The 288,358-nt window shown below is 38.8% G+C and overlaps 7 protein-coding genes and 2 long non-coding RNA genes across 16 annotated transcripts; 4 read left to right on the plus strand and 5 right to left on the minus strand.

Annotated features, from left to right (window-relative positions):
- Positions 1–35,067: 35,067 nt before the first annotated feature.
- efna3a (ephrin-A3a) lies at positions 35,068–128,806 on the minus strand. Its single transcript, XM_079590103.1, has 5 exons — positions 128,493–128,806; positions 46,678–46,979; positions 42,813–42,878; positions 40,773–40,844; positions 35,068–36,902 (listed from the first exon to the last, which is right to left on the minus strand). Exons 1-5 carry the CDS (start codon positions 128,600–128,602, stop codon positions 36,784–36,786), a joined length of 669 nt encoding a protein of 222 aa, XP_079446229.1. The 5' UTR covers positions 128,603–128,806; the 3' UTR covers positions 35,068–36,783.
- A 511-nt stretch (positions 128,807–129,317) lies between these two features.
- On the plus strand, positions 129,318–177,655 carry LOC306987234. The gene is made up of 6 exons (XR_013795116.1): positions 129,318–129,328; positions 172,632–172,885; positions 173,212–173,250; positions 174,032–174,141; positions 176,081–176,139; positions 177,170–177,655. It is a non-coding gene; the product is annotated as an uncharacterized lncRNA (long non-coding RNA).
- On the plus strand, positions 154,483–158,023 carry LOC306986716 (1-phosphatidylinositol phosphodiesterase). Its single transcript, XM_079590221.1, has 4 exons — positions 154,483–154,566; positions 155,221–155,308; positions 155,628–156,198; positions 157,566–158,023. The coding sequence occupies exons 2-4, from the start codon at positions 155,253–155,255 to the stop codon at positions 157,839–157,841; spliced, it is 903 nt and encodes a 300-aa protein (XP_079446347.1). The 5' UTR covers positions 154,483–154,566; positions 155,221–155,252; the 3' UTR covers positions 157,842–158,023.
- LOC306987235 lies at positions 168,113–181,387 on the minus strand. Its single transcript, XR_013795117.1, has 3 exons — positions 181,051–181,387; positions 180,854–180,899; positions 168,113–169,513 (listed from the first exon to the last, which is right to left on the minus strand). It is a non-coding gene; the product is annotated as an uncharacterized lncRNA (long non-coding RNA).
- LOC306987233 (E3 SUMO-protein ligase ZBED1-like) lies at positions 178,002–179,741 on the plus strand. Its single transcript, XM_079591336.1, has 3 exons — positions 178,002–178,844; positions 178,936–179,130; positions 179,243–179,741. The coding sequence occupies exons 1-3, from the start codon at positions 178,031–178,033 to the stop codon at positions 179,650–179,652; spliced, it is 1,419 nt and encodes a 472-aa protein (XP_079447462.1). The 5' UTR covers positions 178,002–178,030; the 3' UTR covers positions 179,653–179,741.
- A 19,829-nt stretch (positions 181,388–201,216) lies between the features above and the next one.
- LOC306987586 (uncharacterized protein) lies at positions 201,217–208,237 on the plus strand. 2 transcript variants are annotated; one of them, XR_013795200.1, is made up of 2 exons: positions 201,217–208,012; positions 208,137–208,237. XR_013795200.1 is itself a non-coding variant. In XM_079591978.1 (2 exons), the coding sequence occupies exon 2, from the start codon at positions 201,786–201,788 to the stop codon at positions 207,723–207,725; it is 5,940 nt and encodes a 1,979-aa protein (XP_079448104.1). In that variant the 5' UTR covers positions 201,217–201,427; positions 201,552–201,785; the 3' UTR covers positions 207,726–208,166. The 2 variants fall into 2 exon arrangements, 1 of the variants encoding a protein (XP_079448104.1); XM_079591978.1 differs by having other exon boundaries at positions 201,217–201,427; positions 201,552–208,166.
- Positions 208,238–242,968: 34,731 nt separating this feature from the next.
- On the minus strand, positions 242,969–249,787 carry LOC306987010 (uncharacterized protein). 4 transcript variants are annotated; one of them, XM_079590900.1, is made up of 9 exons: positions 249,673–249,787; positions 248,826–248,903; positions 245,924–246,128; positions 245,779–245,833; positions 245,537–245,655; positions 245,229–245,455; positions 243,911–244,070; positions 243,609–243,719; positions 242,969–243,448 (listed from the first exon to the last, which is right to left on the minus strand). In XM_079590900.1, the coding sequence occupies exons 2-9, from the start codon at positions 248,889–248,891 to the stop codon at positions 243,366–243,368; spliced, it is 1,026 nt and encodes a 341-aa protein (XP_079447026.1). In that variant the 5' UTR covers positions 248,892–248,903; positions 249,673–249,787; the 3' UTR covers positions 242,969–243,365. The 4 variants fall into 4 exon arrangements, with proteins under 4 accessions (XP_079447026.1, XP_079447025.1, XP_079447024.1 ...); XM_079590899.1 differs by lacking the exon at positions 248,826–248,903 and adding an exon at positions 246,493–248,170 and having other exon boundaries at positions 249,673–249,779; XM_079590898.1 differs by lacking the exon at positions 248,826–248,903 and adding an exon at positions 246,481–248,170 and having other exon boundaries at positions 249,673–249,751.
- A 2,420-nt stretch (positions 249,788–252,207) lies between these two features.
- LOC306987013 (uncharacterized protein) lies at positions 252,208–261,015 on the minus strand. 2 transcript variants are annotated; one of them, XM_079590907.1, is made up of 8 exons: positions 260,864–261,015; positions 256,854–257,062; positions 256,713–256,767; positions 256,500–256,612; positions 256,184–256,410; positions 255,692–255,851; positions 255,462–255,569; positions 252,208–254,759 (listed from the first exon to the last, which is right to left on the minus strand). In XM_079590907.1, exons 2-8 carry the CDS (start codon positions 257,053–257,055, stop codon positions 254,668–254,670), a joined length of 957 nt encoding a protein of 318 aa, XP_079447033.1. In that variant the 5' UTR covers positions 257,056–257,062; positions 260,864–261,015; the 3' UTR covers positions 252,208–254,667. The 2 variants fall into 2 exon arrangements, with proteins under 2 accessions (XP_079447033.1, XP_079447032.1); XM_079590906.1 differs by having other exon boundaries at positions 252,370–254,759; positions 256,854–257,058; positions 260,864–260,983.
- A 5,605-nt stretch (positions 261,016–266,620) lies between these two features.
- Positions 266,621–281,495, minus strand: LOC306987012 (nuclear GTPase SLIP-GC-like). 3 transcript variants are annotated; one of them, XM_079590904.1, is made up of 18 exons: positions 281,342–281,495; positions 279,213–279,245; positions 279,054–279,116; positions 277,420–277,730; positions 276,280–276,492; positions 275,117–275,311; positions 274,832–275,010; positions 274,647–274,686; positions 274,341–274,424; positions 269,922–270,015; positions 269,627–269,763; positions 269,364–269,537; positions 269,124–269,281; positions 268,109–268,232; positions 267,760–267,868; positions 267,259–267,389; positions 267,087–267,171; positions 266,761–266,945 (listed from the first exon to the last, which is right to left on the minus strand). In XM_079590904.1, exons 2-18 carry the CDS (start codon positions 279,223–279,225, stop codon positions 266,887–266,889), a joined length of 2,169 nt encoding a protein of 722 aa, XP_079447030.1. In that variant the 5' UTR covers positions 279,226–279,245; positions 281,342–281,495; the 3' UTR covers positions 266,761–266,886. The 3 variants fall into 3 exon arrangements, with proteins under 3 accessions (XP_079447031.1, XP_079447030.1, XP_079447029.1); XM_079590903.1 differs by having other exon boundaries at positions 267,259–267,392; XM_079590905.1 differs by lacking the exon at positions 267,087–267,171 and having other exon boundaries at positions 266,621–266,945; positions 267,259–267,392.
- Between the last annotated feature and the right edge of the window lie 6,863 nt (positions 281,496–288,358).

A 288,358-nucleotide genomic window follows, 5' to 3' on the forward strand; every position in this document is an offset into this window, starting at 1 on the left:
AACAACCTAGCAACCATTCAGAACAACCTAGCAACCACATAGCAAAGCCCTGGCAACCACAAAGTTTGGTTGTTAAAAACAAGCACTACCAATTTTCTTGTTCTTCTTAAAAATCTAGCTTTAAGATTATAATTCAAATATGATGGTGTGTTATCTGCCTTTCCTTCACTATCTGCTCATCAATTCATCATTTTTATAATAAATTCAAATAAGCAAATAAAAATGCCTTCTGCCTGCGCACATGCTTCTGGTTTAATGCTGTGCAGCAGTTTTTGTGTTTTTGGCAATGCTTTATATTAAATTATGGCTCAGCCAGGAGTTTTAACATGGTTTTAAAATTTGTGGCCATGCACAGACTAAAACTTTGTTCAAGTGTACACTCCAAAACACGTACACTGCTACACTCCAACACACACACACGCACGCACGCACGCTCGCACGCACGCACGCACGCACGCTCGCACACTCACACACACACGCACACGCACACGCACACGCACACGCACACACACACACACACACACACACACACACACACACACACACACACACACACACACACACACACACACACACACACTTGAGTTGAGCGAGCCATGGAGAGAATCAAGCTCAAGGGCCAAACCCAGAGGAAGTGGCAGAGCTAAACTCTGTGTATTCGACATCCATCCGTCGTGTCTCTCTTCAGGACGGAGTTGGCCTGCCAGTGCTCCCTGCACCACACAGAGACATGTTTGCTCTAGTGTCATGGTTACTGGCACAAATAAATAATCTGTATGCAGTGCAAGTGTCATCTGGTCGGATGAAGAGGTCGACATGGAGAGCGGTTACTCACTGGTGCCAAAATACTCATTAAAAATGTCCCACAATCAAAACTTTTTCTTTTGACTTTGGAAGGTTTTTGACTTCTCTTGGTCATCTCTGATGATAAAAAAAACAAACAAAAAAAACTCTAAATTAGAGAGTAACATAAATCTGGAAGTAAAATGACTAATTGCTAGAACATGATTATAAGGTAATAAGGCACGTTTCTCATGCATGAATATCATGTTGTGTCCTCTGCCTTGAGGGTATTTTTGATTAAATGTTGAGCACTACCAAACTGCTAAGGTCATGCCCTGTTCTCTGTGTCTAATCACAAAAGAGCCGCACACATACGATGAATAAAATGTAACTATGACAGGAAAAAGGTTTTACGCTAGAGCAATCAACTGAAACCCATTGGCAAATGTACCTCCAAATCTTAACAACAGATCTTGAACTGAATGGAGTTTACACTTTATTTTATATTTCATCAATAGAAAAGTAACTAGCTTATTTAAAATGGAAAGAAATGGCAGCATTGGAGAGTTTAAATGTTAAATTAGTTCACCGATCATTCACTGAGAGATTAAATTAAATCAGAGAGGTTTCTGGCCCTCCAATGACAGCTACACAACCACTACTTTGACGCTTCAAAATTTTCTTTAAAAAGTTTTATTCAAAAAGTTAATAAAGACATTATAAAACTAATCCATATGAATTGAGTGGAAAGTCTTACGGGTTTGGGACGACATGAGGGTGGAGTAAATACTTACAGAATTTTCCATTTTTGGAAAACTAACCCTTTAATGTGGTATATAATACATTTGAATGTTTAAACATTTGCTTAGCAATTAATCAGCATGGAGGTCATAATCCAAAACTCCCTGCACAGTCAAATTAAAAAGAGAGTTCACATTAATATGAATTAGACATTATGCTAATCATCACAATGCAAAGCTCCTTCAAGTGTCCAATCAAAACATTTATAGAAAATAATGTGCAAAAACAAGTCATCCAGATGCTGTCAAAATTATCACAATCACAATGACCCTGGAGTTGAAGTGTACTAATATGCAGAGCTTTGCCAGTCACAGGCAATTTATATACAGTATAGTACATATCGTTTAAAAAGTATTTTTACATTTTCTTTCTATTTTAATATATTTTTTCCCCTGCGATGTCAAAGCTGATTTTTTTAGCATCATTACTCCAGTCTTCAGTCACACGATCCTTCAGAAATCATTCTAATATGCTAATTTGCTAATATGCTAAAGTTGTGCCGCTTAATATTTTTGTGGAAACCGTGAGTTTTAAAAAAATTCTTTGTTGAACAGAGTTTAAAAAACAGCATTTATTTGAAATAGAAATCTTATTGCAAGATACCTTGACTAACTACTTTTATAAAATTTTATTTGACAGCATTATTATTCTGTAGCATACATACTGCACGTAGCGTGTTCACACATAAAAACACAGTGAGACGTGACACACTACAAGTCATTGAATGGTGCACTTGTTCAACAGAAACAAATTCTGTTTTGCATTCAGAGGTCACAGAGCAGGGGCTAAACATGCTAATTCCCTCATCTGGAAAACAGTGAATACTTCCCTGTAATTCAAAATGTATACACTAGTGTGCCATGAACATCATTTGGGATGCAAGTTCTATTTTGCTGTGTATTTACTTTCACTGGATATTTGGCTAAACTAGCAGTTAGCACATTGTGTGTGTGTGTGTGTGTGTGTGTGTGTGTGTGTGTGGGTGGGTGGGTGTGTTTGTGTGTGTGTGTGTGTGTCTTCATTTATAATGATGAACATTACTTTGTCAGACGAGGGCTCAGCGGTCACAGCGGAAGAGGTTTCGTAAGGTTGGCTGAAGTGTTCGCTTGGTGCTTTGGCTCTGAGTGAAAGCGGTGGGCGAGTCACATGGGTGGCCAAAGGACAAACAGCTGGAGAGAGAGACAAACACTGATAGAGAAAGAGAAATATGGATTTTTTTTTTTTTTTTTTTTTTTATTATTGACTACTTAGTATTCATTTTACATTCATTTATCCCATTCGGTTTATATTTTATATATTTAGCAGTCTCTCATCCTTTCTCTGTCTTTTTTTCTTCAGTGAATAGAGTCTCTATGAATGTAGCAGAATAATGGGGTCCAGTGTGAACAATACAGTCAAAAGCAGCTTCACCATCTTAGACCCAGAAACAGCACAAAAAGAACAAAACAAAAGCCTGCGGAGAACAGGCCTCACCGAGAGCCACTTCCTCTGCCCCCTTTCTCTTGTTTCAAATGTGTGTGTGTTTGAATCTGTGTTCCAGTGCAAGACTCTCCACTGCTATTATGTCCTTCCTTGAGGATTTTCAGATGTGACATTTATTCAGTTCCTCTGCACCATTGAAACTAAAAGTTTCTTTTGTTCGGAAACCTCTAGATTATTCCTGTTAATGCCGACTGTCATAAGTGTCTCATTGAAGAAACCCCAGAGGAAGATTCTATTGCTCTTTCATAGCTCAGGAGACTAGATGTAGTTCACAGTTGTGTCATTTAACCTTTATGTTTTGTTGATACCGACTTTACTGCATTTATGATAAACAATAATAATAGCAATTTCAAAATACCCATCTATCTATCTATCTATCTATCTATCTATCTATCTATCTATCTATCTATCTATCTATCTATCTATCTATCTATCTATCTATCTATCTATCTATCTATCTATCTATCTATCTATCTATCTATCTATCTATCTATCTATCTATCTATCTATCTATTTATTCCATCCATCCATCCATCCATCCATCCATCCATCCACCTTCTGAAATTTATGGAAGCTTGTTTCCGCCACAGAAAAAAATAAGGTAATTGCAACTTTATATCTCACAATTCTGACTTTATAACATGCAATTGCGACATTATATCACGCAATTCTGACTTTATATCTCACAATTCTGAGAAATAAAGTCAGAATTGCGAGATGAAAACTCGCAATTGTGAGATAAAAAAAGTCGCAATTATCTTTTAAAATGTTTTATTCATGTGGCGGAAACCATCTTCTAAAGATATTTATGCAAATTTCACCAAAAAAAAGATAATGAGACAATTGTTGTCAAAGAGTAGGCATATAAAGCTTTAAAATTTAAGAGGGTGATCAAATCATTTGATCTTTGAAGAATTCCACGAGTTGCTTTGCCCATATAATCTTTAAGCTAATAAGGCCTTAGGTCTAATAAGGTCAAGTTTCATGACCTTATTTCAGTGACTTTTTTGTTGTTGTCATTTTCACAAACCACGCATAACAAAACTTCACACGCACTACAAAATTTGACATGCTGCTGACATATTATTGTAGCAGAGTTTGTGCTGAATGTAATAAGACTTAAGCCATGAAAATGTCACAAGTAACAGAAATAAGCGCAAAAGTTAGAGCATGTCAGAACACCGCAGGACCCAGAAAACCCCTCAGACACCAGAGGGTTAAGCGTACTTGTCTCGCTGTCCGCAATGGAGGGGCTCAAGGAAGCAGCTTCAACTCCAGCTTAGATATACCCCCCAATGAGACTACTAATGCTTGGATGATGAGAATGGTAACAAGATGCTGGTGGAGTTGGGGAGGTGGAGGGACGCTAAAACAGCAGTTCATCGAAAGATTAGATGGGTTCACTCCTCCCAAAATTACGTTGTGACCTTCACTTAATGAGAATGATCTGAGTTCATATTGAAATCTCTGACTTGTGATTGCAGACTTGAGACTGAGCACTGTTTGAGACATTGTTGAGAGTCTGTATCTTTACTAAAAAACAAACATAATTTGAGACAGGGTTTATAAAAGCAAAAGTCTGTATTTGCTCTCTATTATATCCCATGCTGTCATAATATTAAAAATATTAATCTTTTTTGGGACAGATTGCTTATATTTGCATCTTTAAAGTGAAATTCTATTTCAAAAGACAAATGTTCACATTATTCAGATGTAAAAACACAGGAAATGCACTTGTGTTGTTATCATGCATCTATTGAACACTATTGCTTTCAAATACGAGCAACTGAGAACTGAGCTCCAAGCTTATGCTGGTATGAGACAGAGTAAAACATTTACAACTTCCCACAATGCCATGGTCAAATCTCAGTGTGCTAACATCCTCCTTCTGGGATGTTGAGAAACACCACTGTGTCCTTGACACAGATCTTAATCCCGCAGGGCTGGTTAAAAAAACCCAGACTGAATCTGTTGGTCCAACTCTGTATGTGTTCTTATCCTAAAAAAAGCAAGAACAAAAAAGCACTCAAGTGTTTGACAGATCATCAGCATTTACTAGACTCATTCCCAAAATGCAATTGCATCAGTGCAGCTTAATTGTGATTAAACTCAGTTACTATTTCCTGCATTTCCTGTTTCTCCCGAGACTTTAGAACACTCCAGAGAGAAGGATATAAACAATCAGCGTCAGATCCACCCTCGTAAAATCATTAATTCAAGTGCTAGGCTGGATGCTAATCCTCATCCAGTGTGGGTTAAACATCTGGTGTGATGAGCTAACGGCTAAATCTCCCTCCAGGGGGCCTTTGGACTTGAGAAAGGTTTCACTACCTCGAGTAAGTCCAGAAAAAAGGACCCAAATCTGAGGTAATTGTCTCGGTAGATCTTTTAAGATCAAGAAAATCCAGATGCTAACGGTGCTATAAAACATTTTAAGAGACATCAAGGAAAACAGAGCAGAATGCAACCTGTATCTTTCTGCCGTGAAGGTCACGCAGCTCAGTACCAATGCAGGATTTCTGGGATGGATCAACACACTTACACTAGCTCATTAGGTTTTGATCTGTCTCAGGAGTGAGATCAAACGCCTCAGATATTCTGCACATGACTCAAAGAGTGGGCAACATGCTAATGTGACGGCACATTTCATAATCCCTAGCAAAGAAATAGACCCCCAAGCAGTTTGTGTAAAAAAAATGGCTAACAAAGCACCTCAAAAGTAAAAGCAGGTTTTTTACCACTGCCAAAAGTCTGACTCACTCAAACAACCAAGAAATTCCTCTTTTGGCCTCAGCTTCTATTGTAATTTCTTATGTTTATAAAGATTTTTTGGCCTGCTATTCATTGGCCATACATGGGTGTTTCTTTAACTATTTCTTGCACTTTTAGGTCTCTTACTGTATGTTATTTTGTGATATGACTTGTTTTTTTAAATCATGCAATCTTCATTTATTTTTGCCACTTTTCCGATGCTTTCATATTAGTGCTGTCAAATCGGCTAATCGCGATTAATCACATCTAACATAAAAGTTTGTACATATATATTTGTGTGTATATGTATGTATACATATGTATATATACAGTATATACAATAAATTTGCAAAAGTATTGGGACACCCCTCTAAATCATTGAATTCAGGTGTTCCAATCACTTCTATATATGATGTTTTATTAACAAAGTTTGGGAGGAGCACGTTCAAATAATTGATCCAATTATCACATCATTCCAACCAGCTGTCAACAATCAGTAATCAACATTTCTATCCAATCAGCATGAGTGGAGACCTATATACATACTCATTTGACTCACCAATGTTTCTCGACAGTTTTTCAGCATCCCTCCACCACCCCGTCTCCTCACACTCGCCTGGTTACTTCCTAAACCAGCAATACGGGGGGAGTACTCTGGGTTCGGGCCAAATACCGAGCCCGGAGCCCTCTCCTCGGACAGCACGCCAAATATGCATACCATTTATTCTATCTAACTTATTTGTAAGTGTGAACTCGTGAACCACAGTTGTATAAAATCAAACACCTAGGCATGCAGCCGCTTCTACAAACATTTGTGAAAGAATGCGTCGCTCTCAGGAATTCCAGCGTGGTACCGTGATGGGTTGCCACCTGTGCAATAAGTCCATAGGTGAAATTTCCTCACTACTAAATATTCCACGGTCAACTGTTAGTGGGATTATAACAAAGTTAAAGCAATTGGGGACAACAGCATCTCAGCCATGAAGTGTTAGGCCACGTAAAACCACAGATCGGGGTCAGCGCATGCTGAGGCAAACAGAGCGCAGAAGTTGCCAACTTTCTCAGTCAATAGCTACAGACCTCCAAACTTCATGTGGGCTTCAGATTAGCTCAAGAATAGTGCGTAGAGAGCTTCATGGAATGGGTTTGCATGGCCGAGCAGCTGCAACCAAACCTTACATCTCCAAGTGCAATGCAAAGCGTGGGATGCAGTGTGTAAAGCAGCCGCCACTGGAGTCTAGAGCAGTGGAGACGTGTTCTCTGGAGTGACGAATCACGCTTCTCTGTCTGACAATCCGATGGACGAGTCTGAGTTTGGCGGTTTTCAGGAGAACGATATTTGCTCGACTGCATTGTGGCAAGTGTAAAGTTTGGTGGAGGGGGGATTATGGTGTGGGGTTGTTTTTCAGGGGTTGGGCTTGACCCCTTAGTTCCAGTGAAAGGAACTCTTAATGATTCAGCACACCAAGACATTTTGGACAATGTCATGCTCCCAACTTTGTGGGAACAGTTTGGGGATCCCCTTTCCTGTTCCATCATGACTGCGCACCAGTGCACAAAGCAAGGTCAATAAAGACATGGATGAGCGAGTTTGGTGTGGAGGAACTTGACCGGCCTGCACAAAGTCCTGACCTCAACCCGATGGAACACCTTTGGGATGAATTAGAGCGGAGACTGTTACTAGGGTTAGTCAGGACTTCTTGTCCAACATCAGTGCCTGACCTCACAAATGCGCTTCTAGAAGAATGGTCAAAAATTCCCATAAACACACTCCTAAACCTTGTGGAAAGCCTTCCCAGAAGAGTTGAAGCTGTTATAGCTGCAAATTCACATTAAACCCTACGGATTAAGAATGGGGTGTCATTAAAGTTCATGTGCATGTAAAAGCAGACGTCCCAAAACTTATAGTGCAATATAGTGTGCATATATACACACATATTATATATTCACAAACTTTCATGTTAGATGTGATTAATCACGATTAATCAGTTTGACGGGACAGCTTTATATAGATTTTATTGCTTTCACCCTTTTCCCAAAGTCAGACTTTTTAATTATAAAATATGACTTTTCAAAAAAAAAATGTATCTTTGCCAAGTTGCAATTTTGTGAAAGTTGAAATGATAAATTAATTCTGTCTATTTATCATGCATAAAATATAATTAGCCTATTAGAACAACAAAGGACTAACAATTTTATTAGTAAATGCCATTTTCAACACATATTGGATTAAACAATACATAATTTGAGATGTGGCAGAAATGAAAACATAAATGGGTTTCAGACAAATGCCAAAATCAACTATCATTAAGACATAAGAGTATAAAAGCATCTATTTCCATATATTCCATTTATAAAGTCCACAGAGTCATACATAATATCAAAACATCACTATAATTCTTCTTCAAATCTGCTTTTATAACATCATTGCTCTTTTTTATAATTTCATATATATTTTAGAGCACATTTATGCCACTGGGTCCTTGGAATTAATACTTTTTTCCCTTATCTGAATCTCAGTGCTAAGTGTTTCGTAATAGGTGAGCGTGTGTGGGTGTGCGCATGTGCGTCTGTGAAAATTTAAGGCAGCGTATTTTCTCACAATATGAGTGTTTCATAACCAGTGTGTATTATAGTGCTCCTCCGGTTGCTCATTACACTGTCGAACAGTGCCAGGGTTAATGATGTGAGGAAGGACAATCACTTATGGCAGAGAGAGCCAAACGAGGCCTGCTAATCGCACCGCTCCAAACTAATCTCCTGTTTTTAAAGCACTGTATTTCTATCCTTACAGACAGAACTTTTGGCATAAAAGGCAGGGAATGAGATTGCCAAAGAGCTGATGCCATTATCAGCAATCACCGCCTCAGGTAGACGAGGAAGGTGCGGTCCGGGTTTGAAAAACTCAAGTGATCACATTTTGTATTCAATTAGAGAGGCTAAATGGAGACATCTGTGGGCCTTTTCAAAATCTCCTGGTAATGACCCTGAATTTAAAGGATCAAATATACAAAAGAAAATGAGTAGCTAAGAATTTGTGTCTGGAGAGATTCTGTAAGGGTAAAGGTTTGGTTATGCGAACGGATGCTGAAATTCCACTCCTTATTTCTGATATCCATCCTTTTTGGGATATATATATATATATATATATAATTAGATACTTATATTCTGATTGATATTAGATACTTATATTCTGATTGACCACAAGTTGTGCTTGCTATGCCATATCTTTGGCACATAACTTCCCCCATGGTTTGCTGTGTAGATTCACAGCACAATAACAAAAGAAATAGTTGTGAACATAAGTTTGCAGTTTGACTCGAATGTGATGAAACACACACACAGCATGACCAGTCTGGAACAAATGACCCTTGTGAGTTATTCTTTTCATTGATTGTTCAAAATAGAAGCTATGAATTCACAGATCAACAGAGGATAGAAACCCAGAACACCAGCATAACAATGACCTAGAAAAAGTGTTATTATTGTAAACAAAAACAAAAAAACACTCTCTTTAATTGAAATAAAACTGAAAGAAAACACAATATAAATATTACACGAAAAAATAAATGATGTTTGAAATATTGCGTTGACAACTAACGGATATAAGTTGAAGCTGAAGTACTAAAATAACTGAAAATATATAAATATAAAACATGAATAAAAATGACATTCAATTAAAATATGTATGAAAAATTTAGAATATATAGGTTAAATATTTAAAATTAAAGTATTAATTTTGTTTAGCGTGTACATGTTTTTTTGACTAGCCATTGACTTGCATTATACGAATCACCAAGGACCACGGTTTCAGCTAAAAATCTTCTTTACTGTTCTACCGAAGAAAAAAAGTCACATCTCGGATGGCCTGAGGGCGAGTAAATTAACAATACATTTTAATTTTTAGGTGAACTCTCCCTTTAACTATTTTAAACAACATTTATTGCATTAAATTCATGACAAGACTTGTCTTCGTATATTTACTGTTTAGTGCATTCTGGAGTTGAAATGTTTCTTTGCCTGAGGCGGCGATGTTCTGCTTTACTGTGTGGTTAGATGTATAATCTGTAATTGTATGTGTACACTCAGCATGTGTAACAGTTCATTAGTGGAACTGTGCCCATAAAACATCTGTGCTAACAACACTCTTATGCACTTCCATGGGGACTTTTTTTCTGACCAAAATCAAGCAACCATAGAGTTTATTCACCTTAATTCTCCCCTCACTGCAGGAAGTGATGCTATTAACATGAGGACAATTATCGATTACTGTGTTTGAATGTCAAATTTCCTAACAGCCACTCAAACTAAAAACAATGCTAGTGTCCTCAGCCAACATTAGATTGACCACAGACTAGAGTCATCGATTGACTAAAACATATGGGAACAAAAAGACAACCATAAGAATATTTAAAAAGCCAGAGATGATCTTCTTTGGATAACATTAAATGTCCTCAATCTAATCCTTTACTCTGTTTATGCCATATACTGTATGTTCAGACCATGGCATCATGATAATCCATAGAAAAGCATTTTGTTACACAATGAAATGTACTAATATCCCTTTGGTCCCGATACCTCAAATGAACTTGGTTTGTGAACATGAATACTTTCAGTCCTTAAGATTTATTGGTTAATATTTCAAGTGATTATTTGCTATTTAAGAGACATTTTCAATATACTTACAACAAACACATTGTACAATGTGGTAAAGAGCAGTTTTTCCCATGATTTAACCCATAACATTACATTTTTGTTGGTGTAAATTAATGCATGTAGTTTGATTCAGCAATACAGTTTTTGACTGAAATAAAACTAGTTATTTTACTGTAGATGTTATCATTTTTGGGTAACCATGCAGTCAACCGTTTGAAGTATAGTTGAACTATCTAGTATCAGTGTTTGCCAGGAATTAAGAGTCTTGATCTTGTGTTCTTGGTACTTAGATCTTGAAGACCACATAAATGTGGCTTTGGTCTGGATCCGGGTCTTGGCTAATGGTTTTACACAAGACCGCAGTGTATTTCAGGCATTTTGGTGCAGTATCTCATCACAGGGAAAAGAGACATTTTAAATGTAACTGTCAAAACGATATCTGTATCATTGAAAATTAAGTTCCACAAAATAAGGCATAATTACTGTAGGTAAAATAATGTGTGCACAACACTGAGACAGAAATCACACTCTCTTGTTTAAATGTGAATAGATTTGCATGTTATTTAGATTATAGTTTTTACACAGAATACAATGTTAAGCAATGGCTGTCAAATTCAGTTGCAATTTTGCTTGGCTTATTAAAAGGCTCCTATTTATTGGTAAACGAAAACTACCATTGCACTGTCCTGTATTTCTTTTTTTCTTTTTTATTATTATATTTTCTACCTATAAGTTGTACGATTCACAAACTAATTTAAATATCTGTCATCTTTTGATATAAAAACATACAAGCCCTGATTAATACACATATTGTCTCTGATGAGGCAAGTAATAATTATATAAAATATAACATCTCAATTGAAATAAATGATTAAAGATAATTTTAGTAATGTAAATAAAGACTGCAGATTTGCGGTAACAGACAGCAATGTGGCTAAAGCACAGATTGGTTGAGACAAGGGATTTTAATCCAGACTAAAGATGATCACAATCACTGAACATAGCCAAAAGAACAAAAGCCTGACAGATCTGAACTGTAACAAAACACAAAGGTTGAACATCTTTATGAAGATCTGGCATGTAGTGTTGTCTGCGACATATGATGTAAATAAATGTAAATAAATACTTACACTACTTATATTTACACAGATGATACCAAAGCTCATTACACTTAACAAAAAACAAAACATATTTGTGAAATGTTGATACATGATCTGCACAGTATGTTTGCTTTTCAATCTGAATGGAATTTACGGCAGATCTTTTTCCACACTTTTGACGTAAAGTACTTTAATTTGACTTGCCCTGGAGGGGCTAATTTTACAAATCACTGACATTTTCCCTTTTTAAATTTTTTTTTTGACCTGTACTCTTAAAAACTAAGGTTCCAAAATAGGGCTTTTGTAGCGACGCCATAGAAAAACATTCCAGTGAACATTTCTTTCTTAGCTTGAAGAACTTATTTAATAATCTAAAGAACACTTTTCCATGAACCTTTTGTGGAATGGAAAGGTTAGATGTTACAGGTTCTTCATGAAACCATAGATGCCAATAATGAACCTTTATCTTTAAGAGTGTGCCATACACAGTCTGTTACATAAGCAGCTTTCACACAGGAAGAACGTTCGGTAACACTTTATTCTGATGGTCCCTTTTGAACATTCTGTTGATTATAATATATAATAAGTAACTTTGCAACTACATGTCATTAACTCTCATTAGAGTATTAGTAGACTCTCTGCCATCTTTATTGTGATGGTCCAACAGACATTGACCATAAGAAACTTTTAAAGTATGCCAACTTATTCTATCCCTAACCCTACCAATCTATTACTACTACTAACCCTCTAATGAGAGTTAGTAGACATGTAGGTGCAACATTACTTATAGTCAACAGAATGTGTTAAAGGGACCATCAAAATAAAGTGAACCCAAACTTTTTCATAGTTCCAATAATATTGGTGGAAGTATCCGCTTTTTGGCATGTTCGTAGGAACTGGGAAAGGAATTTAGTTCTTGGAACGCCTTTTGGGAGAACTAAATGATCTCCTACTTCAGAGAAGGGTGTAACCCAGCACGACGTAAGTGTTTCTTGATTGGCCGAATATATGAAAAAAAAAAACACTGGCTCACGGCATTAAAAAACAAAACATGGAACATGGGAAACAGTGATAGATTGACCGACGTCGAAGACCAGGGACTTCTCAACCTTTACGCTAAGGAGGAAATCCAACGTGACTTTTCAGCCATTTTGGCATTTTTTGATCTTCTCAGCCATTGGGCAACAACCACACGGCAAACACTAACACTTCTTATACCGTTTACTTTCTGTGTTTAACAGTTCTATCTAATAGCATATTAGATAGGACCATCAAGCATATCGTAAACGAATGAAGACGGAGAATGGGAGCACAGTGTGCAAAATAAAGTTTTGGCATGCAGGCAAAATAAAAGTCCCACAAAACAACCAAAAAAGCGGCAGGACGTCAGTTTCTTCTTACATCACTGCAGAGTTCCTACTGGTGGTGCGAATGCAACCAGGAAAATGGCCCTAGGGGAACATTGTTCTCAGGGGACAATTATTACAAGCAAAATCTTTACAATTATTTATGAATTAACAATAAAATAAACTGAAGAAACACCAGACAAATAGACGTAACTTCTTGTTAGAGATGTTTACATTATGAGAATATTAACTAACTCAATCAGTCCCAATCATTCCTCTTTAATAGTCCTGTACTGTACTTTTCCCTTTTTCTGTCTGTCATTCTGGATTATGTGTGAAATTATCCATTTGTCCTTAAAACCATTACCCTGATGAGGAATTCCACATCGGATTGTCTTTATTGACAGATGGAATGACCTTCATGTAGTGGCTTTCCTATATATTCCATATTCAATGGCTGTTTCATAGCCAAGGGCATATATAACTCTGCTTTCCATATTTGATGGCACTTATTATAATGTGCTTCAAAACCATTATGTGTCCTGCTGGGTTGATCCGTAAACGAGAGTTCATGGATTAATATGAGGCCTTTAGCGAATATTAAACCTTTACAATATGCATATTTCTAAAGTGGATTAGCTATGGTGAGATTATGACATAGTGCATGTTGTGAAGTTCATAACTGCTCTTCAGAGGGCAAATGAGTTGCTGTTAGTGGCCACAGTACAGTTCATATAAGGTCATATATGGTTTATCCCTATCTGACCTTTTACAATAATTTTTTCAAAATAATAATTATATTGACTTGTTTGTGAAACATTTAGCTCAACATTTATATCCTGACAGAATTATTTTTTATATCTGTGTTTTTAGACTAGTGTGACACATTGAGAACAACATTGTAGTTTTTGAGACTGCTCTGTGCAGACGCCAGTTTGTCTGTGTTAGCTTAGTCAATAATCCTGAAAGCTTTTTACCGATACATTTTTAGTATTCCTCCTGGCATAACCCCTAGATTACCCTTAAATTTGAATTGGATGTTCACCATATTATTGAGGATTTTACAGGTCACTCAAATCAACTCAGGGTCAGTTGAGTTCTTGTCCGGGGAAAGACAGGATTGGTGTTATGATAAGAAGAAAAAAGCCATTACACAAGATGTGCCATTTGAACAAGTTTGTTTAGTGTCAACGACAGATTGTTTTCATTTTTACACTTTAAACATGGTCCAAAATATCTGAGACCACTGAAAACCTGGAAATAAAAAAGTTTTATGGATAATAAATAAATAGTTATGCCTTGAAGATAAAATGAAGAATACTTGATTTTTGTGAAAAGTGTTATTATATACATGGTTTGAGTAGGGTCAACTAAAATTAAACAAATTAGTTCAATCAAATTAACTTTTATGAGTATTAAGAACTTTTTTCTTTTGAGTTCACAAAAATGACAAATTTTAAGTAATTGTTTAATTGTTTTGAGTGTTATGAATTTGTTTCTTTTAATTTTAAACTTAAAAGTACAATATGTAAGAATTTTTAATCAAAATTTTCCAAAAACCACTTGCACATTGTTATTTCTTTCAATTGTGTACTTACATTATCCTAAATGTTTCCAAGAATTAGTAAATTAAGGCGAGACACAGCAGGCAAAAACATCGTTTTTTTTCACTGGTCAATTTTGAGATTTTGGGCTATTTGTCTTCAATAACATGTCTTCTTTCAGACTTGTGGTGAAAAAAAGTCCAAAATACACATTTAGGTCTTTATTTCACTACACTTTGTCTATTTGCGTCTGTAGATTTCTCCGAAATTCAACAAAAGTTGGCGTTCTAAATCAACGCGCTGCTCCGCGATCTCTGTGTTCTTCCTTTAATCACGCACACGTCTGAAAAGCTCTCTCTCTTCTGTACAATGCTGTCGGATCCAAATATGGTCATTTCCTTTTAATCAGCAACCAATCGTGAAAGTAAAATGGGTATTTAACCCTAAAAGTGAAATCTCATTGGCTGATGTCAATTTCTGACAACGTGATTGGTTCAGATGCATCACGTGACGCGCTCTGACATTCAGATGTGTGTTTTTGACTGTTTTTCTGCTCAGTTAAAGGCCATAAATGCCGTGTTTATAAGTTTTGATGTGATTAAGGTGGTTTGTATTGTTGTTGCTAATTATTTGATAAGATATTGTGTCAGTAAATAGTTGTTTCTACTAAAAAAGTATGATTTTTTACATTACAAATCTTTAAATGCCTTTTTCTCAAAATGGGTTTTTTGTCATCCTCCAGTCGAAACATCTCAGCCTGTGAAGCACCGATGTACACCAAATTTTCCAGTTATACACTTAGCAGTATTCTGAAGATATTTTCAGAGGGATTTGTTAATAAATCATTCCTGGCCTGATTTATGGGACATTTTAATCCAAAAAATATGGCGAAAATCGATTTTTTAAGGCTATGGACAGTATATTTTGATTTCCTAGGTAATGAAAGCATATATTCTGAAATCCCTCTGAACATCTTTTTTCATCTTGTGTGTAAACAAAATGAAAAAAGAATTTTGCACCTGGCTTTATCATATGTCCAGATCTATCTACCGAAAATATATGCAAAAGTGTGCATATTTAATGAGATAATACCTAATTTGCATAATTAAACATACAAATTTCAAAAACTTGTAATACATTTTTTTTATGAACTTGTGTAAGTAATCAACTGAGGAAGTTTCATGGTGATATCTATTATTTAAAAATTTTACCCTATTCACCTGTAGTGTCTCGCCTTAAGAGAAATTCACAATTTTAAATAGTGTCACTTGTCGCCTGTCAATGACGTAATATCCGCGTTATCCCTGGTTTCCGCTAGTACTCCCAAAGTAACCATGGCGACAGATGTGGACAACTGCGTAAAGTTTAGCAGCACGCTGTTGTTGTTTCGTTCAAACATTAAGGATCACGGCAGGCAGACTTTGGGACAAAAGGAGAAATAAAACGAGGATCAATATCGGCGTGGCATTTTCGATATGCCGAGAGCTTCGCGGCAAAGTTCGACATGACAGAGACGAATGTTATGAGACAATGTTATATAGCTCCAGATGATGAAATGTTAGAATATGATCAGTATGTTATTCTAATGTTGATCTAGCTTACTACTAGTCTCATATAGCCATCAAACTAACACGTATAATAACATAACTTTCAACACACTCAAATGCAGTTTAGTGTGATAGTGTAACAATCAGGGCCGTAGCTAGAGGATCCGGGGCCCCCTGAAAAAATATTGATGTGGGCCCCCCACCACCCTCCACCAATATATTTTCTGCATGCATACTCATATATTGTTGGCGTACTGTACAATATGCATGGAGGCCCACATGTAACTAGGGTTTTCTTACAAAAAATAAGAAATGATTATATTGTTTGTGCATCAGGTATGTTTTCTGTTACGTGTGTTTTATTGTTCTACGTGATTAATTGCTTTTTGCATTGATTATGCTGTGGGTAACCGAGGGCAACTCTCAATAAGAGGCTGATTATATTGTTTGTGCATCAGGAAATAAAAGATCAGCGAAACTGCGAATGCTGTCCTGTTCTAAATACACAACGCAGACAACAGACCAGTTACACTTGGAAAATAACTCAAGAAAAAAGAATCTTGTTTTAACATTATTTATCTTACCCCATTGGCAGATTATTTTACATGTTTTAAGCAAAAACTCACTTAAATTTGATTTATTTCAACAGAAAACAAGACTTAATATTTGATTGCATTTCACTTATCTAGTAAATGCATCTTGATTTAAGAATTTTGAGATATTTGGACTGGAAACAAGACAAAAATACTGAGTAAGAAAGGCATTTTTTGCAGTTTGAGTATCTTAAAATTCTATAAAATTACAACTAATAAAAATTAACAAAAAGCTTGAGGTGGAGTGAAGTGAGGTGTAAAGTCATCAAAGGTTAGGCCTATAAATCAAAAAAATTTAAATAATAAGAAAACCAATTTTTAAAAAAGGAACGGTAAAATAATGTTTTTATGGGTTGTAACACAGTCTCATCTCAAAACGTCACATACTGACGTGGTTTGACCATACGGCAACCTACGACGAAAAGGGTAGGCTACCCCTATAACGTCAATATGAGACGGTTCAGGTTATGGTTAGGTTTAGGTATGGGTTAGGGTACCGTTAGGGGGGCGCTGCTGGTGCGCTTATGTCTCCGTCTCATATTGACGTTATGGGGTACCCTTTTCGTCGTATGTTGCCGTATGGTCAAACCACGTAAGTAACAGTCTTAAGAATGTAGTCAAAGTTTTAAAAAAGATTGATCTTATTATGTATTTTAATAGAGATAATATGGAACTGGTAAAATAATATTTAAATAAAGCTCATACATTTATTCATTCAAGTGCAGTTGTATTCGTGTTTCTTGATGTAATAAACACATCACCAGCCAGCAGGTCATATTATGCTTAATGCAATGCGTCGTGTCTCGTGTCAAGTTATTTACAATAGTGAAAAGGACAGGGATTTTAATCGCGTAATCATTCAGTCGGTTGTAGTGCCGCTCGCGCCCGTTAATGAAAAGTGAAAGAAGACGGTAGTTTTCTGATTCTCAGCGAAATAACAATACAATAGGCTACACTAACCTGCGTTAAAGAAGGTTTTAATTGACTGGGATCCAACAACTCTCCTGGCCTCCCTCTCCTTCTTTTCGTGGCGTTTCTGATAACCAGATTTGTATTTTCTTTTTCCCGACATTTTTCCAGTGAGTCAGTTCCACCAGATTAACGTCTTCAGGCAATGCCGCCTCAACTCTGATTGGTTCTCTTCACGAGCTGGGGCGGGGTATTTATTAATAACTAATAAATAGATCGGACTAAACCATTTTTAGGGAGGTAACAGAAGCAGCTATTTGGAAAAAATATTTAACCAAGTTGCATGTTTTTTTGTGGTTTTCATTTTAAATCTCAGGCATACAACTAATAAATATTATAATTTTCATGCAATAGTGTCCCTATAGTATAACTGCTGGATTTTGTGGGGCCCCCTGGGCAGCGGGGGCCCCTATAATTGTCACCACCTTTCACCCCACCAGCGACGGCCCTGGTAACAATAGACTAGTGAAACAGTGCAGCGTTACCTCACAAGTTTCATTCGTCTAATAAACTGACCTGTGTGAGTAATTCTGCACTTGCGGGTAGTTCGTTAGAATGAAATGTCCTCATTCCTCATTCTATCATTAGCAATCGCGCCCTGCTTTATACCACAGTCATGTTAAAAAACAAGAATGTTTTTCACTGATCCATAAACATGATTAGATCCATTAGCATGACAGAAAGTTCCATGATTCTGCTATCGTGTGTCATCAATCTACGCCTTTATTATTGTAAAAGTTTAACGACCCCTAGCGGCGAAAAAAATTACATATTGTAGCTTTACATTTTACTGGGCTGGAATTTCTACTGGGCTGGAATTTCTATTTCCCAGCATTCCTTGCAATGACACTCGAAAGGGAGAGTAAACGCTAAAATTAAGTGTTATGTAATGATTTTATGGATGATCGTGGCTCAAGATTAATGTTAAGTGGGAGATTTAGATACATTTTTCGCTATGCTAATTTAGAAGAGGTTCCGCTATGTGGTGTTTTTGGGGGATTTATCATCATGGTGACAGGTGGATCATGAGCTTAGTTTGAGAACAGATATAGCCTATGTTAAATATTTTCCATATAGCCATACTCTTTCAGCAATTGCTATGCTAAGCTAATGCTATCACAGCATTGTTACCAATTAGCAAGTTAGCAGTTAATGAATGCCAACTTATTTGGGTTTACAGTGATAAAAACAAAACAAAAATGACAAATGACATTTTGTCAAATTGTTTAAATGACAAAACTTACACATAATTACAATGTAGGCAAACACATACATAATTATTAGTTTTTTTAATTTATACTTATATATTGCAAATCAAATATAAAAAAAATATTTAATTTATATATGCATAATTATATAAACACATATAGCTAGCTACATTAAAAAGAGTTGAGATCTTTGTTCGTTTTTTTATTATTATTATAGCCAAACTACTGTTTCCTCATATACACCCTACATTGTTTGAAAACAAGTTATCAGTACACATGCTACTGTCACCTGTGACAACGCTAAACAAACATAAGCATGATGATTTGAATCATGTCAACCATAACGGCAGGTGAGCATAAAAGCAGAGCTAATGTTCCAGGAGGGAATCTTTATGTACTGCCACACAACCAGCACTGTCTACTCAAGCCCCGCACACCCAAACCCCTGAGCACCACATACCCCACACCTCAGCTTGCCCCACATGCGGGCAACACTATTTATTCCCCATATTCCCAATGGTGCTCAAGAAATGTCCCTCAGGACTAATTTCATCAGCAGATCTGTCTATACGTGGCTCACCACCATCAAAGGTTTATCTTCGTGCAGCACAAAGTCAACAGAAACAACTTCACACGCACGCACACACACGCAGTAACTGGTTTTGTTTGTCTCTTCAAAGTTACAGCCATTTCCCCTCCCTTCATTTGGAGCAGTAATGAGAGTGCTAAATCGGGATAAATCTGTTTGAGTTTCATCCACAGAATAGGCTGTGATGTTGTTGTCCAGTGCACACACGGCAGGGCGTCTCTCCGGGATGCAAAGTAATGACTGTCTTATTGCAATCAATTAAACCACTGCTTTACCTAAAAGCTCCAGGGGTGCCAGCTCGATTGTAGTTAGCTGGAAAATCTGCTGAACAACTGCAGCTCTCAAGGATAAGGATTACGCTGCCTGTGGCTCTTTGTGCGTGAGTGTGCTAAAATGAGTGTTGGGAAATAGCTAACCAAGGTTACTATCTTAAAGGGATAGTCCACCCAAAAATATAAATTCTGTTATCATTTACACCCCCCACCCCCCATGTCATTCCAAACTTGTGTGAGTTTATTTCTTGTGTTGAACGTAAAAGATTATATTTTAAAGAAAACTGGTAAGCAAATATTTTTGGTTCCCATTTACTGCCATTGTATTGTGACCTGAAACATTCTTCAAAAACTCTTTTGTGTTCCACAGAAGAAAGAAATGGATTTAGGTTTGGAACGACAAACTTTAACTTCATTCATCGGTATCATATGTACAGTTTAACAAAATGTCTGTAAAAAAAACAGTCTATTGTGAATAGCACTGCTCACAATGAAATAACTTTCATCTAAGCAGCTTTCTGTTGGTTAGTGTGGCAAATCCATGTGACCATCTTGAAAAATTGAAAAAATCTGCATGGGGAAATTTTTCGCCCTCACACATAATTCTAGATTTTATGGATTCCAGGATTTTTCCTGTGAATTATCGCCAAACAGCTTTGAATATGAATGCACTTTTACAGCTTAAAATAGTGCAGCTTTTCCAACAAGCATTTATTTATTTTTTGGAGTGACCTCATTTTTATTAGCTTATATTCTAATTATAGTTGAACTATACTTTTTTTTTAAGTAGCTCCCCAACATTGGTTAGCATGTGTGTTTAGAGAGCAAAATGTGGAAACAACATGTTTGAGGGGTATGTGTGTTTCCAGAGGCTTTTGCGTGTGTGTTTACTGGGGTGTGTTTGTGTGTTTATAGTGGTGTGTGTCAGCGCGTGGGTGTGGATCTTTTTTGTAAATTCAGCCCCAGCTGTTGAGCGCGGTACAGATGCGGAAACAGAAATAGAGGATTACGCCTAAATATAGGGTAAAAGACGGAGAGAGAGATGGAACACAGGGTGAAATCGAGAGGAAAGAAGGGATGACTAAAAAAGAACAAGACATTGAAGGATGGTAGCATTAGGAAAACCAAAGGGATGAAAAGGATTAGCAGCAAACGAGAGAAAGGGAGAAGACAGATTAGAAGACGTTTGAGGGATAAAGAATGAGGAAGAATGACAAGATGAAATGAGACAGAAAGGGTAAAAGGAATTCTTAAGCACTAAACAAACAAAATGGATATTAACAGTACTTAGAAGGACTGTCAGATTAAGAGAAAGATGACAAGCATTAAAAAAAGATCAAAGTTTGCAAGAGGCAGTGCAGTGCAAAAACGTCCATTTGATGGATTATTTTCTGTGGTTATGCAAGAGATGTTAGTCTACATTTTTTTTCCATGAAACAAAGCTTTTGCGAAGGCCAGATATAATGTTTTAGCATCTTATTCGTCACAAATATACTCTTTTTGTAGAGGAAATGGAGGCGTTTAGCGGACTGCTGGAGAGCTCCTCTCTAATTTCTAGCCAAATGAAAATGTATAGCGCAAAGACTATGGCCTCTATAATGAGCATAAAGCTTAGGAACCACTGCCTTTTTTTTTAAACATTTTGTTTACTTGTGTATTTTTAGCTTGGGGAAACCAAATCCAATTTAAAGCTTTTTAACACATGAGGCACTATTGCAAAAAGTTATTTTTTGTTGTACTTTTTCTGAAGAACATCTAAGTGCTGCCCAGTTGCCTCCACGATGTTAGTGTGTTGATATGAATAGTTTTTAGTGTGTTGCTTGCTATTTGATAGCGTTTTAAAAAGGTCCCTAGATATGTAAATCTATTAGGGCTATGCCGGTCACCTTGACAAGCATCGAATAACAATGGCAGTGGTACGCCAAAACACCTTTTTTTGTATGCGAATGCTGTTTTACGTGAATATTACGACACGAGTGAAGCACAAAGCTTTGTTTACTAAATAAATATTAGGTTAGCAATTAAATGTTACATCACAACCAAATGAGAGAGCCACATAAATTGAAGCCATTTGTCAGCTTTGTATTCTGTTTTGCAATCTGGTCACCTGACTTTCCACGAATCTAACAATCTTTCATATTTTCTCTTGTTTCTTTTCCCAAATCTTCCCTCATTTCTCATCCATTTTCGCAGAGGTTGGGGATTATAAACGTTTCTTCCTTTCGTTCACTTTTAATGACTATATTTGCATCCTTCACTGTGGTAAAGCAAAAACGCTGTAGTAAACACCTTGCACCTGCAGAAAGTCAAATCTGCTCTTCAGACCTTTTACAACAAGTGTCAGTTGCTTTGGAACATCGGGAGAAGACATGAAGATACGCTAACCGCGGTGGTAAAAAGCACTGCACACAAGCCCTAAAATCTATAGAGTCTTTTCCCCATTTTTATAGTCCATCAGCTGCAAATTGTGCAGAAAAGTAATACACCTCTACTCGGCAAGCCACGTGATTTGAGAAAGTTTATTACTTTGTTGTAGTTTTGAAAGAAAGGTAGACGTTTCCTGTCTGCTCTCTCTGCCTTTTTTCTTGCAGTAAATTTAGCTCAGTCTCTCATCATAAAAGATCATTTCTTTCGTTTCTCATGGTTGTCAGCCTGCTGGGCCATGCGATTCACAGAGGCCTGGCTGGGCCCCAAATTAGCGCTTGCTGAAAAACCCTTGAGGAACCAGGAGCTTCACGCTGCTCCCGCTCATGCACGCTGACACTTTCCCCACCTCCAGCCGTGCCGCTTTTCAAAAACAAAGACTCTAATTGCGGGATGTGTTTTAACCCGTCTGCGCGCCCAACCTCAAACTGGCCAGCAGCAATTTTGGACTTTGCGACTTGAATTGATGCAGTTTGCGGTGTGGCCAAGAAACTGAGAAGTAAATTAGTCGGAACCGAGCTAGTTCCGCCTCAGATAAAGTTTGGATCACCCTGTTTAGTTTATGAGGACGATATGTGCACTAACAGTCCAAGAAATAAATATACACACAACATCCAAAAAGTTTGGGACCACCAGAGAAAATGCGTCTTTGCAAAACCTGATGATCAAGTTCTCCAGCATGATTTGAGCCTGATCCAAAGAGCATTTCGGGCTTCAATGAAAGGAAAAACATTGTGCATCTATACAAAGTGCACAAAATAGTGTGGAGTTTTACACATTTATATTTTCACAAAAATGTCATGGCCCCCAGAATATTTTGTTAAATGAATATCTAAATATGCAGTATATTTCGAATTTGCTAAGTCCTCTAGAGGGGCATGGACCACAAATGTCCCCCCTTGGCACCGGGCCTTTTCTTCCCCTGTGTTTTGATCTGGAGATTGCGTAGTCTTTCAGAAGATGCATCATAGCGCCCCCTACTGTATAACAGTGAAAACATGGATTGATGGAAACATGGAAAATTCCGTTAATGGCAGGAAAGAGTTAAAAAGTTAAATATTAAGTGCACACACATTATTCCCCAGAGAAAGTTCCAAAGAAATTATGCTCAATGTTATCAGTCCTTTTAGACGTTGTCTTTATTATCCAACACCTTGTCTGACTGATCTTTCAACACAGGCCCAAACCTGCTGGCCTGAAATGATTCTTTGTGTGTGTGTGTGTGTGTGTTCATTTCAGTTTTAACTGCACTGTGACACTTTCATGATAAGCTTTTGTGTTCCCAACCTGCCAGTTGGCTGTGGTTTGGCATTTCTTTTCTTTTGTTAACTTACTTTATAAGAATTGCCAAGTAGTTCATCGTACTGAATGGGAGATATTTCACCTTCCACTATAGAAAACATCTTAATCCCTTTCTCAGTTTCACTCTGGTCACATAATCGTGACTGAAAGAAAGCTTCTCATGAGCCATCTGATATATGACAACACAACAAACAAAGAATAAGGTTCATCTTTGCTTAAAATATTCATGGATCTACATCTCTCACCTCTGAGCTGTGGAGGACGGTGAAACTGCAAATAGAGATGATAGGAACTGTTCGAGATATTCAATGTTCACAATTTGTTTTCAAACTAAACCTATTACATATTAAAAGGCATATTGCAAATGTTACTTACTAACCGACACATTTAAACAATACAGTGGGAGCAAAATATCTGAGACCAATAGCAAATGTTTCTATTTTGCATTTGTTTTATTTAGTACAATTTTTAATTATTTTAAAAATTAAAAACATAAAAATAAAAATATATTTAAATATGATCAGTTATTACACACACACACACACACACACACACACACACACGCACGCACGCACGCACACACACACACACACACACTATACTAATACTTTGCATAAAAAGTTGAATTAATATGCATTTCAGAATTTTTAGAAGTATATTAGTAGTTGTCCCACTTTTGCTTTAATGACAGCAGCACAGAAGCGGTTTCATTTTTTCAAAACCCCAAAACTTTTAATATTTTCAGGATTAAGTCAGATTTTGAATTGTCAATGTGATCTCAGACTTTTTGGATGTCACTATATCTGACAATACAAATGTCAATACAAGTGCTTACCAAGTACGAGAAATGTAATAACCAACTTACATACATGTAAAGGAGATTTTTGTGGTGGGTCATGCGGTCATCCGCTATCTACATCAAATAAATACATGGAAATGATATCACAAGCAACCGATGTGTACTCGGTGTGTACTCTTAAGCTTATTGCATAATACACATTGTTGATAAGCATTTGGACAGCGGTTTATATAACAGCCGCTGCCGTGGGCCTTTGAGTGGGAGACGGTGTATGATACAGCGCCCCCTGTAGGCAAACAACTAAACTGTAATTTAATCACTAAGCACACACAGTGAACACTGGGGCCTGGTTTCTAAAGACAGGGCTTAGATTAAGCCAGGATTAGGCCTTGCTTCTATTAGGACATTGAAGTAGCTTTTATGAAAACATTACTGGTGTGCATCTTGAGACAAAACAATGGCACTGAGATATTTTAAGATATGTCAGTGCAAGTTGCTTTCAGTTAAAATTTCAGTCTGGGACTAGCTTAACACGGCCTTAATACAAGGCGTCTGTGAAACCGGGGGTGGATGTGTTAAAGGATTACTGAAAAATGCCTAATTCTGCAATGTACCATCTCTGCCTCCCTCAATATTACATGTACAAAAACATTTACCTTTTTTTGTTCAATAGATTAGGCTATAGTACAGAAACTCTAACCTACGGAAAAGTTTCACGTCAGCTCTGCAAGCCAGAAACTTCAATATCCTGTGAGAAGAGTTTTTTTTTCCAATAAGATAAGCCTAATAAAGTATTCCACTGCATGAATTATTCCACAGGAGAATGTGGGTGGAATTTCATGACTGACTCTCTCAAAAGCAGCTTTAAATATCAGGGTTTGTGCCGTATAATACAGATCTATTCTACCACACACATACTGTAGCCTATCTGATGGGTTTATTTGGTAGATTTTCCATATTAAAAAAGTTTTACCCTTAAAGAATCCCAAAAATCCAGTCATATTAGTAGCCTTAGTAGGTTTTTATGTGGATCAGGGCTACTTGAGATCACATGATGAGCTAAATACTACTCTCTTTATCTCTTTAACATCCTTATTATTGAACACTTCCGCTCTAGGAATAAATTAATCATGAATGATTACAAGTGGACTTTTAATTACATTTTAACAACTAGCCAGACTACTGCATAATCAATTTCTGATCAGTTTGTCACTTAAATGACTGCTTATTAAATTTGAAAAAGTTCAACTAACATCAGACTTTGACAACCGATCTACACTATAATGCCGAACGTATTGGGACACCCCTCCAAATCATTGAATTCAGGTGTTCCAATCACTTCTATATCCAAGGTTGTATAAAATCAAATACCTAGGCATGCAGACGCTTCTACAAACATTTGTGAAAGAATGCGTCGCTCTCAGGAATTCCAGCGTGGTACCGTGATGGGTTGCCACCTGTGCAATAAGTCCATAGGTGAAATTTCCTCACTACTAAATATTCCACGGTCAACTGTTAGTGGGATTATAACAAAGTTAAAGCAATTAGGAACAACAGCCAACAAAGTCGGCAACTTTCTCAGTCAATAGCTACAGACCTCCAAACTTATGTGGGCTTCAGATTAGCTCAAGAACAGTGCGTAGAGAGGAAGGGAATGGGTTTGCATGGCCGAGCAGCTGCAACCAAGCAAGGTCAATAAAGACATGGATGAGCGAGTTTGGTGTGGAGGAACTTGACTGGCCTGCACAGAGTCCTGACCTCAACCCGATGGAACACCTTTGGGATGAATTAGAGCGGAGACTGTTAGTAGGGTTAGTCAGGACTTCTTGTCCAACATCAGTGCCTGACCTCACAAATGCATTCTAGAAGAATTGTCAAAAAATTCCCATAAACACACTCCTAAACCTTGTGGAAAGCCTTCCAAGAAGAGTTGAAGCTGTTATAGCTGCAAATTCACATTAAACCCTACGGATTAAGAATGGGATGTCATTAAAGTTCATGTGCATGTAAAAGCAGACGTCCCAAAACTTTTGGCAATATACTGTAGCGTATATCTCTTAAAGTTGGCATTATATGAAATTCACTCTAATTTAAACAGTCTTATTGTGAATAATTCATCCATGTCTGTTTAAAAAAAAAATACTAATAAAAAACCTCTGTTTAATCAAAATACTAGATCTCAATTTTTGGGTGATAATGACAGTCTCTAATTCAGTTTTATCGTGACAAACTCAGTGGTTCCCAACTTTTTTGGTCACGCCCCCCTTTAAAGTGATAGTTCACCCAAACATGAAAATTCTGTTATTATTTACTTTTTCTAAATCTGTATGAATTTCTTTCTTCTACTGAACACAAAAAAAGATATTTAGAAGAATATGGGCAACCAAACAGTTTATGGACCCCATTGACTTCCATAGTATGGGGACATTTTTTTTATGGAAGTCAATGGGGTCCATCAACTGCTTGATTCCCCGTATTCTTCAGATTGTCTTCTTATGTGTTCTTTCTTCAGCAGAAGAAAGACATTTATACAGGTTTGGAACAACTTGAAGGTGAGTAAATGATGACAGAATTAAAACATTTTTGGTGAACTATTCCTTTAAACCTTCAAAACTCGTATCATTTATACCACATTTCATACTGTATAGCCATAAAGCCATATCACCCAACCCTAACACTGGTCTACGTTAAAACATTAAAGCACTCAAAGAAATAACATGGCTTTCTGTAAAGTTGCTTTGAAACGATGTGTATTGTGAACAGTGCTACAAATAAATTTGACTTGACTTAGTTCCTTTCCTGATTTAGGGCCTGGCAGCTCATGAAGAGCACAATAATGATGCTTTGACTCAATTCACATTCTAATCCCCATCATAGACATTTTCTTTGAAAGCCAAAAACAGCTTACAAGATTCGTTCTACATAATTGTTTCAACTGAGGCTTATTCCGCAAATCGCCCATCACCACACTTCCAGTAAAAAAAAAAATGATACAAAAAACGGATTGTTTTTACAAGGAAACATCTGAGTGTAATTTGATGACCTGAATACATTTCTGTGAAGTTCTGAGGAAACAAGAGAGAGAGAGAATGAGAGTAACAGCAGGAGAATGATAAAAAAGATTTAGAGTTGATGAGAAAAAGAAGACAAACAGATCAGGATGCAACAGAGGGAGGGAAAGAGATAGAGAGATCTGGCAAGCTGTATCTGTGACGAGTCCAGACGGTGTAGTAGACAGGGGAATCACCCGACCACACACACACACACACACACACACACACACACACACACACACACACACACACACACACACACACACACACACACACACACACACACACACACACACACACACACACACACACACACACACACACACACATGGTTTATCTCTGCACTAATGATGCTGAAAATGTCGAATGAACTCAAAGTGACTGCTAAAAAAAATGTCCCACTTCCAATTTATGACTTCTTTCAATCAACCTAACAGTTCAGCAATTATATGAGACTCCTAAACTATCATTCAATAGCACATAAATGTACTTTTAGCATCACACACTTAAGTAAAGGTGCTTTTCTGCACTTTAAGTTCAGCAGCCATCTTCAAGAACCATATGTAACAATTTACAGAAAGGTAACATTAGTTATTACAACAGACATCATGAACTAACAATTAATTTTTTATAGCATTTAATAATTTATAAATATACTTCATTCATGTTTGTCCATTATACATGAACTAATGTTAACTAATAAATATGAAAAAATGCATTAGTATATTTATAAAATGAACAATACAAACACACACGCGCGCACACACACACACACACACACACACAAACACACACACACACACACACACACACACACACACACACACACACACACATGTTTGTGTGTATGAAATTAACAAAAATAAGAAACTATACCTTTAAATATATAAAAAATATTTATAACAACAAAATAAAAACTATACAAAATCACATTGATTTTAAGATATCTGACTGAATATGACTTTATCCCATATGATAAAGGATCACATATACTGTACTAGCCTGGACAAAAATAAGTGCCAAGCCAAAAATGGCAAAAGATTTAGTGGTCTTTTAATGATCTTAACCATTTTAATCACTGGTTAGGAAATAAGCAAGATTTGCACAAATACTGTAGATAAAGTAACTTAGCTCGGAATAAGTACCCCTTTGTTTTCTTTAAACGTTTAAGGCATGGTTGAACTTGCAGACAGCTTTTTACAGGAAGAAGAGTCAGTGTGGTTCCACTTAACATTGATGGCTTCAAACAGTTCATGAGTAGTGGAAAAATGTCTCCCAGTTAGTTTGAGTTTAATGTGAGACCAAATATTCACTATAGGGTTCATCAAATCTCTGACCAGGCCAAAACCTCAGCCTGTTTGGAGCTCAAGCCACTTAATGGTTGTCCTTGCAATTTGGGCAGGAGCATTGTCATGTTGAAAAATAACATCTGACCTTTCCTCTTTAGATAACAACCTTTCGATTGTGGGAAGCAAGCCGTTCTGCAATATTAACCTGTACTCCAAATTATTAAATGACTTTTCACAGTGAAGTACCTCACAGATACCACTAATAATCCACGGACACCTCTTCCTCCATGCTTCACTGTGGTAGAGATGCATTAATTATTATATTTCTCCACAGATTTTCGAGCCGCTCTCAAGCATCATGCAACTCATTGTGTTTTCAATTTCACAATTTGCAAAAAAACTTAATTCTGTCTTTGATGTTTTTCTGAGACAGCAATGGCTTTTCAAGCAGTGCATTTGCTTAAATTGTGCTAATTTTCTGAGAAATTATTTGTGGTTACAACAATTAAAGCTGAGTGTTAAGAAAATGTTGGGCTTGGTTCAATTTTATTTGCCCAGAAGTGTAGTTCTTGCTATTAAAAGTCCTGTCAAGTGTAAAATATAGGAAAAAAAACTCACCACCGATGTGATCCATATGACTCAAACACTATATTTACTATATAGCATGAGTTCTGAAGTTATACATTTGTATGAAGAATAAACTGAAAAGTCACTGACAATATTTCCCTTTGCTGAAATGTTACTGAAACTGTTCATTTAAGGATGACTTGATGATTTACAAGACTATCAAAACTTCTCCCAGACCACAATACCGTAACCCTAGAAGTGGTCCATATTGTGTTCCTCAAGTGGCGCTCTGAGGCATTGATCTGGGAGGAGTGTCATCTTTAAGCTTATAATGACAGGGGCAGGGAGGAGCGCAGGAGCACCTGATCCTGATCTGCTGTTCGGAGCCAAGTGTCAGCCAGAGGGAATTTAATACTGACACTCTCAGACGGAGTGATCTAGGGGAGACAGAATGGGGTTTATCTTCACCTCAGGAACATGCCAGCAGCTACATTCAAACAGATTTACACCTTACAGCTTTAATAAGTGATTTATAGTCTTACAGAAAACCACTTAAGAACAAATAGTCTTGGATTTTCAGAACACGTGTTCGGTTTAAATCCGTTCTTTAGGTTGTTTGATGAAGTCAAGTTCCACAGGACATCTTCATGAGTAGCCTAGTCATTTAGCATGCATTACGAACACTTGTATCACGTTCCCACTGTCAGTGCAAATAGTATTTGTGTATCCGATTGGAATCTGATGTAAAATGATTGACTGTTCACACTGTGCATCGCAACAGTTTTCTGGAATATCTGTGTTGTTTTCTATGGCAATGACATTGCGTTGGTAGGACTATGCAGCATAGAGGGGTTTGTAATGCTGTCTTAAGGCCCGTGCACACCGGGACGATTATCGCGTGCTTATCGCCGACGTTTAACGCCTTATGACTAAACAAAGGGCGCCAATGTGAGTATACACACCGACGTGCAAAAGTTAGATTGGCGCTTTTGTTCACGTGAAGTGGAGCTCCTGAAGCTGCTGCTCAAGCACAAAACGGTCTTGCCGAGCACACATTTATAGAAGACGACGAAGAAGAAGTAAGTAGACGAAGAAGAAGATGCAACGAGGCAAGATGAATGTAGAGCTGCTGGTCTCTTTGGTATCTGAACACAAAGAACTATACGACAAACGCCACAGCGACTACAGAAAGTGTGTGAATGGTTTTGGCAAGCACATAAATACTTGCTCTTCTTCTTCTGTGTGTCAAGTGTGTGTCAGAAGCGTAAAGTTGCGCAGCGCAACTTGTTTCGGCAATGATGTCAGACGTTTTTACATTTTACGTGCCGTGAGAAAGTGCCATATAGGCAGACAAGCAATGCAAAGTTAGATCAAAGCGGTCAGACGGATTTCCAGAAATTTTATTTTAAAAGGATTTCAAACCACGCATGAATGTTGCTTGAAACGGATTTGTATATGCCAATATGACAAGATTCAAATTGTATATGCGCAAAAATCTGATTTTAACTTACAGTCTGAACAAGACTATTGTTACAATGGTTAGCATAAGTAGCATTTAGCTTCGCATATAGATATTTCTGCCCAATACGGTGATCAGAAAGAGAATCCCCATCGGATCGCAAGAAAGTTATTTCAAACACTCGCTGGTGTCTAAAAAGTGAGTTTTGAGCAAAAAATTGTTTATAATGTCCTTAATGTTGAAGTTAGCTGGTAGCCTCATATACTAACATGGGAAATGAGTAGCGGTGTTGACTCCTGAATCAGGTAAACTCTACTTTTGTTCATGACCACTCCACAAGCCCCAGTTGGCCTGCTTTTGACCAAGGTATTCGATGGGCCAAAACCCCCTGGCTGTTCGCCCCGAGGAAGAACCGCACTAGCACGTTTGCTTTTGGCCTGACAGTGGAGACGCGGCTATTGTGTGGCTTTGTTGCCTGATCCTCAATGTCTGACTGAATGGTTAGCATAACTAGCATTATGGTTTTCTCTTAATCCACTACACAATAGTTCATTACCATTGTGGTACAATGTCATTAGCATTTAACATGAACTGACAAACAAAGCATAGCCAAAATCCATATGGGCAAAATCTGGCAGCCATCTTGGTGTAATTAGGGCTGCTGCTCCAAACTGGACATTATTCCAAGGTCTAAATGAACAACAGGATCCCTGTTAGGGGCCACTGGTAGTTACACCATCTGTCCGAGTGATACAGCCTGCACCAAGCGATACAATAGTGACACCGTGTCAGACATAATTAGTATTATTGTTGTTAATGGTACATGATAATTGGGAGTGGGAGCCCACAGATGAACCTGACACCCTCTGGTGGTGCACCACAGGCTAATGGACCTCTCTGTACCCGGGAAAGATGCCAGGCCAAAGACTGAGATCATCCGCTCATTCACGGACGCTGATTACACAACCAGACTTTTAGTTTCAGGAGGGAAGTTTTGAAGGGTACTGAAATGCATTATTGAAAGTTGATGGAAAACCAAACTGAGTCAACAAAATGAAAATTCTTTCAATATTGACTCACCATCATGTTGTTCCAAACCCATATGCTGTTATTTTCCCAGTAGAGAACAAACAATGGAAACTTAGTCGAATCTTGACAGTTCTTTTCCAATCACGTCGACCAAGTTCCATAAAATGGACTACAAATATGTGTGCCAACAAATTTGCCAAAGTGTGTTTGTTAGATGTGCATCTAATGGCAGCAATATTTGATTTGATGGCTACAGGCAGTTGTTTTCCATGGATGTTGACTACATTTTTATCTGTTCCGCACATATCATATGACTTTAGGAAACTTTGAATACATGGAATACTTATATAATGGTGCATTTTAGAGGTCAACACTTCCAAATCTTAATCACTTTCATTATATGAAAAAATCTGGCCAGGGTTTGCGGCAACAATTCATTTTGTGTTCCATAAAAGTCAGTAAATAATTTCACTATCCCTTTAAAACATTACATACTCTTTACAGAAGAACTGATGGATGGTGTAAAAGCTATATTGTATCAAGCTGATTAATCAGTAATTAGATTAAGATTGTATTATCTTCTATATTTTTATACTTCACTGTGCATTTTATTAAATTACATAAAAACAACCTATCTTTTCGTATAGTTTGAAATGTATATATTTCACAAATTTATATGTAAAGTGACAAATGTAATTTTAATTATTACATTGAGTGTGTGTATACTGTATATTTCATTCAATCAACAAAAAAACACACACAAAAAAACAAATTAATTTTAGAATCCTCAATTTTCTAGCTTTTTTGTTATCTTTGTCAAGCTTCAAAAAATACAAAAAAGTGTCCCTTAAGTCATGAGAACAGACTAACATACTTTAAGTGACTATCACTGAAGATCTTTCCCTCTGCAATTAATCCTTTATATTTTGACATTCTATTCTTATATCTCTATTTAATAGATGCCTGTTCTCTGTAAGAGAGAGTCCTCACAATGACAAGAGCTGGCCAGTGGTGAGCCGGCGTTCGGACGTAGAAGACACTTACAATGTGATCAGAGTAAGAGACTGACACGGACGAGAGGAAATTGTTGAAAAAAGTAGTTGTTTTTGGCTTTTACTTTTTCTTTACTACCTTTAAGGGGCTTGAAAGTTGCAATGACTTTGCTCCCTATGGCTGGTTACGAAAATCTCTCAGATTTCATCAAAAATATCTTCATTTGTGTTCTGAAGTTGAACGAATGTCTTAGGGGTTTGGAGCGACACGAGGGTGGGTAATTAACGACAGAAATGCCATTTTTGGGTGAACTAACTCTTTAATCTTGCTTACCCTTGAATCCCGAATGTCTTTATTATCTTCACTTGTACATGGAAGTGTCCTTGAAATTGAAAAACACTTAAGAGCAGAGACGGAGAAAAAAATGGAATAAAGAGAATGAAAGACAGACAGATGTGCACAAACATGTTTTGCTTCAAGGCATTTTCTCCTTAGATGGAAGGGACGAAACTGAGAAGAACAACTGCATATTCCCAGGACTGTCAGTGCAGGTGTTTTATGTTGTGTGTGTGTTCTCTAATGATGGGCACCTAGAAAGTTTTGATTTGTGTGTTGTAAGAGAAGAAGCGTTTGTAGGTGCAGGAGTTTCTGAGGCCGGATTCTCATCACTGCAGGAACCTTTTACCTGAGGAGACAGACGTGTGTTTGGTCTAGCCGAATGAGAATGAGTGTCTGGGATAAAATAACAGACAGGGACAAAGTGCAGAAGACAGATGGAGAGATGAAAAAAAGAGACAGATGTACCTTCAAGAAACAGACTCAGTTCTTAAGACTAAATTCTAATTAAAGTAAAAGCTTTTATAAGAAACAAGTTACATAATTGCCATTCTAATAATGGGTTACATTTTCTCTTTTATAAGAGCTTTTTAAACCCTGGAAATAAATATGCATGCAATAACTTGCAAAGGCAAAACAAATACATTGTCAAAATTGAGTTATGACTAAAATTGTTTCTTTTTATTGATTTGGTAATTTATGTGAAATCGTTAAAAATGCATTCAAAAAACGTCAGTCATTTTGATCTGTTCCAGTATTGGCGTAGTTAAGATGTGTTGCCTTTGCAAGAAAAAGACGATTGTATTGCATGTTCTAACAAGACAGTCAAATACTGTCAGTAAATATTTGGAAACGGCACACAGATTATGATATAATACAAAAGAATATAATATATATGCTGTATCTGTACGCTGTATCTGGCCTACAGTATCTGTCAAAAGTTTGAAAACATATTTGAAAAAAAATGTTTTTGAAAAAAGTATTTTTATGCAAACCAAGGCTGCATTTACTTAATCAAAAATACAGTAAAACAGTAATATTGAAATGATATTACAATTTGAAATAATTGTTTTTGCTGCTTAACATTTTTTGTGGAAAGAATACCATTCAAACACTTGTGGTAAGATATAGCCTACTTGAAAATCACTTGACAAAAACATTATTCATCAAGGATGCATTAACTTGATCAAAAGTGACAGTGAATACATTTATAATGTTACAAAATAACATTATACATAATATAAACCATACATTTATATAAAAAAAAATATAAAAAAATATTTTATAAAATAAAAAACCTTTAATAAATACAAATACCGGTAACAGCTGTTCTTTGAACTTTCTATTCATCAAAGAATCCTGAAAAAAAGATCACAATTTCCACAAAAAGTGTAAAGCAGCACAACCGTTTTAAAGATTGATAATAATAATAAGAAGAAATGTTACCTGAGGAGCAAATCTACATATTATAATAATTTCTGAAGGATCATGTGACTGAAGACTGGAGTAATGAAAATTCAGCTTTGCCATCACATAAATGAATTACATTTAAAAATATATTAAAATCGAAAATAATTATTTAATATTTCACAATATTACTGTTTTTACTGTATTTTTTTCAATTAAATAAATGCAGCATGTGAGCATAAGAGATTGTTTTCAAAAACATTTAAAAAATATATATATATTTCCAAACTTTTGTCAAGTATACTTGAGTGTAGAAAAAAAAAACTTGGTGTAGAAATAATTTTCACTCAAAAATTGCTTACAAATTTCACAATTCCAAAGAAATGGCAAGTAACACATTGAATGGAACGTGGCATTTTTAAGTACAAAGATTTTCTTGTAAAAACGTCATTAATCATTGTTTTATTTACAGTTTTTTACAGTATATAGTCCCAGTGTATTTCAGGCTTGTTTATAATTAAAAGTCCCGACATTATGCATTATGTTTTTTCCTTTTCTGTTATTATAGGTATTTAGGTTTCACAATCTGTATTAATCTCCATTTAATTCAATGTAAACTCTTATAGCTGCTGTCTGGGCTGTCCCGTACTTTTAGTATTCTAATAAATTAAATGATTTTGCTTGCAAATGTCTCCTTGCATCCCCTTTACACATTATTTGATACACTTCTATTGCACCGCAGACGATAAAAATAACAGCGAGAGTGTTAAAATAAGAATGTTTTATTAAGTTTCATTCTGGCAATTGTCATTCATGATTCGTTTACATGTTTGTAATCATTCTAAGGTAAACACGATTGGCACTGTTGTTGCCAACAATGATAAATGCTTTCGTTCTCACCCGTCTCATTCTCACCAGCCAAAACTCTCACACAAGCTTGAGTATTTAAAACCTACAAATGTGTATCTAAATGCATATGAAAATGCCAAAATGCGCACACTTTCACAACCCCCTGTAAAGTGCACACTCATAAGACACATACGCAGACACATTTACATAGACATTCACTCTTGACATTGTCTGCAGCGTTCTGAGGAATGATTTATTCCGTTACTGCACTGAAGCCACGCCCTCTCAAGAAGCCCCTCCCTAAATGCCCTCCCAGCCCCGCCCACCAATATAGACTACAACAATCTCACACTGTCCTATAATAATGACTCTCCTTATAAAGATAATGTACCTATTTCAATCGAGCGCGATGGATGAGATGCATTAGATATGTCTTTCTGTAACTAAGACTCAATTTGCTGGCACGTGAACAGAAATAAAGTCAATGAAACGAACATAAATAAACAAAATAATTTGGCATTAGCAAAGACGAGGAAGGATCCCTCAAGAAAGCAGACAAAACTCACAAAGTTCCCAAAAAAGGATCAAATGATCAATAAATAACTCAATAAATTAAGTAAATAAACTAACGTACTCAAAGAGCAGTTAAATATGTATCATACGGTAAAAACTAAATCTGCATCGCAATTCTTCGATATAAAACAGCGAATTGCAGTTTACGACTCGACCGCTCTTACAAAAATGGCCACTATGCTAATCAGTGGCACTGGCCAGTCCAGTGCCTTTCCGTGATGACACGCACATACTATAGGAAATAAACATTTATCTATCCATCTACCGTTAGTTCGGTCCATCTCGATTCTCTTTCCTTATGTGCGTTGCTGACGTCCAAACTATTCCGGTCACACAATGTACAAAAGTGATGGTCTCCTCCGACCGATCTCTGGTTTCCAAGTTCAGCAATGGAACTGGGAAACTAGAAGGAAAGCGTTCCCGTTACAGCTCACAGACAAGTCTCAGAAACAGTAGCCGTGCCTTTCTGTGATCGATTCATAAGCCTGACACCGGAACTTAGTGACGGGCAAATGAGTTTTATTGAACTACCAATGACTGACACATATTGCAGTCCGACAGGTATGGGTTGTGACAGAACGTTAAGACAGGATCAAAGGTCTCCAGCACTCCTCGAGTCTCTCAGCTAGAGATCCACTGACCACTATGACGCTTGTCATATCCATTTGAGCTCGTGTCAATCTTAAAATGTCCATCTCAAGATTTGCCCCAGTCTGGGTAGGTTCATTAGAGACGAGAACGGACGTAGCTGGAGGTAGAGAGACCTCACTGTCTAACCAGATTTGTTTTCCTCCGCGTGTACGTTTGAAGAGAGTGGACGTTCCATCGCAAAGGCAAATTCTGAAATTGATGCACGTCATTCCTTATTCCAAAATTGTGGAGACGAAGGCCACTATTTGGGTGCGGTAGGTCTACAATTAGCTCCAGTGTTTAGGGCTCGACTATTGGTTAATCTGTTCTGATTGGATAATCTCCCGCACAGGTTGAACGAAAGGCGAGCGCTCGGAGCTGCTGGCTCAGAAACGTCAGAGAGAGAGAGAGAGAGAGAGAGAGAGACGGTTGCTAAGACACGAGGAGAGCAGCGAGGAGAAGCGTCGCCACAGTGATTAACAGTCGGTCTCCAGACGGGCTGCTGCCGCTCACGCTCTTCTCCAGTTTGGGGATCTCAGGGTTAAACTCATCTGAGAGAGAGAGAGAGAAGAAAGAAGGAAGGAGGGAAAGAAAGTTAGTGAGCATGTAAAGACTTTACACTGATAAAAAGCCTACAAAACTATATACGCCGTCTCAGAGTGAAGCATTTAAAAATATACATATCATTTACCTGAAAGATTTTAATACTTTTATTCAGCAAGGACGCATTAAATTGATCAAAAGTGTCAGTAAAGACATTTATAATGTTACAAAAGATTCTATTTAAAATAAATGCTGTTCTTTTGAACTTTCAATTAAATCCTGAAAAAAATGCATCACAGTTTCCGCAAAAATATCGGTAAAGATTTACAAGGTTCATTAGTTAACATTAGTTAATGTATTAACTAACATGAACTAACCATGAGCAAGCTGTTCATTGTTAGTTCGTAGTACATTAACTAATGTTAACAAGATTTTAAATTATTAGTAAATGTTGAAATTAACATAAAAAAGATTAATAAATGCTGTATACGTGCAGTTCATTATAAGTTCATGTTAACTAATGTAAACTAACAAACTTTATTGTAAATTGTTACCAAAATATTAAGCATCGCAAAACTGTTTTCAACATTGATAATAATAAGAAATGTTTCTTGAGCACCAAGTCAGCATATGGCTTGTAATGTCTGCTAAGTTATTTAAAATTGTAATAATATTTTATGATTCACTGTTCTTGCTGTATTTTTGATATATTATTATATTAGGTGAGCATAAGAGACTTCTTTCAAAAACATTAAAAAAGGTATAATGAGATTTTATAGGTTATAATATGATTTATTTCTTATTTTCAATTTTATGTCACAAACCAGTTCCAGATCTATTCTCTAATCGAAATGTGAGTATTAGCAAAGCTGGATTTCCAACATTCCATATATAATTCGATACATTTTTTGTGATATCATTCAGATTAAGAACAAAATCTCTTATTTAACTGTCAATCTCTCACTGAATAATGGCTAACGTTAGCTCTTTATTTCCATCGTGTTAGCTGCTCTTATCAGCAGGGTATTCAAGAAGAGAGGGATAGGAAATGATTGGAAACAGAGAGAGGGAATGAGATCGGAGCATCACTGTAGGCTGGGATCAAACCTGCATCCATTACATGAGCACCATGGCTCACTGTCAGGAACGCAAGCACCAACCATTAAGCCACCGCAACCAGAAGCTAGACGTCAAAGTCAGACATTGACATAGACGGTAACTTATCACCTACTAAACATCATAGAATGATAAAGGGAGCAGGGGAAATAATGATTCCTCCTTGAGTAATGTAAAAACCTGCAGCAACTGTAATGGTTTCCCCACAGCCTTCTCTAAATATAAGGAAGATAAAACTCATCCATTCATTTTCCGTATTATTACTGGCCCTAAAGCTCAATATAACATTCTACAAGGGTTATTGATGATGAAAATAATCACTTAGAAAGAGAGAAAGGCAGAGAAAAGGAGAAATAAAGGAGGGAGAGATAGCGAGAGAGAAATCTTATCTATTAAAACGGGAGATATGATTGTAGAGAGAAGACTTGGAAGGATATCAGACAAAAAAAAACAAAGAATATGTGACATTTCTTATCAGCAGCCGCCACGTTGCGTGTTGATAAAGGACGCTCGGGCAGTTAGAGGTTAAACACACCGCTGTGATAGCAGACGTGAGTGAACATAGACACACAGCTCAATGGACATATCAGCGGAGACGTGTCAACACATCGCGGAAATGTCTGGAATTTATTATTGTTGACGCGCATAGGCGAAATTCCAACTGGACTAGGTTTTGCTGTGCTCTTCTTTGTGCGACAAAGTAGGATGTGCTCCTGGATCAGCATCTTTAGAACAACATTCCTGTCAAACAAATATAGTCTTATACCCTAGTGGTTCTCAACTGGTCCCAGATTCGATGTTGAACATCAACCGCTGATCCAGAATTGCAATGCTGTTTATATCCAAGCTGTGATTGCAAAACAGATTGTTCTTTGCTTAGGGGTAAAAAGAAGTTCGAAATACATTTTCAGCATACTGTTATCAAACACCCCGACGCCACCTACTCTGCTGAGAGCTGTGTTTAGATGAACATGTAAATATTTGCTGTGCAAAATAATGACAGAAAGCATCCGATCCCCTGCTTTAAAGCAAGCAGCAGCTTTACAGTATTAAACATGAAAATGTGCAAGTATAGCTTTCAATTCATAATTACAACGTCAATTTCCACTATAAAGCAGCTCTCCAGTGTGTTCATGTTTTTATTCGTGACGTCTGACCTCGACGGACTGAACAGAAGAAATGAACTGGAGAAGATTCTCAGTGTCAAAGAAGGCGGAGCCTCCGCGCACAACTACCTATTACATCATCACCACGGACCAATGGTAGTTCAAAGGATGATGTCACACCAGGTCAGGTCTTCACTGTGATAACCCTGATCCCTACTTTTTTTTTCATTGACAGTAAAAAAAACAGTAGCTAGAAATTTACGATAAAAAAATACGGTAGCAACATTTTAAGTTTTACAAATTGACTTTAAATTTACAGTAGGAAAATGTATATTTCATTAACTGAAATAATTTGAAAATACTAAAATTATTGCAATGAATGCAATAAACATTAATTTAACAGCATAAGATGTAACATAATACCATAATCCTAATGTACATAAGTGATAAGAAAAAACTAAGAAGAAGCAGCCGAATAAAGAGAAAAAAGCACACTTTAGCTTTTAGCCGTTTCACCTTCTTTGACTGAAACTAGTGTATAAATTCTTCCAGTGTGACCTGGCAAGCTCAAATAAGAAACATTAGGTCTCCTGGGTCTTTGGAAGTCTTCTCAGAATAGTGATTACGCAGTGCTTTTTTGACATCCGTAACCCTATCTTTTCATATCGGTTTCATCGAGTATAATCCCTGACTGGAACACACTATGTCTATATGATGTGTGCTATACAGACTTAAGCAGAATTTTTTTTTAATGCAGCATCAGCACAAACGATGGCATTATGGAGCTGTTGACAGGAAACAAAGTAAAACTTAGTCCTCAAGACTGCAACACAAGTTTTTTCTCCCTTAAAATAGGGTGGTTGACCTGTCAGCAATGTGTTTTTTATTAGACATGGTTTGAGAAAGCTAACAAGATGTTGACAGTTTTAGAAGTAGGAGGATCTAAGTACAGATGGGTCATTTGGTTCATATGGTGTGTGTGTCATAATCAGTTTCCATTTTAATGGCACACACACACACACACACACACACACACACACACACACACACACACACACACACACACACACACACACACACACACACACACACACACACACACACACACACACACACACACACACACACACACAGACACACACGCGCGCGCACACACACACGTCCTACTGCTAGAGTGCTTTTGGATGCCTACGGTGGTGTAAAGTGCCAGCTATTTGTTTAGTTATGTGCTTTAGCAAGGGCATGTGGGCGTTGAGCCAAGCTGTGCATCCTGCAGTGTGTTCCGATGATCCTTCCTGTGATCCTGATGTGAACTTGGGTTTCTGAGTATTCGCTGGACATACATTTCAGATGTGCAATCATAATGCGTCTCACTGCACATTCACAGCTCGATTTCTCCGAATAAAAACAGTAGTTAAGTAAGGGCGAGAGAGCAAAAATAGAGAGACTGAATAAATGCAGTAATTTGTTTATTATTGGCCATCCCCTGGTCAGTGGACATTATGGTCATCCAGGCTTTTAAGAGGAATTTCAGATGCTCATGAGGCAGATTAAATGTGTAAAACCATATTTGTGAGAACAGATGAACATATGTGTTACACACTTATATAAAGCCAATGTGTGTACAAGGCTTCACATTTGTGTGTGTTCACTCACCGATGTCATGCAGTTTGGGTCTGACAGTGTAGTCAGGGGGACTCTGGTTCGAGTCATCATCTGCATTAGAGACTGTAGCAAAGAAAAACATGATCTCAGTGCATGCAGTGACCCTAAGCACTATCTGATCACTTAAAGGGGTCATGAGATGCAGGTTCCTTGAGGTTCACCTATAATGCTAATAAAGTTTTTTGGACAAAAACCAAAACAAATGTATATTCACAGCGGAAAATAATTGAATGATCTGTTTTTAATGGGAAGCTCCTTTAAGGCTAGTCAGTAAACGACCACTTTTATTGTTCCGCGATTCAGAACACCTTAAATGCGAATGTTCTTCATTTTTCCATTTGTCCTGTTGTCGACAGACTCAAGTCCATGGAATATGTCAGAAACTGAACGCACATATTTTATACTGTATTCCGTGTAGACAGCATCAGTGATTATAATGGATCTCTATTTGCTTTTGACGCGACGCTCATATCCAGTGTAGACAAATGTCAGCCATTAAACGACCGGATGCTAGAGGGCGGGGCCTATGCTGAGATGACCACGCCCACCGGTGGGGAAACAATCCAACCGTCTCCATTGACAACCGACTCCATTGCATTGCGAGAGGCTGCCTCCTGTTCATTTCTTGCTTCTAACAAAAGACAGAAAAATGCCTAAAAGCTGCTGTGTGACAAGGTGTACAGCAAACAAGCTAAGAAACCCATTAATACGTTTTTATAAGTTGTCGACCCCAAAAAACGATCGTTTAAGGACTTAAAAGTGGATAAAGGCTGGAACAAATGGGTAAATTGTGGGATCCTGACACTCAGTATGCACTAAAAATACAGTTACGTGTGCAGTAAGTTAAACATTTGGTCACTGCTGAGTCAAATATCCAAATGTCAGTTTTATATATTATATTTCTGTAAGATAAGCTATCCTGTGTTGCCGATTACGTTCTCCTCCAGCGGGCGTACGTTAGTTCTCAGAGTAATGAGACACGTTACGCTCTGTCTCAACTGCCTGATCCACTTTTATGTCCTTAAACACTCGTTTTTTGGGGTCGACATCTAATAAAAACATATTTCTGGGTTTTTTAGCTTGTTTGCTGTACACCTTGTCACACAGCAGCTTTTAGGCATTTTTCTGTCTTTAGTTAGAAGCAAGAAATGACAAGGAGGCAGCCTCTCGCAATGCAAAGTCAATGGAGACGGTTGGATTGTTTTCCCCCAGTGTGGGCGTGGCCTAAATACGCTCTGTCTCTATTCGTTGATGTCTTGCTCTGGAGCCAGTCATATGCTAATGGCTTTGCTCATGTGACGTCAAAGATCCCACAACATCAAAACTAGCCATTTCTGGAACCTGATTATATAAATGTTTTGTTTATTATGAGGACGACGTTTTAAGCTATGAAACTTGCAAGATGTTTTAAAGGTACAAATACCTCTTACATGTCAAAACATCAAGACAAATTAGATTTCTCATATCATGACCACTTTAAGGCATACTGTATTTTTCCACTTTCATTCTTGGCAATTTGTCAATATAGTCTTTTTATAAAAAAAATTTAAAATGCTGCTAGGCCATAGCATACCTTGTTCAGCAAAATGCATAATTTTTTACCTTAATATAGAGTTTAAATTTTTAAAATGTAATTCCTATTGTCACTTCCTATACACATCACTTGCTCATAATTTTTTTAGATCAATTTTAGGTGCATTATATGCAAACACAAAGCCATTTCAACAAATACACACACATGTAATATAACTGAAAAATATTAGATCAATGCAGCGCGGAGTTAAACTTGTGATCAAGAGCTGCATGAGTTATGCTAGCAAAGAAAGACAGAGCAAAAGAGTGACAGGAGAAACTGAAAGAGAGAGCAGGGGATGAGAGGACGTCTCCACACATGCTCTGATCAAAGAGGCCACAGAACGTGTTCGGGCATTAAGTTTGCTCACACACAAACACACATTAAAACCAGCATCATGACCTCCCCTTGCGGTTTACGTGCTTTTTTTGTTTCTATGTGTGTGTGAAGATGCTCACCTGTAGAACAGCAGACAAACACTCGCAGTCTTAAACAGTTGTGTCCGTGGTGATGGATTGGTGTAGCTGCAACAACACATGACAGCACAAACATTAACCTACTGCCCCCTACTGGACAATGACATGCACTGACAGCACTTCTAGGCTCAGAATACTACTGTAGCTTTTTAAATGAACACTATGCAGTATACACAGTATTCTGTATACTTTCAATTATAAGTGAAACAGTAAATAGTAAAATAGCAAGTATTATTATGCAATAGTAAACATTTCAAATAGTAGAATTCTATGTTGCAGTCACATGACCTCTTCATGTAGTATGTGATTGGTGTCAGTCATCATTTTAAAAATAAATGCAGTTTTTGCCTTTTTATTTATTTATTTGGTAAAAACTTCACCTACTATCTATACAAAATACAGATGTACTGCGTATCCAAAGCGTCACGTCACTGCTAAATGAATAAATGTAAATATTTAAATGTACTAAGAAAGTAGAACACAACAGATTTAAACATTTATCGCTGCATTTTTACCTAATTAAAAGCTAAAACATTTTGTAACTACTCCATTCCTCACATATCTATACTGGTTTTAACCTGTTACCCAAACCCTCCTCCAAAGTCCACTTATAATGTTAGTCCATTTCTTGCACCAAAAACTGCTTTAATTTAGTTTCTCATGCCCATTCTCTGCCCTTACTCTGAACACTAAGTTCAACAGGTTGTTTTTGCCACTGTACCTTTAAGTCTTCCATATGTAAATGATCACAGAATACTTCACATGAAGAACTGGAATGAGCAACCTGGTGAGAGCGCTTTAGAGTGTGTCTACTATTAAACTCTTTTATTTCAACAGAATAATTCACAGCCAAAGCCAAAGCTCCTTCTGCTGAGATAAAACAAACACTAAATAAATAACACTGATCAAAACAGATACGGTGCGCGTTTATTAAATTACCCATTTCCACAAGCTGCAGATACCATCTTTGATTGATGAATTGGCCCTAAACTAACTCCCCTGGGCTGAGACAAAGAGGACGTTTCTTGTTTTCAGGATGATAAACATATGGGCCGCATTATCATAGAAATGTTTGAGTGCGATATCATTTTTCAATACCAATGGTTGTCATACAATCGCTAATAACCTGCCTACAGACCTCGCTAATGAAGACGACTATTAGCATTAGGTGAGACATGCATCAGAAAATCACCATTAGCAATGCTCTATTAACACTCGGTTTTAATAGAAAGGCTTTGCATTAGAAAGTTTTCGATCCAAAAAACGGGTGCGCTCTAATTGGTAGTGACTGACCCAAATGCCAGAAAGACTGATGATCGGCGGCCTCCCGTAACGTCCGTTTCCCGATAACAAGCTCCTTTGCATGGCCAAGCTGTCACCGTTTCACCAACACGGCAGTTTTGAGAGCAAATGGACTTGCTGGGAGAGATGCATTTCGAGCTTGTCCTTAGGAGCTTTCTTTTATTCTCAGTTGTGATTTGGGAAAAAAAAATGAATGAAACATTGTTGTGTTTGAAATAACTTGCCGCCTATCTTCAAACTACTGCTTCGTAACGACAAAGCCCTTTAAAGACGATCACTGGGGCCGCAAATTGTTTTCTTAATGAGTTTCTCTTGTGTTAACTGCATCTGTATGACTTATCTGTAACCCTGCACATAATGGTGCTCACGCAGAAACTTCTCACTTCTTTTATTCCCAACTCAAAAAACTCCACGACAGGAAGGGCTCTGATTGGCTCAGCGGTACAATCGCCACATCATGAAAGGGAGGATCCTGCCAAGGCAATGTCCCCTTGAACAAAGCACTAAACCTCCATCTGCTCCCCAGTATGCCTTTCCCTGTGTAATAACCTTTTCTGTCAGTGGAGTTTAGATGAAGTATGCCTGCTGCAAACTGGAACTTGCTAGCAAAAGAACACTTGAATGGATTATTATGTTAAATACAAGTTCTATGGACAGTGTCTGTGGCATGCTGTCAATAACCACGTGAAATAATTTCGACTTGCACCTGAGTTTGTTGACAGAAAATCCACGTTTGCAATGTTTGCCCACAGATACTTCCATTGTAAGCTTGTTTTCACAAACATTTTCTGTGGCAACGTGCCATTAGCTTTCCATCTACATATTCCTATGCAAATATTGGGATACTGCATAAAAATGACAAATACTGATATCCAGAATGTGCACATAAAACGTATACACTTGCTTGAGACGTAAAAACGTACCGTAGACTTTTTTAGTACTACGACAATGCGAAACTACGACGCATTTACAGAATAAAACTGGACTTAAATTCAAATCATGTGATAAATAATTAAATAATTCACTCAGATTGGCAAGCATCACATTTCAGAATTGTCTGGCACACTGTTATTCAATACATAAAGCAGGGGTATTCGATTAAAGTTATAAGAGGTCCGATCTATATACAGTATTTCCTTCGCATCAGAGGTTCGGACGATACTTTTTTGGAACAGTTATACTTTTCCATCGGGGCAGCCGTAGTACTTTGTAAAAGAAAAAACCCCTAAACACTCAAATGAATCATCAAAGATGAGAATATTGGGTCCAGAGAGCCAAAGCAGTGACGTCTAAGAATTTTTAACAATGTTTACCAAAAAAAGTAAATATTTCTCCCAACTGGATATGAATATAAAAAGGTACAGTAAGATCAGATATTTTTTACACCTAGAAGGCACATAGAAGGCCTTAGGACTGAGAAAACATTGTTTATTATAAAATGCTCTTATATGCTGATTAATAATGTTAAATGTATGAAAAAAGGCGCTATGCATTAACTTGTCACAAACCTGGTTTAGTTAAACGGTCGAGGTCATCTGTGTGACAGATAAAAATAATTGTATTTTCTGCATTCTCATTTTCTGCAGTGTTTTAGCAAAACTATCTTTTTTGCTGCTCATTGTGTTTTTGCAACTGTTGTCAAAATAACCGCGTCATCTGCATCTCTTAATGTGGCGCTTTACGACTCTAGTGAGGAGAACTCACAGAGAGGAAAGGGCTTGAATGAAGCGCGTTTGGCTCTAGATACAAATATTAGAGGATGTAGCGCCGAATGATCATTAGCGTAAATGAACCTGAGCACTTGTGCTGTGAACCGCTCCACTGTTTTGACACGCTGCTCATTTTAAACTGTGGAAACGGTAAAATGCCACAATTATGTCCAACGGTCCAGATGGAACCAAGCCGGGGTCCAGAACCAGATCGCCGTCCGCCATCTGAATAACACTGACATAAAGCATCTGCAGCAGATTGCTAGCAAAAATGTAATGCTTCAAAGCGTTTTTTTTTTATTGTTTGTAATAAAAGTGAGCCCTCATTGGCTCCAACGTCCATTTAGACTTCTATTTTGGGCCAATTTCCCCAAAAGTAACAATTTTGATCTCTTGAAGACATGGAATTGAAATGCTGCAAATTGTTTTCTTGCATATAGTTGATTACATTTGTACTGATATTATCCATTGAGTTTAATTTGAGCTTTAATTTGTTTCTAAAGGTTCACTCAGGCATTTTTTGAAATGATCAAGATAAAGCAATTAGTATTTGGTTGGTCTTGTGATCTGGTTATGTGAACATACCAGCCCCAATGTTCAATGTAAAATATAACAGCTTTTATTAGGCAATTGGTATGACTCATGCCAGTATACGGTGATTGAATGATATGATTTAAAATATATATTAAAAAAATTACTATTCTTTTTTTATAAATAAAACCTATACATAGTGCACATTTAGATGAAACCTAGCAGCTAAACAAACTGTAACAAACAAAAATGTCATTAAGAAAACCTTGTGATGGTGATTTTTATGAATTTGATCAAATACTCACATATATAGTAGTACTCATGACCAACGTTGAATTCATATCCTAGTGAGAAGGCGCTGTAACGCTGGAATTTCTCTGAGAACTTAATTGGCGCGTGGGGGGCGTGCGGCCGGTTGCACTCCCAGCGTTTGAAGCCCATCTGTGGGTCGCAGGTGCGGTAGCCTCGGTAACTGACCATGTAGAGAACGTACTGCTCGGCCACCCCGCGCTCCAGCGCCCCCCGCTGGCTCTGGTTGTAGTGTGGACAGTAGATGTCCAGGTAGTCGTTCACGGTGACCTGTACGGTGTAGCCCTCACTCCGCAAGCTAAAAGAAAGAGAGAGGAAGAATAAAAAAAGAGAAAGACAAAAACATTATTATAAGATTACAGTGTCTTTGCTATTCGGATGGCATGAGTCATATATACTTTGTATTTTAGATATAAAAAAGGAAGAGAAAGGGAAGATTTATCTCATTGACCTTTCTAAAACGTCTAAGTCTTGAATGAAAAAGCAGTTATATTTCAATGCTTTGCCACAGCACATTAAACCGGATCATTTTTCATGCGTAATGTGCGCAAGGCCCTGATCAAACAACAGGGGGCAGTGTTTCATTTCACAGTCGCCCTTCTCATTTGACTCTCTTTGTCCCGCACAAGCTCACACAGGAAAAAAAAAAAAACATGCTAATACACACACTTGCGCGCTTCTAGGTCAGGTCCCGCAGGAGATTATTATTCAATTACAAAACGAGGATCAGAAATGTCACCCACTCCTTCTCCGTTCCTCTTCCGCTATTCCGCTAACCCCTTTCTCCTCGGTTTCCGTGTCTTTCTTTACAAATCCTTTTTCTTTTTTTACACAGTTTCGGTACTACAACATGCAGTGCAGTTTTTCCTGCTTTCTAAAATGCGCATTATTCACGTGTCCTCTTTGTAGTTCCGCTCCTCCTCCTTTACTCACCGTTTCTGCAGTTTTCTTTCTTTTTTCCCACTGCTTTTCCCCCCTCTTTTTTAATCAGTGTCTTTCTTAGCCTTTTATCAATACACAACAGATGGCAATCACATCCTTGATTAGGGCTTTCTCTCTCTTTCTCTCTCTCCTGCTCACACACACACACACACACACACGCAGACTGAATGAAAGATTTTTGTCATGCCGTGTGTTTTGGGGAGGGATGCATCAAAGCTGCTATATTTAGGGAGAGGGTGCAGGCAAGGAGAGGAAGAGATAAAGATAAAGGGAGAAGATAAAAGAGTAAGGAAAGATGAAATGAGTGCAAAAAAACAAAGGATGAGAATTGGGACGGCGATGTACCTGACACTCCTGAAGATGATGATGTTGTGGTGTGTGTGTATGTGTGTGTGTGTGTGTGTGTGTGTGTGTGTGTGTGTGTGTGGGGTGGGGGGGGGGGGGGGGGTCAACCTACACTGGGACCAACTGTCCCCTAAAGGAGAGTAAAATCTAAGCACCAGCCAATAGCTCCCATGAGTAATATGGTTTAATAAACATACTAAAATGCTAGTACGCATCACATAAAATTGGTTGACTAACTGTGCAGAGCTGAAATTTAGGGTGTGTTGTAGATCCGTTCGCTTGGTCCAAAGCAATTAAATAAATATTACTTAGTCTTACTTAGCATTCACATTGGCATTTTAACACCACACCTAAAGATACCGAACCTTAAGGCATAGGGTAATGTTCACAAGCTGATTGGTCGGCTTTTATTATGTGAATTTCGCTGTGTGCTGGGCTAAATGGGCTTGTTGTTTGTTTGTTGTCTACATATGTTATTTTGACCAGCTGAGAACTCGTGAAGAGCTTATAAAATGTGTAAAGGAGTCAAAACAGCGGCAGGAATCTGTCCGTCACACACACACACACACAAACAAAGATCTGCTGCGAGGAGACATGGTTCTGATGCCTGTACCGAACTATGATGGGCAACATCATGACTATGACGAGAAAAAAACAGGTATGCTTGAACATTGACCTTTTTAGGGTCGCATCTTGTGACATCATGTTCCGTTTTTGGTCGTTTACATGTTCGTTTTACTCGAACCATACATGCCAAGTGTTAAACTAAGAAGGAGCTGTAAGGAGCTGTCTCATACAGTATGAGAGCTTTGATTTGCTGAAAATTTTTGATCACTCCATAATTTCCTTACTTCATTTGTTATTTCATAGTATTGATGACTTAATCTTCATTCTAAAACGTGGACAATTTTTCATAATAAAGAATAACAGTAGGTGTGCTCACACTTTTGACTGATAGTATAGATATTTACCTTGAGGATAAAACGTAAGGTAGCTAAATCTGACCTAAGTTAAAAGTGCGAATTCGGCTCACTATATTAGACCTCTCTCCAAAACGCCGCTCTCTACAGAAATGCCATCAAACTCAGACATATAAAAGGAAGAATGTGTTTCCGGTTGAGTAGTTTTCTGATTGGCTACAAATGTTGGGCATTTCCCTCAACTCAATTTGCAGAGTCTAGAACTCTTACAGAAACCAGTGTGAATTGTCAAGACAGCTGTATATCCTATTTCTGTCAGTTAATAGGGACGTTTATGTGTGGTACATTTAAAAGATACATATAAGTTGATTCATATTGTCAAAATATATTATTAAAATGTTTTCTTTATGGGTATGGTTAGGGCTAATCGATTCTAGTAATTATAATTTACTTTATACAAAATTGTGTAAATAATACAAGTGAAACTCGAAAAATTTGAATATCGTGCAAAAATTCATTTATTTCAGTAATTCAACTTAAAACTAATATATTATATAGACTCATTACATGCAAAGTGAGATATTTCAAGCCTTTGTTTGTTATAATTTTAATGATTATGGCTTACAGCTATGAAAACCTTTTCACAATATTCTAATTTCGAATTTGGGGTTTTCATAAGCTGTAATCCATAATTATCAAAATTATAACAAATAAAGGCTTGAAATATCTCACATTGCATGTAATGAGTCTATATAATATATTGGTTTCACCTTTTAAGTTGAATTACTGAAATAAATGCACAATTTAACTTGCACAAATTACTGAAATAAACTTTTGCACGATATTTAAATGTTTCACAAGTATATATATATATATATATATATATATATATATATATATACACAAAATATGTGTATAGCATTTCCCCTTTTAGATTGAATTGAGGTTAAAGAAAAAAGTACACCCAAAAATGAAAGTAATTACTAAATTTACCTCCAAGTCACATTTCAACCCCATGACATTCAAAACCTGTATAGTGGTCATTTTTCTCAACACAATTATTTCCTAGGGGGACTGAATCTTTCAAAAAGACACCCTAAAACAATCATAAAAATGGTCCATACGACTCAACCATGAGATGTTAACGGCTGTGAGCGGATGAGTAAGTACTGAGAGAGAATTCACAATCCAGATCAACCAGTTCATTGAAAAGAATGAATCAAGAGTCACTACTTCTCTCAAAAACTCACATGAACACTTACACGAGAGCTAAGAAAGATTTCAAGAGAATAACTTAAATTTCAATCTGTTCCTCACACAAAGCTAGCGACCGGCACAATTCCTCAAAATCTCTTTTGTTGCATGGAAGAAAAAGAAGTCTTCTAAATAGGTATGGAATGATGAGGGTAAGCAGATGACAGAATTGATTTTTTTTGGGTGAACTATCCCTTGAAATGTGTGTGAGATTCTGCAGTCCTCACAACTCAAATAACCTAATGTGTATGTGTCTTCCTGATCAAGAACATTAAGTTACAGTATTATTGTGTCTCTTCAGTGTACATGCTCTATAGGTGAAGTGTCACGCAACTATATGTCTGCCCCATGACACCCACAGACGAGAGAGAGAGAGAGAGAGAGAGAGAGAGAGAGAGAGAGAGAAAGAGAGAGAGAGAGAGAGAGAGAGAGAGAGAGAGAGAGAGAGAGAGAGAGAGAGAGAGAGAGAGAGAGAGAGATGGAGCGCTCCCCAGGGATGTGCACATGTATTGAAGTGTGAAAACGGAGTAATGGTTTTCCCTCTTCCTCTCTTTTCTCACTTTCCCATTCTGCTGTCTCATCATCACTCTCTTTTCAGTGGGCAGGAAAACCTTGTTAGTTAGAAGGCAAAGCGGAAGGGAGGGAGCGAGAGAGAGAGAGAAAGCTGGTAGATGAGGAATAAAAGTGATAGATAGAAGCAACGTATCCAGCTAATAATCGTCTGAGGATACAATAAACAGCCGTCAGCATAAAACGCTTCAGGGCCAAAGTCTCCACACTAAGTGCTAAAGAAAAACTTCAATTTACACAGTTTATCCACCGAGAGACACATTACAGATACATTCCAGTGGTACAACGTTCTTTTTTTACTTATTGGGGATTTCTTACATTTTTATTGATGGCATTTCCTTGTCATCCATTTTTTAAACAATTTAACTTAATTTTTTTATTGAGCCATCTGGTTTGTCATTGTTTTCCTACATTTATTTGTCTTCAAAACTAATTTTTTTTAAATAAAATGACTGGTCTTTGGTAGAATTGTGTCTTTTTTTATTAAAAAGATAGTAGAATGACAAAAAATGACTTGGAAGAATATAAAGAAGTAGCTGGCTGAACTCAAAACTGTGTAATCTGCATTAGCATCGTGGTTTAACGTATGTTTGTGCTAACAGCTCCAACCTGGTTTGTAATATTTTATATTTGTTACGCTGCTGTCTATGTCAGCTAAATTACACTGCAATACACTTGCCTGACAAACAAGTAACACATACTATTACAGTATATGCTATACAACTACCAATTACATACATACTTCATACAGATGAATGATGACCTTGCCATCCCTTAAAACGCATTCATCACAGTCTTTCAACTCTATAAAAGTCGATAACATGCATCTCAAAATATTTCGTTCAGTCCACGCCAGGCTTCACACATCATTATATGTTTTTATCACATACTGTAACTGCAGCTCTGTGCACAGTTTGCTTTTGAGCTTTAAACATTGCAAAAATGGTATCTGACGCAGTCTTGGCTGGCTATTACTGTGATGGATTCCCTGTAAAAGGTTAAAGCTATAACACAGAAAATTCACTCCCGGGGGCAATCCGTGAATGATTCACATGGGTGGATAGAGAGACAGCGTGAGAGAGACAGTGAGATAAAGAGAGAGACAGGAAGATTCTCAAAAATCTACTGTACATATTCTAAAGAATCCAAAAGAGACACTTACATCTTTAGCGGTAACAGTTGAAACTTGAGAATCGCCTCTTTCCTCTAAAACGCTTTGGGTATAAAGCCACACATAATGTCCAAATTGGACTTTAACTGCACCTTAATGGGTTTCTAAGCATCAGCATTCACACAGCGATTTACAGCAACAAAGTGGCCGTAAGTCATTCACTTTCAATGAGAGCTGGTAATTTGCGTGACGGAAGATCACCAATTCAATGTGGTTGAGCAGAGTCGAGCAGTGTTCAACTATATGCAAATAAGCAGTGTCGGGAAACGTTACTTTTAAATGTAATGTGTTACAATATTGTGTTACTCCCTAAAAAGGAACTAATTGCATTACTTAGTTACTTTTTATGGAAAGTAATGTGTTACATTACTTTTGCGTTACTTTTCTCACCTTGGCTAGGCTAACTTGTTGTTCTATTGTTTTTCTAACTTATATTTTTGGCTAATGTAAAGGCCATTTCACACCGAAAGTAGAGTTACAAACTGAAAAAGTAACCTACTAGTTGAAAAAAAGTAATCTGATTACGTAACTTGCATTACTTGTAACTGACTACCAATGGGAGAGGAGAAGTGCTCATGGGATCATCCTCAGTACGCGACTATTGACAAAATGTAGAAATTTATATTAATTCTGAGCAAATATACACTGATTATTGGTTTAACTGATATTTTTTCACCAATATTTACCCTTTTCTATTAAATCATATCTTTAAGTCGTCAAGTGTTGGCAAGTCTACCAAAAAATGGCTCCATCTGGTGGGTCTCTAAAGAACAGCACTGAACAATGCCATAACAACCATGTGTTCAACAGGACATAATGACTTTTACAGGTAGTTTTATTTCATGTGTTGTTTCACTCCATTTTGTATAACCATTCCCTCTCAAATGAGAATTGTATAGCATTTCAAGCTTAACATTAGACAAAGTACTAAAAGATAAAAATACATTTAAGCCCGTTTAGATCACAAAACAACTTAATAATAATAAACAAATAAAGACTATTGGTAAAAAATATCAGTCAAAATCTAATATTGTTCAAAGCATCTGTCTCAAAATTGTTGCATAAATATGTTTCGAATAGTAACAATCTTTATTTTTATGCTTATTTTTTTAGGAAATAAAATGACTACATTATGTACCATGCAAATATGGAAAAAAATATAGAAGTTTTGCCGTCTGAAATTAAGAAAACTTTGTTAAAAATTAAGAAGATTTGTTGCCCAAATGGAAAAACATCTTGAAATCAGCAAAAAATCTATATATTTTTTTTATCAATCAATCAATAAATAAATACATTTATGGCAATACATCCTATTTGTGAGGGCAACCAACTAACAAATACAGTGACCTCAAACAAAGTCACTGTCAGTGCGTATGACCCTTTATATCAACAATATAATACAAATAATCACAACCTACCAACAAAACAGCGACCTCAAACCATCAGTCACTGCTACAGTCAGTGCGAATGACCCTCTATAAAGTAGAATTCAAAAGATCACAGAATATTGTCAGGTTAATGCAATACAAGGACATTCTTCCATTCAAACATTGAATCCTTCAAAGCTGCATCAACAATGAGGGTTACAGAACGTCTGTGGCTACTTTATCTAAGCCGCATTCACACATTATTCAGAAGATCGAGCTTTAGAAAACCGAAATAGCGGCTCATGCTAGTGCTCATATTGGCCACTTCACTAATAAGTGAATAAGTATAGTTTCCCGATAATACCGCCACCCACTCGACAGACCGAAAGTGTATGAGAGTACGTGACCTTTTATGTTTGTTTGTGTGGATGACAGCTCAGGCTTCTGATCTCGACACGGTTCGTTCCAGAGAAATAGAGCTTTTCACAGAGGCCATGGATGGAAATACACAGCTTCGCTTTTTTCCTCTTAGTGAGATTGAAAAGTGTTCTCCAACACAGCTTTTTAATTAGACGCATTTCACTTTATATCCAGCTGATTTTGTATCCTGTGTTCATTTTGAAATGGTGCTAAACTGTGGATTTCTACGATCAACGGGGGGGAAAATAATAAAGAAACAAGCAACCCATCTGCAAGCAGCCTAATGCACGCACAAATCAATATAACACCAACTCTTGTAGACTAGAGATGTCGTAATGAGAACAATTACATGCTAATCAATTGTATCAAACATTTATAAGTTTGTAAATTATTGATGCTTGAGAGATGTCTCATCCCCAGTTGAGCTCTTACTGTAGCGCATTCAGACACGCACACACACTCGTCGCTCTCCAAGAGCTTTATTTGGCAGACAAATTACAGTAGACCCACTTGTGTCTGTTCAAAGAGCATAGAGTGAGCAGCGCTGTCTTTGAAGTGAACAATGCGATGGGGAGCCGCCACTCTCTTCAGGAAGTCTGATACACGGAGGTGTTCGCTCTCACTCTCCTCTCCTCCTTTAGAATGAGACAAAGAGAGACAGAGAGAGAGAGAGAGACTACCTGATTCAGATGTTAAAATCGAGGAAATATGATGATGCTGACCTCTGAACCCTGTGATTGCTAAGGATGCTTTAATATTAACTCTTTATTTATGACACAACTCTGTCCCGCCATTGACAGAATTTTCCGCCAATCCATGTTATCTCTGTTATACGGTAGGGGGTGCTATAACGCATTTTCTGAAATAGTACATAATCTCCAGATCAAAACACAGATGAAGAAGCAGCATAAACAAGTGATAAAAGCATTGCTTTAAGGATTATTTATTCCCCCCACAAGTCATCCTAGGCGTATATGACTTTATTTTAACAGCCTAAACACATTCGGATAAAAATATATCCTGGGTCTTCCAAGCTTTATAATGGGAGTCAATATTTTGAAGCCCAAAAAAGCGCATCCATCCATCATAAAAGTAATCCATACGGCTCCAGGGGATTAATAACAGCCTTCTGAAGCGAAGCGATGCGTTTTTGTAAAAAAACAACAAAAAAACATTAATATAATTTTTAATTAACCCTTTAAGCTAATGCAATCATCAGACATAAAAAACGCATAAAAATTAAAACTGGCAAACGTTATAGAAAGAAATGTCGACCCAGGAAGAGTGATAGGACTGTGTAAGCTTTTGGGGAGTTGATGGACTCTATCTACTACATCTATGTGTTGATCATCCTTCTGAATCTGATCCACACATAGTCTTTGACAAAAACGTGAATTTCTCAGCTTTTTGTTAAAAAAATTGCTTAAAAAAATAAAACTTACTCAAAAACGTGATTTTCTCAGCTTTTGTTCAAAAAAATTGCTTTAAAAAAAGAAAGAAAGAAACTTACTCACAAGTGTTGATAAAAAACAAATGCATACAACTGGAATAAAATGACCGATATAAAAATTCTATACTATTTTGCTGAAGAAAAAAAATAAAAATAATAATAATTATGCTACAAGGCATAACATTATAAAGTGGAAATATTAATTTCGAAATTTACTGAAGATTACATTTAAGATTACATTACATTGTTAGCATTTTAAAAAATGTTTAGATTTACAGATTTAAAGACTTTAAAATGAGCTTTAGATGACAGCAAAAAATATCTAAATGTAAAAACAGGGAAAATTAGCATGTATAATTAAATGAAATATCCAGTGTTAGCTGATATCCAATAAAGACATACATTACTGTAAAAATTAAACCTCTATTAGTAACCCCAAAACATTATCATACCAATATATGTATCCCTAGTACTTGGCAGAATCACACTAGAGGTTGTTCTAGAATGAGAAAAAAAAGAATGAGAATTCCCATTTAAACAAATAACCAAACATGGATTATCATTGAAATAAAATCAAAATCAACAAAATAATATCTTTTTTAATTATTTGTATTATGAAATGTTCCCTGAATGTATTTTTGTGAGATCCACCAGTGAATAAATTGTTGCATTTCATTACATGACCTATGGTCGATGACACAAGTTTTAGGTCTTTGTGGTCCTGAGAGATTCAGATTCAAATGTGACCTGAATTGTGATCTGACTCTTTAACAGTCAGTAAGTGGGAAAAAGCCCAAACACATGTTTGAAAATTCAGCTTAATGGCACTGGCGGTACAAAACACACACACACTTGACCTTTAAGAGAGTGTTAAAAGTACAGATTAACATGATTTAAACTAATGCACAGTAATTCACACATGTCTAATGTGCTTATTCTTCATTAATGTCTTTGTTCACGCACGCACACACACACACACACACACACACGCTCTTACACGAATGGGTGCGTCATTGGAAGGCCTCTATCCACCATGAATATTTGATTGTATCATAAAAATAACCAACCTTTTAAAAAAACTGTTCAAACACCCCTGAGCTAGAGCAGCCAACCAGAAAGCTTGAGTAATTATTTACACTTCGTACACAATAACACAGACGCATGCGTACACGCGCGCACACACTGGGTCTGATGATGCTCCAGAGCGAGTCGGACGGAGACGGAGTGTGAGTGTGTGACGGCAGGACACAACGGCTGCCGCTGCACCAAATAAATTAAACATTTACAACCATCTCCGCCATCTCATACTCTCTCTCTCTCTCTCTCTCTCTCTCCCTCTCTCTCTGTGTCTCTCGTCACCTCCCTCTCTCTCAGCTCTGGAGAGAATGTACATCTAACTTATATAACTCCTATTACATCAAACTGTCTCCCAAAGGCATTCTGGGAATAGAGGTAGGATCTGTCTGCTGGAAAGATGGTGCTATCAGGTTCACATCAAATAAGGCCCCCATCAGAAGGTCAGTGTCCTTCATCAAGTGAACGAGAGGCTATTTGTCTTAATGGCTCTTCAGAGGTAAGAAATGTCAGAGGGTGCAACTGTTCCTTATAGTTTCCCACTAAACTGGTAATGGTGCTGTAATTTAGCCAAGGTTTGAAAGCTAGACTCCCACAACTTGGAACACTTACGTGGTGTGTTTGGCTAGCTTGCAGCTAGGATGGCTCAAGATGCAAGACTTCTGAAGACCCCGTGAAATCAAATGTGAGTTTTGTAGCTTGATTTCAATGTGAAGTTCAATGTGAATCCTGCCCTACTATCACAGATTTCTTTGGAAGCATTGGGAAGCCATCCAAGGATACTTTGTTTTACATATCCCTGAGGATTCATTTGCTCTTTCTGCATGCTATAACAAAGCCCTGGCATAACTAGGTTTCATGTCAAACGTTAACCGTGTGTTAGAAAACACGATGGAGAGAAAAATATGGTTAGTATGCATGCGTGTTCTTTAGATTGAGTTCTGAGGATCATGCAGAAGATGCAGGTTTGAACCCAGCTCGATGGCATTTCCGTTTCCTATGGGAGTTACAAAGAAAAAAAGTAATTCTGACTTTATTTCTTGTAATTATAATTTCTCACACTTGCAATTTTATATCTCAAAAATTCCCATATTTTCAACTTTATATCTTACAATGTGGCTATATAGAATTATATATACACTACTTTTCAGACGGTACAGGAATACTTTTGTTCCAGCGGCAATTTAATTTTTAATAATATGAGTAAGAGAGATGTTATAGTATTTGATAGTTCATTTGGACAGAGGATATGTACAGTATGTGTCATGGTGCAGTCTATCATGATGTTTTACTTGTAAATCTGTATGTGAAATGTTTTTATGTTTCTTATGTCTCCTATGTTTCTTTTTTTGGATGACCAAATTCTTTTTATCTGCAAAACAAATTTACCTGCGGGTATGAAATAAAGATACCTTGACCTTTTCAAAAGTTTGGGGTCAGTAAGATTTTTTAAATCTCTGTAAATCTCTTATATAATATTAATATGATTACAATACAATAATATTATTACAATTATTACAAATATATATATATATAATAATCGGTTCTTAGTTTTATTTTGGTCGATCTCGGTTCCGGACTTACACACAAACTGCATTGCAATCAGTTTTTTTCTGATCAGTAATTTCAGTGAAAATATTATAAATACTGTACCAGGCACAGCAAGCTCACTGTTTAAGGTGTGCGAAATATAAGATAAAATATCTAAATATTGAATTGTGGGTGGGGGTTTGTAGTTTGTAATTTTGAATAAATTGTAGTTGTGGTGCATGCTCCCTCATTTTCGGTGGGTTCTCCTAAATTTTTGCTGGTGCTAATATTTTGAAGTTGTGAGCACGAGTGCTGTTAAGTAAAAAAGTTAATTTCGAGCCCTGAGTGTATATACTGTACATTAGGGGTGGGGGAAAAAATCGATTCTTAGATGCATCGCGATGCGGACGACAAGACCAAAACCGAAGTCATGGAATCACTGAAGAAAGCGGGTAGGATAGCTGTAACATGTGATGCGTGGACATCCGTATTTTATGTTAATAGAGATTCAGAATATGTTGAAGTTTGTTATAATTTGTTATTGTTGTGATTTTTACTGTAGTGAATTTACTGTTGTGAAATGGAAAATCAATAATCGAGAATCGTTAATAATCGAAAATCGACTGTAATCGAATCGGGACTTCAATAATCGTAATCGAATCGAATCGGGAAATCAGACAGATTAACCACCCCTACTGTACATAATATATACAACTGGGATGTTATACCTCACAATTGCAGCTTAATTTTTTTAAACTGAAATTTAATTGTAATAGTGATTTTCTCACAATTGTAACTCTAAATTTCAACTTTATATCTAAAAATTATAACCGTAAATCTCAAAATTGAGACATCTCTTAACTGCAAATTTGTCATAATGCAACAATTTCAACTTAAATTATGCTAAACTTACTTTAAAAAATTGAGTTGAATCTCATCACTTTTCTTACAGTAAAATCACTTTTCTCTAAATTGTGATGACATCCTAGCCTGGGAAAACCCAGACCACTCTCAGTTGTAACTGAGTAAGGGTCTGGCAAAGCTCCATAGACAATTCATTTCCACAGGGGCGTCACCAACGGACGTCGGATAGATCTAAAACCAATCAGAGCGATGAATGACATGACGTATGCAGAGCGACGGAGAAACATCTCGAGACTCTCAGAAATTCTCTGTTTGTGTTAACGAAAATGACAATTTTAAATCGCTTGAAACAGACGCGATAGCTGATTCGAACGAGTGATGTTGTGATGTTCCACGGCAGCATCCATCTTTGTAATGTACAAAATCTGCGTCACCGTCTCTGCTCTGTCGTCATCGTGTAAAGCCCGCCCCAACGTTTCTGATTGGTGCCGCGATTTCGACGGATTGGAAATGGGTTTCAATGGGCTCTTTGCCAGACCCACTTGCAGAGCAAATCTAAATTTGCCGGAAGTGGTCTGGGTTTTCCCAGGCTAATGACATCCCAGACAATAGCCGTGTTTCCACTGAAATTACCCGGAACAAGTTGTCCAATTAACCCCCCCCCCCCCCAGACCTGTTGCTGTCTGCGTTTTCATCACGGCCTAAAGTACCGTGATGATTAAACAAATTAGTCCTGTGACGTAGGACGGCGCGCTACTTTCCAGTTCCCACTGGATTTAATTCTCTGAATTTAAGTTTAATAAAGCCAGAACCTCGACGTTATGTCCATCGGTTGTATTTTTTAAACTCCATTGTTGATTCGCATAGTAAACAACGCACCGCAACAGACTTTTAAAAATGGTGGTTGAAATAAAATGCTGCGTGAACTCAACCAATCAGCATGCTCGGCGCCCAAGTCCCACCCCCGAAAGTTCCTGAACTTTAAAAAAGTACTACCTCGCCAACAGGGACTTCATTTAGACCCTGGATCCTGCGGTCAAAAAAACACACAGAGTACCACCTCAAAGTTCCTAGTTCCTGGGAAAGTTCCTGCGGAGGAAACGCGGCTATAGTGACTATTTCATATTGTATATATTGCATAAGTCTATCTCATAAGGTTAAAATGGCCTCCCATAGTTTCCTTTCTACTCTTTTCTTTCTTTGGTCAATAAAAAGTGGCAAGAATTTGGAATAAAACACTGATGCAAGATTCTGCATTGGACATGCAAGAATCATTCCTGCAAGACCAGAACAGAAGAAACAAAAGCAAACAGAAAACTAGCGGCATCCCTTCGAATCACATTTGCGATGATTAATGTTACACACAGTACTGCTTTCCTGTGTCAATGTGTGTGTGAGTGGGAGTCGACAGTGAATCCTTGTCTGGCGTGCTGTCATCCGCCCACACCCTAAGGGGAATCTCAGAGGCCAGAGTGTTACTTGCCAGGAGCATTAACGCTAAGATCTCGCAATGAATCAAGCTACTAAACCATAAATGGACCATAAATTCAGTGACTACCGAAAGTAAACTGTGGCGCTCGCATGGGTCGTTATATACGAGCCGCTGCTGCAATGCGCAATATGTTTGTTTGCTTTCGGCAAATGACTGCCGCCCCCCGGAGCGTACATACACGTTCATATCAAACAGCAGCCACGACGCACGCTGGCCGTTTGGGTAATATTTTGATGACAATTACTGTTTGAAAAAGCATGCGTGCACCTGTGTGTAAAGACATTTATATCTACACACACACCCTAGAACCCTGCAAATGGGTTATTAGCTCAGGAGCCAATAGAAACCCCACAGCAATTCGAGTTCAGTTTCTGCTCAAGGGCTAATCAGAGAGTAACTCCAGTAGCAAAAGCCTTGTTAGAGACCCTCGAGAAGCACATGAGCGGCTCCTGCCTGTTTGAGCGAACACCCGTGAGCGATAGCGTTATAATAACAACCCTGAACGGGTGACACTCCACACAGAAACACATGTAGTCTGTTTGCTTTGGGTTTGTGTAGCTTCTTTTAAAGCACTGTATCGGACAGGAAGACATAAATCAAGATGCTTGTGGGTTGTTCTGTTAGTGTTGAGTTGGGCTTGGTGCGCTCATAAAAAAAAACATTCATCTGTCTGTTCAGCTTCACTTTCGAAATGTTAGATTTACGCAAAAGCACAAAGCAACATCACCTTCAGCTGAATTGAATGGGATATTTCATCCAAAAACAAACATTCTGTCATCATTTGTTCATCATTTACCCATATAACATTCAAAACCTGTATGACTTTAGTGGAAAATCAAAGGCAGCCGATAGAGGAAAACATAAAAAATATAAAATTGTGTGTTCTAAGAACGACATGAGGGTGAGTAAATGATGACAGAATTTTCATTTTTGGATGAGCTATTCCTTTAAGAAATGCCGGTACATTAGGAGTGTTAAATACTTAATGCATAAACTATAAATGCACAAAGAAATTAATGGAAGAACGTTACAGATATTCAGATACATTTCACAAAATGAACACAGACAAAATTACTTCTTAGTTGCTGTTTCTTTGTTTTCTCTGCCAGAGCTGTTTCTTACCCCCTTTTCACGTTCACACGGAAGAACAACCGATAATCCTCACATGTGCCAGTGCCACACACACACACACACACACACACACACACACACACACACACACACACACACACACACACACACACACACACACACACACACACACACACACACACACACACACACACACACACACACACACACAATGTGTGAAAGCATCGTTAGCTCATCTAATCAGTGTTAATTACTCCACTTACTGCCAGTCCCACCTGTCATACAATAGTCTCGTTCAGCTGCCTACCTAGACAGCATCATAGTGCTCCTGACATAAAGGCTGTTCCAAACGATGTTCCATACATGCTGTTCCTAATTATACCGCGGTAAGACAGTTGTACAGTGTTTTTGACATTAAGTGTAGACCTAAACAGTGGCAAAATGAATTATCATACATAAAGAAAAATGTCCTAAACATTCAGGGGGCTTTTACACTGGGCTCGTTTGCAGCGGTTCGAGCCCGAGCGCGATTGATCCCGGCGCCCCCCACAGCGTTGGTCTGGTTTCACACTCAACTTGATTCTATCAAACCCTGGTGCGTTTGCGTGCATATTACGTCATCGCAAACGTGCACGGCGCATGATAGAAAACAGAACGCGGGTCAATATATTGTGGTTTTTATTAATTCGGTGCTATTATGCGCAGCTGAGTGAACAAAGGTTTACTGTGTGTGTGTGTGTCGCATAAGGTGGGCTTCTGCTGCTTGCAAACGGACTCTTTTGAGGAGAAAGTGGATTTCCAAATTTGTTTCCCTGATTCCACGCACTATGCGCAAATACACTGCAGGCTCACTCTCGCTTGTCTTATCCAAGGTAAATCATCAACACTATCCCTTACATGCGTTTTATTTAACTAAATACATAATAATCAGCTAAAACGCATGCGCAGGTCACTTTACTTCCTGAACAAGCGCGCACCCGAGACCGTGTTGCTTTCACATTCATGCGACCCGCGGCACGGTTCGGGAGCAACCGAACTCAGACCACCTCCTCCAGGTAGTCTCGGGTTCAGGACCCCAGTGCGCACCCAGCTCCGCAAGACAGCGTTCACATTAGCGATTTTTCATGCGAACCGTGCCCCGTTCCGAACCAAACTACCAGTGTGAAAGCCCCATGAATCTATCTGCATATTAACTGCATACGCAAGAATAAATCAAGACATAGGCTAAATAGTTGCTTTTTTTAAATAGGCCTAGTTACCCTCACTTTCTGTCGCTACTCTACTCTACTGTCATATAAAACACATATAGAATGCACTGCAATGAGTTCAATGGAAAAAATTATAATTCAAAATGGCAGGAAAAGTGAGATAAGTCACTAAATAAATTGACATTTCAATAAATATCAAAACAGCTCAATTCAATCATAAAATGGACAGTATATGATTCCATATTTCTGTGTGCCATGTATTGTTTATGCCAATTAGAGAATCATGTTGTTAGCTACATCTATATAGCAGCATTTAACTAACATCAGACAAATAGGATACGATGAAGCTTCAGATGAGAAGCGCTATTTGGTGTGCTGACTTGCTGCCTATGTAGAGCGTTCCAATTCAGTCACTTATAAGCAGGCCCTTATGGAATCTAAGCAGAACTCAGCAGAAATGGAGCAGCCAGCGTTTACAGAATGGAATATTTTGTATAATTATGTTACACTTTCTTCTAGAGTGAAGTACAATTGGCTCCATTTAAAACATTTTACAATGTTTTGGAACCGAGCTAATGACACCAAGCTAAAGAAAGAATCCTTGTGAGTGGTGTGTTTGCCTCAGGCCACACTGATATATAGGTGTTTGTGGCAGCCAAAGGAAGTTTTTTTCCTGGAGTGTTTGTATATTTCTGCGAGTTGGCATGCAGGTTAACCTTTCCCGTTCTCTCTTTATGTGTGTGTGTGTGTGCCTGCAGTCGACGCTCAATCTGTGGGACCTGCAGAATGGGAAATAGTCATCTAAAAATACCCAGACTGCCCAGTGTGCACTGAGGCCACTATGGTTTGATGTGCCTAATCTCCCTTTCCTAACTCTGCTATACTGTTTCTCAAAGAGAGAGATAGAGAGAGAGGCTCTGACCCGGCCATACACAGCCATCTCATTACACCGGGGAATACGGGACACAGCGGAGGGACAGGGTGAGAGAGAGTGACAAACAGAGGACGGGAGAGATACAGGAACACAGGAAAACAGCAACTGGGAAAAGACAGAAAGGGGAGGATGAAGGGATTCAGGGATAAGGCCAGGGATGGATGGAAATGAGGGAGTCAGAGGTAGAAAAATAAAAATAAGAGCAGTGTGTGTCCAGATACGGACCAGACGAAAGGAAAGGTGAAGAAAACTGGATGAGAGAAAAAGAAGGAAAGTGAAAGATAATGGTCCTATTTAGACATGAATACTGTTTAAAGGCGCGGGAACAGGAAAGGGAATTTCAGAAAAGGTTTGGCATCTTCAGTGTCACATGATCATTCAGAAATCATTCTAATTTGCTGCTCAAGAAACATCTGTTGTTTATACAAGTAAATGATTTTTATGGAAACAGTGATACAGGATTTTTTTTTCTGACCTGTCCTGATTCTTTAATAAATAAAAAGTATAAAAGAATGGCATTTTTTTTAAATAAAAGGCTTTTATAATAATGTAAGTCGACTCTTTACAGTCACTTTTGATCAGTTTAATGTATATTTGCAGAATGCTGCTGTCAACGGGCCAGTTCTCAACGATGTTCGGAACAGGTTCACAAAGTAGCTTTGTCATACAGTTGGAATCGGTCGGACTAAACATTTAAGATCTTTTGAGGGTGAACAACATTTCTTGTAAACAAAACCTGCATCTCTACTGTCAGGGAGCCGGTACACGTCGACCGCTTTGCCGCATCAGTACGTCGATGGTCTGTTAGACACGGCGGCAGCAAAAAAAAAGAAAAGGTGAGGGTGGTGAGACAAAGACTGTGCGGAAGAGTGAGACAAGAAACAGAAAACATTCAAAATGATGAAGACTAATAATGAACGTGTGTGCCATGTGACCTTCACCAAGATGAGAGTCTGAGAGATCCTACCAGCGTGGTGAGATCTTCACCGCTGGTGTATTGAGTGATTTGTATTACAGGGAGAGAGAAAGAAAAGAGATGGAAAGAAACCAGCTCTACTCCTGCATGCAGGAGGGTGAATGAAGTCTAAAGGAGACTGTCTGGGCACTGATGCATGCAGAGTCACCCCCTGTTTGAGGTTACGTGTCTTACGTTAGATAACACCCATCCATTTTAATGCATGTATGTGAGGGAGGGGAAGCTCTGAGCCTGTAAATTGAAACATTAAAGCCGAAACGCAGTGAAATGTAACACTAAATGTTGCGTGCTTGACAGCATGTAATTTCTCTCTGCTTTCCTGCTTACAGACTTAATTGGTCAAGATCGGCCTTATGACACTTCATGTTTCAAACTGACTAAAGTCACACTCGACGAGCCCCAAATATGAATGGAAATTGACTTTGGAGAAAAAAGTAATTTCTAGCCAGTTGGAATAACAAAATAATGTTTTTTAATTCATGGTTTTATTATCAATTTGGGTAAATCACATAATAAGATACAAACGGTCAAATAAAGAAAGCCTGAGGTGATTGACATGTGTCTGAATACATTTGATCTTAATATTTTATCTCAAAAAGGCATTGTCACAAAAGGTCAACATGTGTTTAAAGGAAGGGTAGACGATGTTTTTCATGAATGGTTGAAACACTCTTCACATCCTGATAGCAATCAATAATAGAAGAGGTCTTAATATAAAAAAAGTACATCTTCTGTGGATATCCTGTTTACAACTGGTATTAAGATGCGATCCCGATCGGATCCCAAGTAGACGAGGCAGATACATACACGTTTACACCTGGTGTTTTAATCCGTCTCTTTTGTCCACTTTCAACCACTTCTGTCCTGATTTCTTCGAGGGGAGGGTTTATGGATGGATAAATGTATGGGGTTTTTTCAGAACTTTCGGTCTACTGGACAAAAAAACTCGGCAATATACATGAACACGACCGGAGACTACGGAAAAACATACGGAGAGCATCATCTTTAGTTTCTGCTCTGACAACCGCAAAACCACGCATGTTAGAAATCACAAATGGTGAGAGAACATTGTGCTTGTTACGTTTTTCGTCTTCAAACCAAACCTGGGTCTACAGCCAACAAAGTTTAAATCCCGTCTGACTAGCACGCTTCCCATAATGTTTACTTGTTCAGGTCAGTAGACGGTCTTTTGTGGCTGTTCGACCACATGAGCGTCTACGCTATGAAAGCAATCCAGTCTCATGCGTTTTCAACTACCTCTGGAAGTGCTTGAAAGTGGACAAGCTCAAAACGTTTTAGCCACGTTGTGACCCGATCGACCAAAGCGCATCTTAATACCAGGTGTAAACAGGGCCATAGTCACAGAGCGCCACCGTTTACAGTCCCTCAGGCACCAAAACAATGAGCTTATGCTGCGTTCACTTGGATTTATGCTTTTCTATGACAACACTATCAACGGCGAAATTAATCTGCAAAAGTCAGATACAAGTCAGAGCTCTTTACGTTTATTATTGCAATGTTATGTGCTTTGAGGTTCTCTCTCATGACGCTTTGCAGACTCCGCTCTGGCTGTGCGCGTTCATGTGTTTTGGAGGCGTGGCTTTGGAGATGCTCTGAAGGGAGGGTGGGATCTTATGCTTTGAAATCTAGCTTGCTATTTCTAGCCTCTCTGAAATTGCCTACCCTACCTTTAATGAACTGCATACTTTTAATGATTAGGGCTGGGACGACGTGTGCTAATGGCTATGACACCGCCACTTAATAATAGTTGTCTGCCACATCTTATAATGTGAGAGCTACAGATAACAGTATAATCATGATGGGTTCAGTTTACCCACGGAGATGGAGAAATGATTTGCGTTCACCCGCAGATCCACTGGAGCTGCAGTGTGTGTGAGCTGTGAGGCGCGTGACTCAAACATACTCGCTGCACTCAGTTACTAAACATTTAATGTCCTTGTTGGTTGTTTAAAATATCTGATGAATCGAACTCACGCCTCGATTGGACTCGTTTATTTAAAAACACTGTAAATTGTGAAAAAACTTCCTGATGTTATTGACATCGCCATTTTTGATACTGTCGCTGAATGCGGTTGTGAGTTCTGGAAATTTGCAGGCTTGTATTAAGCGCCGCTGCCATATTAGCCATTAGCATCTGCTCTAAAGTTGTGTTTTGTGTGAAACATGACAGCCCTATTGATGATTGGTTATAATTGTAACTCTCATAATACCTTATTTGTATGTAAAATGCACATTTGACAATTGCAATTTTATATCTCACAATGTGACTTATTTCAAATTTTCGAACAATTACCTTTTTCTGCTTTGAGGTAAAAACAGGCTTCCATAGTTCAATATCTTAAAACTTTAAGCAATGTGACTGTAAAAAAATAAATCTGTCCTGTGCGTGACGACTTGCCCCAGTCTCCTGTATAAAGGACAATTTGAGGTTAAATGGATCAAAAACACTTTTATGTAATCAGAAAAGGCGTGATTTGGATGGATACGGTGGCGATCTGGAGTCCATGCTGAGATACACAGATTCTTGGCCGACCTTGTTCAAACCTAGTTTTCACTTCCAAGACAGTCAGAGGAATGAGAGGATTAAAAAAAGAAGGACTCAAACCATGAAGGGAGGTGATGGCGATTTGCATTTTCCAGGTGTGCGGAGACGATTGGAAATGATTGTTTGCTAATTTAGATGAGGAAAGCGATGGTTTAATGTCTGGGGCTGTTTGTGATGGGCTGAGCGAATGAGAGCAGCTGCGCGGCCGAGCGGACGGCATCTGTGCCAAAGGACATGCTAACGCCAGGTTTTTATACAGCTTTATGGGTGTGTGTTTGTTTGTGAGGACAGAACATTGAAATCTGCTAAAAATAAAAAATAAAAAAAAAATCGGAGGGGGCTTTCTCAAGTGCTTATATACGTTTATGTCCCAAACTGGCGTTCTAAGAAATTGATATGAATAGTCGCAAAAACATCGATTGGTTTGAATAGGCCTTATCAGTACCTCTTCTTCCAAACTTTCATTATATTTACTCATGGAGAAGTGGAATAGTGCACTAACACTGAAATATGCGTTCCATTTCCTAATGTACCATAATACACGTCACAGAGGGAGTATATTTGTTATTATTTTTCATCAACTGTGAATGGCTTTTTAATACAGCAGTGTTTTTTTACACTCCAAGCCTTATTACTGAGTATTACCTCTACAGAAAAACAGGCATCACATCATTTATTAAGGTGAGTGCCCCTCTTTTCTGAAACAAATTGAGAGTAATGTAAACCAGCGCTTTATTTAATTGCTTTGTGCTGGGCGGCGTATCCGTATTTCAGCTCCATCGACTGCAGGAAAATTACTAGAACGTTTCTATATTGTTTTATTTAAAGCAATAGTTCATTTTGAAATGGAAATTCTGCCATTATTTACTCACTCTCAAGTTGTTCAAAACCTGTATGAAGAACAAAAATTAGATCATTTGGAAAATCTTCACGCAGGTCTTTGCACAGTAACCACGGCTGTTGAATAATAATAATGATAAAACTTTACAATAAGGTTCACAAGTTAACATTAGGTAACTACATTAGTTAGCATGAGCTAATAATGAACTGCACTTACACAGTATACAGCCTTTATTAATCTTTGTTAAATGTTCATTTCAACATTTACCAATACTTTATTAAAATCTAGTTAACATTAGTTAATGCACTGAACTAACGTGAACAATGAACCGCTTTATTTATCACAAAGGCTTATAAAGAGCATAAGTCATATACTGTATGGGTGGTTATTTAGTGTATTCATTTTGGCGGAAAAAATGCAATTAGATTCACAAAAAATGCTCCTATTTTGTTTTGCAACAACGTACAGGTTTGGATGACATGTGAGTATATAGTCAGAATCACTGAATCTTCATTTTGGGGTGAATTATTCCTTCGCGCACACTCTCTCTTTCCACCTAATTCACGGGTCATTGCCGGCTCAGTGTTTGACAGCTGTCACCCTTCCCTTCAGCTGCATCATAACGCACCGGAGGACGCGAGAGAGAAAGAATGACAGGGATATGGGGAAAAGATGGATGCAGAGAGGTGTCCATGGGCAGCTGGAGGGATGAAGATAGAGGAGGAAGAGGCGGGGAGAGAGGAGAGATCGCAGGCCTCTCTGTCACTCGGTGTGGTCGTCTTTCCGCCCTCTTGTTTTCTTCATCCTTCTATCCTGTGCCAGTAACCTTCACCGAGAGGCCACGGCAGAGATGATGAATGGAATCAGAGACTGGAGAGAGGACAAAGATTAGGGTGAGAGAGACAGATGAAAAATGACAACGACTCAAGGGAGGAAAACAGAAAGAGAAAGAGCGGGAAAAGAGCAGGATAAAGTTAAACATAGGGTTCAAAACGAACACTTTTGTACAAACAAAATTAATATTATTAAAAAAATATGAAAAGATATATATATACACACACATATATCTAAAATGTATCTATACAATAACTTTTATTATAACTTTTATGTGTATACATCATATTCTAGGCCACGTTACATCATAAATACATTTCACTCCCTATTTATTTATACTAACTGTTCACTAGGCTTATATGTATTGCTGTAACATTTCATTATGTATTCAGTTACTTTGTTATTTATTGATTTGTTTTATATTGCTTTATTTTATTTTAAGCTGTTTCAGGTCATATTTCATGAGGTTTAAAAAGAGTCTATATGACTCGTCCACTATAGTCCAAGTTGTTATTGAAATGTGAAGAAATTATATATATATATATATATATATATATATATATATATATATATATATATATATATATATATAATTTTTTATGTATTTAGGTTTGGGTTTTTAGGAGTTTGGTGACTGTGATAATGAGGACAGAACATTGAAAGTCACTGAACGTGCTTACATACGTTTATAATAGAATAAATGTAAATAATTCAATTTTTTATAAGTCTTTTTTTTTTCCACTCGCTATTGGGCAATGTAGGGGGGAGCCAATTTTGGACCCTGTCTGAACAATAAGAGAGCAGGCAAAGTTGAGAGAGCATCAGAAATAGAAAGAGAGAGAAAGACAGGGAAAGAATGCAAGGTGTAATGAGATGGGAAGACAGGGTGAGAGAGGGCAGAGGGTGAAAGAGGAGATATATAGAGAGAGTGTGAAGGTGACTGAGACAGTGAAGGGTGATTCTCCATGAGTCTGGTGGACGGTGAGGATGACCAACACGAGATAATAACACTCACACACACACAGCATGCCCTCTGTGCTGCTTTCTCACACAGAGAGAACAATTTTGGTTTTAAAGGAATAGTTCACCTCAAAATGAAACCTCGATCCAAACCTGCATGACTTTCTTTCTTCTGTGGAACACAAAGAGAGATGCTAGGGAGAATATTCATGAAGCTTTATTTTTGTACAATGAAGGTGAGCAGAAACAGACACCGCCGAACACCCAAAGTGACAAGTCAAAGTGACAAGTCCAAGTCTTTTTTTAAATGTGAAGAATTATTTTTATTTACATCCAGTATATCTTTGGCCCAGTTTTATTTTGCCAAACATCAGTTTTACTACTCAATATATCATTGATGTTAAAGTCCCCGTGAAACAGAAGTTGCCGATGACTTTACTTCAGTGTTGTGATGTATTCAACCCAAGCCGTCAAACTGACGTCATCAGAGAAGGAACTTTTGCAGAGCAGAAGCAAATTCGCAGATTTTGATTAAAGATTACCATAACAAACTTTGTTTTCCCCTGTGTATTAACTGTGTATTAGCACAGATTCATTGTTCACCACAAGACAAGTAATGTGCAGCAACAAAGCAAATAGGGTCAATTTTGATTTCATGCTGACTTTAATGTCGTGGTATGTTTAAGGTGTATATATATATATATAAATCATATTTAGGTGAGATATCCTATACTTCACCCTTTTGTTGCACTTAATTCTTCCCTCAAGTTGACTTGTAAAGTTAGACAATGTTTCTTGAGCTACAATTAGTTAACTCTTTCACAGACAGCGTTTTTTAATCATTTGTACAAAATTTTCATTGCCAAAGAATATTTTGTTGTATGAATATCTGAACGTGCAATATACCAAAAGAAAGAAAAGACCCTCTGCTTTAAAAAAAACACACCCCATTTTATTCTAGCTTCATGCATTCTTTTTGTAACAACTCTTGAATGTGGGTAAGTTTCCTAAAAAAAGCAACATTTTGAGCAAAAAGCTGAGAAAAACACGTTTTTATCAAAGACCTGGGTCGACATTTCATTCGGTAACATTAGGCAGTTTTTATTTATAATGTTGATGATCGTGTTATTTTACATATACGGCTTACATGCGCTATCGCTTGTTTCTGCTTCTTCTTCACATGTGTTTTAATCAAGAGATTATGTACTCTTTCAGAACATGGGTAATAGCGCCCCCTACCGTATAACAGTGAAAACACGGAAAGCCGGCGGGAAAGCATTGAATGAAATTTCCATCAATGGTGGTGAAAGAGTAGTTTTTCATGACCACTTTCCATTCTATGTAATCATAAACCTCTCTCTCCGTAACTCTCTCTTTACTTCTATATGTAAATGAGCCCTGTTATGATTGGATAAACTCCATGTACTGGCATTGATTTCATTGTTGTTCATCAGGGTCGGCCAAGTGGTTGAATACTGAATAAGTGTTGATGTGTAAATGTGGGCAGTGTGTTAATGTGTTTACAGTTCTGATGCCAGTACCATGACGATTTCTGAATGAGCCGTTTCTTTAGTCATTCATCTAGCTCATGTACGAACCCTATATGCGAAGGGCACATATTAAAGTGTTGTTGTTTTGCCAGCTTTAGTTAATTATAAAGACCTTTATGCATGAGTTCTTCACAGCGCTGTCAACCTTAATCTCACAATTCACACATTTAACTTTTCCATAGTTCTTTCGCATAGTTTTTTAAAGTAGAACTCTTGCAATTAGACAGAGACTGCATGCCAAAATAGCAAAATGCATATTCCCAACAGGAACGGGAACAAAAGCACAACGGCGGTTGCCAAATTTACTCCAGCATTTCCAGAAAACCGCAAGTCGAAATAATTCTGAAACCAAAGGCCCGTGCCTTCAGTCGTCCGTCCCCCCTCCCTCGCTCAGCGCAGACGAGTGGAATGACAGACAGAGAAAGGCAGCAGGTCTTCTCCCCAGAGAGAGAGAACGCATTCATCCGTACTGATCTTAAAACAACAGCCTCCTCCTCTTTTCCCTCTCCTTTTCACCCCTAGCTCTCTTCCTCCTTCCCTTGACAACACCCTCACCCTCTCTCTCACACGATTGGCTCGCCCTCCATGCATTCCCTTTTTCTCCCCATCAGCCCGTGTATCGCCATGTCTTTCACCTCGCGTTCCACTCGTTTCATTCTTTCTCTTCATCCATGCTGACTTGTATTCCATGCCATTTCCTCCCTCCACCAATCCTTTCCAGCCGCCTCTCTGGATTTCTGCTAAGCTCTTCCTGCTGTCCTCTCACCTGTTACATTGGATCAATTGTTTGTCCTCAACATGTGTAGAAATCATGTTATTGAATTTCATGAACTGTATTCAATCGTGTTGCAAATCACAAACGGGCAGCACATAGCTTTGCATACTACATTTTATACACAATACGGGGTCAAAACAAATGCTTTCCAAATGCACAACCATTTTTGGCTATACATATTTCATTTTGGCCATAAAACTGTATTTGCATGCAGCACCATTTCTTTTAAACATTTTGTCTAAATGACAATACAATTGCTTAGCTGCTTTTCTCAGTGAATCTTATCAAATCTGTCAAGAATTTATCAGGGTCAGATTTCACCTCAAAAATCCTGTTTTTAGGTGCATTCAGATTAGATTTTGATATGAAAAAAGTAATAACTGCAATAAAATAAAACAAAATGCAAAAAAATCTTTATTTTTTAAATGACCTGATGAAAAACTTAAATAAGTTTTATTTAAATATTGGGGAAAATGTGTAAATAAAAAAGTGTACATCACAGTTCTATATGATAATTTCTATAACATATGATTCCTACAAAAAATTTTTTTTAGGTCATGTTATTGTTCTACTGTCTAATTATAATAATCATTAAGATTCTAAAATAATTACATCAACTTGTTTTTTTTATGGTGGATATGAAAACCTAACAATACAAACCAAAAATCGACATTAAAATGACCATATATGCTAAACATAATTTCGTACTTTTTTAACCTTGGTATGTTCTTGACAGGTTTCGTGGGATTCACTCTGCAAACAGCGCATGTCATTGTCATTCAAGGCAGCATGCACTAGCCAGTCTCTCAGTGAAGCACTACCTGTTATAAAACATTGAAAATCATTGTTATTTTGTTCCTCATATGTTCATTATGTTAGAAATGTGTCACCAAATGGAGTTCAAAAAATGCATTTACAAGCTACATTTATGTTGAAATATAAAACCTATATTATGCTGAAACCTTGTATTACTGCCAATCAACTGGCCCGTAGCTCCATTTAATACATTTTATAAGCAAAAAATTGTTTATTAACATTCCCCAAGTAGAAATTGGCTGTAGTAGTAAGTGTTCATTTTGGACCCTGTTTCCATATTTCGAGTAAAATGTGAACGAACAGCAGGAAGCAAGAGTTTCATAAATTTTTTTTGGCCTACATGAAACACAGTGTGGATTCCTATTTGATATGGTATATTCATCTACGGCAAGAGAGAAGACTTTAGTCTGCCAAATTTTATTAAAAGTTTATAATAAACGTATAGTTTCTACCATGATCCTCTTTGAGGACTTATATGTCTTTATAATTCATTGGGATTTTTTCTTTTTAATTCATGCCTATTTTTAGCTTACCAAAAAAAAAAAAACAAGCCCCCCAAAGGAACTAGATTAATTGGAGCTTTTAGTGGTTGACTTTAGTTTGCTAGCTTAATAATCACAATTTCACACGTAAAAATGTGCTGATGAATATGGTGGACAGTGACATCCATGCTGAAGGCTCCAAAAATGAGCCCAGATAAACTCTCAGATGCCTACAAAAAGCAATCAGAAGATAAAGAGATTGAGCCGGAGGAGGTGATGGAGGAAGCGCACATCTGCATGCTTCGGGTCTGCCGAAAATGAACAAAAGATTAGCTAATTTACATGAGCAACCCCGTGGCTTTAGAAACCACGGCGTTTGAGGTTTTCAGAACAAGTGCGCAAATTGAGCAGCTGTGAGGTTTTTGCAGTCACTGTCTACGTGAGAATCTGGAGGTGACACAGGCAAGGCATGATTGATGTGAAAGCAGGCAGGGTTTGCGCCGTTGCTCTCGCAGAATATTTAATTAAAACCCCACATACAAAAGCAGAGATGATGTCAAAGGTGTGCTTCTGTGTTCTGCTTCCTTTGAACCCCGCTTGGTTTGTCAGTTCTCTCTTTTTCCTCCATCACTTCACTCCATAGCCCTCCCTTCCTCCATTTGCTTTTTTTCCTCCGCTTTCTCTGCGATCAAACTCAATCAGCGGCCTGCGTGCTCCGCGCCGGCTGTTATTGTAGCTCGCAGGTGCGATGGAACCCCTGCTCAGCGGGCCTGACCTCCTCTGTGTTCTCCTTCACTCTTTTAGAGCCAAATAAAGACATTTGATTTCCTTCTCTCCTCATTTGCTCTCATGCTTTCACTCTCTCTCTCTGGCCCTTCCAACACCAGACAACCATGTCACGTTGCTAACACGCTGCGGACAAGACCCCGGAATGATTTTGTGCTGCATTGCAAGAGAGCCACACATAAGCGGAAACTAAAATCAGGGCTCTCAAGTCAAGCATTGGGCGTGAGACACGCATTTCGACCCGTTCACACACTCACACACCACACCTTGTGTTTCTCACGCTGAGGAGTAAGGGATAACTTGTCCCGCTATACAATTAATGGACGAGGCGCAGGCAAACCAAGGGAAGTTCTCTGTCGCGTTTATAGCATCTGTCTCGAGTTATACAGAGTTAAATGCCAGCTACCAGCCAATCAGAAATTAGAATTAGTTGTTTCCGGGTAAATTACGCGTTCCCGCTGCAAGCACGTTCGTTACTAGGCAACACGCGCACACACGGAGTGGAAGTTGGAAGAGCAAGATCTGATGAATGCGGTTTGCGGTAGGAACCTCTTCATTTATTGATTTTTTTTTAGCATTTTGATTTTACGATTCCTGGACGAAATCTCTTGCCTGTAATCAAAGACAGTGAGAGCTGACGTTGAGGAGTATAGCCAGAGAATGTCTAATATGGGGAGAACTGCCGCTCTCAGTAAACTTCCGGCTTCTGAACTGGTTGCAGTTCCACTCTGGTTCCATATGAGGGCGCTCACAGGACGAGTGCAGAATGAATGGAGGTCTATGGAGCTATACCCCTCAAAATCCCAACGAGTTGGCCAATCCGTATGAATTCGTACGAATGACCTACCCCTGACTCCTCCCCTAAACCCATCACTGGGGTTAGGCAAACCGCACGAATTCGTACAGCCAAGCATTGTGTATTCTCATGATACAATTTGCGGCTACATTTATTTATTTATTTGTTTTTCACCTTAAGATTTTGGGGAAAACAACTTAAATGTTGGGAAAATATACAGTAGCATGAGGTAAATGCACATTATTTCTATTTCTATAAAAAAAAATCCACGAAAAGTCCAATGCAATGCAACAAATATAGGAAATATTGCAATATTTAGTTTTGATTAAGAATTGTACTATTAAACACAAAGAACCAACGTATTGTATAATAACCTGTATTTAAATATAATGTATTAAATATAATACTTTTTCCATATCACTGCAAAGACTTCATGTTTTGACTGCCTGTTTATTGTGAACTCCACCCCTAAATGGCACATAAAAACAATACCATCTATAGTTGGCCGCGTTACATGTCTGTCCCAGTCAAAGTGGCTGGTTCTTGCAATGAAACTGCAAAGACCAGATTTACTGTCTAGTGGTCAATTGTCTGATCAAGTGTCCCATCCAGAACGTTCACTTCAAAGGTTTGCACCAAATCCATTTCCAACCTTTTCCATCCGTAATGCTCCATGATTTGTAAAATCACTGCCTTATTCCTTCCAATTTTTCTACCAACAAATTCGATGCCCCATCGGCATAATTCTTTGGTGTAATACTAATATTCACACCCTTCCCTGAAGACACCTCTTCTCCAGATGCACATTGACCCTGCTGCTCTGGGGCTGGTAGGAGGGCTTGTTCCTCAGAGTCGCTCCACTGAACATGACTGACATAAACCACAAAGACTGCGGGAAGGAGACAAGCGGGAGAGAAAGAGAGAGACGGAACAAGTGAGACCTGAGATATTAAACACTAGTTGTGAGTGAGAGCTCGAGCAGAGCGGGTGTAATTTATGATCAATAGAGTTCCTCAGATTCCATTCTAATTAGAGCTCCATTTATAGTGCTGGTGATTCTTACAGCTGTACGAGTGAAAGATGCCAAAAACAGCACTCAGGACATTAGAACTACACATACACACAGACAAAGAGACATTAGATACCCATATAAAACACTACAGACACTGAGCAAGATATATATAGTCACTATATAGAGTAAGGAAGAGAGAGATAGAACGATTAAATTGACCTACAGATAGATACGACTGAACGATAGATAGAACACTAGATATACAGAATGCGCGAATGATAGAAAAAAATATAGAAAGAACAATGGATAGATATGGGGGAGCCGAGTGTGAAGCGACTGGGATGAGAATCAGCACCTCCAAATCCGAGGCCATGGTCCTCAGTCGGAAAAAGGTGGCTTGCCTTCTTCAGGTTGGTGGAGAGTTCCTGCCTCAAGTGGAGGAGTTCAAGTATCTTGGGGTCTTGTTCACGAGTGAGGGAAGGATGGAACGGGAGATTGACAGACGGATCGGTGCAGCTTCCGCAGTAATGCGGTCGATGTACCGGTCTGTCGTGGTGAAGAAAGAGCTGAGCCGCAAGGCGAAGCTCTCGATTTACCGGTCAATCTACGTTCCTACTCTCACCTATGGTCATGAGCTTTGGGTCATGACCGAAAGGACAAGATCCCGGATACAGGCGGCCGAAATGAGCTTTCTCCGTAGGGTGGCTGGGCGATCCCTTAGAGATAGGGTGAGGAGCTCGGTCACTCGGGAGGAGCTCAGAGTAGAGCCGCTGCTCCTCCACATCGAGAGGGGTCAGCTGAGGTGGCTCGGGCATCTGTTCCGGATGCCTCCTGGACGCCGTCCCGGGAAGGTGTTCCGGGCACGTCCCACCGGGAGGAGACCCCGGGGAAGACCTAGGACACGCTGGAGAGACTATGTCTCTCGGCTGGCCTGGGAACGCCTCGGTGTCTCCCCGGAAGAGCTGGAGGAAGTGGCTAGGGAAAGGGAAGTCTGGGCATCTCTGCTTAGACTGCTGCCCCCGCGACCCGGCCCAGGATAAGCGGAAGAAGATGGATGGATGGATGGCAATGGGGGAGTAATTGTGGTTCCTGAATCCTGATAATGCCAAATATCTTATGTTACCAGTAAAAAGTGGAATACATTATTTTTAAAATATCTAGTCAGTGACAGAGTGCAAGCATATTCGTCTAAGATAATTCTGTATTTTCAGCTTCAGAATCATGAATATATTTTTATTCTGGTGTCACCATTGTCCTGTGCATTGGGTTACCAGTACTAAACACGTCCAAGCCTATTCATTTACACCCGCACTGTAATACCAAATTTAGCATTTTAATCAACAGGTCATTTTTTGTTCACCTTTTACCATACATCCTGGAGTATCGCAATAATATCGTATCGTGAGTTCAGTAACGTGATAAGTATATCGAATCGTGACATGATGGTTTTGTAACACCCCTACTAGATACCCATATAAACACTACAGACACTGGGCAAGATATATATATAGATTGAGGAAGATTTTTTTTTTTCGATTGACTAAACGATAGACAGATAGAATTGACCAACAGACAGATACTACTGAACGATAGACAAAGACCTAGATAGAACGCTAGTAGATATATAGAATGAGCAAATGATAGAAAAAAATATAGAAAGAGCAATGGATAGATAAAAAAATAGAATCAATACAATAGAACGTTGTGTGTGTGTGTGTGTGAGTGAGTGAGTGAGTGAGTGAGTGAGTGAGTGAGTGAGTGAGTGAGTGAGTGAGTGAGTGAGTGAGTGAGTGAGTGAGAGCGAGAGAGAGAGAGAGAGCGAGAGAGAGAGAGTGAGAGAGATGGCAAAATCCAACTTGTCAATGCAGCAGTGTAAGTTTATTACAGTAAGATTAACGGTGGTTCAGGAGGCTAATGCCTGCTAATACATCAGCGTTGTTTTAGCACAGCCCAACACTCTCCCAGTCAATACAGAGCCTGAGAAATGGAGAGAGGGCAGCCAACCACAGACACAGACAAAAGAGAAAGAGGGGTATGGTACAGCGTAGAATGGCACGATGCAGCAAAGCATAGATGCTGATTGTCAAGCTCCAAAAAGCACAAACAAACAAAAAAAGTAAGATGTGCTTTATACAGCTTCTACAGTCATATGATAGCTTTATTCACGGAGCAGACAATGGAGTAGGAGTAGTTGACCACAATACATCTTCAGCTCCGCCATTCAAATCTAGCGCATTAATTATACATGCCAGAGCATCTTTGTTTACATAAGCGAAGCACATGGATTGTGCTAGACACTATATCAGGAGAAGACGAGGCTGCACAAAGAACTTCAATGTTTGAATGTGAAGAAATGAAAGAAATAAAAATTAGGGGTAATCTCACACACATCTCAATTTGATGTAGTATAGAGCTGCACGACTAATCGTTAACAGAAGTGCCAGAATTAGAACAAGATAATAACAACTAAAAGTATCTTATTTAAATAAAAAACATTTTATTTTAATATAATAATAGATACAAATAGTCTAATAACCCTACATTAACGTAGTCAGGTATGATTAGCCTATTTCTGATAAACAAATTTAATCTAATATATTTTTTGTTTGTAGAAATTTAATTACCATATATGCAAACACTCAGGACCGCTACTGACCTTTCTGTGGACAGTGAGAGAAACAAAGGTCAATGTAACAAATGTAATGTAACAAAAGAATACCGCGAAATTCAGTGCGGTCAATATGACCATCTATGGCCGAAATAGATAAATATGTGCATTAGTTTTTTTGCCTTATGTGTAATTTATATGAACAACATTTGAAATGAAAATACAGACACTACAGACAAAGACACAAGGTATTTATCGACAGTTCACTTTCGATAATGATAGATTTTTTTTTCCAAAAACGCTCGATAGTTTCACACTCATTTCATATAAAGACGAGTGCTGCGAGTGACAAGCAAATCGACAATAAGTTGCACCATGTGACATGCTGAAAAGAGTCTGCCTGTCTGCAATGAAAAGATAAAAAGGACACGAATATTCGTCAAATTTACAATAAAAATCCACATTCGAATGCAAAAACAGTGCATTCACATTTTATGTATGCGTCGGGTCAGTGGCGCACAAGATGGTGATGTAAGTGTCATTATGGCATTTGAAAGTTTTGTTAGCCAATCAAGTTTAACCCACGAGATGTGGCGCTGGTGCCCTGTTGATTCAAAATATTAGAGAAGCTCAATGCGAAGAAAATCTTGGTTTTGTCAAAACTGAAACCAAGCCATTCACACGGAACACATATTTTGTGCATTTTCTAGATGGTTCTAGGTTTTATTCCATTCCGCTCATATGTTTTTAAAAGCAATCAATGTGATCGACACTTCGGCTCTTTGCATTAAGCTATGCATAAATACATCATGCTGTTTTGTTCATTATTGTTTATGAAATTATATTTGATTTACTAATGTTAGTCTAAACTCTAGGCACTTTTTTTTACAGACAGTTATGTTATTTCATTGCTTTGAATAAACAATTGAACGCGTTATATTTCTATTTTGCTCATTGCGCCCTCTTGTGGCCTCAGGAGAAAGTTTCTTTAACACTTATTTAATCTTCAATATATAAGAAAGATGTTTGTTTAAATTGTATTTTGTGTTTGACTGTTAAAATTATCTGTTGTTTGCTTTAATAAATTGGGTGAATTAAAAATACAGTGTTGAATTCAAACCTTTTTTTCTACTGGTCTTTGTTTAAAAAGGTAATACAAATGTTAAATAATTATCATTACCGAATAATATGAAACATTATATTGTGATAATTTGTTTAGCTGTATCACCCAGCCCAACTATTACGCTTGTTTCACATCGCAAGCATCAGCGGAGTGTGACTGTGTACAGCGCGTTTTTGTTGCTGCAAATGTTAAAGAATGAGAGGGCCGGTCGTCACGCTTCCGACACGTGAATGCTCTCGTGAATAGATATGGGCAGCGACAAAGACTTTAGAGACTTTGGTTAACCTTTGAAAGTACCATCATCACACAGCAACATTCAAATCTGTGTTTGTGCTGCCGCTGATCCGGAAAGAGCAGCAGCCGTGTAAATGTACAGTAAAGCAGCTTCACAAACAGTCTTTTCAACCACACTTTATCGTTATTTGTGACCTTGTCTTTGAAAACAAGTAAAAACAAATTAGATTCACTGTTTTCTACATAAAATCATCCTACATAATAAAGAACATTCTGTGAAAATATAATCTTGATATCTTTAATGTTGACTGAGTAAGAATTTGCCATGTCATAGATTGGCTGAATTTCAGGCTTAGAACATCATGTTTTTGAGAAATTACAATGTACAAATCTAGCTTATTTAGTAAACAACACATTTCAACCATAATTACCCTGCCTATGTGCCATTTGCCACATTAAAGCTGAGATTCTCCCATTTGCAGTAATATACTGTATGACAGATTTATGGGAAAAATCTTAAAGTTTTGTAAAACAGGTCTATTTATTATAAGGCGCATGTCCAAAAGGCATAACACATTGCTAACCCTAACCCTAACCAATGGGGGGTACCATAATATACTATATTGGTTTTAGCTACTGTTTGTTATTTGAATCTTTGTTTTTATTTTTAATAGATTTACAACTCTAATGATGACTACAAACTAGTGTGTCCAAAGTTTGAGACTGACAGGGTGTGTAACATTTATAGCCGACTCCGGGTCGAAATGAACACCGCTACTAAGAGTTTCTGTTTTTATATTATCGTGAGAGGTGAGATTTTCCTGACAGAGGCTCATGAGGCTCCGCCCTCTGGGCCGGCAGCAACAGCTCATTTGCATTTAAAGGGATACACACTAAAACTTTTTCTGAGCCCCAAAAAGTGTCAATAGGCCCTATGCACAGCTGCACTACTTCCTGAACTTAAGCAGGGTCCTTTGTTTCCTGTCTGCCAGGATTGGCCAAACTGATTAATCCAGGTGTGTCTGATTATTGTTGTTGGTCAGACACACCTGGATTAATCAGTTTGGCCAATCCTGGCAGACAGGAAACAAAGGACCCTGCTTAAGTTCAGGAAGTAGTGCAGCTGTGCATAGGGCCTATTAAAAAATGCTGTAAAAGATTATCTGTTGGGTATTTTGAGTCAAAATTTCACAAACACACTTTCATCACCATCATCCTCCAGAAAGTAATCCTCTACAAAACCTGTTATTTCATAATTTAAGGGGCAGTTCCACCGAGATTGATAGTTTAAACAATCAGCGATCTTCTGTTCCTCACGCTTCATAGGTGCCGCCCTGTCAGTTTCATCAGGGAATTCCTCAACCTAAAGCATCAGCATCCAAAGACCAAATTATTTCAACATGTTGCAGCCGTAAAATCTCTGTAAAATAAGATGGTTATCTTGTTATGGTGTTACAAAACAAATGAGCTGTTCCTGAAATTTCGGTGATGACACGAAAAAAATCCACACAGAAATCGAAACAGTCGCACTTTTCTTACCTTTCCCAACACTGACCTGATTGTCGCTCGTGTGGATGGATAATAAGGTCTGTTTGCACTTTCTAGAAAATACGTTTCTGAACAAGAATCAGCAGGTGTTTCAGCTTCGAAAATGAAAACCCAGAAACGATTGAAATAAATGGGTTGGAAGCCAACTAAAAATGTTGTACTATCTCTCGAAGCCCTTTGGTATAATCAATCATTTACAGCAATAAACACAAATCTCATAATTAGATTATGCGACTTTAGCCGGGGTTTTACAGGTGGGGGTCACATTTATGTGTTACAAACATTTAAACTTTAACTTCATTCATTTATTCCTTGAAAGTGTTTGTCAAAAAACAAATTATGCTCATAAAATAACTACAAAATAAAACTTTCAAGGTGAAGTTTTAAAATCGGCCGTGAATCGAGTACACATTGTTGCATACTAATAAGACATTAATGGAGTTTATCCATTTCCACAGTCCAAAGCCCGTAGAGCCCGAGTGGTGTATTGGATCCGGATAGGAAATGGGAGCCAGTTCCAGCTGGCTGGACACAGTTGAGTTCTGTATCGATTTTCAGGGGGAGTTTGAAGCCCTCAGACATCCTGCACAGTAATCCTGGCTCAGGAAACCATCTACCATCAGTGGGCCACTGAAGTGCGCGTGTGTGTGTGTGTGTGTGTGTGTGTGTGCCCATGGGATCTCTGACCACAAACATGGGGAGCTCACTCACCATCTGCATGAGTTGCTGGGAAGATTTCTCTGCTTTCTGTCAAAAATGTTCCACGCAAATTAAATAGTCCAGTTACAGCGTTTCCCGCTCAGATCCCTGGTTACTGGAAAGCAAGCACCAAGATTCATTCAGCCAAAGGTCCCATTGGGATGGGATAAGTATTCCGGACACATATCTGTGAAGTATTCGTAACTGTGGACATCTGAAAAGTTTCATGTAATTTCAAACAGGATAAGTGTATAAATCTGAATAAATCTCTGAGATCAGTGAAACTACTGCATACATCACAAAACGCACAGTATTTAGCCACGCCAATTAGTTATGCAGGAAATGTTAAATAGGACTAGGTTATATAACAAGGGAAACTGGAAGAAATTGATTAGAATTTCAAGCAAAAAGTAACAGTCAGAACTATTGGCAATATGTCACTTTAAAAGATGGACAATCAGTTTACGTTTTGCCAGGTTTCCCTGTATGTAATTACCAAAAAAAAAAAAAATGTTTTTGTGACATACTTGTCCTTATACCAAAGTATTTTCTGAATCTGTCACTCTGGCCCTGTTTAGTGTTTACACCTGGTATTATGGGTTTTGCTTTCTGGTCGATCAAATCACAATTAGACGAGGGAGACACATTCCCGTTTACACCTGGTGTTCAAATCTCTCCACTTTCAACCACTTTGCTGTGCGGATTTCTTTAAGGGAAGGGTCTATGGCTGGGTAAATGTACAGATCTTTTCAGATCTTTTGATCTAATGGACGAAATAAGCTCAGAAAATTTACATATGAACGCGAGACAACGGAAAAACATTATTTTGAGTAAAATGAAGATCGCGATTCTCCCACATTTCTGAAAAAATTACAAATAAATCAGACAACCAAACAAAATAACATGCAAACTAGAGGTTCTGACAAAATGGTCATTGCATGTTCTTAAATGCTTACAGAAAAAAGGCTTCACATTCTTAAAGGGATAGTTAAATTTTGTCATCATTTACTCCACATCATGTCCTGTAATCAACCAAAGGAAATCTTGGTCGACTAAAGTCCTGAAATTTTCGACTAAAAATCGACTAAAAATGACGTTAGGAAAAAAAAAACGTTAAATTAATTAGCTGCGCACTGTGCGCAGTACTTGGTAGCCTTGTTGTCCGCCTAAATGAATTATAAATAAACATAGTATATTAAATCGTTTTTGACCTAATTATTTTGCACTGAAATGAGTCTGACACTCGATCTGTCGGCTCTGACAGCGTTGCATCACATGCACCTGCGCAATATCATAGTCATAGCCTATGATTTCCGAAAATAGTACTGTTGTCAACTAGTGATATCATCACAAGAACTTTTGAGGAATATGCAACATAATTTAGACAATTGTTTTTATCATATGTATTATAATAACTGACAGCTCGAAGCAGCTCGCAGAGTGAGGCTGAACACAGGAGCGCGGCTTCGCGGCTGAGACACGAATAGACTATTAACTTAAAGCTTTACTCTTAAACACAAAAGGCACGTCCATTTTAATAAAAACATAATATTTATTAAACAAACCAGATCAAGAGCAAAAACGAAATAAAGTGCATAACTGAAAATAAAGCATAGGCTCAAAACTAATACAAACAGTGGCACAGCGCATTAGGCTACAATCATAAATTTCCCGTTTTCTATAATAAAAAAAAAATGCTGCTACACTGCCGATGTCTTTGTTGACATGGTAGAAGAGGACTGACTATGAATTAAACGCTCTCACAATTAAATAAATAATATTCAGCAAACCTTCTAGTAGCCTACTTTCTTCTATCTGTCTCTCTTCTCCGGTGGGTTGGGCTAATCCAAAAGAAGTGAAAACAAGGGGGGTGTTCTGAAGACAGACTGTTACCTGTGGAACAGGGGTGCTCTGAAAACACCCCCATTAGCAATTAGTGCTTTCCACCTGATGAAACGAACGCGGCAAAACCGGGCAAAACTGATGAAACGAACGCGGGAAAACGGATGAAATGAACGCGTCAAAACTAATGAAATGAACGCGCCAAAAAATCGACCAATCAGAATTTTGGTCGAGCCAGAACGTATCGACCAACAATCGACTAATCGACTAGGAGATTACAGCCCTACCAAAGACATTTTGAAGAATATTTGGTAACACTTTACAATAAGGTTTCATTAGTTAACTATATTAGTTAACATGAATTATTAACGAACTGCGCTTACAGGATTTATTCATCTTTGTTCATTTCAACATTTACTAATAGATTATTGAAATCAACATTTAGTCACTGTGTGAACTAACATGAACAAACAATGAACGGCTGGATTTGTATCAACTAACATTAACAAATACAGTAACAAATGTATTGCTCATGGTTAGTTCATGTTAGTTAATACATTAACTAATGTTAACAAATGAAACCTTATTGTAAAGTCTTACTGAATGTTTTAACTGTTCTGGACCAACAGTGAAAAACACTGGGCCCAACCAAAAGCAAGCGTTATCTTTTCATTTTCTGGTGTCAATTCACATGAGACTACTATTACTTTTGCAGAGCATTTTACAGAAGGCCAAAAATCTCTGACGGTCGATTTGGACAAAAAAGCTCAGATAATTATTACATTACCCCACGTTCCAACATAAAACTAATCTGGTCCGAATAGGGCAGAATATTTTTTTTCTGCTTAAGCTTTAAAGTGATCAAGAACTGCCCGAGATGACTACAGACACGACCTGTTAAAGGATTGAGAAGAAATAAAAGAACAAACCGTAGACTTTCCTTAGCCACGATCACTCACTGCATCACTGAGTTAGCAAACAGACAGAAATGGGTCATTGTAATGTACTTTATCAAGAGACTCTGCCGCTCCAGGCAGCTCACTTCTTTCCATCTCTATTTTCTGCAGCTGATTTTAGTCCATCGGTTTTGATTTGAAAGCACACAACCACTTAATAGACAATGATAATTAAGCTAAAGCAAAGAACACAGCTTCGAGTGTTGCTAATATGGGGCAATGTGGAAAGAAAAGGCCTTTTTTCTCAGACATAGCACAGCCTAATACAATCTTGGTTTTATCTTGATGTAAAGATACACTGTAGACCCAAAGAGCACCAAATATAATCCTTCCAAGAGGAGCCCTGCGGGGATACTTTCTCAGCATATAGTTCCAACCCATGCTTCTGCTGGGTTTTTTTCTTCTTCACCCTCTCAGCGTCATAACTACACTGCACTATTCCTGCACCATTCCTGCACTAGTGTGGCTTTACTTCCCACACATAACATGTTCTCATGCTTAATTTGTTTCAGGGGTCTGAGAAAAGCGTTTGCAAAAATGTTGGCTTAAATGCGAATGCGCCAAACAAACTTGGTGTTGGTGTCCTACTTAATGCCTACCGTAGAACGAAACACAACAAAACATAAAAAAAGTTACATTAAAATCAATGCAATGCACAGTTTGTCTAAAGGCATGATAGCACTGATAAACTAAAAATTGTGATTGATTCGATGTTACCATTCATAATGTTACCATTCATTTCTCCTTTTGCCTTCTAGCTGATGACGAGAAAACAATGAAGATACTAGATCTAGTACAGGAAAATACAATTCAAGTTCAATCGGTGGAAGCCTTGCCTTAAAACTGCTACAAGCCATCACTGTTCTCAAAAATACTTTTAATAATAATAAAATCATCATTATATTATCATATAGCTAACAACATCCTGTGAAACACTTATGCATCAATTATTGTAAACATCTCATTTACATACAGTAAGTCTTGCTGACTGAATAAAGAAAAAAAAGTCACTATCTTCACTACTGCAAACAATATTTGTCTAATATTTTATAATTTGCCTTATGAGGACTCTTTCTGGATGATTAAAAATAATACATGTGCACTAAGGCTATCTCTTAGATTTACAGCATTTAGGTGTTTGGTATTCCTTTGTACTCTATCTATCTTCATTCACCCGTTGTTTCAATTTTCCGCCTCTTTAGTTTAAGATCACCCCCTACACTCTAAATTAAATCTATTTCATTTGAATCCAAATTGTTTCATTTGGCATGACAATGAATTCCTTTCTTTTCGCCGGCAAGCCGTGAATGCAAACAAACAAATTGAGCAAGGAAACAACGAGTGAGAACAATAAGTAGTAATTATGAGGAATAATTACGCAGCTAATCCGATGAATAAGTGTATGACAATTAGCGTGGGGAGATGAATGGCTGTGTTGAGTTAGCGTGTGTGCGGCCCCGCTGCGCGGCAGGTCATGACAGGTGGCTGCTGAAACAGGCCTGTCATTACAGCACACCTCCGTACCTCTCTCGGGAGGGGGCAGATTACTCGGAAAATCACACGACGTTTGTTCGCAGTGTTAAAACAGCGACAAGTAAACAGGTTAGCTGAGCTTTGGTCTGGGAATGTGTCTGCGCTCGAAGAAAAGCAGGTTTTCTTGCATGTTAATGACGAGGATATCCACTTCCAGCCAAGAGAGCTCCGCATCAATATGGATGATCCATATGGTTCCAACTATATCAACATCAACATGACATAACTTAATTTCTGAAAATAACTACTGACAACAAGGCTTATTTCATTAAAATATCAGTGTCAGTGCCTGTTTTTTTTTTACTCTGCAACCAAGCGCCAAAAAAACAAACAATTGAGGTGTGATATTCAGGAAAATATCAACAAAACCACGGCACAAAAGACATTTAATCTCACCGAACGCCCACTGTGTCCTGTAAACAAATGAGTGATTTTATTGCGCACTCTGCCAAAGACAAATTAAACGGAAACAAAGCTTGCCATGGGAAAAGACAGTCACCCTTAGCGGACTGCTAAAATAAGCAAAACATCACAAAACAAAGGAGGCGAGCAGATGGGCAGTTTGAGTGCTACGTAATACATCAAGCTATACAGAGCAGCACTAAAATACACAATAAAAACACTCTTACAATGTTCTTACCATCGACAAGCCAGTGAACTTTAACTATCTTACTAGTCTCAAGGGCCTCCGATGCAGATCAACCACGGTTAATCAAGCTAGCGCAAACACGACTCTCAAATTAATCTTTTTTTTAAAAAAAGGGTTGTAAATATTAAGAATGTATGGTTCCTCTTGTGTCTTGTAGTAGATGTAGGCCAACTGCAACCAAGAAGATAAAATGTTGTGGTCTCCCCTGCCATCCCGAGCACAAATGGCTCTATGCTTCCTTTGGTGACTCTAAAAAGACAAGAGGCAACGCTCCAGTATGTTGGCAGACCTCTGTGTTGTGTCAGCCAATGAGGGTGAGATACAAAATGCTATAGGTGACAAGATTTTTGCCAAAGCAAGAGGTTGCCAATTGCATGCAGACAATGATGGAAAACCAACAGGGAAAACCCTGAACCCCCTGTTGTCAGATCAATGTCGAAATTGCAGAGGAAAGGATATTCAGTTGGCATTAGATTAATGTCGCCTCCTTGGAAGTTCAGAAGTTGTTTACAATGTTCAAAAGACCAATAACTACTGCTGACATTATGGCTTATTTCATTAAACAACAGTATCACTGTCTTTACACTTCTTTCACATCTAAAAAAGTAGGCATACTTTGTACAGTATATTATATTTTCAGTTTTTAACATGAACTCAATGTCAGTTAGCTTTGGCCATGATTCTTTATTTGAAACAGTTCAAACACAATGCAAATATTTCCACTGGCATTCACACAGTTCTGACATGATCTGAAGAAATCTGAAAAATCCCTTTCATCCAACCAAGTACAATGTACGCTGCATTCTAGAAATATTCATTTCATCCTTGCCAGAGCATGTACAGTACACTAATGAGTGCAAGTATCAGTAGCAGTTAGTTTCTTCAGTTTACCCAGATCACCTCTAGATGGGATTCAACTGTCAAAGTTTTGTTGGCAGTACAGATTTTTGGACGGATTAATTATCAAACCTGTTTGAATTTCTTTCCTCAGTGGAAAACAAAAGATACTTTAAAGAAACGTGTCAACCATTTTGCACATTTTATACCAGTCTTTGCACACAAACGCTTAAATTTAAGTCCATGTCCATGGATTATGTTGATTATGTTTGCAACATCATGAGGGTAAACAGAAAGTAAGCAATGATATACTTTGATGATATATTGTATAATACATTATTTGAATGACAGACAGACTTCAGACTTCATCTGTCAGTCAAAATTCTGTTTGGCTGTTGGTTGATGGCTTGACTCATCCTGAGTCACTTTTGTTTAGTGTCTAATTGTCACTATCAACTAGTTGCTTATTAGCATGCATATTACACGGATATAGGCTGTTTATTAGTAACTTATAAAGTACTAATAACTACTAAATTATTAAAAACCTTATAAAAGGTATGAGAACCCGGAAGACTAATTCGCCGCTGGTTCCTTTGAGATTTTCCTATGGGGTTTTATAATAGGGTTTATTGAGTTTTGTGTAAAATAATGCCTGTGGTAAATATAACTATGACTGTACTTTGACGTTTTGCTCTACAAAGTAAATTACACACACTTATAGCAAAAGCTACAATTTTGAAGCAGTTATGCTCATTTTTAAAAATGTACATTTTTTATAAGTAACAAGATAAAAACACTTGGGGTGTGAGTGTGTGCAGTGTACGTTGTAGAACAAAATTCAAAGTATCGTCATAATGTTTACCTCAGGCATTTTATTGAAAAACCCCATTATAAAACCCCATTTGAAAATCTCAAGGGAATTAGACTTCCGGGTTCTGACGTCATACCTGAACTATTCTATTCTGCATGGCCATATTCTACATCCCTTAATCCTACCCAATACCTAAACTTAACAACTACCTTACTAACTACTAATTAGTAGTAATTATGGGTTTTTAATGAGGCAAAAGTCGTAGTTAATAGTGAGAATTGGACCCGATTCTAAAGTGTGACCATTGATCCTACAAGCTTTGGTCACACAGTGCCCAAATGCAATGACGGGTAGACCCATCACTTTAACACAGACTAGCTACTTTAATGGTTGTCAATTAGAAACTGTTAAAGATGCAGAGATTGTGTGGACTATTACCAGCCCATGCTTCTCAAATGTGCTATGCTATGCTCTACCAGAGTGTGTAATTAGAGTGTAAAGCGCTTCAGTCCACAGATTTTTCTTTCCTAGATGCACAGCGAGTCGCTCAGCATGTTGTCGGTTTATTCATACAGGAATTAAGCAAGGCTGTCTTTTATACTACCCCTCGCTTTGCCTTGTTCTCTGCATGGACATGCATTACAATTCTTGCTTCTTATACCTCCTCCTTCCTCTGCCGCTATGGCAGTGTTTCTTTGATCATCGAATAGCACCGTGATGGGTACATTTCACAGCTGGCCTGATTCTTAATTCTGACATAGTTCTTTCAGTAATGTTGTTGTTTTGGTTGAACAACCGTCTATGGAGTTTCTCTAATAAGCAGTCAATAGTCTGTCTTGAAATAAGATTATCTCAAACTAGCATGAAAAAGAAACTGTTCGGTATGCTTAATTCAAGTACCATCACGGCATAATGGCACACATTAGGTCCCATTCACTAACTGAGTGCACATATTTTGGTGCAAAACCTGTGTGAAAACGTTTTTATGCAAGTCATGATTCATCAGTTGTGCTTAAAATATGTAGTTAAAAGAACACGCCGCCTTTTTTGGGACTTTAGCTTATTCGCCATATCCCCCAGAGTTAGATAAGTCCATACATACCCTTTTCATCTCTGTGCGTACCGTAACTCTGTCTGACGCACCCACCGCTAGCCTAGCTTAGCACAAAGACTGGAGGTAAACGGCTCCAGCTAGCATACTGCTCCCAATAGGTGACAAAATAACGCCAACATTTTCCTATTTACATGTTGTGATTTGTATAGTCACAGCGTGTACAAATAACAAGGTCACATGAGACACAGCCATCTTCTAACCATATACATACTGGAAACTATATTCTCAGAAGGCGAAGCACTGCTACTTGGGCGGAGTGATTAGCGCAACACTCTGAGCGAACTCTCTGCTCCTCACCACGGGGCTTCTCAGGTGCTGCGAGCAAATCACTCCGCCCAAGTAGCAGTGCTTCATCCTTCTGAGAATATAGTTCCCAGTATGTATACGGTTAGAAGATGGCTGTGTCTCATGTGACCTTGTTATTTGTACTAAAGTCCCAAAAAGTCGGCGTGTTCCTTTAAAAATTTAGGATAAAGTTAAGAGCCAACTCAAACCACAAGAATGCTAAAATCAGAGACATCTGGTGGCATACACATACATTTAATAATATACTGTTTTTTTATGTATATTTTAATTTATGTATATTTTTAGACAACACAGCAGCCAAAAGTACCAGTACTTCTGGTCAATATATACAATTAAAAAAAGTAACTATACCAGCCTTTCTGCAGTGCTGGCACTATTGAGTTTCAGATCAGTTTGGTACTATTAGGTGGCTCATAGAAACGTGTACAATTTCACGATAATTGGTGACTACTGTACTACTTATGTTGTGACAACCCTAGCTACAATTAAGAATTTGGCAGCAGCTTTTTACACAAACTCCCCATGCAGTTGGGAGATCAATTTTGAATCTGAATAGAACCCATGACCTTGCCATTCTATCCATTTATACACTTTAACATGAACTTGTGACAAAGTTACGATGGTGAATATGGATGATGCTATACTTGACATCAAATAGTTTGGATCCCCTCGACACGCACATTTCCTTTCTCTATGAGTGCAGTCTTGGCATTTTGCGTGAGCTGGAGTTTGGAAAATGAATGTAATTACAGTTAAACTGTGGCGCCCCACTATTCCAAAAGCGCCGCAAGCAGCTAAAATTATTCTAGGCGACCTGAAGCGCCGCGGACGCTGTAGCGTGAGTTATTGTTGCAGTGTCACTCAGATCCGCGGAACGCCGATGGGAACGCGGTGAGCGCTGTTATTCAAGCGAGCTCCGTCTGCTTTCTGCTCATGTCCGCCTTTGAGTCATGAAGAAAGCCCCCCCGCCCCCACCTGCCGTCCTCCCATCAGCAATTCCGGCCACTTTTCCTCACACAGTAAGAGCATGGGCTGTATTAGCATGGTGATGGTGCCCCTGGGCCCTGGCGCTTTTAGAGAAACGGTGGGCAGCGCTAATTCAATTCAGCTCCATTCAGCACTAATAGCTGCCACCGTTTGGAAGGAGTTGAAGAGAAAGAAAGGGATATGAGGGAGGGAGGGAGAGAGGTTATTACAGCATGGCAGATAATGCGCCTTGTACTTTCACGGCCACGATCTCACCTTTTTGTTCTCCCTGCTTGACTGTGTCACTATTGGAAACATTCAGCCTTCACTCGCAAAACTCTAACTTCTGCCTAAGTGCAAAGAAGAGAAAAAAAAAACATGGAAAAAACGCCTGAACACCAATAAAACGTACTAACAAATCAGGCAGTGAATGAACTAGTTATACAAGCAAACCAAGAAAACGGCATTCGAGACCTATTTTTGCATCTCACCTATAGCAAGTATATTGCTTTTCGATACTTTTCAAGTGAGCTGCTTGCTTTAGCGATAATGATACATTTTAATAAAACCAGTCATTATCCAGTTTTAAGTGCAGAGGCCCATCTACGGAGTATTTTCTGGAGGTGGATTTAGCTTTAATGTGCACAGGCGGTGAGGCATATTACAATGCATAATATAGCGCATTTGTTATGCTAGATGCAATGTTCTTCCCTTTGTTACGAGAGAGCTCTCAAATGGCTTTCTTGTGGGCAGGGAGGCTTTTAAAACATTAATCAAAAAGCATCAAGCATAAGGTTAGGATGAAGTCACAGTGGAAGGCAGAGCGGAGCGTTTCAAGTGTTACGATTAGCTTTGCAAATGTCTTGTCTGTTCCATTGAGTCCTTTAGCTCTCCTTCTCTTCCACAATCATAAATGAGTGAGGAATGGTCAATCACCAAAATGTCCCCGCTCTCAATCACTAACCCTTTGCATCTCTTTCCTGAATTTTCCGCTTTTCCATACTTCATTGTGAACATTTAGACAAATAAAATAGTTGAGAAAAAAAAATGTATTTAGAGGCCCAAACTATGCAATATGCTTAGAAATATGCAATATGGTGCAGTTATGATTTTTACATGGCTAAAAAGTAAGACAGAGTATAATTCTTGTAGTTTATGTAAATCAGTTAAATCTTTACAACAGTATGAGAGACTACTTACATAAGATGCATGTTAACATCTGTTGTCACTCTATATCTGCCAATAGTATGTCTTAGTAAGATGATATTTAAATGCTTAGTTTTATGATCAAAGCTCTGTGGTTTTAATTGTGGGAAGCAAACCATATAATGCAATGCAATTCAATGATGACTGAGAGATTGAGGCTGAGAAACGTTCCTCAAAAGCCTGATGCATCTCATTTTTAGAATTATACTAAAAGCCCTTTTACTTACTAAAAAAGTATAGACCATTTCAAAGGCTATTCGCCAGTTTGAGGAGGTGACGTCTTTGTTCCTTGGACATTTCCGGTTAGTTGTCGAGCCCATTCAAAACATCTTGTCAAAATTAAATAAGGTCCATGTTGCTTGTTGGTTGGATGCTCCTACAGGCCCAGAACTACCCTACTTTCGAAAATGTAAGCGTTTAGATTTCCAAAAACCAAGTGATGACTGGATTGCAGTATGTTCTGTTGAGAACTGCTTCTTGTCTGACTGGCAAAGTCACTGTCTGCCACTGGATTTGGATCAATCTAAAACAAAGCGGTGTTGTACAATTAATTATCTTTAAGTTTAAAGTAATACAAGTTTATGTGTAGGGCATTTAAACCCTCTCTTACACATTATTCATTTAAACCCTCTCTTACACGTTATTCCACAGCAACTAAGATTCCAGCTACATGACTACAAACATCACCTAACCGAAGCACACACATTTTGAAACGTATGAAATAAGTAATAATGGCTCACAGCAATTAGTTTACTAGCATACAGTTAGCAATGTAAATTATTATTTGCATAGATGTACACCCAGCCATCCAAGTGCAATGCCCACTAATAATCTCCACGGGCATCTTAGCGACATTCGACACTTGCTTTAGCTTCACCAAACACAAGACAAATGTCAACCACATTGTACAAACAAATATTCCCAGCCTTTCAGCTAAGAAAGTAATTGTCAGCAACAAGACTGCGATATGCTTTTACCGCATCTCTCATGTTGACGCACACAGTGTCAACCAGATAATGGTAGACGTCTGGATAAGGTACTTCAGGTAAATATTTAATGTCTTGGATATTTTGAAGAATGTCGGTAAACAAACAGTTAACTGTTCCCATTGACTGCCATGGTAGGGAAAACAAATACTATGGCAGTCAATGGGAACAGTTAACTGTCTGGTTACCGACATTCTTCAAAATATCTTCCTTTGTGTTCAGCAGAAGAAAGAAATTCATACAGGTTTGAAACAACTTGAGGGTGATTATATGATGACAATTTTCATTTTAAAGTGAACTATCCCTTTAAAGGTCCGGTAATTCCACATCATATTTTTGTCAAAATAGTAACTTTTCCGTTTTATGGTCGACTTTAAAAAGGACGCACTTGTTTTGACAGATCTGAGATTTAAAAATGGCACCACCAGATATGCTTCAGGACCAGATGTTATCAACAGAAGACAACACAGGCATATGTGAAACACAACGGTAAGTTTATATGCAGGAATGGATACAGGCAGCAGGCGAGGACAGCAGGTGAGAGATGAAGCAGTCTGATAGTTTGAATAGACTCATCTGTGAGGTAACTGTACTGACTTGTGTTTGCAGGATGTAACGATATAGAGAATTGCTGGATGAGGGAGACAGATGACGATGATCAGGTAGTAGTCTCAGGTAAGGAAACAGTCAAATACCCAAGTTGAAGCGTGTATACAACAACAAGACCTGACAAATGTGATGTGGAGGTTGACTGCTTATGTTAGTATTCCGGTGATTGGGGTGGAGCTGGATGATCTGGTGTTGAGGGTGTGACGGATGGTGTGGTAGATCATGTGACACAGTAGCATTCCAACAAGTTTGTTATTTTTTACGTCCTTGAAATGTTCTATAAATGACCAATCAGACGACAGAAATGATGTGGTAGATTGTGTTTCAGAGATGTTGATAATCAAGCTGATCATTTAGAGGCCTTTGAAATTTGCAGAACAAATTTGATACAGTAGGCCATATAGAGTTCATTTAACTACAATAGTTAACATAAAAAATATGGATTGTTTCTAAACAGTACATTCAATTAGGGCTGTCACGATATCAGATTTTTCACTAGCTGGTTATCGTGGCCAAAAGAATTCACGATAACGGTATATTGTGATATCTATTGAAATCTTGAAAAAAAGAATAATGTTATCAATAAAATAGAAATTAAAAAGATATTATATTATTTTATAGTATTACATACAGTGATAAAACCTATGTCGATTGACAATGCATTGTAAATATATATTATTCTAATGAAAACACCCAAGATGGCTTGAAGAACACAGAACGCTGGATATCTTTGTCCATATTAAGGATTTCCTGGCACTTACTCACGAGTCTCACTTGTGGACTTTCAAGTATGAACGAAACATAAACTACATGTGTGAGTTTAGCACTCTATAATGCTCACATTGCCTTTATTTGGGTAAAAAAAGGTGCAATACTGACACTTACTGTACGTTGGGATGTCAACCAGATAATGGCGCTGGATAATTTACATGCAATTTTATCATACGTGTATTATTCAATTAAAATATTATATTAATACTTATATAATTATTATATTACTACTAAAATATTACAGTTATCACTAATACCGGTATTACGTAATACTAATATTACGACACCCCTAATTAACACGATATTTCATTTTTTAAATATCACAGTTATCGTCAATACTAGCATATCGCGACACTATTCTAGATTCAATATAAGCCAAACGACTGGATGAACATGACTGTTTTAAACTATATATATCACATAGAAATGAAAAATTATCTACTCAATCTCAGATTGATCGATATCTATATGACTGTCTTCTTGAAAGAAAATAAAAACCTCCTTTAGTGTTCCCTGGAAATGAAGCTATATGGGTATGGAATGGCATGGGGGTGAGTACATTTCACATATGGGGGAATAATCCCTTAGAAATTCTCAAAGATTTTTCACAATAGAGGGGCTGGCTACAAGTCTCTCATTACGAGGTCTTGTCACATAATAATGTTTTTCATGACGAGTGTATGAATTTGGTCGTCTTGCTGTCGGTCTTCAGACTTGTGAAAGTGTTACTGGTGACAGCTAGCATGCTGTGTTGTTACTGCCTTCTCTTCCATCACTTCGTCCCCATCAACCCTCATTACCACTCTACCATGATTTCTAGGACAGATGCCATGTTTACTGGAGGTTGCCAGGTGTACTCGATGTGTCCTCTTTTCTCTCCTCTTCAGCTTGCTTTTGCACCTTTTTATGCTTCCTCTTTTTTGACATCTCCCATGTGCAATGAGTATAGATTATGGTTTGAATCAGTTATTAGCAGTTTAGCTCTTTAAGCTTGTTAAAGACTACAAAGGTACTAGCATATTTATGTTTCTGCAGTTAAGAAGCTTTTATTCAAGTCAGCTTATGGCCCATATACAGAGTAAATGAATTATGCAATAATGCTGTTAGGATTATTTTTGCCTCTCATTTCCAGCTGAAAAACTCCCAGATAGAAACTGCAACTCCACAGACCAGAGAAGACAAGTTTAAAAATGCTAGCAGAGAAGGCTGCTCTTTCTTTACATGACCTGTGCAGAGGTAAACAGCAAATGTCTAATCCAAATCAATTCATTAACTAATCCTCTTAATCTTATTATTCTTATTTATGCTCTCACAGCCCATTGACTTTCCAGCAGATAAATACATGTTGCGCAATTCAACCTGGGATTTGATTTACTTATTTCTTTGTTTATCAAGGCAAGTCGATCTGGCTTGTCTACGGTATAGAGAAAAATCTCACAAAAATATGTCCAGGTCACATTCTACCCCCTTTTTTAATTAGACTTTATTAGATTAAATATTTTTTTAAATAAAAAAAATTAAGCACATACCTTCCTAGTACCGTAATGCCTCTGAAATATAACCGTAATTCTCAATACAATAATACAGTAACTTTATAACAGTTTTATAATATAATATAATTATAAAAAATATATTATAAAATACAAAGGTTTGTATTATGGCTGTACTATTAATATATATATATATAATAATAAGTATTAAAAAATACTTTTAAAAGTCTTTAATTCTGACAAACTGCACACATCATCAGAAAGGTCAAAGATTCCATTTTATCTTATATAAAATATCTTACAGTGACAGTAATTTTTTAATATTTTGTTACAATGTATGCATATAAACGCATACATACATCGTTAAATATAATCTGGACGTGTTTCTTTTGTGACATTCACCCATATATTCAAGAAATATTCACTGAAAAACACTGAATTTCTCTGTTTAGAAACAATCCATATTTTAATGAATTAGTACCCCTCTCTTTTTATTGATGTATAAGCAGAACCAGTTTTCCCATGTGTCTGTACTGGTGCAGGTAAGCGAAAAATAAAGAGCTCATACATTCTGCATGCCCTATACATATATGTAAATGAATCAATAATGACAAAACACCCTCTCCAAAGATATTGAGTGATGGCCTTCACCACTCTATGTCTACTTAACAACCTGTCCATCAAATCTCCAGCAAGGTCTCAGCTCACCCATCCTCGAGAATATTAAGGTGTATCAATCACGCCGGATCAGCACATCCTCCTCTCTCTGGATAGTTGGCATGAAGACCAGGACAGAGCACAACCAATCAATCTGGGGACCATTGGATTGGGCCAAAATGTGACGTCATGTGCAGATGGCACACTAAAGCGTCCCAGCCAGATGTGGCTGATTTAGGATGATGGCCCTCCTTTGCTACTCATCCTGCCCATCACACCAAAGATGGCTGCCCGTTTCTGTGCCTGACTGTAATTTGGAATTAATGGGATGGTAAAACTTTTAATTCAAAAGCGCTGCCTTGGGGACAAAAGCATTTGCATACAAATGAACACAATTTCCTGTTTGTTCCATATGCAAATGCAGCAAAGGAGATGCTTAATGAGCATGAGAGTGTGTTTATGTATGTGCGGGGGGGCGGTGCTTGGCAGCTCAAGCTGAGCGGCATGTGAACGCTGCACCAGACGCCCAACTGAGCACTTCAAAAAACAAAAAGAAAGGGAGTCTGAGCTATCAGGCCAGGGCAGGAGGTGAGCCGAGCTCATCCCTGAAGAGACGCGGATCCTAGGGGAGAACTTTATAACGGTGACCTTTCCTTCCGCCACTCACACCTGAAAACAACAGGAGGGAAGGCTGTTTGTGCCTCCATCCCATCTTGAATACAATTATAGACGGCGACTCTGGGGTGGCGCAGTGGAAGTTGATGGTGCCAACCCAAGGGTAAAGGACGCAGTGTCAAATTGTTTCTAAAAAAAAAACCTAAACATTTAGCAGCAGCAGCAGCATTAGTATTCCTGTATCATTAGTGGTTTGGTGTTGAAGTTTGCCCTTCTTTTAGCATTTGTGGGAGACAATCATAGCGCTTTCTTCCATAGAAGTGGTGTACAAAACTGTAATTGGCCAGTAATGGGGTTATATATATATATATACACACACATATATGCACACACACATACATACATACATAAAAAATGTACTAATAATGTGAAATTTGCCTATCTATCACTACAAAAAAATAAATCAAACGCTTTTAATTTTTTTGGTCTTACAGTTCTTTTTAATATGGGTCGATGAACAGTTTCAAAACATTCATTAAAGTCTTTCTCTCTGGAAGCTATTGGATACTGCTCACTGGCTCACTGAGAGTTCAATGACATTTAATAAAATTTCTCCGATAATTGTTTCACTTGAGGTCAAAAATTAAGCACTCTGTGTGTCATTTTCTTCAAGACAGAGGACCTGAGGGACCCCGATAACAGAGCGCTTTTAAAAGATTGAGCTCTTAACTTAAAAATACACTGAAGTAAACTGACAGAAGGGCACAGAGCCACTTCAGTACATAGAGTACTAAACGCACAATGAACAAGCGCTGAAGGGTTCTCATACTATTGCCATTTTAAAAGAGTTTCCTCAAATTCCATACAAGTTGCTAGATCATTATATATCGCTCCACAAATCATGTCATCTTTCCATTGTTTTCAGGTCTGGTTTAATCACCACAGGACTACATAAAGTCCATACTACATCCATAAATACAGATGGCACTAAAATAAGAACTCTCTAAACTGCTTACACCCATATCTCAGATACTCTAATTAAGTCCAGTGTGGTTACATTGGCCTGTCATGATTGATGAGCTCACAGAATTGAGGACGAGTCGAAATATGATCTCAACATTTGGCCATTTAAAGGAACCGTTCACCCAGAAATCATTTACTCACCCTCATGCCGCATCAAACCCGCATGACTTGATTTCTTTGGAGGAACACAAATGTTAAAGTTCAGCATGTTGACGCAGCTCAAAAAAAAGTATGGTCACTGAAACTTTCAAGCTTCAGTCAAAATGTATCTTACATTATTTTTCTAAATAAATTATTTCAGTAAAAAATAGTTTAACTTGATGAAAAAAGCAGTTAATAAAACCGATTTATACTTTAGTGAAAAAATGCCAAATATCGTCCAGTAGATGTTGACCAGTCACTGCTTAATAGGATGTTAATCTCCCTCCAAAATCAACTAGTCATGGGTTGCCTGTTCTGAATGTCTAGTCAACAAATCAGTCTTAATGGAGCGTTCTATAATTAGGCTGGTTTCAGAGCATTACTTAGGAGGCGTTTACATTTTCATTAAAATAATACTTAAACAGAGGTCAACTAAATGGAACAGAATTCAAAGGGCTTGAGATGCATTTTTAAAAGTTGGATAATCTTTCATTTGACACACCCTCAATAAAACATAATGCTCAGGATGGGACACTCAAAATACAGTGTGAGACACAAAAAAACATGTGCGAATGACTGTAGTGGCTTTGAATTAAAAGGGACTGAACTTTAATAAAAACAGCACACTATCAACATAATTAAAGGTACACTGTGTAGTTTAAGTATTTTATTAGCTAAAATCAATTCATAAATGTTTATTCATAAATGTGTCCTCAATGGTGTACAATTACCGTATTTTCTGGACTATAAGTCGCACTTAAAGTTTTTTTCATAGTTTGGCTGGTCCTGCGACTTATTGTCGGGTGCGACTTATATATCAAAATTAATTCATACTGAGATGAACAAAGAGAAAATATTACCGTTTAAAAGGAAACGTGACAGGCGAATTCAAAAACCGAGGGTAAATAACGGGATAGCTTTACCCAGTTGGAGAGAGCTAAAGAAGGAGTAAGACTTTGAAAGGGACTGAAGTTGCCTGCTTTCTTCTCGACAGGTAAGTCAATGTTATGGTCTAAATTACAAGCTTTTTTATCACTGCTTGTTTGTGTAATTCATTATATAGGCAGCATAACAGTAAAACATGTAACGTAAAGTTAAACTCGACGAAGGGCTATTGTTGTCATAGCATCTTGGTACATAACGGCTACCGTAGTTGCAACACGCATTTGAAAAAGCGAGGAGCTAGAGAGCACTATTCGTATGAATGCAAAATACAATTTCACCGCTAGATGGGAGAAATTCCTACACACGGTCCCTTTAATAAACAGTCAATAAAAATAGAAGGGAAAAAAACTCACTTGCCAAATTTTAGTTTGGTTGTCACTTCCCTACTGCCTGAAATCTATTTTATGGTTTACAGAAGAAAATCATAAATTTAGGCAAACAACTTTTAATTTAGGGTGAAATATCCCTTTAAATCACTCAACCTTCATTAATGAGACATGCCATCCAGAAACCATGAAGGTGACGCTGCACTTTTAGTAGAGACAGAAAGCAAGGGAAAGATGTGTCACCAGGGAGCCATATTTCAAACAGCGATGCAGTTTCTCCTTTGAGAAGCTCACAGACCCTCCGTAACTTGCCACAACCGTTAGCAATACCTCACACACAAACGTGTCTCCTCTTTCTGTGCTCAATTACAAAGGCTTGTATTCACCGCCTATAATGAAAGATGAGCCGCTCCTTTGTCTTCTCACTGCAAGTTTGGCCGATAATTCAATCGTTTCATTATTTAAATAATCGAGTGTTTGTGTCAACAAAGAATTCGTGCTCATCTCTCTCTTTTTGCATAATCACCCACTGTGTTTAGATTTGCTAACTCAGGCGAAGAGAGTCAGGCGATAACACACTTTATCATTCCCATGCTCCTTCTCTCTACAAAATTAAAGGGTTAGCACAGATTGTTTTCCTTTCTTTTTCTTTGCTGGAATAACGAAAGAGGGAGATTGAATATTGCTTGCTAAGTGAATTAGGCTAAAAAGAAAGAAATTTGCAGAGGGTCATTTCCTGTCTACTCCTGTCATTCACATTTCAAAATACTTCTCCATCCTCCCCTCAGGCTCAGCTCTGAAACCTTGTTCGTTACATCAAAAAAAGACGACTTAAGCCTCAAAGTATCCCATCTAAAATATTGGTTGGTTTGGTATTTTGACTTCTTCTTCAACAACGAAGAGACAGAAAAGATCTATAAAAAAAAAAAATACAGTCTAACATAACACAATATTATTTACAAAACTGACATGAAGAAAACTGCAAGGTACTAACAATATTTATAGTGCAAACACTATTTTAAGAAGAAAAAACCCGGAAAGATTTAATTCAATCATACTATGTTGGGGACTGGCCCGAATAAAATTAGCTTTATTACTTTTTAATTGCAATATGTTGTATTGTATAATAGACTAGGGATGCACAATATTTAATTTTTGCATATGTCCAATATGATGGAAGTTTTCAACTCATTTTGGCCGATAACCGATGACGATATATACTTTTTTTTTTTTCTGTTTGGAAACAATACCAAGTCTCTCCTGTACAAGGATCATAAAATAAATGTTTTTTTTTTTTTATTTGGTTAGTTTTGAGCAGGGCTGCATTGAGCAGGGAAAAATGTGATTTGCGATAAAATAATGTGATATTCAATATGCGATACAGTAATACTTTAAGCGTGTAACAAATTAAAATTGCATTTAAATTAGTGCTGGGCAACGATTAATCGCACCCAAGATAAAAGTTTGTGTTTACATAATATGTGTGTGTGTACTGTGCATAATTATTTTGTATATAAATACACACACATTCATGTATACATTTAAGAAAATGTGTTATTTATAAATAACATTTTTATATAATATAAATTATATATACAGTATATACATGCAAATATTTCATATATACACATGCATATGTGTGTATTTATATACAGTATACAAAATAATTATACACAGTACATGCACAAATATTATGTAAACACAAAGTTTTTAGGGCGATTTGGATGCGATTATTTAAATATTGCTAATTTAAATATATTTATAAACTAAAAATGATACAGGCCTAACCAATATGTTTCACATTCTTTCTGGGCAAAGAAACCATCACTACAACTTGTGAACGTGAACAGCAGTGCTTTAGCATTACATAAATCTGACAATGTACCAACAATGATCGGCAAGGCATATCAATTTTTCATATTGGAGCGATGCCGATGATTACATTTTAAACCTTTATAGGGCGATTGCAATGACTTTTCGGTACTATTGTGCAACAAGTTATACTTTTTTTTTTTTTAAAGGACATTGTGCCAAAGATAAAAACTATGCCTAAAGCTGTAAAAACAAACACTGATTGAATCACACACCAACCAGTAATCTCAGCCAGAAGGAAACTGGGAAAGTGGGCCGGAAAGCCCATGCAGAGTAGTGTGTGGTTACTGTACGGATCGCATTGCGCATTCACCTCCTGAAACACAAGGCCTGATTAAATCTATACTTAATTGGATCAAATCTAGTCGTGATGGAGCATTCCCCCTTGCGTTTAACCTGCGGTCCTCTGTCAAGTGGGGAGTGGGAGGTAGAGTAAGACTGGGGAATTAAGAGCTGGAAATGAATACCAATGACAGCTAACGCTAATCACCCCACTTCATAGGTCAGGCCCACACGTGCTAGATCAAGGTAAAGAAGAAAGAACTGCAGAGGTCCTTCTGGATGTACACCCACTCATGCATTACTATATTGTGAGGTATACATGCCCCCTTTACAATCTACTTGCAATATGCTATCTGCTGGGGGAAACGAATGAGCTTGCAGGTTGATGAAATACTCGAGCTATGGGTTGTAATTCTTCACCCCTGTGTTCCGCTCCAGGTGCAAAAGGCTTATGGAAAAGTGGCTCTAGACTTTTAGAGCTGTGGCCTAGAGGTTAGTATATGTTCACATACATTGGGAGCACAGATTTTAAGTCTGGCTTGGAGGAAAGGACAAGAAAACATAATAGGAAGTCAATTATCAATAAAGATGACAAAAAGGCTAAAAAGTGGTTCTAGACTTTACATTAAAATCAGGCTGCCTGCTATCATAAAAGGTTAGAAATTAATTTAAACTGGTTTTGCGACATTGGTCGAGCAAATAGATAATCTCGATTGGTTTCCATAGATTGAGCCAGTGCTAGTCTGAATGTGGAAACAAACAGAGAAATATTTTGAAAATTGCAGTTTATATTTTAAGTAATCAACATACAAAGTCTTACTTATAATTTGTGTCTGCATATTAGTCATTTACTCCCCCTCATGTTATTCCAATAAAATTCTGTTTACGTTCACAGTTACAGCTCCTGACGTTTACAGTGGAACTAAAATGTTTACATGACATTTAAAATAGATATATTATTTCTTTAGTGCATCTGAAATGAACGTCTGAAAGCACAAGCAGTTTATTTTGGTGTTTTCACTTTCATTGACAGGGAAAGAGCAGTGTGAATATTCTGCCTATTGCATTCCACTGAATAAAGAAAATCAGTTAAGAACAACATGAGGGTTGGAAAAAGATGACAGATATATACTTTTTTATTGGATTACAACTTTCTTATCTGTAAAGCCATTTCGACACAGTTCACCCAACTGTCACAGAAAACCATCTTTGGTAGCGGCCCTGTGTGGTTGAGCGGAGGATCGTGGTTTGTTGCTATCAAGTCTCCTTTTCCCGACACTGATCCACTCAGCCAATCACCAGTCTATCCAGACACTCTCAACAGGAGTGCAATGATTAAAGGCGTGATTGTTAACAGGGTTACCCTGTGGGTCAGTGAAAAGCTGGATAAATCATTTAGTAACCTGGCGGCTTACCGAATCCCGCTAAAGGTTGTTTAGAAACAGGCATCTGCGAGCCATCAGGCACCTGAGACGCAACCTCATCGGTATATATGTTAGGACTGACGATTTTCTAAATGGCACTGTTGCTCTGGGCTGTAAAATCAGAGCAGACAATGAGCTAATGCTAACTTCCCCTGTGTGGCGCGAGAGCTAAAGAGCAAACCTGCGCTGCCTGCGAAATTAACCAAAACGCCGCACTCATAAATTATCCATGAGACAACTGACTGCTGATGAGATGTCTAATGAGGGGAGAGGGTGGGGCTGCTGACAACAGTTCATTTCGTGTTGGGTTTAAAAAGTGAGACTACGCAGGCAATCTGTGCTATGGGAATGCTAATATCTCTCCATCGCTCATACTGCACTGTCATTATCCACATGCTAAATATCAGTGGAAAATAATGCAATTCTGACACTCTAAACGGGGATTTCTGCAAACTCCAGTCATTCAGAAGTGATTTGGAATTTACCTACACAAATTACAGCCAAATGGGAGCCAATTAGTTAATAAAACCGGCCAATTAAAGCATAATGCCTCAGGTTATTAAATTATAAATGGAAAATGGCTGCACCTTTGGGCAGCTAAGCGCTTTGGGCAGTAATGTGGAGAACTGCAAAAAAAAAAAAATCATGTAGAGTTGACAAAAAGAAAGTTTGGATTGGCTGGAAGGGAACGGCCAGAATTCTGTGGAACTGATTTAAATATGGCAAAATGTGTTCAACAGAACTGAGAATACAGGTAGGTGGCAGTTGCCAGTAGACGTGCCGAAATACAATAAGATCACGATAATGAACATGCATGGTATTGTTATCGTGGGGACGTGTAAACTTTAAAATACAGTGAATAATTATTTATTACGAATTATTCTGATATTTATAATGCATTTTAAGCATGGCAGAACGAGTGAAAGAGACGGTGTCACGATCACACACAAGACGAGAAGACAGATCCAAGTGCAGTAGTTTATTGAAGGGTAATCCGTACTCACAGTCAGTCCAGGCAAGGGTCGAAAGTCCAATAAGGCAATCCAAAACACAAGACACGAACAGTAACAGGCAGGAACAGAAACGGAAGTGTGGGGACATTAACAAGGACTCCGTGACAAACACTGAAACTGACAGGGTATATATACACAAGGGCTAATTAAGGTGACAAGAAACAGCTGAACATAATGAACACTAAGTGACAGACAGGATCATGGGAAATGTAGTGAGAATGTGGATGACACCGTGGGGAAGAGGACATCTAGTGGACACCAGGAATACACAAACCAGACACTGTGACATAATCCCCCCTCTACGGAGCGGCTACCAGACGCTCCAAGACCCACAAAAAAACAAAAACAAAACAAGAGTCCAGGCGGGAGGTAGAATGGTGGAGGATCAGGGGGAGGGATGGAGGGCCAGGACCATGAAGGGGAACAGGAACAGGGGATGACAATCTAACCGGCGGCCGTGGCGAAGCAGACAGTCCATCGGGCGGCCAGGGCGGAGACGACAGTCCATCTGGCGGCCAGGGCGGAGACGACAGTCCATCTGGCGGCCAGGGCGGAGATGACAGTCCATCTGGCGGCCAGGGCGGAGACGACAGTCCATCTGGCGGCCAGGGCGGAGACGACAGTCCATCTGGCGGCCAGGGCGGAGACGACAGTCCATCTGGCGGCCAGGGCGGAGAAGACCCCTCGGGCGGCCAGGGCGGTGAAGACCCCTCGGGCGGCCACGGCGGTGAAGACCCCTCGGGCGGCCAGGGCGGTGAAGACCCCTCGGGCGGCCAGGGCGGTGAAGACCCCTCGGGCGGCCAGGGCGGTGAAGACCCCTCGGGCGGCCATGGCGGTGAAGACCAAGGCGGAACAGAGACAGACCCTGGCTCAGGAACTGGAACAGACACCACCGGCTCAGGAACTGCAACAGACACCACCGGCTCAGGAACTGCAACAGACACCACCGGCTCAGGAACTGCAACAGACACCACCGGCTCAGGAACTGCAACAGACACCACCGGCTCAGGAACTGCAACAGACACCACCGGCTCAGGAACTGCAACAGACACCACCGGCTCAGGAACTGTAACAGACACCACCGGCTCAGGAACTGCAACAGACACCACCGGCTCAGGAACTGCAACAGACACCACCGGCTCAGGAACTGCAACAGACACCACCGGCTCAGGAACTGCAACAGACACCACCGGCTCAGTAACAACAACAGCAACCGGCTCAGGAACAGCAAAAGACACCGGCTCCACCGGCTCAGGAACCAGGGCGAGCAGCTCGGGCGGGGCCGGCAGGGCGAGCAGCTCGGGCGGGGCCGGCAGGGCGAGCAGCTCGGGCGGGGCCGGCAGGGCGAGCAGCTCGGGCGGGGCCGGCAGGGCGAGCAGCTCGGGCGGGGCCGGCAGGGCGAGCAGCTCGGGCGGGGCCGGCAGGGCGAGCAGCTCGGGCGGGGCCGGCAGGGCGAGCAGCTCGGGCGGGGCCGGCAGGGCGAGCAGCTCGGGCGGGGCCGGCAGGGCGAGCAGCTCGGGCGGGGCCGGCAGGGCGAGCAGCTCGGGCGGGGCCGGCAGGGCGAGCAGCTCGGGCGGGGCCGGCAGGGCGAGCAGCTCGGGCGGGGCGGCAGGGATGGCAGTTACCTCCGGGCTGGTCTCTGGGTTAGCACCCACCAGACGACCCGATGAAGAGGCTCCTCTCCTTCTCCTCCTCCGTCTCCGGACCACCGAAATCCGAACAGCAGACACTGGCTCCGACTCAGGAACAGCAGACACTGGCTCCGACTCCGGAACAGCAGACACTGGCTCCGACTCCGGAACAGCAGACACTGGCTCCGACTCAGGAACAGCAGACACTGGCTCCGACTCAGGAACAGCAGACACTGGCTCCGACTCAGGAACAGCAGACACTGGCTCCGACTCAGGAACAGCAGACACTGGCTCCGACTCAGGAACAGCAGACACTGGCTCCGACTCAGGAACAGCAGACACTGGCTCCGACTCAGGAACAGCAGACACTGGCTCCGACTCAGGAACAGCAGACACTGGCTCCGACTCAGGAACAGCAGACACTGGCTCCGACTCAGGAACAGCAGACACTGGCTCCGACTCAGGAACAGCAGACACTGGCTCCGACTCAGGAACAGCAGACACTGGCTCCGACTCAGGAACAGCAGACACTGGCTCCGACTCAGGAACAGCAGACACTGGCTCCGACTCAGGAACAGCAGACACTGGCTCCGACTCAGGAACAGCAGACACTGGCTCCGACCCAGGAACAGCAGACACTGGCTCCGACCCAGGAACAGCAGACACTGGCATGTCCAGGATCCGAGCCAGACGCTCCAAATAGTCCAACATACCCTTGGCGGCCCCACAAATGGGCATCTCTAGACCAGTCTCAAACTGGGCAGACGGGACGTGAACAGTCTCCGACTGGGCAGTCGTGACGTGAACAGTCTCTGACTGGGCAGACGTGACGTGAACAAACTCTGGCTGGGCAGACGGGACGTGAACAAACTCTGGCTGGGCAGACGGGACGTGAACAAACTCTGGCTGGGCAGACGTGCGTTTTCCCCTTCTCCGCCCGCGATGGCGAGATGGTGGCTCTAATCCGTCCCTCACCAGTCCAGGGACGAAGGGGGGCCAAGGTGGAGGGTGGTGTTGGCCTTGTTCTCGACCACCTCCTCCTCTGTGACCTCCCCGGGTCCCACGAAAAATGGCTAGGCGGGTCCCCTCAAAACAATCCCTCCTCTCCCGCTCGATGGCTGGGGAAGAGAAGTTGGAAAACATACCGCTGGATCCTTGCATTGTGACGGAGTCCTTCTGTCACGATCACACACAAGACGAGAAGACAGATCCAAGTGCAGTAGTTTATTGAAGGGTAATCCGTACTCACAGTCAGTCCAGGCAAGGGTCGAAAGTCCAATAAGGCAATCCAAAACACAAGACACGAACAGTAACAGGCAGGAACAGAAACGGAAGTGTGGGGACATTAACAAGGACTCCGTGACAAACACTGAAACTGACAGGGTATATATACACAAGGGCTAATTAAGGTGACAAGAAACAGCTGAACATAATGAACACTAAGTGACAGACAGGATCATGGGAAATGTAGTGAGAATGTGGATGACACCGTGGGGAAGAGGACATCTAGTGGACACCAGGAATACACAAACCAGACACTGTGACAGACGGGCTGAATGAAAATGCACATTCACTCTGATGGAACAGCAGAGATGCAGCCGTTACCCCGGTAACCCCATAAACAAAGCAGCTGTGCTACTTTCTGTTTCTGAACAGTATTTAAATGTTTTAAACAGCAATCTAAATTTTTGTTTTCGCAATGGAGTTAATTTAAGCACTAAATACTTAGCACTAAAGACTTAATAGGCCAATTATTTTAGTGGTCGGCCGATATTGTTTTTTTTTTATGGCCGATGCCGATATCTTCAAAAGCAGGGTGGTCGATCGCCGATATATATATATATATATATATATATATATATATATATATATATAGGCCTATATATAAATATATAGTATATATTTAATTTAATCAATATTAAATAAATTAGAAATAAATTAGAAAACAAATCTTTAAAATAAACATGCTAATACTTTAGGCAACTTCTTGAATCTGCAAAAAGGAAGTAAACACTGTAACGGCACTCTGTAATCTGGTAATTTTGTGCTCACTGGTAATCATATTTTTTTTAAATAAGACAAGGTAAGGCTAGTTATACACACAGCACACAGTGAAAACAATATGAATATGACACAGTGGGCAACTGGATATAGCACAGCATATTTTAAAATGAAGGATTTCAAGTTTTTCGATCGCGTCTCCTGTGAAGCTGATCTTCTGTTCGCATTCACTTACTTTCACACGGACCGACCATCACTCGCAGTAACACGTTTATGCAGGCTACAAATGTACACTACACAAGATATCACAGCTGGATTCGATTAAATCTGCAAGGTTTGTGAAATTAAATGTTTATTACATATTCAGAGATTTGTTTAAATGATGTAGATGCACATTTGCTGAATGTTGACAATAAATGAGAAAGTATTTTAGCCTGATTGTTTGTCTTTTCGGTTACCAATAATATAAAAGCAAACGCTTTACTTTTTGCATACCATTTACTTTCTTTGTTTACCAGTTCTGTCAAACAAAGTAAGAAAAGCAAATACATCACTTTGTAAGAAATGTTCAACAAAAAAATATTTTGTGGATGTTCAGTGTTTTTCTTTAGCTGTCTAAAGTTTTGATGCCTTTGAATTCAATCTTGCAGCTATCACTAGAGTGTTGCCTAAAAGTGACATGAATGAGAAACTAACATTTCAGCAAATATACAAGACATCATAATGGTTATCAGAAGCAATTTTAACATTAGTTATAAAAAATTACTGCATTGAGCTTTTTGTGAAGGTATAATATTATAATTGATGAGATGGCACAATGCAATTTAGTAACACTTAAACACAACTTCCTCCTGAATTTCACAGGAATACATGCAAGCCATTCAGGCCTAGATTCATAGTTTGTGGTAATATTGACGTTTTATTGTTGAAATTTCCCCAGTATCCTTTCCAACCGTTTTTTGTTGTTGCTGTTTGTTTGTAGTTTTGTATTCCCCATGATGTGATATCCACATCACGCACCTGTTCCATTATTCTGTATTTGCTTTACTCCTTCTCTCCTCTATGGATATAACCTTAGCTGTCATTGTCCATTCACACAGTTACATATGAACAACAGGACATATTCTCTCGCTCTTCTTACAATCATGAAGATCTAAAAATCTCTTTTTTTTCTTACCCTCCTCTTTCTCTCTCCCTCGCCTCCTATTTCTCCTGCTTGTCTTCTTTTTTTCTGTCTGTAAGCTGAATGTGCCCTGTGACAGGTCTTGTCAGAGATTTCACAATCCTGACATAGCGTTAACTTGGAAAGCACTTGTAAGAATGGATGTGTGCGTATGTCATAACAGAATTGTATTTGAGCAGGTTTGCTTGATGGAAGTAACAGGCTATAGACGACCATCAAGGCTTGATTACAATGATTCACAATCAGTGAAGGGCAGTTTTAGATGCTGATGAATTCAGATTGAAGACTGTGGTAGTGATGCAACTAAAAAATTCCATAATTGTGCATTAGGCGGAGTATGCTGTATTGTTGAATGTGTGTGTGCTTGATTTATTCTAAAATGTGAATCTGGCAGGTCTGTCTCTGAATGCATGAGGATAGGTGGCCCTTGTTGTCTGAGCACCTCTCAGTGTGTGTGTGTGTGTGTGTGTGTGTTGTGGATGTCTTGAGGGAGAAATGCTCGTGGTCTATGAAGAATCTCAACTGTCTGACACAACATTAATATTCTCACTGCCTGCGTTGTCTCTTTCTCTCCCCGCTCTTTCTGTCTCTCCATCAATCTTTGTATCTCCTCTCTTATCGGAAATCCTACCACCCCCTGCCTCTCATTATTTTAAAAAATGTGTTTATAGCTCCCTTTTGTATTCTATCTCTCATTTTCGGTTTCTTCTCCTTCTTTTATTTATTTGTTACCCTGTCTATCTCACTCACCCTCTCTCAGGAAGTTGGTTTGAATATCTAAGTTGCTGTAAAAGCAAATCTATGCATAATAACCTTGCACCCCTGCATTTTTAAAATACATTTAAATGCACTGGGTTTAGAATGGCATGAAGCCTACTATTTTTGAAAGCAGGTTCTATGCAATATGCATACTGTGCATGGTATGCAGATTATCTGTATGTAGGCTATAGAATACCCTGATGAATTAATACATTCTCCAAAATGTTTCCGTGTACACTGCATTGCATACTAGGGTGTAGAAGGAGGTCTATAATACCTGGAGGGGTCCATCTGTTAGCATTCCAATTCATCTTAATTTATAAATTCACAATACATGTTGATTGCAAAATTGTGAAATAAGCAGCTGCTTTTGAGTGGTCATCGCTGAAAATGGTATTTGCTCACAGAAAGATGTACAGCCGTCACAAATAAAGGTAGACTATTCAAAACATTTATAATGATACAACTTTGTTTTCTCCGTTTCTGCATGTTCTAACGGGCGGTAGATTGTGTTTGTGACTTTGATGACGTTTATCTTACCAGCAGCCGTATCACCCAGTAGCCCAAGACTGGTTGCCCACTGAAGCTAAGCAGGGCTGAGCCTGGTTAGTACATGGATGGGAGACCTTCTGGGAAAAAACAGGTTGCTGCTGGAAGAGGTGTTAGTGAGGCCAGCAGGGGGCACTCACCCTGTGCTCTGTGTGGGTCCTAACGCCCCAGTGTAGTGACGGGGACACTATACTGTCAAAGAGCGCCGTCCTTCGGAGGAGACATTAAACCGAGGTCTCGACTGTCTGTGGTCATTAAAAATCCCAGTAACCCCAACATCCTGGCCAAATTTGGCCCTTGGCACCTGTCCATCATGGCCTCCTAATCATCCTCATATACTGATTGGCTTCATCACTTCTCCTCTCCACCAGTAAGCTGGTGTGTGGTGGGCGTTCTGGCACAATATGGCTGCCGTCGCATCATCCAGGTGGATGCTGCACATTGGTGGTGGCTGAGGAGATTCCCCCCTTCCATATGTGAAGCGCTTTGAGGTCCCAGAAAAAGCGCTATATAAATGTAACAAATTATTATTATTATCTTCGGCAGTTTGCAGTGCAGACTGTAATATTATTATTATTATGCGTTTTGACTCTTAGAAATGAACATTCGACCGTAGCTTGAGGTGGGTAGAAGATGTACATTTTTGTTCATTAACAAAAACAATAACATCTGTAAGTTATCTGTAATGAATTAACCTCATAGGGTATAATTTGAATATTCTGACTGTTTGAGTTAAGACCATGGGTCAAAGCACACATGCATATAGCACCTCACTACCATAGTAAAATGTAACTATATGGTTACTTTCTATGGTATTTGTTATTAAAAACAGTAGCCTAAATACATTTTTCTAGGGCTGTAATCTCCCAGTCGATTAGTCGATTTGTTGGTCGATACGTGCTGGCTCGACCAAAATTCTGATTGGTCGATTTTTTGCCGCGTTCATTTCAACAGTTTCGCTGCGTTCATTTCATTAGTTTTGCCGCGTTCATTTCATCAGTTTCGCTGCGTTCATTTCATTAGTTTTGCCGCGTTCATTTCATCAGTTTCGCCGCGTTCATTTCATCAGTTTCGCCGCGTTCATTTCATTAGTTTTGCCGCGTTCATTTCATGAGGTGGAAAGCACTAATTGCTAATGGTGGTGATTTCAGAGCACCCCTGTTCCACAAGTAACAGTCTGTCTTCAGAACACCCCCCTTGTTTTCACTTCTTTTGGATTAGCCCAACCCACCGGAGAAGAGAGACAGATTGAAGAAAGTAGGCTACTAGAAGGTTTGGTGAATATTTATTTCACCAAACCTTTATTATTTAACATGGCTGTTTTTGCCAAAACTCAATGTGTATAGAACCTGAGCAAGCAGTCTGGGATCCCACAATGCAATGCACTTAACTTGCCCCTCCATTTCCAGTCTGACAAATAAACTGGTAGCAGTAAATTGGACAAGCAAAGTTAAAAAGCTAAATATTTGTATTAATCAACTGAATTAATTAGTAAAATTAAACAAGCAACGTGGTTGCAATATTTCATTCAGAGCATAGCTTTTATATTGGTCATAAAAGCCAATTCTTCAACACACAAACAATCATTAAACACACACCTCCCACATCAATGCCCTTTCCTCTGGGACTTTCCATTGACGCAGAGCTTGAGCAGTACTATTCTATTCTGCCTGTCTCTCATACCCACACATATTTGCTCATTAGGTATCCAGTATCAAGTGTGTATTTTAACTGGAAACACTCACACATATTTATCTGTGGGCCGTGGACGACTACAAAGACCAAGAGCTAAATGACTCCCTGACATTGCGTACAAACTAACTCACCCACACAGGCTACTGTACACACTCGACTCGGTGATGCATCCACCTACTCGCACACCAACACACATCCTGCCTGAGGTACCTACACGGTCTGCGTCTCTATGTGCTTCCAAAATACACAATAAGCAATAAAATAAACAATAAAACCCATGTATGCTTAATAAACAATGAAACTGCATATGCCACCCATGTGTGAGAATACACAAACACCAATGGACAAGCACACGTTCCCTCTCGCCTGCTTTCAGGGGCGGACGAGAAGAGAGCACAGCAGGACATTGATATTCAAAACACCCACACACAGTGTGGTTAGGATCTGAGATCTGGACTCTCAGAGAGTTTCCTAGTTAACACACACACACGCGCCGCAGTCTTCCGCAGTATCATCATTAGGCAGACTCACTCGCAATGTTCACAAATTTACTCAAGCGCACAGTATTATTCCCAACCAAATTGCTCTGCACATTGTAAACACAAACAGGTTTTGCTGAAAAAAAAATCAGGATGAACCCATGAACGATGCTCTATTATGCACAAATGACCTTTTTTTTTTTACATCCACAATCGAGATGCATTGCATGCACGGCATATAAGCTAAATGATTGGTCACACACGTATGGAGAGACAAGTCGAAGGTCCCATCAATGGAGAGAGCAGAGATTAAACCTTGTGGATGTTTGTAAAGAGTAGACAGATGATGCCTAAGCTCATGTATTAACCATAAAGAAATTTACACATCAAGGCAGCCAAATGGATTTGTGATGCAGGCCTACACGAGACAAGAGTAAATGATGAGGCTGAAATGTGAAGGGAGCCTCGGCCGCAACCATCCTGAGCTGCCCTTGTCGATGTCGGGGATGGAGGAGGGGGAGATGAGGGGGGGGGGGGGGGGGGCGGGGGAGTAGGGTTTGTATCGATCTCCGCTTGTGCTTTCTAGTCCAAGTTTAGCTGTGAAATGGGGCGACACTGAGAGACTCAAGGCAGCCTGGGCTTAATCAATGGAGATGAAGGTTTCGTTTCCCACTTCGCTCGCTCAAGGATGACACATTGAGGATAATTGCAGTCTTGTTTTTCAATCACCGAACAAATGTAGGTTGATCAGAGCGATGGAGTGAGCGCTGATGAAGGCTCCTTAGACCTAGAAATGAAGTAGACATTAGTTCCACCAACTTGTCTTTGAGACTTCCTACTCTGTTGCCCTTCAGTAGCAACATTGTATGTAATTTCCTATGCAATGACATCCCGTCCACACCATTTAATCTAAACGTCTGGCGTCGAACTACATCGTGCCTCGTGCTGTAATGAAATGGATTCGCTTCGCTTGGAAGTTTCCACTGATTTTAACTTTCCTGGACGTTTGAAGTAGTCGCGTTTAACTTCTGGTCGCCCCCGACTGCCACTGAAGGGAGGTCGAATTACATTTTTGCATGAGTAAATGTGCAAAACACTGGAGAGAGATTTCAATTTCCCTCTGATGTTCTCATTACTGTGCTGATGGCAGCCAAAGGGTCTGAGATCTTATAATTACTGCATCAATAGGCAAATTCTCAATTATAACAGAATAACTAATTATTACGTCAAGATTCAAAATCGCCTTTTCTTGATGAATTGTCTGAAGTGCCTCATTTTAACTCCGCTCAAGGGAGAGTCAGAGGTTTGTCTCTTTATTAAACTCAAACGTTTTAGCCTTCAGGAGAAAGAACATCTCAGACATGACACCCAGCGGTACAGTCGTTAAAGTCACGCTCTGACAATGCAAAAAGAGATTCGAGGAAATGAAAATCCTAAATTGCAGATATATTCACACGTTGGCCTGATTGGTTACAAGGTAGTTTGTGATGTCAGAAACACCAACGATTTCAAACCACGTTTTTGGTTCACTGCAGTTAGGAAAATACTCAGCAATGGTGTTGACATGAATTTGTACATGGTTTGTTTTAAAGCATATTTAAAAAAACACCACATAGACATATAAACAACTTAACATTAATAGCTTGATTTTCACCACAGGGGGACTTTAAGACATTTCAGAGCAAATATATAAATAGTAGGGATACACAAAATATTGCAATTCTGACTAATACCAATATGTCAATCATTATTTTCATGTAAGGGCCAGTATTTAAAATGTTTTGTATAAAACACTAAAAAATAAAATAAATACATTTTAATTACAAGTGAATTTAGGCATCACAATTATAATAATGTACAATATGAAACCTAGACATTCATCTTCTGATTAAAGATTATAGTAATTATCTAATAATACTTAAATATTAACATTGTTAGCATTAGGCCTAGATGACAGCAAATGTCATATAAATGTAAAAACGGAAATGAGAATGTACAATTAAATATCCAATGTATACAAAAAATTAAAAAAATGAATCAGAAATATCTAATGCTGTTACTGATATATTGTGCATCCCTAACAAAAAGACATATACATACAGTACATTGTGAAAACGCAGAGATTCTACTACTTGTATGGTAAAAATATCTATAGAGTATATAAAAAATATTTATTATATTGTGTTTTCCTCAAGTAAACCTAACCGATTTGACTCCATGGATTGGTGACTACCATCACATTGCAACGTGTGAACATTTGCATCTTGAGAACAAAAGCAATTTATCTAGCCAGTGAAAATAATAGGTACCTCTTCAGTGTCAGAGACATACTGTACAATAATACAATGGAACTTGAAGTTGTGGTGGCTCTCCACTACAGCATTTGCATTCAAATCATTGAGTCTGGAATTGGCTTTACCTGTCAGGAGTGGGAAACCCATCTCTACAGGATTTGGAGCTTCGGTTAAGTGAACACTCCATAACCTTGGAGCTGATGGAATACTAATGGCTTGTGATGGCGATTGATGTCAAATGTGCACTCACGTGCACTCTCGCTCACCTTGTTCTAGAGACATTTCGTAGATATTCTTCCACCATTAACGTCCTATGGCACATTCTTGTCAGACTTTTTCAAGCATTCCACTGCACTGTGTTGTAAGTATAGTGGAATGCAGTGACTTTACAGTTGTCAGTTGACTAAGAACTAGGGATGCAACAACACAGTTAGCCTATGGTACAATACATACCTCGATTTTTTAACCACTGTTTTTGGTTTGGTTTGGTTCTGATGGCTTGGCACATCGGACTGTTTTTTGCTATTCAATGCTTAGGCGACAGGAACTGTAAGAGGTTAAATGGTTAGTTCACCCAAAAATTTAAATTCTGTCATTAATACTCACCCTCATGTTGTTCCAAACTCATAAGTCTTTCGTTCATCTTCGGAACACAAATGAAGATATTTTTTATGAAATTTGAGAGCTTTCTATCCCACCATAGACACCCTATACAACTGAAACTTTGATGCTTCAAGAAGTTCATAAAGAGATCGTAAAACTAATCCATATGAATTGAGTAGTTTAATCAAAATTTTCTGAAGAAAATCGATCGCTTTATATGATGAACAGATTTAATTTAGGCTTTTACTCACATATAAACATTGATCACCGGACCAAAACAGAAGCTCAACCGAACATAAATGACTCAAGAGAACGAACCTCTTACGGAAGCTCAAATGTGCTGCGTAACAGCAACGTAGCACACAAGAATGAACCTCATTGTTACACAGCACAGTTTCAGTTGTATGGGCTGTCTATGGAGGGACAGAAAGCTCTCAGATTTCATCAAAAATATCTTCATTTGTGTTCCGAATATGAACGAAAGTCTTACAGGTTTGGAACAACATGAGGGAGAGTAATTAATGACAGAATTTTCTATTTTGGTGAACTATCCCTTTAAGGAGAAAAGAATACTCTGCTATCTTTTTCCAGTACTCTTTCATTATTTTACTTCTAAGCAAAAAAAAAAAAAACCCACTTGCACACATTCCTAGTGTATTGTATAATATAAAAATGCATTTATATAAAAATTAACACTGCCAGTTCACGGATGTTAATAGCCCATATACAAACTGGGGAACACATCTCTTAATTTCCCAATCGACATGTAGTGAAGAGTCACAGTGAGGTAACTCTCTGTTGCCCACGAGGACCAACTATCTGTAGTCAGAGCAATGCTCTGTGCTTTAGCCAATTCATCTATGATACTGTTGTGTTTCTTTTCATAGAGGTTGTGAATTACCTCGGCGCTGTAAAAATGTACAAGACGGTAGTTCTTTAAAACACGGATCGAGCGCTTTCATAAGGCCCCCACTGCCTTTGTTATTTTTTTGTGTCTCTCGGAACCAGTTGGGTATGTATGCTGGAAGGAATCAGCGAGAGAATGTTGCTTTTTGGATGACTGTAATACCTGCTCTGCTATCCTGCTTTCAGACAGTGATATCACTGCGTGATGGCGCCGCAGATGTGCGGTCATGTTGGAAGCGTTTCCATTTGAGTAGGGTAATTTTTTGTTACCGTTTTTTCTTCCTCTGCGTTATACTCAACGGCAAAACCAAAATGTCCCCACACATTTGAAAGAAGGTGGTGCTTCCTCGTACTGCAGCCACACTTCACCGCTCACCATGTTAAAGTGAGAAATCTGATACCAGCATTGCAAGCATTGTTAAGCGCCCCCTAACTTTAATACATAGTGATTGGATATTTATTTGCAGAGAGGCATTTTACAAGTGCATATTGAACCGTGGATATCGTAGCGGAAGGTTCAATATTATATTGAGAATTGTGGCATCCCTACTAAAAAAACTACAAGATATGTATGGCTCTTTTGTTATTTTGTGGTCATCATGGCAAGTGCATACAGATATACCTGACCTTGTGACAAGTGTGATGATTAGGTAACAGTGCTGACAGTGACTCTCCAGGGAGGCAATCAGAGGGACTCAAGGGACTGATGTCACACACACAGGTACCTTTCATACAACAAACAGAGTCCACTGGAACATGTTTTTCTCTTTCACATGACACACCTGGAGCGAAGCAAAGTCATGGCTCAAAACAACCCTTAAAAACAGTGCAAGTTTAATTTGGATGCAAAAAAAAACAAGACTTTCAGTGAACAACATGTCTATTGCAAGGCTTGACATTTGAAAGAGAGACATTTTGGCTTTTGGTTCATGTCAGTTAGCTTTGAGTAAGCTTTTGCAATTATGTAGTGTGTAATGTGGACTGAGACACTACATCACAATGCACTGAGTTTGTTCTAATTGTACATTGAATGTAACTCTACACCCTTGCATCATTTAATATACAAGGACTCATGATTATGCAAATTAGCCATGCCTCCACTCACTCACACCAGCTCAGAGATCTACTCAGTCAACTTTTACTCAAGTTACTGTAGGACAGATAACGGTAATTAATATTATTAGCCTTTAGCTTGACTACGTTATCAAACAGCTAATAATGTGTTGCTAATGTTACACAAACTATGTTTGCATTCGCCTTCTAAAAAACAGTATCCTTAGGAACGCTTTGAACAACTCAGAATGTCAGTGGAAAAAGGCATATAGTTCATAATAATATCATAATATACATCATATAGTCTACATAATTCACCCGCTATATTGTTAAATCTACCTGATTTTTCATATCAACAGAAAAATATAGCAGGATATTCTGGTTTCTCCCTCTCCCTGCTTCACAGCATAGTAATGATGATATGCTAAAGCCTGCCCGCATGTTGACGTGATTGGATACAGGGTAGTTTGTGACGTAAGGAACACCAATGATTTCAAACAGTGTTTTTGAGACTGTCTTTGGTTAACAGTTTTAAAGAGAAAATACTCAGCAAATGTGTTGACATGAATTTGCACATGGTTGGTCTTTTTAAGCATATTAAAAACACCACATAGACATAAGCAACATTAAAAACTTTATAGAAAGAAAGAACGAAAGAAAGAGAGAAAGAGAGAACATTTTCAATGGTTTGTTGCCTGAACCATCAACATAATGCACTTCTATCCCTCACAGCCTAGGTTTTGGTCACATAAAATTAAGTACTTCTAATCCACCCAAGGACCACAATACAGTGATAAGAAGGTATACAGCTATTGGGGCCATGAGCCTAAGCATAAAAACAGCAATTGCAGACAACAAAATGCTCGATATAAGTTTATATATACTATCCTGAACAAACTTCACAAGGCTTTCTTTGTGTTAGCAACATAAAGTGGATAGCTAGCTACAATCATATCAAATGGAGCTGTACAACTCCAACCGACAGAAGCACTAGAAGTGCTCTGAGGCCAATGCAAGTGGTCCATTTAAGTGTTACATTTATCTAAAGGCAATATCGTAAGATCTACAAAATTACAGTTTTATGATCTCTAGAGGTTTTTTTCCAACACTTATGGTGCACAAGTTCAGTCAAACTTCAGCCTCTACTCCCCCAAAAAAAAAACTTAATGGCAAGTGGAAAAAGATGCTAATGAAAATGAAAACTAAACTAGTTTTTAATATTGAAGAAAATACGAGTGGTGCTTGCACAAAAATGGTCACATCCCTTTAAAAAAAGCATGATTTCAGGTATCATCTGTGTGAATAGCACAATTGCAGGATAAGTTATACACTGTAATACTTAAGGTTAAGGACTTGAACAAATCCCTGAATGGAAATGAGGCCCTCATAAAACCTTATACTTCCACTGACCCATAATGACCAAATGTTCCACCCCATCGATGACTTCAATTTGACTATCTTTTTTTTTTTAGCTTTCCATCTCTCATGCATTCTTTTTTGTTCCTTAGGAGTCAGAAGGGGTGATCTCAGGGTAGAGTGTGTGTTTGAGAGAGGCAAGCTTTACGCCCTCTCCTCTCGAATTCAAATCATGTCCTCCTCTCTTCCCACTCCCGCTCTCAATTCTAATTGGTATTTCTCACACACTGTCACATTCAAGCAAAAAAGAAAAAAAAATGAATTTGCGCATTGATTATCACAAGGCCCGAAATCGACCGCTCTTCAGGCACCCAATGCCTCGTATTTAATGGTTATATATTTATTTGGAGGCTAGAGGTCCTTCCTGCATTCAGCTTGGATCGATCACCTTCCCTTTCCTCAATCTGACTTCCCCGAGGGAACACCGAGAAATTACGCAGCAAGCCATTGGTTTTACTTGGCAAAGGCTGCAGGCATGAGTCACACCGTGGCAGGGAATTCACAGAGGTCCTTACGGACTGTCATCCACCAGGCCGAAAATAAAGAGAAGGTACAGGTTGGACACATACATCCACCTAACCGCTCTGCGTACGCTCCTTCAGACAGCAGAGGCAGTCTTTCTCTTTATGTATGCAGTAGGCACAGGACCAAGGGGGATGTTAGGCACAGATGTGTCATTTCTACAGGAATGATCCGGCCTTGTTGGGAGCAACGGGAAAACAGGTTATCGAGCTTCCAGCTATAAATATTGACTCGAGTACATCACAAATCGATTAAAGTTGCGATCGATTGGAATTTGTAGGAATCAAGAGAAACAAAGAGAAAACGTGACTAGTACACATTCAAATTTACAAATGTCCATAGTAATTAATTGGCAATGAATGACTGAATACTGAATGCTGGAATAAGGTACATTTGATATGCAGAATCAGAGAGATTTTGCCATCATGCCAAGCCAGATGGACAGACTTGCTTGTAATCAGCTGGCAAATCCACTTGTCTTTTTCTTTTCTTGAGAGCGCAGCCACCGCATAACAGCGACAGACTAGCACAACACATGCTCGCTTGCCTAAATCCATCAATCCACATAACTAAAACCATGTGGTTCAATAATTATCCTCAATTTAACCTATTCCAGGAGAAAAATACCTCTAAACTTCACATTCTATAGCCCCCATTTCCAATTAATTTTCTAATCTTCACTGTTGCCCCTAATTTCTCAGTGTTAATTAATTTGCCAGTCTCGGTTTCTTTTAACATCTTTTGAATAATTCCTTGCTCCAAGTAATATTTTTTTATTCCTTGTTCCATTCTGTCGATAACTGACTCTCCTCTTGTTCTTGGGCAAAAATAAAATAAAATGCTCAAAGACTGAAATAGATTTGTATCTACCTGCACAAATTAAGTCCCTTGGCATGAGGACTGACTTGAGGAGCTAGGGTTTGAATTTATTACATTTTTTTTAACATACAAGAAAGACATTCCAGGGCATAATACACATACAGGTACATCCTTTTTTTGACATTACGTATGTTAAATCAAAGTTACATCATTCAAATCATAAAATCACTGTATTCAACAACAAAATAAATCCTTACACATAAACATCATGGATAAGCACCCACATATTTGGAAGTGACATCAATAATAAACCAAGAAAATAATAATTGCGCAAATTTATAAGATTTTGTTATTATTTTTGTTTTTTTTGTGTGTGTTTTTTTACTGGCCTGGTCTGTGTTTCCCAAAAGCATTGTGAGCTATGTTGATCGTAGAGACCATTGGGTGGCAGTGGTTCTACAATCTACTAGGCTTATACGATGCTTTTGCTCTGGTTGGGCCAGTGGTTTAAATTATTACTTGCTTTGACAATTTTCACTGGCCCCCACAGCAAAAAAGAAAGCCCACAAAGCACTTGAATAAGCTACTGCATTGAGTTCTCTTTCACATCTTCTTGCGCTTGAACTGACGAATTCACACAAAATTAGGTAAAAACACCCGTCTTTGCGAGTATCCTCGTAAACGTAGTTGGTTAAATTTGTGAACTGTAATTAAGCGAACATAAACAGTTGAGAACAGTGGATCTGTTTTTTGGGAACAGTGGACCCTCTTTTTTGTGAAGTAGTTCGGCGTAAAATGATTTTCACAAACATAAGACTTTGCCTAGTTTCGTCAGCACATTTCCTTCATAAATTAAATTCATCCACTGTGTCCTCAGTGGCTCAGATGACGGGAGTCTATGGAGACTCTTATGTTCATTTGTACATCCAAAAACTGAACATGTGTAATGTTCAGACATTATATCAATAGGTGCTATAGTAAGCCAAGGATATAAACAAACTCATTCAGGGCGCTGTTGCATTCTCAATATTTAGTGATTTAGCCTCAGATACAGGATGTTTATTCACTTTTACAAGCAGGAATTATTAGTTTCCCAATAAGTGCGCTTCTTGTGTGTAAAAAGTAATCACATTTACAGCGTTCTCTCGAACTGATTTGCTGAAATCAAAATAGGGATGGTAATAGATGAGCGCCAGCCAATGAGATTGCCATTTGCACATTAGTTCCGCCCACTACCGGAGAAACGACACGTCGTTCCAGCCCTATAATAAATTATAATGTGTTATGATTGAATATTCATATGTCCCTTGAGCTAATTTGCTACAAATGATAAACTTTCGTGACGGTACAGCACTGGCTCGATCGGGCTAGTGACAGTTCTGTCAACTGTCCTGAGCATCGTTCACGCTGGCCATTGGGCAGTCCTTTTTGTCGTGCCCTAGATTAATTACGGTGGCATTTTGTGTGGCACCCTGCGGTTTGTACATCAACACTCTACATGGTGGCTTTCAGTCTGAGACGGTCATAGCACTAAAGACTAAATTTGGAGAGAGATGTGAAAACAGCTAAATAGTTAATGAAGCACAACTGATGAAATGGATGGCATGCAGGGATCTTGAGACATGCTTTTAAAAATTGAACTATTTTAACTCAACAGTGTCTTCAATATGCAACAGCTCTGGTATAAGAAACTAAGCGTGCATCTGATGCAAATTGACCAACAAAATTAAATAGCACAAAGAGAATTTGTTCAATCGCCCAACGTCCCACTGCGGCTGATTTATCTGTCCGGAACTCAAGCAGTCGATTACAAAAATGAACATCGCTAAAAACTAGGCGTGTGCATGAATAGTGTAATATTCAATCTGTAATAATTATTAGAAAAATAAAAATACTATTAGAATTTTGCTACATGTTGCTTTGAACTTCATGATTGAAAAAAAAAGTATTTCTCGTTTTTTTTATGAGCAAAATATTCGAATACAATATTTTCGAAAAATGCCAGTCCCTACTAAAAACTATTACGAAAATTTTACGTACTCTTTCCTGAACTATACTGAACCCACTCTTGGGTATTGTAAAGAAGGAAAGCATTAAACAATATTGTCATCTTCAATTATTCAAGAAACTTGAAAGCAATAGTTAGAATAACACAAGCTTATTCTACATGCTTAACAGAGCAGACATTTTTTTGTTGTCAGCAACTGTTCTTTGCATGCGACCTTGTTTTACTGTGTGAGTTTTGTCTGTTTTTTTCCTTCCATTAATGGGGTATATGTGACTGTAATGAGCTGCAGGAGGAAGCCGCCTGCTCGGCTGGTCATTGATCACTCCACCCAATGCCTCCATTTCCCAGGGAAACCATTTGTCAAGATGATAATTTGCTCTGTAGCACAGAAGATTGGGCACTAAATAAAAAAACTTTCCTACGGGTTTTTCCCACCCACTAGTCCTGTTTCCTCTAGTTGAAAAGAAGAAAACATTTAGTCCGGTCTAATACAAAAGAAACAATCCATAATAGGGGTGTAACGGATCACAAAATTCACGGTTCGGTTCGATAAGGCACAGTGGTTTCACGGTTCGGTACGTTTTCGATACAGCAAAAAGAAAGAAATGCCAGAGAAATGTCCTTGATTTCTATTTTTATTTATTTATTAAAACTAAAATCATAAAAGTATGATTTTTTTTACATTGAACAATGATGGAACTTTACTTGACCCATCTCTGGGGCGTGTCTTCTTAGCAGCATATAATATAAAATAAACTCCTTTTATTTATTTTTTAAATATATTATAAACAAAGGTTTATTTTATTTTCAGCAATTTTATTCATAATGTCGAAATAATAATTCAAAATCAAAACTATTAAAAAATAAATATTCAGGAGTGAAAATGGCAGCCACCTACTGGTTACAAAGGTAATTTAATGTCTTTTTTATTTTTAAATAACTGAGTTTTCCAACATCTGAAACTTTTAGTTTAATAAATGGGGGCAATCTTTGAAGGATGAACAAATAATGCTTTGTTCATCACATTAAAAATAACATTTAAATATGATAATATTTTAGTTTTGAAGTGCATTTGGCACTCTACAAACACTATTATTTCATTTATACCCAAAATAAATCTGCATTTAAGTCAGACAAAACTTGCACACACTGGGGGAGAGATGTTAAAATGATTAAAATGACCTGTTTTTTCTCTTTTTTTATGGCATTTTATAGTACGCCATTATTGGGGATGACCATAAACAACACAACTAATCGACACATTCCAAGAAAATCGACTAATTAACATAATTGTACAAGTCAAAATGTACAAATGCATTCAAAATGTGCAATATGTTCTCTAGCCAATTTAAAGCAACTGATGTCAAGATGGTTATTATAAAGTATGTAAATGTAATGTAAAGTTTCTCTTCAAACATGTGTTTTTAGCACAGGTGTCATTCATCACATTAACTATAAACAAGTGTCATTAATGTAATGACAACCTTAAAGTATCCAAAATATTAAAAAAAAAAAAAATTTCACTTTTGTTTTAAAGAAAAGTGCTTTTAAAAATATTTGTTGTGCTATAATGGCACTTGATTTGACATTTCACTGTGTGTGTATATTGATATTTATTCATTTTGATTAATATTTGCGACTTAAGTGTCCAAATGCTTTTCGGGGCCACTGGATTCATTTAATATTTTACGTTCAAAACCATATTTTCACTTTAGCACTTTATTTTCACTTTTGTAAACTCAAACTTTGTAAATCAGGGCCTTAGCTTGTGTAGCACGAACAATCAAGTCATCAAGTCTCACAGCTACTTCAGGGGTAAACAATTACAGAAATAAAAATGGAATTCAGCAACACACCACAAGCAAGAATAAATTCACTACAAGCTAGTTTCAAATTCGTTTGACCCAGCTCTTAAAGGTCGCAGTGCTGCAGCCTGTATGTTCGTTCTTTCACAGCACATATTACATTTCATTTTGTCTTTCTTCTAAGGTAAATCTCCCCTTACATAAGCCCTTCACCGTTGCCTAGCCTAGAGCTCTGAGTGCGGTCTGAGAGCAGAGCTTTCATTTGTTATAATCATGTTGACAGAGGCTGACCAATTAAAGGGCCCTGCTCTGATACCGGGCCGTGACACCAACCTGGTGCCGGGTGCAAGAGGCCACGGCGCCAGAGGAAATGTACCCTACGGCCACCTCGCTCAGCTACACATGTTCCACATCAAACGTTGCTAATTAGCAGAAAACCTGGGAGCAGCAACGATTTAAAGGGATAGTTCAACCAAAAATTTTAATTAGCCAATGATTTACTCACTTTTGAAGTGAAGCGATGCGTTTGTATAAGAAAAATATTCATAGTACTGTATGTAACACGTTACAAAGTAAAATTCTAGCTTCCGGCTAACGGCCATACGCAGTCTCCTTGCCCCTAATGCGCAACTTATGCAACTTATGAAGCCAGAAGTAGCGTAGTGCGTCATGGCGTAGTGTAAATATCAGCAGTACGTTGCTTTACTCGCATAAGTTGTGCTTTAGGCTCAAGTCAAATCCGTATGTTCGGTAGGCCGGATTTTTTACTTTATGAAGTTTCAAATATGAATATTTTTCTTACACAAACGCATCGCTTCGCTTCAGAAGGCCTTTTTTAACCCCCCGGTGCCGTGTGGTGCACTTTTGTGATGGATAGATGCACTTTTATGGACTTCAAAACAGAAACAACCATTCAGTAAAATAATATAGCCGATTTAATATAACACTGATTTTATTCGTCTGAAAGACGAATGAAAGATGTCATATACACCTAGGATGACTTGAGGCTGAGTAAGTCATGGGCTAATTTTCATTTTTGGGTGAACTATCACTTTAATACATGTGTGTGTGTATATTAGGTTGTATTTTTTCTGTCACTCGTGTGCATGAACGTTCTTCTCGTTCGGCTTACAAGTCAGTTTGATCCGCATAAAGTGCATTAGTATGCGTACTTGTTTGCAAGGGACTTTGCGTGTGTGTTGGACAGAATGCAACTAAATGACTTTGTGTGTGAGTGTGTGTTCCATTAGCTGGGACAGCTGTAATGAGCTTGGGTTGCAGTGCCAGTGCCAGCAGAAGCTGAGAGCGTTGCCTCCTAATGGGGCCGTGCAGATGCAATCAAAAGCCCAGCCGTGTGCAACTGACTCATCCTCACCATCCGAATCAACACCCTATACATGTTCCTTTTAGTTGTTTACACATATCTGAAGCCCAAATTTCTGTCATATTACACCAGGCAGTCACGTTCTTTCTGACTTCTTCCAGATTTGGCATTTTCCCCAGACACATCATCTCACATGATTGATGATCCTCTATTCACTTGACTTTACAGTGAAATTTCAAACAGACTCCGTGAGCAAGGTTTTCTCGCCGCATCTATGAAAGCGCTTTTATCAGTCTGCTCTTTTATCTGTCTCGGCGATGTGAGTGCCAGGATGCGGAGTGAGAGGGATCCCGGATACTAAAGCCCACATAAAGTGCTCTACAGACTCCACCACCGCTAACTTGTCTACCTCAGCTGGACCGAGCGGTAGGCGCAAAAGGAGGTTCTCACCTAGAACTGTGACAACCCACTGGGCCATACACACTCTCATGCCCTTGAGGGGCTCATGGGAACCGGTTGGTTGGGAGATTGTTGCTCCAGTTTGTACCATGCCTGTATGCGCTTCTGAGTAGTGTGTGGCCCGAAGCTTTAAGCCTCTCAGGACTGATCTGGGATCAGTATTCATGCCGTAAGGCCTCAGAGAGTTCCTCGGCTACCTGCAATCTGGGTCAGTTTACGCATTATTTTACAGATCTTCTCCCAGTGTGGGAGTAGAAATAGACTCTGTACTAACAGAGACATGTAGGTACAAACTCTCTGACACTGTCTTCTGAACATGAACAACTCTTAGGCTACGACTACATTAATCCGGATACGTTTGAAAACGGCGTTTTCGTTTAAAAAAGCTCTCCGTCCACACTAGCGCTTTCCGGCGTTTTTCAAAAGTTTCTCATCAACACGGAAATGCTGGTTACTGTGCATGCGTAAAACCTCACTGAGATGATACAGGCGGAATAAAATATATAGTTATCCCAAAAATCTTTTGACGGGATAATTTTGTTTAGCAAAACATCTCACCATTGTTTGGTCACCATATGTTTGGTCTAAAACACAACTGCTTTCATGTATTGCCGCAAGACAGCAAATGTGAGTACATTTTCTGTCATCTTTGCAGGACTGTGATATGAAGAGTGCGCAAAGTAACATTTTAGCAACAGTGTGAAAGCGAATAGCACATAACAGGTACACAATATTGGTATAAACATAAATATCTATTGGTACAATATGCGTCACATGAATCATCGTTTATAAATACCTCCGTTTTGACAGTCCACACTACAACCCCATTTTCAAATTTATCCAATTTATCAAATGTATCTATTTAGGCCTATATAACTTTTTTAAAGTTCAAAAAAGTTTGTTTTCATTAATAAAAACAAAGAAAAAGAAGCGTTTTCAAACGAAAACGTATCAGTGTGAACATGGCCTTAGAGACATTAGGCTAATACACAACAATAACCGCTGAAACATTACCAGTTCTCATTAATAGCTATTTTTCAGAAAGACTTGCACCTGCCAAGACTCAAAGAGACAAACATCTCAAATTATATTTAGCTATTTTTTTTAAATACCTGACATACATACATACACAAACCTTTCGCTATTCTCTAATGTAGACACTTCATGCACTACCGATGCATCAAAATGAATGACATTATTCTATACAGACAACTTTTATCTAGCTGTATAAATAAAGATAAACAGACATCTGTAGACATCTGACCAAAACTTGCGTTCAAACACAAAAGATAATTAAAGGTAATAGATAACAGTATCAACAGAATGTGACACACAGGGAAACGTGTGACTGCTGTGCACTTTGAAGATGCTGATAATGAGGACCTGGGTATTAATGAGGCTCTTCTCATCTTTTTACACACACACACACACACACACACACACACACACACACACACACACACACACACACACACACACACACACTTAATTGCTGCTGCAGCTGGTGCTTGTTGGGCCCATAGTTTGCTCTAGAGGTTTTTGAGTAATGCTGAAACCATGTTTGGAGTGCAATGCTCGATGACATTCATGCCACATATTCTGACCCACAGTTTGAATATGAGAAATATTTCCATCACATATAGCGATGCATATCAAAAGTAAAATGAAAGAGGGGAATACAGCAAGAAAAACCCCACTGAAAGTGATACAGGAGACGAGAGGAGGGCGGGTAAGCAGAATATAGCCAGAAGATAAGTGGATGAGAAGAATACAAATAGACAAGAGGTGGGGGAGGGAGGAGCTGCTCGCCCTCCCTTTTATCAGAGGAGAGATAAATGTGATTAATCTTGAGATAATAACACTAAAGGCACAAGACTTCTCATTCATCACCACTACAGTTCTTGTAATTACAGGCAAAATAAATTAAACTGAAGAAAGGCTACAGTATAGAAGCTCTTCTAGACAAGGGAACAGGGCAGCAGGGGAGAAGAAAAAATATCTGTGGCCAGATTTAAAAAGAAAAAGAAAAAAAAAAGTGAAGAAACGCACCATAATGATTTTCCTCCCAGATTATTTAGCTATCCAGTCTCGGCTGTCAGGTGATGTGAATTACCACCTATCAGCAGCACACAATCAAGTCCTGTGATACTAAAAGAAATAAATCAGTCTGGAGGCTGAAGCAAGCATGTCTCAATCAGGAGACACTTCATCAACTTCCTGAGCGCACGAGTCGAAATGTACAGCACGTGACCAGAGTGTTGTCCACTAAATCAAAACTCTCAGATAAATCTCACGAAACCTGTCAAGAACATGTTAACGAGTTATGCATCACTCTAAAATCATTGTATAAATCAATTTTTTTTTTTTTTTTTTTGAAAAATACTATTAGGCTACAAGTCTGGTGATCCTAGCCTATAAATCCGGTCAAATTACGCTAATTAAAATCTGGGATGAGAATGTGCTTAATTAATAAATAGTCACATTACACAAAATCTCAATTGTGCTTAACTTAAATACCTAAGCTTTTGGGTAATGGAAAAATCTAGTTGTGATTGTCTGGTGTAAATATGTCCCGGACATGTATTCGTGAGATTCGCCTATCTTTTCTCCCTCGATCTCTACGTGTCAACCGTCTTACGGGACCTAACATCTCCCCACATCCGACGTAAAAAAAACTTATGAACCCACTTACTGGAGGTTTGAGCTGTTCCAGTACACGGCGTGACGGTTGTTCCCGTGGACCGGGCGCAAGTTCGCCCAGGCAAGCGCGAGGAGGTAGAGGGAAACCGCCGCGAGAGCCATTATAATATTCCTGCGTTCACGTGCACCTGCTGTGGTCTCTTCGCCTTCTTCGACTCTCAGTCCCCCAGTCCCACGCAAAACTAACGCTTTTTACAACATTTCTGCGACTCAGCAAGTGGACAGACAGTCACAAAGCGTTTATTTGGCGATAGTGCCGCAGTACGGCTAGTTTGTTCAGTCACAGAGCTTCGCGCTTTCCCGAATGCAACTCCATGGCAGAGAGACGCGCATCCAAGGCATCCTGAGCAGGTCTGTAGGAATTTACTGAAACAAGTAACTGAATAATTCCTTTTGAAACAAAATCCTCCACAAGAGAAGAACAATGGTACGATAAACTGTCGATGGACGGTTGAGACAAAAAGGAGAGTAACTTAGCCTACACGTCTTCAGCGGCAGGTGTCTCTTTGGTTAGGTGACTGGCGTCGACTGAAGAAAAAAAAAAAAACAGAATCAATAAGTGTAAAAAACGATTCTGTCAACTCGCAAAGTCATATTTTACGGTTACTTCCCTCTATGCGTTCACTGTGGGTTTTGTCCAAACACTCACATGATGCCAGTAACAGTAATGGGAAAAGTAAGGCAATAATAAGCCTAGGCGTCCTCACTGACACTCGTTTTTTGCTCCCGCCACATTATATGATTGACAGGTTGCGGTTGCCCGAGTGGCCACGCCCCTGCCACCCACTCATCTAATAAGACCTGTATATTTTTAATGATTTGCAAAAGGTAAATAATTATGATTTGTTTGTTTGTAGAGATGTTTTTTTTATTCATTTGATCATTTGTTGTCCTTTTTTCTAGTCAGAGTTTGGATTTGATATGTGGGCCAATGTTAAATAATGATATCTGAGATGATAAAAGAGTTAAATCTTTGAAAATGTGTGTGTAAAGTGTATCAGTTTCTTAAAAATCCAGAAAAAAAAACATTTTTAAAATATTACCAATATTTCAAAACAAGATTGGTTCACGCTTATCTTTTTAAATAATTGCTATTGCCAAACTACTATTGCCAATTGCTGGCAATTGCTTTTTGTTTTTGTCAAGACTAGCCATGATCAAATTTATCTCTAGAGATTGTTTTTGTTTGCTAGCCACCATTTTATATCTTGCATGTAAATGCAGCTCACCGTCAACGAACGTGTCACGGATTGATGATGTAAAACTCTGGATGAGTCTTCTTGTGTGTGTCCATTTTTATCAAATCTTGACTGACGTACAGACTCTGACATTAAAGGGAACTGTGATCCCACAGTGTGACACGGCTAACAGCGGGGATCATGTTCGTACAGTCTGACAAGCAAAAATTGTAAAGGATTATTATAAAATTAATATCCAGTTGTTGGTTAGAAGAATAAAACTGTTCTTTTAGGAAGATACAAGAAATAAACGGTCATATTTAATTTTTTAACTTTTAATTCAGTTTCCACTGAGAAATAGTATTGTACTCATTAAATATTTGCTTAGTTCTTATTAAATCTCATTTGAATTTGGTGTTGGATCATTGCATGATGTTACAGTGTAATGCCTTGAAAGTCTGTCTGAGCTGTTCACGCTGCATGGGTTATTATCATAAACGCTGTTCTGTTGCCATGAATTGCAAAACAGCAATGCAGGTATGAGAGGTGGCCAAACATCCGCCATGTTGTCATTATCATGTGATCTACAGTTGCGTCGCTTTACCTCCATTCATAAATCCTCTCCCGTGGCCTCATGGGATAGTAAAGTGTCCTTCATATGCACACTACAGAATCTCGGCGGAAGTATTAGGTCATCCGGGGACCTTTCCGCCTATTGTTTTTCGAATACTATGTATTCGGACATACTACTCTGTTGGCGTACTGTAGTAGGGAAGTATTACATTTCGGACGCGGCATTCGTTTTTTTTAGTTAAATAACTACATCATCTTGGTATTTGAAGTGCACATCTTATTGTTGGAATTTTCAGTGTGTACTCAAACTATTTATACTACAAAATGACATAGAATAGTGCATAAGTATGCAAATTGGGACATACCTACTGCCTAAGAATTACGATGCGTCCGAAATCGAATACTTCCCAACTACATAGCATGCGAAAAACAGTACGCCAACAGAGTAGCATGTCCGAAAGTATTTAAAAAAAAAATAGCCGAAAAGACCTACAGTACTACTTCCGCCGAGATTCTGTAGTGTGTATACGATGGACACTTTACTATCCCATGAGGCCACGGGAGAGGATTTATGAATGGAGCTAAAGCAACGCAACTGACGCTGGTAGGTCACATGATAATGACAACATGGCTGATGTATACATTCATACTACACACAACGATCGCAAAGTACAAATTCAGTGTTGTACCTACTCAGACAGTTGGTGCGTCATGTGATATATATGATATCTATCATGCGAGTACGCGATTTCGGACGCACCGTGTGACTGACTTGGAAGCATAAGCCTACCACACATTTAGATTGAAAAGTTACAGCCATCATATGTCAATTCAATTTCCGTGCATGTGGTGTCTACACCTCTAGGTTAATACATTTGAAAATGGACCAATGAGGTTTGACTAATTGGTCTCTCCTCTTTCCCTCATCTTGTATGATGGCCTATTGTCATTCCCAGCATCACTCTTTCCCTCTCTGCCTTTCTTTCTTCCCTGTGTTCTCCCTCTTTCAATCCCTGCTCCCCTTCTCTGTTGTTTTTGTCAGGGATGTTGCCTCTCTTGTGTCCCCTCCAGGCATGTTGCTGTGGTGACGGCAGTAAAGGGGATGAGAGAGAAGGAGAACCATCACTTCTTTAACTCGCTGCATCTACCGTCCTTGCACTTGTCTGTGCATAGTATGCCATGTCAATTGCTTCTATTGTCAATCACGTTCTTTTTTTTTTCTCCCTCCAGAGTCCATTTCTCATCCAGTATTAAACTGTTTCACTTGCCGTAGCCCATCTATTTGTGTCTCGAGACGCTCACATTATCTTCCTGTCCCAAAATCAAAGTTTCTCCGAAACTCCGTCAAAGACACGTGTGTTTGAGGAACATCTGCTCTGAACCTTCAAACGTTTTTGCTTCTGTTGATAATAATAAGTAAGCTGTCCTTTAGCATTATTTTTGCATTGTGCATGTCTTTTGTGCATCTTCTATATTCAGATATGTTTGTCTCGGGTTTTGAGTGATGGCGATGTGCTGATGTGCACATTGTGGCTCAGGCGTTGCTAGGCAGCGGGAGACATTAGTAAAACTAGGCTGTTTCTGTTTGCTTTCGCGTGTTGGTTGTGATTAATTCATGAGTAGCCCTGCTATGGGCACATTGATTATCCAGATAATCCATTATCATCAATGTGACTTGCTGCAGTCATGTATCCTTGTTTAGTGTTTAATTGCTTTTCCCAAGGTTTTTATTCACGGGGCATGCGAGATCACACGGAGACGGGTGCGTTCTGTTCTCTGTTCTCCTCCCCCTCCGTTACCCGTCCCTCATCCATCTCGTTTTCCACGTCAACTAATTCATTCATCCTTTCGTATTCTCTCCGTCTGCTGTCACACCATTCATCTGAATGTTTCAATCTCAGTCACATATTTTATTTGCGTCTTCTATTATTGCAGTGATTTATTTATCGTTACAATCTCAAGTTTGTATATGCAGCAGACTCAAATGACGAACAAAGCAATATTACTTTCAGTCAGTGCAAGAGAGTTTGCCTAAAATAGCACTTTATTATTCTGTGTTTGCTATTAAGAGCTTATTTTCTTGTAAAACTTCGACAGTAGATTAAATATGAAAATAACTTTTCTTTGAACTTGTTGTGTATTGATGTTTCATTAGATGATAATGATGCTCACAGATGTTTTTTTTAACACATTTAAAAAAAGAAAATTCCAAATGGGGAATATTAATTTCTCGTTAATTATGACACATACCGAAAGTTTGGAAACACTTATAGGCAAATGTGGGGTTTGGCCTGTGTCTGAGCACCAAAAAAACGTTTTTTTTTTTTTTTTTTTTCAAATTGTACTGAAAAATTTTTATGTGCTTTATAAATAAACTTGAACTTGAACTAATTGTATAATGTCATGGCACTGGCATGATAAGGGACAACACAAACTATGAAATCACATTTTATAAAAAAAATAAAATAATAATAATTATATCAGCACATAGAAAAATGTGCTGATATAATTATCGGTGTTCTAATTGGTTCTGTCAATCAATCAGTAAAACTATAAAGGTGTGCTGACCCAATGAACTTGAAAAATGTAATCCAGTAATCAGTCTGACCGTGATGTGTATACATTGCTGGTCTTCAATATTAGTTACTTCAAGGCATTAATGCCAAATGATTAAGAAGGATTGATGTTACTATTGTCCAAAACCCTTGATTGTTTCCAAATTTTGGGCACTGGTTGTCTAGATTGAGTTCTCAATTTGGGGATTTTGCAGCCATAACACAGCAAAAGTATGCCATAATTACAGGATTCATTATCTTAGTGGTCTCTGAGCTGGGCTAGAGAGCTGTCCATGGTCCTGAAGTGTGCTTTATTTGTCCGTGGTGCTATACTTTGCGTTGGCCTTTGAAAGATGCTTTTTTAGTTTGCAGAAATAGTAAGATGGCTATTCAATACAGCTGAAATGCTATAGACAAAAGGCTGTCTTCTCTCGTTCATGTTCAGGGTTACATAAGTATATTAAACTGAACTGACAGTGCTACTTTACTTTCTCTCTCTTTCTACTGTGGCCATTTTTTAACCACTTTCTCACCCAACCCGGCCTGATATGAATTAGCAAATGTCTGCTAATGATCGTGTATATCTAAGCGTGTAAATTCACACATTAAGTACAAGTGTGAGTATGTGTACTTTTGAGTAAGTAAGGCAGGCCTGAACTCCAGGTGGGCCTCTACTGTTTGTACCCTTGAGCAGCTACTTAACCTGATTCGCTCCAGTGCCTTCCCAGCTGTACTAATGGCTAATGTGATTGTAGAAACAGAGGCCTTGGATAAAGGCATCTGCCAGGCAAATCGCTGGCAATATTGTGCAGTGTCACGACTTAAAGGCTGATTTAGAGCGTAGAACGAAGGATGAAGAAAGGAGACGGAGAAAAAGAAAGATGTAGCGAGACATTAAAAATTGAATTACAAAGATGGATGACAAAGGAGAGTGAAAGGAGAGGTGAAGGAATAGACATCTGTAAAAGCAAATAAGATAAAGAAGAATAAGAAAAGCAACCAGAATGAAAGTCAGTCTTTGGCAGGCCGCTAAGATTATTCAGTACGAGATGACTGAGGCAGGTTTGCAAAAAGCTCACTCAAAGTGGATGATGATGCAGTGCAATGGGATATATTTTTTCAATGATCAGAAGGTTCCAGTGCATAAGCTGACAAGGCCAAGAATAAATGCACTTTCAAAGACTTGATATTGAAGATTGTGGGGAGAGCAAAGAGACATAAACGGCCAGTGTAAGGCTGTGAAGAGGTGTGGAGTGTTTTTTATAGCTTTCCAGAGAGACTGAAGGACACACGAATACAGCCTCATTAATTGAAAGGTTCTTTAATACTTTTAAAGAGCATGTATGGAGGCTGTATAATATTGCTTCCTCTACCACAGTCAAATTTGCATGCCATATTTTCCAGACAAAAAGTTTCACCTGTTGAAATAGCTTTGCAACTCTTTCTAATTTTGATTGACTGTAATTCAGTTGAGTATGTTCATGAGTAGGCTATGATATCAAAACTGTCTAGAAAGCAATGTTAGAAATGTGTGCATTTTGGAATCGATCAACATTAAAGTCACCTTTTAATTTTTTTATTGAATATTTACCATTTACCAATATTACAGTTTATTGTAAATGTCCTTTATGTTGAGTGTTTATGCGTCCTCATAATCTTTACTCAAAAACATTGACTTCCTCCCCAGAATAATTCCTTCCCTCCCCGCAACCTGTCACTCACATGATATCACAGCAATGATCAAATGACAAAGATCTAGTAAATTCCTGATGGATAAAATCAAGTCCAACCCTACATAGGCTGCGTTTACACTTGGCATTAACATGCGATCACCATGATCCGATCAAGCAGATCGGATCATTAGCCAATCAGGACACGTTTACATTTGTTCATATTAAGTAGCCTCTGCATCTGGATAACCGATCGGATTTCTGTTTTTGCATAATATTTAAGTTAGTTCTGTAGCACGACGCCAAATTAAGAGTAAGATGATACAAATTAAGCAATGTCCCAATTGCTTTCACTCACTCACTTTACTTTCCTGTGCAATCTCCAGTCTTAGATCAAATTACGTTTTTTGAATGAAGGAATACTTCCAGAGTTGATCATACAAAAACAATTGCCACATCATCGATCATCGGGGTTTAAGGTTATAGCGTGCAATGACTATGTGGGAGATTAATAAACATGCTGAAACAATAAAAACATTCAACATTTAACACATTAAAAAATAAATAAAAAGTTTATTCCCTTTATTCCTCTGGTAAAGCAGCGCACGCTCTTCATTAAGATCTCATGACTCACAGCTGTGATTGTACAGGCGATCGCCTCGTTCAGATAATGTTGCACAATTAAAATGAAAAATGACAGTCTAAATAAACTGTTTTAAATACTGACGTTTATTGTAAGGTTCAAATAAGTTTAATTTGTCTAAACTGCGTCTGGCCATTATTTTCTGACAGCCACGTGGGGAGACTGGACGGGGATTTATATGACGTCCACCTGTGAACGCAGACACGATGGCTGGATTGCGTTTACATTACACTGAGATCTGATCACAATGCGTCCTCGACTACCTCTGGACCAGGAATGACCAAAAACATTCCGATCAGAAACGCGTTTACACTCGTCTTTTAAATGTGTATGTGGAAAACATCTGGATACAGGTCGCATGTTAATGCCAAGTGTAAACGCAGCCATATTTTTCCGTTTGAGAAGCTGTCTCACTCAGATATACATCACTGGCCACTTTATTAGGTACACCTGTTCAACTGCTTGTTAATCCAAATATCTAATCAGCCAATCACATGGCAGCAACTCAATGCATTTAGGCATGTCGAGATGGTCAAGGCGATCTGCTGAAGTTTAACTGAGCATCAGAATGGGGAAGGAAAGTAATTTAAGTGACTTTGAATGTGACATGGTTGCCGGTGCCAGACGGGCTGGTTTGAGTTTTTCAGAAACTCCTGATCTTCTGGGATTTTCACGCACAACCATCTCTAGGGTTTACGGAGAATGGTCGGAAAAAGAGAAAAAAATCCAGTGAGTGGCTGTTCTGTGGGCGACAATGCCTTGTTGGTGCCAGAGGTCAGAGGAGAATGGCCAGACTGGTTCGAGCTGATAAAGACAACAGTAACCCAATAACCAGTCGTTACGACCGAGGTTTGTAGAAGAGCATCACTGAACGTGCAACACGTCAAACCTTGAAGCAGACGGGCTACAGCAGTAGAAGAACACACCGGTGTCTCTCCTGCCAGCTAAGAACTGGAAAATGAGGCTACAATTCACACGGGCTCACCAAAATTGGACAATTGAAGACTGGAAAACCGTTGCCTGGTCTGATGGGTATTGATTTCTGCTGCAACATTCAGTAGGGTCAGAATTTGACGTAAACAACATGAAAGCATGATTTACCCTGCCTTGTATCAATATTTCAGGCTTGTGGTGGTGTAATAACATGGGGGATATTTTCTTGGCACACTTTGGGCCCCTTAGTACCAATTGAGCATAATTTAAATATTGTTGAGTATTGTTGCTGACCGTGTCCATCCATGGCCTCATCCAGCAGGATAACACACCATGCCACAAAGCTCAAATCATCTCAAACTGGTTTCTTGAACATGACAATAAGTTCACTAAACTCAAATGGCCTCCAGATCTCAATCCAATAGAGAACCTTTGGGATGTGGTGCAACGGGACATTCACATCTTGGCACATCCATTGAAGACAACAAGTCATGTCAAAATGGGCCAACATTTCTGAAGAATGTTTCCAGCACCTTGTTGAATCTATGCCATGAAGAATTAAGTCTGTACATAATCAAGTTGCCGGATACATCACAATAGGGAAGAAAAGACGATCGCAACTTCCATTTCATGCGACTTTAATTTAAAAAAATAATAATTAATTGATCTTGTGCTTCCATGTGTATTTTTTGCAAACAAAATGTTTGGTTTGCTGTGATGCATTTTACATTGTTGTTGCAAAGTCTGTTGATGTATTTTAGTACAATTCATAAAAATGACTAGTGGCCATGAAAGCATCAGTAATATTGTAAGCATGTTTCAGCAAATTCAAGTTTTTTTGTTTGTTTACCGTATATAATGCTTATACACATACAGCCTATATATAGTATATCAGTCTTAATTGACTGAATTTGTCACAATATCATTTGACTTTAATCAATTTCATGACTGCCCCATCTCATCTGTTTTGTATTTATTTGAAATAGTTTATTGATGTCTTGTTCCTTTTTCATTCTCTGCACTGATAGTTGCAACATTGACTTATTTAGTCAAATATGACTTATTTAGCCAATTAGTGCATATATTATTCGTGTTTGCCCTAGTATTTTGACAGGTCTTGAAAGTGTCACCTGGTGTTAGACATGTAACACTTGGCAGGTATTATGACCAATCTGGAAATAATTGGTTGTAGATATTATTTTGTAACACTTTTGCTGCATTTCATTGAATTTCTAAGACTATTGTTACAGGCTCCAAGTAAGAAACACTTCAAATCTGCTTTTTTTTATGTAGTTCACATGGGGCCGTATCTTCTCCCCAGCTTCTCTCTTAAGCCAGAAGATTTCATTGTGTACAGCATAGCAAATGCACAATCAACATACGGGTCAATAAATGGCCACGTACCAGCCGTCTCTACTGACCAAGCAGCAACGGGCCCGATCGATTAAGGAAGTAATTAAGTAAGACTCCCAATGAATCCATGGGTGGTCATCCCTTGTTTTGTTGTTCCTGGTATGTCTTTGTCTTTCTCCTCACTTCTTTCATTATCACTTACACCGAGTTTGCTCATTTTGCCTGCTCTGATAAGATAAGCAGAGTAGTCCTAAAGGATTTAGACGTTTGAGTCCGGCCTCATCTCAGACATTAGCCTGGCATGACTTTGCTGAGCTGTTCAGCGTTTAGTCTGCGATGAGTTTGAGGGTGACTGATGACTTGCTCTGATTGATAAGGTCGTGCTAATGTACTACAACGCACTAACGCTGATTTGTCTGCTCAGGAAGAAGTGAACACTCGAAGGAAAATGTCCTCAGCTGATGTTGGACCACAAATTGTTCTGCCAACTTGACAGAATCACTTAGGGTACATTTTCACGACAATGATGTGCTAAACACGGAAATGTTTTTCCTTCACGTTTTTCACATACAGTTGAACGATCCACAAAAACTACAAAAAATGCTGTATTATGCCATGCCAGTAGTTGGCAATGTCACTGTAAAGAAACACTACGTGCCTATAGACTGAACACGTAATACACATGTGCATGACGTCTCTGTTTTCACAAATTTGTGTTTTTGTGGCTTACACAGAGATTAACGGTATCATATTCAAAAATATGCACGTTGAAACTTTTTTTTAAATGTTTGTGTTTTCAAGGCGCCAAAATTCCTTTGTCGTGTAAATGAACGCCCAAAACGCATAAAAGGTTTTCTGTTTATAGTTGAGAACGGTGTAAATGCCCCCTTAATTTAAAGTGATCTTCTCTAATTTTTAAATGGAAATTTGTAGTTTAAAATTTTATTTAGAGCAGCACAATAACTAAAGTTGCAACTAAACTGCTCTCTGCATGTCTTCTGTTCTTGGGCCTTCAAAATTATTGCTGTAGTTGACATAATTTATTTTTCTACACTTTTAAAAATACTTTTAGTATATTTTATAAAATCTGAACCAATCTTTGAACAAATTATATATCTGTCATAATAAAATGATTATTAATAATATGTAATGGTAAAATAATGATTAATCAAATAATAATAATATATTGTAATATAAGTTCAATGAGGTTCAATGTGATATATAATACGAACAAAACGCTAGTATGGCAGGGCAAATATTTTTTTTCTCAGTTTTTTTATTTTTATTTGCCCTTCCAATTTTACTGGCCACATCATGATTTTTATTTAATTTAATTTGTATTGATTTTTAGTGATGATTTTTGTTTTGTATTATTAATTAATGTACAGTATTATTATTTATTGTTTGCTAGATGTATTTATATTTTATTCATAAGATTTTAAGTTTTCTTTTATGTTTATCTAAAATGTAGAACAAATTATAGAGCTATAATGTCACTCCTTTAATTCATAAACATACTTGCTCATAAACATTGCTGAAAATGATACAAAATATTACTGATGCTTTTGAAGTTTTCAACACATTCTTACTGATCCTTTTAGGACTACAAATCATTTGTACAAATCAACATCATATGTTATATGTTATAGTCATATATGTTAGTCAGGAAAAAAACAATATCTTAGTGACAAATCAGCAGAATTTCCAACAACAATATAGAATGCATCACAGAAAACCAAACATATATGTGCAAGGCATAAAATCGATGTGCAAGATCAATGAATGTAACATTTTCTGTGACAAATCTCTCACGCTGGACCCAGGCCAGCTAGTGGACCATCCTTAATGACCTCTGAATATATGTTATACCGACAACATCTAACCTTATAAACTTATTTTCGTATTTCATATTTTCAATGAAATGGAATAAAGTCTTTAAAAACTTTTAAACCTTGTTTTCATATTCAGTGTTTCTAAGAAATTGCCGGACAGCACAGTGGGCTTTTGAACTCTTTAGCTTCAGCTTCAAAGCTTCAGTTGACCTTAACCAATAGTGCTCTCCTATTGTTTGCCCCCTCCTTCATATTTCACTATGGTGGATATTTTTTGCCTTCAGAATAAATGTTATGCCAAAGGTTCAGGATAAAATAATGGTGCGGTTGACCTTTTTCCCCTGGTTTGGATGGATGGAGGGAGAAGGGAGGGAGTTAAAGACTCCTGCGTAAGAGGCAGAGGGAACACAACGGATCAACAGAACCCTGAGGGAGAATATAGATGAAATGTCACATGGGCTATCAGAGAGAGGGCCCACTTTATGTGGAAGATGTGTTCCCTCAGACACAATACTTTTTTTTCTTTCTTTTCATAAGTCTGGGCGATGATATTAGTGTCTGTGGTTTGGGTGAACTAGAAACCTCATTTATTCGGTTGATGCGTGTGGTCATCTGGGTGTGTTTTCAAGAATTACACTGTTACACCGAGACATTGTGCGGAGGGCAACTTGTCCGCCCTTACTGAAAGGAGAAGGAGAATTCAATAGGTGCTGATTGAGGTGGGCATAGCAGGTTGCCCCCTACTGACTCAATCAGTGTGGGTGTGTGTGCGTGAGCTTGTGCTGCACACTGCAGGGTCACCAGCCTGTATATTTGTGTAACACCTCATTATCGACAAGCTACGACAGCTTTTTGGGCCTATTGTGGTTTGCAGCCAATATGATATGTCATTCACAACCCGTTTTGCTTCTGTCAGTCTGCAAATAAGTCTTACTTTATATTTATAGTGAGTTCTCAAATATTGATTCCAAGATGCACAGATTCGAGCACATGTCAAATGTATAAATGAAGTAAAATCTACTTAACTTTCGACTTAATGCAGTTGCTCCCAGTCTGTATCTGGACATGAATAATTAATAAGGTTGCGCATTTTCAGCGTTTGCCGGTTTTATTTGCACTGGTGCTATTGTTAATGTTGCTGTCAAGTTTGGTAACTTGTTTTGTGATGCATTAATTTATTTTTTTACTGAAATTATCCAGTGACTGTTACTGTTATTTTGTTTTGTGCACAAAGTATAGGTTTCCCGAACTTAGCCTATATTACAAGGTCATGTTGTTTCACAGATGAAACAACATGCATTCAACTCGCCACATAATTGGGGTGTAATGTATAAAATGTGTCTTTATGAAAATACAGCCCTGGTATGTTAATATGAAATAATTTTCTGTATTGGTTTTTCACAGGCGATTTTATGGGGATGTGCATTGGATTGTGTTTTAGGGTTGAAGGGTATGTCCATAAATGTAAAAGGTAATGGTAATTGTCTGCATTAGAAGAGATTATCAAGTTTTTTTTTCCAGCATATGTGAGTGTTAATGTTTCTAGGTTATTTAAAATGCAATTGCATCAGATTTGCAGGAAACCTTATCCTGAGAACTTAAACGTTTTAAGTTGCATTTAATCACTCACTTTGTTGAATACCAAATTTAAGTATATTTTACTAAATTTTATACAAAAAAAAAAAACTGCAAAAGGAAATTTTTTAATATATTTATACATTTTTGTTCAGGAAGACAAGGACCAGGAATTAAGGTCAATTTTGGTTGTTATGTTGACTTTAAGATGCCCCCCCAAGGAGAATTATAGTTTGATTTATCTAGCACACAAATGTTTAACTGCACTTTATGAGAATTGGATCTCACTCCGTTCCAGAAGGTTCCTTAAGCTTCCTGGTATTTTTAGCAAACCTTAGAGACTGACGACCACCTCAGGAGTTTTCTGTGGCTGGCACGTCCACCGGTGAGGTAAGTAGTGGACCAATCATGGATTCTGTTGTTGAGCTTTGGTGCAGGAGGGTCAGTGTATCAGTCTGTCGCGTCTCATACCTCTGCACTGTCGGGGCCTAAAGGAGGAGAATGACCCAATTAGCTGTCTGAATAATTGCCTGAAAGTCTGCATGAGGTCTAGCTGGGTCAGTTGTGTGTGTGGCTAGTTAAAAGTCTGAAAGAAGTTAATCTCTTATCATCATAAAACCTTATATAATCACTATTACTTATATACTGTAGTCTTGGTTTGGAGTTCAGTAAAGTTCAAGTAAGCACACAGCACACAAATATTGGGTAAAATAGTCAATTTGTAATAGATTAAACTATTTTTCTATTCAAATGTTTTGGTAATTTAATTATATTCATAATCAACCATCATCTTAATGGAGGAGACTGTGTGCATGTGATGCAGCCTTAAAATTTGACCAAGAGTGCAATTCTCTTAAAAACGATATAGGCAGCTAGGTTTTGGAGCAGAGCCATGATGTCCACCTCCATTTATATCTGTTTTTCAGCCTGGTAGACAGCTGTGTTTGAGAAAGCAGCAGGAGCTATCATCTGTCCAGGCCTAAGGAAGCATGTCAGGGAAGTGAGATGCCAAGCATAAGCCAAAGTCACATTTTTTTAACCCGATTCCACTGCAAAAACAAACATCAGCTTCAGGCTGTGTGGCTGATCCAATTCTGCCACTGTGGAACAGCATATATTTGATGGTGCATTATCCCATAGCTTACTTCTTTAAACTGCTCAGCTATTGCATCAGAAAAGTTGGTCTGCAGTCCACCTGTTGAGATTGTCCAGCTTCCGGAGCCGTGCCTCTCAAGGGAGTTTTGTTGAAATTTTAGAATAGGATTGTGACTTCATGCTGCTGGGTTGCAAATCCTAGTGTGTACTGCTTACCTAAACACAATTTTAGAGCATTAAGCAGAGCATTTTGAGAGACCTCATTTTGGCCAAGGCAGGACTGCATAATATATATTGTTTGTGTTGGGAAAATGGCATGTTGTAATTTTTAAATGTGTTGGGTGCTATTTTTCATAACAAATGCTATAGATTGCATTTATGAAAAAATAAAAAATATAAATATAAGAAAATGTTAAGTTAGGTTGAAGTAAAAAATTCTGTCAAACTGCTTCAGTATAAAATACATCATATCCCATGTAAAGAAGTAATTTTTAATAGTAGGTATTACAGTTATGTTATCAACCAACTTTGCGAACCAAAATCAGAAATCAAATTTGCCTTGATCTTTTGACATATAAGAGGTCCTTAAAACGCGGTCTACACTGGATACAGTATAGCCTACAGATGCACGGTAAGTTTCTGACACGCTCCACGCACTTGAGTCTGTCGACAACGGGAAATAAGTTTGCAAAGAAACTTTTGTTCAAAGTTGAAGAAGCTTCCAACTACATTGGATCTGACAGCAGCTGCATCACAAATCGCATAAGTAAAGGATTTCATAATGCTTTGTCTGTAAATTAGGGTCTTACATGGATAATGTTTTCAAAGCACTCACTCGCATGCAATAGTGAGTGGGCGTTGATACTGTTTCTATGGAATGAAGTAGCCAATCATAACAGTGACCTTTTACTGACAAGCCTTAAAGGGATAGTTCGCCCAAAATGAAAATTCTGTCATTTACTCACCCAAATGTTATTCCAAACCGGCATGAGTTTCTTTCTTCTGTTGAACACAAAAGAAGATATTTTGAAGAATGTTTGAAACCAGACTGTTTGATTACCAGCATTCTTCAAAATATCTTCTTTTGTGATATGTTGCCTGTTTAAGGTTAAACTAATGAAGCTAATAAGGTTTTTTTTAATAAATGAAGAGCATAATGTGCACAATACTTATAAATATATTATTATTTCATTGTAATATACTATATCAAATTGCGGCTCAATTTGACAGCCAGTGAGCATCCTGCATTTGGAAAAGAGCAGCTTTGACAGTTTGACATCTTCTACGAGAGAAACACATACAAGTTTGGAGCAACATGAGCAGATGATGATTTTTCAGCTTAAAGCAAATTTTCTGAGGAAAGTGCAACTCGATGGGACTGATCAAATTTAGACATGCGAAAAGGTGATTTCCACCACAAGATTTTAGAAAAAAACAGCATGTTTTTGTAACTATATTTTGGAAGACAAAATCCACTTGGCTCATAAATCTGTGTGGGCGCGTTTGAATGGGCATGATTCTTCTGGTGAGAAAAGCAGCAATTTAGTTTGTGTAATGTTTTGACATTAGACTAAATATCAGATTAGTTTCATAACAGAGCCTGCGTGTTTTCCTGAGTGAATTACTGACATTTGCACACTTGTTAGTGCAGCAGGAATGTTGCAATGTAATGAATTTGTGCTACCTCATTAGTATTCATCCACATTTTGTAATGCAAAGCTTTACTCAGCGAAGTGTCATGTTAATCAAATGTGGTAAAAATAGTATACCATTTAATTTGTCACATACGGCGGTTTAATTAAACCTTTGCTTAAACCTACAGTATGAGAGGTTGAGCCAGTGCATTTTCCCCTTTACACTTGACCGCGTAATTTTGTGATCCATCAAATTGATCATTTTGGTTTGAGATGTGAGATCCGTCTCTCTGTAATTATAAAGCCACATTCAGTACCCATACTGAATCCCCAAACTGTCAATTTCCAGCTAGTTTTAAGACCCTCACATTACACACAGCTTTAACGCTTCCAGTGCTGAGATTGTGTGGCTTTATCATTGCCTTCATTGCACTTCCGCTATTGCTTACGCTGCTTATTAGCAGAGCTCTGATCTGTAGGAGTGTCACTGTAGCCTTATGGGAAATCAATGGCTAATCAGAATGAGGGTCATCCAAATCTAGCATAGTGATTCTGCCACGGTGGTTCTGGAGCCAAATGAAACGCAAAGTAAAGACTTAAGGGCTCGGATCTATTAACATAAACAGTCAGGGATAAACAACTCTGCTAAGCAAAGAAGTAATGCGAAAGAAACCGGTCCTGCAGAGAAACCTAGAACAATCCCTTTGAGGATTCTGTGTTTGTTTGGGTTTAATGAGTTTTTTAGTGTGGCGTGACACATGGAAAGTGCTTCTGTTGAGACTGCTTATCTCGGCTTTATCTAAGAGATAGAGGGATGGAGAAAAAGCAGCAGAGAGGTGAAGAGCGGAGAGGCTCGCTTCTAGCGCATACGGCTGTGCACTTGGCAAAACCCGAACCAGTTCGATCGCAAATCGTGACGGTACTTCAAACGGCTTCGACCTCAACACTCAAAGTTGTCATAGAGAGACACTGAGAAAACAAAATCTGTTTAATTTAGCCGAGTGGGTTATGCAGCGCTATCAAAAGCCTCGCAACGGCTGCTTATTACTACAAGGAGCGCTCGATGACACAGAGGAGGACGATGTTTTCCAGCGAGCCAAGTCGTACCATGCTATTGATTGGCCTGTGAAGAGGTCCTTGTGCAACAAGAGCCAGTGCTCAGTCCTCCATTACGTATAATTGCGTTGTGTATCACATCTGTCGCATCAGCCCCGGCGTAAGCGATGAATAAACAGTGACAGTAATGTCTCTCCTTTGTTTAAAACTGTCTTCTGTCCTTTTTTAATGCTGATGATGGCGCACTGCAAAAGGATCCAGCGGGCCTGATGGTGCCCTCGGGGCAAATATAAACAGAATTCATTACAGGATAAATATGCAAATGTTTGATCAGAAACTACTTTTTTTTTAAAACAACAAAACACAGAGGTCCATATGTATGCACATGTCTGTATTTATTCGCCCTCATGTTGTTCTAAACCTGTATGCTGTATTCTATTAAAATTCATATTAAATTCATATTTAATATAAAATTCATATTAAAAAATTGTGTAATAAATTGAAATTTAATTTAATAAATTTTAGACACATAAGAAACTGTCTTACCACTGAAGCATCTAGTACATATTTAAATGCAATGATCATCCCTCACCTTTTGTACTGCATTACATCCTGGTCTCAGGCATGTAAAACAGTTATAAAACCTTTAGAATCTATATATAAAAATTGCCTTAAAATCCATGATAAAAAAACACGTAATTATCATCATTGTCATATACTGGTCAAATATGATCTACTTAGTTTTGATAATTTAATAAAACACTCAAATTTGTCTTTGCTACATAAAATCATATATAGTGCTACTGCTCCCCCTCTGAAAAAGTTTGTAACACTCTGCTCGGAAAAAACAGTACGAACAACTAGAAGTGTCACAAGGGGGGAATGTAGCTTCCCACAACGTAAAACTAAATTTGGGAGTTCCTCCTTCTCATGTGTGGCCATGAGGCAGTGGAATACCCTTCCCACTGAGCATATCCTATGTGCAGATTCTCGCACCTTCTCATGCCTAATAAAAAGCTGGTTGTTAAGCAAGCAAGCTTGCACACATCTGTAATAAAATGTGTTTTGTTGTGTACTGTATATGTACTGTATGTGTGTATGTGTGTGTGTATGATTGAGTGTTTAGAGTTGGATTGTACCATAATGTGCTGGAGATGCTGCTGAACTGCCTGATGGTTGATGGCCTCCCTGTTTCTGTTTCAAACCTGCCAGTTTGTAATTATAATGGACACCATTTTTATTCATTACTCGTGAAATTTCTATTTTAAAATCAGTATCTTTATTTTATTTGTATTTTTAATTCGTTGTACCTGCCCAGGTGGAAATTAGCAATTGCTGCTATAACCTGGCCCAAGACATATTTTCTTGCTTGACAAGTTTAATGTTCATTTGTGCATTGTCCCTGTTTCAAATAAATAATTTCCAATTCCAATTCCAATTGGAGAAACACAAAATGAAAGAAATCTTTAGAGTTTATTGTGACTATAACTTTCAAGCGTCCAAAACACACAGTCCCAAACAAAAACAGACATTCTGACACGGAACACACATTTCAAAGTAGAATAACTGTATTGTTTTTCAGAGAAACGTATGTGAACTTAAAAAATGACATACAGCACCATAATGCATTTTTCCTGAACACAATAATTAATTTCTTCTTCGCCTTGCCCATATTCCTGTGGTTTGTCATTGTGGCTTGTCACCTCTAAGCACCCGTTTAAAAAAACGCAGAACAGAGGAGAGTCTGTTGGCAAAAAGAGAACACGACAGAGCTCGTAATAAAACAAGAATCAACATTGGCTTGGCTTTTCGGAGATTGCGAGAATTGAGGGATTTGAAATGTTGTAAAAGCGACACTGAAATGACGTTTTTACTTAACACTTGAGTAAGGTATTTTATTGAGCAGATAAATTGCCATATGTAGCTCATAACAGAGTTGATTGTAAAGCATTATCTATTGTGAAGGGTCACATTCATCGCAGTCACGCAAACCAAAACAATGTTCTTCCGCAAAATGCATAGAGTTTGTCTGATTATTTTCGGTACCTTTACGAATAAAGTCAAGTAAAGTAATATGAACATAAGCTGATTCAGCCAATTTTCTGAATATCTGTCTTGTTCTTTTGTTATTATTATTTTAACATGGCACTAATATGGCATTGCACATTACTACATGCCAGAGCAGAAATGCTGGTTTGGTGTATCTCTGAGGTTGACATTCCATTTTTAAGCTTTGCTGGTTTAAATTTATCCCTGTGATTTCCCCCAACCCTATTATTTACCTCCAGGAGACTGGACAAGCAATATATGTATTGACTTTGACTTTAGCTCAGTAATAGTGCTAAATATTTTCTCAATAATATCATTTTGATTATATTTGATCATTTTGATTATCTGGAATGCAGTAAAGCTATAATAAACACCGATTTCTTTGACCTTTTAACTGACCTATTTTGAAGATGAAAATATATTTTAGGACGATTGAATTTCAGATATTATAAAAATTTGTGTTCCTTATTTCAAAAATGTCATCCTTTGCATTAAACTATTTAGCATTTAATTTTCACAAACTGTTTCTAACCAAAAGGTCAAAGTCGCAGATTGCTGTAAATATCACTCCAGAGCTAAACATGTAAATAAGGCCAGAGTTCCACAAACACGAACACACTGACAAATGCATACAGTTGCACAACACTTCCCACTGAGGACCAATCAGACAGCCGAGCCGACCTCGCTTGCCACTGGGGCTTTGCTCCTGCCTCTGTTTGACATGCTGGGCCCGTCCTATAGGAACATGCTTTTATAAGGCAAACGTTTAGAATTAGCATTTTCTCAAAAGGGCAGTGAAGTCCTCTTGTCAGGAATGAGGAAAGGTCACCAGGTTTCATGCTGAATCGAGACTCCCCGAATGCTGTGATATCACTCCTCTCTCTCAGTCAGCGAGGGCGCCAGAATAGAGCGATGACTCTGTCTCTATCGTCGGTGACATTACGAGGGTCATTTAGCACTCAAGATTGAGAGCCATAATTGGTTATGAGGGTCCGACACTGAAATATGGCAAGTGTCGCCGAAACCATGAAGCATGGGCTACATCCACCCAGGAACAGTCAGGCAGTCACCCTAGATGTTGGCTGTGAGGAAAAAGCCGAGAGGACGGGCGCTGAGGCATGCCGGCTCAACTTCCCTGTGTCTGCCTGCCATCCTGGTGGGGCTGGTAGAGCGTGGCACGGATGTCTCTCTGAGAACCAGCTAAGACGGGGTCTCCTCAGAGACCACCTCCGGTTGGGAGGGAGGTGTGTATCTCTGTGCTTGTGTCAAGGGGGGAGGTGGGTGGCGTTTGATGGGCTACATGCTTACACGGATGAGTTAGCTAAGCCGATAGATAACAGAGACATGGAGTGGCTTTAAGAATGAGGCGAGGGTTCAGTGGAGGAGATCTCCGGCTATTGTGAGTGTAATCATTGATAGAGAGGGCAAAGTCATACTTCAGAAAGGCTTCCAGGCTTAACTCCAATCCAGCTCGTTTTTTTTTTTTTTTTACGGAGACCTCACCTTAAACTGCATGTGTTTTACTTCTGTCATGGACTAAATATGGAGCTGAAATTAACCATTTCATAACATTTGGGGAAGAATTTTACACATTTACACCATCCCAAGTAACTCAAATGAACATATATATACTGTATATATATAAATGATACGCTACAGTTCTAAAGTAGGATTAAAACAGTTATGTTGTGAAATATTGATTTAAAACAACTTTTTTCTATTTTAATATACTGCATTTTAAAATGTGATTTTTGGCAAAGTTCTTTTTTTTTGTGGCAGTTTTCTAATGGCAACTGTCAGCATCATTACTCCAGTCTTCAGTCACATGATCCTTTAGAAATCATTTTAATAAGTTGATTTGGTGATCAATAAATATTTATTAGCCTATTATTATCATAGTTGTAAACCATTGTGCTGCTAAAGTTTTTTTTAAGCCGTGATACAACTATTCAGGTTTCTTTGATCAATAGCATGTTCAAAAGAACACATTTATTTGAAAATTTTGTAGCATTATAAATGTCTTTTCAGTCACTTTTGGTTCATTTAATGCGTTTTTACTGAATAAAAGTATTATCTTACTGACCCCAAACTTTTTAACATCAGTGTGTATCATATTGCATATAGTACTGACAAAGAAGTTATATTTTAGTAATTATGGGTCATAATAATAATTAATTATTCTTTAAATATGCAAATATACTGTATTTCTTTGGCTTCTTTTTAGCTTCTAAACAAAGTTATTATTATTATTTTATGATGTAGTGTGCAAGCTCTGTTTTGCTGTTGTTGTTTCTTGAGCTCACACACAATATAATTTGATTTGTGTTACTGACATTCTTTTGGGAGTTTTATCCTGTATAAATCATGAGTGACTGGTGCTTTTGATTGATTTTACCAAACTGCTTGTTTAAATAATAAATAAAACACAGATGTAACTGTAAAATAGCATGCTTGTGATTTTTATAAATATCTTTTGACACCGGGCAGTCAAACTGCGCAGGTTCTTAATAAATGATAAGCCAGTAGAGTGCATCCTGATGTATTCCTATTATATACCTGCACATCTTGTGTATCACTACGATGTAGATATCTCACGTTGCTTGCAAATGTGTCAAATCTCTAATTCCACCGTGCGAGCTACAAGCACAGCCCAGCATGGAGCTTCAACGCATTAAGTGTATTAGATTTCAATCTGACATCTGGTCATTATCATCTCCTCTCTCGCTCTCGCTCTTGCTCTCCCTCTCTCTGTCCTTCACACACTCCATCTCCATAAACAATTCCATTTGAAAAGCTCTGCTGCTGCTGTCAGCTTCTGTCTCTCCTCTCACACCCTCCCTCCTCCGGTTGGTCCTGTAGCTTGTGCGCATGCATCGGAGCAGGTGAGTAAATCACAGAGATGCCGAGTGTGAGATAACGAGGCGATGGGGGATTCTGGCGGTTGCAGATGCATCGCCCAAGGCTGAGTGGAAGGGGTGGAGCAAACCGGCACCAGCACAGCTGTTCACATGATGCACCATGATGGGGTCATGTATACCAATGAAGACCCTTGGAGTCCTTTAAAAAAAGGTAAAATGTGGAACAGTGGAAATGACTTTTTCAAACAATCACCAAACAGCAACGTTGGAACTGCTGGGATTCTCAAACCGAATGCTCAAGGTTAACTGGTTAGGCAGATCTGTAATCTCTGCTGCAGTGTATGTCCATTTGTGTCATATCATTTACATTTAGCTGGGTTTTGTTATTGTTTCGGTAACACTTTAGGATACAGTTCCTTCATTAATGAATTACTACACTGGAACAAATAAGTAACGCACTATTAACATTCTAGTAACTATTAACTAACAAGGAACTCTGATTGACGAATTAGTAAGTAATAGCGCTCAGTCGAATGTGGTAGTTCACTATTAGCTAATCAGTAACTACTATTTTTCATACCTCACTGAAGACTACTAAGAACTATATACAAGTTCATAATTAATATTAATAATGCATAATGTATAATATAAGGTAATGGTAACCCAGTTCTGAAGTGAAAAGCTTGACAAATACTTAATATTGACTGAAGTAATTGTACGCTTTTGAGGTTTTTGTAAGGTTTTGGATAGTATTGACTCAAGTGTTGCTACATCTTTCTAAAGGTAACTACTAATTATTTGGATCAGTATTCTAAAGTGAAGATCATGGGAACACACTGGTAATGACTCAAATGTTACCAAATCCATCAGAATAATTATTATTCAAAATATGAAAAGCTTACAATGACTTTAGTCAATATTAGGTAAGTTATGTTTTTCACTTTAGAATACTGATCCAAATAATTAGTAGTTATTCATTAACAAAGGAACAGTATTCTACAGTTTTACCTTGTTTTTTATATATCGTTATCTTTTTCAGAATGTATTTCCTTGGAAATGAACCCGCGACTGGCATCGATGGTTCCATGAAGAACCGTTAACATCCAACCTTTCCATTGCACAAAAGGTTCTTTACAGTAGAACACGATTTTTTAGATTATTAAATTGTTCTTCGCACTAAGAGGAAAATGGTTCTTTTAAGAACTGTTCACTCAAAGGTCCTTTGGGGAACCAAACATGGTTCCTCTATATTGAATCTCTGCAAAAACCCTCTTTTTGAACTTTTATTTTTAAGAGTGTACATGGTGAGATCAAGACCCAGATTTAAACATGCATGTTTTTCATAATGTATAACCAAAGGAAAATTGCAACTGTTTGTTTTGCTGAAATATAATGATACTTGCCTGATATTTGCTCTCAAAGTGTTGTGTTTAAAAGGCAAACAATAAGACAAGGAGAGTCTTATTGTATTGCAGATTCCCAAGACACTTGCTTATTTCCCAACAGGTCTGATAGGAGAACAGGATAAAACCGGATTTTATGTCAGATTCAAACAGACTTCATAACTTCAATAAACAATCTGACAGGAAGTCAGTGTTTTATAAGGCAAGTAGACAAACTGTTGACTGACCAAATATAAAAGTTTGCGAATCAGCCTTTGAAAAGCCCATATTGGTCCTACTGGGAATGAATACCCAAAGATATGCCTCTGTTTGTTTTATTGTCTTGTTTGTTTGTTTTTTATAAACGTTTCAGTATTATTACAGGTTCCTAAAGCCGGGTTATTATAGTTCACTAAAACTAAATCCATTGAAATATTGTTTTGCTACTTGAAATACATTTAAAAAAAAAAGTATTTTATTAAACTTAACTAGTTTCAGCTATGCGCTATAAATGGCGAGATCATCATTTTATTCCCAGGGAATCCATAAACTTAAAATAAAAGGTATAACTTAAATAAAATGAGCCTCTTCCAAATGCATATGCGATATGATTGATTTCAACGCGCAGCCAATAAATACACCCTATAAACTATTTCTAAATGCCCAAAACATAATAGTCATTTATAATGTCAACCTTGCAAACAATATTGAAAATCTGAATTAAACATATACCGTAATGATGTGATTTATGCTCTAAATCCACCAGAAACACCAGCAGTATCAGCAGATTTTGACAGACGTCACTGACCTCAACTCTCAACGATTGCCGATACAGGAAGTATTTATAAAAATGTTGTTGCTTAAACTACTTCCTCCGCTATGAATCTCTCAACTCCCTGCACAAGTCCATAGACCAATTCGTACGAATTCGTACGAGTGATTAAAAGGTGGCTAATTCGTACGGTTTGTCTAAACCCACGTGATGGTTAGGTTTAGGGGCGGGGTCAGGAGTAGGTCATTTGTACGAATTCATACGAATTGGGCAACTCGTAAAATATGTACGAATTAGCAAAAATTGTACTAATTTGTACGAGTGAGGTCGTATGAATTGGTACGAATTAGCCACCTCGTAAAATTTGTACGAACTGCCGCGAGATAGCGTTGGAATCACTCATCTTTGCTCACTTTGCACCATGTATGGTTTAGAGAAAGTGATAGAAGCAAAATAAAGTTTTAATAAAGGTTGTTTGAAGGATTGGACGTGGGGACCAAAGACACTGAAAGACACTGCTACACTTTGAACTTGTAATTACTCCACCATTGAACAATGACAGATTAGAACGATCAACCAATAGAAAACGACTGTTTCCCTGTAATTACAAAACAGACAGAGACAAAAAGGAAACAAAGGGCATAAAGCATCACAATACACATCCCGTCACCACAGACACTAATGAGAAACAGATAGAGAGAATGTGGGGACGGGAAAGATAAACGGGTAAAGCTCAAGTCTGTTCATTTAGAAAAGCTCCAAAGACGTAAAAATGATTATCAGCGTTCGTTATAAAACTATTCATAATTGGTGTCAGAGTCCAGTTTAGATTTGAAAAGAAATTCTAATTGACTGATGTGTTGGGGGGATTTGTGTGGAACAATTGGGACAAAAGACTTGGAAAGATGATATTTGTTGAAATATCAAAAGCTCTTTAAAAACACGGCTTTATATTGCAGAACCAGTGCAGATCAGAGTAGACTGTTTGTTGTGTGTCGGAATGAATATTGTTTACTCAGGTAAAGTCAAATTATGATTTGCTTTGTTAAATGCTTGATGGCCTCAACACAATATGCCACTGCATACAAGCAACACAAATAGAAGCACAATTACAGAGAATACATTAGGATTAAAGGGGAAACAAGGCACATTTTAATTTTAATTGAATATGTTTATTATTTATTTCAGAAGATATGGCTCAGGGAGCATGGGGGATAAACAGTTGATTTCAAAAGCATGATGGGAAATAGAAGGAGCAGAATTGAGATGCATAGATAGCATCAGGCTGGGCATTATTATAATGTTTCACAGTTAATTGCATTTGAGCTTTTCAAACTTAAAACTTGGAAAAAAAATGTTTTTATGAAATGCAATAACATTGTAATTTGGTGAAAATTAATGTAGCTAGCTAAACAAATAGGGCAATAAAAGAAATGAAAGTTGATTTGTTGGAGTGATTTTCTTTATTTGAGAATGTTTACATGCACATCACAATTGAAATTAAGCTCATTAGAACCTGATAAATGTGTTTTCATGAGATTACATTTTTTAATTTTCTCCAATATTGACGCTAATTTATTAAGCAAATCAAATCACTTACTTTGGATGAAAGGTGTCTGTTCTATTGAGGAATGTAAGTGTAAGTATTGCTTCATTTATTTGTTTTAAGAAATATAAAGCTCTGTACTTTACTGTACTCAAGCTCTAACTCAATCGGCTTGTAATCAGATCATTCTCTAGGGCACAGCTGATTGGTTCCTGCTGCAGAACCCTCCACCTTCCCCAGCTCCACCTGTATAGATCTGCTACGGGTAATTCATGTACGCTACAGTATATTGTACAGCAGCAGCATGTCTTACTTGCTCACAGCAGCGTGTCGTGTATGTATTGGCAGTAACAGCAATAACCAACAGCAGCAGCGACGAATCTATTCCTCCAAGACCAAACATATTAACGCTGTCATATCCACTACCATGCCAAGGACAGTTTCATGACAGAAATAATTGTTTTCCATCATCATATTCCATTAGGGGCTCCGTACACATTAGCTGGTTGGACAAACAAACTAGCCATGGTACATGGGAAGATTAAAGGAAGTAACAAAATATTTTCACATTCAAATTACAAATGCAGTATCCTAATTCTAGGGTGTTTTCTTTCTCTGAATATTAAACCCACTTTCCAAGGTTTGATGCTGGGGACTGTATTCACAACAAAGATGTTTGCTCTGTGAGTAAGTAAACTTTTTTTTGCTTCACCCCTGGGAAAAAAAGAGCTGTAGATAGCTCACAGAAAATGTAAACTTATATTTTCCCACAAACTCTGGAAAAAAACTTAACTTTGGCCATGTTTATCATAAGTTCAGGCTCATGTTTATTCACACTAAACCTAGATGTTTACTCTGGGAGATAATGTATTTTTAATATACAGTATACATCAACAGGGTAATATTTAACTTTTAGCTTTCATTCCATATACCTGTAGAACTTTTCTATACCCTTTTTTTTGTCTCATTAATAAACATATTCATATTTTACATTGAGTATAAGGAAAACCTTAAAGGGAACATTAAAGCAGTGTACTAAAGATTTTGAAATATACTATCATATAATAAGGGGTATAAACTATAACACGATCTGATCTGCAGGGCAACTGAGTTCTGATTGGAGCATTTTGTCCACTCTAAACGAGTCAGCTTTTTACAGTACACTACACTATTAATAGGCACAATGACCCCTCAAACAAAAGGGTCAGTTTGTAGTGGTGCCTCCAACAAGCTCAAGCCAGAACTGTGTACTCACAAAAAAAAAAAAAAGGTAGGAAAACAACAGCAGGCTTTCCAGCTAACCTGACACTGCTTAGTTGGTTCTTTGTGCATCGGCATCACAGACCTCTTCGGGTTCACACGGTAAAAGATCACTTCTCTATCTGTGTTAAAGATGAATTTGAATATATAAGTATTTACCAACACAGAGTTTGTTAGAAGGTTTTTAGTTTTGCAACAAATCCAGCATACATATACTATGGAGTCCAGAAGTCTGTAAATCTGCAATGTTTTTTTTTTCATTTCAATCTGGAACATTTACAGTAAATAGACTAATAATTGAATAAATTGTGTAAAATTAATCAGAAATGGACTAGTTCTAAATCACTAATCAAATAAATTTGTGACATTGATCATGTGAACTCTTTTGTAGACGGTCAGATGTTCTTGCTTCCATCGACGCACAAAATGCTCTTTGGAATATCTGAATTCATCCTGGAGAACATGATCAGATTTTTGTTCTTGTCAGCTTGAAGCAAAAGGTCACAAACGAAATACTAAGACATTCTGAAATTCAAACAAATGTATCAACTTTTATGAAATTATATTATCTGATATCATTTGTAATGAAGGAAAAATATTAAATTAGAAACGACTGCAAATGGAAGCAGACTTTTTGGACCCCATCAAATAATTACCAAATGTCTGGTTTTTGTGTAGGGTGATGTCAAACCACAAAAACGTGCTATATAATTATCACAAGTGACAAGTGAATTATTGCAATGATTATCTGTACAGTAAAGGATCAGTGAGCATTGAAAAGGCTCATTATGGAAGGCACCAGAGGACACATTTTGCAGCTAATGGTGATGGGCGTTTTGCTGGGGTAAGGTTCTTATTACCCATAATTCCAAAAGCTCTTTCATAGTATCCTATATAACAAATTACAGTTCTTATTCCATATACAGTAAAGAAAAAAAATCAATTTCACTGAGAAGAAAAGACCTCCATCTGTTAGCCATAGTGCTTTTATCTCAGCGCTTTGTCTACCTGCAATTATTGTGAGCAAATGAACCAATTATCTAATTTCATTATATCCATCCATTATAGATAAGCATGATGTTTTCACAGTAATCTTGTATCTTTTTAGTAAGACTGATTAGGATGCATTCTTTGCCTCATCTCACCTCTGCTTGACCTCATAGCACGGCCTTCCCAGGATACCGGGCCGTCCAGACGCCTGACTATGATGACACCTCCACGCCTGAGATCCTGAACCCTTCCTGGATGGCCATCATCCCTGACGTCTACTCCCTATCGGACGTGACGATGCCCGGCACACACAACACCATGGCCCTGTACGGCGGCTCACTGTCCGAGTGTAACTCCTGGTCCCTCGCGTTCCAGCTGCGCGCCGGGATCCGCTTTCTGGATATCCGTGTTCGGCATGCGAAAGGCAACTTGACCATCCACCACGGGATCTCGTATCAGTATGCTCACTTCGGGGAAGTGTTGATGGACGTGGTGGCTTTCCTGAGAGAGTATCCTTCGGAAACTGTGCTGATGAGGCTGAAAGAGGAGTTGAGTAACACGCAGGATATCTACGGGGCAGTTGTGCGCTACATTAATGAGTATGCACACTGGGACCTGCTGTGGCATAGTCGCGAGATACCCAGCATGGGAGAGGCGCGAGGAAAGCTAATCGTACTGCAAGACTTCACCGGCCCTGACCTGGGTATACTCTACAACACACTGGACATAGCAGATGACTGGAAGGTAAGCACACACTTGAAACAGTAAACCCTGGGTTATTCTAAACATTATTCTGAATCCTGGGTTATCTTGCATAACTGTTCACATTACTCATAATTTACCTGGGGTTAACAATTAATCCTGGATATTCATGAACTGCTGTTTCACACTGACTGCGTACCGCAGAACCTGATTTCACCAGGTGCAATATATTCCTATCATCATCTTTGTTGATCATGGAACAACATTTCCAATCAACCAATCAGATTTGACGGACACGTTTATGGCTTATGTCAAGTTTAGGCTTACAACCAGGGTTAGGTGCTTCTACATTTGTGCACTCTAAAAAATGCTAGGTTGGGTTAAATATGGACAAACCTAAACGTTGGGTTAAAAATGTCATTAAAAAAATAACCCATTTTTTAACCCAGCATTTTTTAGAGTGTGCTATTCACCTATCATTTCCCTCTGATTTTAGGGATAACTCATCGTTAGGGTTAGGTTTAGGTTTAGGGGTAGGGATATGGTTAGGACTAAATTTTGTTGACAGGAATGTTGTTCCAGGATCAACAAAATGTATTGATCCAGGAACGCATCTAACTGCATGATATTGCACACAATGAAAGAAGTGCAACAGAATGTAACCGAATTTGAATAATATAATGTAAACGTATACTAATTAGACACACTGAGACATACATAGAGTGTTGTTATGTGTACATAAAGGCTTGGTATGGCTCATCCTCGTATTATATTTTCCCGACTGTACTATCAATATCTGTAGACTTTTCGGACTATTAAGGTTAGAAAGAAAACCTTTTCCCCCTCAAACGCTAAAACTACTGTTTTTACAAGGTGCTGTGTTTCTGTTACTGTCCAAAGTATGTGAATATTAGGAGCAGGGTTGTTTAATGTCATAAATAAATCATCTAATTTTTCTGAACCAACAAATGTAATTTCCACATTTGAAATTCATGAAGCAATAAAAGCAAATAAAATACAGTTGACAAAAGGCATATGAAAAGTAGCAGAAATAAATAAAGGCATTACAACAAAGCCTCCAAGACAGTTGTGTTTAATGTGTTTTAATGTTCATACAACAAAAAAAGGGGGAAAAATTATTCTCAACTTCTGGAACATAAAAGTGCCTGTTGAAGAACCAAACCCAGCAAAGAGAGCAATGGGGTGGGAGAAAAAATATTAAATTATACCATTGTTTGAATAATTTCAAAGGGTTCCGGAAAACAGACTTACTGAGATCCTTAGGAGGCTCTTTATATTCAGTTACCAAAGTGTAATCTTCATCTGTCAACTGTCTTTAAAAATCCATCAGAGAGATGGCTCCCTCACCATGTTTTTTTAAATATTACTGAACCCTTTTCTCGCCCCAGGTGTCCTCTCTGCAGCCGGAGGAAGTGGAGAAGAAATGGAGAAGTGTGTCCACTCATCTGGAGGCGGCTACGGTTGGCAACAAAAAACGAATGTTCCTCACCTACAGCAGCGGTGCCAGTATCCTGGCACATCCCAACGCCCTGGCCTGGCTAATAAACCCCCGCCTGTATGAATATCTGACAGGCTTTGTCGGTCAAAGCAAGCGGTTTGGTATTGTAGCAATGGACTTTCCTGGTGCCAAGTTAGTGCAAACTATTATAGGCTTCAATTACTGAGATTCAACGGCAGGACGTCAGTACCAATACGCCTGGAACTGGAACCAAAATACTTCATTAATTGACACAAATCCCAGTCATACTGTGACTCAAATTACCCATACCCTTGAAATTTCCATAGCCGTGACAGAAAAAGTTTGAGCTTGCTGGCAAATTTTTTGGAATATTTGACTTAATAAAGCTCTGTGACAAATTTCTGTCATAACACCATGTTTTGACAACATTTGAAATAAAATGCTCTCCTGTCACTTCATTAGGACTTTAATAAGATAGTCTGTGTTTTCATGGCACTGAAAATAGAACGCACGGTCCTCCTTTTTGTGTACAACACAAAGAAAAGGTGTTAACTGACATCCATCTCAGAACAGTCTTCAGTAACCTCAAAGTAGAAGAAAAGTTTGATTTTCAGTAGTATTACATAAGTCTCAGATGTTAACAGAAACTTTCTCACTAACACTGTTGGTTTTATTTTCTGTTCTATTTCAAGGACAAGTGCAAGTTTTAAATCATATCTCTGTCATAGTGGTGGAGTGCTGATGTTTGCCCTGATGCGTATCTCAATGACAGGGTCTGCAATGAGTCATCTGTGCAAAAGGAAAAGTTTATGTGTGCAGCACTGAATTCTGGAAGTAATATATAATAATATAGCCTTCAAAAGTGCCTGAACATATAATTTATATCGTAATCTGGCTGAACCATTCAAGGAAATCTGTATTTGTACATGCCTTTATGTCATGCCAACACACGGTGCAATGCAGCGGCAGGCGCGACGCACGTGTTTTTTGCGCACGTGTTGGCGGGTTACTATTTTGAGGCCACTGACATAGACTGCGCCATTGACCTACAAAAACCTGGTCTAAAATCAATGGCGCAGTATTATTATTTTTTGTTATTTAAAGGGCGCATTAGTGCGCCTATAGGCGGGATGCACAATGCACGTACACACTGCTTATTACACACACAGGGACACGCAACAACACACAAACATGGCAAATATTAAAAATAAAAGGATTACAATGTAAACGAGTATTATTGTGTACATAAAGATATAGTGGAATCTGGCTTATAGATGTCCGCTTGCACGAGCAGATTCGTATCCTCTCTGGAGAAGCGTTCAGTCTTTCCGCTTGCAAATTCCGCCATGTAAATAGCAATCCGCCATGGTGCGAGCACAACTGGCTTTTAAAGGGAATAGGAGATGAGACTCTGATTGGTTGATTGCACGTTATACCCAAAAACACACCCATTACTCATTAAGAGAATAGGGACAACCCTTTTAGAACATGCTCCGGGCTCGCCGACCATTTTTCCTGTTGTTAAACTAGCAAAAGTGGATTCGGAAACGCTCTAAGTGCACTTGCGCCGTGCGCTTTAGACCATGCGCTGTAAGATCGTTAAAATAGAGACCTTACTGAACACAATCAACTCCTAAACGCTGCTATGCATGACAAATGAAAAGAATATGTGAAAGAAACAGTCTCTTCTTCACTCTAGTTGTAGTGTTTTCGGTCACCATTTGACGTTTTCCCCCACAAACGCTGTGTTTCTGTTACTATCCAAAGTATGTGAATATGAGGCATGCTATTGGTGCTGTGCTAGTCTCAGCCTCAGACGTCACGTCCACAGACCGTTGGCATAACGACTGATGCATAAGGCACACAAAACGGAAAACACTTTAGAAGTTTTGAGGTTGTCGTCCGATTGGTTGAATTCTCCTGGATTTCCGGGAGATGTTTGAGTCGCGTTCTTTAACAGTCCGTCTGGAAGCAAAGCCATCGTGACGCCAAACCCCCTCAAAAGCCTTTGTGTTCACAACTGTGACAAACGAAAAGAATGTGTTTTAAACTCGGCTTAAAATATCAATCATGTTTGACATCCTCTGACTAAATGGAATCATATCCTGAAGCTGGAAAACCAAAGTCTGTCCCATTCATACACCGATTATCTGTGAAACCGGTCGACTCTGACTGCGCAAAATCTGCAGACTGCCTCTGACTTTTGGCAACTAGTATCAACTCCTCCAGACTGTAAATCGGGGCAAATATCGGGGCAAATACTGTAAATCACGGAAAAAGCCGTGCAGTGTCTGGAAGCCTTTTCCATACATCCGCAATGTGCTTGAATGATTTCTGGTCTCGGGTGAAGCTTTTACAGAAAGCCTTGGCCCTGCGCGAGGCACTTGACTGTTAACTGGCTGTGTAGCAGGAGGTAACTAGCTTTACATCTTCAATGTCACGCTTCTGTGTCCCATCATCTCTTTCCCCCGTGTCTATGACATCACATGAGCGTTGCCGTCCCTGGCTCTGCACACACCCGGGTAACAAGGCACGGAGAACGACACCCCATGAGAGGAACAGAAGGATGACAGAAGGTGTGTGAATGTGTTTAGCTCTGCGTCCAAATCGTTTTTCCTCCCTCTGCTGCATGCAGATTGGGACAATGAAAAAGTGGGCTGCGAATTTGATGCAAGACAGGCTGTGACTGAAGACGACAACAAGGCCATCAAATACTTCGAGTGAAAGACACCAGTGTTGTTACTCGGGGTAAGAATCATAAGACGTTTAATTATTACGATTCCTCTTCCTGTTTAAAGATTTAGTACTTAACAGTTCCATTAATGATACATTTGAATTTGAGGAAGAAATATTTTTTGGGAAAAATGCAATTCTGTTGCCAAATAATTTTAACAATAATAGTAAAACAACAGATTATGGTAATATATTTCATTCATTCCTTATTTTTATTTGATGAAATAAGTGACTTTTACATGACAGAATTAATAACTTTCTGCAGTTCAATAAGTGAGTCTGATTAACTGCCTCAACTGATTCATAAGTGTTTGTGATTCACTAAAAGAACCCGTTCATGAGAGTCTCTCACTCAGTAATCTGACTTCACTGGTCACACTGGATGTATTGCTTAGCTAAAAAGTAAAAAAGTATGCTTTTAATTCACTTTAAGTAACAACTCATGAAGGTCTTTTGCTCAGAATCGGATTCACTGGTCAGGCTGTATGATTCACCAACAAGAAAGGGCTCATAATAGTCATCCGCTGGAGAATCGAGTATGTTTACACCACGATGATGTAGTAAAAACAGATAGTTTTGCAAAAATGTTTCACATTCAGAGGACGAAATGATCCCTGTTCAAACGGATCAGCGAAAATGACTAAAAATGCTGTATTAGGCATGCCAGGCCAGTAGTTGGCGATGTCTCTTTAAAAAAGAAACACTGTGCACCTATATGCTGACACACGTAATAACATATTAGATAATATTGTGCATTTCACTGTTTAACGTTGTTGTTTTTATTTCATTTGTCTGTAAATTATAAAGAATTAAGAATTTATATAAATAAATAGAAATGAAACATTACTTTTTAAAATTGTTTGGCAGTGGTATAAATGTAACGTGTAACTTAAAAAAAAAGTAATCTGATTGCATAACATTCAAAAACATTCACTTGAATTTTAGGTGCCTTGCTGCACAAAGTAAATAACACCAATTACAACCGCCAGAACACATTTCGGCAATAGAGTGCGTCATGGTGCTTAAATCAATCTGTCTTTTAGCCTGAATGGCCTTTAATGACGAGTCATTTGTGCAATGCAACCCGTGCTGGTCTGAATTCTTCCTGCTCAGTGTGCATTAGCTTGGCTGAATTGATTTTCCAATGTTAAAAAAAAAAAGATAATCTTGGAGGGTGTTAAGCCTGGTGCGGTCATTAACATGGTCCCTTTCTTTGTCCTTGAATATTACTGGTCTGATTTGTACAAATTTATCATCGACTTTCTTTGCATGAGTCATAAGACCTAATTGTAATGCACTTACAAAAAGTGCCTCGGCACTAAATTACACTGCCATTAGCACAAATTAAACTTCCTTGTGTAATGAGACAAAACTAGTTCATCAGCTGCTATAGCCTGTTGCTATAGTTATGGCTTTTCTAACAGCACTTGAACCAATAACCAACTAACTAACATGTCCTTTAGAGAGTATAAGACTATACTGTGTTGTATAGTGAACTACAATTTGCAAACAGATTATGTATTAAATCATTTCTGGAATATTTCCATTACAATGCAGGCATTCATTATTAAATATTCATCTTTAAATGGCCATTTAACCAAAAATGAAATTCTGCCATCATTTACTCACCTTTGTGTGGTTTGAAACTCATATGATAAGTTTTTTTTCTTCTAAATTTTAGTTAATTAAATGTTCTCTTTTTGCAATTGTGGTTGAATTATTCTAAAATGCTGAATGAAGAAGTGTTTCATGACAATCCCAGTCCACTTTCATTCTATGGAAAAGTGTCTGTGTCAAGTTTGGACCGACACGAAGGTGAGTAAGCCCATGTGTCCACCAAAGCGTTTTTTTCACATGGCTGGCGTGTTTTTTCAATTGTTTTCAATGGGAGCGCAGAGTTTTTAAAACGCCATGAGCGTAACGAGGCGCTGAGCGTTTTTTTCACGCTGAGCGTTAGCCATTTTTTACAGGTCGCAGAGAGTTGAAGAATGTTCAACTTTGGGTAAAACGCAGCGCTCATCACTGTCACTTTTTACCCAACCGTCCAATCACAGTGGAGGAGGGGCGGGACTAATACCACACCGACCAACGGATATTCTGTATCATAGCAATGAAGCGTCTCAACTGAAAAAAAAAACTGCGCAGCCAAAACGCTCTCAAGCGCTTCCAGCAGAGCGCCTAGCGTTTTCAGCTGGCTAAAAAACGCTTTGGTGGACACACGGCCTAAGGGTAGGTTTACATGACAACGATGTGCTAAAAACTGAAAAGTTTTTCCTTCGTTTTTTTCCGCGTACAAACGACAATGTTGTCAAAACGATACCGGTTCGCAAGGATCCGCAAAACGACTAAAATTCTGTATTATGCTGTCAGGCCAGTAGTCACTTTGCAGAGAAACACACGCCAATAGACTGAACACGTAATATGCGTGACGTCACAGATTTCACAAATTTGCGTTTTTGTTGTTTACATGGAGGCGATAACAGTATTGTTTTCAAAATCTTGCACTTTTTTAAAAAAAAAATTCTAAACGCTGTTTTGAATGAACGGCCAAACAATGTTTTTCGTTTTTATTTGAAGACAATGTGTAAACGGCCCCTAAATGATGACAGAAGACTGTACAGGCCTATGTCTCCGAGTAAGCAATTGTTTGCACTCCCATGACACTTATATGTTTTGCTGTTTTAAATTGTTCTGACCTTTTGCTCTAAACATATTAAGTGGCATTTGAAATACACATTACAAATCAAATTAGTTTGACTGATGGATGCAGGGATTTTACATCTATCTTTTTATATTCCTCTTCCTAACTTGATTAGCGAAAAGGTCCCCTAGACTTAATGTGATAAGTGATATACAGTCCAATTCGTAATCTCCCTCTGACATCTTTAGCAAATGCACAGTTCTTTTTTCCGTCTTCAAGAGACCTGTGTCGGTACAGAGAGACAGCTTGCGCGGTAAACATCTCGGATTATTAGTCATTTGACGCAGCTGTTTAATTGAGGTGGGACCGAGGGCTTCTCTGCGGTGAAAGACTGCGAGAGCTGCACAACAAATCAAAATGTGTCACGGAAGCCGATCGGTCTCGCCGGGAACTATGGGGGAGATTCGAGTGATGATGACAACTTATGAAAAACACGGTCCGAATAATGATGAAATGAACCGAGAGGGCGAAAAATAGTATGGAGATGGAGAAAAGAGGATAATAAGACCCAAAAATGGAAAGCAGAAAGAGAAAGCGAAGGAAAAGGAAAAAGAATAGGCGCCTTGCAGGGCAGGAAATGCTGGCAGAGAAAAGCAGGAGGGGAGGTGGAGAGAGAAAAGGGGGAGTTTGGGAATCATAAAAAGAGGAAAGCGCATTTATAAACACGTCTCTATAGTAACCAACTGGTAATTTGGCTGGTGGGAGAGGGAGAGAGCAAGGGAGGGCATGAGGGAGCAGCATTTACCATAGGCCTGTTATTACAGAGAGAGAGGGGGAAGAGAGCCAGGAATAAAGGGATAAAACAAGGCTGTAGAGAGACTGTAATATGAAAACGAGGGAAAGAGAGAAGGGCTTGCATTAAGGGAAAAGGGGTAGAGTGGAGAATACCAAATGAAGGTTAGTAATAGGGCACAAACAGATGAGATTTGAGGGAGGGAGAAGACGAGGAAGACGAGATTACTGTATCAAACAAATTGCAATGGTCCTCAAGAACTGTCAGCCGTCGAGAGGCGGAAAGCTCTTATCTGATTTTAAATCACTCCTTAAAGGTTAAACCAATCAAATTTGCCAAATTTGACAAGCGGAAGAAAGAAGAGCTTTCAAGGGACTGAAAAACAACAGTTTGGGAAAATAGTTTACTTCTCTGTTGCTCTCATGTGGAAATTCATTGTGCGGTTATCTCAATACAAATCTGCTTGTTTGGTAGGGTCGGGAATCGAGAACCCCGGCTTGGGTTCACATTGTTTTGATGGTCCCTTTAACACATTCTGTTGACTATGTTAGTTGACATGTAGTTGCAAAGTTACTTGTAGAGTAGAATGTCTGTTGGACCATCACAATAGTTAGAAGACATTGCAGAGATATACAATTAGATTTTTTTCAAGTAAATTTCACACGTGAATTAAGCAAAATCCACTTAACTAAGTTAAGTGAAGTACACAGTTTTCATTTTACTCTCAAGGCAAGTGTTTAGACTAAATTAATTTCAAGTCACTGCTTGCTTGTCCCGGCACTGACATTAGCACATACTGTACGGCAAACCGTCACTAGCAGTGTTGGGTGTAATTAAGTAAGGGATTAATATAAATTTTTCTGTAATTTAATTTCAATTACTTTTAATCGAATTGCATTAAAACTGTATAGAACTATTCTATATAAAACAATTTGATTTAACATTTAAATTTTTACATCGTCTATTATTAAATTTGTAACGTAACCTTCTCCTTTGAGATACTTTGGACAGTTGATGAATAATGTATGCATTTTTATAATATTTATTTGAAATAATTAAAATGTTATGTCTCCTTGTATTTTTCAATTGGTGGAGGTTGATATGGGATTCAGTAAGTAATTAATAATGCAATACTTTTTAGAGAGAGTAGTTAGAACAGTACACTGTTGAAGATGTAATAAGTAGCTTACATTACTTTTTTAGAGTAACTTACCCAAAACTGGTCACCAGTAAAGTCAGATTCATGAACAACTGAAAAGTTCACAGTAAAAAACGACATTTTTTATTTTTTTTGTAGAGATGTAAAAGAAAAAAAGATTATTGGAGTACGTTTTTACAAGAAAATACAATGTCTTTTTACTTACTTTCCTATTCGTATAGCCCTATTCTTTGTGAAATTTGCAAGAGATTTCTAAGTGAAAATACTTTCTGCAACAATTTTCTTTTCATGAGCCAGTCAAAATAACTAATTAATGAATTGCATACAAACTCATCAGTCTGAATCGGCTCACTCGGTTGGTTAATCAATTAACTCACTGAAACACTGTCATTATGTTTGGTCATAATTTCTGACCCAAACCAAAAACCATTACTGTGTTTTGTTGTACTTGCTCGTGACACTTAAATTAGTGGAATTAATGTCTAGTTGTTAATTTGACAACATGTAATTAAAAATAAACACCAGGAACATTTTTGTTGTAATAAATGGTGCTTTTGGAAAATATGTTACATTTTGAAAAACATAATACTGTTTTTGTTCTTTGGTCTTCTAATTTAGGGAGTTTATATGATCAGTTATTTTGGCGCTTCCTCAAAAGTGCCAAGAATCATTAATGGAACCTTTAAGGAATTGAAGGAATCAGAATCAGAGGGGTTACAATTGCGTATGATTGCCATCCCTGTCATGTAAGTTGTGCTGCGATCATGTCGCTGAGAGTGAAGTAAATGACACATTTCCTGTGCCCTCTCTCCCTCAGTGTGAACAATCACCACCACTTACGAGCCAGCTTTAGAGCGCCGATAATGGGGCCTGCTCTGCTCAGACACCACTGAGGTGGGCTAGTGCTTGTGTGTGTGTGTGAGTGTGTGTGTGTGTGTGTGTGGTAGATCCCTTACGTGATAAACATACCCAAGTCTCACAAGCAAGTTGCATTCTGTGGCAGTTCTGGTTTCAGAATAGCCTTCCAGCTGGAGACAGGGATGGAATTGAAATGGTCCATAAATTGGACTGTCTTTTGCTTCAATTTCCAAGCCAATTGCCACCCCCAAATTTTGAAATTGTATTGGAATTGACCTTGTCTGTGCCAAAGTGATTTTGTTCCATACTTTTTGTACACACGCACGCGCACGCACACACACACACACACACACACGCACGCGCACGCACACACACACACACACACACACACACACACACACACACACACACACACACACACACACACACACACACACACACACACACACACACACACACACACACACACACACACACACACACACACACACACACACACACTAGGTTCTATTCATTAATGTTATAGCTATAATTAGGTCATTAGGTAATAATAGAATTTACTCCCTAAAAACATTTACTCTTTCTTATACAGTATATTGTATACGTATTAGGAAGGGTTTTGGTTTATTTGGTCAGCTCTTAAAAGATGCGGTTAAAAAAAAAATTTCTATGCACAGATGCCGGTTTACCTGTGGTCTTTTATTTCTACTAAATAGCATTACAAAATCATATTTACTTAAAGTCCCCCATGTGGTGAATTTCAAGTTTTTAATGTTGTTGTCCATGTGTTGCACAAACCATGTGAAAATTCATAAGGCAACATCATTACTGAGTATTATCACCTTAAAGTTGCAGTGAACAGTCTCAAAAACGTGGTTTGAAGTCGCTGGGGTTTCTGACTTCACAAACTATAAGTTAACGTGTGATCATCAACAAGTGAATCTCTGAGCTGGTGTGAGTGAGTGGAGGCGGGGTCATTTGCATATTCATTAAACCGCGTAGTAAATGAAGCAAGGGAGTAGAGTTGCATTCAAGCTATTCTAAGGCATGGAGACATTTTTTTTCATGGAAAAACGTTTAGATATGTAATTTTGGTGATCAAAGATGAGTTTTAAGGGTAAAATTATTGACTACATGGGGGACTTTAAATGTGGCTGTTCATCAGTATTAGCAATGTTTGCTTCATGAACAAATTATTCCTTGGGTTAATACTTTTCAGAATCAGTTGAGCCGGTTCAGAAAACAGGTCTGGGCTGCGTTCCCCAGAAGTGTCTTAAGCCTAAAATAGTAAAGACCATTGGTGCTAACGGGTTGTGGGTATACAATGCTTTTATGAAACACAGCAGCGCACAATTCGTTAACAAATTAACTCAGTGCAAGTGATTCTCAAGTCAAAATGTAAAAAAAAAAAAGGGCCTAAAAGAATCACAGAACCGGTTCATGAAATTGAGTTGCACTTCCATAAGTATTATTTGACTCTAGTATATATAGTGGTATTTAGTTGGTTTATTAAGTTGACCTGTTAATGTTTAATTCTGTCACCCTAATTGAAAATCTGTGCCAAATAAATATTACTACATTTTCAATTGATAAAAAAAAAAACAAGACAAAGAAATCTATGTAGTTTTCTGCTTTTTTATCAGTACTTTATATTGTAGATTGACTTGTTGAATTGGAGTTGCTGGTATGAACATGGTAACCACACAGGGGTAATGCACTGCTGGTGCTGTGTCTCCTTCTGGGTGTCTTGCATATTGGGACACCTGAGAATAACAGCATTGAACACAGTTTCACCAGCACCAGACCCCCAGAGACTGGTTCCCTTGATAGGGGGAAAATGAAAACTCCCAGCCAAGAATGCTACATTAATCACATATGCAGTCCCACAGGACTAGCCAGGTCGCACTGCTTGGGTTGAACCACAGTGAGTAGAGTATTAACAGCCGTGTACCACTGTCTCCGTGAGTGATGGTGGAACCCTCTAAAGGGAGTTTTCTCCTTAATTCATAAGCTGGAGAAGGTGGAATGGGACTCAATGTCACACTAATATCGCTAACAGTGAGCAAAACAAAACACAGCCCGACCCAGCAGGGTACCGTGGACCTATAAAGGCATGTTGTCAAGATTAATGGGCAGAACAAATCTACTTATATGCAGCCTGCTCGTGCCCTGACCTGGGGTAGCTTTGAGGTACCATATTTCTTATATGTTTTGACTGTTGCGTGGTGAGAAAGGCCCATAGGGAAATATACATGGAAGTAATGGTTGTCTGATATGACACTCATAGTGATTGCAGCTGTTATATTTGTAAAGCTGTCATACAGTGCCAGTGTTTAAGACTTCCTGGTACTAAAAGTGTTTTATCCCTGGATTTAAGGAGCATGTATTCTCAGAAACACTTTGCAATGAGGTTTAATGTGTTCATTTTTTTTCCAGAGAACTAACAACACTTTTACAATCCAAGTTATCTAGATTTTTTACATTTTATACATTTTGTTTACATTTTTTATTCATTTGAGTTAATTATTTATTTTGGGATACTGCCGTTTTTGTATACTTTTTTTGCAGCACATTAAGTTTACAGAAAAATACAGTATACAGTATTTTACCCGTAAAATTCATCTTTGATCACCAAAAGCATACATAGTTGAACTAGATTAATAACTGCTGTAAAATGTTTTGTTAACTTTTATTTCATGAAATCTAAGGCATTAACTAGTGATAATGAATTGATCCATTCTGTAAAGTGTTGCTGTATTCTTTTTCCTGAGTGAGAGGATCGCAGGTTTCAATTCAAAAACAATCAATAACACTTTACAGAGCAACAGCAGCAGTTTATGTAGGTACTCCGTTCGCTTTTGTAGCAGATGAAATGCCAACTCTCATTCCGGCAGAACTAGGAGTGAACTTCCACTCCAAATAGATCCCAGTGATGCCAATCTTTGTGAAACACAACACTTAAATGTGTCCAAGTGCTTCTAGCCTTTCCTCTCAAAACGTTTGTTGCCTTGCAGAAATATCGCCATCATCTATCCATTATCATTTCTAAACGCCCTCATAGACTAGTTACTACATTCCTCAGGCAATTATGACTCAGTGGAATGGAAAAAATTAAGTGCCGTTTCACAGTTTTTACGTGCGTGAGTGTGTTTGTACATCGCTCTCATCCGTCTAAGCCAAATTTGAGAACCCTGCGAAGGCTCGGATGGCTTAGCGGCCGTCTCTGGAACGAGAAGAACAAAAGTGGAGACAGACCAGAAATACGACAAAGAAAGAAAAGAAATACAATCCTCTTTTCCCCAGAAGGAGGGAAAAAATAAACCAAACATAAGCACAGGAGAGCTGAGATAAAGAGTGACTTATATTCTTCCGTGCCAAACGGAGCGGTTGCAGGATGAAATGCACATAGAAGGTGGCCCTGGCCCAAGTTCCCGTGGCTCTCGGCTGACCCCGGTGAGTTCAGGCTTCCCCGTTCGGGTCCTGGAGGAAGCGCTTCCCCAAGCAGTAGTGCGTTCCTACTTAATCCTGCTAATCCAACATCTCTCCACACGCGGCTCTTGGAATCTTGTTACTTGGCTTTGATCTGCTGCCTGCAGTGAAGCCGTCCCAATGTGTTCCCTGCCACTGAAGCTCAGACTGGGGCTCCAAAACCCCTCCGATGATCCACAAGGAGAGGCAGAAACTGGCAGACTCCTTCCGGCAACAGAAACATTTAAATCGTGTTAGGAGAGCATTTGTTCAGGTCACATTTGCAATGACCTTGAAATATTTCTTTCTTCGCAGGGCCAAACATAGTTATTTACTTCTAACTCTGGTGTGGATTTTAAAATTCAGCGTGCTCATATCAGCAACTGTAGCTTCACTCGAGTATTCACTTCCCGCTTTGTTCTGATTGGCCTGATATCAAGCACTTGATTGGAAATCCCATTTGTTTTTGAATATGCAAATGCCACTGCAAGTTTAGGTGAAGTATGTAAATGAAGACAAAATGCTTGCAGGCGTACTTCCAACGCTCAATAATCCACCCACTCACACACCTACTCATACACACACACACTTATACATAATACTAGACAAAAAGTAAGTGTCTGGACGTGCTGTTACAGCTGAGGTCAGTTAAGATGCCGCAGTTCAACTTCAGATAGTAAATCAGAAACTTGGATGCATTTTTTCATAGTCATTCTTTGAATAAGTATTAATTAAACAACTCATTAATATTTCAGAGTAATGAAATAAGTATTTTAAAAATCTTTTTCATCTTCTTCACGGTCCATTTAAATATTCAAGTGAAATTAGTGTGTTTGGTTTATAATTTTCTCTTTCCAGCTCAGTCCACTAAATTTAGCCTCCGGTTCATTTGCCTAATAAGCAGCCGATATGTTTTTTTAATTAGTGGCAAAGGCTACTGCATCTGACAAGCATAACTGCAAACCATTATTTTGCTAAATGAACTTGTTTACAAGACCTGAGAGTGTGAGGACGTGGTTCGACCGAAAAGAATAGCCCATTTGAAAGTGGTGAGGCATGTGTTTTTTACTTAGATTTGGGAGTAAATTTGTCCCTACTGTGCAATACACATACATATACACACACACACACACACACACACACGCACACACTGATGAGCCAAAACATTATGACCAATCTCAGGGGAAGCGAACATATCATTGATCATCTCTTAACAAGGCCACATATTAAAGTCTTGGTAGATTAGATGGTAAACAAACAATCAGTTCTCGTAATAAACGTGTTGGATGCAGGAGAAATGGACGAGAATAAAGATCTGAGTGACTTTAGCAAGGGCCAGATTGTTATGGCAAGGCGACTGAGTCAGAGTATCTCTGAAACGGCAAAGGCTTGTGGATCACTCCCGGTCAGCGGTGGTGAGAATTTACCAACGAAGAGGGACAAACCACAAACCGGTGACAGGGTGTTGGGCGCCCAAGGCTAATCGATCCTCAAAGGCTATTCCATTATGGTCCGAGCCAACATAAGGTCTGTGGTACAAGTCACACACAATTTTAATGATGATTATGGGACGAATGTGTCACATACAGTATAGGCCTATATATTTAAAGTAATTTTCTTCCATATTTGTTATCGAATAAAAATATGTAAACATCCCTGAAGCAAGATAGGCTACATTTTCTTGATAGTATGAGATATTAAAGGAACACTCCGACTTTTTGGGACTTTAGCCTATTCAACTTATCCCCCAGAGTTAGATAAGTCCATACATACCTTTTTCATCTCCGTGCGTGCTATAAGTCTGTTTGACGCACCCACCGCTAGCCTAGCTTAGCACAAAGACTGGATGTAAATGGTTGCAGCTAGCATACTAATCCAAATAAGTGACAAAATAACGCAAACATTTTCCTATTTACATGTTGTGATTTGTATAGTCACAGAGTGTACAAAAAACAAAGTCACATGAGACACATGTACAGTATTTTAACTGTATAAATACTAGGGATGGCTGTCGCGAAACAGTCGTTTCGAAGCTTTGCGAGATCCCGAAGCGCAGATGTTTCGAAACACTGATCCGAAGCGTGATTCAAAACACCCATGTCACGTGACTACGGCCAAACGAAGCCTCGAAGTGTTTCACTAAGTGTTTCATCAGGTGTGATCCGCCGAATCAGCGCTTGATTGACACGGTCGGAAACAGACCACACAATACCATATCTGTATAAAAGTGAAATCAACGCATATTGACCTCGTGGGTTTTTGTGAGAGGAGTTTGATTTTGAGATAGCGGATTTTTGGTGATATAGTGACATTTATAGTGCGATTTGTTTAGTTATATTTAGGCTTACATTTAAATTTACACAACACATTGACTGATAGGCTAGAGACACAGAGTATACATATAGTGACACATTAATAGATACATAGATATTAATATATATAGACAGCTACATTAATAGATAGATAGATAGATACATATATAGATAGATTAAAGATAGGCTACATATATAAATACATAGATAGATTATAGATATCTAAATACATAGATAGATTATAGATACATATTATATATATACATATCTAAATACATAGATAGATTGTAGTTAAATCTAATTACATAGATAGATTAGAGATACATATCTAGATAGATAAAATGGAGGCTCCCCAGAAGAGATGCCGTACATCTGTGGTGTGGGAGCATTTCCATTTAGAAACCCCAAATAAAGTGAGATGTGTGTATTGTGATCGGCAGCTTGCCTACTGCAACAATACATCATCCATGATGCGCCATTTGAGGAGCACTCATCCTGCCATTTTGGAGGGTGCAGAGGATGGCATTCCCCCTGTACCTAGGCCTGCTACTGACACTGCTGGGCCATCTAAGCAAGGTATGCATTGTTTGAAATATAATTATAATTGAAATATAATTACAAACTTTTGGGACCAATCACAACTGCCAATCATGTTAAAATATAGATCTACATATGAGTACCCAATATACTGCCAGTGTATACTACACCATCATTTTGGTTTTCGTAATTGTTGTAGTTCTACATTCCATTACATTTTTCTCTGCACACTGAGCATAAACGTTCATAACCTAAATTTGATTAGAAAGGTTTCCAAATAATGCACCAGTATACTACTTTTAATAGCTGTGCACTATTTGAAGCTGTATTTTTTTAAATATATTTGTCTGAAAGTATGTTTTATCTTCTCTTTTAAAAGGCAGACAGAGGGAATTGGATGAGGCTCTTCTGAACATGGTGGTGAAGGATCTGCAGCCCTTCACCATCGTGGAGGATGAGGGATTCAGGGCCTTTGTGAACAAGCTTGATCCAAGCTACACTGTAAAATATTTCCAGGATTTCACAACATATAACTGTAATATTTCACAATAAATTGCAGTATTACCAATTCACAGGCTTTTACTGTGATATTTCACAATATAATACCGTATTTAGACTTTTATTGTGAAAATAATGCAAGGCGGGACTATTACAATAAACTACTGTGAATTCCGTCTTTTTCGCGCTGCAACTGCGTCATCTGAGCTCTCATCTCCTCCGTGCTCTCACTCGATGGATTCAGCGGCCGGTAAGTGTTTAAAATATCAAACTTTGTCATTTTGGTGGCTGTTTTTTTATATGATAGTGCATGTTATTTAAAAGTATGAGCCAAATTAGCGTTTGTTGTAGGTGCTGTTGTCATGTTTTTGTAACTTAGCCGAAGCAGACTCGCGTCTAGGTTTGAGCGCGCAAATTTGAATGAACAGACGTTGGTTGTAGTGTTAACGTTAATTGTACCGTATTAAGTTAGTAAGGTTAACTGTGAGACACGTTAGCTAAAGTTACATCGTCGAAATTTGTACTTTTGCTTAATGCTTTTCTTAGTTTCTCTAACAGCGTTCTCTTTTCCCACAGCATTTTTCTATGGTGACCACCGGGAAATAAAGTTATAAGGTAAGCTGTGGCCTTATATGTGGGTATGACAGTTATTATCAACTAGATCAATTATAGTGTTGTGAATTTGGGCAAATAAATGCTGAAATACAGTTCAAATTTCATAAATTCATCTCAAATTAGTAACGTTAGCTGAACTTCATAATTTTCTCCCCTGCTTTGTGTGTGAAACGGAGCAGCCATTTGTCTGTCTCGTCAACAGAAAAATGAAGTGTATTGCAAAACAACTGGATGCTTTTATTGTGAAAAAGATATAGTAAATTAAATGTTTATCACTGAATTAGTGGAGATTAGTTGTGCTATTCTACATTAAAAACAGGTCGACATCTGGAGATATTAGGAGCCATTTTGTCTGAACGGGTAATAACGTTAACTAATTCTAGGAGGAAGAGTACTACGTTCAGTTACAAGCAGAAACAGACATAGGGAGATGGACAGGCCAACATACTCTTAACGTTACTCCATCCTCTGCAAACAGTACGTGCACGTTGTTGTGTGCATAATGCTTGACCTGGGTAAATCACACACCTCTACTTTGTTGCCAGACTATTTTTGACTGTGTGTTTGTGATGGAAAAATGTTTTTCAGTTGCTGTTAACGTTATTTAAATGTTTGCTGTTTAACTAAATCAAAGTAATGTCAGCTTGTTAAAACTGAGCTAACTTTAGTTTAGCTTTGTACTGTAAATCCAGTGACCCACTAAAGGTGGTGACTGGGACTGACACCTTTTTCATCCCACTTGAATAAAACTAACAGCTTTCTTCTGTCTTTTTGTTTATAGGTGCTTCTTGGGCATCAACCCAGAGATGGCAGAGGCAGAGAGGACACATAAACCAGCAAGTCTGCACACTGATCAGGGAGCTCTTGACTTTGAACGGATGTCAATCTAATGTAAGCAATCTAAACTTCAGAGCGGACTAACGAAACACTGTCTCTGTGTTAAGCTAGATATAGTTCTGCAGTAAGATGTTTATTGAAGCTATTAAAGGGTTAGTTCACCCACAAATTAAAATTCTGTCATTAATTACACTCCCTCATAGGGCTGGGCGATATGGCCAAAAAAATATATCACGATATTTTTTTTTATATCAGTCGATATCGATAAATGTCAAATCTTTATTTATTTCAAGTTTAAAGACAGATTTGTACTCCTAAGTGAAAGCTGTAGAAACCAGAGCGTTGTGTTTTTAAACTACTCTTGTCAGAACATATCATGACAAACACTTGCCAAACAGGTGAACATTCACAAATCCGAGGTAGAACATTCAAACATTTGTCATTTTCCTTAACAAAATAAATATCTTTATTTCAGTAGTATTAGCTTGAGTTAGGATGCAGATTTACTTTATACAATTTATGTTCATTAACAAAAACAGTAACATCTGTTAAAAAAAAGTAACAACATTATTTTTATTTGGTAAAATGTAATATTCTTTAGTTTTATTCAAATTAACCATTGGTCATCCAGCATCATGCATTTAGATCATCATGATAACCACAGATAAAATGTAACTTTATGGTTTCTATGGTATTTATGAAAACCAGTAGCCTAAATACATTATTAAAAACGAATTATATTCCATTAGTCCTTTAATACATTGTCTACATTAATAATATTATACAATTCAATATATATATATATATCCCACATTTCATGATGCAGTTAATATTACTAGGCTAACGTTACAGTAAATCCGTGGTAAATGATGGGAATGTGTCGACGGAGAAGCTTCTGACTGTATCGCTGCGCACAGTGCTTCTCCTGTTCGTCAGCGCGGTCTCATCTGCCTTTAAACTGGTTTAAATCACTGAGACATTTGTGTTCCTCGCTGAATTCAAGCGCTCTCACTGGATCTAGTGACCGAGGCCGATCAGAGTAAACGCGTCTGCTCGAGTGAGCTCGCGCTCACGCTGCCGTTTGGACTTTGAGCCGAGCGGATAAACGGTCCATGTGGCGCGCGGTTCAAATGAGATTCGTTCCGCTTTTGGCGCAAAAACATTATCGAACATTTATCGAACTCCTGATATCGTTTTATCGAGAAAAATTATATCACGATAATTATCGTTATCGTTTTATCGCCCAGCCCTAGCCTCGAGTGGGTTCACGTAACGCGTCTGTGTTGCACGTCACCACATAGGCTCATATTGGCCGGCGCTGGTCATGTGTGTGACGCGTGTGATGTGCAACACAGACGCACTGAGCAGTTACACTACGTGAACACACTCAGGCCCACGGAGAACATAATGAATAGTGGAATAATGTCGTTAATTTTTTTTGCGCACAAAAAGTATTCTCGTCGCTTGATATGGCCATATTGATCATATGGTTGAGCCACTGTAGTCACTTGGACTATTTTAACAATGTCTTTAATAACTTTCTGGGCCGGCAAGTTTCAATCCCTTAAGAAGCCTATGGAAGAGTGATCCAGCTCTCAGATTTCATCAAAAATATCTTCGTTTGTGTACATGAACGAAAGTCTTGCGGGGTTGGAACAACATGAGGGAGAGTAATTACTGACAGAATTTTAATTTTTGGGTGAACTAACCCTTTAAATGATGCTAAAGTTAAAGCAATATATTTGTGTAAACACAATTTGTCAAATGTGGGAACAAGCTTATTTCATAAAAGTGCTTTTATGCTTTTATTACCATACTTTGCACTGTAAAATAGGGCTGCAGCTAACATTTTACTTTTCTGAGTATGTTATATGAAGCTTCAAGTGAATAATTCAAAACTGCTTTTCTTTTCTTTTTATGGAAAATGTAAAAATGCAGAAAGTTTTTGTTTTGTTTTTGTGAAACTGTTTCAGTTTTCTTATCTGCATTTCAGTTCTTCCAGAAAATTGGCGAATACATGCTGATTTAAGGTGTTTCCAGGATTCCTTAAAGGTATAGTTCAGCAAAAAAAGAAAAAATGCTGTCCTTAATTATGCACCCTCGTGCCGTTCCAAACCTGTAAGAACTGCGTTCATCTTCGGGACACAAATTAAGATATTTTTAAAGAACTCCAAGAGCTTTCTGTTCCTCCATTGGGAGCCTTCACAACTAATATATTCAAGCCCCAGAAAGGTAGTAACGACACCATTAAAGTAATCCATGTGACTCCAGTAGTTTAACCTCAATTTATAATTTAAAACCATAATTTACCTCTGTTTACAAAATTATATTATCTAAAGCACATTCACGGAACAACACCCAGTCTCGAGTCAACACAATATGCGTGCGTTGTAGTGCTTCTCCTTGTTGTTGCAAAAACAAAGCACCCGCATCGCTTCATAAAATAGGTTAAACCACTGCAGTCACATGGATTACTTCAATGATGTCTTTCCAATCGTTCTGGGCCTTCAATGTGTTAGTTGCATTGCTCCCAATGGAAGGTCAGAAAGCTCTCAGAATATCATTAAAAATATCTTCATTTGTGTTCCGAAGATGAACAAAGGTCTTATAGGTGTGAATGTACATGAGGGTGAGTAATTAACAAAATAATTGTAATTTTTGTGTAAACTAACCCTTTAAGCAAAATTGTCCAATGTGTTGAAGCTGAAATACATTATAGAAGCACATTACATGGATGCCAAACGAGATGTTGCAGGATGTGTAGTTCACCCAAAAAATTAAACAGCTGATGGGGCCACATTGACTTCCATAGTATATATATATATATATATATATTTTTTTTTTTTTTACTATGGAAGTCAATAGGGCCCATCAACTGTTTCATTTTCAATTCTCAAAATATATTTTTTGCTCAAATAAAGAAAAACTCAAACCAGTTTGGAACAACTTGAGGGCGAGTAAATGACAGAATTTTCAGTTCTAGGTGAACTATCCCTTTAAGTAAGATTTTAGCTTGTCATTGGGAGTATAAATTGAATCAATTTACTTCTCTTTTCTAATACTGATTCTTCATTTTGTTCAGGAAGAACCAGCTACATCACAACCCACTGTGCAGACTTTGGGACGTCTTGACTGGACGTGTCTTCAGTGAGAGGAGAATCTTCAGCGATGTGAAAATGGAGGGATCTGAAATTGGCGAGCAGTTGGGATGGATTTTATTCACGCTGAAAGGCAGTCTGGATACCATAGACCAGATTTTCACCTCATCTAGGTTCGCCTCATCTGTTGGGTCTTGGGTTGCTATGTTATTTGTTTTGTTTTGATGGTATTACTTTTTTCATTTGCTCCGGTCATTGTTGGCTCTCCGTTTTTACTTGCCATATCGCCACTGAATATGTTGGACTGCCCTTCTGGTCAAGACCTTCACTTCTACCTATTTTTTTGTTATTTAGCTCTGGCTGTGTTTTTTGGACTGCCATCTCGTTGCCTACTCTTGCCCTCTGTTATGCAACGACTCTTGCAACGTTTGTTATATTGTTGTAACAATTTTATTGAAAATAAAATCAATTGTGGAAACTATTGTTTAATCTTTTTTTTACTACTTTTGTCATCATATTGCATTACTGTATTAAATTGTAAGTTTACAGTTAATTACTGGCTACTAATTGCATTACTTTTACAGCTGAAACACAATAAATTACTGTTCAAGTTACAGCTGATAACTATATTTATACAGTTATGCACTGTGAAATTACAGTAATGATGTGATATCATTAACTGTGAAATCACTGTACACAACTGTCATTTTGCTGTAATTTACATTAAATTTTCTTACTGTAAATTACTGTGAAAGTAATGCAATTAGTAGCCAGTAATTTACTGTAAAATCACAGCAGAATTTTTTACAGTGTATGTCCTCCCATCCCGGAAGGTGCTTAAAGCAATGGTCAGCGAAAGGTACAACAAAGCCAAGGAGAAGACAATGGAGGACCTACAAAAGGCAGAATTTGTTAGCCTTACGGCTGACATGTGGTCCTCCATTAATATGGACGGATATCTTGGTGTGACTTGCCATTACATAACACCAGAGGCAAAAATGGCAACTGTTGTACTGGGTGTAAGGAGGTTTTACCAAACACACACAGCCCAGCATCTCATGGAGGCTAAAGCCTTGCTAATGGCTGAGTGGGGAATAACCTCCAAAGTTCAGTGCATGGTGACTGACAACGCATCCAACATGGTCCTGAGCACCAATTTACTCCACCTTCGCCATGTCCCATGCTTTGCTCATGCTTTAAATTTGATTGTGAAAAAGGCCCTAGATCAAACCCCAGTCCTCAATGAAATACGCCAGAAGGCCAGAAAGATAGTGGGGTTGTTCAGATCAAGCTGCAAAGCAAAGGACAAGCTTGTGGAGATGCAGGGCTTGATGGGAAGACCAACTCTGAAACTGATGCAGGAGGTTGAGACGAGATGGAACAGCACATTCGACATGCTACAACGCTTGTATGATCAACGTGAACCAGTGGCTGCTGCACTTTCCAACTTAAACAATGATACTGCTCCCCTGACAAGTCTTGAGTATAACATTATTCAACAATCATTGTCACTACTGCAACCATTCAAACTCGCAACAACAGAGATGTCAGAGGAAAAGAGAGTGTCTGCTTCAAAGCTAATACCACTGTACAGGATGTTGCAGCACAAGCTTGCACAGAAAAAAGGAAATGCAACGCAGGAATCAACTGTACAATTAGGTAGGCCACAATGAACTACCCATGTAATTGGCCATAACTGTCATATTATTGTCATTATTATATATTTTTTTCCTCCTGTTTTGGCTCATAGGCTCACATCTGCAAGAAGGTCTGCAGGCCAGATGTGGAGGGTATGAGAGTTTTAGAGCCTTGGCACTGGCTACGCTTACGCTGCTGGACCCAAGGTTCAAAAATGTGGCATTTGGAAATGCTGCCAAAGCCCAGGACGCTGAAAAGAACATGATACTGGAGTGTGCTTCGCTGATGCGTTCAAACACAAATCCTGGTGAGCAGTTTCAGTCTGTGTTATGTTATGTAATCTGATTCATGTAATATATACTTCATATATGCCGTCAGTTTAGTATTTGTTACTAATTGCTGTTTTCATTTTTATTCAGAGCCAGAAATGTCAACATCAGACCCATCAACATCATCACCATCACCATCACCATCACCATCAACATCAACACCAGTAGAAACACAGGACAGTTTATGGGAACTTTTTGATACTCGTATCCATCAAACCCAGATGATACACAATGCTACAGCTGATGCCACAGTGGAAGTGAAAAAATACATCAACGATGCGTATTTGCCCAGAACTCATGATCCACTAACTTACTGGAAAGAGAGAGCAGTGATCTTTCCTCATTTGTATGTCATGGCTAAAAAATATCTTTGCATTCCAGCAACAAGTGTCCCTTGTGAGAGGATTTTTTCAAAGGCTGGAGAAATTATCTGTAAAAAAAGAAGTAGGCTAAGTCCTTCCACAGCAGAGAAATTAATATTTTTGAATAAAAATATCTAAAAAAGTGAGACATTGTGGCTTGATTTATTTTATTAATATTCATTTTGCAGGACCAAAATAACATTATGCACAGTGAGGAGCCTATAGGTTACAAGATTCACATATTAGAAAAGTACAATAATAAAAAAACAACAACTATTTTAATGGCTCGTCAAGGTTGCTTCAGATCAACACCTGCAAGTGACCACTAGGTGTCACCGTTGAGACGGGTGTCGGATTGATTCGAAGCCTCGAAACAATATGAACCATTTGGTTCAACTGTTTCATTGCTTCACGAAGCCTCGATCTGCCCATCACTAATAAATACTGGGAACTATATTCTCTGAAGGCGAAGCACTGCTACTTGGGCGGAGTGATAACCGCAGCACCTGAGACGCGCCGTGGTGAGGAGCAGAGAGTTCGTTCAGAGCGCGTCTCAGGTGCTGCGGTTATCACTCCGCCCAAGTAGCAGTGCTTCGCCTTCAGGGAAATGAGGGAATATAGTTCCCAGTATTTATACAGTTAAAATATGTCTGTGTCTCATGTGACTTTGTTTTTTGTACACTCTGTGACTATACAAATCACAACATGTAAATAGGAAAATGTTTGCGTTATTTTGTCACTTATTTGGATTAGTATGCTAGCTGCAACCATTTACATCCAGTCTTTGTGCTAAGCTAGGCTAGCGGTGGGTGCGTCAAACAGACTCATAGCACGCACGGAGATGAAAAAGGTATGTATGGACTTATCTAACTCTGGGGGATAAGTTGAATAGGCTAAAGTCCCAAAAAGTCGGAGTGTTCCTTTAAGACTTCAGAGAATATATCTTAAGTTAATTAAGTGTATTTTTCTTACTGAACAAAATTTAGTGAAGTTTATGCTTAAAACAAGAAATGACAATTTTCAAATGGGGCAACATAAAGAAAAAACAATTTATCCACACTATCTTTGTATATTTCCCTTTTCCCATTTACAGTAACTGGTTAAGTAAACACGTTGTTTAGTTGTTTGTGTTTGTTTCAAGTTGCATAAGTACAGTATCTTTACTCAGAAACGTTTGACACCTACTTTTAGAGGGAAGAGATACAGAGTGCAAAGCACGTGCTTCCTCAGAAAATTAGATAAGAAAATAATCTAAAGGACAAAAATAAAAGAAAGCATGCGCGTGAGAAGGAAACAGGTGAAAAGCCTGAGCTTTGATTAGATAAAACACGTCTCTCACACTTCAAGCAGGTTCACTGACTGGTCTGAATACTTCTGCTGGAACACTGTTTGAAATAGATGAACAAATGACAATATAAAACCAGATTGTATTAAATAGTATGTTAATATAAGTATACAAAAACATTTAAAAGCATAGCTGTGTGTCTTAACATCAAATGTATACACATATATTGACTAAAAAAAGCAATCCCTAACCTTTCAGCAGAGATTCCTGCAGTGACATGGATGTTAAAACAGCACAGAGAATTAATAGCCATGATTCATCCTCAAATTCTCCCTTCAGTCTGGCAATTGGTAATATATATGTGCATGTGTGTGTGTCTGAGAGTTGTAACTATCAGCTTCACTTAGAAACATGTGACTGCATTAGTCGTGAGTACTGCTGCTGAAGAAGCACTCCATGGACTCGTTGTTCCTCCAAATGAGCGCTGTAGATCTCGAGATCTGTCTGCTGAACAACTGAATGATCTACTCCGTTCTGAGTCTGAGACTCACTGAAATCTCATTAATGACACAACCGCTCAGAGTCATTAGCTAAACGGCTGCTGGTAATTATTCTTAAAGGGACAGGACACTATTTAAGAATGCTTTATGGATTCATTTGTTTATAATGGTATAGATGTTAATTTGAAGTTAATTAGTTTTTAGTGATTAGTTTGTTTGTTTTGTATTTCCCTAAAATAGCCCTCTAGATGATATCTATAAAACGATGATTTGAGCACGATTCCAGCATGAGCTTGATATAGCACTTGTTTAATAAATTGAAAAACATGCGTGTGTGTGTATTTGTGTAATACACACAGTATATATTCCTGTCAAATCGATTAATCGCGATTAATCACATCTAACATGTTGTGTTTAAATATGTGTGTGTGTGTGTGTGTGTGTGCATTTTCCCCAGGTATGGTTTTCCACACAAATAACTGCCTTTGCAGATATTATTCTTTTTTTCTTTCTTTAAAAAAAAGGAACAGATGCACTACCTACAAAAAAAAAAAAATCTTATTTGTGATTAAAAGTTCTATTTGGCTCTCAGCCATACAAGCACACATTTGTAATATCAGTAGTTATAATAAATCAGCAGGAAGCAGAACCTCCTCCCAATAGTCCCACAACAGTACATCTACTCTAAAATTATGGCTCCAATGCACAAAATCAACAATGCTGAAATGTAAAGGTCTGACACGGATTTTCATATTTTATCCATAAACCCAGAGACTAAAATATGGAAATGACATAGAAGCGTTGTGGCAGGAACACCTGGGCCGCGCTGGTGCAGGTGTAGCAGTAATAAACACTGAGCGCTGCGGCGCGGGCTCTGGATGTTGGTTGTAATTGTGGGCGTCCTCCCTTAGTAATTGTGCGGATAATGAAGACACAGAGGAGCCACAGAAAACCATCTGTGCTGCTTTCAGAGGTAATGTCCACCAGGAGGGAGGGAGACATTGACTGGATGTTGCTTTCTGGATGCATTTTGAGATGTTATGTTGTTTTTTGAGATGCTCTCTATTGGTTGGAAACGTAACCAAACCCTCTGGCTGTTTGCGTTTGCTGTCTTTAAAAACAAAAACAAAAAAAAAGGCCTTGACATAGATCTGGGAATACTTTGACTAACATTTGGCGAAGCTGAGCTACTATGAGATGGAAGAGAGAGTCGGCTCTTGTCTTTGTGTGTATGTGTATGTATTTGTAAGCTTCCCCTCAGGTACGAGTGTGTGCCTTTGCAAAACTTATTTCAGAAACGCAGATGGTCTCTGCATAATGGACTAAAGCCGTCCCTTATCGCCACGTCAAAGGAATAATTCAATTTGGAGGACAAACACAGGGCAGGGGAAACAACACAGGCATAAAAAGAAAGAGCGAGAGAGACTGGAGAAATGCTTTCATTAGTCTTCCTGTATCTCCACATACATGTATTCCCTCAATTCATCCACATTTTGAACACGTTCTCAGCTCCACAAAGGAACTGAAGGTGTGTGTGTGTGTGTTTGTGTGTGTGTGTGTGTGTGGTGTGTGTGTGTGTGTGTGTGTGTGTGTGTGTATCTAACTCAAATCTAAATCAATATAGATTTCGCAGCGAAAAGATATGTACAACAACCTAAGGTGTACGGTTTTAGAATTAAACTTAAAGGCCTTTAACTTGCTAAAAAAAAACATCAACTATCGATCAGATGACAGAAAGCATGTTGTAGATTGTGTGCAACAGGTTCCTAATAATTTATAGGCCTAAGAAATTGGCAAATCAATTATAATACAGTAGCCTTGACAATGTAAGCAAAGATTAAATTGCCATTTTTTTTTTCTTCAGAAGAAGCATCTGAGACAATGTCTATATTTATAGGAAACATAACTGAGAACCATGTGCATGCATATGTGCTCAATGCGCGCACGTGTTTGAAGGAACACAAGGATCAACAGGGAGACAACATATTAGAGATGAGCGGAGAGAGAGGGTGGACAGGTTGAGGGCGAGTCATCAGACCAGAACTCTCTTAACACTAAGAAGGTCCTTTGGGAAACGGAGGGAGGAAAATAGAGAGAGAGAGAGAGAGAGAGAGAGAGAGAGAGAGAGAGAGAGAGAGAGAGAGAGAGAGAGAGAGAGAGAGAGAGAGAGAGAGAGAGAGAGAGAGAGAGAGAGAGAGAGAGAGAGAGAGAGAGAGAGAGAGAGAGAGAGAGGAGAGAGAGAGAGAGAGGAGAGAGAGAGAGAGAGAGAGAGAGAGAGAGAGAGAGAGAGAGAGAGAGAGAGAGAGAGAGAGAAGAGAGAGAGAGAGAGAGAGAGAGAGAGAGAGCGTGCTGCTATTGTTGACATATTGTCTTAGCAGAGAGTGTAAAGCATGTTGAGAGACAGTATGGTAATTGCTTTCATTTATGTGACTATAGGGTTCCTGGACGCGTGGCCTATAGAGAGTCCCGTTGAAGATGTGTTTCACTTTTAGAGTCTATAGACAGCTATCTGTAAAATACATTTAATGAAGCATGTCTAAACATCATGGAAGTAAGTTTTTTAGTTTGACATTCACAATCATGTTTATTGCTATTTGTAAATATTGTAGAAATAGAATTATCAGTCAATTTTCATACATTAAAACATATATATGGTAACATTTTAGACTGGGTAAACCCAGCCTGATCTGTTTGTTGACACGTTTCCTGCCTGGAGTTTTCGCGTCGCTCTGCAAAGTAGTCTACGTCACCCGGATCGTTGGTCTGATTGGTTGAAGGACTATCCAATTGCGTACAGATTCATTTGAACAATTTGATCACGTCTCTTGTGAAGTAGAAAATACATAGCAGACTCCCCAGACCAATGTCCAATCTTGTAAGATTGAGCTTGGTCTGGTGATAGCCAGACTAGTAACATTGGGGAAGATTTCCCCCTTAAGAACAATGTGCATTTACTTGGAATTGTAACATTTTTAATTATAAGTTTAGCATATGCATGATGATGATGCATCGGCCAATGTGTTTTTAAAGGAAATAAAAATAAACATTTGCTAATTTTGATGTTATAGAACAAAATGTAAAATTATTCGAAGAGGGGTATGTAAATCCCCCCGGATAAACGTTTACAGAATGTATAAATGACTTTTGATATAATTATTATAAATATATTTTTAAATTGTTATTAATGTAAAATACTAAATCATCTATTCTATTTAAAATTAAATTTTGACAATTTAGTTGAATAATTGAGAAACGACGATGGAACAAAGCAGAATCCCAGTAAAAAAGATTGAACTGAAAGGTAACATTATTCTATGACTTGTATAGGCATGTGAATATTTACATATTTAATTTCCCATATTTTAATCGAAGACATGTCATGATAGCATGTTTTTAATTAAAGCGAAGATGTCAGAAACGTTCATTGAATTCAAGGAAATACTGAACAATAACCCCATTAATTACAATTGGTTTTGGTCAATTAACCTCAAAAGTGTTTCCGTTGCCTAAATCTCATAATTGTTGATATTCAGATGAAATGACAAAATCCAAATTGGTATAGCCATTCATCAAAAGTTTCATCAAAACAAAATGTATTTCACTGCAAAATGTGATTTGTTTTCTTGCACTCTTTTTCATTTTCTAAAGTTCATATTCTAAATATGAGGTTCACATGCTTTACAGGTGTTTCTTTGATAACTTAAACTCTTGTCAGTTGTTTGTTGTTTGTACACAGAATATTCTGTATGTATCTACAGTATACACATATATATGTGTGTATACAAATAACTAAGAAGTGACAAGAGTTAAAGTTGTGTCTCGTAAAACAACACATTGATTAAAAAGTGGGTCAGGCCAATATTTCAGTTTCTACAAATGTGAAAGAAACTGCTGCCATATACCAGTATTAATGGAAACACCTTATTTAAAATACAAGGAATACATAGTATGTAAATTTTCATTTGGCCCGACCCATTTTTTAATCAATGTGTTGTTTTACGAGACACATGTCCAAATTCCAACATTACTCAAACAATGTGCTGCACATTTTCACTGCCATTGGAACGAACCATTTGAAATGTTGATTTTCAAACATATTCAAACCAACTGATTTTGTGAATCAGACTTATCAGTACTGTTTAACTTAATAATAATGGTCTATTCATATTGTAATTATGGCAGGTAAAAACTGAATTGAATCATCTGCTGTCTAGAAAAATCCTCTTTTCATTTAAACAACCGTGAGGCAGCAAAAGTGTAAGTGCTAGATTTTTTTTTCTAGTTATATTTGGCTCACATTCAGCCTTAGATCTGAAAAGTGAGGAGAGGAGAGCCAGCGACGTCTGTGAAGCATGACAGAATTTCAGAGCGCTTTTTTTTTCTGAGGAGATGAGAGCGAGAAAAAGAAAAAAGGGTAGAGAGAGCGCACCCCACATTAAAGGTGTTGGGGGGATAAAAGAATGGGAAAAGCTGCATTAAAGACATCGGGAGTGGATGTACATTCAGTCTGAGAGGATTTGGAGATAGTTGAGGGGAGGTAAATAAGATGAACAAAGGGATGGTGTGCAAATGCAAGAGAAGAGCGTGTTTTGTGAGACTGAACTAGAAGGGGAGGAAGAGAAAGGACGGCTCTGTCCTGTGAGAGGGAGCACAGTGCAGTGACCGTGAAAGTGCTTAAATAAACACTGCAAGAGAAGAGAAGAGGAGGAGGGTGCGGGCGAGATAAAGAGATGAACCAGCAAATTGAGCCAGAGGGTTGGGAAAGACAGAGCAATAGACTGTAAAGAGAGAGAGAGAGGAGAACGAAAATACAAACACCACTGAAACACTAAGACTGATCATCAGATATCGGCCGGGATGAATAACGGACAAATGAGGAGAGAGGAAATTAGATCAAGTGAAGCCAAATGTGTGGCGTTAATGGAACAGGCATTTTGAAAACGGTGACACCACCAATTCGCTGGCTGGACTGTAATTAACTACTGTTTTTAGCACTCTCGGGACTGACATTGCTACCGTGGCTGAAAAATATCTTTGTAAAATGGATAGATATGACTGGATGAGCCACTTTCAGTGCTGTTGTAAAATAGCCAATATACGGTATAATGTATGCAACTGTGCCCACATTTCAGTCGAATTATGAATGAAGAAAGTAAACAGACTAGGCCTACACTAAAAAAATGAATCTAATATTTCACGGAAGACTTGAAATATACCATGGAACTCATTCATTACTGTATTGATCTGCTATGTATTATTATGTTCAAAAACGTATTATGATGGTGCTTTACTAATATATATTGAGCACTGGTATATTCGATCATAATGCTGCGGAGGCTGTCTTTTTACAAAAGCAATGAGTCACAAAAGGCTTTGCGTTACAGTTTTTCACCATGGTTTAGGAGGTCAACCTCTTAATGTGTTTAAACACACAGCTTCTCGAGGCGTTTTGTTTTGAAATGTAAATATTCCATGAATAAAATACTAGGTCAAGCATTCACTACCGTTCAAAAGTTTGGGTTTGTTTAGATTGCATGATGTTCGTGAAATAATTCTTTAATGCTCACCAAGTTGCATTTATTTGATCAAAAATACAGTAAAACAGTAATATTGTGAAATATTAATACAACTTAAAACTGCTTACTATTGAAATACATTTAAAAAAATGTAATTTATTCCTGTGATGGTAAAGCTGCATTTTCAGCATTATTACTCCAGTCTTCAGTGTCACATGATCCTTCAGAAATCATTCTAATATGCTGATTTGCTGCTTAAGAAACATTTCTTATTATTGTCAATGTTTAAAACAGTCGTGATGCTTAATATTTTAAGCCATTATACATTTTTCTGGATTCTTTGATTACTAGAAAGTTAAAAAAGAACAGCCCTTTTGTAATATCATAAATGTCTTTACTGTCGCTTTTGATCAATTTCATGCATCTCTGAATAAAAGTATTAATTTTGGCAATCAAAGCCAGAGTTATATGTCACAGGAATTTGTCATTCAGGCTATCTGAGTAAAGATTTTACATTAAAAGTTGTTTCTTCAGTTGTACAAAGCTGGCTGTGAGTCTTTTAGTCACTTAAGTTTTAATTTTAAGTTTTTTGTTAATTATTTCTCCATATTAAAATGGCAATATCATCATATGTTTGCAATAACTGTTGGGTAAATAAGGAAACACAGTAAAACCATTATGCACATTTGTAATTATTCAGTGTTTCATAATTGTTTAAATTGTGATGAAAAGCCTATAATAGTCTGTTTAATGACAGGTTTCACTGTCGTGCTCCGCTATAGGTCAACCTGTGTTCAATACATATCCTCATGGGTAAATATTATGCAAATGTTCATTCGTTTTTTTGTAGCCAAAGCATCTATAATGTACAAAAACTGACTCAAAAAAGACAATGCACTCTGTGATATATTCACCAAAGTAAAACGTGTGATGTTTCTTTTTAAGCAGTACAAAGTTTGTGTCATTTTTGTGTTCACTGAATTGTGCTCATGAAATTGGATTCATCGTATAACAAAATGAAAAGAAATGTGCAGTGAAATGTCAGTTTAGGCTGAGCGAGAGATACAGGCAGACAAAGAGATGATGAGAAGCTGTTCACCCGCCGCTGCGCACACATACGCACATAGCGATACGGAGAAGTGTTTATGATAATTAACTTATAAGCACCAGCTGGTGTCTGGCTGCTCACATCAGAATGTGTGGCGATGTTGCGGTTCATGTACATCGCATAGGTCAAGGGTCGGAGCCACAGCTGTCACACACGGCCCGTGTTGTGTTTACGGCCAGGCAGGTCTTCTATGTAAATGCATTAGAGCGGAGAGAAAAAGACTGACAGAGAACCACAAAGAGGTCATGGTGGGGGGAGAAGGCAAAAGGGCCGGCGAGAGCGGCATCTATGGAGCGAGGAACACGGATCGGAGTGTGTGTGAGGCAGTGGGAATGGGATTATGCTTTGAGCTCGGAGCGGTTTGTTTGAAAGTGAGAGCGTCTGTGTTTCTGATACTGCTTCGTCATGAAGATATTTACAGCCCACCATGTGTTAATACATTAGAACAGTGTTAATAAATGATTAGCAGTCGGAATGAAAGAAATGTGAAATTTTGGAATTAGCATATACATAGTAATATAATATAATACTAAATACATTATTTATATAATAAGATAAAAATATAATGTAATAATTAGGGCCTTGTGATTTCCGCGATCTGGAAACAATGGAGACAGACAGACATACGGATGGATGGATGGATGGATGGATGGATGGATGGATGGATGGATGGATGGATGGATGGATGGATGGATGGATGGATGGATGGATGGATAGATCGATCGGGGGTCACCAAACTCGGTCCTGGAGGGCCGCTGTCCTGCAGAGTTTAGCTACAACAAGGTCCAACACACCTGCCTGAAAGTTTCTAGTATGCCTAGTGAGACCTTGATTAGCTGGTTCAGGTGTGTTAACTTGGGGTTGGAGCTAAACTCTGCAGGACAGCGGCCCTCCAGGGCCGAGTTTGGTGACCCCTGATCTAGATAGATGAACAAGGAGCAGGAAAACCAGGAGTGGATTGTGAGCGAAATAAATTATAAAGCATTTTGCGATTGAAGAAGAAATTGCTGCCGCTCTGTTCCACTCACATACTCTGACACGGATGCAGTGAGCGAGAACATGGATGAGAGTGACCCCTCCGGCCCTGGGCCACGGTCACGTGTAATCACCCCCACACTTGTTCTCTTCTGCGGTTATTCTATATCCCTCTGCCGGCCTGCTACTTTTTTCTTGTTCCCTCGTTCTGCCACTGTCTTTTATCCCTCTCTGTGTTTCTCTTTCGCTCCACTGCTCAGCTGGCTTTAGGCAGTGCTGTCTATTCCATTCCTTTACATGACGGAGAGAAAGCCCGTGGAAGGGAGGGGGGGGGGGGGGGGGGGGTTGGGGTGACGTGATATAGCCTCTTGAAGGGGAGACACACATTAGCTCTGTTTTAACACCTACTGAACTGCTTGCTGTCTACAGTACATAGGCAGCTACTTTCTAAGTCAAGTCAAGTTAAGTCACCTTTATTTATACAAGATTGTTTTAAAGCAGCGGCATTACAGGGATAGATTTGCCATCTTTTTGTTATTCATGAAGTTTTAAGTTATAGTAATTAATTATATGTAATCTGGATGACGCAATCAGATTCCAAAGATTGAGTACATTTTAAAACACTCGTAGTTAGAGTTCCTTTTCTATTGGTTACATGATCACATGTTATTCTCACAATGGCAGTTAATTATTCTACTTCTATAAAAGTCTAGTGCATATATCCATTCAGAAGTTCTTCCAGGTTTGTGGAATTGCACACACAGACCAGCCACTGGTCATGTGCCTGTCACTGAAAACTGAAACCCACAGCATTTGACCACTGGATTTACAGAATACAGAAATCATTTCACTTTTAACATGTTTTTTTCTTCTTCTCAACAATCAGTTCCTGACATGACTACCCTATTCAAATACATTTGATAAAGGAATGAGGTCAAAAATCAAAAATACTAAATTTATTGTGATTCCATAATCATCTTAAAATGATTATGGAATTTCCTCTATGTCCTTCACAGGGACAAATCATAAAACTATAAAATGGTCCACACTGTTAACGATTTTCTTGTATTTTTACAGTACAGTACTGGCAGCACGGTTGCCAGCAAGTTACTGTATTTCGATTTACAGTAACTGTACTGTAATTCACTTTACAGTACACAATATCAGTACTGTAAAATACAAAACAGTAATTTACTGTATTTTTACAGTATTTTGTAATTTAGTGTCTGAGTTTGTGTAAGTGAGTGTACGTGTAAGTGAGTATGTATGCGAGTGTGTGCCTGTGTGTATGAGTGTGAATATTAATATGTAAGTGTGTGTGTGTGTGCAGGTGAGTGTAGCTGTACAAACGTCTGTGTATGTATATGTGTATGATTATGTTTGTGTGTCTGTGAATGTATGAGTGAGTGAGTGGGTGTTTGATTGTGAATATCAGTGTACAAACATCTGTGAGTATGTATGTGTGTGAGAGTATGTATGTGTGTGTGTGTGGATATGTGTGAGTGTGTTTTTGTGATATGTGTCTGTGTGAGTGTCAGAGTTTGTGTAAGTGAGTACGTGTAAGTGAGTCTGTGTGTATGAGTGTGAATATTAATATGTAAGGGTGTGTGTGTGTGTGTGTGTGTGTGTGTGTGTAGGTGAGTGTAGCTGTACACATTTCTGTGAACTTTTGCATGTATGGTGAACATTTAAGAGTGAGGTTGAGAAACTGCATGACTTAGAGCTGTAGCTGGACATACTAAAACTTGGCTGGGATGACCTTGGAACTCTACTGGAACCTGGCGAAGATTGGACTGATGACCAAAACTGAAAAAGACATGACACACAAAAACAAGTATGACAAAACCTGTTAGCCACGGCACCAATAATGATGAGCAGACAGTGTAAGAGAAAAATTGTAAAGAAAATTATGTAGAAATAACAAAAGCAGCCAATTTAAAACGTTTTTTTTTTTACCTTTAAATTTTAAAACTTTAAGTTCAAAACATTGTATTAAAATGGCTAATACTTACAGAAAACTCCTTCCCAGGCTGCAAATACAATTGTCCCACACTGTAGAGCTGTAAGAAATCAAAATAAATATTAATTAGTTAACTGTTATGAGTTGCTTGTTGAGGACAAATATTTTATACATCTGCTAACAATTACATCTAACGTTAGGTTAATAAAAAATGAGCTTCACTTCACCTCTGAATATTCTAACTTGTTTTTTTGGCATGCATTTTACTTATCTTTGTTGCCTGATAGTTTTTTTTGAACAATGTAGCAGCTACACCTTAAGTCATATGTATTATTATTATAATAATATTTTTTTTGTCATTACAAATCACAATGCTAAAGAACTGGGTCTTCCGCATGAATAGAAATTAAGTAAAAGGCTATACTGGTACCAATAGCCTATCTCTCTAAGCCCAAATCACCCATTTTGCGTTGCAAAGGAAAGTGCAGTATTTTTATGCCTTGTTTTCACGTGTTTTTGTGTCTAAACGACTTAACGTTATTCAATTTGATCCCGTATTGATCATACAAGTTCGTAAAATCACAAAACCATCAAGTTCGTCATGCGGGAAACGGACTGCAATAACGTTAACAGTTTGAGCAAAATGTATGTAACGTTAACGTTATGTCTATTATAAGTGCTTGTTTTTACAACTGATAGGCTCGGATGTTATGGAAAGGATCTCTACAGAGATAAAGTTAAAAGTTAACGTTAGCCATTTTTGTTATCATAAGGTTCAAACCTAACATGCCTATGGTCAAATGTCTCGCAGACCATCGTAAAACACATTGAATTAAAACTCGACAGAAACAAAAAAAACACCTCGATTTGTCTTTCCACCGTTGCAACAATCACCAAGTCTGGTTTAGTCGAAATAAACCGTAAGGTAACGTTAATTCACGGAGTTAGATTTGAAAATGTCGGGACAAACTGCGGGGTGAAAGAGCAGATCTAACTAACGGTGTTTTTGCAACTATAGCTGGCTAAACTTCCACTGCACTGTCATTTAACATTAAAAGCTATGTACACTATAGCGTAAAATCCCAAAACCTAATTAGCTGCTATAAAAGTAAAAATTAACTTACCAAATTTCCAGATATCCGCGGAGTGAGATATCCATCCAGTAAATGGCCTGCTTGCAGTTGTGCTCTGACGTCAGTCAGGCGGCGCGCGCGCTCTATTTACAGCAACCCTGTATTATTGCCTGGCATATTACAGCCAGGTTACAGCAACACTAAAATATACTGTAAAATGTTCCCGCCCAAACAAAATGACCCAGAATGCAATGCAAATTACGGTATTTTACTGTAATATATAAATGCAGTGTTGTACTGTAGGTTTTTACAGTACTGTGCTGCTAAATCTACAGCGACATTTAACAGTGCAGTCTTCTCTCAGACCTGCTGTGCGACCCTAAGGCACATATATATTTTATGCAGGCATTACTTCTTTTTATTATTTTTTTTTCTCGATTCAATCTTAAAATCGTTATGTCCACCATTGCATGTATTAATAAAATAATATTAAACAAAAATAATAATACAAAAATAATCAAAAAGTAGTCAGAATACATGACCTAAAATGAGACTAGGCTACATCTAAACTAGACTACATTACATTACTACACTTTCTGTCACGTAATTTGGAATCAGTAACTGACTCTGTGTATGTGTAAGTGTGTAATGTGTAAGTAATCTACCCAGCACTGTATATAGTACATTTTTTAAATATTTGTAATTCTTTTTTTTCTGAGATTTGGGTATATCAGAATTTACATGTATGTTAGCAGACATTTTTATCCAAATCAACATATAACAGAAGTACAAAGAAATTTGTCAAGGAGCCAAAAATATTCACAATATATACACTCTAAAAAATGCTGGGTTGTTTCAACCCAATTTTGGGTAAAATATGGACAAACCCGGCTGTTGGGTTAAAAATTTACATTACATTTTTAACCCAACATTTGGGTTTGTCCATATTTTACCCAAAATTGGGTTGAAACTACACAGCATTTTTTAGAGTGTACAATATTAGTTGACAACTAGAAAGCAAGAAAAGAGAATAAATACAGAAAAGGGTGTGTGTGTGTGTGTGTGTGTGTGTGTGTGTGTGTGTGTGTGTGTGTGTGTGTGTGTGTGTGTGTGTGTGTGTGTGTGTGTGTGTGTGTGTGTGTGTGTGTGTGTGTGTGTGTGTGTGTGTGTGTGTGTGTGTGTGTGTGTGTGTGTGTTTGTGCGTGCGTGCGTGCGTGCGTGCGTGCGTGTGTGTGTGTGTGTGTGTGTGTGTGTGCTGGTTTAAGGGTGTGGGTCGGTTAAGTGCTTGTGAAAGTGGTGTGTCTTCAGCTGCTTCTTGAAGGATGTGATGTTCTCAGTAGTTCAGGAGGAGGTTGGCAGCTCATTCCACCAGAGAGGAGCAGAGACGGTTGGAGAGTGACTTTGCATCGTTGTGTGAAGGAACAACAAGGCATCGCTCATTCAGTGACTTTAGCTGGCAAGCGCATTAAACTTGTAGTAAATATGGAGGTGCTGTTAAAGCATTAAATTTGATTCTGGCTGCAACTGGGAGCCGGCGGAGTGAGATCACGGCTTGCCAGTAGAGCGTTGCAGTAGTCCAGTCTTGAAATGACATCAGCTTGGGCAACAAGTCGTGTCACATACTCTGTCAAGAAGGGCGTAGTTTTTACTAGTGTTATAAAGAGCAAACCTGCAAGACCAGACTGTATGGTTGAAGAAACTCAGCTGGTCATCAAACACAACCCCCAGTTCCCAAACAACCCCCATATGAGCTGCAATGAGCTTCATGGAGGGGAAAAATGTAATTATTAAAATGATTATTGAATTTCCTCTATGTCCTTCACAGGGACAAAATCATAAAACTATAAAATGGTCCAGTCTTCTCTAGTGAGATAAAACGGACCTGCTACTGTGTGTGACCCACTAGGGCTTTTATTTTAGACCAATATCTTTTATGCAGGCATGACTTTTTTTTTCTTTTTTTTTCCAATCTTAAAATCGTTATGTCCACCCTTGCATGTATTAAAACACCGGGCTATTGATTTATAACGCATCTCTCATCAGTTCTCCTCCACAGGGGTGGGATGAATCTAATGGTGGATTCTGCACCTGAATGCAACACCAGTGTAATATCACTGTTCAGCTTCTGCGGCTACAAATTATGCATGACTGCTCAAATATTTAGCACATGCTGCCCCTCACTTTAGTCAAACATTTTTGTAATATATTACATGCTAGAATAAAAAATAAAAAAAGGAATCTAAATGATTGTGTTGCAAATTGCTTTTATATGAAGAGACAAATCTTCATCATGATCTTTTTGTTTTCAATTAGTGCCATTCAACGTGAGTGCTGTGAAAAGAGCTATTTTACGAACACACAAAAATGAATAAATCTCAAGTGATCGTATTATTAAAACAAGAGATGAATCACTTGATTTTGATGATGATCCAAGTGTCATTATTGCTTATAGTGATTTCAACAAACCTCTACATCTTAGCATTTAACTTTAGCACACTTAAGGTGCGTTCCAATTCACATACTTGTGCACAATTGATTAGTAGGATAAATAGTGCAAGTAGTGTGTTTACACTGAAAACTCCAAATAAAAAAGTACATTTTAATACCAGGATTATACACTTAATTAACCAAAAAAATGAAGGCTGTGTTCGAAATCTTCCCCTGTACCCTCATTCACTTTTCCCTAATTACTCCACTTAACTAACATAGTCCACTTGAAGGAATGAATGAAATGAGATGTTCTCTACTCTCCAGCCGTTGAGCGTAAATCGGTTGTAAACTCGTGGTTTCACTGTGGTTTCAGACACCACTACAAATAGCTGTCCCTTCAAATAATACCCCATTTAAGGGTGTAGGTGGCGATTTCGGACACAGCCGAAGTGTGGGATGTTGGAAACTTCATGAACTCAACTGTCGCAGCTTTAGTTATGTAGCGGCAGAGGAGCTATCCGACTCTGATGAAAATAAACTGATACATTTCACTACACACTACACAAATTAAGAGCATGGTATATAGTGCGTCATTTGGGACGCAATTTTAGAAACCACCCAGAACACTCTAGAAACTGCATATAGCAGCACATTAGCAATCGCTTAGCAACACCCTGGCAACCAATAACAACATACTAGTGTTGTTGTGGCAAGTTCTGCATAGGCACAGCAAATGTGAATATCTTGATTGTTTTATATTACCATAACTATAGATTTAAACATTTTTCATAACAAGTATTTTTGTTTGTTAAGTTACTATAATTATAATTAAACCCACACCTCTATAATGTGTTGTGTTCCAGCAATTAAATCCCACGAGCCCAGCACCTTCATCATCATTTCGGTAAACATGATTACCACATGATTCCTGCCTTCGGCTACACTTTCATCAGCCTCGGCTCTAAACAAACGCACTATCAGTCTAATTTAATTTATTTGGCACCTTGATTTTTCTCCTCATTTGCAGAATCTTATGCTTGCATCGACTTGAGCTAAATGTGCCACTACATGGACAAATAGTGCTTCAGATAACACAGTATTTAGAGCTGTCACTCAAACCCTGCGCTGGTGTTCAGACCAACTGCAGGAGTAAGATAGCTCTCTGCCGACAAAACTGGGTCACATCCAAACGTTGTTGCAGAGCTCATGCCTGGTGACTAAAAGTTGATCGTTTTTTCTCACTGTTGTTAGTGGTAGAAATACATATTTTAAAGGTATAACATGTAGAAACATCAGGATAATGCACTTAATAAACCCAAATGGACTCACTCTTAAAATGTCAATAGGTCAATGAACATATTTCAGAACCCTTAAAATATGATTTTACTTCACTAAACTTAAAAAAATTAAGTTATGTGAACCACAACAAACAAAACTACAAAAGATACTGAATAAATCTTGAAAAAGTCCAGGAAGTGACAGCTGTTTAGTGCTGCCAGCTCTTTCTATCTGTCTCATTATCACCTCTTAGCATTTCAACAGAACCTGCCTGAGCTTTCAGCTTCAAAAAAGCAGCTGTTAGCAAGGAGACTTAGCTTCTGCTATCCTTCCCCTGTGAGTTTAACTGTTATTAGCTTCTGCTATTGAACAGGGTTAAGAATTAATACCGTAATGGAGCTTTATTGGGCACATGTCCTCACCACAGTCCTCTACGTAGGTCAAGGATAAATCATTCTCTGCTGTATGAGAGCAGTGGCTTCTCAACATTGACCATAAAGGGAACTAATAACTTCACTTTAATCAGAGCTAAAACACTAGACAACCGGCTAGCACTTACTGGAATGAAAACATATGTTGCTCTCATCTGTAACAGCCTTTCCATGTGTGTCCATTTGCAGTTCTTGCGCCAGGGGATTGAAGCGCTATAATTTGTGTTTTTATCATTCCCAGGTCAGGGCAGTTGGCGCTGAGAAACAATGAAGCTAATTACAGAACAGTTTCAAGGAGAAAATGTGCATCGCTTTGTATTCAAACTGCTCTGCAGGAAAAATAAATAAAAATCGTAATAATTTTTTGGTCATTACATATTTTAGAAAAAATGAGATCATATAATGAGAACATGCATTAAAAGTCAAAATTATGAAATTGACATAAGTAATAATTATGAGATGAAAATTCAGGATTGACTTAAAAAGTCCTAATTATGAGGCACAAATGTGAAATTATGGCATACCAAGTCGAAATTATGCCTTACTGTAAAAAGTCATAATTATGAGACATAAAGTCGAAAATTATGACATTCTAAATTGAGATTAAGATTTACTGTAAAAAGTTATAGTCATGAGATAAAAAAGTTGAAATTATGACATAAAATTGAAGTTATGCTTTAAAAAGCTAAAATTATGACATACTAAGTTGAAATATGACTTGCGTGGTTGAACTGATGACGTTCAAAATATACTTTTTCTGTTATAACTTTTATCTTGTAATTATGATGTTCTATGTCATTTCAAAATGTAATAACGACTTCTCATAATATCTCATATTTAATGTGTGTTTTTTTAGCGTTTAATCTCATAATTCTAAACAAATATTTTGAATTTTTATGCATGCTTTTTTTTCTGATGTGACACATGGCCTTCCATTCCATCTATATATATAAGTCACTCTACTGGACAACAATATTACGAAATTTGTTTTGTCTTGTTTTTTGCTTTGTCCTTTGAATATTTGCGGTTATACATCAAATCAATTTACTTCTCCAAGATCAGTCATACTGAGCAATAATAAAGGCTTTTAACACACCTCTGTGACTGTGCTGCACTGAGCCATACTCAGTGATATCTCATATTCCAGTTCTTTCAGAAGAGAATACAGTGATTGTCTCACCTTTTATGAAACAAACAAAAGTCACTAACCCACGGTTAGTGAAATAACACTTTCAGAGATTGAAGTCAAGGTTGGTAACTCTTTCCGGCACTTTCTTCTTCTTTGTTCCTAAGTGCTGTTTACTGTTGCTTGTTCTCAATGAGGGAGAGCACTTCACTTTAATAAAATCAGGCTTTTAATATTATTTATGAGAACATTGAGGCACAGCTTTAAATTAGATTAATGGTGTCTGTGTTTGTGCAAACCCTAGAAGTCAATCAATGTGATGGGTTTGGTTTCTACATCTAGTGAGTCTATGTAGCAAATTAAATTTAATAGAGAGCAATCAGGGTAACACTTACAGAATAATGAATAACTTAGATGGTTGATGTTAAGGGCATGAGGCTGTTGTAGCTTGCTTCGTTTTTGCTTGATTTATGCCATGATAAATGTCTCAAAAATACAGAACTTCTAGAGAACTTTAGAAAAGTTAAATATATTTGATAAAAAGCTACTTGCACTCCTGTTAGTTTCAGCTTAGGTCTGGGTTTGTATTTCTTCAATTCTACTGCCATCCACTGGTACCAGATAACTTTACAACACGAGGTTTATTGGCACAGTTTTCAACTGTGCTGGATATTTCAAATTTGCATTAGGTCATTTAGGACCCTGAAGTTTACACAAGAATGACAATTATTTCATCAGTGCAAACCTGTATTATTTTCTTTCTTCAGTGGAGCATGAAAGAAGACATTTTTACTTGAGAAATAATCTACTGGTTGCTCTTTTCCTTATAGTTACAAAAAAATGGCTTTAGAGCTTTTCAAAAAGGATGCAAAAGTATCATAATAGTCTATTTATGCACTGTTCCAAAGTGTCTGGTTATAGCAATGTTTTTTTAATGTTTAAATCCTCTTGTGCTCAACAAAGCTGCATATATTTGATCACAAATGCAGTAAAACAGAAATATTATTACAACTTAAAATAACTGTTTTCTATTTAACATACTTTAAAATGTAATTTATTAGGTGATGTAAAGCTGAATTTTCAGCATCGTTACTCTTCGGTGTCAGATGATCCTTCAGAAATCCTTCTAATATTCTGATTTGCTGCTAACATAAATACAAAGTTCCGGCATGAAACTCTAGATGGTGCAGGCTAATAGGTCCTTTTTCTCACCTGTTCATAATCACATCGTTATATGGGAGCAGCTGATTGGTTCCTGTCTTATCAGTAGCCAATGAGCTTGCTGCTCAACCTTCAAATACTTGGTTAGCATTTTACTTAGCAATGCAGTGCGCTTCAGAAACCCTCCACCTTCCCCAGCTCCATCTGTATACTGTAGATCTGGTACGGATAATTCATGTATGCTACAGTATATTGTACAGCAACACCATGTCTGCTTGCTTAGAGAAGCATGCGGTGTACTGTATGTATTGGCAGTAGCAAGTCCCGTACTTATTGGCACAGTTCATACTTTTACTTTTTACTTTTTACTTTTTACACAGTTTTACTTTTTCTTACCTGGGCTTCCAGTTTCTATTTTTGGCAACAAAAAAAATTTGATTGAAAAAATGATTAAGCCTCAGGCTGAAGGAAGTGCAAATTCACGTCTGTATGGTTACGGTAATAAAGTGAGATTAAATGCATTAAGTACTGTATATGTGCTATTTATCATTATTACTGCAGAATTGCATAATATTCTGAGTTTGCATTTCACTGTTATTCATTTAGAGGAATACTGAATCTGTTCTTGTGCAAATGAGATGAGTAAACCTGCTCACATATAGTCTAGAACTACAATAACTATCATGTTCACACAGCAAACACAACGCCTCTGCATTGACTCCCGATTTCTCTCAACATGGGGACAGGAGAGATGTCAGTAAACACATGGGGGAACAAACTAACTTGTGTCACTTATTTGAAAAAGTAGCTCAGATATTTTATTGTAAGTTTAAAAGTAATGCATGACTTTAGTTACTTTAAAAAGTAATCTGATTACTTACCTTGAGTTATTTGTAATGCGTTAACCCCCAGTCATTGAACTGATTCATTGGAAAGATGACTCAAAAATGATACAATTCAAATAATAGAAACAAATCATACAAGTACTGTGTGTGAGTAAATATTGACCAAAATGACCATGTTTGGCTGAACTATCCCTTTAAAACAAATGTAATCCTTTCTTCTTATGTGTCTACGATGACCACCAAAGGAGAGTTTATAGATGAAAGCACATTGTCACATATAGACCAACACAAAGCTTCCATTCCACAGCAGAGTTAATGCAAGAACCTATTTGAGGAACTCAATGCCATTAGCTGTGATAATACTGGTGCCTTTCTCTTTCCCTGGCTTAGCTTTGATGAAGCCATGGATCTGTTTATGGGTCTGGCTGAAGGAGCTCAGTGTGAGGAAGGTGAGCCGAGATACTGTATGTTATTGTACATCATCAGATCAGAGTGCACTGTTAGATAGACATCAATGCATTAGACCTTTAGCATATGTACTCTTGTTAAGTGTGTGTTTGTTTGTGTAAGTAGGAATAGGATAGAGACAAATGAAGAGGAAGGGCGGTTGAAGAATGACTCTTTTAACCGTTCCCATCGGTAAGATTGTTTCTTTAATGCCTCAATTGTTTTTCCTTGACAGCAATGAGATTAAGCGGAGAGCAAATGGAGACTTTTTCTCACGTCTAGCGCTTGTCAGATTTTTCTCCTGAGAAAAACACTCTAATCTCTTGTTTTCAAGAGTTTCTGAAGTGATCTCAAATGAGAGCACAAGCTGTGCTCAGAGGAGACTGAATTTTAAATGCATAGTCTGCTAAAAAGTACATTTGTCAAGTTTTAGGATTATATAGCATAAGCATATAGATGATATAACAGTTAACAAGGACATACTGGTAATAAAGGAGTCCAATTTTAGTCTCACGAGCTATGAAAGCAGGGTTGATAATGCCATATGGAAATTAACACACACACACACACACACACACACACACACACACACACACACACACACACACACACACACACACACACACACACACACACACACACACACACACACACACACACACACACACACACACACACACACCTCTATGCAGCAGTGTTTGAGTCATTGTTCCTCCAGATCTTGGGTCAAGATGAGAGGACCTCATTAGTGAATGCAGTTCATAACCTATGAGAATTAATAAAGGAATTTCAAAGACGAGAAAGTGAGGATGAGACCACGATGACTCCAGTGCTCCAATCATGAGTGTTCGTGTATTTTAAAAAGTTGTGGAGACAGTTGAGAGGTCACATCATGGTGAAGGCTTAGCCAATGAATATTAATTTATTCATAAACAATTTTATATAACCGTTACTATTTTTGACAAATAGTTCATGTGATATGAAATGTCAACAAAAGCATTATGATTATATATATATATATATATATATAAATTGTAATATTTCACAATACTATAATTTTTTACTGTATTTATTATTAAATAAATGCAGCCTGTCAGAATAAGAGACTTATTACAGTAAAAAATCCTACCGACCCCAAATTATAATATACATATTATAATATAATATTATGTATATTTGTATTTTTACGTATAATAAATAACACAAATATACAATAAATATTACCGCAAAAATGTTGTAAAAATTTTTTTCAATAACTCTTTGAGTTGCTATTTTTGATGTAAATGATGTTCTCATTACACAGTGCATGAGGGATCAATCAAGCAATTAATTCAATCAAGCAATCAATCAAGCAATTCAAGCACTCAAATGAACTTGCGACACTTAATTTGATAACTTCATTCTGCTAATGTCAGACAGCCCTGGGATTTTAAGGTCGGTGGATAAATGCATCAGTAACTGATTGTCAAATCTGACACTGTATTGAATTTTCACTTTGAAAATGTGAGGGGTTTAGGGTTGTAATTTTAGATCATAATGTAGGTGTTCTGCCCTTTAGGCATTTGCATTTAAGTTAAATATTTATGCATTTAAATTTGATATACTTTCGGTTTCATGCAGACTTTTATTTTGACGTTTGTTTACTGAGCTAAAAACGGAAGTAGGAATCCATGTTAGAAACGCATGAGAAAAATCGGCAGACTGGCTCATAAATGTAAACAGTCAGTGCGCAATTAAAATGCATCCTTCCCGTTGACTCCCCAGCAGAAGCATCACTTGTATGTATATAATCTTGTTCTGACTAAGTTAACTTTTAAGCATATTTATTTCGTGCTGTAAAAGTAATGTTCATGAAAACTAGGTGGCTTAGCTAATTTTAGTATTTTGCTTTTTGTTTCCTAGTTTCACTCTCTCGATCTCTCGATCTCTCATCACTCATCTTATGTGTATGGATTCAGTACAATGTGAAGAAAATAAATCTGCATACAAAGAATTCTGGATTTCTTCATGTTCATGAATAGAGAGAGTTTAGCTCGCTGTTTAGTTGGAGTTGCTACACCTCAACGAGAACAGTACAGTGAAAAAGTGTAATCCAGCTGGAGTTTCGACGTCTTGAGAAGCAAGTAGTTAAGCAAAATGAGTGAAAAGGAGTCAAAAAGGGCTGACAATGCATCTGTGGGCACGAGAAGATCAAAGAGCTCTCACTCGTCGGCATCGAGTGCTGCAGTAAGGGCGCGCGCTAAAGCAGAGGCGGCAAAAACACGCGCAGCGTTTGCTGAAAAAGAAGCAGAGCTGAAAATACAAAGTGCAGAGAAGGAAGCAGAGTTACAATTAGGAAAAGCAAAGCTGGAAGCCGAGCTATGTGCACTCCAACATCAAAGAGAGGCGGCCGCAGCTATCGCCCAAGCCGAGGCATTAGAATCAGCCGAACTAGATCAAGAAGATTCAATTAAGATCGATGTATCTTCTCAAGCAAATTTACAAAGTGAAATTGTAACACGCACGAACGAATATGTCAAAGCACAAGCTGAACATAACGTAGAACGAACTCAAGCATCTGCTCATGCAACACCACCTGAGGCAGCTTTGTCAGAAGGCAGCTATGTAACATGGAATCGTCCATCAGAACGCAACTTACAGTTAAAGAAAGAGCAAAAAGAGGTTGAAACCCATAACAAATCATCTGAGCATAACACCACACCGGAAAAAACATTCTTCAGCAACCACACTAAATTCAGGGATGTAACACACATCAGCACACCACTTAATGGAGGTCATACAGGTCTGCTAAGATACGATGGACATCAGACGATACCTGATAGAGACGGCGAACGCTCCGCAAAACCCAACACAATGTATCATCCAAGCAAATCACCACTTAAAGTAACAGCTCCATCATATGTGCCTGCGTATGCTTCATCCATTACAAGCGTGACACCTGAAACAGAAAATCTGGCACGATACCTGGCTCGTCGTGATTTAGTAAGTACAAGTCTCTACCAATTCGATGATAAACCTGAAAATTACTTGGCATGGCAGTCGTCGTTCAGTAATGCTACTACAGGCCTAGGACTCACCTCCACCGAAATGTTAGATTTGCTGATTAAATGGCTCGGATCAGAGTCTGTGAAACATATCAAAAGGATTCGCTCTGTGCATGTCGGGAACCCAGACGTGGCACTTAAAAAAGCCTGGAATCGCCTCCAAGAGTGCTATGCTGCACCTGAAGTAATAGAGAAGTCTCTTTTCAAGAGATTGGATGAATTCCCAAGAATATCAACTAAAGATTACGGGAAGCTGAGAGACCTAGGTGATCTTCTTATGGAACTCCATGGTGCCAGAGAAGAAGGTTATCTCCGAGGGTTGGCCTACCTGGATACCGCCAGGGGCATTGGGCCCATCGTGGAGAAGCTCCCTCACGGGCTACAGGAGAAATGGCTCTCAGTCGGTTCAAGATTTAAAGAAAATAACAACGGCTACTTTCCCCCATTTGATTACTTTGCTGATTTCATCTGTCAAGAAGCACGCTGGAGGAATGATCCCAGTTTCATCCTTCCATGTGCCAGCAACAATGGACCAAGGTCAGACAGAGTAGTCTCAAATAATTATGGAAGAAAAATATCCGTTCACAAAACAGACATCTCTTCAGGTAAAGACCCGCCTGCGAACTCACCTGAGAGAAGCTTCAGTGGGCCAGAGAAAAACTGTCCCATTCACAACAAGCCACATTCGCTAAGGAAATGCAGAGTATTTAGAAGGAAGACTCTTGAAGAAAGAAAGAGCATTCTCAAGGAGAATGGAATTTGTTTCAAGTGTTGCACATCAGCTAGTCATCTTGCAAAAGACTGTAAGGCAGCAGTAAAGTGCATGGAGTGCGACAGCGAACGACATCATGCTGCTATGCATCCAGGTCCACCACCTCAAGTCTACAGAAGGCCTACACCCCCACCAGACAATGGCGGGGAGGAAGAGGAAAATGCTAGCGACAACAAAGCCATCTCCTCACACTGCACCCAGGTATGTGGTCCAAAGCGAACAGCAAGATCCTGTTCAAAGATCTGTCTGGTACGAATATACCCTCAAGGTCAACGTGAGAAGGCGATCAACATGTACGTCATTCTGGATGATCAAAGTAACCGTTCCCTGGTGCGATCAGATTTCTTTGAGCTTTTCAATATCAAGGGCCAACCATTCCCCTACTCACTGAAGACCTGTGCCGGATTGGTTGAGACGTCAGGCAGAAAAGCGGAGGGTTTCCAGGTCGAATCACTTGATGGGCAGACTAGCCTACTGCTACCACCGCTAATTGAGTGTAACGACATTCTCATTGATCGCTCTGAAATACCGACGCCTGATGCAGCCCGTCATCATCCTCACCTACGAAGTGTAGCAAGACACATACCAGAACTCGACCCCAAAGCGGAAATCCTCATCTTGCTAGGCAGAGACATTGTGAGAGTTCATAAAGTGCGACAGCAAGTGAGCGGACCTCACAACGCCCCCTTTGCACAAAGACTGGACTTGGGATGGGTCCTGGTAGGAGATGTGTGTTTAGGGAATGCACACAAACCAGCTGTGAGCACGTATAAGACAAATGTGCTAGAGAATGGCAGATCTTCTATTCTAAGACCATGTGAAGGCTTCATGAAGCTGAACGAAGATGTGTTCCATGGCAGGGAGCAGGAGAGCAAACCACACAAGGCATCGTTGGAGGCCCTAGGATTACAGATCTTCACCGAGACTGAGTCCGACAACAAACCCGCCCCGTCCATGGAGGACACAATCTTTTTGGAAATCATGGACCAAGAAACGTATAGAGGCACGTCAAATCACTGGGTCGCTCCTCTCCCCTTTAGAGTTCCCCGTCAGCGTTTGTCCAACAACCGCGAACAGGTGTTCACTCGCTTCACCTCCCTGGATAAAACTCTGCGGAGAAAAACAGAGATGAGAGACCAGTTTCTAGAATTCATGAGGAAAATAATTGACAACAAACATGCAGAAGTGGCTCCTCCACTGGAGGAGAATGAAGAGTGTTGGTACCTACCTATTTTTGGAGTTTACCACCCGCAAAAGCCTGGAAACATTCGTGTGGTGTTTGACTCCAGCGCAAAGTACTTCGGCACATCTCTAAATGATGTTCTCCTGTCAGGTCCAGACCTCAATAACTCACTCATTGGAGTGCTGATCCGCTTTCGTAAGGAACAGGTAGCGGTGATCGCTGACATACAGCAGATGTTCCACTGCTTTCTTGTTCACAGAGACCACAGGAACTTCCTGAGGTTTTTGTGGTACAGAGACAATGACATGTCTAAGGACATCATCGACTACAGGATGAGGGTCCATGTTTTCGGCAACAGTCCGTCACCATCTGTAGCCATCTACGGACTAAGGAGAGCCATCCATGAAGGTGCACACAAACATGGAAAAGACACGGTCCAGTTTGTCGAACGTAATTTTTACGTAGATGATGGGCTCATAAGTGTGCCAACTGAAGCTGAAGCCATTAGTCTTCTACAGAGAACACAGACTTCTCTCAGTGCATCGAACCTGAGGCTCCACAAGTTTGCCTCAAACAGTGAAGCTGTACTTCAGGCCTTTGCACCAGAGGACAGAGCTGTTCTGAAAGACCTTGAGCTTAGCGGAGAAGCTACACCGGTGCAACGCAGTTTGGGACTGCTGTGGGAGACAATGATTGACACTTTCACATTTACAGTCTCAGAGCACAAGAAACCATTTACTCGCAGGGGAGTCCTGTCAACAGTAAATAGCATCTTCGATCCTTTAGGCATGGTCGCACCAGTGACTATTGAAGGCAAAAGTCTCTTGAGGGAACTCAGTGTCAACGCATGTGACTGGGATACTCCTCTTCCAGAACAAAAGCTGAAGCAATGGGAAGCATGGCGTGAGTCACTGTATGAATTAAGCAAGCTGCATATCCCACGTTCATACACCATCACGTCACTTTCCAATGCTGTACAGACAGAGCTATGTGTGTTCTCCGATGCATCCACAAAGGCTATTGGAGTTGTGGCCTACCTCAAGACCATTCAAGCTGAGGGACAAGTCGAAGTAGGATTCATCTTAGGGAAGGCTAAGCTGGCCCCACCGTCCGAACCTACCATTCCTCGGTTGGAATTGTGTGCCGCAGTATTAGCCGTGGAAGTCGCCGAACTCATCCAAGATGAATTAGACCTGAAGCTTGATGCAATCAAATTCTATTGTGACAGTAAGGTTGTGCTTGGATATATCAACAATCAGACAAAACGCTTCTACGTCTATGTGCACAATAGAGTCCGACGAATTCGTCAGTCTACAAGACCTGACCAATGGTTCTATGTCAACACAGAGGACAACCCGGCTGACCACGCATCCAGGTCAGTTCCTGCATCCCAACTGACAAAGACTACGTGGTTCACTGGACCAGCCTTTTTACACAAACCAAATCCATGTCCATCTGACACAGATACAAGCCGGATGTTTGACCTTGTTAACCCAGAATCAGACATGGAAATACGACCTGAAGTGAGTAGTTTTCTTACTCAGACTCAAGATCGAGGCCTTACCGCTACGCGGTTACAGCGCTTTTCATGTATGCGCTCTCTCACCAAGGCTATTGCCCTACTCATACACATAGCCAACACTTACAGACACAACAAGTCTAGTGAATGTAAAGGATGGCACTATTGCAAGCTCCCACGCACTCCAGATGAGTTGTCTCAGGCAAGATACATCATCATCAGAGCCGCACAGGAAGATGTCTTTGCAAAGGAACTCACTGCTCTTGAGCTCGGACGAGCTGTGACTAAGGACAGTTCTCTTCACCAGCTCAGACCTGTTCTTGAAGGTGATTTGATTTGTGTTGGTGGCAGATTAAAACACGCTGACTTGAGCGCTCAGGAGAAAAGACCCATCATCTTACCCAAGACCAGCCATATTTCTCTGCTGTTGGTACGCCAGTATCATGAAGAGGTGAAGCATCAAGGCCGCCACTTCACCGAAGGGGCCCTGAGAGCAGCGGGCTTCTGGGTCATAGGTGGAAAACGACTCATTACCTCTGTCTTGCACAAATGTGTAGTGTGCCGAAAGTTACGCCGAAAAACAGAGGAACAACTTATGGCAGACTTGCCTCCAGAACGCTTGCACACATGCCCACCTTTCACCTACGTAGGAGTGGATGTGTTCGGACCATGGCAAATCGTCTCCAGGCGTACACGAGGTGGACAGGCCCAAAGCAAAAGATGGGCGATGCTCTTCTGCTGTATGAGCTCCCGAGCCGTGCACATCGAGATCATCGATTCCCTAGACACGTCCAGTTGCATCAATGCTTTGAGACGTTTCTTTGCCATACGGGGACCTGCGAAGCAGATAAGATCGGACTGCGGAACAAACTTTGTAGCCGCTGCAAAGGAACTGGGACTAAGCCGACAACAACCTGACATTACTGTACAGAACTTCTTGAGCCAACAGGAGTGTTCATGGGTGTTTAATCCTCCTCATGCGTCCCATATGGGAGGATCATGGGAACGTATGATAGGCCTATCAAGACGGATCCTTGACGCAATCCTGCTTCGAGAGAACATCCAACTCACCCACGACGTCCTGTGCACACTCATGATGGAAGTGACTGCGATAATAAATGCCAGACCTCTCATCCCAGTCTCTACTGACCCAGAGTCACCGTTCATATTGTCTCCTGCAATGATACTTACCCAGAAGGTTGGGGTTGCCCCACCGCACGGAGACTTCACAGACAAGGATCTTCTCAGTAGACAATGGAAACAAGTCCAAGCTCTCGCTGACAGTTTCTGGCGTCGCTGGCGTCAGGAGTTCCTCCCTACTCTTCAAGCTCGCCGGAAGTGGAGAGATTCCCAACGGGATCTGAAAGAAGGAGACATTGTGCTCCTGAAGGACAGTCAAACTGCACGTAACGCCTGGCCTATGGCAAGGATCACAGCTGTTTTCCCTGGGAGAGACAGCAAAGTAAGGAAGGTGGAGCTCAGGACATCGAATCAAGGTTCTCCGAAGGTGTTCTTGAGACCAGTGTCAGAAGTAGTTCTTCTTCTGCCTGAGGACTGAAGGTCCAGAAAGATTTGATAGTTAATAGTGACCTTTAAGGTCAGACGGGGAGTGTTCTGCCCTTTAGGCATTTGCATTTAAGTTAAATATTTATGCATTTAAATTTGATATACTTTCGGTTTCATGCAGACTTTTATTTTGACGTTTGTTTACTGAGCTAAAAACGGAAGTAGGAATCCATGTTAGAAACGCATGAGAAAAATCGGCAGACTGGCTCATAAATGTAAACAGTCAGTGCGCAATTAAAATGCATCCTTCCCGTTGACTCCCCAGCAGAAGCATCACTTGTATGTATATAATCTTGTTCTGACTAAGTTAACTTTTAAGCATATTTATTTCGTGCTGTAAAAGTAATGTTCATGAAAACTAGGTGGCTTAGCTAATTTTAGTATTTTGCTTTTTGTTTCCTAGTTTCACTCTCTCGATCTCTCGATCTCTCATCACTCATCTTATGTGTATGGATTCAGTACAATGTGAAGAAAATAAATCTGCATACAAAGAATTCTGGATTTCTTCATGTTCATGAATAGAGAGAGTTTAGCTCGCTGTTTAGTTGGAGTTGCTACACCTCAACGAGAACAGTACAGTAGGCCTAGATTTTTTTTTAAATTATTATTATTTTAATATTCTGTATTCGATCAATCACTGCCATGAGATGTTTCATAAAGTGATGTGGACTGTGGAGATATCACATGATACTTATGACTCCTAAACCGAGGGAAAGATGAACAATCATAATAATGAACCATTGAGCTCACATACAGTAGCCTACTCGAGCCAAAACACCAACTCATTTGATTGCCACAACATTCATCAGGCACAGGCTGTCCCGCCATCTTTCTGCCTGCCTGTCTATCTCTGTCTTTCCCTTTGCTGCAATAAGCAACAAAAGATGATTGATCTGGCAGGCTCCCTGATGGCTGGCGGTATCACACGCTCAGTGGACGATGGCGGCGAGCTCTATTGTCTTACAGTGATGCGGCTAAATGAGTCTCTTTATCAAAGCGCACACGGCGGCTCAGGATTCGCTTAATTGAGATGCACAGTGATTGTCCAGAGCTGAACGCTGCGAAGCGCCATTGATCGCCGGCGTCTTGTTTATGCCACATGTGACTGAGCATGATCAATGCTGTCCCTGCACTGTAATTGATCACCGATAGCCAGTCACCTGTATTGATTGAGACTCATTCTGGCTGGAATAATAGCTGTCAGCCCTGGTGGGAGGAGGAATCCTGCCCGGCTCTTTATTCTTTCTGTCCAACGCCTGTTACGCCGATCGTTTCACACTTAAGGTTGTCACAACATTCATTTGTAAAATATAATATTTTATAATATTAATAATGTTATTATAATTTGTGTATTATGATTATTTTAAATTATGAATTATGATTATGATAATTAATGTTACTATGGTTTTGCTTTTCGAATTAAAAATGAATTAATAAATTGTATTTTTTTTTTTTTTTTTTGCTGCTCTGCCATTAAGAAATGTGAAATGAGCAACTTAAAAACATCAAATTAAATAATCAGATACCTGATGATTTCACAACAGGAGGGACATTCGATAATATGTTCTGATATTGTATTTGAAAATATCATGGATTATTTGATCCCTCATGATATAAGCCTTTTAATTTGTATTATCTAAGCTCTTCTTGCTTTTTTCATGTCAGGACTCCAGCAGCTTTATTGAGTCCATCTGTGAAATTCTCTCCATCCATCTCTGTCTCACTCTTTCCATTCTGTCCACCACCATCCATCTTTCTCCTTCCATGTGCTACAGCTTTATCCTGCCAGTGGCTACGTCCTGATTCTTCTCTTTTCGCATGTCTTTTTTTAAACCCTGATCTCATTTGCAATAGGTATTTGTACATAAAGTGCTCTTTTTACTTTTAGATATTACTTACATAGTTTTCAAAACGTTACACCCTTATAGGAACGACAAAACAAGGCTTTCATCTATTGCCCGCCGTTTTTTTAAAATACTTTTTTGTATACGAATGTAGTAAGACAGTGATTTTAAAAGACCAACTCAGTATACAACTTATTGATGGCAATCAGGCAAGATGAACCAATATAAACGCAACGCACAGTTTCTCATTAAGCATTTCCCCATGTAAAACCATTATAAAGTAACCATTGTGTTCATATTCTGGGCTCATCTGCTCGCCTGTATATAGTACGCATCACAATAAGCTGTATACTGAATTTAATCTTTTAATAACACAGTTTTTGTAAATTTTTGGCACTTTAAGTGTTTTTCACATTAAGCGTTTTAGATTGTGCCGGTGTTTTAAGTGAGTTTTTCTTCTTTTGGGAGGTGACCTAAATATTTTGAAACAGATGGGAAATTGACAGTGTTGCAGTGCTATGGATGTTTTTCCCTCCAGGTCTCCGCATCACGTGACTAAAAACTATGAATTGGGAGAATCAATGCATGTTTTACTTATTATTTCCTTTTTTATTTTTTTGAAATGGCATGAAACCATTTTAGTGTCAAATGAGGTAATTGCATTTACTGTGTTAAAAATGACGGGGTTAAACATATTTAATCTCATTTATTGTAAGTTAAAACCAATTTATAAATTGAGATTTGTTCATGTGTACAAAACAGGAGACTGAGTGGTTACACGAGGCAGAGCGGGGTTGGGATACTTTCTAGTGGCTTTCTAGTATACTTCTAGTTACTTTCTAGAGTGTTTTTGTCAGAGCTGGGGAACAGTCTGAAATAGTTTGGAGCAAAATAATGAGACAGGCGTCACCTCAGCTTAGCGGGAAACTTTACTGAGCAAGATTTAGATGATAAACAAATAACGTTGAAATGCATAGCAAACAAGAGCACTTATGGTGCGGTGCATTCAAGTCATCTCGTATAGATCGTATTTACGAGTTGAACGCACTTGAACGCCACCACAATGTCGTAAATACCAGTGGGAAGCTCGGGATTTTTTCTCTAAGCCCCGATCTATACGAGTTGTGGGTGTGTCACTGAGAAACATGGCGGAATACCACAATACAAGGTATTTAGCTTGTCAGGCTTTTCTATTTACAGCGCAGTAAGCTATATGATAGCATGATAAAATAACATTGTAATATACAACAATAAAGTTTGCAGTGGCTTCATAAATGAACTAAAAACATAAAAAATCAAAACACACCTTAGGCAAATCTTTGTTATTATTTTTTTAGAACAAGAGTTTAAGAACCTCACTGTATTTTTGTGTAATTAATTAAGAGAAAGTACTCCGCCATCTGACTCCGACGAAAGTGACTTGAACGCACCAGCCGTCGTAAACACGACTTCCCACATCGTGCGTACGAACTTCCCAGGAGGACTTTCACTTAAAACTAATAAATTGTAACAGCCTAAATCTACTAAAAGGAAATCTGCAGGCATGCTGGCCTCTGCAAGGGACTGGCAGTTGTTAGTGGACCTGGAAAGGCAGCTGAAGATCCCTAGCCATATCACAGTTACCCCCCTGCAAACAGGAACTACTTGGAAGAGGCCTTTGAGATGAAGCTCTCCAAGTATGCAGGACTGGTCAGCGACTGCAAGCAGGCAGGATGGAGAGCGAGGTGTATCCCTGCAGGAGGTTGGATGTAAGGGATTTGCAACACGTTCCTTAGCCAGAGCCTACAGAGAGCTGGGTGTTCAGGGAGTGAGCAAGAGAGCAGCTTTCTGAAGCAGCAGAGAGGGCTTCAAGGTGGCTATGGCTCAAAAGAGGAGAGACATGGAGTGTTAAGAGCTAGCCAGCTGGACAAACTAGGGTCTGATGTTGGTGTATGATGTTGAAAGACCCGAAACACACAATGATTCCAGGAACATCACTGATTATGTGTATGAGAGTATGAGTATGTGTTCAACTATGTGTCATAGAAGCACACTTGATGTACTGTACGAATGTACTGTATGACACATATAGAGAGTGTTAAAGTCACCATGAAATCAAAATGGACAATTTTTTTTTTTTATGGAATATTGCAGTATTTACATCAACATCTCATCTCTTCTCAGATGACGTATTTACTGGCCTGTGACAATCTGTCACTCACATGAGATCGACCAATAGCAAACCACAACCATCCAACGATCCAATCAGTTCTGATGGACAAAATCAAGTCCCGCCCTACATTTTTTCTTGTTCGGGAAGCAGTTTCACTTAAGATATATGTTATAAAGAAGAAAAGACTATAGCAACTTCAGTTTCATGTTGCCTTTAAAAAATAGATGCTATTTAGTTTACACTGAGTATGTTAAATACTATCTGCACAAAGTAAAAGTTAAAATCAACTTATAAACTTGAAAGTGTTTGTTTTAGATGTTGACAGTATGCTAATATCATATGTTTTAAGTATCATCCATGAGCATGATCCGTGAGCTAGAAGCACACTTGAATATCTGTGAATACTAATGAGATGGCATTGTTTTTTCTCTCTCTCTCTCGTGCTTTCCCTCACTATTCTCTATTCTCTGCCATTTGAAAATGATGACAAACACCAGCGTTCTCTCTCGGCTCCTCTTGCTGTACAATCCTCCATCAAACCTTCCCCTCATTTGCGCATCATACCTGTCTCTCTCCCGCCCCCTTCATGTGCAAGGCCAATTAAAGTCGATCCAGGCTTCCTCTCCGGCTCTCAAGGGTCACTCAGTAAACACAGGTCAATTCTTTATCAGCCCCCCCCCCCCTCATCTCTTTTCACATCTCTTTCTCTGTCTGTTTCGGTTCTCCTTTTCCCTTTCTGCATCACTCTCTCCATCAATGTCACATTTGCGGAATGTATTACAATAAACAAGATATGCTAATCAGTTGTTTTGTAGGATGTTTTAGTATCATGTCAACCTGTCTCCTTCCTTTCCAGTGCTCCCAGTTAAAAGACAGACAAGACGTTGCCACGGAAACACACAACAGACACAGCTTTCCGTAGCGAGGGTGTAATCTGTAAATCAAGATGGGGGATTCAAGGAGTCATAAATAACAATTAAAAAGCATGGCAATAGACTGTTTAAATAGTGATTTATACAATTAATGGTATAGTGTCATGACACTTTAGTGGATATTTTTTTATCTCCAAAAAACTCACTTTATTTTTTTTTAATCAACTGAATTAAATTAATAATATATAGATTTATAGCTGTGTTGATTCACTTCTTCTGCATGAATGATCAGCTTGTGATAGAAGAGAATAAACAATATTATATTTTTACTGTATTTTGATCAAAGAAATGCAGCCTCGGTGATCATAAGAGACTTTTTCAAAAACATTAAAAAAGTATTACTAACCCCAGACTTTTCATATATAATATAATTAAATGATTAAAAGGGATTTGAGTGAATAAAGTTAAAGAAATAGAAATGGTGAAAGGAGCGAAGTAATCAATTTAAACGATTTGCAAACAATATTTTAAAACATGGACACATTAATTATTTTCCATCAAATATGTTGAAAACGCAAAACGTTTCTCGTCTCTGCATTTTGTTGTGAATAACATGAATCACGTAACTGATAGCATATTTTCAATTCAAAGTTATGAAATTTCATTAAAGTTTGTACTGTAGTTTGCTCATCACACATCGCCTTACCATTAAAACTAAAGTGTCACTTTGGTATTTTTACTCATCTTCTGTGAACAGTAAGGCCCTTCTTTGATTTAAATGGCCATCTTAATAATTTTGACATGACAAGCGCTGTTAGAGCAGCATCACAAATATTTTTTAAAAAGCTGTGTAAACAGTTTACATATGCTTACTCCACGAACAAACCACAAACCTTTGTCTGTGGCGTTGTGTTCTTTTCTCAGCCCTCCATTTTGCTCTTTCAATCGCATAACTTATACGTCTACATTCCAACAACGCACAACCAGATAACAGCTACACCCCCAGATGTTGACGTTATTGAATCCCACACTTAAATGACGTCGCTGTCGGAGTTGCAGAGTGCCAACTGGCAGTGCGAATCCAAACAGAAAAATGGCTGTATATGGGACTATTTAGTTCTCAGGTGACCACCCTGCGGCTAGTTCCTATAAGTGAGTTCTTATACTGTAACTACCTGGTGCAAAAACCCCTATTGTCCGTGGTGTTTACAGCCCTGCTATGAATCAACCATCCAGTGGCGTAACGAGCCAACACAGGGCCCTAATGCAGAAGTTGTCGATATTGTCTGTGTCAAGTTCAAAGTTTTTACTGTTTTGCACGCAATACGTATGTTCACTTATCCGGGATTCAAATTGGGATTTGCGACTATTCCCCAGTCCCAATTCGAAACAAATAACACCAAAATCCCAAATTGTTTGTTTCAAACATGTATGTAATGATCAGTAAAATATGTTGTTGTCATTATTTATTCAAATAAATTTGCGATAAAGTAAAATGTGATCGGACTAAAAGTAGTAAAATGCGATAGGGGCCCCGGCTGTCAAACACTATCTTCCAGTCACGCGGGCCCCTGATTGGTCCGGCCCTTAAGCAACCGCGTACCCTGCTTACCGATAGTTACGCCTGTGCAACCATTACTCTGAGACTTTAGCCTAACACCCACAAATAGAAGAACCACGTTTTTAACATAGATGTATATCTGAATTTCACAAAAGGCAGAAAATCTCTGGTGTTATCTGGTAAGTAGTCTCAGCCTCAGACGTCACGCCCACGGAACGTTGGCTAAACGTCTGATGCATATGGTACACTTAACTGGAAACACTTCAGTAATGTCGAAGTTGTCATCTAAATGGTTGAATTTTATCGGATTTCCGGGGGGCGCGAGTGTCGCGTTTATTTTCGGTCTGCCGGGAAACAAAGCGCAGACGTGTGATTGCGGAAGAAAAACTGTTGTGTTTACATGAGTGACAATGAGCATTTATCAAGATCAGCTAAACGTAGAAAGTATGCGAGGTTCACAGCATAGACTCTTTAAGAGATGCCCAGGAGTTTTGTTTGAGGCACTTAGTGGAGACTTGTTGCACGCCGGTCTGTTGTTGTGGGGATATTTCCACGCCCCGAAACGTGACGCTGAACGAAACGAACTGTAATTGGTTGTTTGACATGTCGGTCAAACAGCCTTATGGGCGGGCCTTGGCCAAAGAAAGCTGCTATGAATTCCAGACCTTCAGCCGTCAGTCTGAAGGTCTGGCTGCGCGAGATACCTGGTAAGGAAGAGAACAAGATCACCTTGCTAGATGAAGAAAAACATGCTGTTGTACCCTCAAGTGAGATCTCACAAGTACAAGGCAACTGCCTGAGCACAACCAAACCTTCAGCTGATGGATACCACTTTTCTGGTACATCAAAGAAACAGTAATCGATATGAAGGCACTTTGTAAGTGACTTAAAGTTGACCTTTTTCAGTTTTGTTTAAAAGATAGACTTTTTTTTCAGTGTCTTCAGCATTATGCCACCCTGGAAGTGTAAGAATTCACAGCTCTTCCATGTATGATGCAAGCCGAGATCAAGAAATGTTCTCACATCCTCCTCTCAAGCTCTCACTCCTCAAGCAAGACTAATCCCCACTGAACTCACAGAATTCCTCATATTCCAGGGTCCCCCCTGCATCCGGTAAAGCCTACATGCGCACACACATACCATCCCTCTAGTGGCACTAATCCTGCTCTTCTCCCGGTTTCATCTCTCTTCTCGCCTCTCCTGTTCTTCAGATCTGTCACTACCGGAGCAAAACTAATCTTGCCCCCATCCACTTCCTGTGTTGCACATCACTCTCTCTCCTCACCCTTATCTTTCAGTTTCCCCTTTCTTCTCCTCTGCTCTCACAGTAGGAATGATGTTCCAGGTCCTGTACTTTCTTAAAAATAAAGGTTCTTCATCGGCATCTATGGATCCACAGAAAACCTTTAACATCCATTCTTTGGGGAACCAAGTAACATTTCAGACTTTATTTTTAAGAGTCTATTTTCAGAGACATTCACCATATCGAGTCATAAATTTACATTTCCAGAAAACTCTATGGATTAGGCCAAACAACACCCTTTTTATTGGTTTATAAGCTGCAAAAGTTTTCACGGAGTGTAGTTTTACATATTAAAGCGTTAGCTTTCATACTCATAGATGTATATTAATCCTTCCACATGTGACATCGTTGACCTAAAAAGCTTAAGTACCTGTCATGCATTTGTCATCTTTGGCTAAACATCAAAGTAAACTCACCTCCATGTTTGTGACCTTTCTGAGCACCTCTCATCCTCAGAGTCTGTTTCTCTCCAGCTGGTGATGAATTTGTGCTAGTCTATTGATGGCCAAACCACATGAAAAGCCCCTGCAATACACACTTTTCAATTTGCCAGACTAAAATTGGTGTCCGTTTACATTGAATGGACTTTTGGTACATGCTTAAAACTGATTTAGGTTTGGATGCTTTTGGTGGTCGTCCTGATACATGTAGAAAAACAACAACAACACTTTGGTACATGACCATATTCACACTGACAACAATTTACTGTGGAAAAAAATGACCTGAATTATATATAGACAGACTTTTTAATGTTTTTGAAGAGAAATATAAGCTCACTAAGGCTGTATAAACAGTAACATTTTGGAATATTACATTTTAAAATAGTTGTTTTATATTTTAATACATTTTAAAATGTAATAAATTTATTCCTGTTATGTCAAAGCTGAATTTTCAGCATCATTACTCCAGTCTTCAGTGTCACATGATCCTTCAGAAATCATTGTAATACATCATTGAAACATTTGTATTATTATCCAACCCATTATCAATGTTGAAAACAGTCACTTTTGATCAATTAATTGCATCCTTGCTAAATAAAAGTGATATTTTCTTTCAAACAAATACTTAATAAATAATGCATTTAATAGCTTTATTGAGATAATAAATAACCAAACAAACAAAAATAATAAATGCTGTCTTTAATGTGGCTTTTAAAATGTATTTTAAATGCCACCTTAAACATATTTGTTAATATACATTACATTATATACACATTTTTCTTTTCCTTATTCACTGTGTGTTTTCCTTGTGATACCTCTGACCATATCTCTGCCTTTTATGGTCTCGGCTAATAGCATGTCAGTCCCCTCACTAATCACATGTGTTTTTATATGTCTGTGAAACCCCAATTCTCCCTTTTTTCAGCCTTCTTTTCTCTCTAATGTTCTCTGAAGCCTTTCTTCTCTCTCCTACTCATCTTCTTTTGTGTCTCGGGCTCTCTGACAGGCCGCGGCGAGCGGTGCTGGACCACGAGAGCCGCTTGTCAGCATCCTTCTCTAGTGAAAGTGGATATCGAAGCTGGCTACATAATTACGGTCTTATCTTAGCCATTCACGGCCACTCATACGCTGACAGCAAATGAAAAGGCCCCAATTAAGCAATTATCTTTAAAGGTGCTGCCTAATGCAGTCATCTGAGCAGAGAGAGAGAACTGGAAGACTCGCTCGCCATCGCCATGCCTGATAACTAAATGTAGGGGAGCTAAGATGGGACTTTTTAATGAACACAAAAGAGGGAAGACAGCCAGCCCCCTAAACCTGACAAATCTGTCAGGAGAGATACTAAATAGAGGCTACTAATGGTGAGAAGGCACACACATGCTCTGGTACAAAATCTAGTGAGCTGGCTTACAGTCTACATAGGCAGCTGCCTTTAAAGAGTTCATTTATACAGCACACGTGTTTAAAAAAGCTGGCAGGAGTGCAGTGGAATGGAACAAAATAAAGTTTTTTTTTCAAAAGCTTTCTTAAAACAGTTTTTTTTTTTTTTTTTACTGGTTTTAACACATCATCTCAACAACATGACACTCATGTTGTGAGATGCTGAATCTCTATAACAGCCTACATAAACATGGGTTAAAATCTATGTTAAGTTGTATATATCTATATATCTATATATATATATATATATATATATATATATATATATCTATATATATATATATATATATATATATATATATATATATATTTATATTTTAATCACACAGTAAGACAATACTAAATTAACCCAGATTATAAAAAAATTATTATTATTTCAAAATTGTCAAAAAGTTTATATTTAACCAATATTCTTGAGATATTATATATATTGGGCACAATTATGGTATTTATTTAATTATTTCTGTTTTCATAACAAATTGTTACATTATTATTATCATTTGGTTAAATAATTAATTATTTGTTCATTTAAAAAAGTAATAATTGTGTTTTTGAAAGATTCTATTTTAATCACAAATATTGGGTAAAATATTTTTTTATTATTTTAATTTTGTAAACAATAAAAATAGTATAAAAAATAAGATATTTTAACCACACACTAACCACATAATATCAAAATAATATATATATTTAAATAATTATTTAAATCACAAAAATAGTGGGTAAAATAGTGTATTTTAATTATTTGATTATTAAATAATAAATTAAACAATAACAATTTTTTTTTTAAATAATCTATTTTAATCACATATACTGGGTAAAATTATCCAACATTTTATCTTTTATTATTACTCTTTTCAAAAACGTATTTAATAAATAATTAATAAATTATAAATAGTTTAACCACACAAATGAATCATGTTTTTTACAGAAGTCAATTGTGTATTGAATTAATACTGATCTATTCATATTCAAACCAGTGTGAGGCTGTCCCCTTTTCCTTGCTTACCTGTACTGAACTTCCTCTTAACTTTATTTCCCCAGAGCAGGCCCTAGCATGAGGATGCTCTACAAGTGTCAGCTGTCACATAAGTTTTCTGTGGCACTTCCACACTTCATAATAATGACTTTATCTGCTGTGACATCTTCAGACACACAGTCACAGTATCTTTCTCTCTCTGTTTTTTTTAACATCAGACTTCTCCACACATACAAAAGCAGACCCTCTATATATCTATTCTACTAAACCAGTAGAATAACCCTCCCACCTAACCAACCTGTTTACACCAAGATGAATGTTGAAGAAGCAATCGAACAGCAGGAGAGAACATCAGTCTGTGAGTGTTTGCTAGGAAACTTTGTTTTGTTTACTGTGTTTACTCTGGTAAAACGCGAGGCCACGCAGCCTTTGTTTGTGTATCGTGACTTTTGAGTTTCGCTTGGCTAAAGAGTAGGGCGTGGCCTGCTGTATTCAACAACGAGGTATTAAGCGTGTATAAATAGGTTAGTGCACCGCGGCAGTGGTCGAGGCAGCTGTGGTGTGAAGCCCTCATTGTGTGAAGACCGAAGACTGTAAAGACCTACGACTCTACCTGTGCGACTCCACCAAGCAAGGACACCGACAAGGCACTTGAGTACTTGATACTCGAGTATTAATTTCTCGTCATTTGTTTTATCTTGTTGTTTCCTCTCTCTTCTAGTCAACTTTCAACTAATCTTTCTGTTTGTGAGCTCTCTTACACCATGTGTTTTCTAATCCCTACTATTACTAACATGCGTAAATCCAATGTCACACGTCGGAGGCAGTACAATCCTAACAACCTGATTTCCACACTCTGCTTGCCTCATTCGACCTCAAACGAGTATCGACTGGGGCTACTCACAAATCAGGTAACAAATTGGACCTTATTTACACACGCTACTGCTCCACTGACCATACTCTAGTCACTCCACGGCACACCTCAGAATACCTCCTCCTCATTCTCAACCTCAACCTGCCTCAGAACACAACTCGCATTCCTCCACAGGTCACCTTTCGGTGGAACCTACTCTCACTCTCACCCTCTCGTCTATCCTCTTTGATCTCATCCACACTTCCTCCACCAGACCAGCTCTCAGCACTAGATACTAACAATGCAAATGATACTCTTTTCTCCTCTTTAACATCCTGCTTGGACAACTTCTGCCCCCTTTCCTCCAGGCCAGCCCGCGCCACACCTTCTGCCCCCTGGTTATCTGATGTTCTCTGTGAACATTGTGCTAAACTCAGGGGTACAGAGAGGAAGTGGCGCAAATCCAAAGATCATACTGACCTTGGTCTTTATCAATCCCTCCTCTCTTCCTTCTCTGCTAACATATATACTGCTAAAATGACTTACTATCATAACAAAATTAACAATTCTTCTGACTCTCGCATGCTTTTCAAAACCTTCTCCTCTCTTCTTAACCCTCCTCCTCCTTCATCAACCCAAACAGCTGATGATTTTGCCACATTCTTCATAAATAAAACTACCACCATCAGCGGACAATTTACCAATCCACAAACTAACACACACATTTTACCAGCTAACACACATATTCTACCCTCCTTCTCCTTGCTTTCAGAGACAGAAGTCTCAAAACTCCTCCTTTCCAATCGCCCTACTACCTGTCCGCTATCCTATTCCCACTAACCTACTTCAAGCTATTTCTTCCTCTGTAATACCGCACTCACACACATCATAAGCACCTCTCTTCACACTGGTACATTTCCCACAGCATTCAAACAGGCTCGGGTAACCCCACTGCTTAAGAAACCCACTCTAAATTCAGCACATCTAGAAAATTACAGACCGGAATCCCTTCTTCCATTCGTCGCAAAAACACTTGAATGAGTTGTTTTCAACCAGATCTCCTCCTTTCTTACGCAGAACACCTCTTGGACAATAATCAGTCTGGCTTCAAAAGCGGACACTCAACTGAGACTGCTCTGCTCTCAGTAATTGAAGCCCTGAGACTGGCAAGAACAGCTTCCAAGTCCTCAGTTCTCATCCTGCTGGATCTGTCTGCTGCCTTTGACACAGTTAACCACCAGATCCTCCTGTCAATCCTAAAGATGAAGGGCATCTCAGGAACTGCACTCCTGTGGTTCTTTAGGGTGTCGTGGAGGGGTGAGGGGTCTAAGACCCAACATCTAGCTACTGGTGTGCCTCAGGGCTCAGTACTTGGACCCCTTCACTTCTCCATCTACATGACATCACTAGGATCTGTGATATCTGAAATATGGCTTTTCCTATCACTGCTACGCTGATGACACACAACTTTATTTCTCATTCCAGCCTGATGATCCGACGGTAGCCGCTCGCATCTCAGTCTGCCTGACAGCTATTTCTGGCTGGATGAAGGACCACCACCTTCAACTAAACCTTGCGAAGACAGAGCTACTTGTAATCCCAGCTAACCCATCACTTCATCACAACTTCACCATTCATCTAGGCTCGTCATCCATAACTCCATCAAGATCAGAGTTATGACCAATTGAACTTCACAGACCACATTGCTAGCACTGCCCAGTCATGCAGATTTGCCTTGTACAACATCAGAAGGATCAGGCCCTTCCAATCAGAGCGTGCTACACAACTCCTTGTTTAGGAGCTTGTTCTATCCAGACTGGACTATTGTAATGCTCTGCTGGTTGGATCCAGAATGCTGCAGCTAGAGTGGTCTTCAATGAGCCGAAGAGAGCACACGTCACTCCTCTCCTCACTAAATTGCACTGGTTGCCGTGCCGGTTGCCGCTCGCATCAAATTCAAGTCACTGACATTTGCCTACAGAACAACCACTAGCACTGCTCCCTTGTACCTTAACTCATTACTTCAGATTTATGTGCCATCCAGAAACGTGCGCTCTGCAAGCGAGCGGCATCTTGTGATGCCATCTCAAAGAGGCACAAAATCTCTTTCTCTGACCTTTACCATGACTGTTTCCTGCTGGTGGAATGATCTGCCAAACTCAACCAGAGCTGCTGAGTCCGTAGCCATTTTTAAGAAACTGCTGAAGACGTATATTTTTCGGCAGCACTTGATCCAGAAATACTAACACTTTCTTCTCTATTCTATCTTAAAAATATATATATATTTATTTTTTATTGCATTAGATTGAACTGTGAAGGGTCATAGCACTTACATACTGTTGTCCTACTGCTAGTTTAATTGCTTCTATTGTTCTCATTTGTAAGTCGCTTTGGATAAGCTTCTGCTAAATTAATAAATGTAAATGTAAGTGAAGATTCGGTGCGATTAAATTAATGTACAACTATTTATTGTAAACATTTATTTTATTACTTTTTCTTCACAGTTTGTTACATTTTGGGATTGCTTTTCTCTATAAATTCTGGATTTGAGTTTGGCCGGAACATATTTTAAAAGGCAGCATAATTTAGTTTTGGAATATAGAGAAGGCAGCTCACTATATTTTGTACAGACCTACAATTAGAGGCAAAAACTGTACCGTTGTGATATTTGACAGACACGTGTGATCAAAAGTCTCGATGCAGACAGTGAACTGAAAGGAAGCCATTAAGTGCACATTCAGACAAACAAAGACCCCCGTTCCTCTTGGCTCATGTCCCCCGCATCTGACAACAATAAGACACTAAATAGTTCTGTTGTTTTTGTTCTTTTTCTCTTTGCTCTTCCTCTCCCTCATCTCTTCATGCCTTTCACTGCCTCCCTCCTGCTCATTATAGACATTTTCTCTCTAATTGATCTTCTCTTGTTTTTTGTCTTTCTGTCTGCTGTATGTATGTAACGTATAATGGTCAGCTGTGCTCCCAGTATCAATACAGTGGCTACAACAATACAGTCTCTCTCTCTTTTTTTTTCAAACATAAATGTATCCACCTTTTTGTCACCCTCCTACTCACTGTCTATTTTCTCTTTGCCACATAAATCCTCCCGTCACCCCGTCACCCCCTCTGTGCTCTTTCATCATTGGGCTGATGGCTGGTTTGCTGAGAGATGCATCTTTGATGTTAAGGGATCTGGTATGTTCTTTGTTTGTGTCTTTCACATTATCAGACATGTTCCTGGAATAATACAGAACACAAATGTGAACAAGAAACAAAGTGCAAAATTAAAAGAGAGAAATGTGCGATAATGATCACACATCAAAAAAGTAAAACAAAAGAAATAATAATAGTAGTAGTCGTCACAATATTAATATTCATGGTTTTTGTTTCTGTTCTATAACTTGATTTTAGGGTTATGATTTTAACCCTTGTGCTGTGTTGAAAAACCCATAACACCTTAGGTGTTCCCGGTCAAAAATGACCGGTCTTAAAATTTGCTTGTAATTCGCTTATGTTTGGAAGCTTGTTTCCACCTCGGAATAAAACAATTTAAAAGATAATTGAAACTTTTTATCTATCAATTGTGAGTTCTCTTACGAGAGATACTCTCGTACTGCGTATAAGACTACGCTTAGGGGAAAATCCTTTTCCACGAGAATACTGAAGCCAAAATTTATCCTTAATTTTGTATAAATGTAAAACGCGTTGCCACAGCATACAGACATAGGCGAGGCAGCTCGCTCGCCGATTGGCTGCTGTGCGGGCAACTGCTTGAGCCTATCGAGCGGGACCTAGAGTGGCGTCACACCCAATGAGGGCGCTTAGCGCCCTTCTGCGCCATTTTACCTGCGTTTCCTGCCTGGGTGAGCAACACGCGGCTCTCGCGCTCGCCGACGGCGGCTGCCCTCACTGCAAGCTGTTGCCTTTAGCGACTCTGCAGACTCGCTTGGCATCATTCCAAGAGCCCGTGTTCACCGCTGTAGTGCCGCGCCGTAAAAAGCGCCGTAAAAAGCGAATCCCGGAACCTTCTCCCAGCCGCAGCTTGCCGCCGCTTCTGTCGCCGCCGCGGACGAGGTCGACGCGATGCTGCGAGATGGGGATTCCTGCTCTATCCTGGCGTCAGGCAGTGAGGATTGGGCGAGCTCTGAGGATCTCGCGCCACGGGAAAGAGAACTAGCATCGAGGCGGAGCTAGTTCGCGTGCTCACTTAAGCCACGGCGTGCCTTGGCCTTGACTGGGTTTCGCCTGAGCAGCCCGCCCACAACCGACTGGACGGCTACTTCCTGCCCGGGGAGCACTCTTCACCTGCATCCAAGCCAGCGCCCTTCATTCCTGAGCTTCACGAAGACCGCGTCGTGCTCGCCACACACACACACAAAAGAATTGTGAGATAAAACTATTTTTTTTTTTCTGTTTTATTCTGTGGCGGAAACAAGCTTCCTGTCACGCACTGCTCTGAGACAAAAAGGTTGAGGATCCAAATGCAGTATTTATTTAAAAGGTTATCCACAACCGTAATCCAAATCCAGGCAAGGGTCATACACAAACAAAAAATCCAAACAATAACAGATCAGAGCTGAGGCAAAGAGAGAAATCCGAGGGAACAGGCAGAGAACCAAGAGAACCAGGACACGGGATAAACAGGATACAAACACGCTCAGAAATGCAGTGAGACACATAAAAGACATCGCAGAGACTAACAGAATAAACCAGGCTTTTATGGTGTGATCTAAACTGGATAATGAGACACCGCTGAAAACAATGGGTTCAGGCAGAGAATTATGGGAGATGTAGTTTGTGAGAGAATGACAATAGTTGAATGTGGAGTGCCCTCTGGTGGCTCTCAAAGGCACTCCAGCTGGTGACCGTAACAGATATAAAGTTAGAAAAACTAAACAACCGAGAGAAATATATGTCTGCTACCTCAGATTTGACGTTTTATCTGTACATCAGCATCGAGGAATAATATTTTAATCTGGTTCACGGTAGAGAAAGCTGCTTACATGTGCAAAACTAACCGTGAATACTTAAATGTAAACACAGCTTTGTATCTTTATCAACTTTTCCATATATATATTGGCCCTGATAATCACCATCACAAATACTTACCGCTTGCTCCATTTCTGTAATTCTGTTTTTATAAAAAAATTGCTCTAAAGTTTTCATCATCAACACCCGCTTGCACCCCGTGCTGGTGAGGTCGACCAACAGCTATGGAGATTATCAATCGGCAATCTACTGATATTCCTGCCGTTTTCTGTCGAATTTGAACCACTGAATTTGTGGAAGCGAATTTGTAAAGCAAAATAAAATGGACCGAAAATTGCCTGTCGAATATAGGTTGTATTTTTAAACAGAATGAATATTTTGGAAGTGAAATCTGAAAGGTGAATATGGATTATAAAATTTTTAAATATAGCTGCAAGCAGCGATTACGGGCCCAAGCCGGTGGCACCGCCACCCCGGTGCCTTTAGTTGCACTAAAGGCACCGAGGTGGCGGTGCCACCGGCTTGGGCCCGTAATCGCTGCTTGCAGCTATATTTATCTATATATATATATATATATATATATATATATATATATATATATAAACCGCCACCCCGGTGCCTTTAGGGTTCCTGTGCACGACGGGCAATAACGTAACTCCGCTTTGACTGTCGAGAAGAAGTCTGCTTTAGAGCTTGCATCAGTGTGGGTTCTGCAAAAGTGCGCATCGAGGGCACATATCAACCACAAAGTATGCGTGAACACCCTTCTGAAACCTAAAATGAAAAATTAGACACCCTACAGTCTCATGGACTTAACGGTAACGGACACATGAAATCAGCAGCCATTGTAAGTACACAAGACCAAAAATTCATATGAAGTGTGGTATATATATTCATTGAAATTACTGTACTTTAAAACACTTGTTTAAAAGAAAAAACACATGTATACATAGTATAAAACACTAGATGGCACAATATACCTATTTTTAATAGAGTCTTTCTGCCCCCCTCCCCACACACACAGAGACAGGGGGGCTGTCTGTGTGTGTGCCCTCCCTCCCCTCCCCACACAGACACACACGGGGGGGGGGGGGGGAGTGTCAGACAGACAGACACACGCACACACGCACACACGCACACACACACACACACATACAGAATGGCAGGGGGAACTCTGTCGGAGAGAGACAAAACCACATTCAAACCAAAATATCTGACTTCCTGTTGGTCGGAGCTAATGACTGTAAAAGAGAAAGTTGTCCGGCTCGATAAGCACAATATACATACCGAGTTTTGTGACTGTAGGTAAAAATAACCCCCCCACTTTAGTCAAAAGCATCTTGAAAGTAACACACTTCCTGCTGCCAGTTGGTGGCGCTATAACTTTGACTCACATTAGTTACATCCATGTGATCGGCCTCTTACAAAAAACACACTACTGAAGTTTCATCAAGATCAGTTAATGTATGAAGACGTTATAACACATCGTGTTTTTCTTTTCTCGCCATAAATTCGTTTCCTCGCCACGGCCAAACCGTTCGAGATATCAAAAATCCGTCCGCAATTTAGCATCCTCCATGTCTTGACTTCATGTTGACTGAGTTTGGTGGCGATCGAAATAATTTTCTAGGAGGAGTATATAAAATTCCAGGGGGATTCGTTTTTAAACAACCCATAATAGCCGACTTCCTGTTGGACTGGCGTAAAACTTAGAGCACGAAAGTTGTTCGGCCCGATGAGATCTATATGTGTACCGAGTTTCATATTATTACATGCAAACGTGTTTGATATATGGACCAAGTTTTCGGACCATGTTCAAGGGGGCGCTGTTGAGCTCCCCTGCCACGCCCGGGTACCAGCTTCAGCCCGGCCCTGATGGCCGCGGGTTCTGACCTGTGTGCAAAGTTTCAAGAGTTTTCGAGCACGTTAAGGGCCCCAAAAGTGCCCGAGAAGTCCCACACAGCAGAGAAAGGGTTAAAATAAAGCCCCCCTCCTCTCTCACACACACAGACACTGAGGGCCCTATTTTAACGATCTGAAACGCAAGTGTCAAAGCGCAAAGCGCAAGTAACTTTGTGGGCGGATCCCGGCGCTGTTGCTATTTTCCCGGCGGATAAACGACTCTTGCGCCCGACGCAAATCTAAAATGGGTTGGTCTGAAGTAGCTTCATTATTCATAGGTGTGGTTTGGGCGTAACGTGAAATAAACCAACCAGAGCGTCCTCTCACATTCCCTTTAAGAGCAGACGCGCTTGTTCCATGGCTGATCGCTATTATAACGGCGGGTTTGCCGGCGCACGCCAGGAGCAGTTCACAGCCAAAGAGCCCGATGTTCTCGTCAGGGCCGTAAAACACAGAGAAGTGACACTGGGGATGATGGGAGAAACTCACTCAAATTAGCTAAACAGGCGTATCATTTGGGTAAAGGTGTAGCCTAATCTAGATTTTTTTTTTTTTAAATCTAGATAGATCTTTTTCACATCTTCACGGACACAACCTCCCTCGTGTGTTAATATTTTTCCTTGTAATAATGTATGATTTGCAAAAATGAAAACTGCTGCGTCTGTTTATAATTATTAGAGAATCAAAGTGGATGCGCGTTAACACACTACATTATGGCCAAGCACGCGCCCTTAAAATACCATATCACTAACGCGCAACGCGCCACTGTCTTTAGACTGGTTTTATCCGGGTCAATGGCGCAATTGCTTTCTAAAACTGGAAAATAGCACCAGGGCAGTTTTGCGCCGGAACACGCCTCCTCTTTGCGCTGAACCGCCCCCGCGAGCGCAAGTTCATTCCCTAATTTACCGACGTGCGTCTGTGGAGGGAAAAGTCCGCTGTGCGCGGGTGCAAAATAGGAATGATACATGCGTCGGTGTACAAAGTCAATTGCGCTGGGTGCAAGATAGGGCCCTGAGAGAGACTGGCAAAATTCCCATCAAATCACATTCAAACCAAAATATCTGACTTCCTGTTGGTCGGAGCTAATGACTGTAAATTAGAAAGTTGTCCGGCTCGGGGAGATAAATATAAATACCGATTTTTGTTACTGTAGGTAAAACTAATACCCCATTTTTGACTAAAGGTGGCGCTACTGAGCCCCTTACCACGCCCGTTTCTGAAACTTTGCACAAGTGTACTAGGCAATAAATGTAAAGTGTCTGTCGAGTTTCATGCAATTTCAAGCATGTTAAGAGTCTCAAAAACTTTAAAAAAGAATATTAAAGTTTGCTGCGTTGCCATGGCAACAGTATTTAAGATATCAATAATCCTTTCACAGGTCTACATCTGCCGTGTGTTTACATTATACACATAAAGTTTGAAGCAAATCGGGTAAAAATAAGAGGGTGATTTTAAAGCATTTTGAAAGTGACACACTTCCTGCTGCCAGTTGGTGGCGCTATAACTTTGACTCACAATAGTCACATCCATGTGATCGGCCTCTTACAGCGAACACACTGCTGAAGTTTCATCCAGATCAATTAATGTATGAGGATGTTATAACACACTTCCTGTTTCCAATATTCGCCATAAATTCGTTTCCTCGCCACGGCCAAACCGTTCGAGATATCAAAAATCCCCTGGCAATTTTTCATCCTCCATGTCTTGACTTCATGCACACCGAGTTTCGTGGTGATTGGTTGAATTTTCTAGGAGGAGTATTTTAAATTCCATTGCATGTGTTTTTTAAACTACGCCAAATAGCCGACTTCCTGTTGGGCTGGGGTAAAAAGTCAGAGCACGAAGGATATATGAACCGATGAGATCTATAAGTGTACCGAGTTTCATATTATTACACGCAAGCGTGTTTGATTTATGGACCAAGTTTTCGGACCGCGTTCCAGGGGGCGCTGTCGAGCCCCCCTGCCACGCCCGGGTACCAGCTTCAGTCCGGCTCTAATGGCCGCGGGTTCTGACATTTGTGCAAAGTTTCAAGAGTTTTTGAGCACGTTAAGAGACCCAAAAGTGCCCGAATAGTCGTAAGAAAAATAATAATAATAATAATAATAATAATAATAATAATAATAATAATAATCCGAAGGAAAACAATAGGGCCTTCGCCTTTTCAAGGCTTGGGCCCTAATAATGAAAATGTGCGTGAAATGTTTTGAATTGAAATATTCACAGCTTAAATATACATCCATGTTGAATTTCAGCCCATAAAAATGCAAGCCCTAAAAATACAATGCATTAAAATGCAAGCAGGGTTAATGCAATGCATATTTTTTTCAAGTAGTGCAATTCAACAAGCTTTTTTGCTTCAAAAACATTTGTCATTATTTCACTTCTATAATATAACCACCACATCAACTCAAGGCTGATCAATAGTGTGGGCTCCAAGTCCTTCCTGGTGTCATATCGAGGCCGGTGAAAGCTGTGCCGTCCCGGATCAATACAGACTCAACTCCATTTAAACGCCTTTTTTTAACCCACCGTCACAGTGTGATGCAGCCATTTGTGGAAATGAAATGACTTCTAGCAAGAGGGGCACCTTGTTCAATATAAAGAATGGTCAACCGCTTCGATCCATCGGAGTGAAATATTGTGTCGCAAGGAGGGCTTAATGACGAGCCCTTTAAAAGGAAATCTGAAGCTAAATGTGAAGTGCTATTCAATAGATGTATTCACTGTCTAGAGAGAGATGTTTACTTTGTAGTATCCATTACCCTGACACTGGACTTATAGGTCTTCTCTGTGATTCTTATCGGCAAATGCCTTTTAAAACTAAAAGAAAAATCCATTTGCTCCAGATATTTTAGCTTTACCTTTACTACGTTAAATTAAGCAGCACACATAGGTGTACTTTCAGAGTGTATCTTTACTACTATGTCTATGCTATACAATATTGTGTAATATAATATATGTTTGTAGAGTGATTGATATGTAGGTGTTTAGACATTAAGTGCCAGGTCACAAATCAGATGTCCTTCATTAACATGAGTTCAGACAGGTCACATGATTCATGGACAATATAGCAGTCCATTTTGGACATTTTTGCTGCATTAATTTGTTATCAGTATGGTTTTTTTGTAGTCCTACGTTTCACATAACATACAATACAGTGCTCGGCTCCTTCCAGTGGTGAACTGTATTAATTTTGTGAGGTTAGGCTGCCCTCTTATGGAAAAACAAGTGAATATTATTTAGGAAGAAGATCATATTTTAGATCTTTGTGCATTATATACCTACATAAGCTGCTATTATCTACATAAAAAAGGGTTTTATCCCTTTAAAAAAAAGTGTTATATGGTATTTGTCACCAACAAGACTAAGTGCATAAATTCTTAAAAGTCCATCTATATATATAAATTATACATCTAACTTCTATATATCCATCTATACAATATGTAGCTGAAAGTAAAACATTTTGCAGAAAACAATTTACCACATTGGTGGAAAATATAAGTATAATAGTTATATTTTAAGGAATTATTGTACTCCAGCTTAAAAGTGTAACATTTGACAGGTCACAGTGGATTTTAAAGTATGCTACAATACAGATTTATTTATTTATTCATCTGTATGCTTTATTATGTAAACAGGAACACTGGAGGCACATTCATTTAACACCTAATCTTATAGAAATATTATACTGATATCTGCATATTTACAGTATAACTGCATTATGTATTTCATGGGCAATAAGAGTTGAACGTAGATTTACATAAAACATGCAACTGAGACTGTAAAGAGTTGTTTTTTAGCATATTTTTTATAATTTTATAATTATAATTTTATAACCCTTCACAGCCTATAAGCACTGCCTTCAGCATTACTTTAAAGTCACATTAAATCATTAAATCAGTAAGTAGTGTCATCTTTTCTTGTGCATTATGATGTACATCAATTTCTTTTGATTTTCACTTTCACTTAAATGTACCTTAACAATTCTCTGCAGTTTCCAACTGATTTTTTGCATACAAGAACCTCTGTAGTCTGGCACCCAAAACATCTGTGATCTTCTTCAACCTGGTCATTGAGCACATATAATCCATATTCTTATGTCTGTCTCTCCCTATGGTGCACATGTAAGAGTGATCAGACATTTTCTGTATTTCCCTCAAAGCTCTAGAATACCTATTCAACCTATTCACACCAGGGTCTCCCCATCGACAACTGCTTATAGGTCATTCCCTTATTCCTAAGTGGTCCAATTTGTAATGTTCTAAAAAAAATGTTTGGACTGATTACCTCTTTGTATTGGTATTGCAAATTTTGGTTAAACAGAGGTTTACGGAAGCCTTTTTTTTCTGCGTAAATCTATGTAAAGTATAGATGTATTAGATATAGATAAATGAATGTAACTTTGACCTAAAGAGTACTGATTGATTCAAACACATTTACATTTATTAATTTGGCAGACAATTTTCAATGATAATATTAATTTAATGTTAAAAGTGTGTAATGTGACTTTATATCATTTAGTACTGCCAGCTTTGTAGCCGTACTAAAAGCAACAATGGATATAATTAACCCTTAGATCTTACAATTTAAGTCCCCCTGTGGTGAAAATACAGCTTTTAATGTTGTTTATGTGGTGTTTTTAATATGCTTTTTTTTTTTTAACTATATGCAAATGTATAAGTCAACACCATTGCTAAGTACTTAAAACTGCAGTGAATCAAAGATGGTCTCAAAAACGGGGTTTAAAATCGCTGGTGTTTCTGACTGATCACAAACTACCTTGAAACCAATTATGTGAGTGGATCCCTGAGCTGAGTGGAGGCGGGGATAATTAGCAAATTCATAGAACCGTGTATACTAAATGAAGAAAGGGAGCTACATTCAAGCTATTTTTTAAGCTTTTTTTCAAGGAAAAAACATTTAAATATGTCATTTTGGTGATCAATTATTGATTACAGGGGGACTTTAAACAAATGGAAGCAAAGTTGTGTGAACTGTGAAGAAATAAGTGTATTATGACAAATATTGTTTTAGTAACTTTTTAATAATGTTTAAATTGTGTAATATTTGTGAAATAGATTTTTGTATTTATCAATTTTCTTTAAAGGGCATATTGCAGGTTTTTTTTTTTTCAGAATTAATATATAACCTTGTATGAAAATACCATATGAAGAGTAAATGCATGATTAAAAATTGTTTTGCCAGACATAAGGGCACACATTTAGTAGAAAACGTGACAGTTTCCTTGACCGTGTTGAAAAGGCGCTTTTTTTTCACCACCGCGTCATATTACGTCAGAATGGGGAGTCGTTTGCCGGGCTCTGCGTTCGCTCAGTGCAGAATAGGCTGGTATTATGTTGAAGCGGTCGTGATTCAGTGTGTTTTCGGTGGTTATTGTATTTCAATTAATAATTATCGTGATAAATGACTGTGAATTATGGCCTGTCAGGACATCTAGTCCACAGGTTTCCGAACAAGATAAAGGACGGTGCTATCTTCCGTGTTTGTGTGCGTTTTGTGCAGGGTAAGAGACGGACTTCGCTTCTGCGTCTGCTTTGAAAAACGCGGTAGTGTGTAGCGTTCACTATAGACTGCATGATTATAATCCCGGCGATATGATGAGTTAACGTTACGTTATATGATGACGGCGATATGTGCACACTGTCCCGGCTCCTTCATCGGGTCGCCCGGTCCGCCGTCAGCATGTGGGTCGGCCACCGGTGGGAAACATGACGCTCACGGATCCGTCAGAGATCACTTATTGTACATTTGTTTTACAAAATGTGCCTTGTCTTAATTTAATTCATTAACGTATCCTCCATAAACTTGTAATGTCTTGCAAGTCTGCAGCCGACACTTATTATTATTATAATATAATATAATGTTCATTTTCAATCTGTACTCCGAATTTTAATGTTTGTGTTGGCTGTTTCTACATATAAAAATTTTATACAGTAAGAAAGTTGTGATTGTGATTATTTTTTTATTCATTATCACCAAGTGGGGCCATTCAAAACCTTTATAATGTCCCTCTTTCTCTGGAAACTGTCTCCTAATGGCTGACATACACGTGCAGGTAAGGGTCTAAACACTAGCTTTGCTATTGCCTGACACATAATTACAATATTGTGATCTGAGCATAGTGTTATACATATCGTCGGCTAACGTGAATACATCTATAAGCTAACACTGTTCTCTCATCGAGACCCGACTCCTGCCCTGTTCTCCTCACACCACAGCTCAATGTGTCTCCTCTGACCGTTGTTCTGTCTAATCCTGGCCTGTCTAGAGTCTCTTGGCTTCATATGAGGCTCATAATTATATGGCTGAGGTCTGTCATACGAGTAAACATTTAGGCTACAATTTCCTCAGCGTCCGAAGTGTCATTGCGATCCATTGCTTTCCTATTGTTTACTTTGACCGCGCTCCCCCATGCTACGTCAGTTCCGGTTTGGCGGTTTTCAAATGCGGAAGTAAAATTTTCTCACAAAAACGACTCCAGAAGCCTAAATAGCGTTTTATAAGTATATGTTTATATTTAAATCTAGTTCCTACATTATTGTTCTATACATTGGCGCACTGGGTACTCTAACCTGCAATATGCCCTTTAAAGGGTAACTAAACCCCTGGTCAGAGCCTGACTCCACCCACTGGCAATATTTGAAAAATGCTGGAAAAGTGGGCAGACCCCAACGGACGAACCGAGGGCGGGGCTGAGCGCGTGATTGACAGACCCGCAGTGACGCAGTGATTGACAGCTGCTGTCAGACTCGCTAAGATAGAGAGTGACTGGAGTGACGAAAGTAGCTTTGCAACAGAGCGGTCATTTGAAGTCGAGGACTTTTCTCCCCCACCTTCCCCTGAAGTGGACGAATTGTCTGTGGACACAGAGCTAAAACCATATCAATTCGAGCCGCGAGCTCAAACTGCGGTGTCGCATCGCATTAACTCCAGCATCGCGGTCGGCATCCGACGATGCTAGCGAAGCAGCCGCGCAAGAGAGAATGGGGCCAGTATCTGAGTGGATTATTATTACTATTGACCTCCGTTAAGCATATTTTGCCGCTATGTGAAAAAAAATATCCAGCAATACGCGCCGGCGGTTGTGGAGTCCATGCAGGAAGAGCAGCGTTTGGCACACAAGTGCATGTAAACACTGGCGCTAATTTCCAAGTCTGGGGGAAGTTATGCAGTCCAGCAGTGCTGTTGCTACCGGCAACACTACACCTATACCAGCCTAACCACTGTACTAAACACAGATAAAGCTAATGCTAAAAATCTACACTATTCTAACTGATGCAATACTATGCTACTAACTAACTATGCTTCTAACAACACTAACAACTATGCTAAATAACTACCTAGGCTACACGAAATAATCTAAATAACTATATAAATGCTATGCTAACTAGATGCTAAAATACGCTATCCTGATCGTTTTCAATACTCGTAATTCCAATTTCCAGCTCTTGACTCGCTCTGGTTTTGACGGAACCAGATGCTTTTATACCAGGGGCTGCCTTCCCTGTCTCTCTCTGAAACGGTCACAATTGTTGCATCACGTGTTTGGGCTTACATCACGCTAAAGCAGCTTTTGTGGACATATCATGTTCCCATTCGTCCACGAAGCGCAAGTCCCATTTCCACGGCCCGCCTTCGGGTGCCACGTGGGGTGGGTGATAGTCAAGTCAAGTCAAGTCAAGTCAAGAATATTTGTATAGCGCTTTTCACAATACAGATTGTATCAAAGCAGCTTCACAGTATTAAATTAAAATAATAATAAAACGTCCATGTTTGGTAATGCTAATCAATAGTAATATTGATTGATTCATTAAATTGAATATCCCCAACTGAGCAAGCCAAAGGCAACAGTGGCAAGGAAACGAAAAACTCCATCAGGTGACCTAATGGTGACCTAAAACTCCATCAGGTGACCTAATGGAGAAAAAAAAACCTTGGGAGAACCCAGGCTCAGTCGGGGGCCAGTTCTCCTCTGGCGGTTATGAACTAGAGGCCGGATTTAACTGTAAGATTAAAACATTTATATGAATGCCTGGTTAAAGAGATGCGTCTTTAATCTAGTTTTGAACTGGGAGAGCGACTCTGAGCAACGAACAGTATCAGGAAGGCTATTCCAGAGTTTTGGAGCTAAATGTGAGAATGCTCTCCCTCCTTTGGTGGACTTAGATATCCTAGGTATAACCAAAAGCCTCGAATTTAGCGATCTTAAAGAGCGCGATGGATTATAGGGCGATAGAAGATCCGTTAAATAAACTGGAGCTAAGCCGTTTAGGGCTTTATAAGTCAGTAACAATACCTTATAATTAATACGGAACTTTATAGGTAACCAGTGTAGAGATGCTAAAATTGGTGTTATATGATCATATTTTCTTGATCTGGTAAGAACTCTAGCGGCTGCATTTTGGACTAACTGTAGCTTGTTTATTGAGGATGCAGGACAACCAGCTAATAGAGCATTACAGTAATCTAGTCTCGAGGTCATGAATGCATGAACTAACTTTTCTGCATCAGAAACTGATAGCATATTACGTAGCTTAGCAATGTTTCTAAGGTGGAAAAATGCAGTTTTTGTAACATATGAAATATGATTTTTAAAAGACAGGTCGCAGTCTAGTATGACACCCAGGTCTTTTACTGTAGAGGATAAAGTAGCAGGACATCCTACTATGTTAAAGTTGTATTGTGAGAGGTTTTGTGGGCGGTTTTTTGAACCGATGAGTAGTACCTCCGTCTTGTCTGGATTTAATAGAAGAAAATTACGCGTCATCCAATCTTTTATATCTTTAACACACTCTGTCAATTTTGATAATTTAGCGTTTTCATCCGGCCGTGATGAAATATATAATTGAGTGTCATCAGCATAACAATGGAAACTAATTCCATGTTTCCTTATAATATTTCCAAGTGGCAGCATATATATTGAGAATAATAGAGGGCCTAGCACAGATCCCTGCGGCACTCCATAGTTTACTGAAGTTATGATCGATTTTTTTCCATTTAAATAGACAAAATGGTAGCGGTCAGATAAGTATGATCTAAACCAGCTTAATGCTTGTCCTTGAACGCCAGTATAATTTTGTAGTCGATCTAAGAGTATTGTGTGATCTATAGTATCGAACGCAGCACTAAGATCAAGTAAAACTAGTATTGAGATACAGCCTTGGTCCGAAGCTAAAAGTAAATCATTAATGATTTTAACGAGCGCAGTTTCAGTGCTATGGTGCGGCCTGAATCCAGACTGAAACTTTTCATAGATGTCATTTTCTTGCAAAAAAGAGCACAGTTGAGCGGACACAACTTTTTCTAATATTTTAGACATAAATGGAAGATTTGAAATGGGTCTATAATTTGCTAGATTATGTGGGTCTAATTGTGGTTTCTTAATGAGTGGTTTTATAACTGCCAGTTTAAATGTTTTTGGAACGTGACCTAAAGATAGAGACGAGTTAATAATATTGAGAAGAGGCTCTTCCACTACAGGTAACACTTCTTTCAGTAGTTTAGTTGGTATAGGATCTAATAAGCACGTTGTTGTTTTAGATGAAGTGATAAGTTTATTTAGCTCTTTTTGTTCTATAGTTGTAAAGCGCTGTAATTGTTCTTGCGGGGTGATAATTGAGGCTGATTTATAAGGCGCGATTGAAGATTGAGTGTTTACAATTGTGGTTCTGATGCTTTCTATTTTCTCAGTGAAGAAGTTCATGAAATCATTACTGCTAAACTGTAACGGGATATTTTGGTCAGGTGACGTTTGTTTATTTATTAGTCTAGCCACGGTGGTAAATAAAAATCTTGGATTATTTTGGTTGTTTTCTATTAGTTTGCGGAGATGCTCAGCCCTTGCCGCTTTTAGGGCCTTTTTATAACGTGACATACTGTCTTTCCACGCGATTCTAAAGACCTCTAAATTAGTTTGTTTCCATTTACGCTCTAATTTACGGGTTTCTCTCTTTAGAACATGCGTAGTATTGTTGTACCATGGTGCTTTACTTTTCTCTCTGACCTTTTTTAATCTAATGGGTGCAACAATATCCAATGTTCTAGAGAGAATGGTGCTCATAGTGCTAGTTACTTCCTCTAATTCGTCTGTTTGTTTGGGTTCAGGCAGTAACTGAGACAAATCAGATAAGCAATTTGAGAAATTATCTATGGTGGATGGAAGGATTGTTCTGCCTGGTCGGTAACGCGGCGCAGTATGACATAGTACTGTAGTCCGTAATATACAAGTTACCAGGAAGTGGTCACTGACACCATCACTTTGTGGAATGATATCTATATCGGTTGGATCGGTTCCGTATGATATAATTAAATCGAGTGTATGATTAAGACGATGAGTTGGTCCGGTGACGTTTTGCTTGACCCCAAAGGAGTTTAATAAATCTGTAAACGCAGCCCCTAACGCATCATTTGAATTATCTACGTGTATGTTGAAATCTCCAACAATTAATGCTTTATCGACGTTGACCAATAGATCTGAGAGAAAATCTGCAAACTCTTTTAGGAAATCAGCGTAGGGCCCTGGCGGTCTATATACGGTAGCCAAGGCTAGAGATAATAGGGATTTTTTCCTTACATCTAAGAGCGTAACATTTAATACAAGTACTTCAAACGAATTAAATTTGTCACCTGTTTTCTGAGTAACATTAAGAATATCTCTATAGATTGTTGCAACACCGCCGCCACGACCAATCAGACGGGGCTCATGCTTATAACAGTATCCTGGTGGAGTGGACTCATTTAGACCGAAATAGTCATTTGGTTTAAGCCAGGTTTCAGTAAGGCAAAGTACATCGATGCTATTATCTGTGACTATTTCATTTACAATAGCTGCTTTAGGTGTGAGTGATCTAATGTTCAGAAGACCTAGCTTTAGAAATTGTTTTTGTTCACTAATAGCGAGATTTTCTGTTTTAATAACAATTAGATTTTTCCTAGATCCTACAGTAGATTTATTATTTGATCTCACTAAACGAGGAATAGACACAGTTTCTATTAAATGTTCTACACTAGTATTTATATCAATTAATTTGGTGCAGCAGAGACTGTGATTTGGATTTTTGGTAACTAGTCAGACGGTCTTTAACGTCTTGGAGATGTTATCCGACAGAAGATCCGCTCCATTTCTACTTGGGTGTAAGCCATCAGCGCGGAAGAGCCTAGGACGCTCCCAAAACAGATTCCAATTATTTATAAAGAGCAGTTTCTGCTCATTGCACCATGACATTAACCATTCATTTAGCGCGAATAATCTACTGAACTTCTCATGCCCTTGTCGATACGTGGGAAGCGGCCCAGACACGATGATCGTTATTTCAGGCGATGCGGTGCGTACCGTCTCGATTAGGTTCCTATAATCCTTTTTCAAAACCTCCGTCTGCCGCAGCCTGACGTCGTTCGCTCCTGCGTGCAAGACGACAGCTCCGACGCGCTCGTCACCGTTCAAGATCTCGGGTACTCGCGCAGCGATATCAGAAACACGGTCATCAGGAAAACAGTGGCTACGCACCTTACTTTTACCTGACGTAGCGTGGACGTTCCGAACAATTGAATCGCCGATAATCACAGCATCGCGTTCCGTTTCGCGAAGAGGGGAGAAGCGGTTCTGAGTGGAAATCTCGAAAACCGGGAGGGGCGGAGAGATTCTTCGCGTCTTCCGCTGCGAAACAACCCAAGCTTCGTGACGGCGCCTTGGAGCCGGGGTGTATGAAACTTGTGAGAACCGCCTTGGCGCACGGGACCAATGCTGAGAGACGCACGGTGTTGACGCAATCGGAGTCTGCGGATTATTAACTGATTTGTGTGCATCGACGCGAGATGTTTCAAGAGCTAAACGCCGGTCTCTTAGCTCGGCTTGTCTCTCTAGAAGGTCGCGGATCTGCTTTTCTACAGCTTCCAGCTCAGACTGCACCGCCTGCAGCTCGAATGTGTCCTCACCTGCACCAAAAGGTAGACAACATAACGTTACATTTGATATATTCGCCATTTAAACAGATGGACAGTAAGTTAGCAACGACGCTACCAGTGATGCTATCAATATTAACGCTAATTTATAACTGAAATCTTGGATATAATCTGTCTTTTTAATGGTACGGGTGTGATGTAGACGCACGATAGGCGAGAAAATGTTCGTTTGTAAGTGAGTGTAAAGAAGACGCGCTCAGCCGTTCGACCCACAGGTGTAACGGACCGGTATTGGGTCAATCGGTTTGAGACGCGTCTACTCAACAGTCCGCGTTGTAACTATGAGATTTTGAGCAGCAGTGCTTCTCAGTGAGTAAAAGTAGAAAATGTTCGTTTGTAAGTGAGTGTAAAGAAGACGCGCTCAGCCGTCCGACCCACAGGTGTAACGGACCGGTATTGGGTCAATCGGTTTGAGACGCGTCTACTCAACAGTCCGCGTTGTAACTACGATATTTTGAGCGTCAGTGTTTCTCAGTGAGAAAAAGTAGAAAATATTAGTTGTAAGTGAGTTTAAAGAGAGAAATCCCGGATTTTGAATCAAATCGACGGAGCTCAAACACAAACCTGATAGGAGGATAGTGTTGGATGTCTCGCCCCGTAACCATTCCCTGTGGGCTCCTCACTCCTCTCTCCCACCGCAGCTGTTGGAGTCCCCAGACGGAGGTCTCCCGACACATCGTACCCCAGTGGCCCGCTGTTGCCTCCACCCCGCTGCCGGTGGCAGTTCCTCCGCCTGCTCGTCGCCGAGGGCGTCCCCTGCTGCTGCCTCCGGTTCTGCGGGGCCCCGAAGCTGCCTCCATCCAGGCCCCAGCGTAGAGGCAGCAGCAGACAGGCTGCCCGGTCTGTCTCAGGCACTGCCAAGCCAGGGGGCAAGTGTCAGACGTAGCGCGCCTTAGACAGGCCACCCAAGGATGGGGGGACGAGCTCTTCAGAAGGTTACTGTTCCGCCACTGGCTCCCCGGAGTCCAGTGGTACCCGAATTGTCAAGAGAGCAAATTCCTCCGTCCCGACTCCTAAGAGCGCGAGGCTGGCGGTGTGAGACCCTGTAGGACAGCCTTGCACCCCTCAGCCCCCTCTTTTTCGCCAGCAGGCAGCATGGTGCTCAGGCCCCGCTTCGGGCCGCCCCCGGGCCTTCCGATCCGGGTCCTGTCCTCAACCTCGCTGCCCCACCTCAGGTACGTCTGTAGTCTTCTGGGCCTGGGCCTGGTTCGTAGAAGCGGAAAGAGCTTCCCAACCGGTCCGGACTAGACTGTGACCATCAGACTCGGCTATGCAATTCATTATCGCCGGCGCCCGCTCAAGTTCAGTGATAATTATCACACTAGGTGTTGAGCAGTTATGCTCCTGAAAGCTCAGTGATATTCATCACACCTTGTGTTGATCGGTGCTCCTGTCTTGTGCACACATGTCGCTGTCCTACTGGTGAAGGATGCCATATAGCCGCTCCCTCCAGCCGATATGAAGGCCAGTTTTATAAACTCGTTCTTCATCTACCTAGTATCTGGTGGGTCGTGACCATCTTGGACCACCCACAATCTTGGTCTGCAGTGTCTGACCTGAATGACATGTACTTCAGATCTCTAGCCTTCCGCACCAAAGGCTATCCTGCGTTTGAGGCTTCGAAGTGTCAGTACAGAGTCCTACCCTTTGAGTGCTCATAGCCAGTTGGGTCTTCAGGTCAAGTGGAAGAGAGTAATCTCGCCCATGGGGTGAGTATCTCTTTTACGGCATGGAGACGGATTCGGTTCAAACACACCTCTCCAAGAAGAGAGTGTGTCTGGTCGGTGCTTTACAGAAGCAAGAAAGGGTCCCACTGAAATAACTTTCAGAGGCTCCTGGAACATATGGCAGCCGCATGGCTTCCTCAATATGAAGACTGCTTCAGCACTGGCTTCATGATTGAGTGCCGAGGTGACCGTGGCAGAGCGGCGTGCCCTGTTTGTCAACAGATCACCCCATCCTGCCGCCAAACCCTCAGCCCGTGATCAGACCTTTTCGTTTATCCGGACCAAACCACTCCTAGAACGAGGTCCATTGACACCGACTGAGGGTACAAAGGGCATGCTTTAACGGAGGCCTGGGCGACCTCTGACTGCATTGGCATTTATTGCCTCGAAATTGCAGCTCACCTCGCTTTAAGCCACCGCTGCTCAACGAGCTGGTACTGGTCTGAGGTGACAGCTTCGGGACTGTTGCGCTAAGCTTCCCTCGGATATCACAACTCGCTCATCACCTCCTCGGAGTCAGAAGCTTCTGAGGTCGCTTCATTCCACTTATTTCCGGCCTGCTCTATCGTTCCGCTGTTGAGCCTCACGGCAGCCTATGGCCAGGGAGAGTGGAGACTCCATCCCCAGGCGGTCCAGCTCGGCAGGGACCACTTCGGGGCCGCACAGTTACATCTGTTTGCCTCTCCGGACTCGTTCCTTTGCCAGTTGTGTTATTTCTGTCCAAGCGGACAACCCTCGGACAGACACTGGCTCTCAGCTGACCCCCGGGGCCCCGCAGAAATGCGTTCCCCAGTGAGCCTTCTAAAAAAACAGCTATGCGATTCATTGTCGCTTGACACCCACTCAAGTTCAGTGATTTTCATCACACTCAGGTGTTGAGCAGAGATGCTCCTGAAGCTCAGTGAATTTCATCACACTCAGCTGTTGAGCAGAGATGCTCCTGAAGCTCTAGTGTTCTTCACACCTAGTGTTGAGCAGTGCGTCTTATGCTCGCATGTCACTTGCACGTACTGTGCTAGGTCAGGAGTGGAGCGGTTCCTGATAGTTGCCCCTTATTGGCCCAACCAGACCTAGTTCCCTTCGACAGCCCTTCCTGACTTTCCCCTGAATACATTCTCAGGGATGGGGCATGATGGCACCCGTGTTGAGACCCCTGGAGGGATTTCAGGCTGGTCCTCAAATTGTACGCAGAGGTTTAGGTAGCTACCACAGGAATGTGGTAGTCACCATCACTTCTGCGAGAGCACCCCTTAAGAGGAAGTTTTGCTTACACCAAATAGAAGTGGAAGATATTCGTAAATAAGACAGACAGTATAACACAGAGAGCTTGCTGAGGCACAAAAGCTAGCGCGGTTCTAAAGCAGATGTTCTTTATCCTTTCCTGGTCGTCACGTCACCCGCCCGTGACGCCCACTCTCGCCATTGGACTAGTTGACACAAGTGCTTCAGACGCAATCACGCAGAAGCGCTCCCAAAGCATCATCGATGCATTGCGAGTTCCCTCGAAAGGGAACTGATCAGGCATTTGTCAGCATTGTGTTTGGCCAGCAACTTTTGTTGCGTGCTGAAAAAATACAATAGTCTATTTCAGTTTTGCTGAAGTATACAGAAACTCTTTATAACAGAAACTGGAGATCTTATATTAGGTGTTGAACTATAATGAGGGATGAATGACAAAGCAAAGAAGTACATTTGATTTTTACACTTTAATATTATTGTACAATATATATATTTTTAGCACTGGTTTCATCACATTTATAGTTTGCCTCAATTGCAAAGACACTCATCTCTTGAATCAATTAACCATTTTGTCAAAACATTTTCTAAACTACACTCACACAACATATTCTCAGATGAATTTGACAGAATCAGAAATATTGGAGTATGTAAAACAGATTAATTATGTTGGTATTTTGTTTTAAGAGCTGATGTAATGGTTTGAGATTGTCAGTATAACATCCATTACCACTGAGATGAGCAAGAGCCTGCAAAAACATGCTACTTACCTAAATCTACTCTAACCTGTTGATTCTAAAAAAAAGTGAATTCTAAGAAAAGTCAATTCTACGTGCAGTCTATGAATGTGTACATCATCAAGTGAAGATACTGTATAATGTCATCCAATAGTCACATGTTTGGCATCTAATTTCACTATTGTAAGAAAAAGGCAAAAGCAAGGTAAATGGCATATGTAATTAGAAAAAAAAAATCATCATTATATCTTATTGATGGAACATAGAAAAAGATTCAAAACAATTTACAACAAATTGCGTGTGTGATATTCTGATATAGGCTAGTGAATTTTATGTTTGTTAATTTCTTTAAATATATTCTAGAATTGTTCAATGTTATGTTCTTGATGTTGTTAATATTGTTTAAATGCTTGTGCTTTAGGTAAACAAAGTAAGAGCGTTATGTGCAGGAATTAATTTAATTCTTTGCATTTGGCATAGCAGCGTGATGACGTCATCGCGCACGTCGGTATGTGCCGCGCTCCCGTGATTTGCTTCATTGAGTATTAATAACGTTACAGTGTTAAAGAAGCAACCACTGAAGCGCTCTCTTTCATTTTATTACTTTTTAACATCTTGTACTTCTTCTTCAGGTAACTAAAACACTTCGGTTTTGATTATTAACTTTGTTTATTACTGTACTGGTGAGTTGTGCAGATTGAAATTAGTTTGTTTTAGTTTAGTGATAGTGTGTCATGAGTTAGCATGTCTGAGCACATGTGAGCACGTGTTAGCATCTAACTATGCCTCGCGATTAGCGCGTTAGCCCGCTATACACGAGGGGGAGAGTCATAATTGCAACGATATTTCAATATATCAGTTTATACTGTTGTTTCAGTTTTATGAGTTAACTTAAATCTGCATTTGGGTAATTAACTCCATGTCTGATAACTGAGTTATATATTTCATTAGTGTTAGTCAAGCTTGTAAGTGACTTTATTGTAGGAAATATTCAGTCTGAAAATGTGTTTTCTGTTTGAAAAATAACTTGAGATTTGAGTGTCAAAATGAGACATGCTTAAAGTTACTGATGTTAACAGTTAGTCATTACTGTGAAAGAAAAGTGAGATGTGCATTGATAATGTAATGTATTGAGGATCTGTGATGCATGTAAGTTATGCTTTTATCCTTTGATTCATTCAGTATTAATGCAGTGTTAAAGAAGCAACCACTGAAGCGCTCTCTTTCATTTTATTACTTTTTAACATCTTGTACTTCTTCTTCAGAGGAACTACACGTGCATTTGAGTTATTTGTCATGGATGGACATACATGCTAAAACCACAACCATCATACAACTGAAAACCTGTCAATGCAAGCAATGATACCACAGTCAAACACAGTATGTCACAGTATGTTCTCCAGTATGTCATTATTTCATCCAGTTAGCTTAAAAGAAATTAGATTTAGCTTTAAAACAAATTAAAAAACACTAAGCATTTCATCACAATAACCAATATTTGAAGCACACAATTTTATGCTAGTTTAGTACACATAGCCTATAGTTCTATACAAATTGAATGTTTAATCTAAGCAGTTAAGCTTACATGAACTATGAGTAAATGTTGCAAAACTCAGTCATCAAGAAAAGACATTCCAATCTCTGACTGGAAGGCACTGTCCAGCAGTGTGGGAGAAGTCACTTCTGAAGTCACACCTGCAGGGGAAGGAGGTATTTATACAAAGTATACAATGATCATTAAACAACTGAAGGTGATTTTCTTAACATAGATTCCTTGACTCAACCATCATAGAAGATCAACCTATAAATACTACAGGACATGATATCACATATTCATAATAGCATTATCACTCACCTCCACAAACTCTTGGTCTCTTCCGACCAATTCGATCAATTGTGTACCACAAATAAGTTTTTATTTCAGTTTCACAGTCTGCCCTCATTACACTCTGTTTTGATGCAGCATCTGAAAGAGGAAACTTGAAGAATGAATTGGAAATATGTTGGATGGTAGTCCTTCAAACTCACAACCGCACTTGTACACTTTAAAGATCAAATTGGCAGACATCACAGAGTTCACCAAGTGATTGAATACAGATAAAACATAAGTAGATACAAACTTTCTTAGTATGTGTGAAGTTTACATACTAAGTTTACCTCGGATTACATCTGTTAAAATAAGCTTGGAGAAGGGCTTTTTATTTCCTCTCCCCAGCCAGCTGAACTCCATAGCCAGATCATCTGTTAGGACGCGCTGCATAATATTCTTGATCACGTCCTTGGGCCCAAAACCTCCAAGCCTTGAAAGATATTGTACCTGTAAAGAAAATACTTTTAAATGTTTTTAGAGTTTTGTTTATTAATATTACATGTCTTGCAATACTTGGTTCTTATTGGTCAAACACATCATTGAGTGGTCAAATATTTTGTGTAATGACTACAAAATATAGAATATAGCTCATTTGCACTATCTTGCACCAAGTTGAACAAGGAACCAGAGCTGTGTGAAAGAGAACTTGAAATAGTTATCTGTGTTATGCTAATGGTGCGTTCACACCGGACGCAAATAGCGCGTCAGGCACGAGTGATTTCAATGTTAAGTCAATGCAAAGACGCGTTACGCGCGTAAAAAACCCTGCGGCGCGAATGAGGCGTAGAGCGCGGCAAATGGCGCAAATTGAGCATCTGGCGTGTTACGCGCGAATGATTTTATAGTGCTTTTTGTGCATTCACGCGTTTGACGCGAATTCGCGTCTGCCGCCCGAGTTGAAAAATCTGAACTTCTGCGTCAATTCGCGCCGCGTTAACCAATCAGGACCCTGCTTGCTTCACGTGGCATAAAGTGACATAGGATTCTGATCGCTCCGATGCAGGACAGCAGGTCATCAAACTGGGCGCGGGACAGGCGGAAGTACCGCTGAAAGCGGCTGTCATCCAGGCGCAGCTCCTGGAGCAAATGGTGAAAAACTCGCCAAACTGGGTTCGTCTCCGAAGGGTCTGGTGGACCCAAATACGGCAACGATGATCCCTACGCCACCGTTCTGCTCTCCAAAGAAAATACAGAGCGGTGACTCTCTCAATAAATGATTTATCAACATCACACATCTTGTAAAAAGATGGCCACCAACGGGTTTCGAAACTTTCGCCACGTGCGTCAATTTCGCTTCAAACTTATGTTTTTACGAACACAAAGTGGTCAAGCGTATAACTAGACGTGGCAGGCGCGAATTTGACGCGCTATTCACGTCCGGTGTGAACGCAGAGTCAGAAAGAGATTAATAATGATGCAGATTAATAATGAATCTGCATTAATATTACACTGTATTTAATGTCCATTTATTTATTTATTAAGTAGCCGTGGATTAAGCAGGATAATGTGCGGTCATTATTGCAACAAAACAAAACAAAAAAGCCTTACAGGCATTACAGGTCAGAGTGTACATTATCCCTTTCCTGAAATGCTGTGTTGACTCACATATTTTTGGCGTGTTGTTGCACTATTGAGCTCCATTTCAGTCCTGACCACATCTTCAACGGTTCTAAGAGGCAGATTTAGGCTTGCTTTAACATCTTCAGTGGACACGCTGCTACTGCTGGGGGCTTCAGAAACCGTATTGTCTTTCAGTAGTTTCTTTAACATAGAAGAGTTTTCCTGAACGGTGCTCTTGATTTCTCTCAGCATTTGGAGAAGATCCTTCTTGCCTGTTGTGTAAAATGAGTTGTGTTGTAATAAATAAATAAAAAAACTTCTCAAACTGATTACAACTAAATAAGCTGACTCACCATCAGTTGGCATTCTGGATGTAGATGGTGTAGGAAGAACTGGGTTTTTTGACATGTCTTGAGTGCTTTTTTTAATTTTTTTCAGTATTCCAGTGAATCCAGTGGTTGATGGAAAATATCTTTATTTGAAAATATTTTTTTTTTTTTACAAACCAGTACACATGAAATCTTTTACCTTTAATAGGTAAAATCCTTTAAACAAAATTGCTTTAGGAAACAAAGTGCAAGCATCTGTTACTTACTGTTGTTTCTGTTCTGTAATTTCTTTTTGCCCCTCGTTTGCCTTATCAAAAAAGACTGCAATAAAATAATGATTTTATTATATTATTTGAGAACTTAATAGAAATTCCTAAATGTAAACAATTATTTTAAAGTAGTGACCATTACCATATTCTTTGTGAAAGCTAATATTTAATTTCTCCCATGTTTTTCCTCCTGTTTCAGGTTTAAGTCTGTTCTGAACCGCTTCAATGCACTTCTTTGTTGATTTGAATGGAGGCCAGTAACTTTGTTTCTTGTCTGGGCTCAACCAGTTTGATGCGACCACCATCACCTCATCTGAGTCTTGCAAGGTAACAACTGCATACATGGTCTGTCAAGTGAAGGGTTAAAATTATGTTTAGCTTGGATTGAAAAATAACTATATGCTTAATTTTATAGTAAATTGAAAAGTTGACCAAACAAATCATCTGAAAGTCATGGGATTGATGAAATTCTGACAAAATACAAAGAAACAACCAATTCACAGGTATTTTTTTCCACATTGGTTGTACCAACTTAGTTGCACAAATTATGGCCCAAGCTAAATTTCTATACTGAATGCAAGACATATGTATATTATTGATAACAAATTAGATCTTGGTCGTCTTCAAGATGCAAGCATCACCTTCCATCACCCTCCATCAAAATGTATTTTTTCTAATTTATAATTGACCAAAAATCACCTTTTCACACACCTTGGTGTTATGCACAAGTGTTTCCTCCTTCCTTTTATTCCAGTCCTCATCCTTAGACTCGTTTCCCAAGCACTTTAATTGTTTACCATCAACGTTTCCTTTGGATAATTCCTTAATGTAATACACTTCATTATCTCTGCTCTTCACAGCTGTAATTACTTCCTCAAGGTCTTCGGGTTGGATGCAAAGAATCACACTTTGTTTAAAAACGAGAATATCCTTCTGTTTTAAATGCGCAGTTAACGCAGAAGCAAAGCGTTTCAGAGCCAGTGTAATGAGAACTGGGGTCAAAGGGCAGCCCTGATCCAGCAGTTTGTCTCTCTCAGTTGAAACATCTACAGATTCAGTTTCTGCTTCTGGTGCATCTCTGAGAAGGTTTTTCACAATGAGGAAATCTTGATACAGATTTGGGTTTGATCGCTTTTGCTCATCTATTTTATCTTTAATACAAGACAACCTCATCTCAGCGCAGAAGGTTTTGGGAGTGATCATGACAGAAGCAAATTTTTTTGGTACAAGACCCTTTGACTGAGACTCCAAGAAATCATCTAGATGTTTTGTCAGAATATTTGCAATGATGAGGTAGTCAACATTAAAAAAGTGTTGACTATCATCATGTGGACTTTTCACAGTTTCATTAAAGTGTGTCTCAGAGCAGTTAAACGCACCTCTGTGGATTCTGTCATAGAGCATCTTTATGTATGGAATTAGATCCTGAATGTTGTCTTTATAGAAGGAAACTGGGATGCCGTCTGGTCTCGGTGTGTCTGACACTTGAAGAGAATGTACAGCTGACACAATGTCAACCTCACTGACTGCATGGAAGCTTTCTTCACCCAGTGATGAACCAGTCTCACCAGTCAAAAGACCATTTTTTAGATTCAGCCATTGGAAGATTGATTGTATCTGGGGATCTTTCTGAAAAAGGGTTGTGGGAACATTGTTGATCTCCAAGTACACAGGACGATGGTCGCGCATTTCTGAGTCCATGATTTCACAACTTCTGACTCGCCACATACATTCTTCTGGAACAAAAAAGTAATCCAGCCTGGACGCAACTTTACTGTAGAATGTATAATCCTGCTTTACAGGGTTCTTTCTTCTCCAGACATCAACTAGCTGAAGAGATTTCATGAACTTATTCACACAACAGCGCAGCTTTCTATGGTTTGAGCTGTCTGTCACCCCTTTTGAATTGTCTTTGTCGATAAATGGATTGAAAACCGTGTTGAAATCTCCACCAATCACCAGAAGTCCTGTGGTCATTGACTGCAGGTAACGTGAAAGTTGTTCAAGGGTTTTTGTGTCTATCTCATGGTTATAAACACTAACCAGAGTGTACAGCTGACCTTCCAGTTTACATTTCAACACAACATAAGCTCCACATTGATCTTTTTCATCACTTATATATTCAAAATCTAGTATTTTCCTGACTAATATGGCTGTTGCCTTTTGGGAGGTAAACTTTGTGTAGAAAACATGCCACTCATTTTGTAGACCTTCTATAATATGTTCATCTCGTTCTCCAATGTGAGTCTCTTGAAAGAAAACAATGTCCGCATTTTGTAGTTTTTGAAATTTCTCATCTCTGTTTCGTTTTAGTCCATTAACATTCCAGGTGACAAAATGTATTGTCTGTGTAGCCATCGACAGATCTGATCTCACAGACCACAGGTCCCTGTCAAAACAAAGGGTGATGGAAGGTAGGATTTTTTTTTTTTTTACGAGAATTACTGAGACTGCATTTTTAAACATTCTGGCATCCAAAGATGCTGCTTTCCTATTGTAATATTATTTGTCAATAATATTACAAAAAAAAACTCAAGTTAATTCTGTCATGGGTTCGGCAACAGTGTTGTCTGACAATACAGATTATCTTATTCCTGTTTCTCCCACAACTGCCACTTTCTGTTTACCAGGTGTTAAGATTCATACTGAACCCAGCCTGGTCTCATTACCTATACTTATGGGTATTAGTACGTAATATTTACAGGGACAGAACATATTTTTTTTGTATGTACAATACGGAAGTATTGACAACATCAAACACTTAAAAAATGATTACAGCTATACGTATTCAATGTAAGATATTTACAAATCTGTCATAATATAATTTATATTGGTATAGGTTTTATTTTAGAACATTAACCATACCTTTATGCTTATACATAACCACTTTTATAGAGAATAAATAAATAAATAAAATGCAACAATTAGAAAAAATATCTTAAACAATAAAAAAATAACAAAAAGCAGAAAATCAAAGATCTTGGAGATTTTTTAGGGGCCATGAAGTTTACATAGGGTGACAAAAGCACACAATGTTCACTTACGTGTACACCACATCCTGTAAAGATTGTGCATTGTGGGTGAACATGGGTTCTGGGGGAGAAGAGCATTGTTGTGTGTAACTGCCAAATATGAAGATAGTTAGGAATGATATGTCTAGAAAGGAGAATTCTGATAAAATGTACAATAAACAACGTGTCCATTGCTAATGCCATTGACGCAAGTAATGTAACAATCAATGTAGGAAATGTGTTAGCGCAAGTAGAAGCAACGTGCATAAATGTAGAGATAATGTGTTTCAATAGTGATTATAAAAGGGGGTCTTTAGAGCTCTCAGGGGTGGAAGATCTTTTGGAGAGAGAGAGAAAACAAAAACCAAAACCACATCCTCAGATTACAGCTCACAAATCAAATTTATATTTATGATCATTTTATGTTGTGTTTTTAGTGTATTTATTTGGTCAATGTCCCACAGCAAATACAATAAATATTACATGAAGTAATGGTTAAACAATTAAAGAAACGTTATTTATTTTTAAATTCAATTTTATATGTTGTCAATACATCATTATCATACGTTTAGTGCCCTTTAGAAACGTCAGTAAATAAGTGTCAGTCCAAATATAAAAGTATGGTAGAACCACACTTTTTGTAAAATATATAGGGATTCTAAATATTATTATTAATAATAAAATACAACACTCCAGATGTGCTTTTAATAGTATAGACCTTTTAATGTGGCTTTTTAATGATTGCTTTTCTTGCTTTGTCAAACGTTTGTTAGATAAATTAAACAACAATACTAGTTTTAATTTCTTTGGATTCTTAAACGATTTAAAAAAAAAAATTGTCAAAACTTTAAGCATCATGATAATTTGAAGGAAAAGTTACCTTATATCTACAGATAAAGTCTGTGGAACAGGAGACTGTCGTCGATTCAGCTGCCAAGTTGAGACGACTAGATGCACTAATGCACTGTTTGATAATTATTTCCTTATAGAGACATTTACTGAACCTGCCACACCTTTACTTTCGTTTCTACATAAGTGTTCTGACAAAAAAAAAAAAGAAAGAAATCTGAAAAAACAACAGAGAGGAAACGTCGCGTTGTTGTCAGTTTACATCGTCTACATGTTTCCAGAGCTCCTCACAATGTTGTTCTGCAATTGGTTATGAAACAATGAACATTCAGAGCATGAATTCTGAAGATTTGGATTACAGCACACAAATAAAATTATAAATTTTATGATCATTGTATACTGTGTTTTTAGTGTATTTTATGGGCCATTGTCCCACAGCAAACAAAATAAATATTACATGATGTAGGGAACAGCCGAGCACAACATAACACTTTTTGTCTCTCTCAGTCCACATGGGGTTTAGAGTATTTATTTTGTTCCACATTAATTTTGCGCGCTTTGTTTCATTATTACAATTTACTTTTCTCTTTATTTACCCTGCAATGTGAAAACATGCCCCATAGGTGGGTCGCAGTTTAACATATAATGGGCACGACATGACCATATACGACAGCTTAAAATTGTATCTGATCTAATTAAATATATATATATATATATATAACGTCTCTTCTCCCTCCTTCAGAGAACGGGGGTTACATTTTTAACCTATACATTCCCATTCAGTCAGTCACGTTCAACGCTTAGTCGATACTGATGTATTGGGGTCATAAGCGCCACAGCAGCTGAACTGTGTTACTGTAAGGTCCACCCACCTGCCCAACGATGAAATCCAGAGCGTGGTTGAGGGTATTCTGTGTGTATGTCTTTTCTGGCGCTTCTGTAAAAATCTCTTTAATATTTTAAAGTTTTGGTTCCCACAGCCAGCATTTTGAGAGGTTTTTTTTGACAATTCAGAGCCACCGTACAAGCGAACAACAAAATCCAGAATGTCATCTGACAAGTTGATACACTTCAAAAAGTATGAAAAACAAAATGCAGATTACAAAGACACAGCTGTTCTGTCTGCCCAGCGCTTCCCCCATGTGTGTGTGTGTGTGTGTGTGTGTGTGTGTGTGTGTGTGTGTGTGTGTGTGTGTGTGTGTGTGTGTGTGTGTGTGTGTGTGTGTGTGTGTGTGTGTGTGTGTGTGTGTGTGTGTGTGTGTGTGTGTGTGTGTGTGTGTGTGTGTGTGTGTGTGTGTGTGTGTGTGTGTGTGTGTGTGTGTGTGTGTGTGTGTGTGTGTGTGTGTGTGTGTGTGTCCGTCCATACCTAGACATAATGGCAGTCTCTGTTCAGGATCGATTGGTTCACGGAAATTGGTGGTCTTCTGTTTAATATGTGGCTCCAGTATCGCTAGCAAAGCATCAAACTGTTGCACCGACATTCTGAGGTAAATTTTGAATCGCTCAGGATAATTTCGCAACTCCTTGATAAGCAGGTCTCCTTCCTCTCGGCGCAATCTCAGGATTGAATGGACCCAATATTTCCTCTTTCTTTTTCTCTTTTTAAGAAGAAAGAGGGCAACAAAATCATCCTCTCTGCTTGACGAATCCATTTAGTATTTTTTGCGTTTTTTTCCTCAAAGGTTTAATAAATACGCATCGGACTCAGTGTGCAAGGTTTCTGTGCGTGACAAATTTTAGGCTGACGAACACAAAAAAACGCATACAAAAAATTTCGGACTCAGTGTGCAATTGCCTTTACTGTGTAATCAGTCCTAGCTGCTGTATATCGTAACATTTCACGGAGAAGATTGCTTCGGATCTTAATTCCCATTGTTATTATCTGTAAAAATCTCACCAAACTCCATTTTGCAAAGGGTCTGAAATAAAATGTATGATCTAAGAAATCAAAAGCTTTATAATCGTCCAAAAAAAGGATAAAATAATCATTAGAAATACAATCAAAATAGGCCTAATCTAAAAATGTTAAAAAACAAAAACAAAAACGGAGCTAAGATCTTGCTAAATGTTTTTAAAATGATCCGTTTATAAGACCATTCCTCCATACAGAATCTCTCCAGATCCTTCAGATTCCCAGATCCATGTTGGCGCTTCTCTTCAGTTCAGCAGCCCACTCATTTTCTATGGGTTCAGGTCAGGGACTGGGATGCCCACTGCAGATGCTTGGTTTTGTGACCCAATTTTGTTTTAAATGTGATGTTTGTTTTTGGATCACTGTCCTGTTGGAAGATCCAAACATGGCCGCCGCCGGCCCATTATAAGATTTCTAGCACAGACTGTCAGGTTTAGATTTTTTATTTGATCATGACACCATGTATCTGAACAAGATGTTCAGGACCTCTGGCAGAAAATCAGGCCAACAGCATTAAAGATACAGCAGAGTATTTCATTTTACACATGGGGTACTTTTTTATCCTTGTATAAACCAAACCCACATTAAGTGTTTGCTGCCAAAAAGGCTTTAGTGGAGAAAGAAAAAATGCTCTTGAGAAATGTTATGTTTGTTGTAATTTATATGTTAACTTTTAAAAACAGCTTAAGATAACATATCTTTCATCAAACAAACGTATACAGAATATATGCCAACACAGAAGAATATATTTGAGTAAAGAAATCTTTGTTGTTAAACTAATGAAAATGTACTGAAAAATGACACTTTGACACAAATGTGAACTTACACTTTAATCTTAAAATATACTTCAGCATTGTTGTCTGGCAGCATTACTAAATAATTTTTAGCCAACCATTGCATTTTTTAAACGTAATTGTTTAGAATTCACCAGTAGGTGTCAGTATGATGTCTAAATTAATCACAGGTTTATTGGACAAGACAAACATGCAAATGCCACTACTGTTATGCACCTATAAACCATGTCCATACATGTTAAATTATCTGAAGGCTAATGCATCTTTAAATATAACCACAATATAAAAAAATAACGGGAACACTTAAGTTTAGGGTCCAATTCTCACTGTTAACTAGTTGCTTATTAGTGGCTCAGTTTGAGCAGATGTTTTATACCATCATCACTGTCCTCATCAGAGGCAGAGCTCATTTCCCATTGTTCTCGCTCATATTCAGTGTTCTCAAACATATTCTCAAAAACTATAATTTTCAACACCTTAAAAATCGTTATTTTGATTGCTGACACCTTTTTCACCAAATCCAGTGATAGTGATAGTGATACTTATTAGATTGCGTTCAGTGATTTCTCTGCAGTAAATCGCGAGCCATTTCAAGAATTGCTGGTGATTGTTTTTTATTTTTATTTTGTTTTGTCAGTGGTAACTAGTACTACTTCATCATTATGTATCAGATATAAACTTGGTCAGCTTTATTGGGAAGGCCCCAAAAAACATCATATCCGTTTATGCCGTGGTGGGTAAACAAGCCATTCCAATTAACGCGTGTACACCTTGTTAGGCGCTTGATCTTAACTTTTCGTAACGATTCCGAATTATTTTTGCTTGGTGCAATGCCGAAAAGTTGCTGTGTGCCGTTCTGCATTACTCGGCAGACAGCATTATTTCATTTTTTGTACAAAAAAAATTATTTAACCTTTTATTTAACCAGATTATCTCATTGAGATTTAAAACCTCTTTTTCTAAGAGAGACCTGGCCAAAATGGCAGCATATTTAACAGTGCATAGTTACAAATACGAACACCAAGCATAAGCACAACAATGATAAACATTTAAACAAGATCCTCAAGATAGTACATGTTTGTTTAAAACATCAGACTACTTAAAAGTACAAATTATATCCACCATAGGTTTAAACGATTTAGTTATTTTAAAAACAATGACAAAAATTTATGGCATCTATTTCCAAAACTTTTATGTGTAAATTCAACAAAATAAATCAGAATTCGCAATTGCAAATCAGTCTGTAATGTGATACAAAATACAAAAAACTTTGCCATTGTCCGTAATTTGAAGGCAATGTGAATAATATTGTGACACTGACATGTCAACTCTTTGTAACATTCAAATACTGAAACCCTAAGGAATTATTTCATGGCTTTACTAGCAACAAGAAAAGCAAACAAACAAACAAATAAAGCTACATGCATGCAAGACAAAAGAAAACTGACTGATCCAAACCCGTGTCACTGATGTCAAACAGCTCATCAATACCTGGCTTTTAGGCTTTTGACAAATGTTTGTTAAATGTGGTACTGCGGTAAATTAATGTTTGACATTAGACTCTTTCATGTTTCTATTCTAACCCAAACAAACTTATACATGAACAAATGCCCTTTGCATTGCACACAGCATATTCAGAAAAATATCCATTCCATAGCACAAGACTTAGCACTGTTTTATAATCATTTTAAAACGTTAATTTTACTCTAAATCCATTAAATCCAGGAACACTGAATAAACGTCTTCATCCAAAGACTGGGTGATTTATGGAGTAGGCTAATGTGGCGTGTAATATTTGGGGGAGCATCTCTGGCCATTCCCTTCTATCGTTTGTCCAGTCATAGATAATATATGCAAAATCCGCTCAGTTTTTCTACACTGTAAAAAAAAATTAGTTGCCTTTCATTTTTAAGTACAATTAACTTGGATGTTTACGTCATTTCAACTTAAATTACATTAAACTGACTTTAAAAAATGAGTTGAATCTTGTAGAACTTGTAAAAAAAGTAAAAAATGCCTTAACTTACATTGCTAAAGCTATGTAAAAATATGTTATCATAACTTACCGGTATTATTCATATAATTTTTTAGAGTGCATGTATCATGCTCTGTCGAGCGGCAAAAGTGATTCTACATAGGTTACACTTGGTTAACACCATGATTGTTTTCCCCCACGCCAAGTCTACCCAAGGTATGCATTTAAGGGCTAATGGTGAGAATTGGACCCTAAACTGTGTGACCAAAATAACATGTGTTCCTTGACAAATGGATGTTTCATGTGTAATTAGGTCTATGTGACCCATGATTGATGTTTGAAAACTCAGTCCGTAAAAAGTTTCCACATTTCTTCCAGCTCTACATCATCCTCCATTGGTATAGGAGAAATCACATTTGGGATCTCAGGCCCAATACCTGCAGAGGGATGAGAATTATACACAGAAATATATGATGATGGTTCCCTTTCAGTCAGTCATGAATTGGGATCTCGCTTGCGAGACCAACCTCTTCAAGTGTAACTAAACAAGCCAATGAACGTTGACATGCAAACTTACACACGCTCTGCCCCGCCATGCAGGTATAGATAAGGAAGTAGATGCCTCGCATATTTGCCTTTCTCTTCGTAACCGTTCTTATGTGTTCAGCTCTGGCACAGCTTCGGTGGCAAAGTAGAGGCTCATGCAGGGCACTGGAAGGGCCAGCAACATGGCTTTTTGGTAGGAATCCCAATTTGTCGGTTCACTGACCCGACGTGACATCGGGAGTGACCCAGGCGTTCAGTCACCATGGTTTCTGTACCATCGCTGTGGCCGGGTCACCGGCTCGGCTCCTCAGCATAAACCAAATATGCGAGGCATCCGCTAACTTATCTATACCCGCATGACGGGTCGGAGCGTGTGATGCAAAGTTTGCATGCCAATGTTCATTAGCTTGTTTAGTTACACTCGAAAAGGAGTGGTCTCTCAAGCGAGATCCCAATTTGTCGGTTCATTCCCTAATTTACAGACGTGCGTCTATGGAGGGAAAAGTCCGCTGTGCAAAATAGGAATATACATTTGTCGGTATACAAAGTCAATTGCGCTGGGTGCAAGATAGAGCCCAATATTTATTTCTCACCTCCTTGTTCTCTTGGTCTCTTTCTGAGTCGGTCAGCTGTGTAACTCAGATATTTTTTTATTTCATTTTCACTGTCAACCCTGATTACATATCGCTTATATGCAGCATCTGAAAAAGGAAACTTCAGATAGTTTGTAATCTCTACAGGGTCAAATTGCAGACAAAATATAAGTACATTTGAAATACAAATGTTGTTTTATAAGGGAGGTTATATGCAGCATTGACTTTACCTTGGATTACATCTGTTAAAATAAGCTTAGAAAAGGGTCTTTTATCTCCTCTCCCCTGCCAGTTGAACTCTTTTGCCAGATCATCTGTTAGGACGCGCTGCATAATATTCTTAATCACGTCCCTGGGCCCAAAACCTTCAATCCTTGACAGATATTTTACCTGTGAGGGAAATACTTTTGATATTTGATTCTAACTGGTCAATCATGGCATTGAATAATCAAATATTTTATATAATGACCACTAAACTGTACTGTTACTGTATCATGGTCTTCTCAGACTTTTTTCTAGTAGAAGCTTTCAACTTTTCTACAAGGTAAACAATAATAATAATTTTGACTCAGTACACAGTATCTTACTTTATTTGTTTATTTGTCTGTTTTGTAAATGGTCAAGGAACATTCCAGTAAGGATTATTTTGTGAACGTGACCAGATGTAGTGTACAAGTGCACAGTATCCCTTTACATGTTTTATAAATGCTGTGTTGACTCACCATTCTTTTGCGTGATGCTGCAGTGTTCAGCTCCCTTTCAATCTTGTTCACATCTTCAAAGGTTTTAAGAGGCAGATTTAGGTTTGTTTTAACTGTATTTGACACGCTGGTACTGCTGCTGGGGACTTCAGAGTCTGTGGTGTCTTTCAGTAGTTTCTTTAACATGGCAGAGTTTTCCTGAACCATACTTTTGATGTCTCTCAGCATTTGGAGGAGCTCCTCCTTGTCTGTTGTGTAAAATAAGTTGTGCTGTAATTACAAAAGTGAAAAGAAAAAAACTTCTCAAACTGATTTTTGGCAAAAATAGTTGACTCACCGTCAGTTCTGGATGCAGGTGGTACTGGAGGAAGCGTTTGTAACTGATTTTTTAACATTCCTACAGCATTTTCAAGTCTTTGTCTTTTTAGTATTCCAAAGCCTCTATTTGACCTTTATTTAAAAAATAAGAAATACTTTAACAAAACAGAACAAATAGGTAATTTAACCTTTTCAAAGGAAAAAAGGTTGTTGGAAACAAAATGTATATTACCGTTCTTTTTGTTGTTTCATTTGATTTTGCCCTTCTTGTGCATTGTCAAATGTGACTGCAGTAAGATAAAGATTTTACTACATTATTTGAGAACTTAGACATATAGAATTCAAACAGTTCTTTTAAAATTGTAATCATCACCATATTCATCGTGAAAGCTAATATTTAATTTGTCCCATGTTTTCCCTCCTGTTTCAGGTTTAAGTCTGTTCTGAACAGCTTCCATGCTCTTCTCTGGTGATTTGAATGGGGGCCAGTAAGTTTGTTTATTGTCTGGGCTCAACCAGTGTGATGCGACCACCATCACCTCATCTGAGTCTTGCAGTGTGACAACTGCATACATGGTCTGTCTATCAAAAAAAGAAGAGAAACAACAAGCATGCATTTAGCTGACATACTCAGGTAAATTACAGAAAATTTGAAAGTTGACCAATCAAATCATCTAAAGTCATCAAATAATCTATCAATCAAATTCTATTTTGTTTGAAATTTCATCATGATGGACGACGGCGAGGCGTGTGCGCGTCGGACGGTTGCCTCCGCCGAAGTCCGTTAATACCTGGCAATGGACACCTCGAAGGGCATTAACCCGCTTATACCATGTTCACTTGCCAAATAACACATTTTTAAAACATTAGTTTATATTTTAATTAGTTTTACAATCGAAATCTAACGGTTTTAGAAGTCCTTTACTAGGTGTCCTATACATTACTTTTTAATGGACACCCTGCAGCCAATCAGAATCGAGTAATCACCCAGACCATGGTATAAATATTAATAAATCAGTAAATGTGATCTGATATTCACCTTCTATCATCCTCAATTGAAATGTCGTCGTCCTTATTCATTATAGAGACAAAATCATGCTTTTCATACACTCTCTGTGTTGCCTTTGTTTGTTGTAGACCAACTGGCTTCTGATTCTTCTGTTATTCACAAGTGTTTCTGCCTCCCATTCATTATAATCCTTATCCTTAGACTCATTTCCCATACACTTGAATTGTTCACCAATACAATTTCCTCTAGAAAATTCTGTTATGTCAAATACTTCCTTATCTCTGTTCCTCACAGCTGTTACTTCCTCAAGGTCTCCATGTTGAATGCAAAGCATCACACTTTCTTGGAAAACCAGAATAGTATGTTGCTTTCAATGGTTAGCTAATGTGGAGGAACTGGGGTCAAAGGGCAGCCCTGATCCAGCAGTTTGTCTCTCTCAATTGATACATCTACAGATCCAGTTTCTGCTTCTGGTGCATCTCTGAGAAGGTTTTTCACAATGAGGAAATCTTGATACAGAGTTGGGTATGACCGCTTTTGCTCTTCTATCTCATCCTTAATACAAGACAACCTCATCTCAGCACAGAAGGGAGTGATTTTGGGAGTGATCATGACAGACACTGCTTTTTTTTGGAGACCCTTTGACTGAGACTCCAAGAAATCGCCTAGATGACTTGCTAGAATAGTTTCAATGATGATGTAGTCAGCATTAAAAAAAAAGTGTTGACTATCATCATGTGGACATTTTACAGTTTAATTAAAGTGTTTCTCAGAGCAGTTGAATGCACCTCTGTGGATTCTGTCATATAGAGCGTCGTAATGTATGAAATTAAGGATTTCACAACTTCTGACTCGCCACATACATTCTTATGGAAGAAAACCAGCCTGGACGCAACTTGACAGAGGAATGTATAATCCCGTTTTACAGGGTTCTTTCTTCTCCAGATGTCTATTAGCTGAAGAGATTTCAAGAACCTATCAGCTTATGTTATTTTTGTCTATAAATGGATTGAGAACTGTGTTGAAATCTTCAGCAATCACCAGCAGCCTGTTCTGTTTTGTGTCTGTTTCATGGTTATAAACACTAATCAGGTTGTACAGCTGACCTTCCAGTTTACATTTCAACACAACATATGCTCCACATGGATCTTTTTCATCACTTATATATTCAAAATCTAGTCTTTTCCTGGCTAATATGGCTGTTCCCTTTTGGGAGGTAAACTTTGTGTAGAAAACATGCCACTCATTTTGTAGACCTTCTATAATATGTTCATCTCGTTCTCCAATGTGTGTCTCTTGAAAGAAAACAACATCGGCATTTGATAGTTTTTGACATTTCTAATCTCTGTTAAAAAATAAAATAAAAATTGTAGCCATTCACAGATCTTCTCCAAATGTCCCTATTAAAACAAAGAGTGATGGAAGGTATAGGATTTTTTAAAGAGAATTACTGAGACTGAGTTTTAAACATTCTGGCATCCAAAGATATTGCTTTCCTATTATTATATTCTTTGTCTTAAAGGGATACTTCAGAATTTAGCATTAAGCTTTGTATCAGTAGAAAGCCAGTATTATTTTCGAATTATCATGCTCCCCCCTGCCTCATATCCCCCTGAGATGAGATTTATGTATTTTTAGTCTGGAAAAAATCCTCATATGATGCAAAAATCGTCATATTGCGTCATATGAGGATTTTTTGGCCAGAGGCTTAAAACTACAGCCAGTAGACGGTGCTGTTCCGCATGTTTTCAAGCCGCCCATAGAGGGAGGGATCTCACTCACAGAATGTACAAATAGTGTCAGCCGTCTTTTATTTGTAAGCTAAGCTAACAGGTTCTTATTCTGTGGAGAAAGCTGAGTAGTAGGGGTTACCATCTTCTTTTTCCCGGACATGTCCAGCCAAATACATTTTCTGGCTTTTCTCAGTCTAGAAGGCTCCAAATTCAAAAATAATTTCACATTTCTTCTACATAAATGACCCATTTTAAATACACATTCATCTTTCTAGAGGTGAAGTATCCCTTTAAGTTAATTTGTCTCTGGTTTGGCAAAAGTGTTGTCTGATACAGATTATCTTGTACCTGTTTCTCCCACAACTTCCACTTTCTGTTTAACCAGGTGTTAAGATACTGAACCCAGCCGTCTCATTGCTTATACTTATATGGGTATTAGTACGTAATTTTTACAGGGACAGAACATATGTTTTTTTATGTACAATATGGAAGTATTGACAACATCAAACACTTAAAAATGATTACAGCTACAGTATATTCAATGTAAGATAATTACAAATCTATCATAATATAATTTATATTGGTATAGTTTTTTTTTCAATTATTTATTTTAGACCATTAACCCTACCTTTATGTTTATACATAACCACTTTTATAGAGAATAAATAAATAAATAAAATGCAACAAATAGAAGAAGAAAAAGCAGAAAATCAAAGATCTTGGAAATTTTTTAGGGGCCATGAAGTTTACATAGGGTGACAAAAGCACACAATGTTCACTTACATGTACACCACATCCTGTAAAGATGGTACATTGTGGGTGAACATGGGTTCTGGGGGAGAAGAGCATTGTTGTGTGTAACTGCCAAATATGAAGATAGTTAGGAATGATATGTCTAGAAAGGAGAAATCTGATCAAATGTACAAAAAACAACATGTGTATAATGCCATTGACCGAAACGCAAAGAAATGCTTAGTATTGACGCCAGTAAATAGAGCTTTGCAAGTAACATAACAATTAATGCAAACAGTAATTAGCCTGTGTTAACGCAAGACGAAGCAACACGTGCATAAATGTAGAGATAATGTGTTTCAATAGTGATTATAAAGGGATCTTTTGGAGAGAGAGAGAGGAAACAAGCAAGTGGAAGCCAGCACAAGACCACATCCTCAAATTACAGCTCACAAATCAAATTTATATTTATGATCATTTTATGTTGTGTTTTTATGTATTTAATGGTCATTGTCCCACAGCAAACAAATATTACATGATGTAATGGTTAAACAATTAGAGAAATGTTATTCAATTCAGTGTTTTTGTTTAACATTACATAATCTATAAGTTACATTTTATATGTTGTCAATACGTCATTATCATACGTTTAGTGTCTGTCCAAATATAAAGTAAATGTATGTGGTAGAACCACACTTTCTGTAAAATACTTTTCTAAAAAAAAAAAATACTTTTAAAAATACAGAACTTTTAAAATGGCTTTTTAATAAGAGCCTTTTTTGCTTTGTCAAATGTTTGTTGGATAAATCAAACAACAATACTATTATGCATTATTATGATTACTTTGGATTGTTAAACAATTTGTTTAAAAAAAATGTAAGCATTATAACAATTTGAAGGAAAAGTTACCTTATATCTACAGATAAAGTCTGTGGAACAGGAGAAGACTGCCAAGTTGAGACGACTAGATGCACTAATGCACTGTTTGATAATTATTTCCTTATCTGGAGACATTTACTGAACCTGCCACACCTTTACTTTCGTTTCTACATAAGTGTTCTGACAAAAAAAAAAAAATCTGAAAAAACAACACAGGAAATGTCACGTTGTTGTCAGTTTACATCGTCTACATTTTTCCAGAGCTCCTCACAATGTTGTTCTGCAATTGGTGATGAAACAATGAACATTCAGAGCATGAATTCTGAAGATTTGGATTACAGCGCACAAATAAAATTGTAACTTTTTTTATGATCATTGTATCTGTGTTTTTAGTGTATTTTATGGGTCATTGTCCCACAGCAAACAAGATAAATATTACATGATGTAGGGAACAGCCGAGCACAACATAACACTTTTTGTCTCTCTCAGTCCACATGGGGTTTAGAGTATTCATTTTGTTCCACATTCATTTTACATGTCTAATAGTATTATTTTTTTTTTTTATTATTATTATAGTGTTTACTTTTTTCTTTATTTACCCCGAAAAAATTGAAGTGAAATTTGACAACTCATTGTAAATAGGGCCCCATGCTTGGGACGGCCCTGATCTCAACACACAGCTATACAGCATGATTCAAAACAATGTGGGCAAATATAACAAGAAGCATTCAGACATTCAGAAAAATACAGACACTAACACAACACTCCCCTTCCTCCATACACAGCTCTCAGAACAGCCCATACTCTAATCAATGTAATATGGAATATATGCTCATATAAAGTCAAAACATTTACGAACAGCCATATGAAATATAAATTGGAACATAAATTACATAATATTGACATAAATTTATCCCATATAAATATGTTTGTATTGCAGGCCACATTTAGCCTGGGTTTCCCCATACTGCCTTTGCGCAGCGCGATTTTATTCACGCTGAAAGGCAGTCTGGAGACCATGGACCAGATTTTCGCCTCGTTTAGGGAACCAATCACAGAACGGGGAGGGAGCAGCAAGACGTTGACGACATGCGACACAACTAAGCAGTTTGTTTATATCTATGGATTCAACATGGCAGCAGACGCGATTCACGCGAAGCTACCTTTTGATGCAGCCTTAGATATTGTTCTAAGTAGTTTAGAACGCAAGTTTATTTTGAAAAAAGAGCAGCTTTTGGCGTCTCTACATACGTCGTCTGGTATAATGGAAACGATTGGCTATGAGCTACGTACAGGCGCATTTGATAGACATTCTTAGCACCCAATAAACGGCGCCGGGCATTCGTAAACCACGCCTCAAATACGAGAAAATGCACATGTGGTTCCCAGACCCAAGTCTTAACGAGAATTGGGTCTGGCGTTAGCCAGGCTAGGCCACATTCACACAGCAGCAGAATACGGTTGTCACGTCATACAGTGCGAGGGAGCCACTCTGCTAAGTTGTTTCGTGAGCCTTTGGGTAACTTACAGCGAGGGAGATATGAGCTGTGCGTCATCTAAAAGTTCTAAATCTAGTCACTGTTCTCCACCAGAGCGGCTTCCGTCAGTTTTGTGTTCTATGCACGACTTAATGAATTGAGTTTTATATCTTCATCTCAGCCCTTTACATGATCTGTGCCGCTCACACAGCAGCGCTGCACCACTGGAGGAACGCTGAGTTTTACCAGCTTGGGACCACCCTTGGGGCGATCATATTGGGACGAGTACGTCCCCCTCGGTGTGGACGCACTAGCCTATCCATAGAGTGCAGCTCTACGCATTTCCTCCCCTTTGCCTCATAATGCCAACTCTGGCCAGGGTGAGAGAACAGAGCCTGACTCTGATTTTGATAGCACCCAGGTGGCCTAAAACAGAATAGCTCTGGAAATGTACAACCTTCATCCAGACAGGGTTGCCCTCTGAGCCTGGCCAGCAAATGTGTGAACTTAAACACATTGAGGCTCTCCCATGTGTTGTTGGCACTATTCAGAATGCTAGGGCCTCTTCTACATGCCGTCTTTATGACTGTAAGTGCTATGTGTTTATTGAATGGTATGAAGGGCGCCAGTTGATATCACATCAGTCCTAGGTTCCTTTTTCTTTCTTTTATGTCACATTCTTGCGTGGGAATGGTAAACCGTACAGTAAATTAGATGGATCTTTACATTTGCTGTTAAGGCATTTTTAAAGTGAAAAAGTGAATATGACTTGGAATTTGTCCTCTGCATTTAACCCATCCAAGTTAGTGCACACACATTATGAGCAGTGAGTAGAGAACACATACACACACACACACACACACAGCAAACCGTGGGCAGTCACTCTTGCTGTGGTGGCGCCCGGAGAGTGATTGGGGGTTCGGTGTCTTGCTCAAGGGCATATCTGTCATGATCCTGCCTCCTTCTCTGTCTCCCTCTGCTGGTCACACACACACTTATTCACCATCACACTCTCACTTTCTTTACTGACAGCTGTTTTCACTTTCCATTACGCTCATCCCTCTCCACCTGTTCCTTATCTCCTCTCATTATCTTGGCTTATTCTAGCCCTCTCTTTCCCTGTCTTGTTGTCAGATTGTTTGATGTCTCAGATGCACATTGAGCAGAGTTTTTCGCTCTTCATATTCCTGTCCTGTCCTGTCCTGTCCTGTCCTGTCCTGTCCTGTCCTGTCCTGTCCTGTCTGTAAGTTCTATGGAATACTTCTACCGCTGGAATTACTCTGCGCTCGTCCTTGTTCATCCACAGAACCTGCTAAAGGCTGAAACTGAGTTCCTGCTCGGTGCTCGCCGCCTGTATCCAGCTCCTTCTGTTTCTCTGTGATTTACGAGACCCGCTGCATTCTTCACCAGCCTTCTGATCTTCCCTGCCACCGAGGATATTTGTGTCCACGTTATTTTACCAGTCTGCTGGATTCTTCGGTTTGCTGTTTATTATTGAACTTTTAGTTTGGATTAACTGTGGTCAGTCTTTTGTTGCTATTAAAGGAACTGTAATTGTCACTCTCGCTTTTGAGTCCTTTCTAACCTCATCCCAATATCAGTCATTTCCTGCCGGTTTTGAGAATAAACAAAAATAACCTTCGGGTTACCAGTCTGACTCTCTAACCATTAGGTCATAACTGATGATCCTGATAATACCAACCTGTGAAATGATGTGAATATAACAGTACAGAAACACCTAATCTGTAGGATAGAATTATAGAATTACAGTTAAGATGTTAATGATTACAAATGGGGTTTCATCTGAATATTTTCTGTATTCATTTGTTCCTTTGCCTGTTTTTAATGTGCATGATGTCTGCCATTTAAAGGCTGTTTAGTAAAGCAATGCTATTCTGATGCTTCTGATTGGTTATTTAGGCGACAATCAATCAAACAAGAGTTGCCACCATACACTCTAAAAAATGCTGGGTTGTTTCAACCCAATTTTGGGTCAAATATGGACAAACCCAAACGTTGGGTTAAAAACGTAATTTAAAAATGTAAACCCAAAGGCTGGGTTTGTCCATATTTGACCCAAAATTGGGTTGAAACAACCCAGCATTTTTTAGAGTGTAGGGAGAGAATGAAAAATGTGTATCAGTGCTGAAAATTAGAAAGTTATCAAACGTAATCAGTTACATTACTTTAATCAAGTAATTGACACTACTTATTACATTTTAAATAAGGTAACTTGTAATCTGTAACCAATTACATTTCCAAAGTAAATGTTTTAAGCACACTATATAGTAGGGAAGTATTCGATTTCGGACGCAGCTAAGGTGAGACAATACATGACAATACAAAACACTTCAGCGTAAATGTCCCGAATTCAGACACCACCGTACTGAGTTCGTTACAACAACAGATATAAGTAATTAACATTTAGGGACAAAATACTTACAAGAATTTTTGAATAGATGCTGAAATGTACAATACGGACATATTGACAACATCTAAAATGTAAACATTAGGCTATGTATTTATAGCTATAGATGATATTTACATATCTTTAATAACATAAATATATCATCATAGTTTGAAGGAAAAGTTACTTGGACAGTAGACTGTCATCGATTCAGCTGTCAAGTTGAGCAGAGTAAAATTTCTGTTTGCCCTGAAGTGAAAATGATCAAACTTGATGAATGGATGCATGCATATTAAACAATCAAACATCATTATTGCATGTAAAGGCTTCAGGTCTGTTATCATACTGTTACATTTCTGAGGTAACTGAGAATGTTATGATAAAAAATATGATTCAGGAACAATGATATCTTCAGGACAAAGATTAAAAAGTTTTTATCATTAGGTCTGTATATAGTTAATTGATTTGTGTTTACAGAAGCATTAACATTACCATATCTGGGTTCGTGTTTACAGAAGCATTAATATTACCATATCTGGATTTTGATGAGTCACAGTTGTCCATTTTTGTTTGGTTTTTCGTTTAGTGTGTGGAAATGATAAATTATTTTAAAAAAGCATATTTTTGTAAGTAAAAATAAATGAAATGACATCACTAATCAAATCAATGTTGTTCTAAGAATATAGTGAATTAGACATTTTGATCATGTTAATTAATAAAATTGTCATACACCGGTCGGTCTGCGCAGCGCCATTTCAAGTCGAACACACCTTTTATCTCCAGTACTGTCCGGGAATGTGAACAGCTCCAAATAGCGTAATGTGTTGTCATCTTGAGACTGTACAGTAATTACAACGTAGCGAGAATGCGGCATTAAAAATCCTGAGGACATTGATAAGTTTGTTCAGGTGTGTTTGGTTTGGATGTAAAATCTGGGTAAAAGATCTGGAGCTATAAACTCCACAGGGATTAGGTGAAGACTCCGAGCTGTTATCTTGGCAAAATGAGGTTGCACAAAGTATTGAATAAAAGGGTGCCATTAATTGTGGCCAATGTGTATTATAGAGAAACAGTTTTTTCCACATAGTTTTTATTAGTTTTCTTCAATGAAAGTTTAGATTTTTGTGATTTTTTTAATAAAAGATCAAAAGGATTTACAATGCAGATTTATATATTGCTTTTACAATGCAGATTTATATATTGCTCATATTTACCAAGGGTGCCAATAATTTTGACCGACTGTAGGCTATATGTATGTATGTATTATTTATACCACCGTTCAAAAGTTTTGGATTGGGAAAAAATTATCTTCTGCTCAAGGCTGCATTTATTTGATCATAAATACAGAAAATCAAGAATTTTGTGAAATATTTTTACAATTTTGAATAAATATTTTCTATTTGAATTTTAAAATGTAATTTATTCCTGTGATGCAAAGCTGAATGTTCAGCATCATTGCTCCAGTCATCAGTGTCACATGATCCTTCAGAATAATTCTAATATACTAAATGCTGATTTGCTGCCATTATCCCTCACCTCGTATCTTCATCGATCATTCTCCTTACTGCTTTTGAGGGTGTTCCTTACTTAAAAGCCGAATCTACCATGGCAACTACAACCACCAGCTTAGATTGTCTTTTCCAGCTTGCTGTCCTAAATCTAATTCACACTTTTTAAGGGGTATATCTAAGCTTGGGTTGAAGCTGCTTCCTCGAGCCCCTCCACTGCGGACAGCAAGCCAAATACATTTAACCTAAAGATTTTATGGGCAAAGGAACCCGTGAAACAACTTCTCGAAAAACACATCTTCCACCAAACAAACACTTAGAAAAATATACCAACACAGACAAATAAATGCGAGTAAAAAAAAATAAAAAAAATAATATTATATATATATATATATATGGTATGGTAATTTATTTATATTGCACAATTAAATACAATTTACATTGTCCAATGTGCTTTACAATATTAATAAAAATCATAAGAACAAACAACAATACAACAACAGTACATGTATACATTTCAATAGAATACTATAAAGATAAGTGCTTCATATATATATATATATATAAATAAAGATAACATTTGTTGTAAAAACATTTATTAAAAGTGTGTAGCATTTGAATGTATTTGTTTCCTCTGTTGATTGTGCCATTTCTCTTGGGCTACAGTCTCTCCAGTTGTCCTGACAGTCTCTCTAGCTGTTCGGTCTCTCTGGAAACATCTAGAAAAGACATAATACAGGATGTTGTTCATTTTGTTTATTCATGTCTGAGTGCTTGAGATGATTAAGATGAGTTAGTGATTGGGAACAACAAGTCTATATTTCTTTTCTGTGTTGTAGTAGGATGATATTATCTCTTACCCATCAATTTTATATTGCTGGGTTGTGACTGTGAGAGTGCTATTGATGCCTTTAGTCCTGATTCAAGATCATATTTTATGTACAGCTTTACAAAGAAACAAGAGAAGATTCTGTTTAGTCATTGTGAAAAGTAATACATGCTTGCATTACCTCGATAAATGTAAGAACATACCTTTAAGTTATTGAAACTTTTAAGCATTTCCATTTTTGCCTTGTTGAACATGTTGTGTTTTATCTTATCGACTGTGGTTATTAACATTTCTTGCCTTTTCTTCATGGACCCGGTTCCTGTAAATGCTGCAGCTTCTAAAATAAACAACAACCAGTAATTCATTGTTGTTCTCATGGAGACACATTAGAAGAAAAAAATTATTAAAATAATTGTGAAAATAGCAGTGAAAAGGATGGCAAGTAAAGTCTACTGGTCTGACTGAATCTGAAAAAAATACTGTTGATGAAAAGCAACTGGCTTTCGCTGAACAAAATGCATTAAAGTAACTTATTTTTGCCTTCAAATACTGTATTTCATTCCCAAAATTAGTCAGGTTACACTTGCTGTCACATTCAGTAATAGCAGCTCATACGTTGCCACTTGAGTTGAACCTACCAGCAGGTCTTTAACAACTTAAATTATAAAAATAGATCTTGACCTTGCCACAGATGGCTAACTTACGTTTGTAGCAAGAAGCCATTTCCTTCTTAATAGTTTCTTGGATTGATGAGTAGATGACCTTCTTTTTATCAATAATCTCTCTGTTGAGCGATCCCTTCAGTTTAGTTTCCTTTCAAAAGGGGGGGGGGGGGGGGCATAAATGAAACAGTATGTATATGTGTACTGTATATATATATATGTGTGTGTTATATATGTATATCAAGGACTCTGCTCACTTCTGTGCATTTAAACATCAACTGAATACAACTGTAAAACAGTCACTTTAATTGAAAGAAACGTAATTCGCATATTCTTCAATGGAAGTAGACAGACAGAGGACAAGAGCCAGATTACGGACAACTGAACTCACCTCTGTTTTAATGAATTTCTGAATGTGGCGTAACATGGAAGATCTGGAGTTAGCAGAGACACTGTGGCTGATACTGAACTTATCAATCTCCTCCTGCAGTGACTTCCCTGTTTTTCCACTCACCCTGAAGCCAAGAGAAAACAATAGTTGAATTGAATAAAAAGTTTACAGAACATTGTTGTAATCCTTGAGAAATAATCTGATGCAATAATTACAGGAAGGAAATGTAAGATTTGATAATTTTACTTGGATCTTTGAATATCGTTCAACAAAATTAACTTTAAGTCTTTAAGTCACTTCATTTATTTGAACAAAGTTTAATTAAAATATAAAATGTTCAATAACCAAATTCCCAGAACATGCAAACGTATTAATTGCGCACTAATTTGGACCCAGCGTCTTGTGAAGCAACGTCTCGTAATGTTTATGGGGTTAAATGTCCCGTGTCCTGGGGACCGGCAGGAAGCAACTGAATATTTAACATTTTGCTGGAAACCACTGACCCCTGAAACACCAAAGGTGGCGGGGATGGAACAGCGGTGTCATGATGCTGTCGGGAAGGAGCTACTTAATATATTTTTACGTGCCATAAAAGAACATCCATCCATGATAAAAGTAATCGAAACGGCTCTGCGGGGGATTACTAAATAAAGGCCTTCTGAAGTGAAGCGATGTGTTTGTGTAAGAAAAATATCCATATTATGTAAAACTTTATCGGCTAAAATAACTAGCCCTATGTCATACATTAACTCATGATTATCTGTGGATTATTAAGCGTGAATTAATGCATATTAGTTCACCCGTATTGTAAAGTGTAGAACCTATTAAAATTAATCTGGTGTGGTCATCTGTTTCTTTCTGGGCACCAGAGTCATTTGCTGGTTTACTGCACATGCAATCTACAGTTGGTGCACATTTACAATCTTGATAGTAACTGACCAAGCATTGTGGGTTGTTTTCATTTCATTTTATTCTAAAAGGGGACGTAGAAATAGAATGATAAATAAGCTCTTACGGAAAAATCTTCTTGAAATCTTCTTGAAGACACTCATGAAGGTTTTTGGCCAATGCCTTGTTTAGGTCTAGGTATACATCCCTATTTTTCGACAAATAGTCCCCTCCATTCTTGCACAAAGATTGAAGGATTTTATGGAATCGTCTTCCATCCCTGTTCTGAGTGACAACACAAAAAATACAGTGTTAAAATGGCAAGAAAATGGTGATTCATTTTGTAGAATATAAAAATCACACTTACGAGTACTATCTGGTCCTTTGTGTTAGCAACACATGATTGCTTTGATTTGTCCACTCCCTCTGAGAGCCGTTGTTCCAGAATCCTATTAATCTTGTCAAAACTGTTGTCCAATTCTTTCAGTGCCTTCTTTAAGTTATTCTTTAAATCCATGTGAATGCTGTCTCTTGTTTCATTCTAAAACACAACCATCCAACAGGAGAGAAATACAGAACTATACATTTTTATCATACATTCTGGAAAAATCTGCATGTGAAATATCATACCGTTTTCTTTTCTGTATCCTTTTGGACACTTTGAATCAAGGACAAAACTCCCTTTGCTTCATTGACATAATCCCTGGTCTGTTCTCTCTTTATGTTCTTGTTAAGAGTCCTCAGATCATCCTGCAGCTTTGGGATATCTACAGATATACACAGTTTCCAAAACACAAGGGTATGATTTAGATTCATTTCATCAGAGCTTTGCCTGGTTCATAAATTATTCATCTTCAGATTAATCAGAAATATATATATTTTTGTCATGAATAATGGTAAAATAAAGGCAATGGGGATAGTTTACCTGTATCACGAGGTTCAAGATTTAATTTGGGGTCAAAGAATGCCTTGGAACTTACAGTAAAAACTTGAAAATCATTGTCAGTGCTGAATATTTTCTAAAAAATAAAGAAATAAAGAAAAGATTAATAGACATAGTATTTAAGAAAACTTATTTGGGTTGTAACCCCGGTTCCCTGAGAAGAGAACGAGACGCTGTGTCAGTTGCTGATGCTATGGGGACTTGAGGTGTCTGAAGCACATGTGAAATCACACCAAAATGTTTGGCTGATAGTAGTGTGACGTCACATGGACCGTAAAATACGTACCCCCCAGACGTTCCCTTTTCGAGGGAACTCAGTTAATGATGCTATGGGGATGTTAATACCCTACGCCATGCTGTCCAATTTCTGCCTGTCCGATGTGAAAGTCTCCAAGCACAAACTTGCCAGACTAAGCACTGAAGAACTCGATGGACCTCAACCCAGAGTGTCAGGACATCATGTGACACCACAGCCTTGTTCCCTAGAAAGTTCAGTGTTATAGGCACTAGGAGATTATCATCCCTCGAAAGAGAATCAGGGAAGAACGAGGCTTCCCACTGCAAACTCATTATAATGAGTGCATCCAGCTCCCTCAAGAGCCGAATCCGCAACACTTTATAATAAGTATGAAAAGTACTTACAAGTCATATATATATATATTAATACTAAAGCACTTAATGTTGGTTTAGAGCACCCCAGCTGCTCCCGACGAGCTGGATGGCGTCTTGCATGGCTGACACCGCCGTCGGTGTATGAATGGGTGAATGTGAGGCAACATGTAAAGCGCTTTGGTGGCCATTGGGTCTTAGCCTGGTAATACCAAACTCTGCTACTTCGCTTTGCTTCATAGACAGAGTCTGGCATGGCATCATTGAAAAGTGTTTTCTTTATCGCGGGGGGGGGGGGGGGGGGGGGGGGGGGCTCGTCTGAAGTATAAAATCATTGGTTACCCGTAAGCCAATCACATAACGTTTGGTTATGCGCCAGCTCAGCAGCATCGAACTGCCACTGTAACCACATTATAAATAATGCGAAAACGAAACCATCGAGAGAAATACCGGAGTGAACATGGCTGTCAACGACTTTTGTAGATTATGTGATGTAAATCTACGCATCCACGGCACAATAGGGGCCTCTAAACTATTATTTGACAGTAAAAAGAAACAGGAAAATATTTGCAGCCAATTGTCAAAGTTAGGATTAGTTATGTCAAACACAGCTCTTTGTTCATTTCGAGTCTGTCCGAAATGCTGCAACTTAATTGCAAGATTACAGCATGACATGGCAATATTTACGAACTGGAAAAAAAAGGAGACACTGACCTGTCAAAAGGGTGCCAGTTCGAGCTCGACAGATAAAAGAGACCTAGATATCACATATCGACATCACCTCCATTCAAAATGTTTACCAAACACTCTTCTTGTTCGCCCTTCAGTTTGGAAATGCCGGGAATATTCTCCACAACATAGCGAATTTCATCCCTTGTCTCCATATCCGCGGTCGTTTTCGATTTCCCCAATCTCAAACTCGCCGCTTAGCGTCTACGTCACGGCTCTCAGCCCGCTCTCTGTTCGTTGATTGGCCGGCTGTTTTCAGGCCGGAGGAAAACTGAGAGACATGTCGATGTCTCAGACTAAGTACAGAAGCGAAATGAAATTGAGCGGAAGTCAGGCTAATTGGGTCTGTGAAAGCGCTATATAAATGCAGTCCATTTACCATTTTATATATATATATAAAATGGTAATGCCCGCTCCTATTTCTGACCATTAATGCCCGCCCCTTCAACAAGTGTGTCCTACTCCCGCCTGCATCCGCAATGTTTCCTGTCTTGACCCGCAACGTTCTGTTAAAGTTTGTAGAAATTGTAAAAATTACACAAACATCAAGGCTATTTAAACGTTCAAAATAACAGAGTTATGGCACAGTGACAAACTCAGAAAAATATAAACGGCACTTCATGACAAAAAAAATCATCTATAGAGGAAGAGAATGTTACTGATCGACTGCAGAGAAATGAAGCCTAGCGCAAGTTCTGCCAGGAAGACTCAATCGTTAACGTCACTTATTACCTTCTCATCTATCCAATAACCCCCCCCCCCACACACACACACACACACACACACACACACATTCCTCCATGGTTAGTGACATCACCAACCCTAGAATTTACATAAACCCATCCCCCTGAACACGATTTAGATGATTATCAAGACGGAATATGCTAATCAATGACTAGAAGATAACTACACATAAGCTACATAAATTCATCAACTAACCATTCAGAAATATTCTGTTGCATTCCACATGTTGTTACTTCTTATTGAGTCTCTCCATCATTGTCTGAATCCGGTTTGAACATAAAAGGCTAAAAGGTTTTGAAATTTTCAGTGCATGTCTGTGTGAGTGGAAGCTGTTGAAGCTCCGCCCCCTGTGCCGGGAGCAACAGCTCATTTGCATTTAAAGGAACAGACACAAAACGGTGCGTTTTTGCTCAGCCTCAAAAAGTGACAGATTTAACATGCTATATAAAAATATCTGTGGGGTATTTTGAGCTAAAACTTCACATACACACTCTGGGGACATCAGAGATTTATTTTACATCTTGTGAAAAGGGCATTATACCACCCCTTTAAAGAGGTGGTTTACTGCTTTTTTTCTTTGCATGATTGTGTTTATGGGGTGCAATATAACATGTCTTCGTCTTTTTTTTTTTTTTTTTAAGCCTTATTTTTCATAAATTTCACCTTTATTGTAAACCGCTTTCTCCTCTGTCATTTGAACGACCGGTTGACTTCCTGATTCTATGAAACCACTCCCTCAGAAACAGGCAATGGCCTCAGATTGGTTAGTTGGGCCGGTGTGTTGTGATTGGCTAAACTGCGTAGTGCACGTTGTCCGGAAACTTCACGCCCATCACGCCCATTACCTTTACGGGCGAAAGTTGCATGTGCTCCGGTCAAATGTAAATAATGGTGTCAATGCTGCCGTGTCAGTTTGAGCCAGAATCAGACCCAGAAAGCGGCAATGAAGAGAGTCAAGCAGAACCTCCCCAAACACGGCTCTTACAAAACGTCTCTGAATGGTAACATTTTTTTTATTATTATTATTCTATTCTATTCTACTATTATTATATAATAATTTCGATACGCTGCTAACTTGAAAATGCCACTGCTGCTTGTTAGCTTTTGAGATACGGGTTTCTCCTGATTAAACATTTAATATAACTGAATAAATGACTGAGTAATTTTAATAAATGACTGAAGTTTGCTGTTGCGATTACATATAATTTTTTTTAACTTTTACACGTGTCTTATACACACAAAATAGCATCGAACTAACTGGCTACTATAAACAAACAGCGTTGGCATTGGTTTACGTTCTTGATCAAATCGAAAAATTACGTCATAAAGTATACATGGAAAATACATTTACAAAATTAGTACATAATTACAAATTCAGGTCCAAAATGTTTGTACGCGTTAGACACACGAAATAGCATAATTAAGTGGCTATAACGCCAGCGCTGGCATTTGTTTAACTTACGTCCTTGATAAAACTAAAACATTACGTCTGAAATTATACATGCAAATACAATAAAATTATTAAGTCTTACTTACAGGTTGTGGCCCAACAACTGTTGCCTCAGGTTTTAAAGTTGGAACTGCTTCATGTTTTAGTAACAGTTTCTTGTTTAATCCGGCATTGAATTCGTGGAGATTCTGGAAGCTGTCTTCCGTAAAATGCGCAGCACAGAGAGATAAATTACGATTGTAATATTCAGGAACATAATCAAACATAAATTTTAGCCATTGTTGACGAACTACAGCGTCCGTAGGACACCGAACACAGAAGACCTGACAGCTGGGTGAAAATAGCACACTTTAGACAGCATGGCTTTCCGCAGAAATATGGCCATGCCCCCTTTTTTGCATATTCCGGAGGGAGGGTTGATGTAAATGTATGGGTTAGTCACGTATAAAACCCGGGAAGTATCTCGTTGTAGTCCCATTCGAGTCGTTTTTGTAGGCGTTAAACTTCCTGATTTTTAAAAGACGATATCTCTGCTTATGTTGAACTTTCAGCGCAGCAACTTTGCAGATACTGTTCATGCACCAACAGCAACATTACACACTATTTAAAATGAAAAAAGTGAAATCGCAATCAACCACCCCTTTAAGACATAAAAGCTCATGCACATGCCTTTATATACTCATGCGTACTACATGTGGCATTATAAGATTGCTGTCAGCCAAAAAGATTGCTGTGATTTCACAGATGCTTCAGACACCAGGTTATGTGGGAAGCATCCCCTTAGCATCAGCAACTGACAAAGTGTTGAGTTCCCTGTAGAAATCATTGAAAATATTGATGAAAATAAGGAAAATTATGAAATATAAAACCTTAATATCAGATTTGTCAAGCCTTTCTTTGACATCCGTCTTGGCATGTTCATTTCTATGAAGAATGCAAGAAATGTTCGGATTCTGAAGAATGATTAAAAACACCAATGTATGAATATGAATTCTCTAATATATTGTGAAATCTGATTCAATAGTTGATTATGCATTATATATATTATAGCAGATTTTAATTTTCCTCAGTAAATTGTATACATTTGTTAAATTGCAGTTACAATGATATGAAAAATCTCATTGACCAGCAAATTTACTCAAGGAGCAATGAATGCAATCTTAAATTTTCCAAACCTTGTTCATTTTGAGTTGATGTCTTGTAAGCCTTGCAGATCTAAAAAAAAAAAAAAAAAAAAAAAAAAATCAGAAGTCACAAAGTTTTTTTTATTTTTTTTAAATTCTATTTGCTGTACCTCATGTCAGACTTAGAATTAGATCATTTTGCAGCCCTGTATTTTTATGTGTATATCACAAAATACCTAATATAGCCCGGTACATTGATCTCATCCGTCTTTGTACAGATGAAATTAATGTGCTTGCACTTTCCACCTGGTCCCAATTCTTCAATACAGTGCTTTAAAATCCCCCAGGGTTCTTTGTCTTTGATTGCTCGATTGATAGCACTTACTATCCAAACAAAAGAGCATTCTCTCAGGTTCTACAGAATTTGAAATAGTGATTTAGATGAAATTGTTAGTAGCATAATTGATTGTGCGTTTCTATGATATCAAAATGTTGGTTTCAAAAGAGTATTATATACTTACAGATTTCCACAAACCATCTCTAGTCTTATTGCAGTCTCCCGTCCCAGGAATATCAACAAGCACAATATGTTCCAGCAGTTCGTGACAATCTGGAATTTTGATTGTCACACTCTTCACAAGCGGCCAGTACCAGCCACCAGGACTGACCTCACTGTGTTGTATGTAAGATGCAACATCATTGGCAAATTCAGTGACCTGTGGAGACAATCAAGTTTTTTTTATTCACAAGCAAGACTAAATACATCATTATACATTTAATATTGTTATACAAAATCTGGTGTTAAAAATTTAACATATTGGGCCCTATTTTAACGATCTGAAACGCAAGTGTCAAAGTGCAAAGCGCAAGTAACTTTGTGGGCGGATCCCGGCGCTGTTGCTATTTTCCCAGAGGGATAAACGACTCTTGCGCCCGACGCAAATCTAAAAGGGGTTGGTCTGAAGTAGCTTCATTATTCATAGGTGTGGTTTGGGCGTAACGTGAAATAAACCAATCAGAGCGTCCTCTCACATTCCCTTTAAGAGCCGGCGCGCTTGTTCCAACGCAGATTGCTATTATAACGGCAGATTTGCCGGCGCACGCCAGGAGCGGTTCACAGCACAGAAACCCACCCAAATGAGCTTCGGTTAAACAGGCGTATAATTTGGGTAGTAAATGTGTAGCCTAATCTAGATATTTTTTTATTTTTTATTTAGATAGATCTTTTTCACATCTTCACGGACACAACAATGATTTCCCTCGTGTGTTAATATTTTTTGCCTTGTAATAATGTATGATTTGCAAAAATGAAAACTGCTGCATCTGTTTATATTAGAGAATCAAAGTGGATGCGCGTTAACATTATGGCCAAGCACGCGCCCTTAAAATACCATATCATGCGCAATGCGCCACTGTCTTTAGACTGTTTTTTTCCTGGTCAATGGCGCAATTGCTTTCTAAAACTGGAAAATAGCAACATGGAAGTTTTGCGCCGGAACACGCCTCCTCTTTGCGCTGAACCGCCCCCGCGAGCGCAAGTTCATTTCCTAATTTACCGACGTGCGTCTGTGGAGGGAAAAGTCCGCTGTGCGCGGGTGCAAAATAGGAATGATACATGCGTCGGTGTTCAAAGTCAATTGCGCTGGGTGCAAGATAGGGCCCTTAGTCTCATCTAAAAACTTACATTAAAGTTTGAGATTGTTTTCTTGTTGAAAGAAGAGGTTTCAATCTTAGCAAATTTGTCATCGTTCTTGAGCTCTTCTAATGTTTTCTTGTCTGCATCGGCTCCATACAGTGCAGTGATCTTTTCTACAGCAGTTTCCAACAAGTCATCATTCCTGTCCTCACTTTCATCAGACAAAACTCTGAAAAGATCTTTGAGCTCTTTCTCCCACTCCTGCAGAGGGACAATATAGAAAATGAAGCTTTATTTCCCTCTGTCTATCTGATTTATATTTGCAGTTATTCAACAATAAAAGTAAATAAATATATAAGTAAAGTTTGATGACAAACTTTGATGTTGGCTTGACAACGCCAGGTCTGAAAGATTTATTCAGAGAAAGTAAACATTTGTAGCATTTTGTTAGCATGTTACCAGCATGAATTAGTATGTTTTGCTAACACGTTTTAACAGGTTTTGATAACATTAATTATCATGTTGCTAATTTTTTTGAACACACTGTTAGCATGAAATAGCATGATAGCATGTTTTAAAAACTTGCTAGCATGATTTAACATGTTACTAGCATGTTTTATCATGCTGTTAGCATGATTTAGCATGTTGCTAGCATGTTTTAACATTCTGGTATGCTGTTAACATGTTGTTGTTAACATGTTGCTATCACGTTTTAGCATGAATTAGCACGTTGCTAACATGATTTAGTAAGTTACTAGCATGCTGTTATATGTTTGACCATGTTGTTAGCATTTTGCTAGCATGATTTAGCATAAATTGGCATGTTGCCTAGATGATTTAACATGTTGCGAGCATGTTTTAAAATGTTGTTCTGGGATAGTCATTAAGATTTGCTAGTGATAGACAGCTTTAATATTCTATAAGTCTTATTGTTCAAATGTTTTGCCCCCCTCATTGAAAGTCTGAAAAAGTTTGAAAAAGATTTTCAAAGTTTTGATAGTACGTTTATCGAAAATTGAAGTTGGATCAGTTAGAAAAGATATAGCTCGCCGAGTCAGATCAAGTCTGTGGTCTGTCCCGAGTTTTGGTGTTTACATTTTTACAAATAATACTAAGCTTTAATATTAGATCAGTATTGGCTTTGTCAAGCCAATCTAACTAAAAGCATGGTAAGATAACTGAGTAAACCTCTTTAGAGAAGAGTTCAATCTCTGCTATGTAGTTGGCATCATCCAGATTGGCTTCCACCTGAGTAACAATGGCTGTACAGGCACCATAACTATCACATGGCAGAAGATCCCTTTTCTTCAGGACTGCATTCAATAAGGAACTCTTTCCATCTCCTGATTTTCCAAAAATCCCTATGGTTACTTTCTTCTTTCTGACTTTATCCATTTGATTTATCTTTGAAATGATGTCACTGTGCATCATGAAAGCTTGATCTAAGTTATAAGTGACTGTTTTCATGATTTTCTTTGCATTCTCCATGATCTCCATAACTGTGGGAAATGAAGAAGAGAATCACAATGCATTATTTAAATTACATTTACTTAATGAAACAATGTGCAGAGCATTATGTAACAGCTCATCATAATCCAGTTAGCCCCTGCTGATATGTGCCATAACTACCAGTATATGGGCAAACCTCATCTTTCTCCATTGACAATTATTCAAGGCCATTCATATTTCTGATCAAATATATTTTTTTAAAGAAACATTTAAATCACAGATTTAATTGTAGGGTACAAGCAACAGGGCTAAAGGTTCCACGGGGTAAAAGGCTCATTCCAAGTCGTTTAATTTATCACTTAGGCCTTGTCCACACAGAGACACGTTTATCTGTACACGTAGAAATGTTGGGCATTTTGGGAGCCTGAAACCGCTACGTCTGTCTTTATTTGTGTTGGCCATGTGCTCCTCTGTTCCTGCCTCCTTGTTTCCCAGTACCACGACCTCTTGTCTAGTAGAGTTCTTGTTTGTCTGAGTGTTGTCACCTGTTCCTCATGTTCTTTGCTCGCTTGTTGAGTCCTCGTTTGCCTGAGTGTGTTCACCTGTTCCTTGTCTGAGTGTGCTCACCTGTTCCTCTTGGTCTCAGCTCCCTTTATATTGCTGTCTCAATTTAGGGGCTGCATTCTTTGAAGGCCGCGTCTTTCGAAGTGCGGTCACAGTCTTCGCAGGACGCACCAAGACTCATTTAAAGGGGAAACTATAGCCGAGTGCGTTACCGCGGCGCAACGAAGGCTGTCCCAATTTGAAGGTCCTTCGAAGGCTCCTTCAATATGCGGCCTGCAAATGTGTCCTTCTCCCGTCAATGCAGGATACATCCGAAGGATCGCTGTTGCGCTGTGACGCAATCGGCCTTCGGAGGATGCAGCCCCTGAATTGGGACACAGCTTTTGTGTTCTCTTGCCCTCATGTTTTTATCAGTTCGTTATATACTTTCTATGTGCCATAAACTTTGTGTGGTACGTTGTTTGTTTAACAGTCTACTGTTGTTTCTAGCTTACTTTAGTCTCACCTTGTCTCTCGTCATGTACTTGCTGTGTTGTTTGTCCTCCAAGCTGAGCTTCCCTGGCCACTAACACCATCAGCCAAACAGCAAGACCGGTGAGGTCATTATTCGTGCCCTGACAGTCGATCCTCTTGTACTGTGTGATCCTGCCTGGCACTTACTGTTTTCCTCCAGTCTCTTGCTGCCATTCTGTGTCTACCCTCCCTCATACTGTCTGCCTAGTTTGGATTCAGTGGTCGCTCTTTCAGTCTGCCTGTCTTTGTGCCTCATCCCTGCCAAAAACTGCCAAACCAATTCAGATTTTACTTGCCTGTAGTCAATGGTGTCTCTCTGCTCGAGTTAGACGATTCATGATCACGCTTTCTTTTAGTACCTATGAGAGAATTAATTGCACTCATTACATTTCCTCAATCACTGACTGTAAAGCATACACACAATGATATTTTATTTATTTGAGAAATGTTTATACCTTGGCTAGCCATTGTGAGATCGATGAAAAGTCCTGTAGAGGAAAAAAAAGCATACACTCAGATCAAAGACATGGGCTGCGTCTCAATTCACATACTCTCCGTCCTAAATAGTAATCAAAAGTAGAATTATTACGTCCCAAATTGTAGTATGTTGAAATGAATTTTCTAAAGCCACCCGGATGGTCTATTTCCGGTCAGAATCTGAAGTGCAGATCGATGTGCACTCTAACGGCTGATATTGCCCACCACAACCATCGCGCGATGAACGAGGATTCGGTTAGCACTACAAACACGAGTGAAAAGTGTAAAAAAAAAAAACTACGGGCATGGAGGACGCGTGAGTCCAGCGGTTATATAGAGAGGTTTAGATAAAGGGGTTTGAGTGATTAATTATCAGTATCTAACCTGACGAAAATATATTTATTCAATGTTGTCTACATTATCTTGCATCTGCAGCAGCTTGTGAACTTTTGTAAAGAGACGTTTAGCCATTAACTTTTAAATGCATCATTACATTCAAATTGCAAACACATGAGGAGAGTCTCACGAAAGCCCGGCGACTGGCAGATGAACGTGTTTCTGCATTTCTCTCCGAAACGGTAGGTTTTGAGAGGAACCTAATCATTCAGTCCTGAATGTCAATCATTATTACGAGAAAATATATTATCAATATAATAATTCATTATATTTACATTTATTATTAACTTGGCAGGTGATTTCATCCAAATATCCTGCAAGGATTATTAACTAAACTCAGTAGCGTACCATAGGGTTTCAGTCAGGGCCTTCAGTAACAATCTCCACTACTACATTATTACTTGGTAATGCAATATTTGACTTGACTTGACTTCACTTGACATGGCAGACTTTATTGTCATTCAGAATACAACAAGTGTATACAGAACGAAATTTCGTTTGCAATACAAATTTCTGAACACAATTGTGTATGTCAGGCCATAAATTCCCCAAAACTATGCATGGATGCTTGTTTTGGTGTTGCCACCCTTCATAGACATCATGCCACCCTATAAATAATTTTCTAGATATGCCCCTGAATGTACAGTAAAGAATGTGTGTATTGCTAATGTCATTTTCGCAAGTGTAAAGAAATGTATTGCTGAGTAAATAGAGCAAATAATATAACAGTTAACGCAAGTAGAAGCAAGACATGCATAAATGTAGAGATAATGTGTTTCAATAGTGATTATAAAAGGGGACCTTTAGAGCTCTCAGGGGTGGAAGATCTTTTGGGGAGAGAGAGGAAGCAAGCAAGCGGAAGCCAGCTTCAAGACCACATCCTCAGATTACAGCTCACAAATCACATAAATATTTATGATCATTTCATGTTGTGTTTTTAGTGTATTTTTTGATCATTGTCCCACAGCAAACAAAATAAATATGACATGATGTAATGGTTAAACAATTAAAGAAATGTTATTCATTTTTAAACATTAAAGTGTAGGGGAGAGCGGGGCACATAACACTTTTTGCCTTTCTCATTATGTATAAATTCACTTGGGGTTCAGAGTATTTATTTTTTCCCCGCATTGATTTCACACGTCTAGTACAATTGTGGTTTTGTTTCATTAATACAGTGTATACTTTTTTTTTCATGATTTTACCCCGAAAGAATGGAAGTGAAATGTGACAACATGCCCTATAGGTGGGACATGTAATCTGATCTAATCAAAAAATTATACAAGAGTTTATAAACACACCACAAAACAGCTATACAGAATTGTTCAAAACATAATAATAATTAATAATTTCTGAACAATGACTCTGTCTTTATTCACTCTTTTCTCGTGGTTTCTCAATAGAATGTATAAGTATATAATAGAAGTTCTAACAGTGGCACAGTTCAGTGATATCTTCCAAATATTTTTTAATGTTGGTGCTATTTTTTCCATGTGGAAAGTTTCAAACCATGTGTTACAATAAGCCCAGCGTTGGGTTGTGCCTCGCTCACCCCTATTTTTGTTTAACATTATATAGTCAGTGTGTGTATACAGGATACATATATATATATATATATATATATATATATATATATATATATATATATATATGTATATATATGTATATATTTGAGTCAAATTTAAACATCATAGTTTGAAGGAAAACTTACCATATATCTCCAGATAGAGTCTGTTGAACAGGAGACTGTCGTCGATTCAGCTGTTAAGTTGAGAAGATATGATGCACTAATGCACTGTTTGAAAATTGTTTCCTTGTATATCACATTTCCTGCACATGCCACACCCTTACCTTCATTTCTACATAAGTGTGCTGGGAAAAAAACAGCAGAACGGAAATGTCACGTTGTTGTCAGTTTACATTGTCTACATGTTTCCAGAGCTCCTCACAAAGTTCTGCAATTGGTGATGAAGCAATGAACATTTGAGCATTAATTCTGACAATTTGGATTACAGCGCACAAATAAAATGATCAATATTTATGATCATGTGTTTTTAGTGTATTTTATGGTCACTGTCTGTAGGGAACAGCCGAGCACAAGCTAACACTTTTTGACTTTCTCAGTTTGTGTAAATCCACATGGGGTTTGGAGAATTCATTTCATTCCACATTCATTTCACAAGTCTAGTACAATAATGTGGGTTTGTTTCATTATTACAGTGTTTACTTTTTCTTTATTTAGTACCCTGAAAGAATGGAAGTGAAATGTGACAAACTGACCCATAGCTGGGGCACATTTTAACTTATGAGGGGCATTTTGTAAAATGACCATATGACAGCTTAAAATATTATCTGATCTAATGGAGAGAAGAGAAAAACTAAAATATGTTGTCAATAAAATTTACTTTGAACTCATTGCAAATAGGGCCCCATTCCTGGGACAGCCCTGATCGCAACAGCATAGTTCAAAACAATGTGGGCAAATACACAAAGGAAAATTCAGACATTATGTATGACCTTGTCTTTCATATTTTTTACTATTACCTTATTTTTTTTAAATGAAAATAAAAAAACTCATGATTTTTACAGTATACATGTATAGTACAGGGGAGGGGGGGGGGGTCTCAAAACATGCTGTAATTATATAGGGAACCCTGTGAGTGATTATTGTTACGGAAGCAGACGGACAACAAGGTAAATAGTGATTATAAAGTTTAATTAAACAGCAGAGTATCAGGATAACTCAACGTGCAGAAATGGGTGAGAATCAGAGTTCAGATATGGAGAATTCTTCAGTGCAATCCGTGAATGAATAATAGAGATTTCCTTAGCAGGAACGGCGGGAGGAGATTTCCAGAGTGGATTCAAACTTCGTTAGAAGAGGCTGACAGGCTGACGGCACACACTCACGCACCACTTGACTGGACTGAATGGCTTACGGCTCGCACCCCACTGAAGAGAAGATCTGGACAGACTGGAATCGGCACAGAGAACTGGTAAGTAAACACAGGTAAGTTTAGTTAGTGACACTCGTAGAAAGAAGCACTATGAGTCCGCTTCGTATGAACGAGCCCGGACAATGAGAGGTGCGTGGTGTGTGCTTATGAAGCAGAGTGGTTGATGGGGTGCAGATGTGTCTCGTTAGAACTCAGGTGACTGTGATCGCTGGGTGATTGTGGTGGAAGAACCTGGCCAATCCGTGACATTACCCCCCTCCCCAGGGCCCGCTCCTGAGGGCCGGGGTCTCCGGCGCCGTGGTGGTCTTCCTCGTCCACGAGGTCCAGGGTACTGAGGATGGTTGGAATGGAACTCTTCCATGAGCGTGGGATCTAGGATGTCGACTCTTGGGATCCATGATCTCTCCTCTGGTCCGTATCCTTCCCAGTCGACGAGATATTCCAATTGACCACCACGACGTCGGGACTGCAGGATTTCTCGAACGTAGTAGATGGAGCCTTCTTCCAGCATCAAGGGGGGAGGAGGTTCCTCTTCGTGGCCAGGTTCTGTAGAGGGAATAAGAGGTTCGTGAAAGGGTTTGAGCAAGGAAATGTGAAATGTGGGGTGAATTCTGTATTGCGGTGGTAGCTGGAGTTTGTAGGTGACGGGATTGACCTGTTCCAGGATGGTAAAAGGGCCAACAAACCTGGGACTGAGTTTTTTGGAGGGCAGACGCAGACGTATATCGCGAGTGGAGAGCCAAACCTTATCTCCCGGAACATAGACTGGGCCCGAAATCCTCCTCCGGTCAGCGATTGTCTTGGATCTGCGAACTGCCCTCTGCAGATGATGGTGAGCTTCGTCCCAGACTCTCTCGCTCTCTCGGAACCAGTAATCCACTGCGGGGACCTCAGATGGTTCACCATCCCAGGGAAATAGAGGAGGTTGGAATCCAAGAACACACTGGAATGGTGTGAGGCCGGTCGTGGGTTGCCGCAGTGAATTTTGGGCATACTCTGTCCAGCCCAGAAACTGGTTCCAGGAGTTCTGGTGGCCATTACAGAAGGTCCTGAGGAACCGTCCTACTTCCTGGATCTTCCTCTCCGTCTGGCCGTTGGTCTGAGGGTGGTAGCCAGAGGAGAGACTGACTGTCACACCTAGGAGCTTGAAAAACGACTTCCATACCCGGGATATGAATTGGGGTCCCCTGTCCGATACAATGTCTTCTGGGATCCCATAATAGCGAAAAACATGATTGAAGAGAAGTTCGGCGGTCTCCAGGGCAGTGGGAAGACCTCTTAGTGGTAATAGCCTGCAGAACTTAGAAAATCGATCTACTATGACGAAGATGCAGGTGTTTCCATCCGATGAAGGTAAATCAGTCATGAAGTCTACTCCTAGGTGTGACCAGGGACGGTTAGGAATTGGCAAGGGATGGAGCTTTCCTGCAGGTAGATGTCTTGGACTTTTGGACATTGCACACTCCTTACAACCTTGTACATACCTCTTCACATCTCTTGCCATACCCGGCCACCAGAAGCGCTCGGATAGCAGCGAGAGAGTGTTGTTGACCCCGGGATGCCCAGTGCCCAGAGAGGTGTGAATGGTGTGAATGAGATCTACCCGTTGTGTCCTAGGGATGAACTGACGATTAGGTGGGCAGCCCGGTGGAGGTCGTGGATTAGGAGTGGCGACGGCTGGAGGAGCAGACCATTCGATGGGACTGATGATGATATCTTCGGGTATAATGTTGGTGGTTGTCTCGGGAGTTTCTGGAGAATTTTATAATCTGGATAAAGCATCGGCACGGACATTCTTAGGACCAGGACGGTAAGTAATGGAGAAGTGGAATCTTGAGAAGAATAATGACCATCTGGCTTGACGGGGACAAAGTCCTTTTGCATCACGGAGGTACTGGAGGTTTTTATGGTCAGTGATAACTTGGAATGGATGGATGACACCTTCCAGCCAATGTCGCCACTCCTCCAGGGCGAGCTTGATGGCCAGGAGTTCACGGTTGCCGATGTCGTAATTCCTCTCCGCCGGGCTGAGCTTCCGGGAGAAGTAGGCACATGGATGGAGTAATTCAGGTGTCCCATGAAGTTGAGAAAGGACGGCTCCAACTCCAGAAGTCGAGGCGTCCACCTCCACGACGAAAGGAAGCTCAGGATCTGGATGCGTCAGGAGGGGTGCTTGTGTGAAGGCAGATTTGAGGGATTGGAAGGCTGCGGCCGCTTCAGGAGTCCAGAGGAGACTTTTCGGTTTTCCTTTGAGCAAGTTGGTGAGTGGAGTGGTGATGATGCTGTAACCTCGTATGAAACGTCTGTAAAAGTTTGCGAATCCAAGAAATCTCTGAAGTTCCTTGATCGTGGTGGGTTCTGGCCAGGTAGTTACTGCAATGACCTTCCTCTCATCCATGCGGACCCCCTGACGGTCAATGAGGTAACCTAAGAACTGGACTGATGGGAGATGAAAAGAACATTTCTCTGCCTTCAGGAAGAGGTGGTGAGCTCTGAGTGTGTGGAGGACCTCCGCAACGTGGTGACGATGTTCGACTTCACTCCGGGAGTAGATGAGGATGTCATCTATATAGACGACCACGAAGCGATGCAGAAACTCCCGAAGGACCTCATGTATGAAGTTCTGAAACACGGAAGGGGCGTTGACCAGACCATAGGGCATAACCAGATATTCATAGTGGCCAGTAGGGGTCACAAAACCGGTCTTCCATTCATCCCCTTCTCGTATTCTCACCAGGTTGTAAGCGCTGCGGAGGTCCAACTTAGTGAAGATGGTAGCAGAACGAAGTTGCTCGAGGGCCGCAGGAAGGGGATATTTGAATTTGACTGTACCGTGGTTTAGGGTCCGGTAATCAATGCATGGCCGCAGCCCTCCATCCTTTTTGGCAACAAAAAAGAAGCTGTATGCTGCGGGAGATGTAGAATGCCGAATGTACCCTTGATTGAGAGCTTCCTGTATATACACTCCTCCATGGCCTTGGTCTCTGGAAGTGACAACGGGTAGATCTTACCTCTGGGCAAAGGAGCATTTGGAATCAGATCAATGGCGCATGGCCGATGAGGTGGTAGCTGGGAAGCTCTCTTGGGGCAGAAGATGTCTTGAAAAGGAGAGTAGATATCAGGAATCTTCGTGGACTGTTTCTCGAGTGGACTTTCAACTGATGTGACATAGACTGGAAAAGGATTCAGAATAGGACGTGGAAGAACCGGAAAACATCTTGGTGAGCATTCCTTGCCCCACTTTATCACTTCCCCGGAGCCCCAAGAGATGATGGGATCGTGCTTCACCAGCCATAGACGCCCAAGTATGATATCCACATTGGCTCCCTCCAGAACCAGCAGCTGAATATCCTCCTTGTGTAGGGCTCCGATTTGAAGTGTAATGGGTTCACATTTCCTGTTAATACGTGGGCGTGCAGTGATGAACTTGGTTATGGGTTGGATCTGGTAAACATTTGACGAGGCTTCGGTACGAAGCTGGAGCTGGCGACAGAGGGTCCCCGAGATGAAATTTCCTGCTGACCCGGAGTCGACGAGAGCGTGAGCTGAAACAGGATGTCTGGGTGGTTAACTGGACACAAGTAGTGAGAGGATGCATCTTTTCTTCCTCAATACAGAAAACACTCACCGATGTTCGTATGGGACGAAGTGGACAGTTCAACCGAACATGCCCACTGGCTCCACAATACATGCATAGACCCCGGGTCAGCCTCCTCTGTCGCTCAGCAGCGGTAAGTTTACCAGAATCGATAATCATGGGTTCTGGTTCTGGAGGGCTGGCGGTTTCAGATGGGCGGAGGAGTGCAGTAGCGTTAGAATGGGACTGATAAGATTGTATACGGTCTGAGCATCTGATGGATTGTTGAATGAACTTTTCGAGCCCCATATTATCATCCAATGCGGCCAGTTGCAGACGGAGTTGGGGTGTGAGACCAAGCCGGTAGGTGGTCAGTAAGGACCGCTCGTTCCATCCACTGGCTGCAGCTAGAGAGCGAAAGCGAAGGGCATATTCATGAGTAGACATCTTTCCTTGAGATAAATGATAAAGTTGCTCACCGGCTGATATCTCTCCATCAGTTCGACCGAATACTTCTTTGAAGTGGGAAACGAAGGCTTGTATAGAACTAATGGCTGGGCCAGCTTGCTTCCAGATCGTTTCGGCCCATTGGAGAGCTGGACCGGTGAGTAGAGATGTGATGAATGCTATTTTTGACTGGTCGGTAGGATATAAAGTGGGTTGCATGGTAAATATTAGAGAGCATTGAAGCAAAAATCCGTTGCACTCCTCCGTCCCGCCAGAGTAGGGCGCTGGTCGGGCCATGGGACTGGAAGATGCAGTGGCCGAAGAAGCGCTCGGCGGCGGTGGCGCCGGTGGTGCGGGAGGCGTGATGGCAGGAGAAGATATTAATACCCTCTTCAGTGAATCCACCAGCTCTTGAAAGGGATCTGGAACACTCATGCTGTTACTGTCTTTAAGGTCCGGGCTAACTGTTACGGAAGCAGACGGACAACAAGGTAAATAGTGATTATAAAGTTTAATTAAACAGCAGAGTATCAGGATAACTCAACGTGCAGAAATGGGTGAGAATCAGAGTTCAGATATGGAGAATTCTTCAGTGCAATCCGTGAATGAATAATAGAGATTTCCTTAGCAGGAACGGCGGGAGGAGATTTCCAGAGTGGATTCAAACTTCGTTAGAAGAGGCTGACAGGCTGACGGCACACACTCACGCACCACTTGACTGGACTGAATGGCTTACGGCTCGCACCCCACTGAAGAGAAGATCTGGACAGACTGAGACAGACTGGAATCGGCACAGAGAACTGGTAAGTAAACACAGGTAAGTTTAGTTAGTGACACTCGTAGAAAGAAGCACTATGAGTCCGCTTCGTATGAACGAGCCCGGACAATGAGAGGTGCGTGGTGTGTGCTTATGAAGCAGAGTGGTTGATGGGGTGCAGATGTGTCTCGTTAGAACTCAGGTGACTGTGATCGCTGGGTGATTGTGGTGGAAGAACCTGGCCAATCCGTGACAATTATAATATTAATGTTATATAATAATCTATTTTATATGAATAAACTATAATATTAATTACTATCAAATTAATGCTAAATTTGTTGCTAAAAAAAGTTGTACATGGGTCCATAGTGGACAAAATAGGTCCATAATGGACAAAAAAAGTAAATGTCAAAAACTGTCATAAAAAAATTGAAGATTAGGAGCACAGACTTATGTTTGCTCTCATTTTAAAAGAAGAAACATGGCAGATTATTGTTGAAGTAAAAAAGAGTTGAAAGTTAAACAAAAAAGTTATAGAGGGTTAAGTTTATTAAAATAATTTATGAACATTATTTTATATAACCTATATGTCAAGAAACTCTAAAGCTTCTAGAAAATCAAAGCCATAAATCTAAATACCAAGATTGAGGATGATATCTAAAAAAAAAAGAGCTTTCAGTAAGATTTTGTTTGGGTGCAAATCTTCACCATTAGATGCCAGCAAAACTCCACACAGTGGTTGGATTTGAGATTTGCAGCCCATTAGAGTTTTTTATTATTATTACACACATACAAACTACACTCTGACATCCATCCCAACACACCCACACAATTATATCTGTATTTATCCAACCAGCTGTATAATATGCAGAAACAGAATAAAGCGAGTTATAGGCCAAACCTGAGAAAAGGGCACCATCTGAAGACTTGCCAAGAGAATGAAAGTCGTTTCAATGGGGAAAATTTTGCCCTCAAGGTCCGGAGTGGAAC

This window comes from Phoxinus phoxinus (assembly GCF_949152265.1).
Source record: "Phoxinus phoxinus genome assembly, chromosome: 19".
NCBI classification, from domain to species: domain Eukaryota; kingdom Metazoa; phylum Chordata; class Actinopteri; order Cypriniformes; family Leuciscidae; genus Phoxinus; species Phoxinus phoxinus.

Excerpts from the sequence above, each read along its gene's own strand:
- efna3a (XM_079590103.1), bottom strand. The coding sequence starts at position 128,602 with ATGGCTCTCGCGGCGGTTTCCCTCTACCTCCTCGCGCTTGCCTGGGCG. Across the intron at positions 46,980-128,492 it reads TGGAACAGCTCAAACCTCCA|CTTGCGGAGTGAGGGCTACA; the intron begins GTAAGTGGGTTC and ends TCTTTCTTTTAG. Across the intron at positions 36,903-40,772 it reads ACCCAAACTGCATGACATCG|ATGAGTTTAACCCTGAGATC; the intron begins GTGAGTGAACAC and ends TCTCTCTCTCAG.
- LOC306986716 (XM_079590221.1), top strand. The coding sequence starts at position 155,253 with ATGGAAGGCACCAGAGGACACATTTTGCAGCTAATGGTGATGGGCGTT. Across the intron at positions 155,309-155,627 it reads GTGATGGGCGTTTTGCTGGG|CACGGCCTTCCCAGGATACC; the intron begins GTAAGGTTCTTA and ends TTGACCTCATAG. Across the intron at positions 156,199-157,565 it reads ACATAGCAGATGACTGGAAG|GTGTCCTCTCTGCAGCCGGA; the intron begins GTAAGCACACAC and ends TTCTCGCCCCAG.
- LOC306987233 (XM_079591336.1), top strand. The coding sequence starts at position 178,031 with ATGGTCAGCGAAAGGTACAACAAAGCCAAGGAGAAGACAATGGAGGAC. Across the intron at positions 178,845-178,935 it reads GGAATCAACTGTACAATTAG|GCTCACATCTGCAAGAAGGT; the intron begins GTAGGCCACAAT and ends TTTGGCTCATAG. Across the intron at positions 179,131-179,242 it reads GCGTTCAAACACAAATCCTG|AGCCAGAAATGTCAACATCA; the intron begins GTGAGCAGTTTC and ends ATTTTTATTCAG.
- LOC306987586 (XM_079591978.1), top strand. The coding sequence starts at position 201,786 with ATGAGTGAAAAGGAGTCAAAAAGGGCTGACAATGCATCTGTGGGCACG.
- LOC306987010 (XM_079590898.1), bottom strand. The coding sequence starts at position 248,139 with ATGGCTACACAGACAATACATTTTGTCACCTGGAATGTTAATGGACTA. Across the intron at positions 246,129-246,480 it reads ACACCAAGGTGTGTGAAAAG|ACCATGTATGCAGTTGTTAC; the intron begins GTGATTTTTGGT and ends TTCACTTGACAG. Across the intron at positions 245,834-245,923 it reads TAGCTTTCACAAAGAATATG|TCTTTTTTGATAAGGCAAAC; the intron begins GTAATGGTCACT and ends ATTTTATTGCAG.
- LOC306987013 (XM_079590906.1), bottom strand. The coding sequence starts at position 260,968 with ATGTCTCCAGATAAGGAAATAATTATCAAACAGTGCATTAGTGCATCT. Across the intron at positions 257,059-260,863 it reads ACTTTATCTGTAGATATAAG|ACCATGTATGCAGTTGTCAC; the intron begins GTAACTTTTCCT and ends TTTGATAGACAG. Across the intron at positions 254,760-255,461 it reads GAGACCAAGAGAACAAGGAG|GTATTGGGCCTGAGATCCCA; the intron begins GTGAGAAATAAA and ends ATCCCTCTGCAG.
- LOC306987012 (XM_079590903.1), bottom strand. Across the intron at positions 276,493-277,419 it reads TTGAACTCTTCTCTAAAGAG|GAGTGGGAGAAAGAGCTCAA; the intron begins GTTTACTCAGTT and ends GTCCCTCTGCAG. Across the intron at positions 275,011-275,116 it reads GAGATGGTTTGTGGAAATCT|AACCTGAGAGAATGCTCTTT; the intron begins GTAAGTATATAA and ends CAAATTCTGTAG.